The sequence below is a fragment of the Prionailurus viverrinus genome, chromosome B3 (assembly GCF_022837055.1).
Source record: "Prionailurus viverrinus isolate Anna chromosome B3, UM_Priviv_1.0, whole genome shotgun sequence".
NCBI classification, from domain to species: domain Eukaryota; kingdom Metazoa; phylum Chordata; class Mammalia; order Carnivora; family Felidae; genus Prionailurus; species Prionailurus viverrinus.
In genome coordinates, this window is record NC_062566.1 from 26,104,736 (window position 1) to 26,333,423 (window position 228,688).

At 48.4% G+C, this 228,688-nt stretch overlaps 6 protein-coding genes, 1 long non-coding RNA gene and 1 pseudogene across 15 annotated transcripts; 6 read left to right on the forward strand and 2 right to left on the reverse strand.

Annotated features, from left to right (window-relative positions):
• Positions 1–19,495: 19,495 nt before the first annotated feature.
• ODF3L1 (outer dense fiber of sperm tails 3 like 1) lies at positions 19,496–23,156 on the reverse strand. The gene is made up of 4 exons (XM_047864458.1): positions 22,782–23,156; positions 21,747–21,857; positions 20,731–20,844; positions 19,496–20,122 (listed from the first exon to the last, which is right to left on the reverse strand). Exons 1-4 carry the CDS (start codon positions 22,900–22,902, stop codon positions 19,641–19,643), a joined length of 828 nt encoding a protein of 275 aa, XP_047720414.1. The 5' UTR covers positions 22,903–23,156; the 3' UTR covers positions 19,496–19,640.
• Positions 23,157–28,238: 5,082 nt separating this feature from the next.
• LOC125168576 (uncharacterized) lies at positions 28,239–32,271 on the forward strand. Its single transcript, XR_007153205.1, has 3 exons — positions 28,239–28,790; positions 30,716–30,820; positions 31,945–32,271. It is a non-coding gene; the product is annotated as an uncharacterized LOC125168576 (long non-coding RNA).
• A 1,767-nt stretch (positions 32,272–34,038) lies between these two features.
• CSPG4 (chondroitin sulfate proteoglycan 4) lies at positions 34,039–68,622 on the forward strand. Its single transcript, XM_047862818.1, has 10 exons — positions 34,039–34,235; positions 52,388–52,551; positions 53,964–57,506; positions 58,851–59,333; positions 59,695–59,871; positions 61,542–61,740; positions 61,821–61,955; positions 62,083–62,249; positions 65,380–65,563; positions 65,862–68,622. The coding sequence occupies exons 1-10, from the start codon at positions 34,142–34,144 to the stop codon at positions 67,694–67,696; spliced, it is 6,981 nt and encodes a 2,326-aa protein (XP_047718774.1). The 5' UTR covers positions 34,039–34,141; the 3' UTR covers positions 67,697–68,622.
• A 14,949-nt stretch (positions 68,623–83,571) lies between these two features.
• SNX33 (sorting nexin 33) lies at positions 83,572–93,192 on the reverse strand. The gene is made up of 2 exons (XM_047861881.1): positions 91,128–93,192; positions 83,572–85,205 (listed from the first exon to the last, which is right to left on the reverse strand). Exons 1-2 carry the CDS (start codon positions 92,593–92,595, stop codon positions 84,952–84,954), a joined length of 1,722 nt encoding a protein of 573 aa, XP_047717837.1. The 5' UTR covers positions 92,596–93,192; the 3' UTR covers positions 83,572–84,951.
• Positions 93,193–93,456: 264 nt separating this feature from the next.
• On the forward strand, positions 93,457–130,046 carry SNUPN (snurportin 1). 7 transcript variants are annotated; one of them, XM_047861887.1, is made up of 10 exons: positions 110,166–110,206; positions 112,344–112,408; positions 114,039–114,201; positions 115,871–116,018; positions 121,543–121,647; positions 121,866–121,962; positions 124,088–124,185; positions 126,244–126,321; positions 127,927–128,007; positions 129,456–130,046. In XM_047861887.1, the coding sequence occupies exons 3-10, from the start codon at positions 114,044–114,046 to the stop codon at positions 129,774–129,776; spliced, it is 1,086 nt and encodes a 361-aa protein (XP_047717843.1). In that variant the 5' UTR covers positions 110,166–110,206; positions 112,344–112,408; positions 114,039–114,043; the 3' UTR covers positions 129,777–130,046. The 7 variants fall into 7 exon arrangements, with proteins under 7 accessions (XP_047717845.1, XP_047717843.1, XP_047717841.1 ...); XM_047861882.1 differs by lacking the exon at positions 110,166–110,206 and adding an exon at positions 110,663–110,771; XM_047861886.1 differs by lacking the exon at positions 110,166–110,206 and adding an exon at positions 110,809–110,853.
• Positions 99,993–101,238, forward strand: IMP3 (IMP U3 small nucleolar ribonucleoprotein 3). Its single transcript, XM_047861890.1, has one exon. The coding sequence runs from the start codon at positions 100,158–100,160 to the stop codon at positions 100,710–100,712; it is 555 nt and encodes a 184-aa protein (XP_047717846.1). The 5' UTR covers positions 99,993–100,157; the 3' UTR covers positions 100,713–101,238.
• A 10,838-nt stretch (positions 130,047–140,884) lies between the features above and the next one.
• Positions 140,885–220,839, forward strand: PTPN9 (protein tyrosine phosphatase non-receptor type 9). 3 transcript variants are annotated; one of them, XM_047862536.1, is made up of 14 exons: positions 141,522–141,646; positions 166,859–167,230; positions 177,548–177,691; positions 180,420–180,509; positions 181,474–181,598; positions 186,405–186,510; positions 194,526–194,636; positions 196,909–197,237; positions 206,783–206,876; positions 212,538–212,604; positions 217,151–217,229; positions 218,421–218,571; positions 218,996–219,203; positions 219,998–220,839. In XM_047862536.1, the coding sequence occupies exons 2-14, from the start codon at positions 167,015–167,017 to the stop codon at positions 220,210–220,212; spliced, it is 1,935 nt and encodes a 644-aa protein (XP_047718492.1). In that variant the 5' UTR covers positions 141,522–141,646; positions 166,859–167,014; the 3' UTR covers positions 220,213–220,839. The 3 variants fall into 3 exon arrangements, with proteins under 3 accessions (XP_047718496.1, XP_047718492.1, XP_047718493.1); XM_047862537.1 differs by having other exon boundaries at positions 141,541–141,646; positions 166,876–167,230; XM_047862540.1 differs by lacking the exon at positions 166,859–167,230 and having other exon boundaries at positions 140,885–141,646.
• LOC125167811 (40S ribosomal protein S15a-like) lies at positions 160,317–160,932 on the forward strand (annotated as a pseudogene).
• Positions 220,840–228,688: the final 7,849 nt, after the last annotated feature.

Sequence of the window (228,688 nt, forward strand, 5' to 3'; positions counted from 1 at the left end):
AACATCACTCATCATTGGGGAAATGCAAATAAAAACCTCAAAGAGATATCACCTGACACCTGTCAGAATGGTTATTATCAAAAAGAAAGAAAGAACAAGTTGTTGGTGAGGATGTTGACAAAAAGGAATGCTTGTGCACTGTTGGTGCTGATGTAAACTGGTGTGGCCACTATGAAAAACAGTATGGAGAGTCCTCAAAAAATTAAAAATAGAGCTAGCATGCAATCCAGCAATCCCACTTCCGGATATTTATCTGAGGAAAACAAAAACAGTAACACAAAAAGACACACGCACCCCTGTGTTCACTGCAGCATTAGCTACGACAGCCAAGAGATGGGAGAACCCAAGTGTCCATCGATAGATGAATGGATAAAGGATGCTACTCAGCCATGAGAAAGAATGAGATCTTGCCATTTGTGACAACATGAATAGGACTTGAGGGTATTATGCTAAGTGAAATAAGCAGGCAGAGAAAGTCAAATATCATACGGTTTTGCTTTGAATGCAGAATCTAAAAAACAAAACAAATGAACAGACAAATCAAAACCAGACTCATTGATACAGAGAACAGATTGATGGTTGCCAGAGGAGACGGGGGTTGGAGGGTGGTTGAAAGGGGATCAAGAGGTACAAAGCTCCAAAAAAAAAAAAAGAGGTACAAAGTAAGTCACGGGATGTAAGGTAGAGCACAGAGAATATAGACAATAATATTGTAATAATTTTGTATGGTGACAGATGACAACTAGACTTATTATGGTGATCATTTCATAATGTATATAAATGTTGAATCACTATGTTGCATACCTGAAACTAATATAATATTGTATCAATTAGACTTCAATTTTAAGAAAAGATCACTTACAACATGATGCCCTTTCTGTAAAGTTCATAAACAACTGAAATAAAAAACTTAGTATTTAGGCTGCAGAGATACGTGGTTGTGGTGATATTACCCAAGCTTAACAAGACTTCGGTTCTTCCTTCTTTCTAGGTACATGCCCTCTTGAAATTAAGGACAGACTTGGGAAGAAGAGCTTTGGCCAATGAACTGTCACTGAAGTGCTCAGTCACTTTCGGGCAGAAACATCTAAGCACTGGTGCATAGTTTTTATCCTCCCGTGACAAAGCAAAACCCCAGAACCCCAGAGGCCTCTGCCCATCTGCGCTGGTCACGTAACATGAGCAAGAAATAAACTTTTGTTGTGTTAAGCCACTGAGATTAGGAGTTATTTGTTACTGCAGCATAACCTAGTCTACCCTGACTGATGCAGTAATTGTATTTAGAAAGCCTAGGGAATGATAGACACATAATTCAGATAATTCAGCATAGTATATACCTCTGAGGGGGAAGCAGGAGGCTGTGATAAAGGAGGAGCACAATATAGGTGCAGACACTGTTAAGGCTCTAGATCTCAGGTTGAGGGGGTTTTTTTAATGATTTTTTTTTTAATTTTTAATGTTTTTTTTTTTTTTTAATATTTTTTTTTTGAGAGAGAGAGAGAAACTGTGTGCTCGCGCGAGTCAGAGAGGGGCACAGAGAGAGAGAGACACAGAATCTGAAGCAGGCTCCAGGCTCTGAACTGTCAACACAGAGTCTGATGCGGGGCTCGAACTCAGGAAGTGCAGGATCATGACCTGAGCCAAAGTTGGACGCTTAACCAACTGAGCCACCCAGGCTCCCCAGTCGCAGGTTGAGTTCTGAGTTCCACTGTCAAAAAAAACCCAGAGGCCCAAAATAGAGTCACTTAATGCTACGCCCCCTCACCAAACCAGGGCTTAATGTCTAACCTGATTACACTTTCAAACTTCCCCAGAAATGTAGTCTTAACCAATTAGTAATTTTCTAGGGTACCAATAGAGTAATCTTTGACACAGGCCCTCTCCATACTCCAAAGGAAGAAAAGGTAACCCAGCTAATAACTACTAAGACCCTTTTGTCCCCCCAAAGGAAGATCACCTCACCCAAAATAATCCTTTTTTCTGTTCATGACTTCCTTGTCCTGCCTTTAAAAATCTTTTCTTTTCTGCAGCCGAATGGAGCTCCTTCCTAATGTGCTAGATGGGAGGCAACCTGATTGTGAAGTTGCTTAATACAGCCACTTGATCTTTTAAATTATTCAGTTGAATTTTTGTTATTTAACATCACTATGTTGCTGTAAACAAAAATATATCATTGTAAACAAAGAAATTAATTAATTAAAGTGGCCCTGCATGGGCCAATAATGAGAGTATGTCATAGGCAGGGTGGTGATTAACCCAGTTCTGTGTACCTGAGGTCCATTTAAGAAGGAAAAAGGAAAAGGAAAGGAAAGGGGAGTGTCATTTGGATACGAGCTGGAAACCCAGCCGCGTTCCTGCCCAAGGGGAGCCTGCATCTCATTCTGTAGGCAATGTACACAGTGTAACCAAAGTGTGTAAAGAAGGGCAGAAGGAGCTCAGAGATGTGTCTCTTTCCCAATGCCCTGAGGTCCAGGGCCTCAGATTCCACTCCCGACAACCCCCCTCAAGCCAGCAGGTTGGGAAGGTGGGAGACACGGTCTTTGTTTCTGGCAGCTTGCCAAACCTGCCCTGAAGCCCCATTTCAGTTCATTTGCATGAAGCTGTTTCACCCCCAAACTCTCCTCCCCCCCCACTTCCCCCTCACCCCAGGGGCGCTTGCCGGCCTGGCTGGGCTCGAGACCTCACAGGCCCTTGGACCAACCCCAGGCCCCCTTTGATGATGTCATATTCACCACAAAGGATTCTGCTTTTTCTGTACACTGGGCATCATGAATCTTACATAACTCTGTGTCCTCGACCTTGATGCTAAAATCATTGCATTCAGTGAGGAGCCACTGGGGAGTTTTAAGGAAGAGAGGTGGTGGTGTTGGCAACTGGAAAGTTGTTGTGGTGACCAGTGAGGGCCAGGGGTAGAGGGGGTCGGGGTGCGGGCGGGGGCGCTGGGGCAGACCTAAGAGCCACTCAGAAGGTGGAATCAAGAACTTGGCATGAGTCAGAGGGACAAAGCCCATCTCCATGGTCCCTGGGGGTGAAATGGGAACAGTCCTGCCACCCTGTTCCCAACACTGCAGGGGGCAAAGGGAGAGGTCAGGTATCAGGGGGAGTGGCTGCCTAGGGTTGTGGCCTCTAGAGGAGATCGGGCTCAGAGGTGGGCTGTGAGGCAGAGGACAGCCATTTCTCTTTGGACATTTACAACTATTTGCCTATGTTACTTTGACCATAAAAGTTTCAATTAAAAAAAAGGAAAGTCATGTTAGATTCAGTCATGTTCTTATACACGTGAACTTTAGGGAGTTCATAAGCCTAGAAATTGTGCAGAGTCGTGGGTACAGGTCTCTTCTGAAAAGGGGTCTATAAGTTTTATCAAATTCTCAAAAGAGACTGCGACCTGGTAATAATAATTAACATTTGTGTAACACTATATCTCAGGCTCTGAGATATGTACACACACACACACACACACACATTCACTAAATCTTCACAACAACCCTATGAGACACATTCTATTGTGCCAAATAATAAAAATTCAACAGTAAATTTTAAAGATCTAATTGGCTTTATTCATTGACTCATGAATCAGTCTGCATCCCATCTAGCTGGTAGAGGGGAGCTCCAAAGGGTGACTGAAAAGCTAGACACGGAGCAGAAAAAAGGAAAATATTAGCAAAGAATCCATTGTTTTAGGCAAGGTTGCCCTCCTAAGGGGAACAAAAGGGGTCTATCAGTAAATTTCCTACCGCTGACCAGAAATGTTGACTGGTTATAGGTTGCATTCCTGGGGGGTTGACACTACAGATAGGTTAGGCATTAAGTCTCGGTTTACTGACTTAGGGGCTTAACCTGCATGAAGCCATTTGGGGTCTCTGGTTTTCTTTTTAACAATTGTCATCCCCATTTTACAGATGTAGGGACTGAGTGAGGCACAAGGAGGTTAAGCTTGTTGCTGAAGCTTGCTCAGTTAGTGAGATTTGCTTCTCCAGAATGTCGACCACTAACCTAGACCCGCTCTGGTCCAATACTGAACTGCCAGCCAGCCTGGATGTGTGGACCTCTGTGCTCACAGCCCTTCTCATGCCCCTCACTTCAGTAAGAGTGGGAAATCCTGGTCCCTCACTGTCATCGCTGCCCACAGCAAGGAAGGTGATTTTGTGTCAGGGACATCTCAGGAACAAGCTTGGAAGGAGGGGGGAAGCCTTCCCACCCATCAGCACCCCAGCACCACTGCAGAGGCTGGCCCAGACGGGCCAACCCCCAACAGGGACAAGAACCCACCTTCCTCAGTACTAAACCCTACTGTCCCCCTGGCCTCTCCTCTGCCTCCCCCCTCAGCTCCATCTGAGGCTGAGGAAACGCATCGAGTTGGCAACCTTGGGTGGGACCCAGGACCTCTAACCTCCATTTCCCCATCCCCTGCAGTCCTGCCCTAGCATGGATTGGTCCCCGCTTCAGGGATTGTCCTCTGAGGCCTCCTCTGTGCCAGAGCCCTCCTCCCAAGGAACTTATGGCAGAGGCAGGACCCTGCAGAGGAGACAGGGGAAGAGGCTGCCTCAGGAGATAGTGAGGGCCCCTCCCCAGGAAGCATGTGAGTGGAGATTGGATGGCCAGTCATTTGACAGGGGCCTAGACTAGTGGTCATGCCCACATCTCATAATCTCCTCCCCATCTAGGACTTCATGTGGGGTCTAGTGACACTTACAGACATCACAATAAGGTATATGATTGGCTCCAGCCAGCTGGGCCTCACAGCCTGCTCTAGACCTTGATTCCTCAGAGGCCCAGAGAGAGACAGGGGCTTGCTCAAGGTGCCCCGGCATCTGGAGCTGCATGAGTGGGAAGGGAAGCCCAGGACACTGGATGGCAGGGGGAGAGGAATGAGCCTGGAGGAGAGGCTTGAGCAAAAGGGTCAGAGGGGCTTTCTGGAGGAGGGAAGACATTCATGAGAAGTCCTCAGGTAGGGAGGGTTTGAATAGGCTGAGAAGCAGGGGGCCAAGAACAGGCCATGTTCAGGCAAAGCAGGAGACGGCTGGAGTCAGTAGCCTGATGAGGGGTCTCAGTGGGGGCTGTGGAACATGAACGCCCAGCTGGGCAGGGGAGCTCCTTACTGATTTCCCCTAGCCCACCCAGGACAGAAGCCTGTCCTGGTGCCTGGTCTCAGAGAGGGGGAATTCCTCACTTACCCTAACAGCGTGAGAGTCGGGGAGACAGGTCTGGGCCTCTCACCTCAACTACCGTCAGACAGGGGCCATCAAGTCACAGCTCTGTCTCCTCACAGTCTTCCCAGGGCAGGGGAAGAGGCTCCCAGCAGGCGGGCCCTTGCCAGCCTCGCCAGCCCCACCCCACCAGCAGGGCGGCAGGGACACAGGGGCACAGGAGGGGTTGCCCCAGCCACCCCTCCAGAGCAGGATTTTCCAGGGTTCCAGCCTCAGCTGGGAGCGGGCTATTTTTAGCAGGCTCTCCACAGCCGCGAGCTGTCTCAGAAGTGCCAGCGCGCTCATGCTCGGTCCCTCACTGTTCTCGGCTTTTAGCTCTTGCAGGGAGTGATTCTCGCACTCAGCACGCTCCGATTACCAGAGTGACCTGAGCAGCTGCCTCGCGTCTCCTCATCGATGGAGCCCATAGGCGAGTGACACGAGAGGAGGCTGCAGGCAGGCCTTCCCCCCACTGTTCTGCAGCCCTGCTGTCCCCCCAGCCACTCTGGCACCCTTCACAGCAAGGGAGGAGCCTGGGGGCAGAGGGTGGACGGATTTGTTGGCTTGATTCGCATGATGTATCAATTACTTCATGAGGTGTGAGGTACATTCTGGAGGAGCGGGAGCCCACCTGCCCCAGCCCTTTGCAGAAGGACCCGCCCGGGAGGGAGGTAGTTTACCCCACCCCAGGGAAGAGGAACTCATTGAGAAGAGCCCCACACTCCCCTCGATGGGGGCAGAGACTCTAATGTTTTCTGAGGGGTTCAGCAGTGCCAGGAGAGAGATGCACTGCTGTGCACGTAATAAACGGTTCATGCCATTCTTCACTTCCGCAGAGGGTTATAAACACACTGTGTTGATAGGTCTTCTAGTTCTTTAAGAGAACGTTAAGATTCAAAATCTGTTGTGGAATCTCCCAGGTTTTAAATGTTGGCAACTAGGTCAAGTTTTTAAAAGAATGTTGTGTAGTTTAAATGGAATGCATCCAGGAACCCTGCCTGACCCACTCACTGGCCAGGAGATGGGAGTGGTGCTAAGCATGGACCCAGCTTTCCAGCGCTCAGTCTGCTCCATTCCAAGAGGTGCCAGCATGGGAGGCCCCTCCATTCCAGAGGGGAGCAGCCTCAGGACCCCAGATCCCAAAGGGCAGGGCGCCATCCTTTAGGGCCCAACCAGCATTTTTCAAATGCTCGTCCAGGGAAACTAGTTCCAAGAGCTGTTGGTAGACGTTCCTTATTTATGGGCTAACACTCAGAATCTCTGGGTTCAACACAGCAAAACAGACTTCTTTATTGCAGGAGTTGCCCAAGCCTTTAACATGTAACAAAGTGCCTCGTGAATTTCCAGGAGGTGAGGCATATGCAGTGCTTCTCAAAATATTTCCACATGGAGCTCACTTTTAATGCACACCCATTAACTCTGCAAAAGATACCACCACTCCATAGAATGTGGTTCTGGAAGTGTGGCTCACCACACTCTTACCCATTCCTCAGACCCAACATCCCAGGGTGGCTGTAGCATAAGCATGGGGGGTAGGAAGAGTGGCAAAGGGGAAGCTGGGACCAGAAGGCACTAGTCAAGAGCATGGCTTTGTCTTGAGGGCAGAGTGTTAAGCCAGGAGGGACCTGGGGGACTAAAAGGTAAGCGCTCATTGCTCAGACACCAGACCAAAGGAGAGGGACCCGGCCAGAGGTAGGGAAAGTGCTCCAGAGTGGACAAGTCCCAGGGCTAAACGGTCAGGACTCGGTGGCTGGAAGGCTGTGGGGAATGCAGGGGAAGGAGGCAGTGAGGACGAAACCAAAAGAGGGGCTAAATGGACAGAGCCCAGACTGAGGCTTCCCTCCGTATGCCCTGCCCCACTACCCATCTCATAAGGGAGCCAGGCTCAGGCAAACTTAAGCCACCTGTGGTTCCCATGGCAACCGCGGGAGAGAAGCAGCTGGGCGAGCAGAGACAGAGAAGTGAGTGGGGAGGGGCTGCTGTCCTGATCCACGCCCTGTGGGACCCAGGAGTTCAGACCCTGCCCACCCCACCCCCCAGGCAGCTGATAGTGGCCAAAGGGTGGCCAGGAGAGAAAGGCAGGGCCCTGCCTGCTACTGCCCCCCAAGACTCCTGTTCCCAGAGCCCAGTTAAGAGGATGATCCAAGTTCTTGCTGCTGCAGTGAACCCCAACATCGCTCTGGTCCAGCCTGTGTCCACTGACGCTCAGCAGCCCTTGTCCCTACCTCTAGGAGGAAAGGCAGGGGCGATCCCCATGACTGTTTCTCTGCTGCCCGCGCAGCCACAGAGCTAATTTTAGCCCTGACATCAGGCTGCAGCCAGGGGCATTGGGTTGGAGAGGGCTGTGTGTCCGCCCAGTTCTAAATGCTGGGAGCTCTGAAGGCCCTGGGTGCCCAGAGGGAGGACTGGATGGCGACTGTCCTGACCCCTAGGCCCCTATCTGCCACACAGGCAGATACTCCCACCCCCACCGCTCACCTCCCTCTAGGACTTCCTGCTCTCCTGGGGACCCACACCCGGACAATAGCCACACCCTTAGCCAGACACACAGGCCCTCCAAGAGCTGGCCCTGCCCACTTTTGGGTTATTCCCATTGCTCTGGGCTCTCTTTCTGACCTAGTTAGGCTGGTTAGTAGTTAGCTGCCCCCACCCGCACACAGAGCCAATATGCTGTACTATCTATGTCCATACAGATAGGATGCTTCCAGCAACCCCAGAACCACATGCTAAAATCCTACTGTGGTTCAGATCAAATATCACCCCTTCCATTAAGCATTCCCCCATGCCTTAGTCAGAGCTAAATTCACCCGCCTCTGTGCACCCGACCTCCTTGTATCCCTCTATGAGGCTATTTGTGCACACACTGTCTCCCACGTGAGGCTCTAAGCCCCTGAGAGTCCTGTTCATCTGTTTGCCCCATAAACCCAGCATGATGCTTGGCATACGGTCAGCATTGCTGGGGCCTGGAGAGGGTGGAGGGTGAGTGTGGCCTCTTAAGAAGGGAAAGAAGCGGCCGATCCCAGCTCAGCCACTAGTTTGCCCTATAGTGATGGTGGCTGCCCCCACTCCCGATTCACAGTAAGAAGACTGCCCACTTCCGGCCCGATGGCTCCCTCTGAGAATCACCCGGGAGTAGGCCTAAATGTCTGACCCCAGAGGACATTCGCTGACCTCTGGCCTGGCGGGAAACGACTCAGGCCAGACATTCCCACTAAGTAACTTGACCTGAGACCTTCCACATGATGTAGTCAGTTCACGACTGAGGCAGAAGCCAAGAGCGTGTGTCTGGAGCGGCCAGGATGTAGACACAGTGCCACTGTGGAGATGAGGAGCAGACAAGGACAGAAGGGACAGTTCTGCAGCCCCAGCCTCAGCCACAGCCCTCCCTCCACAGACGCCCCACCCAGCCATCCAATCCCACCTGGCTCCACTCCTACCCCTGTTCTGTGTCCAGGCCCTGCGCCACAATGCCTCGCGTGTTCGTGATGTTGCTACAGTGCCCATGACCCCCATAATCACGCTCCCAGGCAACCTAGGTGACTGCCCAGCTCAGGGCGGGGAAGCCTCGGGGACCCTAGAAGGACCACAGCACAGAGAACGCTCTGTGCCCTCCCATGCCTTTCTCTGCTGTGGGAAGGTGGGCTCCCTGAACACGGCCGTGGGCCCTACATCCCAGCTCACAGGAGAAGACGCCCCTCGGGACTACAGGCCGCAGGGGTCAAGGGACCTTGTGCCCATGCTCCGGCTCTGGGAGAGACAGTGAGTTGCCTCTCAGGGCCTCCACTTGCCAGCCCACAGAGAAGGGTCCAGATAAGCCAGCGAGGAGTGAGGCACCCACCTGAGGGCCATGGCCTCCCCTGTCCAACCTGATGCCAAGACCCTGCTGCTTAACCTCCTAGGCTGGGGGCTACAGATGTGCTAGGCTGGGGCAGGATATGCGGTGGCCACCACTGGTCATGTGATTTTTCTCCCTGGGCCTCACTTTCCCCTTGTGTGAGTTCCTGAGGGCAGGACCTATGGTGGCTTCTGTTTCCCAGTCCGGAAGCTGCCACAGGCAGGGTTGGAGCTCCTCTAATTGATTCTATCCAAGCTCACAGGGCTGAGTGCACACCGGGCCTGACACGACTGTGTTTCCTCCCTCCTGTGTCAGAAGATGCTGGAAGAGGGGAAGGTGGGAGAGGGCCTGGAGGCCTAGGATGGAGCAGGCCCAGGAATGACCAGACTTGCCCCACCCTCACCCCCACAGCCATCCCCGAAGAGCCATTTCTCCAGGAGAAGGGACCCAGGTGGCAGCCGGCGGTCATAAAGCCGTCTCAGAAAGGCTCCTGATGGCCAAACGTAAGTGCCCGTGCCACGGGGAGTAGCAGAGCTGGTAAATTACCGCTGAGGGCTGCACACCGCCCCCACTCTGTATTTATATCCGCCTTGGTGCCTGAAAATGGATATTTATGCATTTTCAATATTCAGGGCAAACGCTCCATCACTCAGCACCGCGTGGTTGCAGCACATTACACCGGCCCCGCGGAGACGTTCCTCTTCCACCTGGCTTGCCAGTTTGGGGGCTTCCGAGTGGGGCCTGGACCCAGAGCCTCTACAGAGCCCCCGCCTCCATCTGCAGGCCCACAAGCCCCAGGGGGAAGTGGAGGGAACGAAGGGCCAGGCCAGCCTCTCCTTGGAGCCTCAGGACCAACTCAGAGACAGGGTCAGTCCCCACCCCCTTCTTTACAGAACAGCAGCCAAGCCTCCGAGAGGTTGGGTGCCCGGGACAGGCTCACACAACATCCTCTTTAGGCCGGGATTCCTCCATCCATGTCCCCAGGGGGGTGACCCCCTCCTGACCAGCCCACAGATATCCCAATCTCCAGATACTTCTGTGTATGTCTTATGGTCTGCCTCATCCTGTCTCAGATTCTCTAAATTCCTCTGTGTCTCATGGGCTCAGTCTCAGGCTCTCAGGTCTCTTTCTCTGTCTCTTTGACCCCTGGTGCCTGTGTCTCTTTGTCTCGCTCCTGTGCCCCATCCCCCCTTTCCTGCCTCACATGCTTTCTCTCTGAGTCCCTGTCCTTGTCCACCCCTGTTTCCCTGACTTCGTCATGGGGCCGAGATCAGGAGTGGGATGGCAGGAGCTGTCCTGGTATCCAGGAGGGGCCTCCTTGGGTGGTCATGTCTCCCCCCGGCCTGGCCCTGAGAAAGGAGGGCCCCTGAGCCACGGACCCACAGAGCACAGGTGGGGCTGAGGTAGGGAGTTTCCGGGAGCAGATTTCTACTCTGTGGAAGTGAGAGATGGGGTGAACCCCTCATCCCCAGAGCCATGCAGCGGGCCCTGCAAGGAGATTTCTGCATACGTCCAACCATCAGACCTTGAAGGGCCCATCATCTGGTTTTGGTGATGGGACTGAGTGATGGGGTCCCTGGGCCTACTCTGAACTGAAAGGGTTAATGCCTGGCCCCTGAGAGCTTCTTGAACATGCTCCTCCTCCTGCTCCTTCACCTTAACCTCTCCAGCTAGCCCCTCTTCTCCTCCCTCTCTCCCCCTCTTTCCCCCTCTCTCCCCCTTTCTCCCTCTGTCTCTCTCCATCCATCCATTCCTCTCTCCCTCTTTTCCTCCCTCTCTCTGTCACCAACGATAAGAATTAATTAACTATGTCCTCAGCTCCGGTCTCCTCACTTGCCCCAGGGAATTAACCAGCCCCAGCACCTCAGGCCTTGTTAGATTCCAGGAAAAACATAACGCTTGCCCTCTGCAGCATGTACGTGTGCGTGTGGGGGTCCCTGCACACGAAGAAGTACACACAGTGCCCACAGGGGCATGCCGCGTGCTATTGCGTGTTTCCATGTCTGGTCTGCCGGTTCGTCCACACGCACAGGTCTGGAGACGCCGGTCAGGATGTTTATGTGGATATTTTCATGAGTCTGCTAGTATGGATGAGGGTCTGCGTTCCCTACGGACATCTGCACGCGTGCATTGTATGTCTTTGCACTTAAGTCCACCTCCCTGTGGACATGTGTCTATCGAATCTGTGTGCTTGTACAGTGTGTCTGGGTATGTGCATTACCGTGCAAATCTGTTTGGACAAAGACCTATACGTCTCTGTGTTGTGCGTGCATGTGTGCATGTGCACATCTAACAGTATCGTGTGCTGGTGGGTGAGCGTGTCTACATGCTAATGTGTGTGTGTGTGTGTGTGTGTGTGTGCAGCGTACCTACACCCTGGCCGCCCTGCACACGTCTCCTTCCTGTCTCCCTGGGAGCCAGGGGCCCTGTCTCCAGCAAGAGCCCTTGTGCTGCATCTCTGGGGTGATGACGGTGGAGTCAGTGGCAGTGGCGGTACAGGTGGCAGGAGCCCAGAGGTAGGAAGGTGGAGGTGGTGTAGGGGAAGGCACCTGCTAATGAGGCCACCTTCCTTGCCGGGCCTGGGAGCCAGTACCACTAATTATCGCCTCAGTAAGCAGCTCCCCAGGGAAGGGCTGCTGTGGAGCCCTGCTTCCCTCCCTCCCCTGGGACCCCTTCTCCACCTCCTCCCTGGATCTGAAGACACTGCAGGAGCCCTGGGCACCAGAAGAAGGACAAAAAGAGAGGGGAGCCAGTAGCTCGTCCCACCAGGGGACCCAGGATGCCTGCCTGCCTGCCCATCAGCCTGCTGCCAGGAAGCCCACCTTTTAACATACTCCTCTGTGTCTCCAAAAGGCCTCCGGGAATTCAAATGTCCTTCTGGGGAAGTGAAGGCCTCCACACCCTGACCAGTCATTCCCTCCACAAACAACGAGCATACTTCTGTAAAATGAGCACTAGGCTGGGAGTCAAGTGGGCCAGATGATAATCCCAGCACTATGTGACCTTGGGCAAGTTCCTATACCTCTCTGGGCCTTGGTGTCCTTGTCTGAAAAATAGAAGAGGACTAGAGCCACTTTTCTCAAAGAATGACATATGCATCATTGGTGAGACACAAGACTATTTTTGATAGTACAGAGAAATGGGCATCTGCTATTTTAACTATGTATTTTCATGTGTATGTTCTCACATATGTGTGCATATGTGTGTATTTAACTAGCACATCAGACCCCTGATTTCACAAACATTGCTTCAGACAAGGCTAAAACACACATTTAAATTTTAAAAGTGAGCCAGTCTAAGGAAAAATGTTAAGTGAGAGTAAAGACTGGCATCTGAGTATGACAACGGTCCTGGTGGAAGCTGATGAGTGACTCCAGCCCCGGGTCAGAGGGTCCCTGAGACCTTCCAACTCTGAGAGGCAGTGGGTTCAAGGCCTCAAGCCCCCTGGAATGAGAAATACGCAGACTGTTCCTTAGTTCCCACTCTTGTCCTCATCGTCACTATGACAGACCGCCACGTGGAACAGCAGAAGTTGCTATGGGGTAAGTGGGACAGTCCCTCCTGGCCACAGGCCCCCACGAGATCTCAGATGACACAGGCAGTGTCCACACATGTGGCCCCTGGGGCGGATCGGGCCAGTTAGGCCAGGGCAGGGAAATGGCACATGGTAAAGGCAGAGGTCGCGGGGGTCTGAGCAGAGATGGCTCCGGCTGGGCCTGAGGTGCCCTGGGGACTCAGTAGCCACATCTCCTGTGGAACCTAGGGAGGAGGCTGTCTGAGCACCCCAGGCCAGTGATTAAGGTATTCCACCTGCCCTGCCCAGGGAAGAGAAGCCTGTCCCACAGCCCCAAATGTCTCTGTCCTCCAAGAGGCAAGAGGCCGGGTATGAATCACAGGAATTTACAGCCCAGCCCGGCGTGGGATTTATGAGTCTGCCTCAAGCCCGGCCAGCGGGGAGTGGCCGCCTGTCAGCCCCCCATTGCCCCTGATTGATGAGGCTGTTTCCTGCCAAGAAAAACTCCCCTCTGTGGCAGACAGCGGAGGGAAAGGTTCCCAGGCCCAAGGGCCAGCCCATCACCCCATACCTGCCCAGACCTGGACCCCTGTCCTGCTCTCACAGCCCACACTTCCCATGATTCCCCCAGTTCCACACACTGACACCCAGTGAGGATGTGCACCTGAAGGGCCTGGCTCCCCAGTCAGAGTTCCACCTTCCCAGACCTGCCACGTACTCACCCCTTTGCAGCACCCTTCAAAACAGAGCCATCGCGGGGCCCAAGGCTGGACATGCCAAATTCCAGAATGGATCTCTGAGGGAATCTAGCGCACACACATTTCACAGATGAGCCAGAGGTCCAGAGAGGGATGGCTTTGCCCAAAGTCACACAGCAGCACAGTGGTGCGGCTGAGACCTGAGCCACAAGACCCTGGACTAGTCATTTCCAGGTGTGGTCATAGCTGATTTCTGTGGTGCCGATGGGGATACTTTTCATCTCCAAATAAGGACTCCTCTCTGGAGAATCTATGGACTTGGGTTAGACTCCCTCCTCCACCACTTTGTGTCTGAAAGTCACAACATCTCTGCGCTTCCTCACCTGAAAAATGGGCTCAAAAGTGACCCTGACCTTCTGGGTCGTCATGAGATTCAAGTGATACAATGCAGGAAAAGTCCCAGGACAGAGCTGGGCTCCTAGCAGGTGCTCCCTAGGTGATGGAGATGGCCCTTCACCATCCCTAATGACTTAAAGGGCCCCACTGCCTGATTTGCTAGGAGGAGAGGGGACAGTTTAGGGCAGGTAGAGCATAAGAAACAAAGAGAGGATGTATATAGGCCTGAAGGATGGGAGTGAGGCTGCTTCCTGCCGGAAGAAATCCTGAAAGGATCCCTGGAGCAGGAGGCTTCAGGCAGATGATTCAGAGCTTCACCTCTCTCGCCCTAAGGCCACTTTGGGGCTTTCCAAGCACCACAGGGCTAAGGGGAAGCACCTTGCCCTAAAAGCCAATGCCAGCCCAAGCTTCTTCCCTGGATGACCTGCAGCCAAGCTCCTCACCTCACTAGGCATCTGCAAACCGGGCCAGAGAGAACCAGACAACACACACTAGAGGCATCCTCCCGTTCTGACCCTCATGCAAGCCCATCCCCTGCAGTACCCAAATCTTGCCACTGGGTAGCAGCAGGGAGTAAAGCCGGGGTCCAGCCTCCTTCCTGCTGCAGAGGCTGCAGCCGCTGCTGGCCAGTCCCACCCCAGCACCAGGAGTTCTTTGCACCCCTACACCCTCAGTTCCTCCAGGGAACCAGAGGTGGGTAACCACCCACATCCAGACATGTGATCCTCCCCCCCCCCGGCCCCACAGAGCAGCCAGCATTCTTTACACTTTTTCAGATGGGGAAACTGAGGTCCAGAGAGGGGAGGACTTGTTCTAGGTCACACAGCAATCACGGCAGAGCCAAGTGTCCAAACCTCTCTCCCAGCCTCCAGCCTCCTGTGGAGGCTGCGTGAAGGGACAGACTTGGGCTGGAATCCTGGAACTCTCCCCCGTGACCGTGCGTTACTGGACAGGTTACCCACACTCTGTGACTCTCGACTTATGTAAGTGCCTGGCACATGGCAAGTGCCCAGCTGCTTTGTTTCAGCTACATATTACACCCCACAAGAGCAGACATGTGTCTATCTTACCCTCCTCGGTGTCCCCAGAGCCCAGCATGGGGAGGGGGCATGTTCAGAGGAGATGCCTGGAGGCCCCCTTCTGCCTGGCACTGGGTCTAAGGGTGCCTCCCCGAGTGCCTTCCACTCTCCCAGGTCAATCTTTGCATTCTTCTCCACCCTCGGCAGCCCTGCCTGGTGCCCACACGCCCCGGGCCCTGGGGTAGCGGCTTCTGCTCAACCCAGCTCACCTTTTCTCCCCATCTCTCTCAGCCCCCTTTTTCTCTGTCCCTGCCTCTCCCTCGGTCCTGCTGAGCCCCTGCTCTGCACTACCTGCTGTGTTTACAAGACAACGATGACAGGTTTTTATTTCTCTCTTTTGTCTCCCTTCCTCCCCTGAAGGGAGACGTGTTTCCCCTCTCCCAGGAAAAAATGAAGGTTCCAGAAGAGAAAAAGCAAACAAAGGACAGTGGGACCATGGGTACCTCCCAACCCCCACACCCACATCTACCCATAGGCCACACACATCCACACCATCCTCCTCTTGTCAGGGCCTCTGAGAACTGCTCTGTTATTTGGGGGGTAATTGAAAATGTCGGTCTTTATTCTAGAGGATAAACAGGGCCAAGGGACTGGGAGAGCAAGAGGGAGAGTGAGAGAAGAGAAAGGGACGCCAGAGGGAGACAGAAAGACTTAGGGAAGAGCCAGATGGGAGAGCGTGGACACAGAGGGAGAGAAGCCGGGAGGAACAGGACCGGGCAGACTCTCTGCCTCCAGTGAGCTTGGAGATGCGGCTTCTGACCCGCACCAGGACCCCAGGGGCATGTGCTCTCCAACAAGCTCCCCCATCCACACCCCAGCAAGGGCCAGGAACAGGATTGCCAGGTGGCAGGAGCACCTATGCCAGTCCTCCTGTCCTTGGGTGGCCCCTGGAGTGGGCATCTCTGAGTGCTCAAGGCAGGGAGAAGGGATCTGGCTTGTCTTCGTGGACGAGAGCTCCCAACCAAATGCACCCCATCCAGAGGCAGGACCCCAGACTGGAGGGCTGACCCCCAGCTCACGCCCCAACGTCCTCCTGAGCGTGGAGACCCAATCTCCCCTCCCACAGCCCCACCCCCCACCCCATCTGCACCTGTGCATGGTAGGGAGGGAGCACTCTCATTTACTTTACTTCTCCTGGGCAGTGAGAGGTACACCTGAGCCCGAGCAGATGTATGCATGCACGTGAGATAAAGAGGCGCCTGGAGAGGGGGTGTGCCTATGTAGTAAAAGGTGAGTGTCGGGTACGGTGTGGTGCCCGTGTCTGTCTCTCCCTGTGAGTGCAACATAAAGCCTGTGTTTGGGTCTGGTGTCAGGGCTGTACGTGCGAGCAGTAAGGTGTCGTGTCTGTGCATGCATAAGTGTGTGTGCACAAGTGAGCACATTCTATAAGGAGAATCTGTGCCTTGTCTCTGTGTGTAGGTGGGCAAGGGACATGTGTTTCTGCACAACCCCCACCTGTGTGCCTGTGGATGATGTGTCAATGTGTCTCCCAGGCAGGGCCCCTCTTCCTCCCAGCCCAGGGTCACCATCCTCCCAGCTCCTGGGAGCCAGAGTGACAACTAGCACTCAGGGTCTCTCCAGCCACAACAGAATGACAGAGACCAGCAGCCCCAGCCGGTATCGAGGAGCAGGAGCGTCATGTGATTGCAGTGTTATTACCACCACACCCTGCGGGGATGCCCCGTGAAGGTCAGGCCTCTCCTGCCCCGGGAGAGAAAGGAGGAAACTCTGGAGGGCAGCGTGCCATTCACTGACCCTCACCCCCACCCCACTGTCTGTTCACGGTTAGAGAAAGCTGCTTCCATCCTCCCCCCAAGCCGCTCTCCGAACACCTGTTGGGCATGGCTGGGCCTTCACCATCTCTTGGTACCCCCAGGTGCAGCCAGAGCCTGGCATAGGGCAGGATTTCAGCAAATGTTTATTGGATGAATAAATGAATGATCGTGTCTGTATGCATCACATGCCAGGCTCCAGGGCCCAAGTATCTGAGGGCACAGGTTAAGTCCTACAACCATTCAGACCAGGGGGGCACCTGTGTGGCTCAGTCAGTTAAGCATCAGACTTTGGCTCAGGTCATGATCTCGCAGTTCGTGACCACGAGCCTCTCTTTGGGTGAGCCCCGCTTCTGTCTCTCTCTGTCTCTCTCTGTCTCTCTGTCTCTCTCTCTCTCTCTGCCCCTGGTGGGATTCTCTCTCTCTGCCCCTTGCTCACTTATTCCCCCTCTCTCTCAAGAAAGAAAGAAAGAAAGAAAAAAAGAAAGAAAGAAAGAAAGAAAGAAGAAAGAATTCAGACAAGGATTTCTGCCAGGTCAAGTGTGCCCCCCGCCAAGTTGTTCAGAAGGGGTGGGGTGAGCACTCAGCCAGGCCTGGAAGGCCATGCCCACCAACCTCTTGCAGGTAACCTACCCAGTCACCACCACAGAGGAGGCAAAGCCAAGAGATGGGGATTGCTTTATCAAAAGGTCGATCTCAAGCTAAATGACCCTGTCATTTTGTGGGCTGAGGCACAAAGGAAGTCCCATTCATCTTCCCCAGAGGCCGCATCCCCTTCTTCCCAAGGCCATCTCTCTCCCAAACATCTTCATCCCCCCAAAGACTCCTTCTGAGTCCTCTAGCCTCCTCTCCTTCCCTTGGGACCACAAACCAAGTGTTAATTCTAGCTTTAGGGCTAATATCCAGTCCCTACCCATATCTGGTGGCAGCTGGAGCCAGGCTGAGGGTCTGTCCTAGATTGAGCCCTGACTCTAGTCACAGACCGACCCAAACCTAGCCACACACTGAACCCTGGGTCTGGTCACACACTGAACCCCAGACCCTAGTCATAGAGTGAGCCTAGACCTTTATTTAGAGACAGGCCATCAACTTGTCATATGGCTGCTACTTCCTTGGCTCTGGGCCTCAGCTTTCTCATTTTTCCAGTGGAGGGCCTTGGAACTGGATAGGCACAAAATCAGAAAATCCCTATTCAAAGGTTGGCCTGTAGCTTCCCTGACCTGGTGACACAGAAGAGCATCAGCCACTGCCACCTGCCAGCCCCCACCCCCATCCAGTACTTTCAGCCCAAGCATCACTAATTTTTGCAGCCGCTGTGATAAATGGCATTGTCGGCAAAATGACATCTTTCTAATCTGCTGCAAGACAGATGGGTCCCCAAGCTCCCTCGTTCTCTCTCGAGCCTGCCCGGACCAGCCTTGTTGAGGAGCAGGGAGGACAAGACAGACATAATACCCCAGGCCTGGGGGCTAGCGGGGTGGCAGGGAGGGAATTTCTGGGCCCTGCGTCAGGTATGATCCAGGTGGGGTTTCCTACAAACCCCTTTAAAAAATACTCAGTGTTGTTGCTGTTGTTTGAATATCCCACAGACATTCTCTGATCCTTTCTACCCAAAGTTAGTTCTTCAGTTCAATTTTCAATTTTAATTAAAACCTGAATATTGCTCACCCTCGAAAGGATGAGCCACCCGACACCGGTTCTGAGGGGCCCTCTCTTCCTGCCTCCCACCATTCTTGGGGCAGTGGCTGTGGAAGAACATGCATCTGCCTGAGCCATCAGGCCTGGGGGGTATTCTGCCTCCTCTCCTCCCTCCCTGGGCCCCTTTCCCTCCATAGTTCTGGCCTCCCACCCCATTGGCTCCAGGCTACAGAAAAGGGGTGAAATCCCCTTCTGCCTCCTGGCCAGGGATGCTGGGAGAGGGGCTGGTCCCAGAGGCAAGGGCAACTCCCGAAGGGAGATCTGGATATGAAGAATTAAGGAAGGACAAATGCCAGCCCCAGAGACCCCAGCTTTCCCAGAGATGGAGACAGAGGCCAGAGAGCTGGCACCTATGTGCCCCAAAGCTGCAAAGCTGGAAGGGATGGGGCGGGGCAGGCAGGTGGGCAGGACTCGACTCACAAGTAGGGCAACACTGCCCCCTCCTGGCTCCTCCTCTGCCGGGCACTGCAGGGCTAAGCTGTTGAGTGTGGGGACGAACTAGCGGCTCCCCCAAGACCATATGCGGCATACAGACCCTTCTCCCAGAAGTCCACTTGGCCCCTTCGCTCCTCCTAGGCTGACTGCAGCCTGCAGGCTCTGCCCGTTCTGTCCAACCTTCTCTCACTGTCCAAAGAATTCTGCAAATGACGCATCTTATCTAGCTCCACCTTGCTGAGAACAAAGCCAGAGTGCCCTCCAATTGCCCACGATCTGGTCCTGTTATTGGCCAGCCTCCTGCAGCCCAGGCTCCTGCCCTCTGAGCCTGCCCCAGGCTCCTGCCCTGTACATTTTGGTCCCACATGCCTGTCTTTTCTCTCATCTTTACCGCCCCCGAGAATACCCTCTCTTCTACACACTGTCTCTGCTTGTCCTCCTATGTCCCCCCCCCCCGCCAGGAAAAATCCTTCTACCCCCATCCCCAGCCAGATGACCCCTCCGTCTTCTGCCCTGCTCCTCTCTTGGGTACTGACCACTGCCAGGGATCAGAGTCACACAGTTATGGAGCTGGAGGGAACCTGGACATCCTCCAGACATACGCTCCCCCCCTCACTGTCCAAAGGGCAACCTGAGGCCCAGAGGACAGGAGCTGCACAAGGCCACACCGCCATTAGTGGCAGAGTTAGGACTAGAACACGGGTTCTCCGGAGTCGCTGCCCAGGGTTTCTTGGAGAACACATGACTGCCTCCCTGGTGAGCCAGAACAGAACTTCTCCCACACAGGGACCCCTACAATGCCTCCCAGTATCCCAGCCCCTCACCCAGGGCAGGGCCCAAAGGAAGCAGCTGTGAGTGTTTGCAAAACAAAAAGCGAACTAAGTGAAAATATTTATTTAATGCCTTCTGTGAGCTAGACACAGCGGGCACCAACTCTGTTACTCAAAATCTCAGTAAATTGCTCAATTTGGTACAGAAAAATAACTTCTGTGGGGAGGGGTGGGTGAGTGCACCAGGAAGGGCCTTAGTCGTGAATGTCGATGACCAGCGGGCACAGGTGGGGTGAGTGCTTGACGCCCATGGTGAAAGCGGGTGTTCGGGGTTTGTGCACCGTGACCTTCTGGACATCGTGGGAGCCAGGGCCAGGCCGAGGTGTGTGGTCCATCGGGTAGGCAAATCGCTTGGCCATGCTATAGCTGGGGCTGCGGTTCTGGTAGACAGAGGGCTCAGGCCGGGAGCGTGTGGCCGGCCCAGGGCCTCCAGCCACATTCTCCTTGTAGAACCAGTTCTTGTGCTCAGAGGCCAAGCTATAGCAAGGAGCAGCTCGGCTGACAGGGTTATTGGGCCCCAGCAAGAGTGGCAGCTGGTACTTGTTGGGGGCTGGGTTGGGGTCTGTCACCCGGTACGGCCACCGGTAGCCGAAAGCATACTGGGGAGCCCTACGTTCCCCAGGTGGGTGGGTCTTCTCTAGGTCGTAATGGCAGGAGGCTGGGATGGGGCTCAGGCCTGCAAGTGGATGAATGGAAGGGAGGGGTCTCAAGGCGGGAGCCAGGCCGCATCTCCTGGTGCCCAGCTGATGGGTAAGAGGTCTTGGTTAGCCTACTGTGACTTCACTATAACCACTTTATCAACATGCAGGGCCATCAACTCCCCTGCATAGGGCCATGGGCAGGGGGAGGGACTTAGGCCATCCTGACATCAGCACTGACACTGTTGTCATAATATAAAAATCACAAATGTCATCAGAATGCCACCCTTGGAATGTCAGCATCCTGACATCCTCCCTGTGACAGCACCAAGAAAATATCCTGAAATCACGACGGCCTGTGAGCTCATTAGCATGACAATATCCCTGATGCAACATGAGTCCCATGACATTTTTATCAGATCATCACCTGGCGACATATGTGCATAACACTGGCCTCAAGACCTAAGTACTGTGACACAGACATGGCAACATCAGTGTCTTAATGTAACATTGCAGGGAGATGCCAGTATCCAAAGACACACCTGGCAGAGGCGAGTCATTACTGCTTGTCCCTGCTCAGGTCCTGAGGGTGAACCCCCATCCTCAAACCTCCCAACTCCCACATGCCTCCCCTGTCCCATCTTACACAGGTTAGAGATGCGCTCTCCCATAGGGACCTGCGTGCAGCTGGACATTCCAAACCGAGTTATTTTGGGATCGAAGAAATAGCAAGGCCCAGGGCTGCAAATGTCTGTGACCCCTGCAGGACAGCCACAGAGAGGCCGGGTCAGCCCCAGAGGCCGCTCTATGGTGAGCCTGGACTGCCTCCAGAGGAGATCCCCCTCCCCCAAACAGAAGTGAGAGCTCCCTTCCGATTCCCTGGGTGTTTTCCAACCCTTGATTTCCTCATCTACAAAATGGGGCTTTTAATGCATGACCTAACAGTCTCCAGAAGTCGCTCAAAGAAACAGATAAAATGACAGCTGCATGGCAGCTTGGGCAGCCCCCATCGGGGATTGGTGCCAAGGGGTAATAATAGACATAGTGACTATTGTTAGTACTGAGAGGCCCAGCCCCGGACAGGGGGTTCCCCTGCTGAGGAGGATGTGTCATCCCAAGGAGGGACCCAGCAGGCCTCTAGATCTCAGACCCCCAGATACACACCTCAACACCCCTACCCACCCTTCCTCTCGTTGGCCTCAACCAGCAAGCCCCAGCTCCTCTGTGGCTCTCTGCTCCGGCCCTTCCAGGCATTTCTAAGCCCCCCGGGGAAGCCTTGGGAGCCACCACTCTGTACCATTTTCCCCCACTCCCCAGCTATTCCTGCCCAGCTAAAGTGCCGTCTCCAGAGCTCAGACAGAGAGGAGACCGTACTCTGCCATCTGGACAGTGACAATCCCTGCCTTCAAAGCTCCCTCAGGAGGTCCAGCTGGGAGCTGCCCACAGCGTTGCCTTTAGAGGAGTGGGTTACCTGGGCATCTCCCTGCTGGCTTGCTTCTGGACCCAGCAGGCCCCCTGGGGGTCCTCTTCAGGGCAGGCCCGAGTTCCCAGGGTCCTGTGGCTATAGATGATGGCTCCCTACCTCTCACTGCGACCCCAAACATCTAAGGATGATAACCCTAAGCCCGACGAGTAGGGATGACGGGCACGGCGAGCACTCACGCTTCTCCGAGTGCCGTGTGTGCAGACTGTAGGCTGGCTCCTGGAACATGGAGATGTCATGGTCTACATAACCCGTGCAGGATGGCCGGAGGTATTTGGCAGGGCCCGGACCTGTGAGGATGGACGGGGCAGCCCTCAGGCTTGGCCCACCCGCCCAGTCAGAGGCAGGGTGCCATGAGAACACTGGGGGTTTTCCTCCCACTGATGTCACACTGCCACAAATCCCACCGTCGAGCTTCCCCATGGGGAAAGACAGTGTTTCCACATAAAATGCAACTGATCTCACACAGGCAATGCACAATATGAAAGATAATAGTCACAATTAGTTGAGAACGTATTCTGCACCAGACACCTTGCGAACTATTTTATATGGATCATCTCAGCTAAGCCTCTCAACAACTCCGTAAAACAGATACTATTGTGTTTTCCATCTTCACAGATGAGAAAATTGGGGCTTATAAATATCCATTTGGAGGCACCTGGGTGTCTCAGCCAGTTAAGTGTCCAACTTGACTTTGGCTCAGGTCATGATCTCACGATTGTGAGATCAAGCCCCACATCAGGCTCCTTGATGGGCCTGAAACGTGCTTAAGATTCTTTCTCTCTCTCTCTCTCTCTCTCTCTCTCTCTCTCTTTCTCTCTCTCTCTCTCCCTCATCCTAAACCACCTCCCACATAGAGCAACAATCAGTCATTAACAATGTAATAAGAATTAGTTTGTCTGCTTTCAGTTGAGAGTAAGATTCGAGAGAAGTGAGGAAAGCTACAGGTGGGCTAAAAGCTCCATTGAATCCCTAGCTTTTTTCCAAAATTGGCCGCATTTCATACCCCATGGTCCCTCCCATCCATACCCCCCTGAAAATTCCCAGCAGCTAATACTGCCTCTGAGGTTCAGCTTGAAGGTGCAGGTCTTTGGTAGGCTTGGAGGAGAGTCCTCTAGAACTTGGCAGGAGGCAGGGCTGGAAGGCTGGGGCACCTTCAGCAGCCCTGCAGAGAAAGAAATCAACCCAGGCTCAGGGCAGGAGACTTCTCTCACCTTTGATCATTGCCATGATCACAGGGGTCTGCTTTACCTCTTGCCGTGACGGCACCTGAACCTTCTCCTCTGGGTGCTGCCCATAGAACACAGAGTTCTTGGCCCCCTTGGCCAGCTTCATGGCTAAGGCCAAGGAGGGGGCAACAGCATCTACTGAGAGACCCAAGTAGTAGGCAAGGAGCTGGACCTGTGTAGAACCTGTTCCAAAAGCCCCTGCCCAAACCCCTGTGTCCCCTCTCTCCCCCTCTCCAGAGGCTGCGTGGGGGTTGGGAAGGAAGTCGATCCTCTGGCTTGAGCAGCTGCGGCTGTCTGGGGTGCAGCCAGCCACAGGACCTAGCAGGCTGGAGCTTGGGATGACATCATCGCAGAACTTGGACTGTGAGACCCAGAGTGTTTATTTCCCCCTGTTGCCATGACAGCTCAGCTTTAGAACCCTGAAAACTAGGCCCCACTGCCCCCTACTCCCAATCAGGCTAAATAGTCTGATGGTCCCCAGAACCCTGGGTCAGGTTAGAAGAAGAGAGAGGTGGAGTGACAGAGCCCGCTCTTCACTCCTGATGGATTGGGTGCCTTGAAGTTGGGGAAAGGAATGGAAAGTGTGGGTGGGTCCTGGGGGATAGGTTCCTGCAGCTCGGACAATCCCTGGGGTGGCCTTCTATCCCCTGCCCCTCCCTCTATCCCCCCCCCCCCCCGCCCATTCTGGATATGCCCTCTTTTCTGTTTTTCCTTGGAAAAAGATCAAAGCAATTATTTCACACTAAGGTGTAACTGTCTGCTAGCTTCCCAGACTCCTATCCCAGGGCAGTGTCTTTAGAGATCCACATCTAGCTCAAGGAATGCTTACCTGCTGCTGGCATTTCAGGCAGTGAGTGGGGAGCAGATAAGGAGGACGGAGGGGTGGCACTGAGGCCTGAAAAGCCACTTCCTGTGCCTAGTAGAGAGTACCCCCCAGAGTAGGGGTAGTTTGAGAGGAAACACTGAGGGGTAGCAAAGATACCCAAATGCTAAACGATTGACAGATGAGCCCCGGGGCTGAGGAAATGTTGGTGACACCTTCCCCCCTTAACATTCAGGTTTTAGAGCCCCGGGGCCTGTTTGTACCCACCAGCTCATAGCTGCTCAGACTGGGGATTTGATCAGAACCAGCTAAGAGGGGCTCCCATCTCTGGAAAAGATGACTGCTGGCTTTAGAGAGGGTGTCTGCCACAGCCCCAGGACGCAAATAAAGAAACTGAGGCCGCAAAAGGGGCAAGGACTTACCCAAAGTCTCCCATTATATCAGTAGCAGAGACGGAACCAGGGCACAAACCCAGGGCTCTCTTTGGCTCACAGCCTCTGATCTAATGGAAACCAAACCACACTCTGAGCTCATCCCAACCAGCAGACGCAATGAGGACTCAGGGCCAGGCATGTTGGCACTCCAGAAGCCCTTGTGGGACTGAACGGCTCAAAACAGAGGGCAGGGCCTCACCCAGTGGCAGCAGACCCTCCCTGTGTCCCTCACATGCAGCCAAGCCTCTGATTTCTGGACAGAGTGGGCCAGGCAGGGCTGGGATTGGCCTCAGGCCACAGGCAGTGCTGCCTCCTTACCCCCATCCTCGTCAGCCTTTCCTGGAGGAGGCTGCGGGCCTGCTGGGCCCAAGCCCTGCCAGTCCCCTCACGCTGAGGTGGGGCGGGGACCTCCACCTTCCTGGTCTGGGGAGGCAGGCGGGGTGGAGTCTCCAAGTATCTCAGACCCAGGGAGCCTTCCTACCACACCCCTGCCTTGCTCCTGTCTGTCACCCGTGTGCATGGCTCTTTTGGGGCGACTGAGCCACTAGACCCCAGTCAATCACAAACCACCCACTCCTGCTCCAAATGCTCCCTTCTTTTCAGCCTTTAACAGAGACCTAGCTCGCCCTTGGAGACAGACCTTGGTCCTCACTGAAGCTGCTGTCCTGTCTCTCACACCCCCGACCCTCAGAGTCCGAGGTGGAGCGGATCTTTGGTCTCCTTGGCACTCACCCGGCAGTGTCCCCCTCCCTGTCAGAAGTACCACTCCTCGAGGGTTCCAGCATCCAGGGTGCCCCCCCTCATCTCCTCGGGGCTGCCATCTGTCCTGACTTGTAAACCTGGTGGTGTTGGCTCATGACCTTCTTCCCCACCCACCCAACCCCTGCCATCACCCCGGGTGACAAGGCTTTCCAGGGAACCACCAATCCTTTGGCCTCTCAGTTCCTAGATTTCTTCCTCTCCGAACACCTCCCCTCCACTCCCTCGCAGCCCCCTCTCCCCAGCACACACCAGGCTTCCCACCACCATCCGGGTCACTGACCATCCACCTCCCTCTGGAAGGCGTGCCAGCCTACACTTCTGGCCTTTGCCACTCTGGCTGCACACATCGCCTGCCAGCAGTGAGACCCCACCGCTCACCGTGCTCCTTCTCCCTTCACTGCCCTCCTTGTCCAGCTGCCCCCCTGGGACACCCCAGCCCTGAGTCACTAGGTCTGCCTTGTCTGCCTGCACCAGGCAGCTAAAAGCTGTTGGGATTAGTATTGTGGCTTCCGAACCCTGGACTGGTCTCCACACTGCCCAGTGCCCATCACCACACCGGCCGGCTTGCTCTCTCCCTCTCCCCAGAGGTCGCTTCAAACACAGCTCATTCCCGTCTACCTGCCCAGCCCTCCTTCCGGCCCCCTGCTCCAACCTCCTTCTCAGCAGAGGAAATAGGCCATCAGACAGCACTCTTACCCAAACCTTCCCTACCCTGCTGTTGGGGCCACCGGCTCCTGCTGCCTACTGCTTCCATTCCCTCCTGGGGCTCAGGAGGGCTCATCAAGACCTTCTCCCATTCCTTTCACCGAATCAAAGATGTCTAACCCCTCACTGGGTCCCTTCCTATCACACATACCCTTCCATCTGTTAGAAACCATCTTCCTGACCCCACACACCTCTCCTTCACTGCCTGTATCCCTCTCCCTTCGTCCAGACAAACTTCCCCGAAGAGGCATTTTCCCTGTTGTCTCTGTTGTCGCCTCCTTTCACTCTTCAGCTCTGCAGGCTGGCTTCAGGCCGTCACTCCGCCTAAACTATGACCTGACAGGGAAAGCTGCAGCCAATGGACACTTCTCACCCTCGTCAGATTGGCTTCCAGGACCAAATGACCAACCACTCCCTCCCTACCCGCAGCACCCCATGTCCCCACTGCCCCTTCCCAGCCTTCTTCCTGGCTCCTCCTTCTCAATCTGACCTTTCAATGTTGGCATATATCTATTAATTGCAAAGGGAAAAACAGTAACTCTACAGGGAGAATCCTGGCAAGCACCACCTCGACCACGTGATGTAAATTAACATCATCAACAGTGGGACAGATAAATGTCTTGCACCTCCTGGGGGAGGCACTGAGAAGGGCACAGCATCACTTCTGGGGTCTTCCCACTGCAGATGCAGGATCTGAATCCAATTATGAAGAAACTAGAGAAACTCAAATCAAGATTCACTTTGCAAAAATGGCAATGTCATGAAAGACAAAGAAACACCGAAGAAAAACACTTTTCCAGATGAACAGAAACTCAAGAGGTTTCTCAATGAGGGGAGAAACCTCTCTCAATGAGGGGGCCCTGGCTGGCTCAGTCGGTTAAACATCTGACTCTTGGTTTCGGCTCAGGTCATGATCTCATGGTTCATGAGTTCGGATCCTGCATGGGGGCTCCACGATGACAGTGCAGAGCCTGCTCGGAATTCTCTCTCTCTCTCTCTCTCTCTCTCGCTCTCTGCCCCTTCACCACTCGCTCTCAAAATAAATAAATAAACTTTAAAAAAAAAAAAAAAGGAAAAGAGGACAACAAAATGCAATGCCACAGCCAGAATTCTCTTTTGCTATCAAGGATATTACTGGGGAAATTGGCAAAACTGGACAAAGGTCTGTGGCTAATTAAGAACATTGTACTAATGTTAATTTCCTGATTTTGATCATGGCTGTCTGGTTGTGAAAGAGAAGGCCCTTGTTCTTAGGAAATAGCCACTGAAGTATGCAAGGATAAAGGAGCATCATGTCTGCAACTTAACTCTCCAATAGCTCAGGAAAAAATACGTATATACCTAGAAAATTTAATATCTGGTGAAATATTAATGTTTGGTAAATCTTGTGAAGAGTATGTGGGAAACATCTGTGATGGTCTTGTTGCTTTCCTGCAAGTGTGAAATTATGTCCCGAAAAAGGTTAAGAGGGGGCGCCTGGGTGGCTCAGTCGGTTAAGCGTCCGACTTCGGCTCAGGTCACGATCTCGCGGTATGTGAGTTCGAGCCCCGCATCGGACTCTGTGCTGACTGCTCAGAGCCTGGAGCCTGTTTCAGATTCTGTGTCTCCCTCTCTGTCTGACCCTCCCCCGTTCATGCTCTGTCTCTCTCTGTCTCAAAAATAAATAAACGTTAAAAAAAAAATTAAAAAAAAAAAAAAAGGTTAAGAGGAGAACTATTAGTGTCTCAGAATTCAGTCCGGGGCCTTCCTGTCATTTTACCCCACCCACCTCTCGCCAGGGAAGCCCACCCTCTTGTTGCTTCAGTCCCACTGTCTGTCCTCCAACAATTCCCAAACAGACATGCCCCTGGCCCAGGCCTTCTCGGGGGCTTTGACCCACACAGCCTACAGCCTACACTGTATCACTGGGTTTCTCACAAGCACCTCAAAATCAACACACCCAGAGGCGCCTGGGTGGCTCAGTTGGTTAAGCATCTGACTCTTGATTTTGGCTCAGGTCATGATCCCATGGTTCTTGAGAACAATCTGACAGCACAGAACCTGCCTGGGAGTCTCTTGCTTTGCCTCTTCCCCACTCTCTCTCTCAAAATAAATAAAAATTTTTTAAAGTAATATTTGTTGAATGAATGAATGAATGAATGGGTTGATCCATTGATTGATCAAGGAAACGTTCCTTCTTGTGGGAGCAGAGTCCCAGCGCCATGCCCAGTCTGGCTCACTGGACTACTACTTATACTTGGATGGGTCTGTATCAGTTATCCGCTGCTGCATAATAAATTATCCTCAAAACCTAACAGCCTAAGATGGCAATAAACGTTTACTATTGCATATAGTTTCTGTGGGTCAGGAATTTAGAAGTGGCATAGCTGGATGGTTCTGGCTTCAGGCTCCTCAAAAGACAGCAATCAAGATGGCAGTAAGGGCTGCAGTCATCTGAAGGTTTGACTGGTGCTGGCAGACCCATTTCCAAGATGGCTCGCTCACATGAGTGGTGAACTGGTCCCGGCTGTTGGCCAAAGGCCAGAGTTCTTCTCCACATGGGCCCCCCACGGGCTCCTCAGGTCATGGTGGCTGGCATGCAGAGCAAGCAGTCAGAAGAGAGCAAGGCAGAAACTGCCATATCTTTTATGACCTCACCTTGGAAGTCACACTCAGTCACTGCTGCAGTCCCTTAGTGGCCACGCAGGTCAGCCCTATTCAGTGTGGGAGGTGGCTAAACAAAGGTGCAAATGCCAGAAGGTGGGGGACGACAGAGGGCCATCTTGGAGGCTGGCTACTACAGGATTTCACTGTACAAGGAGAGCGAGCCAATGGGGTCAGTAGGGGCTGAACTTCGGTGTTCTCATGTAGGGCGGCATCCTCACTGAGCCCCACACAGGCTGAAGACAGCTCTGCCAGCGTGCTCTGGCTGTCTCTTGGCTGTCCATCTTGCCTTTCCTTCAAGGGACACCTGGGAGTCGCTCAGAGAGTAGGACCCTGGCATCAACGGTTGCCGTCATCATAACCACCAGGCACGGCCCTTCGTGGTTTATAAAGCGCCAGCATCTCTGCTGGAAAACATCGTGCAAGCACCATGGCGGTTCTACAACGTACAGACGAGAGAAGAGGTGCAGAGACGCGAAGTGACTCACCTGAGGCCACACAGAAAAGGCTTGGCAAAACTGGACCTCTGGCTCCTGACCCGACATTCTTTCCACTGCCCTGCCCAGCCGCCAGCTCAGACCCACGTCTCCTAACGCCCATCACAAGCTTCATTTCCGTCCTGAGCAGGTATTTTACATCCCTCTTTTAGGAGCCCTGCCCTAACCCCCAAAGTTGCCTGCCCCGTGCTAGACTCAGAGCAAGTATGTTCACAAAGTTTCCATCCAGACAAGGATTCTTCCTTCCCCCCTCCCCAGATGTAGTCTCTGCAGGCTGCTGATGTCTGCTGGTGGAGCACAGCAGGGGTTAATAGCATGAACCAACATTTAGAAATAGCACGACCCCAGGGGAGTCAGCTGCGGCCAGCTGCTCATAGCCACTGAAGCCACAAGCTTTTGTGGACACGGTGTGGAAAATGAGTCCTTCCCCTTGCACCAGAGGCTCTGAGGGGATCCTGCACCACCCCTCACCCCTGTCTCCCCTGCAGCGTATGGGTGTGGCTCAAAGCCTGCCCCCGATCAGAGCAAAGCCTTGCCACTAGCTTCCCATTTGCAGCTGGCTCCTGAAGACAGCAAACACAACTTCTGAGCTCCTGAATTGTGTAATTGTTGGGAATAGCTGCCCCCGCCCCTCCTGAGCCAGGCTGCCTGCACTTACAGGAGCCCCATGGATGCCTCCAGCCAGGAACAGAAGCAAGACCACTCCCAGCAGAGGCCCGGGTCAGAAGCCCAGGCCTGGAAGCCCCTGGCCATGAGACTGCAGGGCCATGGAACTGGGGCCAAAAGCTTGTGTCCCCTTGCGCAGTAGTGGCCTGGGTTCTGTGTCCTTCATGGCAGAAGGCCAATTCCCTGAAGGCAGGACCTGGGCAGCTGGAGTACACCCCAGTGCACACGCCACTCCATCTGGGGCATAAGTACCCACCATTTACCAGCACGCTGGCTTCGGCCACAGGTTCCCTGGGTGGAGCCCATGTGGTCAGAGTGCAAAACACAGAGGCGCTCAGACTGCCAGGCGTTGGCCAGGGGCAGGACCAAGCCATAGCTGCTGCCAGAGCCGGCACTGAGTCCAAGAATCATTGAGGGTGAGAGTGACCAGGAGTACGTGTCCAGTGTCTTAGCTGAACTCTGCTGGTAGGGAAGTAGGTGATGCTGGGCTTTCTGTTGTCTTGTTCTCCCAGAGGCAGATCACTTGGAGAAACTGAGGCAGCACATGCCACAGGTCTCTGAAGCTTCAGGACACTTTGAATCCTCCTTCACCTGAGGTGTGGGCATCCTTTTTCATTCTTCGAGAGTGTTCTGGGTTTTCCTCTCCCCTGCCCCAAGTGTTGTGCAGTACTTTGCTGAGAAGAAGTCAGTCTAGGGGAAAGGGAGGCATTGAGTAACACCTCCTGACCAGGCTAGGGATGCCCTGGGAGGCACCAGGAGAAGAGATCACTACTCCAGGGAGTTTGTGGAAAGGCAGAAAGGACTGGGAGGGCTTCCTGGAGGAAGTTGAGATATGGCCGGGAAGGCAGGGGCACTCAGAGACGGTCACCGAGGGCACCTGGCCAGCCCACGCCAGAGAACTTCGTGACATAGGTGGGTCCTGGTCAGTTCTGCTCAGGACCTGGCCTTCAGGGTCCCAGGGAGGCCTGCTGAGGAGGCCAGGGAGGGGACAAATGAGAAGCAGGCCTTGCCGGGTCCAACAGCCTTTGCTCTTGAGACAGCAGGAGGTGGTCAGAGATCGGTTCCAAAGCAACATGGGGCCTCAACTTTCTGCCAGTCTGCTGGCATGATGTCGCTCAGCACCTATCCAGGGTTCCAGCCCTGGGCTCCAGGCTAAACAAAGGCCAAGCTTTGTGTGCAGGAGCCCCAGCATCCTGTATCTCCACTAGAGCCTCAGTTTTCTCATCAGCGCAAAGGGAACGCTATCCGCCAACACGCACACTTCCCAGGATTGCCAAGAGATCAGGTGAATGTTTTGTAAACTGGGAAGCCCCAGCAGACAAGCAAGTGCGGGTTAGTACTGCTGTGCTCGTTGCCATTATTTTTCCAGGCCTGTGTTTCTCTCCCTAGCTAGCAACGAGGCAGGGGGAGGCTGCGACCTAATCCTGACTTGAACCTCAGCTGTGGGCGGGAACTTGTCTGGAGGCTCCACAGACATACTCCCGGTAGTGGTGGGTAAGTCTGCGTGGGTGGGATTTGGGGAGATGAGAGAAGATGGGAAGGGGGAAGGAAGGGAGGAGAGGGAGGGGGAGGGAAGGGGAGGGCAGATGGGGTGGGTAGAAATCTCCACCCAAGTTTTTTGATTCATAAAGAAGCAGAGGCCTTCTCTTCCCCTCTTCTTTCATTCCTAAAAAGAAAACTCTTTTCCTCCAAGCACAGTTTTCCCAGCAGCACCCCCAACCCTAGGCCCGCACTTGGCCAGTAATTAACCCCTCACAAGGACCAGGTGCCTTGCTGACTTGGGGAGAAGGAAAAACAGGGACAAGTTGTGAATCAATGGCTTTACTGCCACTGAGACCAGCTGAGCACAGCCCCGCCCCAGGCCTCCTAGGGTGAACCAGATGGGAGTCCTTCGGTTTGCCAAAATCCCCACAAAACAGCAGCACTGGCTTCTTAGCCAACCCCAGTGCACATTTACTGAGCACCCACTGTATGCAGTCGCCTCTGGTGGGGAAAGTTCAGCCCTCAAGGGGCTGACTTTTCATCAAGGGAGGCAACAGGTATGAAGCTGTGTACAAACTGTGAGGGGCAGAAGGACGTGAGGACTACAGAGAAGGAAGAGAAAGCACAAGTGTCTATGGAACGTCTGCTGCATGCCAGGCCCCGGGCTAGGCACATGAGGTACACCAGTGCACGGAATCCTCACTGACCCAATTATACAAAGGAAAAAACCGAGTCACAGGAGAGGTGAAGCAACTTGTTCAAAGTTGGACAGCTAAGTAGGAGAGCTGGGATTCGAACTCAGGGCCTAGGTCCAACATCAGCATTTACAAACACCACACAGACACCACACCATCACACTACGCTGTGGTGGTTAAGAGCACTGGGCTTGGGGTCAAAGACCTGGTTCCACATCTTCGCAGCTGTGTAGACTTGCTCAAGCCCCTTAATGTCTCTCAACCTCAGTCTCTTCATCTGTAAAATGGGGCTCAATTTTGTTGCAAACTATGAAGTGTCATTATACTTGGGAGGACAGTCACTAGTGAAAGAGAGGGCTTGGACACTCTGAAAAATGGTGTGGAGTTTCCTCAAAAAACTAAAATTAGAAGTACCATACGATCCAATATTTCCCCTTCTAGGTATTCAGCAGTTCAGAACCGCAGAACCTCTGTATCCAATATTTCCACTTCCAGGAAGAAGAAATCAGAAACACCAATTCCAAAGGTTACATGCACCCCTCTGGTCACACCAGCATTATTTACAACAGCCAAGATATGGAAGCAGCCCCAGTGTCCATCGGCAGATGGATGGATAAAGATGTTGTGTATATGTACAAAGCAACATTACTCAGCCATAAAATGAAAAGAGCAAAACCTTGCCCTTTGCAACGACATGAATGGAGTTAGAGGGTATGATGCTAAATGAAATAAGTCATACAAAGTCAAGTACCGTATGGTTTCACTTATATGTGGAATCTAAAAAACAAAACAGGAGCGCCTGGGTGGTTCAGTCGGTTAAGCGTCCAACTCTTGATTTCAGCTCGGGTCATGATCTCATGGTTGTGAGATCGAGCCTGTAGGCAGGCTCCACACTGAGCGTGGAGACTGCTTAAGATTCCCTCTCTCTCTCTCTCTCTCTCTCTCTGCCCCTCCCCAGCTCAAATGAGCACTCTCTCTCTCAAAATAAATACATAAAATAAAAATAAAAATAAAAAACAAACGAACAAACAAACAATAACAGAAGCACAGTCATAAATACAGAGAACAAACTGGGGGGTGCAAAATAGGAAGGGGATCAAGAGGTATAAACTTCCAGTTATAAAATAAATACATCACGGGGATGAAAAGAACAGCACAGGGAATAGTCGATAATATTGTTATAACTTTGATGACAGATGGTAACTATACTCATTGTGGTGAGCCTTTTGTAATATATATATACCACTATGGTGTACATCTGAAACTAATATAATATATAATATTTATACATATAATATACATTATAATATAAAATTTATAATTTTTTTAATAAAAAATGTTTAAAGGTGGGGAGGAGCTGGGAAGAGAGTGCTGGTGGGGTGGGGGTGGGAGCGGGCTAGAGCAGGCAGGTGTGAAAGAAGGATTCTGTTGAGAGAAGGGAGGGGACAGCACTCTGGGGCACTCTTCCACCCATCTGCTGGACAGAGAAGCTGAGGCCAGGCGATGCAGATGCTGGGGCCAGGCAGAGAGCGGGCAGAGTCTCCGGGGTTGGACGTTCTGTCTCAGGAGTGCCCTCTCTCCTGTGGTTTGGGACAAGACTGATGTTGTTGCCTGGCGGGGGAGCCAAGAAGAGCAGGGCTCAAAAGCTTTTAGGTGGGAGCTAAATCCGGGGCCAGATTTCCAAGAGGCAGCCCCAGGAAGTTGAGACACCTGCATTCAGGTGTTAGGATGCCCGGGGTTCTAGTCCCAAAGGGTCAGGGACCTACACTCCCCCTCCGGCCTTGTAAGAACCACTTCCGGCTCTGAGCCACAGTTTTCTCTTCCATAAAATGAGGGGTGGGGGGAGTGGTTCTCACTCACCTCACAGGGTTATTTTGAAGCAAATGATACTGTGGGATTGAGAATCCCTCCTGCCTTGTGGGAGAGTCTAGAACATCTCTCCTTTACAGGCTGGGAAGTGGAGGCTCTGCAGGGCAGAGACGGTCAAGGTCACAATGCCAGAGGACACAGAGCAGTGCAGAACCTCAGACCAGTGCCTCTCTGTCCAAATGAAGACCCGAGGAGGCCTCAGAGAAAGCAGCCCCAAAGCAGTCTCTGTAGTGGTAGACAGCTGTCCTCCTAGGCCTGGAGCAGACACACACACACACACACACACACACACCAATCCCTGCAGGGCAGGAGAGAGACAAGTGAGGTAGGTGAGGGGGCTTGCCCAGCTCAGGTCTCCTCCCAGAGGGGGTCTCCTGGAGCCCTTGGGTCAGAGCTCAGGGAGGGCTTGGATCTAGGCTCCTCTGCGACTTTGTTCCAAAACTCCAGGGTGGAGCCTGGGTCTAACGGAGCTGTAAGGGTCCTCTCACCCCTGCCCGGGGAGGAGGCAGCCCAGCACGGGCCCTTTAAGAAAGTTGGGGGTGAGGGGGGCCAACGGGGGAGCCCCAGCCTGAAACCGGAGCGCGGGTCGGCGCCTGCCCCGCCCCCGGAGTTAAGTAAGGCGGTGGCGGCGCGGGCAGCTCCAGAGCCCCAGCCCGCGGCGTAGAGCAGCCTTGTCTCAGCCCGCGCCTTGGCGCCTTCGGTGTCCGGGCTCCCTACTGCCACTCTGCTCGGCTCCTCCTCGCAAATCCTGCTGCACAGCCGGGCCGCGATGAGCTCCGGCCAGCAGCCTCCGCCTCCAGCCCCTGCCCTGGCCCTGGCCCTGGCTTTGACCCTGGTCATGTTGGCCAGACCTTCATCCGCAGGTGAGTAAGGGGCCTGAGACCCCCAACCCAGACTGCCAGAGCTGTGGGGGGCTCCTGAGGTAGAAAAATGGGACAAGAGGGCCCAGAAGTAGCCCCCACTGGGAGACAAGCTCCTGCCATTCCAGGCTGGGCTCTCTGGGAGTTCCAGTCCGGGGTAGAAGCAAGATCCCCCCGTGATAACTCTCCATCTTGAGGCTTCTGTGGGCTCTGGCTGTCTGAGGGTGGCCCCAGTCGGTTGGCCTAGGGTGTGGCCTCCGTGCAGGATAGTCCGCTATACCCAGTGGGGCTGCCCAATGCTGTCTTGGCTCCCCGAGCCCAGCAGGCTTTTGGTGACGGCACTGGTGCCCACAGGACACTCAGCGACAGCAAGAAGCCAGTGCCCCAGCCTCAGCAGTCCAGGCCAGGAATGGTGAGAAATGGGGAGGGAGCCACCCTGCCCCACCCTCCATGGGGTCCCACATGTACCTCAGTCTCTCCCGCCTGCCGCTTCCTCTGGTTTCCTCCAACCACTCTGGGACCCTGCTCGGCCCCAGGTGCATTTGACTGTACGGCCTCTTCACCACCTTCCTCCTGCTCTCCTCTCTAGCTCCTGTCTCCTCTCCCCACTCTCCTAACTCAGAAGGCCTGGTTAGTGACAGGCTCAGCCTCCTAGGGCCCCTCAGATATCCTGCACCCCGGCAGGAGCTCGTCCCTCAGACAGCCCTGGGCAACCCCCACCACATTTCCCTGTCCCCACCATTGGTGCTTGACCCTAGCAGAGACTGAGTGACAGTTCACCTTCTGAGAGGCACTAGGGTGCATGTCCTTTCTGTTAAATGCCAGAAGTCCGCGATCACAGCATTCTCCTTGAGGTAAGGCCTTAAGAACTGTGGCCTCGGGGCCTATCAGTCATTACTACCCATGTATGAATCATACTCATGTATGTAGTGCTTCAGCCTACATCTTTCAGGACCATTCCCAAAAGCAACAGAAGGGCCTGAATCTCCCTTCCAGGGGCCCAGGCCACACCCTGCTCCCCATCACATAGGGAAGCCAGCTCTAATGGACAGCATCACGAGGTACCCAGAGGGGAAATGAGTCAGGGGAGGACCCCCCACTGGGGTGAGTCAGAGCTAGATCCCCAGGCTCCTTGCTTCTGTTCCCAGGGACCCCCTCCTTCAAAGTCTCGGGGTCTGGGTGATGGGCTGGGCCTCTGGAGAGGTGGGAAGGGGCCATCTGAGGTGACTGGAGAAGGGTGCTTATCCAACCTGCAGACTCGAGCCAAGAGATTCCAGCACCCCCATCTCCTTGGGCTTCAACCGAGAGCCATTCTCAAATACCTTCTCAGCAACAAAAACATACAAGCATGGTGCTGGGCAATGAGGAGTACACAGAAATGGATAGGCTAAACTTGAACTCTTTTAGGAGACAGAAAAGCAAATTAAAACTCAAACAGCAGATCCTATCATGTCTGCAAAGATCCAGGTGAAGAGTATGGGGAAAAGAAATTGACAGGCAAGCTGGGGCAGGGCCGAGGGTGATCCTTGAGCCAAGGCTCGGAGGATGGGAAGGGGGTCAATATTCTAGGCAGGAGCTCCGCCTGAGCTAAGGCACTGAGGTGGATATGAGCAGATCATGTTGAGATAGGAAGACCAGCAGCCTGGTTAGAAGGCATATTTTGAGCACAAGACAGGAAGAGCCATTGGACTGGGGCACAGAATCCTTAAATGGCAGAATACGGCCCACAGCCTATGCTCTGTTGGCAACGGGGAACTGAAGAAGATTTTAGAGCAGAAAGTGGCATGGCACCAGTGGGGTTTTATAATGTTAAGCCAATCCCTACCTTTAGGAAGAATTTGGAAGTGGGGAGGGGGCAGGAGGGCTGGTATCTTCTCCCCCACTCCCAGGCAGATTCCCCTTCAACAACCCATCTCTGTCACCATGCCTGCCTTACTTCCCTCTCCTGGTAGGATCAGCCCCCCTACCTGAGGAAGGCATCACTCCCATCCTTACTGGAAACCCCAAGCCCAAAGGCCCTCAAGGTCTCAGGTATCAGAGTGAGGCGCACTGGGATGTTTTCCCTACATTCATCAACATTCCAGAGCACCTAGGCCATGAGGCCTGGGAATCAAGCCCCATTGGAGACCATCTGGGCCAAACTTCCAATGGTACAGACTGGGAAACTCAGACCCCTGAAAGGGAGCAAAGTGTTCTAGGTCCCACACAGGATCCTGGCAGCCCAGGAACAGCCCCCATCCCTGCTCTGAGGGAGCTCCCCACCTGCGTGGGACCTTAGGCTAGAGCCGTGCTGACACGGTGTGGATGATAAGTGTGGTGTCCAGCTCCTTCTGAGCCCTATGGGAGGCCTTCAGCAGAGGGACAAGCAGTGTAGGAGATTGGGTTTGAGCTGATGTGGAGATGGCGTTCCAGTCGGGAACGGCATGAGTAAAATTGAGAGGTCAGAGTGAACACAGAGCCCGCGGGGCCAGTAGCCCCCATACCTCTTACCTGGCTGGCACAGCTGACTTTGAAAGACAGAAGGTGAAAGAAGGTTGAAGTCGGACTGGGTGGGGCAGGAGTTCCTGGTAAGGAGGGTTCTGCATTCCCCGCGTGAGGACTCTGAACTGATGGGGGCAGCTTAGAGAACAGGGCCATGGAGGCATCAAGTGCAAAGAATTGAATTAGGGTAGCTTCTTCTGCCTCTAGGGATCTTCTGGGGTACCAGTGGTACTGGAGACAGCCTCTGAGGCACACGAGCGTGTGTGTGTGTGTGTGTGTGTGTGTGCGCGCGCGCGCGCAGGTGAGCTTACTGCCCCTGGGGCCTCTGGGGCAGGGCAGAGGCCAGGCCCTTGGCCCGGGCCACCCAGACTCTGGAAAAGCTGTTCAAGAACCAAGTATAACTGAGCCACCCCTCACCCAACGTTCGCCTGCCCTCCAGGGCAGGACAAGAAGGGTCTTTCAGTGCTGCCTGCCCCGGGGGCTGTGGAGGGGGCTGCCAGGTGGGCCAGGCGGCTGGCAGTGACTGCAGGAGGGGAGCAGGCTGTGCGTGGAGCTTTCAAAGGAAGCGTATAGGCTGCTTCTGGGAACTGGGCGAGCTGCCCAGGAGGGGGCAGGCAGGGGAGGGGGAGTTGGAAATAGCCCTGACGTACACACTCACTGGCGCACACAGATGTGGGTGTGCACGTGAGTATGCACAACTACGTCCACAGCCAGCTCACTCACAGACCTGGGCTGGGCGGTGCCCGGGATGAGGAGGCGAGGGCAGGAGGGGGGCAGGGGGTGCTGTGCTGTGCTGTGGCTCCTACTCAGTGCCGGGAACGGGAACGAATGAACAAAGAGCCTTCCTCCAGGACTCGAGCCTGCTCCCCTGCTGGTCCCTCTGCTCCTTCACAGCCTCTCCCCAACTCCTGACCCCACCCCGCTCCCCTCTTGCCTCCAGTGTACTCCCTGCCCCAGCATATGTCCAGTTTCAACAGTACTACATTATCATTATTACTCAACGTACGTGAGTGATTTTGGAATGAACCGGGTTTGTGTGAACAACTTTGTACTTGGATTCTCCCCAGGGTAGGGGCTCCTAGCTCTCTCGGCTTCTCAGAAGGGCGCATCATTCCCAACAAGGGAGAGGGTGGAGCCATCTTACAATTGGGCCCCTACCTCCAGAGACATCCCATGGGGGACACTAACCATGTTGGGCCGCAGCCTCACAGCAGCACTGCAAGTCAAGAAACATTTTATTTTTATGAAACATTCCCCATTTTATAGATAAGGAAACTGAGGCTTACAGAAATGCCGGGCCCAGCCTTAGGCAACTCTCTGGGCACACAGGCCACAGTGTTACCACTCAACAACAGCCCAGATCGGGCCAGGAAGGTAGTCACCCAGCAGTGGGCCCAGGCACACCCCCCCCCCCCCAAGTAAGGAAGAGAGACAGGTCTTCAAGGGAGAAACAGCTCCTGTGTCCCTATACCCCACCTCTCCGGACCCTCACTGCTTTGTCACAGCATAAGCAGATCCTCTTCAGGAAAGTCCCCTACCCCCCTCGAGGGTTGCGGTGGCAAATGAAGCCATGATCGCCTCAGATGTAGGGCAGCAGCACTGAGGGCTGCCGTCAAGGTGGCCTGGTGGCATGGCTCCCCAAGCTCTGAACAGTGCCTGTCCTGTTGACCATTCCTTCCTCCCGCCGAGCTGCTGCCCAGACCCAGCCATTCCCAGCCTGTGGTGGAGCCAGCTCTGGTGGCTCCGATGTGCTTGAGCCAGGCCTCCGGCCACGGCTCGTGCTAATCCATTTCAGTGTGTGTCTCCCTCATGGCTTAATAGTCATGGTGGGTCAGTGAGCTGCCCCGCCCCCAGACCTTACTACAGGGGTTCCCCACCCCAGATGAGTCCCCCCCATGGTTCGTAAGGAAACTGGGGCCCAGGGAGGGGAGGCTACTTTCTCAGAATCACATACCAAGTCTTAGCAGGGTGGGGGCTAGCCTCCCTGCCCTGTGTCCTTGTATCCTGGTTTGGGTGGTGGCCTTGCCACAGGACCAGCAGCTTCCTGCAGGCAGACCAGGGGTATCCACTGCCTTGCTCCACACAGGACTGAGCCCACAGAAGGGCATATTGATCACTGAGTCAACCAGGGGTTTTCAGACTATGCCCAAGGTGTTCCGGGCTTTACATTCAGAGGTGGCTAAGCCCGGGAATGTGGGAAGCCGGCCCCACCCCAATTCACGCATAGCAGCTCCATGAGCATGTTTACAGATTTGGGTTTTGTGTAGGATGTGGTTTTGGCAAAGTGTTCTGTGGCTTTTTAAAAAAATGGAAAAAAAGACTTGAAAACCAAGGAATTGCTTTGAGTTGAAACATACTGAGAGCAGGGGAGACTCAGGTCAGATACAAGGAAGAACTTCTTGGCTTTCAAAGAATCCATATCAAAACGGATACCAAGGGCCCCTGGAAGATGTCCTTTCCCAGATGGAACAGGTCTGGGGGCCTGAAGGCAGGGAGCAGAACACAATCCCAGCTCTCTCCCAGCCACGGATGGGGACTGGCCTCTGCTGCCCCAACATCCCATCCCTGCTGTTCCTAGAAACAAACGGGACATTCCTGAGCATCCTGTAGAGGCCCAAAGACACCTGCTGGGCCCTCCCTCCCCCTCCGATATATCAGCCTCGGCATTCAATGTCATCCTGTGTCCCAAAGAGTGGCTGATGAACTCAGCCATCAGGTAATAATCCATAATCCCTGGCACTCCTCCACCTTTGTTCAAGCTGTTCCCTGGAACTGGTCTTCTCTGTTTCTCCTCATCCTTCAAGGTCTAGCTCCAGCACCTCCACCTCTGTGGACCTTTTCCAACCATTGATTGCTGAGGGTCACAGCCTGGTCTTCTCCTTCCTGGGGCCCTGCCCTCCTTCACTATGGGGTTACAGGCCTTTTTGCCCCCTAGTCCATGACTTCCTTCAGTACGATGCCCAATAGGTACATGTACATGCATGCGTGCACACACACACACACACACACACCATACAGTGTTGCTCAGCAGCCAGGCTCAAGGCCTAACAAGGAGAGTATCCAACCCTGCAGCCAGCAATCCTGGGGGAAACCTCCAGCTCAGGATTCATACCCCCCAACTCCAGGGCCGAAGCAGGGCCTCTGGCCTGGGCCAGCCTGCTCTCTGGGGAGATGGTGGGGGCTGGAGAGAGGAGACCAACTTCCTTTCCCACCTAAGAGCAACCCTCCCCCACCCACATTTCAGGAGGGGCCAGCTATAAATATCAGTGGGCCCAGGATGCTGATTCCCACGACTCCAACCCCTCCCTGCTCCTTCCCTGTGCACAGCAGCTGGGGCCAGCCCAGCTCTCCTGCAGTTGGAGGCTGGCCAGGCCGGCCTCAGGCCCAGACACACACACACACACACACACACACACACACACACACTTCCCACCATGGTCAGGGAAGGAACAAATCACCCTTTTTGGGTGCCTTGGAGCAGCTAAGAGTGTGCCTTCTCCCGCCCTTCAGTCCTGACTCACTCCACCTCTCCCTCCTCGGAGTCCTCAGCTCCAGGAACCTCTACAGGGCTGGGGGAGGCAGGAGAACAGGCACACAGTGGTAAGGAACACGGTATTAGAGAGCCGAGGATCAAATTCCAGCCCTACCACTTGATGCATGACCTCAGGAAGTGATTTGACCTTTCTGAGCTTCAGTCTTCTCTGTAAAATGGGGATAAATGATTCCTACCTCCTACGTGTGTTGAGGACTCAAGCCCTTTGCCAGAGTAAATGCTTAGTAGGTACCCGCTCCTGAGGTTGCATTTTCTGTTATTACCATTTTCTTCTGCAGTAGGGGCAGCCTAGCAATAAGGGGATTCTTTGAGAAAGGTTCCAGAGTAGGGGATTGGATGAGGCAGCCCTGTGAGCAAGTCTGTGTGGGACTCAGTGACATGGAAAAGGGGAGGTGGGTTCTCAAGGGAGCTCTCAGCCAGCTGCTGTCTGCCCAGAACCCTTCAGAAAGGGGGAGGGGGTCCTGCATCCGGCCAACTCCCTGGACAGAGGCCCAAACACCTCTCCCACTGCGAGGAGCAGCAGGACAGCCCTTCCCAGCCCCATCCCAAAGCCTAACAGCCCCTCAGATGGATCATTGGCCCTGGGTGCAACACAATCAGTATGTGTTGAAAGAATGAGCAAATGAGACTCAGACTCTGAGAGCAGATGGGTGGGAATGAATGAGCAGGCACCGGGAACTTTTGTAGGATGGGGAGCCTAGACACCCATCTTTTCCCTGCTCCCTGCCCAAGCCTGGGGCCCCTCTGGAGGTCAGGGTGGAAGGTAGGGCCTGGTGACGTGAAATGGCTTCTACAGCTCCCATGGGGCTGTTGCACTGCTCCTTAAGCACAGTCACTGCATCATGAGGAACAGAATCCAGACTGAGGGAGTGAGGGACCCTCTCTGCCTTGAGCTGCTTGGACCCATTGGGGGTGTTGGTGATGCCCAAGTCCATGTATGTGTGAGACCAGAGCTGGCGGAGGTGAGAGGAAGTGAGTCTCGGAAACTGGCTGCAGAGAGTGCCAGCTGTAGGTACACTCTAGATAAGAGGCTGGGCAGGGGCTGGGCACTCAGGTTAAGATCCGGGTGTGTGGGCTTCCTCTGCCTTCACCCCCATAGCCTCTTCTCAAAAGACCACTGGGCACAGCTCAGCCAGCTCCCCGGATGTTCTAATAGAATCCAGGCACCCGCCCCCGGCTGAGGCTCCATCTTTCAGCATCTGGCGCCCGTGTGCTTCCGGCCATCCATCTGAAGCCCAGCTGAGCTCCACCAGAGTCAGGTACTCAGATGGGGGCCTGTCCCTCCAACTGTTGACAGTCTTGAGGCAGGAGAGATGTTGTAGGGACCGGAGCCAGCTGTGCAACCACAGTCCTTGGGATACCTAGCCCTGCTGTGTGGCTTTGGGCAGACTCTCCCTCTCTGGGCCTCTGGGTAGAATATTCAGTCCCCAAGGTCAGCTGTAAAATTGTGAGCTCAAGCCTCTTGAGAATAGGACAGGGGGCTCTGCTTCTGTCCAGAGACAGCCAGCTGCTTGTCTGGGGCCATACAGCAAAGTGGGCTGGGCCTGGAAGGGGGGGGCGGAGAGGCGGCCCAGCCTGCCTGAGCTCCCCGGCACCTAGAAACCATTTTCCCAAGTTGGCATGAAGCGCCGGGGCTCTCCCGGGATGAGGGTAGCAGCCCTCCTCCACCCCCGGTTCCCATCTTCCACCCCCTTGCCCCAGCCCCACCCTACCAAAAATAAACCCAGACCACCCCATTTTGTACCAGCCGGACCCACCCAGCCCCTCCAGAGCCAGTTGAGTCACCGCTCCAAGCTGCTCCTTTTTTTAACTGTCTGAGTCACTGGTTGTGGCTGTGGCTCCATGACACATGCCTCAGGCTACAGCCACGCCACAGCCTCCAACGGCACAACCAAGGGAGGGGTCCGAATAGAGGCTGGCAGCAGGTGTGAGCCCAGGCCACAGCCTCTGCCAGTAACACCTCCAGGCCTGGGGGAATCCGCCCCCTAGCAAGCCCGGGCTCAGACCTGTCCCCAATGGCCCTGGCACTACCTTGCCTCATCAGCCCAGGACTGTCTTTCAGGGAATCTTGGTGACAAACCCATCGGGGTCCACCATGCCCCCACAGCATTTCTTAGCCTCCAACAGGTCTGGCCCTCCCACCCTGAGACTGAGGGTCTCCAGGCCCTGGGCTCTGCAGCAGTGGGAGTGGGCAAGGCTTGGCCTCCTGGGGTGATGGGCACAGAGATGCTTAGTTCGGGCCGTTCCTTACTGGATCCAGCTCAGACCTTGACCACACTGCCCAGAGCACCATGAAGACTTTCTGTGTCACAGAGGCTTCCACTTGAAGTCTCTCCTGGCTTCTCTATCCCCTTCTCCACATGGTGTCAGCCAAGCTACAGGCCTCTCTTCCCCCATCCCTCTGCCTCTTCCCCGTGTCTGTCTCTCGGTCTCTGACCCTGCTCTGTTCCCTTTCCTTCACCCATCCCCGTCCCCGTGGCAACCCAGAGCACTGCCTCTGCATCCGGCAACCCCCAACAGGTCCTTCCTTGTCTTCCCAGCAGACACAACACACCCTCACCTCCACGCATTCCCACAAGGGGCTCTGGGCCCCAGGGACCAATCCTGAGAGAAATTTTCCATCCCCTCACCCAAGTCCCCTCCTTCCCCCACCCCAAAGCACAGGCTACATCCTGTCATCCTGTCATCCTGTCATCCTGTCATAGGGGATGTCAGGATCCCACGGGCACTTCCTCAGAGGCTGAGAAAGGGGGGCAGGGGGCCTGGGAATGGCCCCACCCCCAGCCCCTGCCTGAGCGGGAGCCTGCACAGCCTCAGCCCCAGCCATCTCCTGTCTGTGGCTATGGCCTCCAGCTATAAATAGGGGCTCTGATGCTATTTTCTTTAAAAACAAGCACCAGACTCTTTCACCACAGGCCCAGAAAAGCACTCCCTGGCTGGGGCAGTCCCCGACCTCGCCCCAGCCATTGTGTCCAGCCCCCTGCCTGGGCACTGGAGTCCTGGAGGGAGAGGAGGACTGAAGAGAAGCCGGGAGGTGAGACACAGTGGGGGAGAGAGCTGGGGCCAGCTTGCAGACGGAGCCCCTGCGGCTGGCTCAACCAGAGAGAACGCAGCTGCCCCTCTCCCCACGTTGGACCCCTCCCCCTGCTTCCCATCTCCCTTCACCAAGCAGAGCCAGTCTTGTTCTGGAGACACAGGGTGTTAGCAGAGAGGCCACAGTGGCACAACTCCCCAAGCCACAGCTGAGCGTCTTTGCAGAGAAGGAACTTTGGGCTGTGGGGAAGAGTGGGGGAAGACTTCCTGTCCTGTCCGAAAGAGCAGGAGGGCATTCCACAGGCAGAGAGGGAAGAAGAGCTGGCCAGGCAGGAGGCCCAGCCTGAGCAAAGGCTGGGAGCGGGGACCTGTCAGTCGTGGATGGAAAACAGCCCAAGGTCTAGTGAGGCTGGCATGTGGGGTGTTCAAGGGAGGTGACCAGGAAAACCTGGCAGGGCTGGGGCAGGGTCACCCAGCACCTTCAGTGCCATACTAGGGTGGGGGCTTGATCGTGGGGCAATGAGGAGCCATCGAAGGCTTCCAGACAAGGGGAGATGACAGAGTGACTTTCAGTTTGGGTTAACTGTGGCTGCTATTAGCAAAACAAGGCAGGAACTTCATTGAGCCAGACAAGGGATGGTGACCATCTGCCTTGTGGGATGGCACAGAAGAGCAAGAGGGGGAGATGAATTTGAAAGAGAATTTGGGGGCAAGATGGTTGGAACATGGGGAAGGAGGAGGGAGAATGTCCAAAACGATTTTCAGATTTCCACCCAGCAGTGAGTGGGTGGTGAGGCCTTCTCTGGAAGGCAGGCAGGTTTGGGAACAGATGACACTGAGTCTGGCTGGAGCTGGGTGGGCTCGGGTGTGTCTGGTACAGATGTCTCTGGGGCATTGGCAGGTGGGTCCAGAGCCCCGGAGAGTTGGGCTTGTGGCCTCTTAGGCCAGAAGTGGCTGCACTATACCTGCTGTAGTGACCACACCTCTCTATCGGCCACTAACGGCTGAGCTGGGCTGGGCAAGCCAGGTTTGTGTCAGGCTCCCCATCCAGGCTGCACAGATGGGAAGACTGAAGCCAAAGAGAGCATGGCTGCATGTGGCTAGAAGGTGTTGGGGGAGTGCGGGGGGGGGGGGGGGGGGGGGGGGGGAGGGGGGAGGGGGGAGGGGGGGGGAGGTAGTCCCCATCCCAAGCCCCTGCTTCCTCTGGTCTCCTGGACATGGGACTTCCATCTGTGGGATTATCCCCTTCGGATAGGGCAACTGAGGCAGAGGGAGCGGTGGCTTCTCCAGGACACACAGACTCTTGAGCACAAGCTGGGCCAAATTGGTCCAGGCCTGTGTCCAGACCAACAGTCATTGCTTCCGCTAACCCCCCTTCCCAGCTCACACACTCACTGTCTCCAAGCCCAGTCTGCCAGGCTCGGGGAAGCCCCAAGGCACCTCCCCAAGGGCCCTACCCCTAACGGTTTCTCATCCCAGAGCTGAAAGGGAGCTCAGAGATGAGCAACAGGCTTCCACATGCTTTCTGACTCTGGATTCAGCCCGAGAGAGGGGGTGGCCCCACAGCCCCCCTGGGCCAGGCTTCTTGCCCACGCCCTTGCCTCTCCACCCTCTTCCCTGACCTCTAAGACCCCAGTGGGCATGGCCAACACTTATCGCTGGCTTTTGGAACATGCCATCCTTAGCCAGCCCTGGAGAAGAGCCCTCCCTGATCCAGCCAGCCCCAGAACCGGACCCGCGTCCAGCCACACCAGGAGAGGCCGGCTGCCAAGCCAACCATGGAAAGCAAATGCTCTCCCCTCCCTTCTTCGCTCTCCCCAACCCCAGGAGACCCTGAAAACAGGAAGGGAAAAAGTGTGTCTTCCCCAGGCAAGGGGCCAGCTCTCACACCCTCCTCCCGCTGCCCCACTTCCGATTCACACGCAACAATAACCGCCCCCCCACACTGCTTCTGTGTACACATGCCCCTCCCTGATACCACAACACCCAGCTCCAGAGCCTCGAGCACAGGGGCTCAAATCCAGCTCTGCCACTGCTCCTCCTGACGTCTTAGCACAGGTGGTGCCCTCTTTGAGCCTCAGTTTCCTCACCGGTAAAATGGGAGCTACCTCACGGGACCTTGTTGGGGGAAGGGGCTGTTGAGCAGGCCCAATGCCAGGTGAGGAAGGTCCCTTGCTCTGTTTCTTCCCCGCGAGACCCCCTACCTCAGCCTGGGCCCTCTAAGAGGAGGGCCCCCCCATCCCCCCCAGGGCCAGGAAAGCTGGGGAAAGGAGATAGGGAAGAGGGCCTGGAAATCCAGCCGTCTCCCTGCACAAGGAGGAAAATTATAAGGCAAGGAAAAGCCTCTCAGAATTGCTCCATACCACAGCAGCCCCACCCCCTGTGCCTCAGGCTAGGGGAGCGACCGCGCTTCCTACAAAGACGCCATTGAGGCCCTGCTTCTTCCCCACCCCGGCCCTCCAGCCTGGGTGGACTCTGAGCTGCTTCTTCCTGCAAACCTCTCATTTTCCCTCCCGCTTCCTCTGTGCCACACATGGCCCCAGGGTTGGGACATGTGGCTGGGAGCCCAGGGTACCAGCCCTGCCCCTGTCAGTGTCTATGGACCAAGTTTAGCATCGCCTAATCCACCAGTTCAGGGATACTCACCTTCTAGAAGAGGTCCCTAAATTGGAAATGTTTATATATATACATATATATATATAGGAATATATATAAATATACATATATATATATAAGAATATGTATATAAATATACATATATATATATATATATACACACCCTTGGCTTGGGTGGCTTCTAAGCTCTTGGTTAGAGGACGAGCCACTGAAGCCAGGGACCAGGGTCAGGATTCAGCCAATAGCTGAGGAAACTGTTGCCCTGCCCTGGCCTCCTTGACCTTGCGACCAAACAGAAGGTCAAGTGCCCTGACAGTGAGTCCTGTGGTTCAAGAGTTCTTGGAATGTAGAGGAACAGGCCCACATTGACCCCGGCCGAGGTTTCCATAGGGTTGAGATGAGGAGGCCATTTGCCGTGAGCACACAGAGCCTGGCGTCCCGCATTCTGCTGGGAAGCTACTATCTGCCAAGAGGAACAGCTACTTGTCTAAGTTCCGTGTGACTTTGAACTAAACTACTGTTGTTCCTATGGGCGTGGCTTGTGGGGTAAGAGAGGAGCAGGTGGTCAGCAGGCCTCTGAGGTGGCCTTGGGTTATGGACTCTCAGGCTGGAAGCAGGGAGGAAGGAGAGCCAGAGCAGTGAGTGCTATGAGTCTGCAGGTGTGTGTGCATCTCCCAGGCAGCTAGCCCTGGCAGGTAGTAAGCATCTGGGCTTGGCTCTTGTGATCCCATTGTCACCACCATGAGCAGGTTATGTTGTCCCTTTGATCTGACCTGAAGTCTTTCCCTGTAACCTTCCCCCTGGTTCCTCTCAGAGGTAATAAGCTTGGTGATAGCTCAGTTGAAAGGACTGAGCCTTGGGACGTGCTGAGGTGGGGGCTGACACCGAGTAGGCACAGGGTCAGGCATGCTCAGGAAGGGTCATGTCCAGTATCTAGAGCCAGACGGGACCCACCGCACCACATCCTCACCTGCCCCACACTCCCCTCCATACACTGTGATACGTGGCACTGACCTGCACTCAGTCACATTCGTGGCTATGTGCCACCCACCGTGACCATGCACAGGTCTTGGATGCTCTGGGGGACTGAGTATCAGCACACGGCATTGTTTTCCCAGCTCTGAAATGGAAGGGGGCAGTGCAGGGATCTTCAGCGCCACTGGCCCCGGGGTCTGTAGCTCTGGTTCTAAATAAGTTTCCATCCTTCCCAGCCTCCTCAGAAGTGCCCTGGCTTGGGGACAGAAAGCTGGTAAAGAAAAAGCACATCCCTTGGAGGCACAAGGGGAGGGGATCTGGCCTGAGTTCTGCGGGACCTGGGTGACCTCAGGGTGGGCCCAGCTGCTGGGGCAGGGCACCTGGCCCATCCTTACTCTCACACAGGGCCACCCACATTACACCCATAGGGGAGACAGAGAGCCCTTCATCCCTGCCTTGGCCCTCCTAGGGCACTCCCCCACAGCCCCCCTCTGACTTCTCAGAAGGACTCTCCCAGCCTCACCCCTGTCTGCCTAGGATGTGGATCTGGAACAGGATCTGCACACCTGGTGCCAAACCCCAAGGAGCTACGGTGAAGAAGTCTGGCTTCGCCGGAGAGCAGGACCCCTCCCCCTCCCCAGCTGGCTGGCAGCGCCCCTGCCTCATTCTCCTCACTCCTGTCCACAGCCTCAGGCTTGCTCCGACATCCGGCCTTCTGTGTCTCTCTTGCTTTCTCCTCCTTCATCTCCTTCTTTAAGCCTGTCTGGACCCCTGAGTTCAGTTTTTGTGGAGAAGGTTTTAAAATCTTTCTCATGCCTTCTGTCTCCCCGAGATTGGTTCTTCTTTTCCATGGCTGCATTGTTGTATTTGAGAATGAATGAATGAATGAATGTGGACCCCCCTTCTCTCCCCAACTATCTCTCACCTACTGCTCCATCTCAGTACCACTGGATACACCTCCCCAACATACACACGTTTAGCTCTCCAACTGCCCCCCTTTGCCCCCGGGCCCTGAGCATGCCCCACTGGCCATCCTGCCCAGCAGCTCTGACTCCCAAACTTCCTCCCTTATAAAGTCAGGAGGCAGCAGACATCAGGAATGCTGCTGGGGCTGCCCATGACGCATGCTGGCTGTAGGGCCGCCTGGCTGCCCCCAGGCGACCAGGAATGTGTTGGGAGCAGGGCACACAGGGACTGCTTGCCTGGGAGTGGGGTGGGGTGGGGGGTGCCTGCATGGGCGGGGCTCAGACAGGTGTCTGGGCCAAGAACTGACAGCTTTCTGCTTCTCTGCCAAACTGCTTCTCCTCTGGAGCCTCCGTTTGTCTGTCAGAAAAGAGAAAGCCAAGCACCCTACTGCATGCTAAAGCTGCAGAGAACTTTGACATTGTGGAAGCCATCACTCAAGGATTGGGGGGGGGGGGGCGCAGGGCTGGGGAGGCAAGAGGCCCCAGGCCTCACTCTCTAAACTGTCTTGGGGCAAGGGTGGTGCTCCCAGTTACAGCTGGCACGAGACAGGGGGAAAAAGAGCCAACGGCAAAGAAAGACAGGGAGAGGCAGAGACAGGCAGCAAGGTGGCTAAGTGGCCAAGACAGAGACGGAGGAGATTAGGGAGAGAAAAAGGGAGAGACAGTCTGGCTAGCCCCAGGGGTTTTGAAGACTCAAAAGGATCAAGGTCTGCAGCAACCCCCACCCCCAGTGCCTGGAAAAGGGGCCCCTGCTTGAGACCCTCCCCCTGGCCAGCCTGGGAGAGCACGGTGGGAGCCTCATAGGCAGAGATACTCCCCACATGGTGACCCTTTGTCCCAAGAGCCCGCTGACAGATGAGAGTAGAGTATCATGAGGGAAGTAAGCCTCATGCTTAGGGCCCCCAGAGGCAGGACTCGGGTCCCCATTCATAAACACGTTAGGAGTGCCCCCAGGGAGACAGGAGATGCCAGCACAACCTGCGCCCTGGCAGAGGGTGGCTTGCTGGGGGACGTTGGCCCAAGCTTCACCTCCCCGTCTGAGAAGGGGCTTGGGGGGAAAGACAGGCTCTTTCTGTGCCCCCAACCCTCGTCTCAGGAAGAGGGATGGAGCCACTCTGCCTTGGCCCAGACAGAAGCGCCCTGTCCGTGGGCAGGAAGGGTGGGAAGCTGTGGGATGTTCCACCTTCAGCAAACCTCTGGGAGGGATGGACGGGCGCCGGGCCGGGGGGGGGGGGGAGGGGGGGGGGGCGGGAACCATCCAGGAGCACACGGCCCCTTTCATGGAGCCAGGCCCAGCCAAGTCACGGCGGGCGGCGCCGAGGGGCAGGACGGGCCTGGGCACAATCACTGCTCTGTCCTGGCAGCTCCCAGCCCACACGCGCACACATGCACAAACACACAGCCTTATGCAAACCCAAAACACACCCCCAGCCACCCACACACTGGAACACACACGAAAATAGACCTCTATGTAGTCCTGGACACCCACCTACCTACCGTCTTTCAGGTAGAGAAACCCAGACATGTGGCATTCTTTCTGCCCCTCCCACTTACCCTCCCCTTGGGGCACCCTCCCCCCCCCCCCACCGACCCATGCTAAAGTCTTGGCACCACCCAGGCAGCCCACACCATTAACCCTCTGCCTACCCATATCTGAGAGCAGACTCCCAGACCAGAAAGGGAACTTCGGGACTAATCCCCACGACAGGAGGAGGGACTGGGAAGGAGGGCCCATTTTACAAAATGGCGACATTGAGGTAGACTGAGCCCCTTCTCCTGGCCCCCAGGGGAAGCCCACACAGCTGATACAAGCCTGCACTGGTGTTTGATGAATCATGGGTCTTCTTGACCCAGGAGAGTCAAGGCCAAGTCTCCAAGCAGCACTGATACCTTCTCTCCTCCCCCAACTGCCCTGAGGCCGCAGTCAGGCCGAATAGGCTGGCCCTTGCTACTTTTCCCTCTACTCCTCTGTCTTCAACTGTCCCAGAGCCTGTATATCCCTGCTGCCAGTCTCTCCCTTGGCCTTGCTGCCCATTGAAACCACCCATTCCTCTCCCTCTCTCCTCCTCTACACCACCTTCACCTCCCCAAGGAAGCCCTCTGGGATTGACTCCTAACTCACTTCTCTATCCTGCACTGTCTCTTCTTCATTCACAGCCCCCCTCCAACTGTCTCCCAGAACAGGGTTTCTGGGTTCTTGGAAATGCGGCCCATCAGAGACGATAAGGGGCAGCAGAAGGAGACCAGGAGGTGGGGGGAACGACACCGTCAGAGTTTCCAAAGCCCTGGCCAGCAAGACCTCAGAGGCCTCTGTTGGGGCGAGGGGGCTGCCTGGCCTGTGCACTTCCAGCAGCACAAGGCAGCTTGTGTGAGCGCTTCCCTGCCCAGCCCCACAGGAAACAGCAGGGCCCAGCCCCTCAATAGGCTCATTCAGACCCCAGCTCTCTGGAAAGTACCTCTACTTCCTGCCACCCTCCCACTCTGGCCTGAAAAACCAGGCCAAACAGGCTGCCGCACTCCCCTTCTGGGAGGGGGCTGGAGGCAGGTGGTTCAGTGGTTAGAGCCAGCCATCTACTTCACTTCCTGCCTGGTGTAGGCCCTGACCGTGACCGTGTCGCTCATCCACCCTTAATAAGAGGGAATGTGGATGGGTGTGTGAGCTCACGCCCACTCAGGAGAGGGAGACGGACCCCTTCCCCTTGCATGGCAAACAGGTGAATGTTTAGCTTTCTGGGAGAGAGAACCCTGATTTGAAGCGTTTGCTTCTTTCCATTGTATAAATGTTGCAACCGGGCAACATCACCTGGCTTGCAAAAATCCTGAAAATTTAACAGTCAGCTCTTGCCAGCTGCTATGAGCTCCAGGCTGCCAGAGTGACGGATCCATCCTGCGGGGGCCACTTGCCCCCGACCTTCCTTTCGACTGCCCTCAGTTTAGTGAGCTGCATTTTGGTCTCAAGAATCAAGGAACGCCCTTGCAGATACAGCCCCCCTGCAGGTGCCTGCCCCCTGTCAGTTCTCTGGTCTGCCCTTCACTGGCACCAAGCTCTGCTGGGTCTGCTGGGTTTGGTGGTTCTCATCTGATACCTTTAGCCCCTCAGACGAGGTTCTGGCATTGCCAGCAAGTTCTGGCAAGAGGAGTGAACTCAAGGGGTTTCAACTCAGCCTAAGAGGAAGAGCATTATCGTTCTTGAACATCTGTCCGGACTCCTCCAGTGGCCGATGCCACATCCTCAGGCCCATGTCAGCTGGCTCAGGCTGGCCAGGGGCACGTGTGTGGGCTGGTGCCAGATCGTCCCTATCAAGGCCATCAGCCGTTACTCACTCACACGGGGTTTAAGAGAAGCCCAACAGAGATGAGTCACCTTTTTAACCCATTCCCGTCTCCCCTCCCTTCCCTAGCCCTGGACATCTGGGGACAGAGTCAAAGTTATATTTGGCCCTAATCTCTGCAAAAGGAATAAACCAGAAATTGTTGCAGCTGGTTGGAGGTCAAGGGAGGCTAATTTGGGGAAGCTGTTTGGAGGAGGCGGCAGCTTAAAAAGAGGAGGTATCCCGGTGCGGGACAAAAGGGGCCCTGCACAGAGACCACTGACCTTGGGAAACCCCAGATGTGGCCTGCTTAGGCCATGTGGACCTGAGAGGCCCTCTGGCCCGCTCTCCAAACCTTCGGCCCCTCCCAGGCCTTGTCTTCAGACAGACCCAGGCTTGGAGAAGTCAGCTGTTGTTCCCCAGCCGTGGTGGAAACAATAGGGCCGGATCTGACCACTCACCAGGGACTATCAATAGCTCTTCAGCAGGAAGCAATACGGGGTGATGTAGGAAGTTCTGGCCCATTTGGGGTCCAGCAATGCACATGGTTTCCATCTGGCCTCAGAACCTTTTCTCCTTGCTGGACTCAAGCTGATGAGCTGCCACCCCCACCCCCAAAGACAGCTGGGAGCACGGTCCAAGAGAGAAGTGGAGATGGTGGGTACCACCACCAGGCCCCAGCCGTGGCCCCAGGCCACCCACAGAGGTCGGTCATGGCATGGAGAGTGTTGCCCAAGAGCCAAAGCATGGGGCATGTCATAGAAAGAATTTGAGCAGGGATCAGTTTGAGGTAGGAATGGTTCTCCTGGAACTCCATTTCTGGGGGCTGCGACCACCAGGCCAGGTGACACAGTGAGGGCTGGTTTCCCTTTAGGCCCAAGAGGGACTAGACCCAGAATGGAGAATCCTCTAGGGCCCAGGAGAGGAGAGTCAGAGCTGGCAGAGGCCCCTGGCTCCAGGAACCTTTGAGGAGGAGACCTGAGTTGCTTGGAATGGCTGGGTCTGGCTTCCTGTGGAGCCAAGTCTGGGCTGGACACAGGTGAGGCGGTGCCTTCTGGTGCCAGGACCAGGCAGGTGACAAGGCAGTGCCACATAGGAGAATTGTGCGGCCGCACCAGCATGAAACCCCCTCCCTGCAGCCCAGCCCACCTGTGTTCTCTGCAGTACCTCTCCTCCTCCAGGCAAGAGTCTGAACTTTGACCCCAGCTCCCTCTCTCCCAGCCTCCTTCTTTGGTGAGAACCACCTGGAGGTGCCCGTGGCCACAGCTTTGACCGACATAGACCTCCAGCTGCAGTTCTCCACGTCCCAGTCCGAAGCCTTGCTTCTCCTGGCAGCGGGCCAGGCTGACCACCTCCTGCTGCAACTCTACTCTGGACGTCTGCAGGTCAGTGACCTCTCCCTGCTGGCCTCCTCCTCCAGCTTTGAATGGCCCCCAGCCAGTTGGGTGACCTGGTGTGAGTCACTTTCACCTTGGGGTCTCCAGGTCTCCACTGTGCAATGGCAGCTCCAAATGGGGGACTCCCACACAGACGGGCTGTGCCCTGCAGCCCTCCACCCACACTTCCCCCCACGACCTCCGACCGGGCTTGTGCTTTACCACACCACCCACCTGCATTCCAGCCCCCAAGTGGTCTCTCACTGCCAGGCCCCCACTCATTCCACTCCCTCTGCCTGGGCCCTGCCTCACCCCAGCCCCGCCTTGAGTGTGGACATCGCTTCTTCCAGGAGGTGCTCACCTGGGCTGGGTACCCTCTCCTGGGCTCCCAGCAACCCCTGCAAATCCCTCTGCCCAAGCACCAGTCACCCTGCAGCTCCGTTGTCTGTCCATCATGGTAACAACCAGCCTACCAAAGCGTCTCCATTTTTCCGTTTCATCCTACAAGTCACCCCCAGCTTTATTAGCAAGGAGTCTTCTGGCTCTGTCTTGAGGCTCCCCCCAGCCGTGAAGAGTTTGAGAACCTGAGGCCTTAGTCCAGATTTGGGAAAACCATCTGTTTCCACACCCCAGCGGGGAGAGGACTATGGGTGGTCATCCATCTGCTGCTGCCATTGCTTCTCACTGCCACAAGGTGTCACTGTTGAACAAAGGCCTGGTACAGCCTGGCACTGATGCTCTTCCCTTCTGCCGGGTACGGTGATGCCACAGCCCTGTGGAGGTGCTCCGTACTTGGACTCCCAAGGCCACAGTTCTTAGTTCTCTGCTCTTTCAGTTCCCACACTCTGCCACAACCCATTCTAGCATCTGGTTGTGGGAACACCACACCTGAGTGAGTTCTGGTGCCAAAGTCACAGAGACAGAACCATGTTCTTCTCTCCCCAAGGATCCCTCACCTCAGGTCAAGGAGCTTTTCTTTACTTAACCTTCAAAACAGAGAGCTTCTGATTGGGCCCCCATCCCTGAACAGTGACCCAGTGACCCCAAGGTGTCCAGGGGATTCCCACGTGCCCATTTTTCCAGGGGTGAATCTTCTGGATGCCAGGGTGGTTTTTCTGATGGCTCTCACTCAGAGGAAAGTGGGAGAGATTAAAAATACAGGCTGAATCTCTAGGGAAGCATCTTGCTACGTGTCATTCCCTGATTCACATCAGGGGCCCCAGAGCCCATCCAGACCCAGCACAGAGATCACTTTGGTGAGCATTTGGAGGATGAGTAAAGAGGTGGCAGGAAGGGGACAGGGTAGCATGAGAAGCTCTTGTCCCAGGCCCTCTGTTCTGGGGACTCCAATGTGGCAGACCAACTGTGTGCTTACAGTAAAAGCAGATGGATCCCCACTGCATTCCTCCCTCTCTCCTCAGGTCAGACTCACCCTGGGCCAAGAGGAGCTGAAGCTGCAGACCTCAGCTGGGACTCTGCTGAGCGACTCCGTCCTCCACACCGTGCAGCTGACTATTTCCGACAGCGAGGCCTTGTTGTCAGTCGATGGGCTCCTGAATGCCTCAGCCCCAGTCCCGGGAGCTCCCCTAGAGGTCCCCTATGGACTCTTCCTGGGGGGCACTGGAAGCCTTGGCCTGCCCTACGTGAGGGGAACCAGTCGGCCCCTGAGGGGCTGCCTCCATGCTGCCACCCTCAATGGACGCAACCTCCTGCGACCACTAACGCCAGACGTGCCTGAGGGCTGTGCTGAAGAGTTTTCTGCTGATGACAGTGTGGCTCTGGGCTTCTCTGGGCCCCACTCACTGGCGGCCTTCCCTGCCTGGAGCACTCGGGATGAAGGCACCCTGGAGTTTACACTCACCACTCGGAGCCACCGGGCGCCCCTGGCCTTCCAGGCAGGGGGCCGGCATGGGGATTTCATCTACGTGGACATATTTGAGGGCCACCTGCGGGCTGTGGTCGAGAAGGGCCAAGGCACTGTATTGCTCCACAACAGCGTGCCTGTGGCCGACGGGCAACCCCATGAGGTCAGCGTCCACGTGGATGCTCACCAGCTGGAAATCTCCGTGGACCAGTATCCCACACGCACTTCCAACCGTGGGGTCCTCAGCTACCTGGACCCACGTGGCAGTCTCCTCCTTGGGGGGCTGGACACAGAGGCCTCTCGCCACCTCCAGGAACATCGCCTGGGCCTGGCGCCGGGGGCTGTCAATGTCTCCCTACTGGGCTGCATGGAGGACCTCAGCATCAATGGCCAGAGGCAGGGACTCCGGGAGGCCTTGCTGACTCGCAGCATGGCGGCCGGCTGCCGGCTGGAGGAAGACGAATACGAGGACGACACCTACGGCCCGTACGAAGCTTTCTCCACCCTGGCACCTGAGGCTTGGCCAGCCGTGGAGCTGCCCGAGCCCTGCGTGCCTGAAGCGGGGCTGCCTCCTGTCTTTGCCAACTTTACCCAACTGCTGACCATCAGCCCGCTGGTGGTGGCCGAGGGTGGCACAGCCTGGCTTGAGTGGCGGCACGTGCAGCCCACGCTGGACCTGAGCGAGGCCGAGCTGCGCAAATCCCAGGTGCTGTTCAGCGTGAGCCGCGGGGCACGCCACGGGGAGTTGGAGCTGGACATCCCCGGTGCCCAGGCACGGAAGATGTTCACCCTCCTGGACGTGGTGAACCGCAAGGCCCGCTTCGTCCATGATGGCTCTGAGGACACCTCTGACCAGCTGGTGCTGGAGGTGTCAGTGACTGCTCGGGTGCCCGTGCCCTCCTGCCTCCGGAGGGGCCAAACTTACATCCTGCCAATCCAGATAAACCCTGTCAACGACCCACCCCGCGTCATCTTCCCACACGGCAGCCTCATGGTGATCCTGGAACACACACAGAAGCTGCTGGGGCCAGAGGTTTTCCAGGCCTACGACCCAGACTCTTCCTGCGAGGGCCTCACCTTCCAACTCCTTGGCACCCCCACCGGCCTCCCCGTGGAGCGCCGAGACCAGCCTGGGGAGCCAGCAACCGAGTTCTCCTGCCGGGAGCTGGAGGCGGGCAGCCTAGTCTATGTCCACCGTGGTGGGCCCGCCCAGGACCTGACATTCCGGGTCAGCGATGGGCTGCAGGCCAGCCCTCCCGCCACCCTGAAGGTGGTGGCCGTCCGGCCCACCATTCAGATCCGCCACAACACCGGGCTGCACTTGGCCCAGGGCTCCGCCGCACCTGTCTTGCCCGCCAACCTGTCGGTGGAGACCAACGCTGTGGGGCAGGATGTGAGCGTGCTGTTCCGAGTCACCGAGGCCCCGCGGTTCGGGGAGCTGCAGAAGCAGGGGGCAGGTGGGGCCGAGGGTGCTGAGTGGCGAGCCACGCAGGCATTCCACCAGCGGGACGTGGAGCAGGGCCGCGTGAGATACCTGAGCACCGACCCACAGCATCGCATGGAGGACTCTGTGGAGAACCTGGCCCTGGAGGTACAGGTGGGGCAGGAGATCCTGAGCAATCTGTCCTTCCCAGTGACCATCCAGAGAGCCACAGTGTGGCTGCTGCGGCTGGAACCACTGCACACTCAGAACACCCAGCAGGAGGCGCTCACCACAGCCCACCTGGAAGCCACCCTGGAGGAGGAGGAGGCAGGCCCAAGCCCCACCACCTTCCACTATGAGGTGGTTCAGGCCCCCAGGAAGGGTAATCTTCGGCTACAGGGCACACGGCTGTCAGATGGCCAGAGCTTCACCCAGAATGATCTGCAGGCTGGTCGGGTGACCTACGGGGCCACAGCACGTGCCTCGGAGGCAGTCGAGGACATCTTCCGTTTCCGTGTCATAGCTCCGCCACACTTCTCCCCACTCTATACCTTCCCCATCCACATTGGTGGTGACCCGGACGCCCCCGTCCTCACCAACATCCTCCTCTCGGTGCCCGAGGGTGGCGAGGGTATCCTCTCTGCTGACCACCTCTTCGTCAAGAGTCTCAACAGTGCCAGCTACCTCTATGAGGTCATGGAGCGGCCCCGCCATGGGAGGTTAGTTTGGAGGGGTGCACAGGACCAGGCCACCACGGTGACATCCTTCACCAATGAGGACCTGCTGCAGGGCCGGCTGGTTTACCAGCATGACAACTCTGAGACCACAGAAGATGACATCCCATTTGTGGCTACCCGCCAGAGTGAGGGCAGTGGTGGCATGGCCTGGGAGGAGGTACGGGGCGTCTTCCGTGTGGCCATCCAGCCTGTAAATGACCACGCTCCCGTGCAGACCATCAGCCGCGTCTTCCACGTGGCCAGGGGTGGGCGGCGGCTGCTGACAACAGACGACGTGGCCTTCAGTGATGCTGACTCTGGCTTTGCCGACACTCAGCTGGTACTGACCCGTAAGGACCTTCTCTTCGGCAGTATTGTGGCTGTGGATGAGCCCACGCGGCCCATCTACCGCTTCACCCAGGAGGACCTCAGGAAGAGGCGAGTCCTGTTTGTGCACTCGGGGGCCGACCGCGGCTGGATTCAGCTGCAGGTGTCGGACGGGCAGCACCAGGCCACCGCGTTGCTCGAAGTGCAGGCCTCGGAGCCCTACCTCCATGTGGCCAATGGCTCCAGCCTCGTGGTCCCTCAGGGAGGCCAGGGCACCATTGACACAGCTGTGCTCCACCTGGACACCAACCTAGACATCCGCAGTGGGGATGAGGTCCGCTACCGCGTCACGGCTGGCCCGCACTGGGGGCAGCTGCTCCGGGCCGGCCAGCCAGCCACAGTCTTCTCCCAGCAGGACCTGCTGGACGGGGCCATTCTTTACAGCCACAATGGCAGCCTTAGCCCTCGAGACACCCTGGCCTTCTCTGTGGAGGCAGGGCCTGTGCACACAGATGCCACCCTGCAAGTGACCATTGCCCTAGAGGGGCCACTGGCCCCGCTGCATCTGGTCCGGCACAAGAAGATCTACGTCTTCCAGGGGGAGGCGGCTGAGATCAGAAAGGATCAGCTGGAGGTAAAGGACCGGGGGCCAGAGAAGGGGGGCCCTTCCATCCAGCCTTCATGCCCTGTGTGCTCGGATGTTTGGGGATGTGCCCATGGTGACTCCTGGGTCGGGTGTATGTCCACACCTTGGGTGTGCGGCTGTACCCGTGCATGTTGTATGCCTGAGAGTTTCTGGGAGAGTTTGTGTGTCTGCCTGTGAGTTGTGCGGGCCTCCACATGTCACGTGTACACGTGTACATGCTGTGGCTAACCATGCAGATTCCTGCCCCCCCGACCCATGGAATCTCTGAAGTGGAGCCTGAGAGTCTGTATTCTAATAGTAAGTTCCCTGGAGGGTTTTCATGGGTACAGACTTAGAGGACTGTAGGCCTTGGAGACAGACTCGTTTGACCTCCAGGCTCCTGAATCCTCAGCTCTTTTCCAAGACCCCAAACCAGGCCTCAGGATCTGGAGAGAGCTGCTCACCATCCAAGAACCTCACAGAGCAACCACAGGCCATCTAGCAGACCTGCCAACTTGCTGTGTGACCTCAAGCCAGTCCTTGCCCTCTCTGGTACACTGCCAATTTCAGATACACTGCCAATTTCTGAGCCCCTTGTGGTTCTGGCTGTCTGGGTTTTGGGGGTGACTTTGACTAAACATGTCTGGCATCAGAAAGGCCATGAAGGAGGCAACATCTGAGCCGGGCTTTGAAGAGTCTGGGGTTTTAATAGGGAATGAGGAGACAGTATTCTAGGCAGAGGGAACTGAATTCTAGAATACAGACAGTATTCCAGGAAAAGGCACAGAAGCAGGAATGTGAATTTGGGAGAAGTGTGTCCTTTTGTTGCTGGACCATCAGGTGAGGGAGCACCCAGTGGCCATGGGGCTGGACCCGGGTTTTAAGCTCCGCGAGACACGTAGTTTGTGGAGACTGTGCCTCTCTGAAGGATGGAGCGCCCTCTGGTGGTGAATAGTGGGGATAGCAGGGGCAGGGACAGCCTCTGTGTATGTGTGTGCATGTGTGTTACGTGCATTACTTGTGAGATGTACCTGTGTAGTGATATTGTATGTCTGTGTCACTGAATCTGGGGCTGTGTGATTGTGCACATCGCTCAGGGAGTGTGGGTCTCGGGGGCTGTGTGATCACGTGACTGGGGGTGTGGGGTGGTGAAAGGTGCAGCCCCTCTAACCAGCTGCACATCTGGGTGTCGTGTGTGTGAACCTGAGTGCGTGTCTGAGTAAGCAGTGGTGTCTGGGCCACTACCTGGGGGAATTAGGGAGACATGGAGACTGAGCCTGTTCTGGCCGCTTAGGGACCACAACAGCCTCCTTCTGTGACCCCTGATGGCTCCTCTGACCCTCTGTTAACCAGGCAGCCCAGGAGGCAGTGCCACCGGCGGACATCGTGTTCTCAGTGAAGACCCCGCCGCGCGCCGGCTACCTGGTGATGCTGTCCCACGGCGCCTCCGTGGCTGAGCCACCCAGCTTGGACCCAGTGCAGAGCTTCTCCCAGGAGGCAGTGGACGCGGGCAGGGTCCTATACCTGCACTCCCGCCCCGAGGCCTGGAGCGATGCCTTCTCCCTGGATGTGGCCTCAGGCGTGGGCGCTCCCCTTGAGGGTGTCCGTGTAGAACTGGAGGTGCTGCCTGCTGCCATCCCACTGGAGACACAGAACTTCAGCGTCCCCGAGGGCGGCAGCCGCACGCTGGCCCCTCCACTGCTCCGTGTCATGGGGCCTTACTTCCCCACGCTGCCAGGCCTTGACCTGCAGGTGCTAGAGCCACCCCAGCATGGGGCCCTGCGGAGAGAGGAAGGTCCTCAAGAGGGGACCCTCGGCGCTTTCTCCTGGAAAGAGGTACAGCTATTAGGGAGGCCCTGGGGGTACAGTCCCGCTCTCGGGGCAGAGTGGGGGAAGCCACAGCAACTCCCAGTCTGGGGTGTTCGCAGAGAGGAGGCAGGATGTTCACATTTATGGAGCACCTCTGCTTCAGATGACTTATGTCACTCCTTCGTCTCTGGGCATATAGAAACCACTGTCCCATTTCCTTCACTCTGGGAGAAATGGTTGTCCCCATTTCCACCTGCAGAAACTGGAGCTCTGCGGGAGTCAGCCTCCTCCCACACCCAAAGGCAGAGCATGAAGGGTGCTGGGCCTGAGACTCTCTCCGGTCTCAGGCCTGCTGGGGCCTGACCTTCAGCCTTGCGCCTGCCCGCAGGTGGAACAGCAGCTGATCCGCTATGTGCACGATGGGAGTGAGACGCTGACAGATAGCTTTGTCCTAGTGGCTAATGCCTCAGAGATGGACCGCCAGAGCCATCCAGTGGCCTTCACCATCACCATCCTGCCCGTCAATGACCAACCCCCCATCCTCACCACAAACACAGGCCTGAAGGTGAGAGCCCCCCGGGATCACCTCCTACCTCCCCTCCCAAAGAAAGAGGCCCAGCCCACAGCTTCCCCTCTCCAAGCCCGTTTCCTTTTCTAAAATGGGCACCATGCCACATGCCTCACTAGTTGGGAAGAGAGAAGGGCTATTGCACTGAAAATAGAACACAGGTATGAGAATTTTATTGAACACTTATAAGTGCAGTAGGCAGCCTTGTGAGTGGCCTTGCTGTTCCCTGGATTCACTGTCAACAGGAGGCTCTTTCTATGGCTCAGGACCAGAACTCCTGAAGAATGTCCTTTCAGGCCCTTAAGAGTAGACTCCAGGCGGAGAGTGGTTAGGGTCCCTACTTTGGCCCACACCAAGTGAAGGTCCCAGCTTGGCTTTTCAAGCCCCTGATCTTTACATCGTTGCAGAACAGTGGTGCCCTCGTTCAGCAGAGGTCAAAGCTGAGGCCCAGCCAGGTCACAGAATTTCTCCTTGGTCACGGAAGTAGTTACTAGCGGAACAGAAAGGGTATGGCTTGACCAAGATCATATAAGATAGTGGATGAGCAGGGCCTTGATGCTGGCTTCTAGGGTCAACAAGAGTCATGGAAGGATTCACCTGACTCGGGCTGTCTGTGACATGAGGCACTGGACATCTTTGATGGCAGAGGATGTACCTGTGGGGAGTGGTCCAATGTGGGGAGATGGCTGCTCTGGAACCACTGGCAGGTGGCACTGTGTGGCATCTTGGCCACCAGGTGGCGCTGTCCACCGTGTTTGTGCCAGGAGCCCAGGGCCAAAGCCCCGCCTCCAAAATCTTGGTCCCCCTTCAGAGCTCTGCCCTGGGCTGGGGGGGGGGGGGGGGGAGCCCCCTTCAGAGCTCTGCCTGGGGCTGGGAGAAGGTGCCCTGGAATCCAGAGGGCTCAGCTTTCCAGGTAGGGGAACCCCCCTCCCCAACACTGCCCAAGTTGCTGACCCAGCTGGGGTTGTGTAACAGGATCCCAGAAATGGGATCCTGCTCTGCTGGCAGGCTGAGGGGGGCTCCCTTCCCTGAGCATGGGGAGGGGCTGCCCACACCCCTCACTCACCTGGTTGGGGCTTGTGACTGCACTGGAAACACCTGAGCCCTCATCCCAGTGCTGCTTCGGTGGCATGGGACAGGACCCAACAGGAGAGGACATCAGCCTCTCCAGCCCTGTGCCTCCCAGGCCCTGCCTCACCTGCAAAGGGAGCCCACTTATAAGCAACCTGGGGTGGCAAAACTCACCATCCCATAGTGTGCCCAGCCCATGCCCAGACTCACTATGGAGGGTCTAAAGGGAGACCTCTGCCCTGCCAGTGAGAACCAGATAAAGCAGTGCAGTCAGTCAGGGTTGGGTGTCTCTGAAGGGAGAACCTGGTGAGGGTAAGAGGTGGGGCTTCCTGAGGGAGGGGGACATGAGCTGGCCTTGAAGGACAAGGCAATATTAGGGCAGACAGAGAGAAGGGAGCCTGTGCCCTGGGATGAGAGGGGAAGGTGAATGGGGTGGAGGGCCCTTTGTGGGGGGGGGGGGGGGCACCAGAATGGCACAGGCCTCCATGACAGCTGAGGGCCTGAGCCACAGTGCAATGATGACAGCCTCAGGGCCAGGGAGGAACAAGTTGGGAGAGCTTGGTGGGGATAGAATCTTCACAGGCATGTGTCCCCAGATGTGGGAGGGGGCCACTGTGCCCTTCCCTTCGGAGGCCCTCAGGGCCACAGACAGCGACTCAGGACCGGAGGACCTGGTCTACACCATCGAGCGGCCCAGCAATGGGCAGGTAGTGCTGCGGGTGGCACCGGGCACCGAGGTCCACAGCTTCACGCAGGCCCAGCTAGATGGAGGGCTGGTGCTGTTCTCACATAGAGGTGAGTACTGAGAGGTGGGACGCCCCGAGAATGGGGAGCCACCATGGGCCAGCAAGACCCAACTTCACCCCCGTCCTCAGGAGCCCTGGATGGAGGCTTCCACTTCAGCCTCTCCGATGGTGAGCACGCTTCCCCCGGACACTTCTTCCGCGTGACGGCCCAGAAGCAGCTGCTCCTCTCGCTAGAGGGCAGCCGGACGCTGACCGTGTGCCCAGGTGGGTCTGCGAGCATAGGCATGCCTGTAGGCCGGGTGACACCCCAGGGTCACGCTGCCTCCCAGCAGTCGCAGGCCTCGCCCTGGCTCCTGGTCAAAAGCCAACAGGCCCCTTATCCCTCTCACAGGGTCGGTCCAGCCGCTGAGCAGCCAGAGCCTGAGAGCCAGCTCCAGTGCAGGCACGGACCCCCACCACCTGCTCTACCGCGTGGTGCAGGGCCCCCGGCTGGGCCGGCTGTTCCACGCCCGGCAGGGCGGCTCTGGGGAGGCCCTGGTGAACTTCACTCAGGCTGAGGTAAGGGCCCAGCTCTCTACAGCCACCACTTAGACTCCATTCAGCCTCGGGTGGCCCACTCTGCCAGTGGACACGGGGGCACCGCTCCCACATTGTTAGCAGCAGACGCTCGCCGGCCCCACCACAGGCCAGGCTGTGCATGCCTTGCCCTCCCAGAGCCACCAGTCTGGGAGACAGAAGGATGCAAGAAGTCAGGGCTACAGGAGCCCAGAACAGGGATAAGGTCCTGGGGCATGGCTTCCAGGAGGAAGCTGCAGTTGGACCTTAGGAGCTAGAAAGGGTGCTTTGAGCTGGGGACCCTAGCATACCCCAGTGGCTAGTGAGGGGCAGTGCTTGGTTCTGGGGGGGGGGTGGGTGGAGTTCAAGATGAAGGCAACCGTTGGGCTTGTGAGCAGAGGTGCAAGCCTGGAGCTCAGGTCAGGAGCCAGCAAGAAGCAGAGTGGATCCGGGGAGCCAATGAGTGGACACAAGGCAGCTGAGGAGCTTGAGTGGACGTGATGCTGCCATCTCACTTCAGGGCATAGCTGTCCCAGAGCACACCAGCGGCCACCAGGTAAAAACTAGAACGCTCAGCCATGTGAAGAGGGACACTGCTAGTTGCTGGGAACACAGAACTCTCTGTGCTAAATGTGCTGGTGGGGCCAGCAGCCATCACTTAAATTAATATCCCTTCTACGTGGGGGAGGTGCGCTGTGTGCTGGCAGCCTCCGCTTGCTCCAAAGGCACAGCAGGTGAGGATCTTTCAGACATCAGGGAAGGAGGTGTCTTTAACAAGGGAAGATGGCAAAAGGTCTCTCATGTCAACATCCCCCCCAGGTTTTTGGTTCTCATGAAGCCCTAGCTTCTGCCCAGGTCCCCTTCCCACCATATAAGATATTCAGCAGGCTGGTGGCTGTAGAAGCTGTGCACCCTGAGCCCCTGGGAGCCTCTGTCATCCGATGCCTACGAAGGGGGAGGGAACAGGACAAGGCCTTCAGGGTCCCTCCCCCACCCACAGTGCTTTCCCCACACCCCAGCAATATGCGGATGGAAGTGAATGGCCACCAGGGGGCCGGGCAGCAGTACCACCCAGAGAAGCTGGGAAGAAGCTTCCTAGCAGAGATGCTGTCCCCACTTTGGGGCAGGGGGCAGGACAGGGCTGGGTAGTCTTGACGGCACACTGTCCCACAATACTCTGAGCTGAGTGGGTCAGAGATCAGGTGTCCTGTTTTGCAGATAAGGAAACTGAAGCTTAAGGATACCAGGCAACTATTCAGAGGATGTGGCTAGTAAGAGACAAAACCAGGATTATGGCTTCTGACTGCTAGTCCAAGATTTCTTTTGCCAGAGGACACCGTTTGCTCCCGGAGCTCAGAGACCCCCTCCCTGTCTTGCCTGTGATTTGCCTCACCCCCAGCCAGATGCCTCCCATCCACGGAAGCTCCTTGCACCCAGGCATCCAGCCTTCACCCCACTCCTAGGGGCCTCGATTTCCTTCCTGCCACCCTTCAGCCTGGGCCAGAGGTTATAGCTGACAGTCCTTATGGGCCACATCTGGTCCACAGATGTGTTTTATTTGGCCTGCACAATGCATTTAATATTTTTAAATTAATGATCAACATATCCCCTTTGGGGGATTTCACACGCACCACACACACACACACACACACACACACACAAGCCTGATTTCCAGGTTCTTAAAAGGCTGTGTTCCCTCTTACCACAATCAGCTGAGGAACAGCGGCCCCTTTCAGCCTGGGTCTGCAGCCCCTTTCAGCCTGGGTCTGTGCCCCCTTTAGAACTGTGGTTCACCCCCTTCAAAGGATGGATGGCTCCCCTGTTAGATGGGGCACCCCTCTCCAGTTCATCACAACCCCCCTGTCCTAGAGTCTCCTGCATGCTGGGATCCCAGTTTCCATCTTAGTATTGTGCAAGTCCTGTTTTTCTGAGAAGAGGACAACAGTTCCTACATCTCCTAAAAGGGAAAAACAAAAGATAAGCCAAGAGGACACGTTTGAATCACAAGGGGGAGAGAGCAGGTTTCTTTATGGAAACGAGGAATATTCCTAGGTGTTTAACATGCAAACAGCCCTAGAGACCAGCAGATGTGGCTGGAATGGAGACACCATGGTGGGAATGGTAGGAGGTGAGGTCACGGGGGTAACCAGGTCAGATCTTTGTGGCCAAATGAGGAGCCACTGCACTATCTGAGCAAGAGTGACAAAGCCTCACGTACATTTTAAAAGGCTCACTCTGGCTTCTGTGTTAAGAACAACTGTAGGGGGAGGGAGCAGGGGTCAAAGCTGGCACACAGGAGGCCATGGGGATAATCCAGGCCAGAAGTGACAGTATGCAAGAGAAGGAATAGTCTGGGATGACTCCAGGGGTTTGAGCCTGAGCCTCTGGAAAAACAGAGCTGCCACCACATGAAGTGGGAGGGACTAGGAGAGGTGTGCAGGTAGGGGGTCTGTCCATCTGCACAGAGCGGCCAGGAAGCAAGTGGATATGTGAGTCTGGAGTTCAGGAGACAGCAGCCTGGGAGAGATTAAAGACTATTCTTCATGGAGTTTTGCTGTAAAGGAGAGCAAAATGGGAGGGGCGACAAATGTTGGAAAAAGTGAAGTCACAAGTTTTTTCTTTAAGATGGAGGAGAATAACTACATGGGGTTGAGTAATGATGAGACTGTTCCCTTGCTGGGGGCGGGGGGCGGGGCCTGGATTGTCTCCACAGGAGAAAGAAGGGAAATGGTAAGACTGGTGTCTTCGGCGGGGAAGAGGGGCAGGGACCTAGTGCAAAAGTGGAAGGACCAGCTGTTGAGAGAAGCATGGATAGAATTTTGCTTTCCCCAGGGGCTCAGAGAGATGAGGTGATTTGCCTGAGGCAGCAGAGCCCAGATTTGACAAGGCATTGTCTCCAGAGCCAGTCACCTCACTGCCACACGATTGCCAACGGTGACCCACTGAGCTAGTGAGGAAGAGCACGGGTTACCGACTTAGAGCGAGGCACAGCCAGGTGAACTGAGAGTGAGGCTGGGCACCGAGAGTTCATCAAGGAGACTGGAGCACCCAGTGCCACTGCCACCCGGGGAGGGGGCTACCAGCCACCACGGGCTGAACCCGCCTCTCATCCCAAAATGGGGTCTCCCCACAGGTATATGCTGGGACTGTTCTGTATGAGCACGAGATGCCCCCTGAGCCCTTCTGGGAGGTCCGTGACGCCGTGGAGCTCCAGCTGTCGTCGCCCCCAGCCCCTGATGTGGCCACCACCCTTGCTGTGGCTGTGTCTTTTGAGGCTGCCTGTCCCCAGCGCCCCAGCCGCCTCTGGAGTAACAAAGGTGAACAGCAAAGTTTGGGAGACACTGGGAGGGCCGAGAGGGGAGGGGACACAAGGCCAGGGTCAGCAGCTCCCATGTCAGTCCCCAGGACCTGGAAAGTTATAGGGAGCGTGGGTAGGTGGGGACGCTTTGAGGTTAGAGAGGAGACATGATCCTTATCCTCCGGGGTACCCTGAGCCCCACCCTGGGGTCCCTGGTCTGACAGAAGAGACACAATCTTGCCCCAGGGGTCCTGGTCTGAGGGTCTGAGGTCTTTCTTCAGTGGACAGGACCTTCACAGCCTATGTCCCACCTCCAGGTCTTTGGGTCCCTGAAGGCCAGCGGGCAGAGATCACCAGGGACGCCCTTGATGCCTCCAACCTCCTGGCCACCATTCCATCACCCCAGCGCCCAGAGCACGACGTACTCTTCCAAATCACACAGTTCCCCACCCGGGGCCAGCTGTTGGTGTCTGGGGAGCCCCTCGATGCCAGGCGGCCCCACTTCCTGCAGTCCGAGCTGGCCGCAGGGCAGCTGGTCTACGCCCACGGCGGCGGGGGCACCCAGCAGGATGGCTTCCGCTTCCGCGCCCACCTCCAGGGGCCGGCGGGGGCTTCCGTTTCGGGTCCCCAAACCTCGGAGGCCTTCGCCATCACCGTGCGGGACGTGAATGAGCGGCCGCCTCGGCCCCAGGCCTCCGTGCCGCTGCGGCTCACCCGGGGCTCCCGCGCCCCGGTCTCCCGGGCCCAGCTGAGTGTGGTGGACCCAGACTCGGCCCCTGGGGAGATCGAGTACGAGGTGCAGCGGGCCCCCCTCAACGGCTTCCTGAGTCTGGCGGGGGCCGGCCCGGGGCCCGTGATCCGCTTCACGCAGGCCGACGTGGACGCGGGGCGGCTGGCCTTCGTGGCCAACGGGAGCAGCGTGGCCGGCATCGTGCAGCTGAGCGTGTCTGACGGGGCCAGCCCCCCGCTGCCCGTAGCCCTGGCCGTGGACGTCTTGCCGGCGGCCATCGACGTGTGGCTGCGCGCGCCCCTAGAGGTGCCCCAGGCCCTGGGGCGCTCCTCCCTGAGCCGGGAGCAGCTCCAGGTGGTGTCAGACCGGGAGGAGCCAGACGCAGCCTACCGCCTCACCAGGGGGCCCCGGTTCGGGCAGCTCCTGGTGGCCGGTCAGCCGGCCACGGCCTTCAGCCAGCTCCAGGTAGACCAGGGGGAGGTGGTCTTTGCCTTCACCAACTTCTCCTCCTCTCACGACCACTTCAGCGTCCTGGCACTGGCCAGAGGTGCCAACACGTCAGCCACAGTGAACGTCACCGTCAGGGCGCTGCTGCGAGTGTGGGCGGGTGGGCCGTGGCCCCAGGGTGCCACCCTGCGCCTGGACTCCACCGTCCTAGATGCGGGAGAGCTGGCCAACCGCACGGGCAGTGTGCCCCATTTCCGGCTCCTGGCGGGACCCCGGCATGGCCGCGTGGTCCGCGTGCCCCGGGCCAGAACGGAGCCCAGGGACAGCCAGCTTGTGGAGCAGTTCACCCAGCGGGACCTTGAGGATGGAAGGCTGGGGCTGGAGGTGGGCAGGCCAGAGGGTAGGTCCCCTGGCCCCTCAGGCGACAGTCTCACTCTGGAGCTGTGGGCACGGGGTGTGCCCCCTGCTGTGGCCTCACTGGACTTTGACACTGAGCCTTACAATGCAGCCCGGCCCTACAGTGTGGCCCTGCTCAGTCTCCCCGAGGCTGCTCAGACAGAAGCAAGGAACCCAGAGAGCAGCACCCCCACGGGCGAGCCAGGCCCATTAGCCTCCAGCCCCGTGCCCACTGTGGCCAGGAGGGGATTCCTGGGCTTCCTGGAGGCCAACATGTTCAGTGTCATCATTCCCGTGTGCCTGGTCCTCCTGCTCCTGGCACTCATCTTGCCCCTGCTCTTCTACCTCCGCAAACGCAACAAGACGGGCAAGCACGACGTCCAGGTGCTGACCGCCAAGCCCCGCAACGGCCTAGCCAGCGACACAGAGACCTTCCGCAAGGTAGAGCCGGGCCAAGCCATCCCACTCACCGCAGTGCCCAGCCAGGGGCCCCCGCCAGGGGGCCAGCCTGACCCAGAGCTCCTACAGTTCTGCCGGACACCCAACCCTGCTCTCAAGAACGGCCAGTACTGGGTGTGAGGCCTGGCCTGGGCCCAGATGCTGTTCAGGCCAGGGACAGGCTTGCTCAGGCCCCGGCCCCATTGCTCCCATGCCCTGGTGCTATCTGAGTATCCCCAGAGCCAGAGATACCTGGGGACATCTGAGGTGGAGGGTGCTGGGAGGAAGTCCCAGGGGTGCAGGACCAAGTAGAGTCAAGAGCTGGAATCTCCCCAGCTTTCTCCACGCCTGGAGAACTGCAAGGGGGCCAAGGTCAGAGGCAGGCTTAGAGTCAGTCCCCCTGCCCTGGAGCTAGTCTGGGCTGTCAAAACCAGAGTGATCTCCTAGATATGTCAGGACTCTGGATCCTGGGTCTGTGATCTTGGGTAAGTCACATCTGACCCAGGCTGCTAAGAGGTCAAGGAGAAGAGAGGGTAGGGAAGATAGACAGGGATTCCTGGCTTTTCCACTCCAAGCCAAGGCTCCCTTTGTCTCTGCCCCAGGGTTGACGGGAAAACTTTTTCCCCTGGTTTTTTAGGGAGATGGTATTCCCTGGAGCAGAGGGCAGGAGGAGAGAGACCCTCCACTCTCTAGGAGACATAAGCCAGTAGAACAATATATTCAGGGTGCAAGGTAAGGCAGGTTGCTCTGGGAATGGGTTTATTTAAGAGGGATTGCGAGGAAGCTATTTAACACAGTGTTGAGCTAGCCCAGACTAATGGAGCCCTGAGAATGTGGGATGGAGGAGGGTCTGAGGCCAGTTCATTCCCAGGGCCCCGCCTTGATGGGCTGAGGGCTAGGTAGGCAGTATGGGTCTGTGGCCTGGGAACAGGCGGGGCTGAGGAGCATGTAGGGTCTCAGGCCAGGGGCCACTGTAATGCCTGTGCTCCCCCAAGGACTGGGGGGTGAGCCATTGGGGGAACTCAAGTCCATGGGGCCTGGATAAATGGTGCTTTGGAGGTTCTGGACAGCTGTGTGTCATTTGTCTGACCATGCACTGGGTCCTTGTCCACACCAGCCTGCACTCCTCTGGGGCAGGCCATCCTACCAGGCCTCAGCAAACAGGCAAGACAGAGCTACTCGAGCCCTAAATTTCCACCTCTTGGGCCTTTCAGATCTCTTCCGCCCCCACCTGTGTAGGCAGGTGGGCCAGTCTTTGTGGGATGGGACCAAAGCCCTTTGGTTTAGTAGAGATAGGCTAGGCCTTCTCCAAGGAGCTTAAGGAAGCAATTAAATCAGGAGATATATTCAGTGTCCCAGCCATAGATTTCTTTGCCTGAGTTTTGGCTTCAACGGCCTTGTCCCTCCCCACTCTCAAGAGGTTAGAGAGCAAAGGTGAGGAGACCAAGGGGGAGAAAGGGACCCCAAGGCTGGGACCTGATACTGCTGGAGAGACAGAGGGGCCTGCCACAGGTGCCTTCCCTTGGCTCCCTGGAGATTTTCACAAGAAAGGTTTCTTTTGGTCTCCACCCCCAACAAGAAGACCAAGGTGCTCCTTCTCGAAGGTAGGGTAAGCAGCAAGGATTCTGAAAAACCAGTTGTCCTGAGAGGCTGTCATCTGGTTAGAGATGGAGCTGAGATACAGGGTCTCCAGAAGACCCTCTATGAGCTGCTAAGGAGCTGTCACCTTCTGCCCCTCTCCCTTTTGAGGGTCTCCCAGGGTTGCAGGTGAAAAGGACAGATTCTGGGTCCCAGGTGATCCTGCCCTGGCAGTAGGCTGATGTCCTCAGAGAAAAAGCAGCTCTCAGGGTGGGAGCAGGGGACCTGAGCACAGCCACATTGGGGTGGAGAGTCCCAGCCAGCCTTTGGCAGCTGACCAGTGTCTGGGGACCAGAGTCACCTCTTCCCTGTGTCTCCGTATCTGTAACATCTGAACCAGGAACTAGGGCAAGAGAGGAAACTCCCTCCTCTCCACTGCTGCCCCTACAGCTCCCTGCAGGGACGCTTCTCAGTGCCCCTTTAACATCTCGACATCCCCTTAGATCCTCCTTCACTCACAAGATTTGGGCAGGACACCAGGAATCCTGGTATTTCACTGCCGAAAGGGCCCCCAGAGGATCAAGGGCAGGCTGAGAGTCAGAAAGGGTTAGGGGGTTGTCCAGCCACACACAGCAAAGCAGCATTAGATTAGACCAGACCCTGAGGCCTGGCCAACTCTTCTTGCCACACTGAAAAGTCTGCCCCCAAGGAAGTTGCCAGGACCCATAGAGAGGGACCCCCATAGAGATCCCTCTACACCAGAGGCTCAAAATCCTGGCCTGGCTTCCTTTTACAACCTAGTCTCTCCAGCACCCCTCAGGCCAGCCTCACACAGGGGCCCTGCCAAGGGTGTCTCCACACCACGCCCCGCGTTCTTCCCTGCCTCTTCCTGGAGCTCAGGGCCAAATCCTCAGGGCCCTAATATCTGGCGCCAGTCTCCACCCAGTTTCCCTGGGAGTGTAAGCTGAGACAAGGGTGACAGACCCGCCAGGCAGGATCTGGCCTTATCTCCGATTTCCCCCAGAGGACTGACCGACACCCTCTCTGTTCACTCAGCCCAGCCTGCCCTGCCCCCAGTGAGCTGGCACCAGCTGACACTGCTCCAGCTCCTTTAAGCCTGTGCTGGACAGCGGGCTGGCACCCAGGGCATAGTGCAAGCAGCTCCATGAGGACCTGGGAGCGGGTCTTTCACTGGAATCCCAAACTTGGAACCCAATCTAAATGTGGGGCCTCAATTTATGCAAATCCCTTGCAGATTTCAGATATGCACCCAAGACTTAAAAGGGTTGCTATCCACTTTGCAAAATAACTCACTATCACCAAGCTTTAAGGAGCCAGCCTGTGTACAAGTGTTAGGAAAGTCTGGGAGCCTCTGACCCTCTTCACATACACACACACACACACACACACACACACACACACGTTGCACTTGTGCAAACAGCTGTGTACCTTTAGACCTTCAGATACACAACACAGACATAAATACCTGCCTACATAATAACATACACCCACACAATATATACAGCTGCACACACAAACTCTGGAGATAGTACCCCTCACTTGTGGCCCTCCCAACAGTCCCCAGAGCTGGCCATGTGGAACCAAGGGCTAGGATTCCCTGCCCATCCAGAGACCCAAGCTGACATCAGCAGAGCCAAGAAGTGAACCCACAGTGGGAGGGGTGGTGGTGGAGGGGGTGTGGGAAGCAGGGTAGGGATTGACAGAGGGCCCAGTTCCTAGGGTCCCTAGCTTAGAAGTCCTGCCCACCACCCTAAATGGTCTAGCCTATTAGATGCTAAAGAAGGGGCTCCCTTTGAGCCCCTCCCCTCATGCTAGGAGCTGGCCCACAGTTGCTATGGCAGCTGTAGACCCCACTGAGCTGGAACCATCATCCTCCAATAGAAAGCAAGAAAAATGGATCTTGACCCTGCCCTGCACCTCTGCTGACCAATGGGAACTGCCAGGGGTGTTGGCATCTTCCTCTGGGCCCTGAAGATTCAGGATCTTAAAGGGATGGAGGTACCTGGGCAGCCCCCAGAGTTCTCTGGTTGGGTCTCCCATTCCTTGCCATAACGTGTGAAGATGCCCTGGCAAACGGATGGAGGCAGGACATTAACCAGACCTGCTGGACCCCTCTCTCCACAGCCCTTATCCTCCCCGAGGCTCCGTTGTAGTTAACACCATCTCTGTATAGTTACCGCTAGGATTAGTCAGGCATTGGCAAGGGCATTTTGTGCCAAAACTGCTGTGGGAGATGCACACAGGAATCCACCCACCCCTTCCTGAAGAGCCCCAGACATGCAAATAAGTAACTACCACACCATGATGTGTGCCCTAACCCAGCCATGTCAACTGGCTGGTGAGGGGAAGCCCAGAGTGGGAAGGCACCTTGCTCTATCAGCCTCCTTCTCTCCTTAGAGTGTGTCGGGTCTTTCCATGGAAGGGTCAGCCATGCAGCTGCTAAAGCTAAGCATGCCCAACTACCTCCTGGTCACATTTCCTATCTCGGTGTAACGAGGTATGGCATTTAACCGATAGCTGCTGTCCTCATAAAGGATGCAGGCTCCTCCGAGGGCCACCAGGATAATTTGTGGGTTGTGCTGTGTTCCTTCACAAGGCAGATGTTCTAAGACCCCCTACAGACAAAAGTAGCCCTTGGTTAAATCGACCAGTGACCAAGAAAGAACTTGTCTACCCAAATGCAGCCTCAGCTGGTGGTGCCCCGTGCCCCACCAACCTGAGCACTGCCAGCTCTGTTAGCCCAAAACCTAGAGCTAATCCCAAGGCTTCCTTCTGATGCCTTGTGAGGTCAGAGAGGGACCAAGTGACCTAGTCTCTGGGTCCTGAAGGCCCAAACTGGATGGGTTGTCTAAGCCTTTGTTGCCCAAAGTGGGTCCATGGACCAGCAGCATCAGAAGCACCTGAGAGCTTCTTAGAAATGAGGACTGTGAACTCTGGCTCAGTCTGTAGAGTATGCAACTCTTGATCTGGGGGTTATGAGTCCACCACGCTGGGTGGACATAGTACTTAAAAATAAAAATCTTTAAAAAAGAAAAAGAAAAATGAGGACTCTCAGGCCTCACCCCAGATCTGCTGAGTCAAACCCTGCACTTTAACAAGGTCCAGGTGATTAGACAACCAACCAGTAAATGTTAAGACACATTGACTTAAGTCATCCCCCTCGACTTCGATTGGAGAAACTGAGCTGCAAGAGGCAGAGACCAGGCCAAGATCACAGCCAGTCAATGACAGAGCTAGAAAGAGGTCAGACCACGTGATCTAGTTCCAGAGTTTTGTCTTCCACCTCAAGCTGTCCATCCTTCCCCACACCCATTTGAAGTACCTAGGTGCCCCACAGATCTGGGAAGATAGGGCTCTGATGTGGGGGTTCCTGCTCCAGGAGCCTCCACTCAGGACAAGAGGGAAGCAGAGGAGGGCCAGGCTAGCCAGGTCTGATCCAGTGGGGAGGGTCTGCGGAAGCAGCCCACTCCCACCCTATCTCCCACAGACAGGTCCCAGAAAGTGCAGCAGCCCCTACCAACCTACCTTCTGTAACCCAGCTAGTCCCCCCGTCCCCACCTGTCCAGGTTCCACCTACAGAGGGAGAGACAAAAGGAAGGGTCCAGCCAAGGTCCCCAGTCAGTGCATCGGGTCTCCCCCACAGTAGAGCAGCAGCAGCAGCCGGCAGGAGAGGGGGAAAGAAACTGCCTGCCAGGCTACTGCCCAGGCCTGATCAAGAAGGAGGGGATGCACCTCCCTGAGTACCCCATCCTGTCCTGCAGAGGGCTGGGGAGCAAGAGGGGCTGGACCACTAACTGTCCCTTCTGGCTCCCAGAACAAATGCTAGCCGTGGCCCCCAGGCTGTGTGCCGCCCTGGTGCTGAGTGCCTTCAGGGCCAACTCCCCTCCCCTCCCAGGTTGCTGAGGCCCCGGCCCTGCACACCTTGCAGTAAATATAGTTCAATGCTGTGTGCCCATCAGAGCAGTGTCCAGCCTGGCCCAGGGCTAGGTATATAGCAGGTGTTCAGTAGATATCTATTACCAGAATATAGTTCCTCTCTTCCCACAGGCCAAAAGGTCTCTGACCACCAATCTCACCCAGACCCCTCTTTCCTGGCTTCCCATCTGGTTCCCCTGGCTTCTCTCATCCCCAGGAATGCTGGCTGGGCTCCCAACTGCTTGCTCTGGCCCCTAGACCCCTTCCAGGGCCCAGGCGGACCTGGCCCCAGGCCCTAAATTCCTAAGGCGCTGGTTTAATCTGTCCCTGCCAGACCCTTCAGCACTCACTTCTCTTCCTCCATGCTCACCCATGGCTTCCTCCCCACCAGATACCTGGCGTCTCTCCGCTCAGAAGCCCATGGGCAGAACACTTTAACCAAATCATATGTGGGAGCCTGCCACCGATAGAATCAAAGTTGTTTGAATGGGACAGGAGGAGAACACAACCCAGAACCCCCTTACACTCAGCCTTCCCCTGTCACTACAGCTCCTCGTCAGAACCTCCAGGATCCACTGGCCCCTGTGCCAGCTGCTCCTGCCACTGCAGGGCTCACCTGATCCCAACCTTCAGGGGCACAGAGCAGAGCCGAGCCATGGGTGCCCCCAGAGGACCCCGCATTCAGTCAGAGGTCTCAGGGCCCCAACCTTAGAGGAGTGACTCACCTTAATCACCCAGCATACCTCCTGGAGGATTGAAACCCTTCCAGATGCCAAAGATGCATCTTTCAGCAGTGGGATTCCTAGCACCTAAAGAGGCATCAGGGCAAGTGCGTGGGTCAGAGACGCCAGACATGCTGGCCAGCGCAGAGCCCTCCAAGAACCAGAGAGTAGCAGAAGGAACCCTGTTGGGTCTTGTTGGGGAAGGTGTAGCCTCTTCTAAAGGCCTGGTGAGCAAGCAGACAGGTGGGCGAGGCTGGTGAAGCCTGAGCACTCCTGGAAGGCTGTGAGTCAGGGTGGAAGGGCTCCTTCTGAGTCAGCCCTGCTAGGAAGGTTGCCCTGTGGGTGTGGCTCCTGGACTAGGCAACTGGGCAGGGTTCTTGGACCCCAAGAAGGTTCCAGGCCCCAGAACTTCAGCCCCTCTGCCCCATGAGCTGCCTGAGAACCTCAGTCTGGGGACAGAACCCCTGAACTGAAGGAGGGAGGGCAGAGATGGTGATTGTGTCTACCCAATGAACTTGTAGAAGTCCACCCACCTGTGGATGGGATATCTGACCCTAGAAAGTACAGAGCCAGGCCTGGGAGAGCTTGTTACCTGCTTTCTGCCTTCAGTCCCGCCTCCTGTCTTCATTTCTGCCCATTTCCCAGTTCCTACTGCCGTGAATCCTGTGTGGTTAGCCAGAGGCTCCACTCCTCTGCCTGAATTAGAACCTGTCAAAACAGTGCATCTGACCAAGGCTGCTTTTCAAAGGGTCAGTGTTGTGGCAAAGCTCTTAGAACAGCACCAGGCACAATAGTAAATGCTCAATAAATATTGACTATTATTATTAGTGCTGTTATAATGGTGGTTATTATTGAATTGCCTAACATATGGGTCTATCCTATCACAGAAGCTTAATAAATGTTCGAAGTTGACATTACTGTTATTACTATAATTTATTACGGCCATAACAGTGCCTGGCACATAGTAAGTGCTAAACAAATGCTCAGTCCTGGAAGGCCAAATGCATTCCCCATTTGGAAAAGAGGGACATCAAGGCATTCTCCTTTGCTGGACTTTGGTAAGGAGAGTGAGGTGTGCAGCAAGGGGTCAAGTTCTCGGTACAAGCCACTCTGACCTCCCTTCCTCCACCCCACCCCATTGATCTGGAAGAAGTTGGAGGAGGCTTGACCCCTTGGACCCAAGAGGGAGGAGTCCCACTTGAACCTCCCTGTCCATGGGGCGCCTGGGTGGCGCAGTCGGTTAAGTGTCCGACTTCAGCCAGGTCACGATCTCGCAGTCCGTGAGTTCGAGCCCCGCATCAGGCTCTGGGCTGATGGCTCAGAGCCTGGAGCCTGTTTCTGATTCTGTGTCTCCCTCTCTCTCTGCCCCCTCCCCCATTCATGCTCTGTCTCTCTCTGTCCCAAAAAATAAATAAACATTGAAAAAAAAATTAAAAAAAAAAAAAAAAAGTGAACCTCCCTGTCCAGTGGAGGAGGGCGGTGGAGGAGGGCAGGGCTGGAGGGAGGATGGGCCCGGTGGGCCCAGGGAGGGCCAGAACACAGGGCCTTCCTGAAGGGGGGTGGGGAGCCTGGGCTGTGCCCTGAAGAACAGGGAGAGCCAAGCTTAAAGCAAAACAAGACGGGGTGGGCGGGGGACAGCAGGGGGCAGGGATGGGGGGAGGGCAAGATGGTGTTGAGCCAGAGGGACAGGAGACTGGCCCTGGGGCAGACAGGGGCTCTGGGGATCAGGCTGAGAGAAGCTCCCGTGCAATTCACAGTCTGATAGGGAGTAGCTGCCCTGAGTAAACCTGGTACTGGGCTGGAAGCATGTCCTTCCACACTGCCCTCCTGCCAGGGCCAACCCTTTAAGATGCAGAACCGGGGTGGGGGTTGGGTGACTGCTGAGCCCCTGGGCCAGAACTCTCACCCAGGTGAGTGAGCTCAGTTGCCCAACTACCCAGGGGTCACCCTAGGAGCCTCAGGAGTCAGCCAGGTTGGGATACCACCACCCTTCATACATACCTACCCCACCCCTGCCCAGCTGATGCCAGCCCAACTGGGCTGGGCTTCAGTGCCCAGGAGGGAGGAGGCTGCCTATTCTACCGCCTGGGATGGCACAGCCTCCTACCAGCCAGAGGAGGAAGAGGGGCTCTCCAGGCCACACTGGCCTCAAACCCAGCCCTCCAGAGGAATGAGCAGGGACTGGTGCATGCATCCCTCCCACCCTTTCTTATGCCATGCCTTGCTGAGAAAGAGGGAAAGATTCCCCAGAGCAAGTCCCTGGATCCTGGGGGGCAAGGGGGGTGGTATGTGGAGATGATGTCAGGGAGGAAGCATGCTTTTGGCCACCAGCCGCTGCAACACACACACGTGCACGCACATACATATTCACAGGACTGCCCCATGCATCAGTGTACATAGGCACATGCAGACGCACTCAATTGACAGCGGTTGACCTATGCAAACCAGAACCCACACAAGGGGGTTCTGAGGCATAGCCCTGCAGACATCCCAAGTCACCTACTGTGAGTTGAGCGCCATCCTGGGCACTGGGGATACAGCAGTGAACAAGACAAACACCAGCTCCCCCGAAGGTTGCCTTCTAACAAACAGATATATTTAAAATCTAACTTTGCACAGATTTATTTGCAGATGAGAATTTGTGATGTCTGGCGTTTGCTGGAAGCAAGGGATGTGGGGGAGTAAAATACTGGCCCAGGGTTGGTAATTGCTGAGGCTATGGTATGGGCACATGGGGATCCAGCATATTAGTTTCTCTATTTTTGTATACACTTGAAACACAAATGCATACAATTGCCAATTGATAATAAGTAAAACAAAGAACAGTAAGGCAGGGCAGGGGGACAGAGCGCTAGGACTAGGAAGACTCTTTATTAGATGGTCAGAGACGGTTTCTCCAAAGAGGTAACATTTGAAGCAACGACTCGAATTAACTGAGGTTCAAACCACACAAACATCTGGGAGGAAGACCATTCCAGACAGAGGGGACCAGCAAATGCAAAGGCCCTGAGGCGTAAGCATTCTGGGCTTAGGTGAGGAATAAGAGTACAGTGGGTCTGGAGTTATGTGGCCAAAGGGACAGGTGTCCAAGGTTCCATCAGAAAGGGACCTTGTGGGCTGTGGTAGCAATCTGGAATCTGGCTTACTTAAGAATGGCAGGAAGCCCTGGAGGTTGAAAGCAGGGTCGGACATGATTTGATTTAGAATATGGTCTTAAGAGATGGCTCTGACTCCTACTGGACCATCAGGAGGATGGAAAAAGGTAGAGAAGGCAGAATAGCTTGGTGGCTACCACAGTGATGTGCTACCACAGTGATCCAGGCGGGGATCATGGTGGCTTGGCCAGTAAGATGGTGACACAGGTCAGATTCGGGATCTCTTTGGAGGAGCTCACAAGGCTTTGCTTGTGGATGGATGTGGAATGTGAGTGAAAGAGAGAAGTTAAGCCCAATTGCAAGTCTGGGCCTGAGCTTCAGGTTGAGAGGTGTTGCTTCCAGGCTGGGGAGCACGGGGAAAAGCACATGTGGCCGAATGACTACGGGCACGGGTGCCACCATGGGGACCCACACGCAAGCACAGGCGCACATGCTGACAGCACTCGGTGACCACACAGGTGGATGCACACAGCTTGGGATAGTGGGTGCAGGCGCAGACCCCATCCCCCTCCTCTGCCTGCCCCCCCCACCCCACATAAAAGCCCCAGGGCCTGGGCCCACCCACTCTCTGGCTCAGCCTTGGCACTCACAAGACCCAGTCCTGGCATTTCCCTACCAACTCTCACCCGCCATACTGGCCCCTCAAGCAAAGAGGCTCCTGACTCAGGTCCTTCCCAGACACCTGAGTCTTGTCCCCGACCCCCAGCTCCCTATCCCTGGCTTTATCTGCCCAGCCCACTCTCCGTGGCCAGATCCTTCTCCAGCCGGAGGCCCTACAGAAAACTATCAGTCAACAAATATTTGCTCTGTGCGCTCTGTGGGCCAAGCCCTCTGCCTTTCCACCTGCTAACTTGAAGGCACACAGCCACCAACACCCAGTGCCTGCCACTTACCGCCCATCTCCCTGCTCCCCTCCGTTCCCAGCACTAGTGCATTCACTCTCCAGCAGGACAGCTGCCCCCAGCCTGCCCACCTTGGAAGGGCACAGGGTGGCCCAGGCAGACTTCAGCCTCAACGCGATGCCGTGAGCAGCTGTACGACCTCACACAGGTGACTCCATGCCTCTGAGCCTCCGTCTGCTGGGAATGTTGGCAATCATTCTCACCTTCCAGACAGTTGTGGGGAATTAGATAACTCATGGGAGCCACTTAGCCCGATGCCCAGCACCTAGCAGCACACAGCAGCCATTCAGTGTTAGCTGTTGGGCACTTGGCCCCACCCTTGCCTTGCTGGCCCGTGTGGCTTCAAGGACACAGCACACCTAGAGCAGTGACAATGCCCGCACTCGTGAAGTCGTGCCCCGTGTAATTGTGACAACTGTTAACATCCGTTGAGGAAAACTGAGACCGAGCCGTGACCCTGCCTGAGATTGCCCGATGAATCCATCCAAGGAAGGCCTGACATGAGCCTGCATCTCTTAACTCTTGGGCCATGCTCTCTTGTGTGTGATGATGTATGTGACAACCAACGAACAGCCCAGTGAACTCCTCCTGCCCTGGACTGACAAATACCACGACAGTCAGCCAGCCCCAAGGAGACTGCTCCCCGTGAAGACGTGGTGGCAACATGGGGCAAGGCTCAAGGTCTGGAGGTGGTCAGGGGCCTAGTCCCAGGCCCAGCCCTGCCATCTACCTACTGTGTGGCCTTAGAGGGCTCGCTCAGTTCTCTCACTTATGAAGTCAGGTAACAATATTCTTGGCCCAGCCTCTCTCTAGGTCCCCTCAAGGCTCTGCTCAGAGGCTGGTCATCCCAGCCCCTCCTTACTGGACACTTGCTATGTGCAGGCACCGTCCAGCTGATGCGTTTTGCTCATGTAATCCTAACAGCCATCTGCAACTCCTGTTATAGAGAAATGGAAGCAGGAAGCAATTAAGAAACATCCCTCGAATAAGGGCGTGAAGGGTAGGATTTGCTCTAGGGCTCAGCCGCCCACCCAATACCAGGGTCCTGTCTCTGGCTGGTGGAGGGAAAGGAAACAGGGGACTTGTAGCTATCTGGGGGCAGCAGGGCTGTGGAGTGGAGCTTCACACTACTCCTGCCTGTTGTACTCCTGACAAAATAGCAGCCAGGGGGATCAGGTCAGCCCAGAGGAGGCCCCAGGTGCCTCCAGGAGGCTAACTCCTCCCTCAGGCACCAATCGTTGGCTTCCCAGCACAGGTGGCCCAGACCTGGCTACCATCTCACACCAGCTCGGCTATTCCAGCACCTCCCTCACTGGGCCCCAGTGATGTTTTCCTGGTCTGTAAAATGATGTTGATAATCTCTTGCATGCAGGGTGGTTGCGAAATATGTCCATCCAGTGTCCACGGTGCTGCCTGAGCTGGGGGAGGGTAGAAGCCCCAGAAGCTGGGAGATCCAGGAGCAGCAGGGGCTTGGACCTCTTCCCAGGTAGAGCCCCAAGGAGGCAGCCAGACCTCAGATGACAAAGGGTTGCATAGGATCTGTAGAGCCTCCCAAAGCTTCTTGTGCTTGAGTGCACAGTGGGGGGTGTGGAATGCTGACCATGAGCCTCAAAAGGGACCACAGGCCACAGAAGGGACTTTTGCAGCCCCCTGAGGTTCCTTGAGGTCCACAGGTATAAGGATGATTGAGGGAGCCCTGAGTGCTCAAAACAGACCAAAGGCCAGACCCACAGAGGCCTCCTGATGGGGATCAAAGGACAAGGTGGGAAGACAGAGGGTGGGTGGAGGAGATGACCAGAGGGTCCGATGCTAATCTAGGACCACGGTGGGCACCACAGGCCCAGTGCCATGGTCCAGGAGAGTCTGCAAGAACCCACAACAGCGTTTGCAGGGAAAAAAAAAAAAAAAAGCAGGACACAAAAAGACAAAATCAAAATTCATACAGTTATTCCTATAAGACAAGAAGACATTGCCAAGTAACAAACTGAACCCAACTGAAAGAAGTAGAAATGAATGACCTTTAATGTGGAACACAGGCAAATTTTCATGTGTGTGATAGGGTGTGGGATTCAGCCTCTAAAATTCAAAGTGCCAGAGGCCTGCCCATGTCTTGAAAAGTGCCATTCCCCAAAACTTATATGCATCCCAGCAGAAAGGAGGGTCCCCAAACTGACTTGAGATCCCTTTTCTATCATGTGAGGGAAAGAGAAAGCAAAAAAAGAAATTCTGGGGGCGCCTGTGGGTGGCTGAGTCAGTTAAGTGTCTGACTTCGGCTCAGGTCATGATCTCTTGGTTCAGGAGTCTGAGCCCAGCATCAGGCTCTGTGCTGACAGCTCGGAGCCTGGAACCTGCTTTGGATTCTGTGTGTGTATCTCTCTCTCTCTGCCCCCTCCCCAACTTGCACTCACTCTCTCTCTCTCTCTCTCTCTCTCTCTCTCAAAAATAAACATTAAAAAAAATGTTTTTTAAAGAAAAGAAAAGAAATTCCAGTCAGTTGCAGAGAAATGAAGTGATGCTCCTCACACACGTTCATCTGTAAACGGAGGTCCTGGGTCAATGCCATGGCCACCGTGCAGGGCCACTGTAGCCTCTTCGTCCCTGAGGGCTGGCAGGACTCACGCTACCCACAAGCCCCTATCACATGTCAGCAGTTGGGTCTGCCAGCTCCCATTCTTTCACCTGTGGAGCGGAGCTCTGCTAGCTCCTTTTCCCTCAGACCTAAGTGAGTCAGTCAAGACGTTGAGGAACGAAGTTGGAGAGCTGGGTTCGAGTCCAGCTCCACCTTGGTCTCAGGGTGTGATCCCAGCCCGGCCCCATCCTCCCTCCGGCCAGGCCTCAGTCCCTTCGTCTGTGAAATGGAATAATGACGCCTCCCAGGGCTGCTGTGAGGACCAAGGAGGCCACAGCCATGGGAGACTCTGTTTTCTAAACAGCCTGGACTGCACTAGGGTTTGACTAACAAAAAACCAAGCCAAAGGAAAAAGGCTTTGTGTTAAACTATCCTGAACCCTTGGACTGGGTTTCACAATCAGCCCTTCTGAGCTATGTCTGGGGGAGGTAAATTTTAGTTCTCCCCATGGTCTTTTGGCCAGGGCTCATGGTCTCCTACCCCAGCCGTCAGAGGCGCGCTGGAGCTGAGCTGGTAGGGAAGCAGGTTGGTGGGGGGCTGGGGACAAGCAGACTTGGCTCCAGGAGGCCTGAGTCAGCGGGCAGGCAGGCAGGGCGGGCCCAGTCTTCGCAGGCTTGGGGAGGAGATGGTGCAGGAATGTTTCTCCCGCCCAGGCCTGGGCCCTGCCCACCGCATCCTGGCTCTTGCTCATGTGGACGCTGCAGCCTCAGCTCTGGCTGGAGAGATAGGAGATGCCTGGAGCTTTGTTGGGTGGGTTCAGCCAGGGGGTAATGGAGGCAGTAGGGACTGGCCCTGGGGACTGGCCGCAGGGCTACTGGGAGCTAAGCTCAGGCCCTTGAATACATTCTGGGCCCCGTGGGTGTCACGGCCAGCTGCTCGCTAGACCTCGAGTTCCCTGTCTGTACAATGGGTGATGCCACTGGCTCTCCCAGCAGGGGGTGCAGGTGCAGTCTAGAAGCAGCTACCTGTGTGACACCTTTGCTATGAGCGTGTGCAACTTGGGGCCGTGCGTCTGAGTACCTGCGCGTGTCGCTCTGCGAGGGTAGGACGGCGGTATGACCGTGAGTGAGGGTGGGGTATGGCTATGTGAAGGGATTATGGAATGTGTGTGGATGTGGCCACGTGTGGATGTGGCTGTGAATGTGTGGCACCGTGGCTGGGAGTGAAACTGTGTGAGCACATGACTGCATACATGTACATATGGCCAGGGGTAGCCTACATGCTTGTGGGCAGGGTATGTGGCTGCACGTGGCTGCACCTGCTTTGGGTTAGGTGACTATACCTGCGACCACGTGGACATGTGGCTGGCTACATGGCAGTGCCACGGGAAGGAGGAGGGGTGCTCAGCTGGATCCGGAACTACCTGTCGGCCTGCCTCACGCAGGCTTGGCTCTGCTCCAGTCGTGGCACTGCCGTGGCATAGCAGTTCATGGCCTTCCGGTGTGTCCGGGAGCCAGGATGCGGGATCTGAGGGCTGCCTCCATCCCCAACCCCCACATGTGGCCACAAAGCAAACTCCTTTCCTGGGCTGGGCCAAGACCAGGGATCAGGGCTCATCGCCCCCACCCCAGGTCCTGATAGTTGCCCAGGGCAGAAAGAGGGGCCTTGTTCTCCAACCCCCTCAGAGCAAAGTGAGGGAGGGAATTGGAGGCAGTTGGGCCCAGCTCAGTCTGGAACATCTGCCTGACATGTGACTGAGGCCAGCCAGCAGCCTCTGCCACCACCAGGATGCTCCCCCACCCCCCCTACCGGTCCCCCAGGGCCCTGCTGAAAGGGCTCCAGTCAGCCCAGATCCATCTCAAATTCCCCCCCCCACACACACACACACCCCACCCCCAATACCTCAAGCTACACAGAGACATAAAGAAACAGAGAGAATGGCTGTGACATCCTCACTCCCCACTATACATGGGCCTGCCCCAGCCTAGAGATCTCAGGATGCCTACAGCATAGACCTGGCCAGTCCCAAGACTTCACATTTGGACTCTCCTCCTAGGTCCAAGCCCCTCCTGAGAAAAATGTCAGACTGCTTCCCTCACCCTAAGGCTGGGAGGCATGGGAGGTGGCTCCCCCTCTAAAGAAAGGGACACAAGAGGGTCGTGCTATTCCCAGGGCAGGAAGCACGAACAGGGGACTTTCCAGGCACTGTGGGTTAAGAAAGGCATTCCCACCACTCCTACCCAGAGTGGCCTCAGTAAGGAGACTCCCCCATTGTGGTCAGAGTTCCCTCTACAGAAGGCTGCTTGGAGGTCAAAGCTGTGAAGAGGTTAAGGGCGGGAAGGTCCTTGGGTGGGTTGGAAAATGAAGGAAGGAGGGCAGGGAGGAGGGAGGGGAAAATTCCACAGAAAGTCCCAAATCTGACCTAATTTTGACCTAGGGCCAGAGGGTGCTCTGCCCTGAACGGAGAGCTTTTGCTGCCCTTTCCCCACTGCCCTGGCCATTCCTTACCCCCCTCTCACTGCCACAAGCTCCCTGGGCCCCTGGCCTGGCCAAAGCCTCCCTTGAGGCCCCGAACCTACCAGCCCTCCCTCCACCGAGTCCCCCTTGCCCTCCTTCCCATTGATTCCTGCTCATACTGACTGGGACACCGCTGAGGGCCCCGCTGGGGAGGACCTCCTTGGTTTCCAGCATGGAAGCCACCCCCGGCCTGGACACCCGGGACTCTTTGGGGAAGGACACAATTTCTGAGTCCCCTCCCACCTCTCCTGGACCAGGGCTTTCCTGGGGGCAAAGCTGGAGCATGCCTCCCTGGGGAGAGGAACAATTAGGTTGTGTGGGGCATGGCCTCCTATCCCTTCCTCGGGCAACCCTCAGTCTGAAATCACAGAGCACAGCCAAACCCTAGCAGGACTCCACCCATTTGAGAGATGAGGAGAGTGAGGTCTGGGAGGGGTGTGAGTCCGGCTGGGGCCCATGGCCACCTCTAGCTCCCCAGCCAGCACCTGCCACCAGCACAGTCCTCCCCCAAATTTTAGAGGTTTTGTGCCCAACATAACCTTATAATCCAATAGCTCCCAGGGAAACTTAGGGTTCCATCCTTCCCCCACACTCAATCCCTGCAGGATCCAAACAAAAAAGCCATGCTTTTGTTATCTTAATTGCAAAAGGTTTATCAAGAAAACAAGAAAGAAAAAAGATTCAAGCAGCAGGAGCCAGGAGTGGCCGTGACCTCCCAAGGGGGGGGCCAGCAGTGGCACCTATCAGTTCCCCCAACCCACAGCTGGCCCATGCCCAGGCCTAGGGGGAAGGAGTAGCCCCCTGGAGGATGTAAACACGGGTGGGAGACAGCACAACCTGGCCAGGGAGGGAGCTGGGGCTGACATCACAGTGAGGCTGGCCGTGGGCGTGCGGGCCCAGGGCTTCTGGGGCAGTGGGCAAGCCAGCCCGTCTTTTTCCCCTTGGCCTTCCCTCTGTGCCACAGGAAGGGTTCCGGGAGTCACTGGGTCTGAGGACCCTGGAAGCCTGGGGCCCGAGCCTGCTCGGAATGTGGAGAGCTATTGCTGGTGAACTCAAATATCTGGTAACTTCTGGGTGTCCTTTCCAGGAAGGTGCCACCAACGTCCTGGGGTCAGTGGCCTGTCTCAGCACCTTGAGCCCAGGGTAAAGATGCTGCATGGTCCCCTAGCCAAGGGGTAATGGAGGCTCAGCAGGTGGAGGGGAGACAGGAGGGAGTTGGCCCGCAGCTCCTCCAGAGGGGACAAGGTGAGGCAGGGACAGGGACACAGGAGCAAGAAGATCCCTCCCCTCCATCACACAGTCCAGAATCTCCACCGAGGGGGCACAAAACTTAATTGGGAAAAGTAAAGGTGGGAGGAGGGGGTGTTTTCATTCCTCCACTCCCTTGCCCATGCTATTCCTCTCTTCTGAATGTCTTCCCCCCCACCCCATCTCTCATCTACTGTCCCCATTTACTGTCTGGCAGGTCTTTGTCATTCTCCAAAACACTACTCAAATGTCACCTACTCTATGGAGCCTTTCCTGACCAACAGAATGAGTGGTTCTTTCTTTAAGCTCCCAGGAACCCCTTATTTACCATCAATCATTCTGCATTGCCCTCATCTGTTTCTGTGTCTGACCCTACCTCTACTGGGGACTCCCTGAGGGCAGGCATGTCACAGTCCCGGGTGCCCAGCATCTGACCCGGAGCTGCAGCAGGCCCTGGTGCCTGCTGAATGAACGAGGGGGTGGTAGCCAGGTGAGCGAGTACTGTAGATTCTAGGGGAGGCTAAGACTGTGGCCCGGCCTCAAGCAACTGACCAGCAGCCCAGACCTCAGCCCAGAAGCTTCCTGACCCCACTCTCACCCCCTCTGTGCCCCTACCTCTAAGGGCTGGGAGACTTCCCCGGGGGTACCCAGGACTCCTCCAAAGCCCACCCCATCCCCTCCCAGCCACTGCTGGTGTGGGGAGGTCAAGAGAGCGGAGTGCGCTGCGGCGACCAGGCCCGGGGGCAGGGTGGGGGCCAGGTACACATGATCAGAGGTTGTCATACATGCGCAGCGTCTTCTCCAGCTGCTGGCCTACCCGCTGGTAGAAGAGGATCTGCTGGCGCAGGTAGTTCTGCATCATGTGCTTGAAGTCGAGCTCACGGCGCTGGTGGAAGTGGTTCATTTCAGCCTGCAGGGCGAAGCCCACCACGCGGCAGCGCCTACGAATGCCATCTGCCTCGTCCTGTGCCATGCGGCCCTCGTCACTCATGCGTTGGCTCTCCTTCACCTTGGCGAAGGCGCCTGGCACGGGCACAGTGGAGGAGGACAAGGGAAGTTAGGGCTCTGGTCTCCCCCATTTGCTCCCTATACCCTCCATGAGCCCCCTCATGAGCGCTATCCACCCTCCACCTGGTGTCTCCACCAGGACAAACCCTCCCCAAACCCTCACCTCCATCCAGCTCAACTCCCCTCCAAACCTGGGGCACTGCCAACAGCCCACAACACCCAGACTGTCACAGCCCTGCTGGCTGTACATTGTTCCAGGACAGGGCTGTCTTTATCCAACAGAAGCATCGTCTCTCACACTGGCTCCTGATCAGCTCAGACATCACCTCCTCCAGGAAGCCTTCCCCCCACCACATTAGGTACTTCCCAGCATTCCCAGGGCTTTCATCTGCCCCGCTCTTACCACCCTGTGGCTGCTCCGCCTGCCTTCCTCTGGTCTGTGAGCTCAATGTCTCCGGCACCCAGGACAAAGGCTAGCCCACGGGAGAGCTCACTTGGTACATGTCTGCTGAGCTGATTCAACCTGTTCCTCACTGAACTACTATAAGGGGCTCCTAAGGGGCTCCCACCTCAGGCCCAGACTCTGAGAGGTTCTCTGTGGTACCTGAAGAGCAGCCAAGCTGGGCACTCAAAGCTCCAGGACCCCCCCCCCCCACCGGCCCCCACTGCTTACAGATCAAAAAGCCCATGCCTATTCTCCTAGCTGTGAGGCCCTCTGGGAATTGGCCCCATGTTCATCAGACTCACCCTGCTCTTTCCTACCTTTGCACCTCCACCTGCTAGATCTCTACACACAATTTAAGGCTCCCCAACAGGCTCAGGGGCCACCTCCACACCAGAGCCTCCCCCAGTACCGAGGCAGGATGCCTCTGGACCCCTCTCCAGGCTTCTCCCCACCCCCATCACACTATTGATTCTAAAACAGCACCTCACAGGCCACCTGGAGTTTTCTTTTGTGTGCGCCTCCCCACAAACGGGCCCAGCCCCTCCCCACACCAGCCTAAAGGGACCAGAGGAAGCCCTAGTCATAACCAGGTGACAGATGGGGGACGGGGGATGAACCTGGGCAGGGGATCCAATTTAGAAGATCTGAATGAATCAGCAAGCAGTTGGTGAATGAATTTCAGCTCTGAATTAACAGGCACTTGACTAATTGTGCATCAAAGGCAGTGGGGACAGGTGCCGGGAGGAGGAGGCAGTTCGCCTGTGCCTGGCACGAACTCCTCGCGGGGCTGCAGGGAATCCACTGTGCGCAGAAGAGTAAGGCTGTGGGCAGCGTTGGCACGGAGGAGAGAACACCCCCGGGCACTTCAAAAGCATCCAGGGCACACCGACAGCATGCCGGGGGCCTTGAAGATGTACTCTTTTTACTCTCACTCAAGATGTCCGATGCATTCAAGATCCCTTTTTTTGGTCATTCACTGTATGTCAGGCCCAGGGCTCTACATGCTGGAAATAACTCCAGAAGGATTTAGAAGGAGTAGTTAACAAGCAGTTATGCAAGTAGTTGCATATTAGTTAGCAAGTGCACGGCTAACTGGCTAATAATGGCATCTGGGGTAGACAGTCGCAAGTCTGGACAATCTCCAGGGCCGCTCACACAGCACTCAGAAGAACTCTGCAGTCACCAGTTCCCAACCCACTCAGTCCTTCTGCCACCTTCCTTGAGCCACCTCCCGCCTCCTGTTCCAGCCCCGCTGGCCAGACCTGGGCAGCAGAAGAGGGCTCAGCCCAAGGCCCAGGATGAGGACCCGATAAGAGACTTCAGAGCTAAAGAGGCCCTAGATGCCAGCTGCCCACCCTCCACCCACACCCCTACCCCACTACTGTACAGAGGAAACCGAGGCCCTGACAGGAGGACTTGCCTAGGGGCTCCCAGCCTCCTTCATGCCCCTCACACGGGGGATGCCTGGCCCAGACATACCCCTCCTCAGTGGATACTGCTTCTACTGCAGAGGGTTCATACCCAGCCACCCCATTTGTGTGGGGCCCCCAGACAACGACAAGGATCCTACCTGAAAAGGAGACACTAACTAGCCTGGATTCCACCTGCCTGAAAAAATCTCAGTGCACTAAGGGTGGACCTGTATTCAAGAGGGCTTTTCTGGCCTTGGAGGAAAGAAAGGCTCCTTTTGTTGATGAGGAGACAGAGGCCCAAATAATAGAAACAAATCTACTGCAACTGCTAGGTATCCACAGACAGGCAGGGAGCCAAAGATGGGGGACAAAAGCTGCCTGGGGGGGGGGGGCAGAGGTCCCACCCTGCTCTCTGTCACCTCTCCACCCCGTGACTCAGATCTGGGGCCGGGACCAGCTAACACTAACGTACGCCAGAGACAGGCTGGGAGTCAGGGCTCAGGCCTGTCTAGCATCCCTGCTACATTCCATGTAGGACTCAACCTGAGAGCTGAGGACCCAGGGGAGCCTCCTGCCCTGGCAGGTGTCCTATAGGCCGGATCCTATGAACCAGGAAAGGAGGCTGAAGCTTCAGAGCCCCAGGGTCCCAGACATATTTCCTAAGATCCTACCTTAATCCATCTTGTCCCCACCTCTCAGAGGTAATTACCCGGCCCCCACCCAGGTCAGGGACAAGAGGTCTGAGTCCTAGTCTCAGCTGTGTCACCTCCAGCAAGCCACTGCTCTTGCTGGGCTGGAGGTTTCTCAGGTGTCAAAAGGGACAGGCCAGACCAGATCTGATGCTGCTGACAACTGCCCTTGGTGGTATAGTACTCTTGGAAAAATGGGATAATGGTGCCTGCCCTATAGCATAGTTGAGGTTTAACTTGAACTCGTCTGTATAAAGCACTTAGGATGGCACCTGACAGAATAAGAGCTCAAGAGGATATGCGCAAGCGTGTGTGGACTGCTTCTCAATGACAGCGACAACCAGCTGGTGGGGGCTTGTAGCAATATGATTCTCTTTATTTATGGAAGCCTAGGAGGGGAGGGAGAGAGAGGGTTAGGTGATGGCCCAGAACACAGGGTTCGGACCCACTCTTCCCCCAGACAAGCACTTGGTCCTGCAGGGGACATTCTACCTTGGCCAACCTGTGAGTCCCATGGTCCCTCCACATACATTCTGCAGCCCTGGGCCTGCTTCCGGCCCAGCAAGGATGCCAGCTGAGTTAGCAGTGCTAAAGCACCCAAGCCTCCCTCATCCTTCCCCTTCTGGCTCATGCACATATCCCTGGGGGAGCTCCTTACCCCATCTGTCAGGCACAGGGGAAACAGCCTGGGCTGTGCAGTCAGACACCCCTGGGCCCCAATTCCTGCTCTGCATATCATTCCACCTTATTGTAACCTCCCTGGCTTGTGCTGAGCCTTAGGACATAGCCCTACCCTGGCTGGCTCTCAGGTAGGGGCCCTGGACGGTCACTGTTTCCCCTTATCCCAGGGTAACTATTACTAGGGCTCCCTTCATCCCCAAAACTTCCCTGGCTTAGATGGTTAATTATATGGTTACTCCTCTTAGGAGACTCCTGGACTGAGCTCCAGGGCCCGGGCCAGTGGGCAGACAGACTGGTGGGCTTCATCTCAGTGCCAATCAGGCTCCATGACCCATTTTACTAAGGTGGACACTGAGGGGAGAAAACACTCTCACGGTCATCTCAGAGGCAACATTTGTCCAAATCCTGGTCTCCTGATCCCACCTGAGCCTCCCATCAGCTTCCTTCCATGGCCTCTGCCACACTCTTGCCATCTTTCAGATGTCCAGACAGACTAGGTAGAATTCTAGGGACCCAAGGCCCAACTTTCCTGCTCCTTTCTCTGAGAAAGGGTTCCACCCACACTGCCAGCATGGAACCCCTCCTCCCCCCATCAGGCTGTGGTCCCCCAAACCTGCCCATTCTGTCTCAGCCAGATTCCAAGCCTCTCTCCCTAACTTGCCCGACCACAGGCCTAGGAGTAGCAATGCAAAGCCCAGAAGAAGGAAGAGTAAGCCCAATGGGCTTGGTCTATTGAGGAGGAGTCCTCAGGGTGAGAGAAGATGGGTTAGCCTCTGCCTAAGGTTGAATGCACCAGCCCAGAGGCCTGTTGGGCCCACACTCTCAGAAAGACCTCAGGTAGAAGCCCTCTCAGCTCTGTCTCCCTGCCCCAGAATCAGAAAAGCCCATCCAGCTTTACTTCTTCCTGCTTCAGTACAAGCCTGGGAACTCTGGCTGGGTATGGGATTGCCTTCCTCCCCCCAGCTCTGCCCAGGGCGAGGTCCCCAGCAACTGCACAGGGGCAGCTGTTTAATCACTGTGCCCCTGCTTTCCCCTGCCACTGCCCACACAGAAACATGCCATCCGAGGAGCTGGCTGAACCAGCTTTCCCAGGCCGTAGCACAGCAGCGAGAGTGGCTCCACTTCCGCCCAGGGAAACACTTGCCCCACTGGGGCCCCAGCCTGCCAGCCACGTCCCAGCCCTAGAGCTCAGACTCAGCTCTAAGGCATCACTCTGTTTTCAACCAGACCCTCCCCAGAAGTCTCCTGTCTTCACCCCCTTGGAGGCCTGAGAGCTCACTAGATCTACCCTCCCTTGTTTTCTAGATCAGGAACCTAAGGCCCAGAGAGGGGAAGGCACTTCCCAGGAACACACAGCAGATGGAGGACATAGTCCCCACATGTCTCCTGAAGCTGATAGAAGAGGGGAGGAGGATAGGAATGTAGAGGTGAGGAAAAAGTGCAGAGATGGAAAGCAGGAAGAGAAAGTGAGAGGAGAAAGGAGCCCAGGAGCTGGATAAGTTCTAGAAGTCAATCTCCGGGGAAAGTAGAGCAGGGCTGGCTTACTCCCGACTCTCCTGGACACTGAGGCAGAGCTTAGTGTTTGCTGTCCCCCAGGCTCAGTCCAGAGGTCTGCCTCCTGGCCCCACCCAGAGGAAAACTCAGCACCAAGCCAGGCCTGACCTCAGGGCCTAGGGGCCAGGGAGCCAGCCCCACACCCTGCAGACGTTCTTCCTGAGTTACCAAGCAGCCCCGGGGAGGACCACACCTCTCTCCTGACATCTGCCCCGCCTGTGGTCCCCAGGACTCAGCCACCTGCCAGGTCAGCCCCTAACTCACTGCTCAGGCAAGAGAATCCAGGCTCAGGAAGGAGGAGTTGGAGGGGCCATGTGGGTAGTGCCCTGGACCCCTGTTCCTCCCCTAGACCAGCCCGGGTGCCCCTAGGTGACCCGAGATGAGTCACTTCCCTGGCAGTTCCTTGACAGCCCAACATTAACAGACAGAGGCCCATCCTGTCCCTCCCCCACAGAGGGGGGCCATGAGAACTGAAAACACAGCTGGGCTTGGGAATTGGCCAACAGGGACGTGTCCTTGGGGAGGCGAAGGAAGAAGGGACAGTCTCAGCTGGGCCAGGGACTCCCTGTGCAACCACTCTTCTAGGACACCAGCTTCTTCATCTGCAAAGCGGGGACAGGGGGCCTCCCGCACACAGACAGGGAGCTCACAGATAGGGCATGCAGCAGGGAGACCAGGCTCTGAAGCCGCAAGGGCAGGGAGTGGAACTTGTGAGGAGCGGGAAGGCAGGCCCCACTCTGTGCTCTTGTTATCTGTGCCTGTGGCCCCCGTAAGCCTGTGTGCTCCTCAAGGGCAAGGCCTGGGCCTCGGTCATCTCCACGTTCCCAGACTCAGCCTGATACCTTGATGGGCTCGGCACATAAATGGATAGATGAGCAAATGAGACAGAAACAGAAAAAATGAAGGCACGATCAAACAAATGGACAACAAAAGGTAAACAGTGAGCTTCATGAGGTCAGCAACCAGAGCTGACCAGGAACAATAATATCTCATTACACCTAGCCACACAGCAGATGCTTGACGCACTGTTGAATGAATGAATGAATGAGACAGAAAGACTAGATGGGCTGCTCCATTCCTCTAGGCCATCCTCATATCCCCAGTGCCCAGCAGAGCTCAGACTTAGCAAGGGTCTCTTGCCCACTCTGGCTCTTACCTTTCTGCAGGTGGATGATGTCAGGGAAGTTGGACAGCAGGCCCTGGTAGAGAGAGAGCGTGTCGAGCATCTGGAAGAGGTCGTTCTTGGGCTGCTCAGCAAACATCTCACCCACAGCTTCATAGGTACGGCCCGTGTGAGAAATAGCACTGTTGAGGGCCTCGGAGCTAAAGGGGGGGTCCAACTGGAAGGAATGACTGATGGCCTGGAAGGCATTGCCCAGCTTCTGGAATTCCTTGCGGAAGCCCCCCACGTGCTTGCGCACCAGCTCTGATGCTACGGTGCTGAGCTGCAGGACACTGTCGTCCATCTTCTTGCTGAAGGCCTTGAAGGTGTCCACACGGTCCTCCACATCCTGCAGGTCCTGGTGCTCCGTGGGGATCTGGAAGGTGAGCAGGAAGCTGGCACCCACCATCTCATCCTTCTCTGCCCTGCGTTTGCCCATCTTCCACTGCTTGTCATCCAGGCAGCTGAGGAAATGCTGGAAGCCCTCATACTGGGACAGCACGGGGTGGCTTGTCATGTGGTCCATCCAGAGGATGAGCCGACGCTTCCGCTTCTCAATAAAGTCCTCCTCGAAGCGGCCTGTGGCCTGCTTCTCTGGCAGGTGGGGAACGGAGATGACAGTGAACTTGTGCAGCAGGCGGTTATAGAGCCAGTCGAAGTGTTTGTAGCGCCGGTAGACTGGTGAGCCAGCGTGGGTAGGTGTGAGCTTGTAGGAGATGTAGCTTTTGATGCCCTTGAATTTGGTCTGTTTGGTGGGGTCCTCCACTGAACAGGCAAACGGGTGGGGGTTGGCCTTCCACTGGGGGCCACGAGGGCCCATTTCAATGGAGTATGTCTCGGCGATCTTGGCCATCATGGGCACATCACCCAGGATAAAGGCCTCCACCCCAGAGCGCACGAAGCATGAGAAACGGTTGAGGTTACGCCCCACCACACTGCCACGCTTGGCAGATGCCAGGCTGTCCTGTCGCTCCAGGGGTGGCTTGGGCCGGTAGGCCATGTGCTGGCTGGGGTAGGCACCAGGGTAGGAGAGGTTGAGAGGGGGGTGCCCGTTGGTGCCCAGCCCACCGGCCCGAGGCTCCTCCACCACTGTGCATCCATCGTCCCAGTCATCCCAGTCATCATCATCGTCTTCCTCGAAGCTGCCCTGGTGCGAGAGGAAGCCACCACCACCACCACTCCTGGAAGGACTGGCCACACTGGAGCTGTCATACAAGCTCACCTGGGTGCCCAGAGAGCCTGGGCTGTTGGAATAGTCGGCATGGTTGGAGCTGGCACCAGAACGGATGATCTCTACATAAGAGGCAGGGAAGAGCCCTGTCTCACCACGGCTGTTCTGGCCCTGCAGCCAGCCATCCAGCGAGGTCTCACTGAAGATGACCAGGTCCTCATCCTGCTGGATGCTGATTTCCTCTTTGTTCTCGCTGCGGAAGTCATAGAGGGCTCGGCCTTTCAGTGCCATGACTGGACCCGTGGTAGAGAAAGAAGAGGAGAGGGTCCTGCCCAGAGCTGAGAATGCACGGGCAGCTCAAGGCCGGTCACAGCAACTCAGTCTGTCAGCAACCTAAGCTGGGGTCTCAGCACCCACAGATGCTGTCCAGCCTCCCACTATCCAAAACAATGCCCATTGCCCATTAACTGCCCTATTAGTATTAGGTCTCCCAGCACACTCCTGTGATCAGGGAGGGATCATGTCCATAATCCTCCTCTCTTCCCTTGGCAACCCCAGATCGGGGAGCCTCTCCTTCCTCCCACTCCCAGAAGAAAAGTCAAGTGACTCGGAGAAATCAGCTCTGAGAGGGCAAGAATTCGCTTGACACTTTCCACTGGAACAATGTTCTAAAATAGAAGAGAATCACTCAGAAACCACCGTTCCAGAAACCCTGGGCAGCTCTGGCTCCCAGCTCCTTCTGGCTCCTCAGGCCTTGGGAGGCTCTCACATTCCTCTGTAGATCTGCTCCTTCCTCCTTCCTCCTCCTCCTCCTGGGCCACTGGGTTTTCAAAAATCCAGAAAATCCAAGAGGGGCATGGAGAAAAGCAGCAGCCTCTTGAATCTAGTCCAAGGGTGGATGTGTCCGGCTTCACAACGAGCCAGGCCGGGGAAAACAAGGACTGAGGCTTACACAACAGGCCGCCAACTCGTCGACCCCGGCGGCCTGGCCTGGTCTGGCCCGGCTCTGGCCCTGGCCCCCGGCCCCAGACCCAGTCCCCAGCCCCCAGCCGGTTCAGGAGCCTTCTCCCCGCCTCCCAAGTGGCCGGCCCCCACCCTAGGGAAGGAGGGGGCGCGACGAGGCGCTCTGGCGACTTCTGGCCACTAGCTGAGTGGCCTCTTTTGTTTGCCTATTTCCTCAGCAGTTTCTGAGCCTGAAGCTGACCCTGATCTGAGTCCACGGACCTCGTCCAAAGGTAATCCCCGCGGTACCCGGTCCCGGCGCGTAGGTCGTACAGACCCCCAACCCTGGCGTGCACGCACACACTCAACAGGAGTTTGGGGAGTGCGCTGCGGCGAGCAGATGGTGCGCCCGGCCGGCTCGCCGTCCGTCCTCCGCTCTGCCCCGCGGGCTCCGGCCGGTGGGCGGCGGGCTGAGCCCCCAGCCCGCCTCCGCGTCCAACACTCGCAGTCCCTCTGCGCCGCCAGCGAGGAGCTAGCTCCAAAACAACAGAAAAAGGGAATCCGGGAGGTGGCGTCCGGAGAAAGGAGGGAATAGCCGAGGCGGGGGGGGGGGGGGGGGGGTGAGGGGTGGGGAGAGGGAGGGAAGGAGGAAAAGCAGGCTGGGGAATTGGGCAAACTCCACAGCACTTCCGTGCGTCCTGGCTGGGCAGGGACGGCCCGGCTCCGCCCTCCCGCGGCCTGGGGCTCGGGCGCCGGGGCCCCCGCCTACTCCTCGCTTCTTTCCCTCTGGCGCTCGCCCGCACTCGCCCGCTCCCAGATCCGGCTGTGGGAGGGTGACAGCGACCAGCGCTCTAGGGGGCCGCGATCCCCCAAGACCCCCGCCCGCCCGCCCGCCCTCGCTGGGAAACACCTAGCGCCCGAAGGGCTCGAGCTCCGCTCCGCGCCGCCGCCGCCACCGCCGCCGCCGCCTCGCCTTCTGGGCTCGGTCACCCTCTTGCCTTTTCCGTGACGCAACTGGAGGAAAACTCCGAAAGTTTGCGAAGTGCGGGCTTGCGAGGAGGGCGCCAGAGCCGACACCCGGGGTTGGGGGTTAAGGAAGAGGGCTAGGAGGGAGACCCGCCGCCGACGCCTCCTCCCACTCCTCTGCCTCCCCCACCCCCACTCCGGCGAGGCTGGGCGACACTGGGCCTTGGCGCAGCCTAGGGATTGTTCTCCGGAGGGGGACCCAGAGTGGGCCCCGGAGTCAGCGGCGTCCTCTGGGAAGAAGCCTTAGAGGCCTGGGGTACTGGCCGCTACTGTCCTACTACCTTAGCCAGACAGGGCTGACGTGGGAGACTTCCTTCAAAGGGAAAGACAAGACCCTACATATGTAGCAACAGGGAACAAGTTTAGGCAAGACCCAGTTCCGTGATGCTTTACGCAGACTGGATTTTTTCCTATAGGCCAGCAGCAGCAAGGAGAGAGGGGTGGTCCGCGGAGGCTTCCAGGAAGAGGCAAGGGGGATTTGACCCTTGGTTAGCCCCTCCAGAACACTTTGGGCACGAACAGGCACTGTCCTGGGCACTGGGGATTACAACACAAGGAGGCAGTAGGTTGTGTCCCCCCTCTAGGGTTTACAGTCCACCCTCTTGTCCTTAATTCGTCTATTCTGTGTCTGTCTCATTTATTAAATCATGCATCCAAGAAAACATTAACTGAGTAATCAGTTCTGTATCAGGCCTCCTGGATACAAAGTCAAATAAGACATTGTCCTTACATTCCAGAAGCTCAGATATGTCCAAAGTCAAATAAGACATTGTCCTTACATTCCAGAAGCTCAGATATGTTGGGACAAGTAAACAGATAACTCCCCTACCCAGTGGGACAAGTACCCTGCAATGTGCATAGGAGGGCACCTACCCCAGCCTGGGTGGAGCAAGGATCAAGGAAGGCTTCCTGGAGGAGGAGGACCTAAGATGAGACAAAGGCTTCAGCCCCTACCCCTCTTCCTGGCTGTGCCCTGGAAACTTGCCTACCCCTTCTAGCTAGACCTTCCATTCTGTCTTCCTACTTGTTGCAGATTAATCGGCATAAGGTGGAGCTGTTAAATGTGGCACCTTCGGCTATTTTGAGGGGTGAGATTTGCAGGCCTCTGGCTCCAAAACCCAATTTCATTGGTGCAGTGAGTAGATCCAATTCCCTATGCAGGGCTGGCATATGACCTGAATAAAGGCTTATGTACAAACCCCAGAAGGGCAGGTATTAATTTTTTTTTAATTTTTATTTGTAATTAAAGTTTGGTTGACATACAATATATTAGTTTCAGATGTACAACAAAGTGATTTGACAATTATATACATAACCAAACGCTCACCTCAGTAAGTATAGTTACCAGCACAGAAATACAACTGTCAGGTAGACCTGAATTTTTGCATCAATAGATCAAGGCAATTTGGGCCACTCCTCACAAAGCCCAGTTACCAGAAGGTTAGCTCAGTGAATCTAGAAACCCCTTGAAGAGGGGATGGTGTAACAAGTTTTTCAGCCAAGAAACATTGAGATATTGTCCCCCCACAATAGGGCCAGCCTTGAGCTTAAGGATTCAGGTTATCCTGTCTCTCCTACAACCAGAGCTGAAGTATGTTTCCCCCAGCTGCTTTTGGGATACTGCTTCTCTGTGATCTCTCTTGGGTTCAGATAACCTCTCTTCAAGCTGGGCCTAAAAACAGCAACTACTTCATTAGTGCCAGACACCGTTGTAAACATTTTACCTTTATTAGCTCCCTTAATACAATCAGTGGGATGTCTGCTCATCCACCTAGGATCCTAGTCTTTAGTTGGTTCCCAAACACCTCAGTCACACATTCACAGACCAACCATCTTGGATTTACTCCCACACCTGTTTTGGGTGGGTTTTTCTAACTCTCAGGGACCACCCTTATTTCCAGGTTCTTGAGGGAAACTCTCTTGATGCTCACAGAGATTTCCATCCAGTATAGGTATCTCCCATTCCCTTCCTTCCAGTGACCTTCAAGCCTAGGGTAATGCAGACCCCTAGTTACTAGTCTCAGGAAACTGCACTTTGTGGTTTCCCTACACCCTGCCTACTCCCTTACGACAAAGTCCCTTTATTCAGTTCTCACATTATTCTAATTGGAGTGTGTTCTCTCTTTCCTGCCGGGGCCCTGATTCAAGCTCGGCAAACAGCATCCATTCCCCCTCCAAGCACCCAACGTTCCCCTTTTAGGAAAAGAGTCAATAAGAGAGAGCTGCAGCCAGTGGCTTCCAGGTTGAGCTGGTGGCAGCAGGAGTACACTGGACCACACAGTGGCAAAGCAGACAAGAGATGACAAGAGCCTGACAGTGCAAGGGTGCTGGGCTAGGGAGAAGTAAATCTGGGAGTTCATGGAGGTAGAATAGACTGGCATGGCCTCCAACAAGCTGTGAGTGTTGAGGAAAGAGTCAACCCACATCTTCAAAAAATAGATTCTCAATTCTACTTCCCCCACCAGCTACTGCCCCATTTCTCTTTGCGTGCCTGAGCAAAGTTCCTCAAAATAGCTATCTGTACTAACTGCCTATAATTTCTCTCCTCCCTTTCTCCTCTTAAACCCCTCTAGGCAGTCTTTCACCCTCACACTCCACTGAAACTATTCTTGTCAAGGTCAAAGTCATCAATGACCTAATAGTTATTCTCGGTTCCCCTCTAACTCAACCTTTCAGTAGCATTGGACCAGGTTGATCACTCCTTCCCTCTGGATACACTTTCTTCACTTGCATTATGGAGACCATACTCTCCATGTTTTCCTTCTACCTCACCGGTTTATCCTCTCTCCAACAATTCTCTTATTTACTTATTTTTATTTAGAGAGCAGAGGAGGGGCAGACAGAGAGGGAGAGACAGAATCCTAAGCAGGCTCCACACTGTCAGCACAGGGCCCAACGTGGGGCTCAAACTCACAAACTCCAAGACCTGAGCCGAAATCAAGAGTCAGATGCTCAACTGCCTGAGCCACCCAGGCGCCCCTCCAATAATTCTTAAAACTAGAGTGACTACAGAAAGCGCTCCTCTTGTCTTTTCTATCATCTTCATTTCTTTGATGACCTTGCCCTGGCTTGATACACCATCTATCTGCCAATAACACCTCAATTTTTTAATCTCCAACCTAGGCCTTTCTCTAGAATTCCAGACTCAAATGTCTTTCTCCTTGACATCCCTGGGATGTCTAACAGACACCTCCAACCCAACATGTCCCAAGCAATATTGGATATTGCCCCCCAAACCTGTTCTTCTTGGCAGCCTTCCCCATCTCAAGTAATGAGTAGTTTCTTCCACTTTCTCGGGCCAAAATTGGAGCCATCCTTGACTCTGCACATCCTCGGTCTCCTCTCACATCAACATCTCACTGCTGCTCTCCTGGTCCCAACCACCATCTTTCTCACCCAGACCACTGCAACAGTGTCCAACCAATGTCTGTTTCCACCTCTGCCTCCTGACAGTCTATTATCAACATGGCAGTCAGAGTGATCCATTTAAAATGTGTTAGATGTCAATCCTCTGCTCAAAACCATTCAGTGTCCTCATCTCACAAACATAAAAAGCAAAGTCCTTACTTAGGCAAAGGCCTATGAACCTGTTATCTGAACCCCCTTTCCTCCCCTCCCTAGCCCATTCTGCTCCAGCCAGGATGGCTTTGTTACTCCTCTTCCGACATGTCAGGCACATGCCTGTCTCAAGGCATTTGCACTGTTTCCTCTTTCTGACATACTCTTCCACTAGATATCCACATGGCTAAATCCCTATAAAATATCACCTTCTCAGTAAGACCTATCCTGACATGCCCTATTTAAAATTACAGCTCTTCCTCACCCCAAGCTCTCCTACAGCCTGCTCAATTTTGTTTCATAGCGCTTATCACTTGCTAAAACATATAGTTTATTTTTTATTTTGTTTATTGTCTGGGAGAAGGAAGTTAACCAAGAGTCCTACTGCAGACATGCTGAGCAAGAATTGAGGATGGAAGTGAATGAGGCTTGGGGGAATATGAAGGGTGGGGACACACTACAAACTGGGAGAAGATATTTGTTCCATATATAACTGGCTAAGGATTAATATCCATAACACATAAAGAACATCTTCAAATCAATTAGAAAAAAAAAACAATCTGTATTTGTTTTCTATTGCAGTTGTAACAATTTACAACAAACTTAGTGGCTTAAAGCAACACAAACTTATGGCTTTACAGAAATCCAAACTGGATCTCACTGGATCTCAAGTGTCAGCAGCGCCATGTTCCTTCATGAGGCTCTAAGGAAAAATTCGTTTCCTTGCCTTTTCCAGCTTCTAGAGGCTGCCCACAGTCCCCTGATCTTGGCTCCCTTTCATCTTTCAAACCCGCTATCACATCACTCAAACTTCTGCTTTCATCATCCCATCTCTGCCTCTTCAGTCTTCCTCTTTCACTTATAAGGACCCTTATGATAACATGGGACCCATCCAGATAATTGAGTATATTCTCACCATCTCAAAATCATTAATTTAATCACATCTGCAAAATCAGTGTGTATACACATTACCTGGGGATCTTGTTAAATGCAGATTTTGATTCTGTAGGTCAGGAATGAGACTGCATGTCCAACAAGCTCTTTGCTAGTCCACTGGCTACACTCTGAGTAAGAAGGTTCTCAGAGATGCATGTATAATGATAAAACTACTTTTTCTTTTTAAAACAAAAAGCAAAAATAAACACAGAATTCAGAATAAATACCATTACTTCTGGCTGGAGGAGTGGCTGGAATAGGTAGATGAAATAATCTTGATGATGTTTTCTTAAACCGGCTATTGGGTTCATAAGTATTCATTATAGTTTGTAACTTACACGTGTTACATATATTATTTTCCACATGTCAAGTATTAAAAGGACAATGAAAACTATACAAAAATAAAATAATCAACGAAGAAGCTAGGTGGCGTCAAAGGCCTGGGCAAATAAAGAGGTTAGTCCTGCAGCGCTACACTCAACTGTACCTTACAGATATAACTAGCCATAACAGCGTTAAATTTATTAAACTCAGTACTGGGTGACCAGTACAGAGGGTGACGGAAGTCCACCCTATCAGGCTTATTCGTTTGAGCTCAACTAAGGAGTTGGTTTTGTACTTAATATCCGAATTTCTCAGACTTGCTGGGTTTTTTGAACCACCCGACATCCCTACTAACAATACATATTTCAAAGAGGCTCCCGTATAGATCCCGATCAGTGCGTATAAAGAAGCGGCCCGGAAAGCAGTATTTTATAGGTTCGCCTGCATTCAGCCCCACTTGACAGGGAGGATCCACCCGCCCTCCTGGGGGCTACCTGGCGGTAGCGAGCGACCGCAATTACCCAGCCGGTCTCCCGTCCGCCGGATCCGGAAAACTTCCCACCAGGTGGGAGGAACCCGACGATGAATTAGCACGGTAAACCCCATCAAACAGGCGCAGCAGTCACCCGTCTTCCCCAGGACTGGCTTCCTCAGCTTCTATGGGCAGACACTCCCGAGAGTCCCTAAGGGCATCGGCCTGAATGAGAAGAAATGATTACCGCACTAGGGGATATATTTCTGGTAACTTAAGACCTCGTGGAAATTTAAAACAAAAAACAAAACCAAAAACACCTCGCTGTGTCGCCCCCGGCCCGCTGCCCCACCTCCGGCCTTTCTTCAGTACTTCTCCCACTCGGCTTCAGCCAACGAGAAAAGAAGAAACGCGAGATAGATGCATGGGGCGTGGCTACACCCTGACCAATGGAAATCAAGGGCGTGGCCTTGAGCCTTTCTTTCATTGGCCCAGGGCCCCCAGGGCGGCCTGCACTTCGGGATCCCAAGCGGAAGCCGCGCGGCCACTGTCTCTGCTTTTAGCTTTGGGTTTTGCGGCACCGGGAGCCGCCATCATGGTGCGGAAGCTTAAGTTCCACGAGCAGAAGCTGCTGAAGCAGGTGGACTTCCTGAACTGGGAGGTCACTGACCACAACCTACACGAGCTGCGCGTGTTGCGGCGTTATCGGCTGCAGCGGCGGGAGGACTACACGCGCTACAACCAGCTGAGCCGAGCTGTGCGTGAGTTGGCGCGGCGCCTGCGCGACCTACCCGAGCGCGACCCGTTTCGCGTGCGCGCCTCGGCCGCGCTGCTGGACAAGTTGTATGCTCTCGGCCTGGTGCCCACACGCGGCTCGCTCGAGCTCTGCGACTTCGTCACGGCCTCGTCCTTCTGCCGCCGCCGACTGCCCACCGTGCTCTTGAAGCTGCGCATGGCGCAGCACCTCCAGGCCGCCGTGGCCTTCGTGGAACAGGGCCACGTGCGCGTGGGCCCCGACGTGGTCACTGACCCCGCCTTCCTTGTCACACGCAGCATGGAGGACTTTGTCACCTGGGTAGACTCGTCCAAGATCAAGCGGCACGTGCTGGAGTACAATGAGGAGCGCGATGACTTCGATCTGGAGGCCTAGCCGATCGTCCCTGCCTTTCGAGGATGGGAAAGCTGAGACCTGATGCTTGAGATTCTGTGAGGGCGCTTGCCCCAAGAGTGTATCGGCCAAGTCGTTGGTTCTTAAGAACTTTGTCCCTCAGCAGCAGGTCACGCACAGAGCCAAAGGGTACGGCCGTTTTCCATAAACTTTTTTTGGTCCTTGGACTATTGATAATTACATTACTGATTTAAGAGACAATGGGAAGCGGTTTTTTGCGGCACTGCGGAATTGTTAGATTATGTACCTGAACCCTTGTAGTGCGAAGGAACTTTGAGCCCCTCCCCTCCCCCTATCTTTCCCTTTATTATCTTGTAGCAGGACAGTTTGGTTAAACCTGTTTAATTCGAGTACTTGCTCTTGTTTTGTGATTAAGCTATGTACAGACGATGGAGAGTCTGGTCTCAAGTTTTCATAAAATGGGTGAGCTTAGTATTCAGGGACCCACCCGTGCCTAAAGGGATGCTTTCCTAATGCCAATAAATGGCCCAACTTTTGTAAGAGCAAATTTTTGTCTGTTTTTCTCACGTAGGTTCACATCTGGGCTCCTTGGCTCAAGAACCCAGTAGAAAAGAACTGGGTCAGCAGCGACCTGCCTGTGGTGAGGCCTGCCACAGGGGCGCATGTGGAGGTTGCAGGATGTTGTACAGAGCTGGGCAAATTTGTCAGTTTACCAATCCCTTCCTGGGAATGAGTGTTTTGGCAGAGATCTTCCCCACAGGACTTCCTGTTGATATTCCAGCCCCAGGAAATACCATATTAGAGGGCTGAAGTGTTTGCTGTTAGCTTGCCTAAGGAAATAATCACCCTGTAGCTTGGCCATCTAGCGGTTAGAAGAGGCCCAGGAGGTTTCCTGGAAACATGGTCTTCGTGGTAGGGAATTGGAGAGTAGGGAGACTACCTCTTTTTACCCAAGACTTGCACGAGGAGAATAAATAGACTGCCAAGACCAATGGATTGGCTTTTATGTATGCCTTCTCCATTTCCCCAGGTGAAAGGCAGCATTTGGTAGAGAAACAAACGGCAGGTTGACACTAGCAAACGCCTCTAGTATGTGTCAGGCACAGCTGTAAGTGCATTACATGTTTTAATCTGTGTAATACTCCCAACAGTGCTATGAAGCGGGGAATCCAATTATCCTCTACTTTGCAGATGAGGAAACTGAGGCAGAGATGGGTCAAACTGCCCAAGACTGCATAGTCAGTAAGTGGCAGAGCTGGCATCATGCTCCCTTTAAAAGACTGTCAATGTTGGCACAGCCAGCCCTTGGGACAGGTAGGGGTTTAGAGAGAATCCCTGAATTTGAGTTTCCAAGCCAGCAGAGAAAGAGCAGCACCAGGCAATGTGATTGGTCCCCAGCAAGGTGCTGTATAAAGGTTTGAGCAAGGAGCAAGCGCTCAGCTTAACACTCACTGAGGCCCTACCTCAGTGGCTACCATTTGTTCCTCCCAACAACCCTGCAAGGTAGGTCATGTTATCCCTGCCCTTTTCAGCTTCAGAAAGAATTGTAAAGGCTGGGGTTCAATTCCAGAGTTGACTCTAAAGGCCATGTTCTTTTTGGTGCCATTCCTTTAGAAATGGAAGGAGGGGGGCACCCAGGTGGCTCAGTCAGTTGAGCAATTGACTCTTGATTTCAGCTTGGGTCATGCATCGGGCTCCATGCTGAGTGTGAAACCTGCGTGAGATTCTATTTCTCCCTCTGTCTTTCTGCCTCTCTTTTCTTCTAATTTTTTTTTTACGTTTATTTATTTTTGAGAAACAGAGTGAGACAAAGTGTGAGAAGGGGAGGGGCAGAGAGAGAAGGAGACACAGAATCCGAAGCAGTCTCCAGGCTCAGAGCAAGCAGTCGGCACAGAGCCTGATATGGGACTCGAACCCACGAACTGTGAGATCATGACTTGAGCCGAAGTCGGACGCTCGACCACTAAGCCACTCAGGCGCCCCTCTTTTTTCTTTTTAATTCTTTTTTAAACATTTATTTATTTTTGAGCGACAGAGCATGAGCAGGGGAGGGGCAGAGAGAGAGGGAGACAGAATCTGAAGCAGGCTCCAGGCTCTGAGCTGTCAGCACAGAGCCCGATGTGGGGCTCAAACTCAAGAATCATGACCTGAGCTGAAGTCAGACACTTAACCAACTGAGCCACCCAGGCGCCCCTCTCGCTCTCTCTTTTTTTTTTTTTAAATTTTTTTTTCAACGTTTATTTATTTTTGGGACAGAGAGAGACAGAGCATGAACGGGGGAGGGGCAGAGAGAGAGGGAGACACAGAATTGGAAGCAGGCTCCAGGCTCTGAGCCATCAGCCCAGAGCCCGACGCGGGGCTCGAACTCACGGACCGCGAGATCGTGACCTGGCTGAAGTCGGACGCTTAACCGACTGTGCCACCCAGGCGCCCCTCTCGCTCTCTTTAAAAAAAAAAAAAAAAGAGAAATCCTGCTCCTCAGCACTGAGCTCTGGTGGCTGGGCACAATCTCAGCCCATTTGAGAAATGTCCTTAGGGCTCCCAGGATTGGGGATTTCATGGAGAGTTTGGTGCTCTAAAAGCCACCACTGGCTCCTACCAGACTGCACAGGACAATGAAACAGATGTGCCCTTTGGAGTAGTTAGATCCCGCACCTGTAGCCCAAATGGATACAACTTCAAAGTTCTCTTGGAGGAAATTGGGTTTAGGAATTTAGGAGTAAAATACAAGATTCTTTAGAAAAGTCTTTCATTCTTTGCAGGGAAGACATGAAAGAAAGAACCTGTAACCACAAAATTTGGGCTTAAAAAAAACCCAAAAAACAACAACAACAACAACAAAAAACCTATGCCAGATTTAGAAAGCAAGTTCTGGAGCCAGACTGCCTAGTCTGAATGGTGGCTTCTATGCTTAACTAGCCATGTAACATTGGTTATTTTACTTAGCCTTCCTGTGCCTCCATTTTCTGTATTGCAAATAAGTAGTAATATGGGATAGGTGAAAAGAATGGGGAATTATTGCTGAACAGGTAGAGTTTCTGTTTGGGGTAATGAAAAAATTTTGGAAATAGTGGGGATGGTGAATACAACATGGTAAATGTAATTAACACCATGGAGTTATACACTTAAAAATGTTTAAAATGGCAAATATTTTTTTATTTTTTATTTATTATTTTTTTTTTTTGAGAGAACATGAGCAGAGGAGGGGTAGAAAGAGGGGTGGACAGAGGATCCAAAGCAGGCTCCATGATGAAGGCAGAGAAAAAATGGCAAATTTTATGTTACAGTTTACCACAATATTTTTTAAGTTTTATTTATTTATGTAAGTAATCTCTACACCCAGCATGGAGCTCAAACTCACAACCCTGAGATCAAGAGTCACATGCTCTTCCAAATGAGCCAGCCAGGCGCCCCCACAATTTTTAAAAAGTGAAAAATGGGAATGGTTAATAATAATACATTAAAAATTATGGAGGGGGGCGCCTGGCTGGCTCAGTCTGTAGAACAGGCAACTCGATGTCAGGGTCGATGTCAGGGTCGTGAGTTAGAGCCCCACATTGCTGTGGAGCCTACTTAAAAAAAAAAGAAAGTTAATGGAGCACCTGCATGGCTCAGTCAGTTAAGCATCTGACTCTTGATTTTGGCTCGGGTCATGATCTTACAGTTTCATGAGGTCAAGCTCTGAGTCAGTCTCGGTGCTGACACTGCAGAACCTGTTTGAGAGTCTCTCTCTCTCTCTCTCTCTCTCTCTCTCTCTCTCTCTCTTTCTCTTTCTCTCTCTGCTCCTTCCCCGCTCAGCTCCCCCACTGTCTTTCTTAAGATAAACTTTTTAAAACGTTTTTAAAAATTATGGAGAGAATTAAATGGTTTAATTCCTACAAAGTGCTTAAAGAAGCGCCTTGCATGGGTTAAAACCTAAAGCTTAGAGGAAGGCCAAAAAAAAAAAATAAATAAATAAATAAAGACCTTAAAACTCAGCCCCTCCTTTCTTTCCCTCCCCAGGTAGGGGTAGAAAGAGGGGTAGAAAAAGAAACTTGAAGGAAAGGCAGGGAGCTAGACTTGTTACAAAAAAGCCTAATGGATCAAAAAAAATGTATATACACAGTGGGCAGGAGGGCAAATTGATACACCCTCTCAGACAACTTTACAATATGTATCAAGAACCTTAGGAACATACATTATATACCTTCTGACCTAGAAATGTCATTTTCAAAAATTTAGCATAAGTAAATTATGGGTCTTTGCAAAAAAATAGCTATGGGGATCTTCATCACAGTATTTATAATACAGAATAATAGCGAAAAATTGAAAATGTGTCCCAAGGGGACTGGTTAAGTTATTGGATATCCTCAGGGTGCCTGGGTGGCTCAGTTGGTTGAGCATCCAACTTGGGCTCAGGTCATGATCTCATGGCTCATGAGTTCCAGCCCCCCATTGGGCTCTCTGCTGTAAGCTCAGAGCCTGTTCTGGACCCTCTAGGCCCCTCTCTCTCTGCCCCTCCCCGACTTGTGCACACACCCTCTCTCTTGCTCTCAAAAATAAATAAAACATTTTAAAAATAGTATTGGCTCTCCTTATGATGAAACACAGCCATTAAAAATTATGGTAGCAAGATAGCCCATCCCTTCCACATCTGGAGTGGGCCCAAGGTGCTGCTGGTCACACTTTGAGAAGCACAAGCCTTGTGCCTAGTCCAGTGCTTGGCACAGAGCCAGCACCACCACTAAGCTCCAGATCATCTCCCAACAACTGAGAGGGTGGGAGGCTGACTGGCTGCAGGCAAGAGTGGGCAAAAAGAAAGAGAAGCAGGGGCCTAGCCCTGCTGATGACTTAAAAGTGTGACTTGAGGCATGTCCTCTTGTGCTAGGCCTCACTCCCTCTCCTCTCTTTAATAGCAGAAGGCTGAACCACACTCTGCTCTGAAAGTTTTTGCTGTGGAGGAGAGGATATAAAAGAGTGCAGTCAACACTTAAAAAGAGGCAGCAAAGAAATTAGGGGTGCTTTGCCTGGCCCAGCAATCCTCAGTCCTGACCCAGGATGAAAGCTGGATGAACGTTAGGACAGATCTTGGTCTTAGCATCTGAGAATGGGCCCCACTGTCAGTCCCCAGGGAAGTTTCCAGAGGATATCCTCCTCCCCACCAGCCCCCACCACCATCCAGGGCTGGGACTCTTCCTAGCATGGGGAGGGGGCAATGTAGAGGTGAACCAAGTCACCCATTCAGCTCACCGGCTGAAAATCAGGAGCAAAATGAGATCCCTTAAAATACAGAGCAGGCAATGTCTGGTGGGCTAAAGATTAGGAACTTTGGACTCAGGAAGACCTGGATTAAAATCACGGGCATGCACTTTGGTCTGCAAGAAAGAGATCATCTTGGGCTCACCTAATTAGAAGTCGATTTATTCATTTATTTATTTGTTTATTTATTTTTAATGTTTATTTTTGAGAGAGAGAGAGAGAGAGAGAGAGACAGAGTGCGAGTGGGGAAGGGGTAGAGAGAGAGGAAGACACAGAATCCGAAGCAAGCTGGAGGTTCCTAGCTGACAGCACAGAGCCCGACGCAGGGCTCGAACTCATGAACCGCTAGATCATGACCTGAGCTGAAGTCCAGCACTTAATCGACTAAGTCACCCAGGCACCCCAAAGTCAACTTACTCATGATATGTCAGTCAGTTAAGGGAAAGGTGATCTTAAAACAAGAAGTTAAGCACTAATAAAACAAGATTTTTGATGATTTACCTTACATGGATGATCTCACTTAACTATAACCACCTTGGAGGTAGTTACTATTATTAGCCACATTTTACAGAGGGGGAAACTGAAGCATATGGAGGTGAAATAACTCTCATGGCCACAGACCAGCGGGTAGCTGAGTCTGGATTTGGACCCAAGCCATCCAGCTCCAGAACGCAGGACCTTAACCTCTCTGACATGCTTCCTCTCACCCAGAGCTGAGCCCTAGGGACCTTGTGGGAGTGGAGGAGAGGAAGTGTGGCTCCTCTGAGCTTTAGGGTCTCCTATGACTGCAGTTTCTGCATCCTGGCTCATGTGACAACTGTTAATACATGACTTTGTCACTCTCTCAAGTCAGAGTCTCCCTCCTGCTGAAGAATCCCTCTTCTACAGGGTGTCTCCCAGTGGGCAGTGAGAAGCTCTGGTCCTCAAGATGTTGAAGGGCCTAGGCCTTACATCACATCAAATTACATCAGGAGAGGGGCTCCTGGGTGGCTCAGTCAGTTGGGCGTCCGACTTCAGCTCAGGTCACGATCTCGCGGTCCGTGAGTTCGAGCCCTGCGTCGGGCTCTGGGCTGATGGCTCAGAGCCTGGAGCCTGCTTCCAATTCTGTGTCTCCCTCTCTCTCTGCCCCTCCCCTGTTCATGCTCTGTCTCTCTCTGTCTCAAAAATAAATAAACGTTAAAAAAAAATTTTTTTTTAAAATTACATCAGGAGAAAGCTGTTCCCTTTCCAATTCTCTTTCACTTCCAGTAACCTCAAGAGGAATGTCTTGGCTGGGGGACTGGACTTGAACACATGTATAATTCTTATTTACCTCCTCCTCTTTTTGAGAACAGTAAGCCCTCCCTGCCACCACTTTATGCCAGCCCTGCTCACTGGCCTCCTGATCCATCACTGCCCGCTTCAGTTCCCCACTGAGTGGCCAGTGTGAGCTCTTTCAAACTCAAATTTGGTTATCTCATAACTTTGAAGACCTCCATCTGCAATGCAAGTAAAATCCAAACTCCCCATTGCGGCCTACAGGCTTCGGTGTCCCACCTGCCTCTGTGACTTCATCTTCCCACCGCTTCTTCCTCCTCCCTGCCTTCTGTCTACCCCTCACACAAAGCCTCTCTGGAAATGGGGTCAGTCTCTCTGTCCTCATGACTGGCTCCTTTTCATCATTCAGGTCTTGACTCAATGTCATCTCTGAGAGGAGTTCCCTGAACACTGGCCCCAGGACCCACCCCACTTGCTCTCTACCCAGTCACCTGAGCTCCTTAACACCGGTCTGCAGTCAGCTATAGCACCTACCTTTTGTCTTTCTCTGCTACACAACTGGGCTGTAAGCCCCTGGAGGGCAGGGACTGGGTCAGTCTGAGTCATTTTGGTATTTCCTGTGGCACAGTACCTAACCAACGGTAGGCATTATACACACATCTGTTGACTGATGACAGAGTGACACTCAGGGCTCCCAATGAGAGCCTCCTCTTTTGGAAATGGCTGGACACTGTCCTGCTCCCAAGCTTCTCTGTGTTAGGTAGGGATTCCTCCTCCTGGGGGCGCTTACCGGATGATTTTAGGGGGTGCGTAGATTCTACCTTAAATAACATTGAATTATGGAGAGAGAAAGTGGATCTTCCCTTTTCTGTTCTCTTTGGATTTTGCTGATTGTACAAAAGAAAAGTTCTGTTTGTGTTACTCCATGTCACTTCTCCAACACTTGCTAATCTGATTCTTACAAAGTCCTCAGTCTCACAGTTTTCTGCACTTACTAGTATTTAGCTAGATTATAACATATACTATTTTCACAGTGTATATATTTTATAGATACTTTGTTAAAGTGGGAAGTGATTTAAAGAAATGCTACGGTGTTCCTCTTTTAAGTTTATTTATTTTCAGAGAGAGAGGGAGAGACTGTGTGTGTGTGTGTGTGTGTGTGCGCGCGCGCGCGCGTGTGCATGCTTGCACACACAGGGAAAGGGCAGGGAGAGGGAGGTAGAATCCCAAACAGGCTCTGCACTGCCAGGGCAGAGCCCAAGGCAGGGCCTGAACTTAGGAACCATGAGATCATGACCTGAGCTGAAATCAATAGTCGGACACTCATCCAACTGAGCCACCCAGGCTCCTCTATTTAGCATTTTATTTTTTCATTTCATGTTATTTTTTAAAGTTTATTTATTTTTGAAAGAGAGCAAACACAGCAGGGGAGGGGCAGAGAGAGAGGGAGACACAAAATTTGAGCTGTCTGTGCAGAGCCCAACACAGGGCTCAAACTCACGAACCTCGAGATCATGACCTCAGCCAAAGTGAGACACTTGACTGTCTGAGCCACCCAGGTGCCCCTGTTTAGGCTTTTTTAAGATAGTAAATTGATTTAAAGACATTAAGCACAGGTATATGTGTATGTGTATGTGTATGTGTATGTGTATGTGTATGTGGCCAGTGTTGTGAAGGTGAGGTGCCAATGGCTATAGTTGGGGAACTAGAACACTGTTCTAGGCAGAGCAGGCCCTTGTGGAACACAGACTGGCTCCAAATGAACCCCTGGGCCAAGTACCATTTAGTTTGTTCTTTTCAGTGATATGAGAAGTTATTCAGCTGAGTATGAATGAGGGACTGGAGCCTTTTTTCCTGGACCTCAGCTCATTTTGCTTTAATGTGTAGGGCCTTTGTTCTTTTCTGTGCAGTTCTGACCACTTAGTGTGACCTCCATAGTCATGGGTAGAGAATGGTGGTTCTGGGACACAAAATACTTAATATCCTGATGTCAAAGTTCCCTAGTGAAGTCGGGCCCTGGGCTTTTCTTTGTCTGTCTCATAAATCAGGCAAACATGAGCTATTATTTGAGGATGCATCAAATAAATAACCTAGTGCACAGCCTTGCTCAGTCGGACTACTGAAAGAGTCAGACTACTCACTGGGGCTTCCTGGGTGGCTCAGTCGGTTAAGCGCCAGACTTTGGCTCAGGTCATGATCTTGAGGTTCATATGTTCGAGCCCCACATTGGGCTCTGTGCTGATAGAGCCTGGAGCCTGCTTCAGATTCTGTATCTTCCTCTCTCTCTGCCCCTCCCCCACTACTTCTCTCTCTGTCTCTGTCTCTGTCTCTGTCTCTGTCTCTCTCAAAAATAAGTAAAAATTAAAAAAAAAAAAATAGAGCTCACCTACATAAATTCTGAGGCCCAAAAAATTGGGTCTTCCAGGGCCCCAAGCACCCATTACCCTCTGTATCAGTCTGATCTTCTGTGTTTTTTTGTTCAAACGGATGGTGTCATGTACTTAAAATATGTAGCAAGTAACATCTTGGCATTCCTTGGACTCAAAACGTGTATTTTCTGTAGTGTAGTAATATCCAACTTCTCTGTAAGTCCAACATTCAGCAGTTCAAATGTTTGGCTTGAAAGCTGTGTGATTTTGGTCAAGTACTTAACCTCTCAGAGCTTCAGTCTACTTCTTTGTGTTATTTGGAGGTTAAAGGAGATAATGCACGTGAAGCAGTGTCTGGCTCAATGTAAGCATTCAGTAAATGGCTGTCACATCTTTAGTTTGCGTCTCATCAGTCCTCCCTCCAAGAGGCTGCATTCTAATTTGATTATCTCTCCTAAATCTCGGCTGCTTCTCCCCTCCCTACCCCTTTGCCGTAATCCCTTCAAGGAATTCACCAAGGTCTACTGAGTGCTACGTTTTGCGCCAGACGCTGCCTTCTTAAGCAGCAATCAAGCCAGGTCCCTGCCGTTGCCAAGCCCACAGCCGAGTAGGAAAGAGACTCCCAAACTGAGCAAACGGGCTGTAATCGAGGTATGTCGCCGGTGTAGTAAGAGCGAAAGGGACGGGAATGTCTAATTGAGACGGGTGTGTGAGGAGTCGGGGGCCAGGGGTGTCGTCCAGGCAACCGGCACTGCCGGCATAGGAGAGAGAGCGGACTGCCTGTACTCCTAAAAAGCGGGCGGATCTGGGGGAAGCTTCAGGACCCAGGGCCTGGAGGGCTGTGAATGCCCAGCCCCGAGATCGGGGATCTTCCCATTGGCGAAAGGAGCCCCGAGGAGCTTGTGGTCAGGCCTCGGCAGGGCCAAGTCACCGGGCAGGAATGGTCCCGAACAGTGCATCACAAAAGGACCCCTGCCTGGGCCAACCGAAAAAGCGCCAGCCAGTGAAGGCGGAAATAACGGCCCGCGAGCGACCGGACGGCGGCTGCACTCCCGGAATTCACGATGGTGGGCGGAGCCGGAAACTCCCGGCGCGCGGCGGGTGGGCCCGGCGGCGCGGCAGCGGCCAAGGGGGTGGGCCCAGCCCTCCCTGAGCAGCTGATTGGTCTGCTCCCGTCAGCAGTGGCCGCGGCTCCTGGAACTGTCACCTCCTCCTGGTGAGTCCTGGGTTCGAGCCTGGGCCCCGCCGGCTCCCGAATTGCCCCTCGGCTCCCGGCTGCTTCTCCCTCTGGCCGGCTGGTACTCCTGGACTCCCGAGGCGTCCCCTGGAGAGGCAAAGCCAGGCTCAGGCTCCCCTTGAGCGCGCTGCCGCTCTTCTGTTACAGGCTGTCGGGCCAGGACCCCTCAGGGACTTTTTGTGGGGGAGGGGCGAATCGTGCAAGGCCTAGGGGGCCGCGTTCCTAGAGAAAGGCTATGCGGGGCTGTGGCGGGGAGGACGACCGAGTGGAGCAGGTAGTGTCCCCGGGGCTGGAGCCCCGTGGAAGCAGCAGTGGAGCCATAGATCCCCGCCTGGGGAGTGGGAGGCGGGGGCGCCGGAGGGGGGAGGAGGAGGCAGCAGAGGCGGCAGGGGACGCGCGTTGAGTCTGGCTGAGACCACCCGGGCTAAGGTCAGGACCCTTGGAGGCAGCCCCATCCAAGGAATGGGTTGAAAGAGCAGGAGCCAGCCAAGAACAGCCACAAAGATACAGAGGGCCGCCCCAGTATCCAAGGCGTGTGTAATGATTTTGTGATTCTTGGCGGAACGGGAGGCCACACCAAGATAAAAGCATGGCAAGGCCTAATGAGTGTATTTCAGATTTGGTCATTACTTTGGTAAGCCGAGGACATCATGAATTCTTTAAAAGATTGTGTTATAGAAGTGTTTAGACGTGTACACAAGTACAGGAAAATACGGAAAATAGCATACCATTATGAATCCCACGTAATCATCACCCAGCTCAACCACAAATGGCCACCCTGGTTGCATTACAAGTATGTTAAGATTCATTGGGGCACCTGGGTGGCTCAGTCGGTGAAGCCTCCGACTTTGACTCAGGTCAGGATCTCGTGGTTTGTGAGTTGGAGCCCCACAATCGGGCTCTGCGCTGACAGCGTGAAGCCTGCCTTAGATCCTGTCCCCCTCTCTCTGCCCCTCCCCAGCTTGCACTCTCTCTCTCTCTCTCTCTCTCTCTCTCTCTTTCTCTCTCTCTCTCAAAAATAAATAAGCATTAAAATTTTTTTAATTAAAAAAAAGATTCACCTCGAAACCATACCAGTAATATGTCAATCTTAAATTTAAAAAAAGGTTCCCTTCATGTTTAATGAGTATAGAGGTTCAGTTTTGCAAGATGAGAAGAATTCTGGAAATTGGTTGCACAACAATGTGAATGTACGTAACACTACTGAACTGTAACTTAAAATGGTTAAGATGGTAAATTTTATGTCATGGATTTCTAACCACAATTTTTTTAAGTTCCTCTCAAAAAAAAAATGCTGCAAATTAGGGGGGGAAATCTGACTTCAAATGTGCAATGGAAAGTAATTCATTGCCAAATAGAGACCCATAATGTTGTTATTAACCATGGAGGCTCTGGAATGAACCTGTTGGTTTTGGTGCTCAGAGCAGTGGGACCTGGTCTGGGGTGGAGTTTAAGCACTGGGGATGTCTTCTGTTTTATACTACACCTAAAGGGTTAGGCCAGCCCAGCTTTGTGAGTCTGATTTCTCCTAAATGTTCTTTTTTCTTACAGTCTGAGGCACACCTTTAACCCTTAGCTAAGCTCCTATGCCACTTCATACCTTCATTCACAGAAAGGTGAGTGACATGTGAATTCACCTCTTTCTCTCTACTCCCATTCTTTAGGGCACACCTGGGTACTCTGTCTCCAATCTACTCCATCTCCCAAGTGTACCACATGTCAGTCTTTCACACACCTTGGGGTTAACTGGTAGGTAGCCTTCTACATCTAGCTCTTTGACAAGTGAGTCCTACATGGGTAGCCCTGAAACCTTCCTTTTGTCCACTCCAAACAAACAAACAAAACAGACAAACAAAACAAAATATACAATGAGAAAGCAACTGCCAGGTTTGGGATTGGGGCTCCTCTTGTCTTGCTGTAAGGGCCCAGGACCAGTATTTCTCCTGGAGCTAAATTTTCTAATGTAAGTTGGCATTTATTAGAAAGTTAAACAACAATTGGGTAAAATCTGCATCGGCAAGTTATATTAGAGGGACCCCTGGGTGACTCAGTCAATTAAGCATCCAACTTTGGCTCAGGTCATGATCTCATTGCTCGTGGGTTCAAGCCCTGCATCGGGCTTTGTGCTGACAGCTCAGAGCCTGGGGCCTGCTTCAGATTCTGTGTCTCCCTCTCTCTGCCTCTCTCTCTCTCTCTGTAAGAATAGATAAACATTAAAAAAAAAATTTTTTTTTAAGGGAAAGTTATATTAGAGGGGTGCCTGGCCACCTCAGTTGGTGGAACACGCTATTCTTGATCTTGTGGTGAGTTCAAGCCCCACATTGGGTGTAGAGCTTACTTAAAAAAATAAAATAGGGACACCTGGGTGGCTTAGTCAATTAAGTGTCCAACTCTTGATTTCGGATCAGGTCATAATCTCAGGGCTATGGGATCAAAGCCCCACGTCAGGATTTGAATTGAGTGTGGAGCCTGCTTGATATTCTCTCTCTCTCCCATAGCCCTCTCCCCTGCTCACGCCGTTGTCTCTCTCTCTAAAATAAAATAAAATAAAATGTGTGCATTTTTTAAAAAGTTATATTAATATTAAAAGTTATTGAGTAATGGCTATTTAGAACTACTCAGGAATGGGGCGCCTGGGTGGCGCAGTCGGTTAAGCGTCCGACTACAGCCAGGTCACGATCTCGCGGTCTGTGAGTTCGAGCCCCGCGTCAGGCTCTGGGCTGATGGCTCGGAGCCTGGAGCCTGTTTCCAATTCTGTGTCTCCCTCTCTCTCTGCCCCTCCCCCGTTCATGCTCTGTCTCTCTCTGTCCCAAAAATAAATTAAAAAAAAACGTTGAAAAAAAAAAATTAAAAAAAAAAAAAGAACTACTCAGGAAAAAATTAGGTACTTGATCACATCACTGGACATCAATGATGATAAAAAGAAATTAGTGACGGGCTACTGGTGATGAATGACAAAGCAAAAGTTAGCAGGGTGAACTTGATTTGTCTTGATGTATATATAAGTTTATATCGGTACACTGAGAGCTATCAAGATGATAATTATTGAAATATCTGCAGGAATTAATGTTATGCTCATATATAACTCGTTTACCCTTTAACTTCCTCTCTCCCCATGGAAACAGTTGTGATTTTGGATCAAGTGAGTTTTTTTTAGGAATGTAGCCATCATGTTACATCATAACTGCCTGTACACAGGAGGTGATATGAAATGAATGAACCATTTTCTTATGTTTTCCTTTGTAGGGAAGATGGAAGAGCTGAGTCAAGCCCTGGCCAGTAGCTTTTCTGTGTCTCAAGATCTGAACAGCACAGCTGCCCCACACCCCCGCCTGTCCCAGTACAAGTCCAAGTACAGTTCCTTGGAGCAGAGTGAGCGGCGCCGCCGACTATTGGAACTGCAGAAATCGTAAGGGATGCTTTAACTCTTTGCTTTCTCTTTCCAGGCTGGGAGCCTCCAATCAGGAGGCTCTAGGCTTGTCTCTTCGAAGTAGACCCTTAGTAGGTACACCTTGCCCATGAGGTTGGGAGGGGTAAATCCTGGCAGAGGTAGACATCCTTTATACCCAGAGCTTAGGTAAAGATGGAGACGTAGGGAAAGGCTGAAGTTTGAAAGCAAAGCTCAGCTATTTGGTTAAATTTTTCTTTTTTCCCTGGCAGCAGCATTGAGCTTTGCGATTTAGGGACTTGTGAAGGCCACACCCAGACTTCCACTCCCCACATTCCCTGTGTGGCTTCTGCACTCTGAATCCTGGCATTGGTGTGGTCTTCCTGTCTGCCTTCAGCCCGAATGTTTCTGTGGAGCCCTTGAGAATTCAATACAAATAATTCCACAGGGAATCTGAGGAAATGTCTTCCATACACTTAATTCTCAATGCCAAGATGAGCAAGCAAGGGAAGAGAGCAGGATAGGAGTGTCTGAGGCTGGGCTGCTCTGAAGTCAGGGCCTATCCTTGTATTCTGAGTACAACACAGGCCTTTTCTGGGTAATAAGGAATAGAGGATTCGAAAGAACTAATTTTTTTTAATGTTTATTTATTTATTTTTGAGCGAAAGAGGGGATGGGGGTGGAGGGGCGGAGAGAAGAGGACAGAGGAAGTAGGCTCTGCATTGACAGCAGAGAGCCCAACACAGGGCCCACATTCATGAACCTCTAGATCATGACCTGAGACAGAGTTGGATGCGTATCCAGCTGAGCCACCAGGTGCCCCCTTCCTTACTCTTGAATTAAAACACCATCGTGCTTTCATATGCCTCTCTGGTGTGCACCCTCACGTGAATGTGCAAGAACTCATGTGTCTGAGAGTATCTGAGGAGAACCGGCTGAGCTGGTCTCACTGCCTCCGTAGTGGGTTTCTTGCCTTAGCATTGAGGGAACCAAGTGCAGGAGGTTACAAGGTATCTACAGATCACTTTGGAACAATTAGGTTCCAAACAGTTCTTATTCTTTCTTAACTAATTGCCCAAGCTTTCTAGAATACGTAGTTTTTTTCAAAAGAGAGAAGGATAACAATAAAGCAAAAACAAGTAAAAGATAGATTAAATCGTAAGCTAAGAGGCCTGTTTTGAAAGTTAGATAAGAACTAGAAGAAGGCCTGGCCACTCCTCAGAAAGCTATGGAAGTTGGAAAATCCCAGAAGTGGTCCTTGTTTTAAACTCCTCACCACGTCTCAGTGATTCTTCTCTTCAATTACCCAGGGCCTTTGGACTAGATGCCTGCCAGGCGGGAAAGTGTCAGCTCTCACCTGGGTAGAGGTGTGGGAGTCTGGAATGGGGTGGGTGGGAGTGGGGTCAGCTTTTCCAGCTAGTGAACCTTGAAAATTCCTTTCAACGTTTTACTTTGCCCGTCTTTAAGAAATTCTGAGGAAGGCTGAGTGTGTTCAGAGGGTGCTTCCTATCTAGGACCAGTGAGGGGGCCATCACTAGTTGAGCCTTATGAAGGAAAATCTACCATCTCTTCCACTAGAATCCCCAGGGTCTCTTGAACTTGGAGCCTTTGAATTAAGCTAAACTAGTCACACTGTAGGGGGTCTTCCTATGAGACATAAAGGCCTGTCCTTGTGCCTTCTTTCCTCCAGCAAGCGGCTGGATTACGTGAACCATGCCAGACGACTGGCTGAAGATGACTGGACAGGGATGGAGAGTGAGGAAGAAGATGATAAAAAAGATGACGAAGAGATGGACGTTGACACTGGCAAGAAGTTACCAAAACGCTATGCTAATCAAGTGAGTAGTCCAGAGAAGGTGAGGCCAGGTCAAATCCACTAAAGGAAATGTTGCCATAAAGAGAGGAGGAGGAGGGGGCACCTGGGTAGCTCAGTCAGCTGAGTGTCTGACTTCAGCTCAGGTCATGATCTCGAGGTTCATGAGTTCAAGCCCCCACATCGGGCTCTCTGCTGTTAGCACGGAGCCTGCTTCGGATCCTCGGTTTCCCTCTCTCTGCGCCTCCCCACTGATTCTCTCTCTCTCTCTCTCTTTCTCAAAAATAAAATAAACATTAAAAAAAAAAGAGGAGGAGGAGACAGGAGAAAGGAATAGGGATAGCAAAGAAGCTGCTGCTGTGCATGAAATGTATGGACTAGGAAAAGAGATGGCTTACAGTGCCATGTGCTGACTGGGGGTCACTGAGGGAGGCTGTGGCTGGTGGGTTTGAGAACATTTACGCCCTACTATAACCAAAGGTCGCCGGCCTGCTGCAGAAGACCTCTGAGCTATTGATACACTAACAGACTGCATGCACTTGTCATTTCTTAGTGGTCGCTGTAAAGCGGTTCTGCATCGGGCCTGCCCAGTCCAGCACTGCCCCCACTCCACCTCCTAGGTTGGTCGTCTTTCCCAAGCAGGGGACTAACATGCCAGTCTTGGATCTTCACATCCAGATGGTGCAAGGTGGGAAGTACAGCTGCCCTTGAATATGGGGAGCCTGCACGGCCACCCCAGCCAGCCAATTGGCCTACGTGAGGTTGAGGCCGTAAAACAACAGCTGACTATAACAAACGTGACTAAGTGGCCTGTAGGTTGCAGAAAGAAACTGGTGTGGTTTGTGGAGCCATAGGAGAAGCAGGCATGGAAACTGTTCAGTGCTTCAGGCAGTCCAGGTATTCCAGAAGGCAGGGTATTGGTCCAAGTGGGATCGGGAGTCTACCTTTCTATTATATTCTTCTCTCTATAACCCAAGTGTCTTGTCACCTCAGAATCCTTTCCCACCTTTAGAATATGGTTTCTGGGTGCACACACTCCCATCTTCTTTCTGTGCCCCAACTACAGCATGGATAACATCCTTTATGACAGAGTATAGTTCAGTTCTATTCAGCAAGCATTGTTGAAGGCCCTGCCCTGTATTAAGCTAGGCTGTGTGTGGGAAGGTAGACAAGGGCCAGAAATGGCCCCTGTGCTCCCGGAATAAGTGGAGATTGTGGTTTTTGCTACAAGAAAGTGAGATTAGCTTCCAACAGGGAAGGAAGTAGTGTTGTGAAATCAGGAAAAGGTTAATGAACGAGGAGGCAGCTTTGAAGGATGAGTAGGACATTGATAGGCAGAGGTGCATTCCAGGCAGCAGGAACAGGATGAACAAGAGCCCTGAGGTGGGAGGAGTATATGGTGTGTTGAGAGCAGTATGCAGGCCAGTAAGGATAGAGCAGCATCGGCTTAGAGGAAGGAATACAGCAGAAATAGGTGCAGGAGGGGTGCCTGCCTGGCTCAGTCAATAGAGCACACGACTCTTGATCCTCGGGATTATGGATTTGAGCCCCACCTAGGTGGAGAGATTACACCTTTAGAAAAGATTACATCCTTTAAAAATGACTCATTCTGGGAAGTACAAAAGCCCTGAGTTTGGGGAACCTAGGTGACTCAGTCTATTGAGCTTTGGACTCTTGATTTCAGCCCAAGTCATGATCCCATATCTTATGAGTTCGAGCCCCATGACCAGCTCTGTGCTGACAGCAAGGAGCCTGCTTGGGATTCCTTCTCTCTCTCTCTCTCAAAATAAATAAACGTTCAAAAACAAAGAAATATGTGCAAGAGTTTAGACTTTTTTGTTTGTTTGTTTATTTATTTACTGATTTTAAGGTTTTTGTTTGTTTTGTTTTCTTTTGAGAGAGAGAGCATGAGCAGGGGAAGGACAGAGAGAGAGAGAGGAAGAGAGAGAATCCCAAGCAGGCTTTACACTGTCAGCACAGAGCCCTGCTTGGGGTTCAAACTCATGAACCATGAGATCATGACCTGAGCCAAAATCAAGAGTTGGATGCTTAACTGACTAAGCCACCCAGGTCCCCCTAGACTATAGTTTAGATTTCGAGGAACCACCAAGAATTGTTGAGCCAGGGACAGAGTTGAGACTTTGTATGACATGCCCATCAGTGTATATAAAAGGGTCTGGAAGAGAGAGACTGTAGTAGGGAGCTTAACTTTGCTAAAACCATCTGATGATGAGTGCTGAGGGCAGTGAAGGTGTAAAGAAAATGAGGTCATGAATATGAGAAGTATTGCCAGGTTGAACAGATGGAATTTAACAGTAGATTGGATAGAAGAGGCAATATGAGAAGTGGTTAAATGTTTAAGCTCTGAAGTCACATTGACCTGACCTCAAAGCCAGGCTTTTTGTTGACCTTAAGCAAGTTACTTAACCTCTCTAAATCTCTGGTTTCTTATCCGTAGATGAAGATATTTACAGTACTATTTCATAGGATTGTTAGAAGGATCAAATGAGATAGTATACCCTAAATACTTAGCCAGGAGCCCCACAAGTATTAGGTACTATTTTTTTAAACAGCCTTGAGATAAATTCACATACCATACAATTCACACATTTACAGGGTTTTGACACATTCAGTGGTTTTTAATATATTTACAGGGCTGTGCAACTGTTACCACTGTCTAATTCCAAAACATTTCATCACCCCAAAAAGGACCCTCATACCCATCAGCAATCAGTTCCCATTTTTCCTTTCCCCCAGCCCTTAGCAATCAGTAATATACTTTCTTTCTCTATGGATTTGCCTCTTCTAGACATTTCATATAAATGGAATCATACAAGATGTACCCTTTTTGCCTGGTTTTCTTCATTTAGCATAAGGTTTTCAAGGTTCATCTGTGTTAGAGCATGTGTTAGAACTTCATTTCTTTTTATTGACAAATAATATTCTGTTGGGGCGCCTGGGTGGCTCAGTCAGCTAAGCATCCAACTTCGGCTCAGGTCATGATCTTGGGGTTCATGAGTTCGAGCCCCACGTCGGGCTCTGTGCTGATAGCTCAGAGCCTGGATGGAGCCTGCTTTGGATTCTGTGTCTCCCTCTCTCTCTGCCCCTCTCCCGTTGTGCTCACTCTCTCTCAAAAATAAATAAACATTAAAAAAATCTTTTCTGTTGTATAGATATACTACACTTTGTTTATCCATTTATCCATTGGTGACCATTAGGGTTGTTTCCCTTTTTGGCTATTGTGAATAATGCTTCTGTGAACTTTCACACACAAGTTTTTGTGTGGATATGTTTTCATTTCTCTTGGGTATATACCTGGAAATGGAATCACTAGGTGATATGGTAACTCCGTGTTTAACATTTTGAGGAACTGTCAGGCTGTTTTCCAAAGTGACTACAATGTTTTACGTTTCCACCAGCCGTGTATGAGGGCTCCAGTGTCTCCACACCTTGCCAGTGCTTGATATTGTCCATCCTTGTGAGTAGAGCCACCCTAGTGGGTGTGAAGTTGTGTCTCATGGTTTTGTTTTGCATTTCCCTAATGACTAATGATATCCAGCATCGTTTTCACATGCTTATTAACCATTTGTATATCTTTTTTGGAGAAATGTCTATGCCCCTTTTTCATTGGGTTGCCTTTTATCATTAAGTTGTAAGAGTTCTTTATATATTCTAGATACAAGTCTCTTATCAGATCCATAATTTCCAATATTTTCTCCCATTCTGTGGGTTATCTTTTTATTTTGCTGTTGGTATCAGTGGCAGCACTAAAGTTTTAAATTTTGGTGTAGTCTTATTTATGGCTCCTGTGTTTTGTCACTTGTGCTTTTGGTGTTGTAGCAGTACCATTCTTTAAGGAAGTGTTGATTACGCCTTGGTTTAAGATTCGGTAACAGAGAGTGGTGTTGCTATTAACAGGGCTACAGGATGCAGAAAGAGAAAGGGGGGTTTCAGGGATGGAAGGTACTTGGGTGACCAAAGGCAGTGAATCCTGTTTTGGGTACATTGAGTTTAAGGTACAGAGAGAGCAAGCAGAGAAAGAGATACCTCCTGGACAGGTGCAAATATGGGTCTGGAGGAAAGGAAAGCAATTTGGAAATGAAAAAGGAGAATTAGGAGGTGTCCTCTCAGAAATGGCAGGTGAGGCTGCAAACATAATGCGGTCCAGCCCCAGTGGGGCAGCATCTAAGAGAAAAGAAGGGGAACCTAAAACAGCCTCCTGAACATTCTCTACATTGCTTTGGGGAAGCATTTGGAGGAATGTTTGGCAGGAAAAAGAATAGCACCGTGTCATGGGGCTAAGGGAACATGCGTCAAGGAGGACAAAGAGGTGGTGACAAGCAGTGTCACACCAGGAGTGGAGCCGGGAGGATAAGGTGGGGGAGAGGGAAGAGAGAGAGGAGGTCACTGATGGCTGTTGGCAGGGCTGCGGGGGTAGCAAATCTGGACTGAGGGTGTCAGAGGGGGCGGGAGGGCAGCATCAAGAAATATGAAGTTGTTGGGGCGCCTGGGCGGCTTAATCGGTTAAGTGTCCGACTTTTGATTTTAGCTCAGGTCATGATCTTGTGGTTCATAAGCTTGAGCTCTGAGTCAAGCTCTGTGACGACGGTGTGGAGCCTGCTTAAGATTCTCTCTCCCTCTCCCTCTGTCCTTCCCCACTCGTGCTTTCTCTCTCACAAAATGAATAAACTTTAAATAAAGAAAAGAAATATAAAGTTGTTTTAAAAAGGAGAAAGTGGAATAGTTTAACAGAAACGCAGAGTGATTAAAGGTTTTCATTTTTGTTTTGTTTTTTATGATTAGGGCTTGAGCATTTTGTGGGCCAAGGGGAAGGAGAGATGAGAGATTCCGTGGGAGGGAGTAGTTGATAGGCCAGTCTCTGTGTAGATGGGAGGGATTGTGAGCCAAGAGTGGAAGAGTTCATCTTTGCAGATTCATTTTGCCACCCGTGTCCCCCCACCCCCGTTTTTTAAGGCAGTTTTCCCAAAATCTTTTGGTAAGGTATTTGGGGTCACCAGTTTGAGAAATGATCTAGATTAAGAGCATCTCAAGGTCAGGGACCTTATTCATCTCTGAGGTTATAGCCCCTAGAACATAATAGTTATGAGAACGGCAGGCAGATGGACAAAGTAAGATGAGGAAGAGGGTCCCGTCACCCAGACACAGGAAGCAAGGTAGTAAGAATTATGGATGCAGGAAATGAAGATGAGGAGAGAAGTTGAAGTTCACAGTGAAGTTCACGCGGCCTCCATTGAGTCAGTGTCAGTTGAGACAAGTCAACTAAGAGCAAGCAGGTGCAGGTCCACTGTCAGCCTACGTGTATTCTCATTTTATATATATAGGATATGAACTTTCTGTTGGTGCAGATGTCGCAGCAGCACACCGCTGCTGATTTTTCTTTTTAATATTTTATTTTTTAAGTAATCTCCAACACCCACCGTGGGGCTCAAACTCACAACTTTGAGATCAAGATTCGCATATTCCACAGACTGAGACAGCCACGCACCCCACCCCTGTTGATTTTTAATGCCATTTTTTGGTGTCCCCAGTTGATGCTGTCTGAGTGGTTGATTGACGTCCCTTCAGATCTGGGGCAGGAATGGATTGTGGTCGTGTGCCCTGTTGGAAAAAGAGCCCTGATCGTGGCCTCCAGGGTGAGTAGTGGCCCCTCCCTATACCAGCATGCCTAGTCTGTAGCTGGAAGGATTCTCTGCACTTCGTGTTCCTCATCTACACCTGGCATGGGGATTGAAAGGCTTTTCTGCAGGAGGGATTTGTTGAGAGCCATCTTTGCGCTGATGATACCTGCAGATTGTGAGGCAAGAGGGTGAGGAGACCTGATGCCTAATGGGAATGGTAACTTTCCACACAGGGCTTTACCAGTGCCTACACCAAGAGTGGTTACCGTGTCAACAGGTTTTCTTCCCTGCTGCCGGGAGGCAACAGGCAAAACTCAGCGACAGCAAAAGGTACCTACATAAAATTGTCTATGTATTAAGTTGAAAAAAAATTTTTTTTGAAATACATATATATATTTTTAAGTAATCTCTACCCCCAATAGGGGTTCGAACTCATGACCCCGAGATCAAGAATCACATGCTGTACCAATTGAGCCAGCCAGATGCCCCTGTTTATTAAGTTTTACAATTCGTAAAAGACAGTAGAAGTTCCTTGGTTATGTATTTTAAAGACTCACTTTAAAAAAATTTTTTTTATGTTTTATTTATTTTTGAGAGTGAGAGTATGAGCAGGAGTAAAGAAGGGACAGAGGGGGGGGGGGAATGGAAGATCTGAAGCAGGCTCTCTACACTGAGAGCAGCAAGCCCAATGTGGGGCTTGAACTCAAAAACTGTGAGATCGTGACCTAAGCCAATGTCAGGCGCTCAACCAACTGAGCCACCCGGGGGCCTCTAAAGACTCACTTTGAAAGCATACCTTTGAAACTGTATATCTAAATTCAGGCTATCTTCTTCAAGGTCAGGCCTCCTCAGTTGCAGAATAGATGCAGCCCTGTGAGGCCTACTGGGCAACAAATCCCTGGATTAAAGTCAATACACCTTTCCCACAGACATCCATTACAAGGTGACCCAAGCAGTTTTGGGGGAAAAGGTCCCTCAGAACGCTGAGTGTAAAGTATGATAAACTGTTGCTGGGGCTTGCTGCTAAATTCCCTTTTCTCCTATATTTTCTCCTGTATCATTGTCCAAACCTTAGCCTCTCCCTCTAACCTGAGCTCGGCTGAGGAGACAAAGATCATGGAGGTTAAATAAGTTGCTCACTGTCATTCATGGAGAAGGTGGCAGAGCTGGGCCTGAGGCCTGCTCTCTTTTCTGCCTGCTTAGGCTCCCTCGGTGGTTCCTCATGTGCTTGGTACTGAGCCCAGGCTTTTCTACTGGCTTTCAGAACCTCTCACACATGAGCTTTGGTTCACCCATCCTCATGTCTTTCCCCTCCGCTATATACCCACTCCTAGCTTTGTTCAGCTGGCTTGCCTCCCTGCTTCCCACATGTACCATGTTCATTTCACCTCTACACCTTTGCTCATGGCACATCAGTTCTCCAGCCTGAAATGCCCTCCCACCTCCCCTCTGCCCTATTGTTTTAACCCTCTGGTCTCAGAAGACTGTGTTCACATACCATCTCTTCCATGCAACATCGCCTGCTGCTCCGATCTCGCTCCTCCGGAATTCCTGTTGCTCTTAGGTCGTGTTGTACAGCTCAGCTCTCAGTTCTCTTCTCTATGATCATCTTATCTCCTTCACTGGATTGTAAGGTTTTTAGTATATGTGCTGCCGAAGGGAGCACTGGATTATAAGGTCCTTAAAGGCAAGAATTACTTACAGGTAATATTCCACGCAGATCATAGTACTTACAATAGGAACTCAAAAGGGCATGTAAATTCAAATGGAAGATTACTTGCCTTTTGGACTGGAGTTTTTCTAAGGTGAGTAAATGTTCCAGTTTATTGAAAAGTTCAGAATAGGGCCACTGGGTGGCTCAGTCAGTTAAGCGTCTGACTTCAGCTTAAGTCATGATCTCACAGTTCATGAGTTCAAGCCCTGCGTCGGGCTTTGCGCTGACAGCTCAGAGCCTGGAGCCTGCTTCGGATTCTGTTGTCTCCCTCTCTCTCTGCCCCTCCTCCACCCTCTCCAAATAAATAAACATTAAAGTCAATAAATAATTAAATACAGAAAATAAAAGTTCAAAATTCCCACCTGGCTTAAGGGTTGCCTTGATCCCACTCACGCTGTCCTACCTCGAGTTGCCCTTAACCTGCCCAGGAGCGAGAAAGGGCCGTGAAGGCGCATCTGGGTGGCTCTGTCGGTTAAGTGTCAGACTTTGGCTCAGTGTATGATCTCCCGGTTCGTGAGTCCACGCACTGACCGTGCAGATCCTGCTTGGGATTCTCTCTTTCTCCCTCACTCTCTCCCCCACCCCCCACTTGCATTCTCTCTCTCTCCTTGTCTCTCTCTTTCTCTCTCAAAATAAATAATTGAAATAAAATAAAAAAGAAAGGGCCATAAAGAACTTTCTCCCTAAGAAACTCTGATTGGAAAGGGAACCCTGTAGTGACTTTCTGCTCTGTGTCCCCAGACTACACCATTCTGGACTGCATTTACAGCGAGGTGAACCAGACCTACTATGTTCTGGATGTGATGTGCTGGCGGGGACACCCTTTTTATGACTGCCAGGTAGGGATTGATAGTCTCCTCATGTCTTCTCCTATTTTCTCCTCTCCTGGGAAAGTGGCCCAGCATGTGGGTTTGGTACGTGACCAGCTTCTTGGTATGCACAGGATGTGGTATATCAAGAACATTATCTAATGTTCCTTGCCTCTTTGAGTGTGTTTAAATTAGCTTTGTTTTAAAAAAAGAAGGAGGAGGAACTAAGGGAAGTACAGCAAATCTTGAGGGGAGAAAAGAGAGAAACGGAGTGGAGGGGCAGGCTGGGACTCTGTAGAAGCTGCAGCCACCCCCTCACTCTCTCTGGAGTGTGGGAGGATTGCTGGTGGGGACGACCGTGGGCAGCGGGGATGGTACCTGTGCAGGTGGCACAAGGAAGAGAGGTAGAATGAAGTCACCATCAAATAGTCTCTGGCCACCTCTACTGCTTCACAACCACATCCTGACCCTGAAAACAGCAGGGCCTCCTTGGTTCAACAGAAAGCCTCGAATCTCTGAGGGGCCTGCCCGGGAAGGAGATTTTCCAAGTGAAGAGGGGCCCCGATATTCTCCCCGAAGCGTCACCTTCCCCCAGCATTTTTCTGAGATTGTTGATTCTTAGGAGTGACAGTAGCAGTCATCGGAGTAAGGCTAGGTCAGCCCCTCAGATTCCATCTCTGCTCCCAACACTGCCCCGTCACTGTCCCAGTTTTATAGTAGTGATTTTTTGTGTTCCCTGTCAATTAGTGTATCATAGTAGTTCTCAATGTGGCTAGAAATGCAAGTTCCCAGACCTACTGAGTCAGAAACCCTGGGGTCAACTCATGTTTTAATGAGCCTCCGGGCGATCCTTGTGCAGGCCCAGTCTGTGAATCATGGGTTGTCACTGTAGGTTACCTCTTTCCATAGCCGTTAGCCAAAGCATGATTTTCCAAAGCATGCTGCTGAATTCGTAACAATAATAGCCAAGGCTTGTACTGCTGAGCACTTTGTGAGCATTATCTCATTAAAGCCCTTACAAGAACTCTATAAGGTGAGTACCGTTGTCATTCCTCATCGTACAGGAATGGAAGCAAAGAGCTACAGATGGTAAGTACCTTGCTCAAGTGCAGAGCCACACCTAAAACTCAGATCTCATAAATTCAATCTAGAGCATATTTTCCTTTAATTCTGTTGAAGGATGTTTCATAACATGTATTCACAACTTATAAATGTGGTAGCTAAAACCACCTATATTTCTATAATATATAGAAATAACTGTGTTGTTGTTTTTTTAATTTTTAAAAGCAAAATAATGGACAAGAAACAAAAGGTACTAAATAGCTACAGAAGGGTACATACCAGTAATTCAGAGAATGAAGTATATATGAGAAGTTAAAACTCTATAGTAGCTTCTAATCCTCAGAATTAAAATAAAACAAAGGCTAACATAATGTGCTCTGGAGTTAGAGTCCTGGGACCCATGGTATTTTCTGTGGGCAAATGATATAATCCCTCTGAGCCTCATAGTGCTCGCCTGTAAAATGGAGATGATGGTAATCCAGCTGTCAGAGGGTGGTTGAGTACTAATCAGGGTGTGTAAAGTCCTTAGTATGGGGCCTGCCACATAGTAGGCCTTCAGTGATCAGTGATCAGCTCTACTACCATTAAAAATCCTATTGGATTTTTTTTTTCAACGTTTATTTATTTTTGGGACAGAGAGAGACAGAGCATGAACGGGGGAGGGGCAGAGAGAGAGGGAGACACAGAATCGGAAACAGGCTCCAGGTTCTGAGCCATCAGCCCAGAGCCTGACGCGGGCCTCGAACTCACGGACCGCAAGATCGTGACCTGGCTGAAGTCGGACGCTTAACCGACTGCGCCACCCAGGCGCCCCAAAAATCCTATTGGATTTTAAGAAAAAATCTCCAAAAATTTTATATAAGTATCTTTCTGACCTTATGGCAGTGTTTGAAGAGACATGAGATCAATGCTAGAAGAGCTTAGATCTTCATAAACTACATGACTATTTCGGATGGAGTGTGTTTGTTCACATCATCATTTGATGTGAGCAGCATTTCATCTTTCTGTTTCCCTCCTCTGTGGCAGACTGATTTCCGGTTCTACTGGATGCATTCAAAGTTACCAGAAGAAGAAGGACTGGGAGAGAAAACCAAGCTCAATCCCGTAAGACCTGGTGTTAAGATTGCTGGATTCTCTATGGGGATTGGTTTGGATTGGTCTGTTATCTAAATATAATAATTATAAATGGACTTATCTTTTTAATTTTGAAGGAGCATGGCATAATGGGAAGGGTGTGGGCTTAACAGCCATCCAGATCTGAACCAGTTTTGGCTTGAACAATTACTAACTTTAACTAACAATTAACAAAGTTACTGACTTCATTTGGCCTTAGTTTCTTCATCTGTGTAATAGGGTTAATGACACCTACTTTACAGAGTTGTTCTAAGAACCAAGTGATACAAATGTGCAGGTTCTCTTAACATACTTATGGTATACACTTAATAAATAGTGGTTGTATAAAATGCTAATTATTTTATAATTATTAATAATGCTATCTAGAATAATGTGATCTAGAATAATACTATCTCGAATAATGCTATCTAGAACTCCAGTACAGTGGTTCTCAAACTGTAACGTGTGTCAGCAGCGTCTGGAAGCCTGGTGAAACGTAGATTCCTGGGCCCTCCTCACCAGTGTTTGTGATTCAGTAGGGCTAGGGTGAAGCCTGATAATTTGTATTTCTAACAAGTGATGCTGGTACTGCTGGTCCACAGACCACACTTTGAGAACTTCTGCTCTTGTATGTGAGCTGAGAATGACCTCATCTAGTCAGCTGACTCCTTTCACAGATGAGAGTGTAAGCTCAGAGAGGGACTACCTTCCCCAACATCCCACAGTCCAGGATGAAAGCCCAAGTGCTTTTGCTATCCACTCTGATTAAATATGCGACAGCTATTTTCAGGGCATTTTATTAGCAAACACCTGTAGATTGGCATTTGATTGTACTTCGTGCAACACTTTTAAAAGCAATCGGATAACCAGTTACAGGACAATAAATGGGGTCAGTATCTAGTGATGTTATCGGTAAGGTCCTGGGAGAACATGCATTGAGGAAGGGGAACATAGGTTCCTCAGAGCTGCTCTCTCTGAAATGTTGTTCTAAGCACTCTACGTGTATTATGTCATTGAGCCCGTGCAACAACCCCCATGAGGTAGATACTTTCATTATCCTATTTTATAGATGGGAAAGCAGAGGCATATACAGATGAAATGATTGGCAGAGTTGGGAGTCAAACCCAAGCAATCTGACTTACTAGAGTTTTAGTCCTAATCACTTTATTATACTCCTCAGTCTAAAAATCCTTGCTGATGTGGAAGGGGCTTCTCTAGCCCTTCTGTAGGACTGTCATATGGCTGCGAGAATAACATACAACCCCTAAACCTAGCATAGGACACTGGTTCTCAGTCCTGGGTGTGTGTTAAACTCAACTGGACAGCTTAAAAAAAAAAAAAAAATGCCTGGGACCCATCCCAGGCCAATTCAGCCAGAATCTCTGAGTGAGGCATGGGCTTCAGTGATTTTTAAGAGCTTCCCTGATGATTCTTGTAGATAAAGCAAGGTTGAGAACCTCCAACCCAGTAATACGGTGGGGGAGGGGAGGTAGGGAAGGATGAGACTGAACTTTTTTTCTTTGATACAGTTTTTACTTGCTAGAACCAATATTATTTGTAACATGTGCTAATTCTTTGTTGTAATTTATATTTTAGTTTAAATTTGTAGGACTAAAGAATTTCCCTTGTACTCCTGAGAGCCTGTGTCAGGTGCTGTCAATGGATTTCCCTTTTGAGGTAACACAAGCATTGTCTTTATTGCTCTGATGGGATTGCAGGACACAGGGAGCTTGGTTACCCAATGTCTTAGGATATCCTCTGACTTTGCTGTGTCAAAGCATCAGAAAAGGGCTGAAAGCTGATTCCTGGAAAAAGATGTGCCGCTGTCCTTCAGAGCCTCAGCTCTGCTCTGTTAGAGACATCAGAATGCCAAAGCTGCTCGTCTGTGTGCCTCATTTTACAGGTGGAGAGGTGGGGGCCCAGGGAGGGACAAGGCTTCTATTCCTAGGTCTTTCTGGGGTGCCTGTTTTCGGCCACAAGCCTGGCTGCCATAGCTGACTGTAAAGTTGGGAGCTCCTGTGACGGACAGACCACAGGGGTTCAAACTCCTTATCCTTCCTTCCTCCCAAGAGCAAATGATGGCTGGGGATGGCAGTGCTTTCTGAACAGTGGTGTGGAGGCAGGGTGACCAACTTGTCCTGGTTTGTCCAGAACTTTCTCGATTTAGCACCAAAAGTCTCATGTCTCTAGAAGCTCCTCAGTTCTCAGCAACCTTTTATCATCCTCAGAATCTACAGTTATCCTCTCCAGCCTCAACACACAGACTTTCCTTTGCCCATCGTACCCTTTAAAATTCTGCCTAGTCACGCAGAAGTATTTGCTTGAGCTTGATATAATTTTGTTAAAAGGATCACAGCTTCCCAAATGAGGAAATGGCAAAGGCTGAGTTGCCTTCATTTCTGAGAGTCAATTAAGAAGGTGGTAAGAACACCATCTTTATTTATAACCCTATGCCCCAGTGACAATAAATGCTTTTTAGAGATGAGTCACTGAATCACGGAAAAGAAAATGTGGGACTGTAGGAGGTCTTCCCGTTGAGAAAAACTGAGTTTCCCAGAACATAGCTTGCAGATAATTTAGGGGGAGGTCAGGCAGCCAACAATGGTGTGGGGAACAGGGCTTCTTGACAGCCTGTTTTCCCTGTGTTCAGCAGTCCAGCATCTTGGAGGGGCCTGTCCAGTTCTCCTGGTTTGTGCCCTGTGTGGAGAACATTCCCCATTACAGAGACATCTGAGTACTGAAAAGTACATGGGATCTGGGGACAGAAGACCTGGGTTCACGTTGAATTTGTGCTTCATACTGCCTGGGTTTTGGGGGAGGCCCCCAGAGCTAGCCCTAGTGCCATCTTAAACACCCTCAATGGTGGGTAAGAGGGTGAAGTAGTGGGTAGGCAAGCACCCTGTAAACAGGAAAGTGCTGTTTATGTTTTTATTTTCTAAAATTTAGATTTCTAGGTCATTTCTTCATTTAGAGAAATTGCATGTGTGAGAAACAAGGATTATTTTTCCACTGGCAGTGATCCAGGAAAGGCAGTTGGCCCATTAGAGCGGCCCCCATATGCATAGGCTCTCCTCGAAATACATGGCCCCAGAAGTCACTTTGGTCTCTGATTTCCCCTTTTCTAGGTAGATGGACTTCTCTTCTACCACAAGCAGACCCACTACAGCCCTGGAAGCACTCCTCTTGTGGGCTGGCTGCGCCCCTACATGGTGTCAGATGTTCTTGGAGTAGCCGTGCCAGCTGGCCCACTGACCACCAAGCCAGAATATGCTGGGCAGCAGCTCCAGCAGATTATTGAGCACAAGAGGAGCCAGGAAGGCATGAAGGAGAAAGTCACACACAAGGCATCTGAGAGTGGACACTATGAGTTGGAACACCTGTCTACCCCCAAGCTGAAGAGCCCTCCCCATGGCCTTGACCCCCCAGGGAGCCTCATGGAAAACTAAACAGGGTGGCTCCTTGGGGAGTCACAGGATGGGGCTTGGTCCCAGAAGGAAGGCTGGGGAGGAGGACAATGACAACAAACAGGTGACTTCATTTTAGAGTGGACTTTCCAAAGCCACTCCAGCTGGAAACAGCTTATCTCCTATCTGAAATGCTGGCTCAGACAGTTGAGGGCGGTTTCCAGATTGGATGGATTTGGGATTTGAGAAGTAACTCCTGTGAAAAGTGTATCCCAGATATCTACAATGTAAATATATGTAATTCTTAAGAAAGAAGGTGTTTGTGATTCTTAAAACTTTAGATGGCCATGACCCTCCCCTACCTCCCCCTCCCCCCGCCCCAACCCGGGCTACCTAAACCATGACTGTTCAAGTCTTGGCCCATTGCACTGTTTTTAGCACTTAAGCATTCTGCTGAGTTTCCAGTTGCTGCTGTTAGTAACGTCATTTTCTAAAAGGTCTTACCAGGAACTGCAGTTCTTGGTATTTGAATATGTTCCCTCTTCTGAGAAGTGTGAGTTTCTTTGGTTTAGACACTGCCAGAGATAAAATGCAAATGGAGTTCATTCACAACTTCAACAAACATTTGTGCCTTCCAGAAGATAAGCCTTGTGCTAGGCCCCCGTGATGTAGAGAATTATAGGGACAGGACTTGGTGTCTGCCCTTGAGGAGTTTGCAGTCCAGTGAGGAAAGACACCCACCAGCAGAATGCTGAGACCATTGCTTTAGGGCTGAAAGATGCATAGAGCTTGGGGCGGGAAAGCAGAGGAGGTTCCATAGAGGAAGTTGGAGCAGAACTGAAGTTCTGAGCAGGACAGAAGGGGCTCTGCAGACAGGAGAGCGGGACTTTCTCACACAGGCAGCAGGGTATGCAGTTGCACCCTCCAGAGCAGGGCAGGACTCCCTCTGGGACCTGAAGCAGGTTCAGCACGGCTCAAGTTTAAACGAGGGTTGGGGAGCTGCCCAGGAGGAGGCTGAAGAGAGAGATGGGCCTGTGTGTTCTGCAGAGGTTTTAGATTTGATGTCATGGAAGAGCTCTGAGCCGGCCAGATCCATTCAGATTTGTCAAGTAGGCTCTTTGGCAGCTGTGGCAGTGGAAGATAGTATCTGAAACTAACCAATTCGTTTCTGCTGTGTGTTCAGGAAATGTGTCCCATTTCCTGTGGCCTCGATCTGCTTCTCACAGTGCTTTCCACCTTTCTAGGACTTCTTTTATTGGACAAAAAGACTTCACTATTCTAGTCCAGCAGTACTAGTGTCCTGTGGACAAAATTTCGGAGGGATGCAGGTCAGATCTTGTCTGACTAGCAGTTGTTCCTTTGTGTTGATTAATTCTGGGAACAGATCTGGGCAGACGTGGTTAAGTAGAGCCCGATTACACAAATTCAGCACACCAGTGGAACTTGCCTCGGTGTTGGGCTCTTACAGAGTTGCTCAAGCTGACTCTGTAAAATCGGAGAAAGAAGACAACTATCCCCCCCCACCCCCACCCCCACCACCATGATCCTGCTGGCTGCAGATTTAAGCATGCCTACATCAATAAACTCTTTTCTGAATTTGGGTCAATTCTGCAATAGGAACATTGTGCTCCTCTTGCCAAGAAGCATGTTGTCGGCTGTCTAGATGCTACATGATCTTCCAAAGGAAGTCTCTAGTTTGTACTCTTAGCAGGCCAACTATATCATTTCAGGAGCTGTGCATACTAGCTAGCGTCATAGAGACTTCGCCGGGCTCTGCTCAGAAATAAGCAGTCTGGAGAGACTGCTTCCTCAAAGGACATTCTTGGGAGACAGAACATACCAGCCAAACTTATCACCATGCACAACTTGATATTGTTGAATGATAGATCAAAGGATGTATCTTAGAGGAGTGCCCCTTCTATTTTTAACCGAGGAGCCAATATTATCAATCACTGAATAGAATGTGTCTTCAGGTCATATTTCTTATGAATTATAAAACTACCTCCTGTCACCTCTTTCAAAGATGGTTGTGTAAATAAGTTGTCGTGATTGGATATTAGTTTTCTGGCCACCCTTCTGAACAGCAACCAGTTTCTTTTTTGTGGAATTATCTCTTCCCCATGCAGTGTGGTCTGGTGGGACTATAATCTCGGGGAATTGCCTTCCTTTAGCCAAACATCAGGCTCATGACTCAAGATGGGCCAATCACATGCTCCTCACCAAGAATCTGTATCTTAAGCAGAGGAACAAAGAGAGTGAATCCATTGGAATTCATTTATTTTGTCCTCAGAAAGGCAGAGGGTGTTGCTGAGAACTCACTGAACTGAACTGAGAACTCACTGAAAGCTGTTATACTCACAGGTAGAGTTTGTCACAGTGAAAGGAAACAGATTAGTTAGCCAAGGGAAGAAATGTATGGGGCAGAGTCCCAAAAATTCTAAGTACGAGTCTTCCAGTTGTCCTCTCCCAGTGGAATCATGGACAGCATTAACTTTTCTGGGTACTGTGTGTGACGGTATCATGGAGTATTGGCAACCAGAGAATCTGACCTGAGCCTTGGTGTCCAAAGTTTTTACTGGGACTTGGTCATATAGACCTGATTGGCTGACCCCAGTGTCTAGCCTCTCCAGAGGTCTAGCTGATAACACATGATCCAAAGTCCTCATTTCCCCCCAATCACATTGCTAGACTGTCTAGTGTGGCCAAAGACCCCCAGATAAACACTCTTTTTAGGACATTCCAAAGGCTTAGAGCTTATTTCTAGGAGCCAAGGGCAAAGGCTACCGAGGGCAAAGGCTACCCTCCCTTTGAGCAAGGTTAAATTCCTTACTATGTACTCCCTCTATTAGATTGCAGGTTCTTTGAGGTCACAGACCTGGTCTTATTCATCTGGCATTGTGCCTGGCACTTGTATTAATTAGTGTTGGTTGGGTGAATGAAATGATGAACTGGAATGAGAAGGCAGTCTGAGGGACAGCCCCTCTCTTCTCTACTGCATAGAGTAGTGACCCTGGAGAGGAGGCTGAGTGGAGGTATGTGGTGGATTGCTAATGGGTGGTTGAATAGACTGTAGAGTTCTAAGAATATGAACTGTGGTTCTGTGAATGTGCCTAAAAGGACAACCTGAAAACTTATCAGGATTGAAGCTATAGATTTCTAGCAAGGAAATGAGTAAAAATCTCACAATACATATTTTTAAGCAGATGTGGTCATTTGTTTTATGCCTTCTGATATGTAGGGCAGGAAAAGTAGAGAAAAGCCTTGAGATTTTGGCAACAGTATGACTGCTTGCTTTGGTAAGACACACTGATTTCTGAGTTCCACCCTGTCTTAGGATTCTGTGATTACACCCAGTCTTTACATCAAAACAGAACCAATTTTAAGGGGTGCCTGGGTGGGGCTCAGTTGGTTAAGCGTCTAACTCTTGATTTTGGCTCAGGTCATGATCTCGTGGTTGTGAGATCAAGCCCTGCCTCAGGCATTACCCTGAGTGTAGAGCCTGCTTAAGATTCTCTTTCTCTCTCTGCCCCTCTCCCCCATTTGCTCTCTCTCTCTTTAAAAAAAAAAATACAGAGGGGTGCCTGGTAGCTCAGTCAGTTAGGCAACTGACTTCAGCTCAAGTCATGATCTCACAGTTCATGAGTTCGAGCCCCACATAGGGCTCTGTGCTGATAGCTTGGAGCCTGGAGCCTGCTTGGAATTCTGTCTCCCTCTCTTTGCCCCTCCCCTACTCACATTTTGTCTCTCTCTCAAAAATAAATATTAAAAAAAAAAATTGTAATTAAAAAAAAAAAAGAACCAAATTCATTTAAAAATTTTGTTTCCCACCAAGTCCTGAGAAGTTTGGTCTTGGGTCTTGATTTGATTGTGACTTACCCCGGGCTCCCTCCCCAGTGGGTCCACTGCAAGGCAGAGGCAAGGAGAAGGGGCCTGGGAGAGCTGAGAGGTTGGCAGTAGTGAAGACGAATTAAGAATAGCCTCCCCCAGGGGTCCTGGGTATCTCAGTAGGTTAAGCATCCAACTTGATTTGAGCTCAGGTCATGATCTCACGGTTCATGGGTTTGAGCCCCACGTTGGGCTCTGCACTGATAGTGTGGAACTTGCTTGGGATTCTCTCTCTCCATTTCTCTGCTTCTCCCCTGCTGGCTCTGTCTCTTTCAAAATAAATAAATAAACTAAAAAAAGGAAAAAGCATGGCCTCAGGCAGAGCTTCTGGGTGGCTCAGTCGGTTAAGTATCTGGACTCTTGATTTCAGCTCAGGTCATGATCTTGCTGGTTAGGGGTCTCACTGAGCAGGAGATGAGAAGAGACAAAATTTGAAACCTGGATAGTACTTCTGGCTAAGACTTGGCACAGACTATTAACATTTGTAGCGAACTTCCTCCCTTCTTCCTTCCCTCCGGCTGGCGGTCCTTCAAGTCTGCCCTCTGTCTCCCTCTGCTTTGGCCCTGCAGGTTTTCTCCCCAGTCAGACCCGGGAAATAAAAGATGAAACTCCAGTCTGTCAGTTCTGCTTCTCTTTGGCAACTTTAACAAAAGCTTTTACAAGGGAGGAAGTTGAAACTGGTTCAAACGAGGTTCTATTTGTGGACTTAATTTGTCCATTCTGCTCTGGACTCCCATAAGTCAAAGTGAGTGAAAGCAGTGGAACTCAGATGGTACCTCCCTCTTATATCCGATGTTTTCTCATAAGCAACTAAGTATCCAAGGTAACCACACCAGTTTGGTATTCTTTGGTAAAAACTGGACCTTGTTGGCTAGAAAGGACAGATCCATTCTTTTAGCAAACATTCAGTACCACCTACTGGGTACTGTATATTGTGCTAGGTTCTAAAGAAAGAGTAATGACTAAGACATGATCGCTGCCCCCAAGGAACTCATGATCTAGTGGGAGAAATGGACAAGGAAGCAAATAATTAGAGTGTTAAGTAAACTCTAGACACAGGTGTAAGGTGTGGAAGTAACATAGAATAGTGACTGATTAACCTGTGATTTGGGAGTGGCACATAAGGTGTCGGATGAGAAAATTGTATGAGGAAAGAGCCAGCTCATGTTCTCATTAAAAACAAAAACAAAAACAAAAAACAAAAAATGGCCAAGAACAGCAATAGGTAAGGACTGATCCCTAGAGTATTTGGGGTAATGGGGGAATGTAATCTACGTGGGATAAGATTTTTCACCTTTCTTGCAGGGCTCACCTTCAGCCATTCTAGTGGTGGTAGATTTAGCCTATGAATAAACAAGAAAAAAATGTATAGACCCTGGTTAGCAGTATTATTTACTTATTTACTGTATGTCTGTTTGCCTTTTAGAAAAATAGCAGTAAGAATTTTGGGGGATCTTTTATAGCCAATACATGTGTGTATAGCACAATACATCTTTTCCACAGGCAGTAGATATTTTGGAGCAATGTTTGAGAGGAGCTTTGGATTTTAGTTTATTATTTAAAAAAAAATTTTTTTTAATGTTTATTTATTTTTGAGAGAGACAGAGACAGAATGAGAGTGGGCTGGGGCAGAGAGAGAGGGACACACAGAATCGAAGCAGGCTCCAGGCTCTGTGCTGTCAGCACAGAGCCCGACGTGGGGCTCGAACTCACGAGCTGTGAGATAATGACCTGAACTGAAGTCAGAGACTTAACTGACTGAGCCACCCAGGCACCCCTGTTTTTAAAAAATGTTTAAAAAAGTTTTTATTTGTTTTTGAGAGAGTGGGGGAGGGGCAGGGAGAGAGAGGGAAGCAGGCTCCACGCTGACAGCAGAGAGCCCAATGTGGGGCTTGAACTCCCAAATCGTGAACTTATGACCTGAGCCGAAGTCAGACACTTCACCGACTGAGCCACCCTCGTGCCCCTTTATTATTTATTTTTGAAGGTGGTTGTCTTCACTGATTGATTCATTCAATAGATTTAGAAAGGCCTGCCTACTAGGTACTAGGCTCTAGATACTGAAGGGCCAGGGGCCAACAAGATACAAGTGGTTCCTGACTTTCTGGAGCTTACTGTCTCATAGAGCAGCAGATACTAGGCTGATGGACGTAGAAACAAGGGCACAATTAGGAACAGTGATCAGCTCTCTGATAAAAGAATAAGAGGGCACTGTGAGAGAGAGCAACAGGGAGTCTCAGTGTAGGGAGTAGCCAATGACGATCTTGCTGAGGAGGTGACTTTTGAGTTGAGACCTTAAGGATGAGTCAGATTTGTCTGGTGAAGAAGGTGGGAGGAAGGGGAGGATAAGGTTTCTAGACAGAGACCTGAACCCTTTGCTTTAAAAGCAAAAAACAGGGGGCGCCTGGGTGGCTCAGTCAGTTAAGCATCCAACTCTTGACTTCAGCTCAGGTCATGATCTTTTTTTTTTTTTTTTTTTTTAATTTTTTTTTTCAACGTTTATTTATTTTTTTTGGGACAGAGAGAGACAGAGCATGAACGGGGGAGGGGCAGAGAGAGAGGGAGACGCAGAATCGGAAACAGGCTCCAGGCTCTGAGCCATCAGCCCAGAGCCTGACGCGGGGCTCGAACTCCCGGACCGCGAGATCGTGACCTGGCTGAAGTCGGACGCTCAACCGACTGCGCCACCCAGGCGCCCCTCAGGTCATGATCTTTTGGTCATGATCTCACACGGTCCTGAGATTGAGCCCATGTCGGGTTCTGCTCTGGGCCTGGGTGTGGAGCCTTCTTAAGAGTCTCTCCCCCTCTGCCCCTCCTCTACTCACACACATGTGCTCTCCTTGTCTCTCTCTCTCTCTCTCTCTCTCTCTCTCAAAAAAAAAATAATAATAATAATAAAAAAATTAAAGCAAAAACCAAAAGTACAATTCATAACACCCCTCCTGCCAACATTCCTCTTTGTAATTTATTTTTTACTTTCAGATTTCAGTTCATGTTAATTTAATAAAAATGTGATTTTTGTCTGTCACCTATATTTGCCCAACCCTATCCTCACCTTCCTCCCGAGGCCCTGCAGCCAAGCATTAAAAAATCTGAGGAGGCTATGTCAATACATGTGGATCTACCTTTATATTTTTTGCAAAATGATAATTTCAGCTATCTCATGCTGTGATGGTGAGATTAGATGAAGTCATTAGAACAGTGCCTGGCACATGGTAGGGACACAAATGTGAACTTAATATTTCAGTGTATGTGTGTACTGTAATTTCATTACTGAGTTTTCTATTGATGGACCATTATGTTGTTTCCAATCATTTGCTATTAGAAACCATTTGGCATCCCTAAGATTTGATTGACTATGATAACAGTACCATACTTGATTTTGTTGGTTCAAGTGTGCAGTTAAAGGCAAGCCTTTGTACTCCGACTCTCCTAGGATTACTGATGAAAGCAAATCCAGCCAGCTCCCTTGTTCTTAGTTTTGTTACCCCTGTCTCTGCTCAGAAACTTCCAAACGTTGTCCTGTTAGGACTGTGATAGGCAGCAGTTCTGGAGAGCTGTTCTCTTACACACCCACACGCCCACACACACAGCTGTGCCTCTGAAAACACTGCTGAGTTTTCTCTCCTAGCTCACTCTGTTAGATTTCTCCCTTTATTTACTTATTTTTCTTAATTTTTCAAAAAATTTAATGTTTATTTATTTTGAAAGAGAGGCAGAGTGAGAGCAGGTGAGGGGCAGAGAGAGGAGACACAGAATCCAAAGCAGGCTCCAGGCTCTGAGCAGTCAGCACAGGGCCCAACGCGGGGCTCAAACCCACGGATCGTGAGATCATGACCTGAGCTAAAGTCAGAAGCTTAACGCACTGAGATACCCAGGCGCCCCAAACCTCTCCCTTTATTAATTCTCTTCACCTGATCCCTGTACTAGGACTTTAAATGCCTGGATCCAAGTTCTAGCCCAACAGTAATTAATTAGCTAGCTGTGTGACTTTGAAGAAATCACTGACCCCCGGTGTCCTGAGAATCACTAGGCAAAACTTCTCCTGTGTACACTCAATGGTGTGTGCTTGCTCAGGTCCCGCTATTTCCTACTCCAGCTTAGTTCTGGAGCCATTCGCCTGCTCTGGGAGAAAAACTATATTTAAGTTACTATTTAAATTTGGGGGGGGGGAGATTATATATCCACAGCAAGATTTAAACACGCTATGCTGTTGGAAGCCAAAATAGTAATTACTCTTGAGGAGTAGTGACTGGGAGGGGACATAAGGGGGATTTTGGCAAGTTGGGAATGTTCTATTTCTTTTTTTTTTAACGTTTATTTATTTTTGAGACAGAGAGAGACAGAGCATGAACGGGGGAGGGGCAGAGAGAGAGGGAGACACAGAATCTGAATTAGGCTCCAGGCTCCGAGCCATCAGCCCAGACCCCGACGCGGGGCTCGAACTCACAGACTGTGAAATCGTGACCTGAGTCGAAGTCGGACACTTAACTGACTGAGCCACCCAGGCGCCCCAAGGGAATGTTCTATTTCTTGATCTGTGTGTTGGTTATATGGGTGTGCTCAGTTTATGAAAATTCACCATGCTGTATGCTTCACCTTTCTGTATGTATGTTATACTTCAATAAAAAGTTAGCAAAAAAAAGAAAACCAAAAACTTAAAATGTGCAAAAGACCATATAGGGAAAAGTCCCTCTTTCCCTTCTGTTCTCCTGACTCTGGCTTCTCCTCTTGAAAGACAATCAAATCAGTGATCTTTTCCTTCCTTCCTTCCTTCCTTCCTTCCTTTTTCTTTCTTTTTTTCTTTTTATGTTTATTTATTTTGAGACACACACACACACACACACACACACACACACACACACACAGTGCAAGCCGGGGAGGGGCAGAGAGGGAAACAGAATCCAAAGCAGGCTCCAGGCTCTAACTCACAGACCATGAGATCATGACCAAAGTCGGACACTCAACCAACTGAACCACCCAGGCACCCTAACCAGTGATCTTTCTTCTGTATCCTCTCAAACCCTTTCTACCTATAAATAAGTTTATATGTTCTTTTTTTTTTGTACAAATGATATCATTATGTACACTATTTGAGTCTTGTTTTTTTTTTAATTTTTTTTAATATTTATTTTTGAGAAAGAGAAATAGAGCATGAGCGGGGAGGGGCAGAGGGCAAGAAGGAGACACAGAATCTGAAGCAGGCTGCAGGCTCTGAGCAAGCTGTCAGCGCAGAGCCTGATGCGGGGCTCAAACTCACAAACTGTGAGATCATGACCTGAGCCAAAGTCGGATGCTCATCCAACAGAGCCACCCAGGCACCCCGAGTCTTGTTGTTTCTACTTCACAATATAACTCAGGGATCATTCCATATCCATACATGTGGAAGAGACCATTGTGTTGTTCATTGTTGTAACCCCAGTATGTACTGGGGTTGGCAAGTCCAGTGCTTGGCATGAAAATATACTTGTTCAATAAATAGATTGTCTTCCAGAGAGGTATCTGGTTGCAATACTGAAACTGTAACTCTTGTATGGGGTGATGAACTCAACCAAGAGTCAGCTTTATTGGTGCAAATAACCTGAGATAGAAGAAACAGATCCAAGTTCCAGGGGTTTCTTGTTTTATTCATGGCAAATTATGCTCAGAAACTGACATTATCTTTGCCAATAATTTAACACAGGTTCACTGCAGAAATTATAATTTATAATAATATTTCACAAGCCAGTAGCACACAGGATAATATCTCTTAAGTCAATAAAGAAATAGCATAATCTAAACCAATGATAGATTAATTACAGTATCGTTGCAGACAAAGGGACGATGAAAGAGATGAATGAAAGTCCAAATTAGGATGATGTGTACATTTCTACCAGTTGGTTCTCGGTAGAGTCCAACTAAAAGTGAGGTGTCAGCTGCCAGCTTAGGTCCCTCCCTGCTTGGGGCATGTGGCTATCAGGCTATGGTTGGCAGCCATAAGTGGGCTGCTCTGAAGGTTATGTCTTCAGAACATTTACATATCTTGTGCCACTGCCTACAAGGAGTAGCCTGGCCGAGGCAGGAACAGATGTCCCTTCTCTTCCTCAGACTGCTGCACAGCTTACCACCACTGCTGACTAAGAGTAGGCCACAGTAGGAGCAAATGTCTCAAGATCTTTGGAAATCTATTTAGATCAGCAAAGAGTAGCCATGTCCAAACTGAACACTCTAGAGTTACTGTTCAAACCTCCTGGTTTTTAAAGTTTAAAAGTCCATCACATGTTGGACACCACTGGTGTTTCTATGGTGTCAGTGACGTAATGGTCCTCTTTACTCCGGGTGCAAGAGTTCGATAAGAACGTCCTAATACCAAACTTCAAAACAATTTCATCAAAACAAATTAAAACCACAAATAACTTTGTTCCAAAGCATGGATCTGAAATCGTGACGAGTCAGTGCACAACATTTTTCTAACCAAGGGCAACTTGAAGTTCTTATTTTAATGATGCAGAAATGAGATGAAGTCAGTGGTTGCTTCTGAAATCCTCGAAGGAGCATCAGAAGCCAGAGCACCTTCCTCTGTTGTCTGAAGACCTCTCCCTTAGATGTCTCTCCTAGCTCTCCAGGGCTTCAGCCATTAGGACTAGCTGTAGCTTGTTAGCTGGATCCCTTTTGGAATATTTCTTTTTGGACTGAAATGATGCAACAACATACTAGACCAGCCCTGCCTTCCCTGTGCCTCTCCTACGGATCCCAAGACTGTCCTGTAACACCCTTCACGCTCTTTGCTGTGATTGCCCAAGTGAAAACCCAAGGTTTGCAAAGGCTGTGTAATTCCGGCACCAGGTTTGAAATCGGATGCTGCTTTTGTGAGGGGCTAAAATTAGCCAGCCTGGTTATGGATTACAGGATACGCGCAACAAAGAGAAAGTGAGAGCAGGGTCTGTTCCTTCACCAGACCTCCTGGACGTCGCAGGCAACCTTTACAGGGTCTTCCAGTCAGCAAGTGACATGGAGACAGATGAGGATTGGTGGGTCCCTCACACGACGGGGCAGCAGCAAGTAACCCCGGCGAGGTGCCCGACAGCAGCTCGTTTTCAAACGAATGTATTCTCTTCCTCCTCCACGGAACTGAACCGTAAAACTCACGCCCCTTTCTTCCTCGTACCCCATCCTCGCAGCCGGGAGTCGCCGAAGCCCCTCCCAGCGCCGGTCCCTCCGGTCTCCCCTCCCCCGCCCCCTGTTTCCCCCGCCCGGGCTCCTCTCTGTCTCCCCCTCCCGGACAGCGTCCGCGCTCGGCCGGCCCTCCCGCCGCCTGTTTGTGAATGAGACGCTCAGTTTCTCAATGGAGCCGCGGGGGGCTCGGGCGGACGCGGCGCGGCCGCAGCGCTGGCCCTGAGCCCGGAGGGGGGCGCCTTTTCCTCGCTCCCTCCCCTCTTCCCTCCCTCCCGCCGCCGCGGCTTTTGAGGAACGGGGCTGAGAGGCCGCCGCGTAGGTCGCCGGGGCCCGCATCCCCGAGGACTCCGCCTCACGCTCCGGAGGAGCCGGAGCGCGGCCGGGGGAGCCAGACGCCGAGGAGGCCGGCGGCCTTCGGGAAATTTCCGCCGAGACCCTCCGCTCTGGGCTTAGAAAGTTCTTGAGTTCGTATTTCCTTTTTAAATCCCGGTTGGCTATTAGCTCTTCGCCGGCACCTTTTTTTTTTTTTTTTTTTTTTTTCCGGGAGAGGAGGGGGAGTGCGGGGAAAGGAGAGAAGAAAATAAAAAAGGATTTCCGCCCGGAGAGAGCGACAGTTGTGAGAGCTTTTCCTTCAGGAGACAGGAGCGGCGTTCGCGGCCGCCGCGGGCGCCCGGCCCCGCCGGCCCCACCATGCGCGAGCCGGCCTCCGGCTGTTGAGGCACGGAGACGCGGAAGCGTCGGCCGGCAGCACCGGGCTCTCGGCGCTCCCGGGCGCGTTCGGTCGGCCGGGCGGCGGCGGCGGCGGCGGGATGGAGCCCGCGACCGCGCCCCAGCCCGACATGGCGCCGGAGCTGACCCCGGAGGAGGAGCAGGTAAGCGGGGCCGCGGCCGCGGCGGTGGGTGTGTCCGGACCCCCGAGGCCTAGGCCGGCCTCTGCCCGCGGAGGCCGCGCGCTCCACGGCCCCCGGCCCGCGGGTGCCCCTTCCCCCGGCGACCGCGCCCCAGGCCGTCAGCCCCCGACCCGGGGGACGCCGCGGGACGCAGCTCCCGGCCTCTTCGGTCCCTTAGGCTTAAGGGCCTCAGATCGCCCCCTCCCCCATTCTGGTGGTAATTCAAGTTCCTCGGACTGGGGGGCCTCCCTTTCCCTCCCACCACCCTCGACCCCCGACGTTTGCTGAACACCTACTTGCCTTCGGGCCCTCCACCCCTATAAATGTTCAGCTTCTTAAGGGTTTGTGGTTTTTTAAGAACAGGCAAAGTCCCGTTGGGGGGAGGATTCCTGTGGGGAACATCTCCCCACCCGAGGAGAGTGGTGATAGGCAGTGGGTACGTAGATGCCCTAGATTTTCAGATGAGCCCCTCGGGCTTCTCACAGGGTTGTGGCAGGCCTACTTGTAAGATTCTGGAAGATCCAGGCCTCATGCACCCGAAGCCCCTGGCCTGGACCGCCCTATTCAGCGCTCTCAAACTGGGCGCATCCCCTCACCCCCACTTCCCTACCCACCCTCCCATCTCATCTCGCTGTCTCCATCTTCCTGGAGCCTATGTTGAGCTCCATTGTCCCTTAAAGCTTATGACCTTCAGTTCCCAGGAGGAAGTGGTTTGCGGTGTCATTCTGGGGGTTTGGGTAAGGGAAGAGCCCAGGGCCCTTGTATCTTTCCTTCCCCCACATTCCTTCTGGGGAGACACGGACCACTCCTTCAGAGGAAGATTGGAAAATCTGCTAGCTGAAATTGGGAACCCTAAAGACTTTCGCTATCTCTTCCTTGGCACTGCCCATACCCGGCTTTAGCTACGCTCAAATATAGCCATAGTCTGATTTCACGTTTAAAAAAACAAAAACCTGAAATAAGAAAAAGATGAACCATACTGGTAACCCGTTTCAGGCCCTCCAGCCCTTATTCCCAAGGACCACATTTGGTAGCACAGTCTCTAGGGTGGAGACAGTCCGATTTTACAAACTAGTATTAGTTAATGGGCTTAAGACCTGATTTTTAAAAAGCTCTTGACTTTTCTCCTCATTTGTGGAGATGACATTTTTCACATTTGGCCTCAAACCACTATCTTGCCTTTTCACGCCTTGAGATAAAATCAGCATGGGAGAAAAAAAAAATTCTGCTCTGTAGGAGCAGTGGTAACATCCTGGTATCTGCAGTTGAGTGTTAATAAAATGCTAATCAAGGCCTAGTGCAAGCAGGTGGCCAAGGAGCCTGTCCTTCCAGAATTAGGGAAATACTTCATTACTAAGGTTGTGGTGTTGATCTTAAAGTGGCAAAACCCCTTTCACTTCTTTTCCTTGGATTAGTCAGATTTAGAGTTTCTATGTTTCTATGACTTAAAGGCATTAGTATTCCACTATGAAAATGGGATTAGGTTGCAAGTTAAAAAATTAAAACCAAGGAAAGCAAGTATTGATAAAGTCAGTGCTTTACTCTGTATAGAGTATTTGCATATACTTTTATAGTGTTTAGTAAAATCTTTGTATTTAGTGGAAATCTTTTACAGTGAATAAACGTGATGGGCATTAATAAGGACTGGATGGTAACAGTAAAATATTTTTATATTAAGATCAAGAAGGTATTTAGGTTTTTAAAATCATACCTTTTCCTACAAAATGTCAGGTTTTCTACAAGCATTTCAAAATGTTGAAGCAAACATAAAAGTAGCATAGTTCCAATTATTGTGATTGTAATGAAATTGTAAAATTTCATAGTTTAATATCACATAAGAGCACTCTTCACTGTTATGATTTATTTAGATTATGTTAAGCAGCCGCAAATTCATGTTGGTCTTATCTAAGTAGTGATCATGGGATATGACACATTCATTTCATAATGCTGCCCCATTGCTGAAACCAATTTTATTTATTTCTTATCAAAAAGCTTTTAATGTTTTATTTATTTTTGAGAGAGAGAGAGAGAGCGCGCGCGCGCGCGCGCGCGCGCGCGTGCGATCTAGCGTGAGGCGGGGGGAGGGCCAGAGAGAGGGAGACACAGAATCATCCAGAGCAGGCTCCAGGCTCTGAGCTGTCAGCACAGAGCCTGACCTGGGGCTCAAACTCAGGAACACCTTGAGATCATGACCTGAGCTGAAGTCGGATGCTTAACCAACCCAGCCACCCCGGTGCCCCTCAAACCAATTTTAGAACTCATTTTAAAGCTTGTGGCAGAATCTTTCAGATATCTTCAGTGTTGGAAACATCTTATCCTTTTGAGGGTCAATTTGCTTTTTAGAAATACCAATCTTTTGGAATCTTATAAGTAAAGGATCACACTAGGTTAACACAGGTCCAGGCGAAAATGAAATACATTTATGCATTTAGCTCCTTTTGGGGGGTAGGTTAACTAACTGCTTTAAAGATGTTTCTGGAGCAGATCTCTCCTGAATGGTATATTCTTGTATATAGTCATGTGAATCAGAAACCCAGAAGTTTCTTGAACATTTTGCTTTCCCTCAGGCCCTGTACACTACACATCATCAGATTTTCCTGAATATCTCTCGAATTCATCAACTTCTTCCACTATCACCATCACCCTAGTCCCCAAGCTGTTGTTAAATGTATCCTTACAGAACTTTTGTTTCCTACCTGATCATCTGCATTCCTTACTCTTATTCCAGAAGGCAAAGGCAAATTGAAAATCTCATTGTGTCTCCAGTCTGCCTCCCTGCCCCTAAAAGAAGCATTTATAAAACCCTTCAGTGGCTTTTCATTACTCTTGGGATATAACAACTCCTGAGTATGATCTACAATGCATGCGCCCTGAGTGTGATCTAGAGCCCTAGCTAATTCTCACATCTCATCTTTCCTCCAGGCACACAGGCCTTTTGGTCCTGCATTTTTGCTGTTTTCTCCTGGTACAGGGTCTTTGTACAGACTGCTTTCCCCTGTCTGGGAACACCTGCCACTGTTAACTCTCTCTTCATCCTCAGCTTTTGCTTCCTCAGGAAGGCCTTCCTTGATCTCCCCAATTAAGTTAGATCTGTGTTACTGGCTCTTAGAGTACCATGTACTGTCCTTTATATCACTTTTCACAAGTTTACACTATTTGTGGGATTGCATGACTGGAAGCTCCATGAGGGTTGGAACTGTGTCTACTTTTGCCCATCACCTAGCATAATGATTGGCACTTAGTGTATGGACATTCTGGAAATACTTGTGGAACAAAGAGTAGTTCGGTACATGAATAGAACACAGACAGCATCATCTCCTTTCTGAGGGGCTTGTAAAAATAAGGACATTGTTCATTTTTACATATACTTCTGAAGGTCATCATTATTGCTTTGTAGTCTCATTTCCTATCTAGGCATGTGCTGAACTGATATATCAAATTCTCATTTGTAACTCTGATGTTTCTTGCCTTTATTTTTTCAGTTCGCAGTAATTAACAGAGCTTACAATTGAGTTACAAGAAAAAGTGAGCTTTGCCTTTAATAAATTTACATGAATAGCAACAGGGTAATAACAGTAACTGTTTCCTGAGTTTCTGCTTTGAGTCAGGCTCCGCGCTGGGCATTTCACATACGATTAATCCTCATACGATTGGAATTATTACCTCATTTTGCAAACAAGAAAACTCAGACTGAGAGAAGGAAATTGCCCAAGGTCACATAGCTAGCAAGCAATGGAGCCATGATTTCCACCCAGTTCTGGGTTATTCTGCCTCCATGGCAAATGTTCCCTGTATTATACTACATAACTTCTCATGAAGCAGCTAGTTACCTTACTAAGATGTCTGCATGCATGTATAATAGTTAATTTTGTTGGTTTGGGTATTGATATATGTGTATTTGGTTTTGATGATGTGTCTTAAAATATGGTTTAAAAATTGCACAGAAGAAAAATTTTGGAAGACCTTTACTGAGACCTATTGCCAACAGAGACATATACAGTCTATGCAAGAAATTGTGATGAAAGTACTCTTGAGAAAAAATGTGTTCCCTAAGATAGGGTTGACAACTCTCCATTTTGAGGTGTGGTCACAATAAAAATTTAATTTTTTGATATCTTCTTTAGCTTTTGTATAGGAGAAATAACTATTCATGGAACCAAATATGAAGAATATTATCTCTCCAAACTTTAAAAAGCTAGGTGTTTTGTATGTTAATGTGTACATATAAAAGCCTTTCTTCATGGGCTGGCAAAATTATAAGTTTGGCAGTGTGAAGGGTAATTTCTACATATCAGCATTAGTCTTCATTTTTATTATGTTACTAATTGTCTTAATTTCACTTTGCCAGAGCATATACTAACATTTGTAACTTGACCTGAAGTTGATAATTTTTGAATTATAGTTAACTTGAAAGATAATTAAGGGTTTCTTGAAGGGGGAGGTTAAAAAGGGGGGTCTCTTACTCATCTGTTCTATGTCTAAAACCTACAGAAAGTTTAAGTGGGACTCCCTGAGTTACATCTGTTTGCGCATAAGTTGTGAGAAATCTCTCTTTGTAATCAAACCATAAAATAAAGACTCACCTAGGATTCTAAGGATACTCAAATTCAGAAATTACAGCTTTTAAGGGTCTTGATTTTACATGGATTTCCCAGTAGTGATTAATAGGATAGAAGAATAGAGTAGTTTTCAAGGCGCCTGGGTGGCTCAGTCGGTTAAGCGTTGGACTTCTGCTAAGGTCATGATCTCACAGTTCTTGAGCCTTGAATCAAGCCTTGCATGGAGCCTCACATCGGGCTGTGGGCTGTCAGCTCACAGTCTGCTTTGGATCCTCTGTCTCTGTCCCCCCCTCCCTCTCTCTCTCTCTCTCTCTCTCTCTCTCTCTCTCTGACCCCCCTCCCATGTGCGCTTTCTCTCTCTCTCAAAAATAAATAAACTTTGAAAAGAAGAACAGAGTAGTTTTCTAAAGTACTTATGCATTTATGCATATTTTTATTTTATGTTATTTAATTAATTTATTTTTGTGATAATGATTTCAGGAATTGAATTTAGTGATTCATCACTTATATAGAACACCCAGTGCTCATCCCAGCAGGTGTCCTCCTTAATACCCCTTGCCCATTTAGCCCATCCCCCACTCAACACCCCTCCAGCAACCCTTAGTTTGTTCTCTGTATTTAAGAGTCTCTTAAGGTATGCCTCCCTTTGTTTTGTTTTAATTTTTTTTTAATGTTTATTTATTGAGAGACAGAGGCAGAGTGTGAGTCAGGGAGGGGCAGAGAGAGAGAGGGAGACACAGAATCTGAAGCAGGCTCCAGACTCTGAGCTGTCAGCACAGAGCCCGACGCAGGCCTTGAACCCATGAACCGTTAGACGATTACCTGAGCCAAAGTCAGATACTTATGTGACTGAGTCACCCAGGCTCCCCTTTCTCTCTGTTTTTATATTATTTTTGCTTCCCTTCCCTTATGTTCATCTGTTTTGTATCTTAAATTCTTGTCTTACTTTTTTTAAGATTAGATTTTTAAGAGGGGCGCTGGGTGGCTCAGCCGGTTAAACGTCTGAATTTGGCCCAGGTCATGATCTCACAGTTCGTGAGTTCGAGCCCCACATCAGGCTCTGTGTTGACAACTTGGAGCCTGGAGTCTGCTTTGGATTCTGTGTCTCCCTCTCTCTCTGCCCCTCCCTAGCTCACGTTCGCGCACGCGCGCTCTCTCTCTGTCAAAAATAAATAAACTTAAAAAAAAAAAAAGATTTGATTTTTAAATAATCTCTACCCCCAACATAGGGCTCAAACTCACAACCCCAAGATCAGGAGTCATGTGTGCCACTGACTGAGCCAGCCAGGCACCACGCATATTTTCATGTTAGACCAAAGTTGGTTTTAATAACTTGTATAGTGCTTCTTGCACATTAAAAATAATACATGAATTTCTTTAAAGTTGCTGTAACAAATAATCTAATATTTATTTTCAAAGCCTCTAAAGAAAATTTCTATTTTAGAGTTAATGTTGTTCAGAGCATTATTGTGAAGTTAGTAAGTTAGTGCTTACATTGTAATCACTCAGTAAAGTTAGCCTTTATCATAATATTCTCTGTTTTTGAATAGTGAAAGATTTTAGAGCCAAGTTAGCTTAAACTAATCCCAAGGGAGAAACATATTTATATTTACCCTGGGGATTATCACTTAGCATGGATTCATATGAATGCCAGAAAATAGTTATATTGTAACTCTATCACATAGTTTTCAAAAACCTATTCTAATTCTATGCTGTGGTTTGTGTTCTTGTAACAGGGATCATCTGAAGCTAAAAATTTAACTGCCTTGCAGTGGACTTCAGAGATTTTTGGCATTTTTCCCAAGGGCAAGGGTTTTTGTCCTGGTTCTTGTGGCCAAGAACTTCCCTTTTCCCACAGCCTCACATGTCCTGTGCTAAATGTCATCTGTCCCCCCAGAAGTATCCATACGTCAAGGACCAGATGATTCATAACATTAAGTAGAGGCCTTCCAGAGAGCGGAAAGATGAAGAATTCTCATTATTTTCGTTATTGCCAGTAACTAATGATGTTGTAATTAACAATCAGTTGAAATCTCATCTGGATGTGAGAATTTTACTCTGTTAAAATTTCTGAGCATATCAATGGCCTTGGACTTCACTTTTGTGGATGTTAAGGAACCTGGAGGTTTTCTCTAGGAACCTGACTTTTAGTCAGGTTCAATTCAATTAATGAATTGAAAAGTAAGACACTTCCTTTGGAAAGGAGCTGAACTGTTTCACAGAGGTAAAAGTTAAATGTTCTCTCTCTCTCTCTCAAAAATTCACATTAAAAAAAAATTAGATGCCATCGTCCTAACTCTGTTCATATGCTAAAACCTACAGTGCCAGTTACAGCCATTTCATGCTTGTTCTACCACCCGCCTCGATGTCTCACACAACTGGGGATATTTTCTTTTTCCAAATCAGTCATTATCATGTTTGCCACCTGTGCATGCCTCTGTACAAGAGCTCCGTGGTTGCTCTTTCTGGCCACTGGAATAGTCCCTGTTTTTTATTCCTCTTCCTCCGGAGTAGGAGCAGATGTTCCTGGAACAGGTATTTTAGCCTGTATTCTTCAGTGCTGGAGGGCCTATACCTGCTGGAAGGAGCACTTTCCTGTCTGACTTTGAAAAGACCTCTTGAGTAACTAACTGAAATGGCATGAGATAGGCAGCAGGGGTGGGAGACTGAGATGCCGTAGAGCCCATGGGAAGAGTGGTTTGTTTATTAAGGATTGGTTATCTCTTAGATCTAGATTATAAAATGATGAGAACAAGACAGGTTAGAGGTGACTTTTTCTTTAGTTTCTGATTCTAAGAAAAACATTCCATTTTTCTCTAGGAAAGACTGTTTCTGTTTTATGTATTGGTTTCCTCTGAAATACCAAACCCACCCAAAACACACATGCATAGTTCTTGTCTTTTATTCAGCACAGGTGGCACAGAAATGACAAGCTTTATGGAATTCTTATGAAACCAGAATTCTCAGAATTGATGGGCGGATTCTAAAGAGAGCTGTCTATGACTTTAGTACTGAAGTGTCTAGGGACATTAATCCGTAAATTACTTGTTCGTTCCTTGAACTGGCTAAGTTTTACGTTTGTATTTGCTTTTATATATATCATTAATTAAATGATATACATCATTATTAAAATAATATTTTTAAAAATAGTCTTAGGTTCTCTATAATGATCATATATTTCTTTTATCATTAAAGTCAATATCATCTTGTAAAAAGTGCTGCATGCACTATATAAGTGTGGGATTATGTTATTAAATGCTGAGGGGCGCCTGAGTGGCTCAGTCAGTTAAGTAACTGACTTCAGCTCAGGTCATGATCTCATGGGTTCTAGCCCAGCATCGGGCTCTGCTGGCAGTTCAGGGCCGAGACACAGGATTCTGTGTCTCCCTCTCTCTGCCCCTCCCCTGCTTGCACATGCTCTCTCTCTCTCTCTCTCTCTCTCACTCTCTCTCTCTCTCTCTCTCTCTCAAATAATAAACGTTAAAAAAAATTTTTTTTTTCAACGTTCATTTATTTTTGGGACAGAGAGAGACAGAGCATGAACGGGGGAGGGGCAGAGAGAGAGGGAGACACAGAATCGGAAACAGGCTCCAGGCTCTGAGCCGTCAGCCCAGAGCCTGACGCGGGGCTCGAACTCACGGACCCCGAGATCGTGACCTGGCTGAAGTCGGACGCTTAACCGACTGCGCCACTCAGGCGCCCCTAAAAAATTTTTTAAAAATGCTGAGATCCCGGGGCGCCTGGGTGGCTCAGTCGGTTAAGCATCCGACTTTGGCTCAGGTCATGATCTCGCGGTCCTTGAGTTTGAGCCCCGCGTCGGGCTCTGTGCTGACGGCTCAGAGCCTGGAGCCTGTTTCCGATTCTGTGTCTCCCTCTCTCTGACCCTCCCCCGTTCATGCTCTGTCTCTCTCTGTCTCAAAAATAAATAAACATTAAAAAAAAATTTTTTTTTTTAAATGCCGAGATCCCAGTATTTAAAATTAATGCAAATCTAGCCTTTTTCTAAACAGAACTATTTGCAAGTGAAACCTGGGCCTTTTGGGAGATGATGGCAATAAGTCTTAGGTAAACTTCAGGAATCCCCAGCTTCCTTTGTGGCTCCAGTTTTATTTTATATTTTTGAGTTTGTTTTGTTTTCTTTTTTTAAGGAACTGTTAGGAAACGTTAAGTAATTTAAATAAGTAACATCCCTTACAGTTACAAAATGCTCAGTAAATAGTTGTGCTAATAGTATTCTTATTCTTTCTGCAACACCAAACAATTTTTTTTCAGGTAAGTAAAGGAAGAATAATTAAGAATTTAACTTTGTAGCAATGAGATAGAGGATTTCAAGATTGCCTGACTTCTGACAGTTACCATGCATGAGTAATGTATCTAGAAGATGGTAGTGGGGATACCTGCAGCTGATTTTATGCTGTTATCACTTTCTGCACCATTCATTAGTTCACTGATTTATTTCATCTTTCTTGGTTATAGATTACCTTTAGGTGCATTGGCCAGCATTGTCTTTTTTCTTTTTTTCCCAGATAAAACTTTAAAGGTCATCTGATCTAAAAATGACTCATTTGTGGAGTGCGAAGAGTAACAGTTTATATTATCTTCTATATCTTTCTTTTTAAAAAAAATATTTTATTTATTTTTTGAGAGAGACTGTAAGCGAGGGAGGGGCAAAGGGAGAGGGGAACAGAGGATCTGATGTGGGCTCTGCTGACAAGCTGACAGCAGCGAGCCTAACGTGGGGCTTGAACGAACTCACAATCCTTGAGATCATGACCAGAGCCAAAGTTGGATGCTCAACTGACGGAGCCACCCAGGTGCTCCATCTTCCTTATCTTTCTTAAACAGCATTTGTGAAAACATTCTCATTCCATGGTTTATCTCAGTGGTTCTCAACCAGGATGATTTCAAAACAGCCCTCTCGGCCCCAAATAAATGTCTATGTCTAGAGATACATTTGATTGTCACAATTAGAGGGTGCTACTGGCATTTGGTGGGTAGAGGCTAGGAATGCTGTGAAACATCTATAAATATATAGGACAGCCCACCACAACCAAGAATTATCAGACCCAGACTGGCAGTAGTCCCAAGGTTGAGAAACTCTGTAATTTAGTTTTGTTTTTTTTTAGAGAAAGCAAGCAGAGGAGAGGGGTGGAGGGGGGAGGGAGAGAGAGGGAGGGAGGGAGAAGAGAGAGTCTTAAGCAGGCTCCATGCTCAGCACCTAGCTTGATGCAGGGCTCCATCCCACGACCCTGGGGTCATGACCTTAGCCAAAATCAACAGTCATCTGCTCAACTGACTGAGCCACCCAGGCTCCCCAAGGAACCTTAGTTTATATCTGAAGGAATTTTGTGGTTCTTAGGAACAGAGATACAAATTCCTGCTTTTTAGTTGAAGATAGGTCTTTGGTTAACACATTTAGTATTTATTCAAATATGTGTCCCCAGATACTGATTTCTGGGATTAACTTTACATACTGAAAAGTGAAAAACTCTTGTGTTTTATTTTATAGCATAACCATCACAGAGTATCGATAAAATGAGCCATTTGCAGGGGTTTTCAGGGATGGGAGGGATTTTATTTGACAAGGAGAACATTACTGAGCTCTGCCATGTAATGATAATGGGAGGTGTCAGTTTTGCTTTCCCCTCTAAGTGTTTCTGAGCTTCTGTTCCTCCAGTGAGTGAGGTGATTATTATGTATCTTCCTTTTCATGTTAATGTCTGTCAAGAGGAAGGTTTTACAGATTATAAACAGAAAATCTGTTCATTCAGCAATCATTATTGTCTACTGTGTACCAAGTTCTTGATCAGCATGGATGAGGGGCTCTCTGTCTTTGAGGAGTTGCCCTCTAGTTCTAAGCAGTTCTAGAATTGTGGGGTACCCACCAAGGAAGTGAGGGCAGGATCTCCATCTCTGTATCCTTAGTGCACATTGTGAGAGCTCAAAATACATTTGCTGAGGAATGAGTGAAAGCATGTTGGAATTATTTATTCCTCACACAACCCAGGAAACTGGTATTCTTTTGCTCAGGATGATTGTCTATGTGATAATTGGGATGATGCTCAGAGGCTTTCAGTAATTTACCGAGGAGGCAGCACTGGGACACAAACTCTGATTAAATGCGGTGCTCGTTCTAGTAAACTTCGTCTGTTTTACTGACATATTTCTATGTATGACACACCTATATACATATACACCAGAAATAGCTCTCTCGGCACTTGGGGGTTGAAGATTCCTGGTTTCTGCTATTCCCAAGTTTTCCTACAGAGAAGTGGCTACATTGTTACCAGCTGGTTATTGTACATTTATTTATGAAAGAAATTATATGCTTTAATGGGGTTAATGAACTTGGGGGTTCATATAGGTCTCTGGCTGTACCTCTCAGAATGTTAATAGGTCTCCCCTTTGCCTTTATGAAGCCAGTCTTTAGTCTTTTATATATAAAGATTAATCTTTCATGTATTATAATCAGCATAATGGGGAAGCATATGTAATATACATGCCTAGGATGAAACTGTAGCTTTTTTTTCTTTAATTTTTTAAATGTTATATTTATTTTTAAGACAGAGAGAGTGCAGATGGGTCAGAGAGAGAGGGAGACACAGAACCCGAAGCAGGCTCCAGGCTCCAAGCTGTGAGCACAGAGCCCGACGCGGGGCTCGAACTCAGGAACTATGAGATCATGACCTGAGCCGAAGTCGGACGCTCAACCAACAGAGCCACCCAGGAGCCCCTGAAACTGTAGCTTTTTAAATTGTTTTTCCCTGGCGCCTGGGTCGCTCATTCAGTTAAGCAGCTGACTCTTGATTTTGGCTCAGGTCATGATCTCAAGGTCATGGGATATTGGGCCCCGCGTTGGGTTCTGTGCTGAGCGTGGAGCCTATTTAGGATTCTCTCCCTCTCCCCGCCCCCCACCCCTCTCATGCTCTTCTCTCCCAAAATAAATAAACCTAAAAATATAAATAAATAAATAGTTTTTTTCCATGATACCTTCGCTTTGCTCTTGTTTTGGCTGCACTTAAGCTACTACTAGAGTTTATTTCTCAATTCTTGCCAAGTGTAAAAGTTGAGAAAAATTTTTCCTAAAAACAAAAAAAAATTTTTTTTTCTTCTTCTTTCACTTTCTATACTCACAGGTTTCTCTCTTAGATTCATAAAGGAAGAAAAAGAGTTACCGAGAGGAAGACCTGGAGCCTCAAACATAATACACAAGCATCAGAAAAGCTTTACTTGGGAAAAGCCGTTTGTTTCACTCAGTGTAGCTCTTCTATGCCAGGAAAACCCCCGAAGTGATGAGAAAATATTTCTAGTGAGGTTAGGGACTTAACAGTGATACAGCTAGCAAGATTAAAATATACAGGATTTCCAGTATACTTTTGTTTTCAAAAACATAACTGTACATCTTTTTTTTTTTCTTTAGCCATCCAAAACATCATTTTCTTTCATAACTGATATCAAACTAAGCAAATGCTAGCTTTGGAGGTGATTTTGTGAGAAAATTAGAAGCAACTGGAAATTTGTGTTTTGAATGATATTGCTTGGAAACTCTAGTCAGGACCTCTAATTGTTGTCGTGCTGCCCTTATAGTGCTACAAATATTGGTAAAAGCCCATGTCAAAACTTGTGAAAACAATAGTGACTAAGCATTACCTATTAGGATGACTGTAATTTTTTTTTAATTTTTTTTTTTTTTTACATTTATTTATTTTTAAGAGACAGAGACAGAGCATGAGTGGAGGAGGGGCAGAGAGAGAGGGAGACACAGAATCGGAAGCAGGCTCTAGGCTCTGAGCTGTCAGCACAGAGCCCGACGTGGGGCTCGAACTCACAAACTGTGAGATCATGACCTGAGCTGGTCAGTTACTTAACCGACTGAGCCACCCAGGCACCCCAGGATGACTGTAATTTTTAAAAATATTTATTTATTTATTTGGGGGAGAGTGCAAATGGGGGAGGGGCAGAGAGAGGGGGACAGAGAATCCTAAGCGGGCTCTGTGCTGACTGGCTAACAGCAGCGAACTCAGGAACTGTGAGATCATGAGCCCAAGTCGGACGCTTACTCAGCTGAGCCATCCAGTGCCTCTGGCTATAATTTTTTTTTAAAAAAGAAAGAAAATAGGGGCGCCTGGGTGGCTCAGTCAGTTAGGTGTCCAACTTCGGGTCAGGTCATGGTCTTGAGGTTCTTATGTTGGAGCCCCGCATCGGGCTCTGTGCTGACAGCCAGCAGTTCCTGAGTTCCTGAGTTCGCTGTTGTCAGCACAGAGCCCGCTTCGGATTCTGTGTCTCCCTCTCTCTCTGCCCCTCCCCTGACTTATCTGTCTCTCTCTCTCTTTCAAAAAATGAATAAACATCAAATAAGTAAGTAAATAAATAAATAAGACAGAAAATACCAAGTATTGGTATTGTTGGTGGGAGTGTAAAATGGTGAAGCCACTGTGGAAAACAGTTTGACAGTTTCTTAAAAGATTAAAGGTAGAATTACCATGCAACCCTGCAATTTTACTTCTAGGTGTATGTCCGTGTCATAGCATCAGTCACAGTAACCCAAAGGTAGAAGCAACTTGAGTGTCCGTCGACAGATGGATAGTTAAACAAAATGTGTTATATACGTACAATGGAATATTACTCAGCCTTAAAAAGACATGAAATTTTGATATATGTTGCCATGTGGATGAACCTCAAAAACACTGCTTATTGGGGCACCTGGCTGGCTTAGTCAGTGGAGCGGGTGACTCTTGATCTCAGGGTTGTGAGTTCAAGCCCCATGTTGGGTGTAGAAATTACTTAAGAATGAAATCTTAAAAAAAAAAAAAAACAAACCCAACAACCCACTATGCTTATTGAAATAGGTCAGACACAGAAAGACAAATATATAATTCCATTTACATGAGGTAACTAGAATAGGCAAATTTATAGAGAGAAAGTAGAGCAGTAGGGTTGGGGGAAGATGGGAAAGAGGATTATTGTTTAATGGGTACTGAGTTTTGTTGGGGGTGATGAAAAAGTTTGGGTATAGATAGTGGTGATGGTTACCCACCATTGTGAATGTATTTAATGCCACTGATTTGTATACTTATGAATGGTAAAAATAATGAATATTATATGTAGGGGCATCTGGGTGGCTCAGTTGGCTAAGTGTCCCGACTTGTGCTTTCAGGATGGAGCCCTGCCTGAGTCAAGGATTCTTGGTCTCTCTCTGTCTCTCTCTCTGCCCTCCCCCGCTGGTGTGTGCACCCTCTCTCTCCCTCTTTCTCTCTCTTAAAAATAAAACACATTAAAAAAAGGAAAAAAGATAAATATTATGTGTATATTTTACCACCATAAAATAATGGTTAAGCACTATTCTAATTGCTTTACAGGTTTTAATGTTTTGGTTAGTGAATAATGCAGCTGGTGAGGCATAGGAAAGAGAATAGGTGTTAATTCCACTTCTGGTTTGGCTGCTGATCTTGAGCCTAGAATCACTTATGTAAGTGCCATTTCTCAGTTACAGAATGTAGCTATGTTAATAATTTGTTAGGATGTAAATTGTTGTCAGTTTTTAAGCTCTTGAATGTTTCACATGTGAGATCCAGTTAAGGTCTACTCTACTCTGTAGGAGAATAAGGAATTTTCTGTGTGGGACAAAGCACTGAATGTTATGATGCAAATGGACCCAATTTGTACAGCATCTTCCTCTTCCCCCACCCCCACTCCCAATATAGTTCTGGGAGTGACTTGAAATATTGATCCGGAGCAGTGGTTCTCAGAGAGTGGTCTCCAGACCAGCTATGTGAGCATGCCCTCAGAGCTTTTTAAAAATGCACATATTCAACTCCCACCCCAGACCTACTGAATCAGAAACTCTAGGCTTAAGGTTCAACAATCTATATTTAACAAGCCTCCAAACGCACACTCAAATTTGAGAACTGGTGATCTAGAGAATAGGGTGTTGCATTGGTAGGGGAACCATCTAAAAGTGGGTTTAAATACTCAGGCTCACTTCAGGAAGAGAAGGCCTAGATTTACAAATTGACTCTAGAACTGTAAGTATAGAACTAGTTTGAACTGGATGAAAGCTCCAGGTATTGTCTGATTCTAGACTAGAACTCTACTGTTCCCTGGTAAAGGAACAGTAAGGCAAAGTTCTCAAAACGCTAGCATTTACCATGGTTTCTCTCATCCAAAGAAAGAGCAGAGCCGGTACCTACTTTAGAAATAGAAATTGAACCACAATGTCTACATGGTTGAAAACAACAGGGCATTGAGACACCTGATGTCCCCTGCAGATGGCATTCCCTAGAGACATGCTTGGCTTCCAAGGGAGTACTGAATGAAAGGAGACACAGACTGTTCTGATTCGGCCAGGAAAACCTGCCAACTTTGACAGGGCTATTCCATAGGGAAGCTCGTGTTACTGCAATGTCAGTTGCCCTGATAATCTGGACCTAGGAGTTACCAGATTTTACTGTCTGAATCCTGCCAGGGAGCTGAGCCCAGTTCTAATTGGAACTGAAAATGGGGCGCTGCAGTGAGGACAGCCAGATTACAGGCAGCTTTTGCAGGCTTCATTCTTTGTAGGTTTGCAAATGGCCTCTTAGGTACAGTAAACTGTACTACTTGTACTATTTTAGGAGCATGAATAGGTTTGCCCTTGAGTTTGTTTATCTGAGAGCCTCCTTAGGCTGGGAAGTATTGATTCAATGAGTTTGAAATGGCTGAGGTGTGAGGTGTGACATTGCCTAATGAAGTGCTCTGGCCACCTGTATCCCTTTCAGGGAGTAATGGACATTTAGGAAGAGTTCCAGTGTCTTGAGTATGTGATAAAGACACAGGACTCTGTTACCTAGAGTACAAGTTGTGGGGCTTATCTTAGGAAAAAAGCAAGAGGCTAGTTACATTTGGTGTAGACTAGCAGCAGCAGGTCTAATCTACAGGCAAAGGCCAGGTTAACAACAGGTCTGACATGCCAGGTCCTAGAGTTGTGAGTTAGCAGTCATCAAGTCACTCCTCTCAGATCCATGTGACATGGGCAAAATTGAATTTGAGGCGTGTGTGTGGACAGGGAGAGGGGGAGAGGGAGATAAAGATGAAGGGAGGAATGTGTTAGTTATTGAGGAACAGAAGTAGTTGACAGGTAACTGCTATTGTGTGAAGAGGAAGAAATATAGAACCAGGAAGGGACTAGTTACTGTGGTTTCAAAGCTTCTCACTCTTCTGATCTTTTCCTGAATTGATTCTCATTTGCCGATAACCTTAAAATTAAGCACTCAGGACTGAAGACAGTCTTACAAATAAAGTCTGATGGCCTCCTTGTTTGGGGCTTACTTGTTTTGGACACTGTGCTTCTGTAATGTGTTCCAAAATCACAATAATTTTTGGCAGTGTTGGCAAACTAGTGACTCATAGGTTCAAATTAACTAAGATCCCTAAGTCTTTTCTTATGTGTTTCTGTTAAATTTCTTCTGGTGTTTCTAAAATTGATTTTCTTACACTTTTCCTGTATAAATTTTATTCTGTTAGATTTAATGTTCACTGAGCATTTTGTGAACATTTTTGTTAAGCCTTATGTGCCAAGAACTTTACAATATTACCTTTTCTCTCCTCTTGTAACAATTCTGTGAAGTGTAATTTCTCTTTTATAGAATAGAAATTAAGGCTCAAACAAATTAAGTAATTTGCTTGCATTCTAAACAGTGAAGTAGAATCAGGCATTCAAACCGGTCTGACTCCAAAGTCTCTTGCTTTTGAATACCATTCTTGCCCATTGTTCCATCCCGTTTTGATCTTTTAGATCTGTGTTCTGTTTTAAATATATTTGTTCTCTGGGGCACCTGGGTGGCTCAGTCAGTTGAGTGTCCGACTTCAGCTCAGGTCATGATCTCACGGTTCGTGAGTTTGAGCCCCACGTCGGGTTTGTGCCGATAGCCCGGAGCCTGGAGCCTGCTTCAGGTTCTGTGTCTCCCTCTCTTTCTGCCCCGCCCCCCTCTCGCTCTGTCTCTGTCTCTCAAAAATGAATAAACGTTAAAAAAATTTTTTTAAATATATTTATTCTCTTAGCTAAAGGCCCTCTTACATTGTCAGCATGACCCAGTGATCTTATCTAAGTCATTTATAACAGTGGGACCGGGCCAGGTATGGATGCAGAGCAAATCAAGGGAAAGAGCATGGCCTTTAGAGTCAGATTTGGTTTTGGAATCTTGGTCGTATCATCACAAGTGGTGTGACATGGCAAGGTCCTTAACTTGTCTGGGCCTCTATTTCCTTATATATAAAATGCCTTAATACCTACAAATGGGCCTGTTGGAATGGTTGAATAAAAAAATGAATGCAAAGTGCTTTAGATTATGGCCCATCCCAGCATACTGTATGCTCTCAATAAACATTAGTCTACTTGTCTCTCTCATTTCAGGGAATTCTTTAATGTCTTTTTATTTTTTTGTGTCCTTTAAAATTCATCCCCCCAGTCCTATTGATTTTTTTTTTTTTTTTTTAATTTAATGGACTGTCTTTGGGTATAGTTGTTTAGTTTCCCACAGGGCTATCATATGCCCCACTGTGGCAGCATACTTGGCTATAGAAAGTAGTGGTTAAGAGCTATACCACAAATTTCTGCTGGAGTGTGAGCAAGGTGCTTAAAACTCACTCTGCCTCAGTTTCATCACGTGTAAAACGTGGGTAAAAATAGTACCTACCATGAAGAGTTGTTATAAGGATTAAATAAGTTAATATATATGAAGTCCTTGGAACAGTGCTTGGCAGATAGTGCTGTTTAATCTTTGCTAGTATTAATATCTGTAAGTTACAGATAATAATACCTACCTTGTATGGTTATTATGAGAAGTAAGTGTGTCAGGTGCCTGGGTGGCTCAGTCAGTTGAGCGTCCAACTTTGGCTCAGTCATGATCTCATGGTTCATGGGTTCGGGCCCCGTGTTGGGCTCTCTGCTGTCAGCACAGAGCCTGCTTCGGGTCTTCTGTCTCCTTCTCTCTCTTCCCCTCCCCTGCTTGTACCCTCTCTCTCCCTGTCTCAAAAATAAATAAACATTAAAAAAAAAATAAGTGTGTCAACTGCTTAATATTTTGCCAAGCAAATAAATATAACAAATTAATAGAAGGAAATCTCACTGTGAACAAAGATATCATGAAACACTTGTCAAATGCCTTGCTGAAATGTAAATCTCTTCCATGTATTGGTGATTTTCAAACTTTACCATATATAAGAATCACCTGGCGGAGGGGGGCGGGCACCTGGTGGCTCAGTCAGTTAAGTGTCTGACTTCAGCTGAGGTCATGATGTCATGATGTCATGGTTTGTGAGTTCGCTGTCAGCGCAGAGCCCGCTTCAGATCCTTGGTCTCCCTTTCTCTCTGCCACTACCCTGCTCGCATGGCTCCCCCTGCCCCTCTCTCTCAATAAATAAATAAATAAATAGACACTAAAAAAAAAAAAAAGAATCACCTGGGGATCTTGTTAAAACAGATTATGATTCAGCAGGTTTGTGGTGGGGCCTGAGAGTGCATTTCTGAACTAGCTCCTAGGTGAGGCCAGTGCTGCGGACTTCATTTTGAGTAGCACTGTAATATTCCGTTCCTTTCTTTTTCAGTCTAGTTGTATTCTTTTTTGAAAGACTTGTTTTTAGTAAATCATTTCTGATAATCACTACTCCCCTTTCTAAAAGGTCAAAGCGCATTTTAAAAAACAAACAAACAAAAAAACCCATTGGCTAAGCTAGGTGTGTATGCATGTAAAAGAAAGATAAATTGTACGGTCTACTGGGGATTGATGTCAGAGGCTGGGAATTTTTGTAACCTTCAGTAGACATCCCCTCTTTGGAATTAGGACCATGTTTGCTCATTCTCAGGTTTTGATAACCTTGCTCATCCTTAAGGTTCTGCAGCAGATGTTCATCAGGCTCCCCTGGGATTCTCAGGATTGTTAGGTTTTGCAGGTCTGGAGACTTGAACTGATTTGGAATAATCAGCGGTTCTACTATTCTGAGCTTCAGTTCTTGCTTTCCACAGGGCTTGTTCTTCCCCTCTTCAAGTTGAAGATGATATTTGTTGATAGAGAAATGGAAGATCTCTCTTTCTGCCATCTTTCCGTGTTGCCATAATGGTGTGCATGAATGTCCTGGCAAATGCTCTCAAGAGCATTAACAATGCTGAAAAGAGAGGCAAACCAAACGCCAGGTTCTTATTAGGCCCTGCTCCAAAGTCATCATCCGATTTCTGACGGTGATGATGAAGCATGGTTACATTGGCGAATTTGAAATCATCAATGATCACAGAGCTGGGAAAATTGTTGTGAACCTCACAGGCAGGTTAAACAAGTGTGGAGTTAAACAAGCTCCAGGTTTGATGTACAAGTCAAAGATCTAGAAAAATGGCAGAATAATCTGCTCCCGTCTTGCCAGTTTGGTTTCATTGTACTGACAGCCTCAGCTGGCATCATGGACCATGAAGAAGCAAGACAAAAACACACAGGAGGGAAAATCCTGGGATTCTTTTTTTAGGGATGTAATACGTATGTGCAAAGAAAATGCCTCACTGAAAAAAAAAGAGAGAGAAATGGAAGAAGAGGAGTTGATCTAGACGGTTCTCACAGAGCCCTTTTTGTTAGCCTTAGCTTTATTAACAGGCCTTTTGGGCAGTGACTTTCCTGGCACTTTTCCTTTAGGTCAGAACCACCATTCTATTATCTTTTTGACTGTGTCCTCTTCCACTTTCTTTATACATGTGTATGTGATTTGAACATCTATACTCAATGGAGAATGCTGTGCAACCATACTAGTTAATACTTAAAAAAATTTTTTTATGTTTATTTTTGAGAGAGAGAGAGAGAGAGAGAGAGAGAGAGAGACAGAGACAAAGTGTGAGCGAGGGAGGGGCAGAGAGACAGGGAGACACCGAATCCAAAGCAAGCTCCAGGCTCTGAGCTGTCAGCACAGAGCCCGATGAGAGGCTTGAACTCTCGCACCACAAGATCATGACCTGAGCCAAAGTCAGACGCTCAACCAACGGAGCCACCAGGCGCCCCCAGAATGTCACTTTTGAGGGTTTCTGTAAAAAATACTAGCATCTGTATTCTCTTTAGAATTTTAGGTTTTTGAGATTTTAATTTTGTGAAACCTACATTTTTAGAGGCGTATAACAAATGGATAAAAATGTGGGCTCTCCATCTGCACTGACAGCATGGAGCCTGTTTGGGATTTTCTCTCTCCCCCTCCCTGCCTCCCTCTCTCTCGAAATAAATACTAAAAAATAAACCTTTAAAGTTTTAGGGAAAAAATGTGGGCTCTCCAGAGTCAGAAAACCTGTGTTCTGACACAGCCTTCACCACTTTTCTCATTTGGGGACCTTGGGCAAGTTAACAGTTGGAAATCTGAGTTTTCTAATCTTGCTACATGGATAAGAGTATCAACCTCCTTAGGGCTATTGAGAGGACTTGACAGTCCTTGTAAAACTATCTGGTAGTTAGAATTCAGTATCAATAAATATTAGTTGTTGTTAACAGCTAATTTTATTAAAGGTCTAATGTTATTTAAATCACTGTGACAAGGTTTACATAATACCTTCACAGCCAATTTTTTGATTATATGAGATGGACAGGTATTATCCCTTTTTGGATGAGGAAACTATGGCCTGAAGAGTGTTGACCGGGCTCAGGTACACATACTGTGGCAGAACTGGGTCTTTACTCCAGGATTACTGGTGCCACATCTAGGACTTGCTCTCTTAACTGCCTTCTTCTGACAGCACTTTAGTTGTTGGCTGTCACACTTTCAAAGATTACATGGTTACTTTCTCTTTTTCAACTAGTCTGTCTGCTTGGTTTGGATGCAGTCCAGTATAGTAGTTCCTCATCCTTTTAGGATGAAACTGTCAGCAAGAATTTTCTACCCCTTCTCCCCCTTTAAAATAAATACCTATTCGGCAAATGACAAGGTGCTCGAAGTTCCCTATCTCTAACATTCTTATTACCACACCGGTTTTGGAATCTGAGTCAAGAAAACAATCCATATTCTTCATCATTGAGCAGACTGAAGGGTACTCCAACAGCTGTATCATGTCCCTGACTCTTGTATCCTCATTCAGAAATTCTCCAGTGTGGTTTGTGGATTTCTACTGGAGACTATCATTTTGAGACATACTGCCATCAGTCTTCCCTTTTTAAGATTTGAATGAGATTTGCCCATTCATTGGCGTACTGCATTCACAAATCCATTAACTCCAATTTTCCCTGGTAGTGACCATGTCTTATTCATTTTATAAAATTCATAAACTTTAATTTATTTTGGATATCTCTATTGTAGATGTCTTAAGATATTGGCAACTTAATTCGCAGGTATTTTCTTTTGTGACTTAATAGTTACCTCCTCCATTGCTTTTCTTCTCATAGCATTCCTGGTTTTTTGTCCGGTTTTATCCTGGAATTTTTCTCTTTTCCTCTATTTTCAGTTTTGAGTTCTCATAGTCAGATTGGCAAGTAAGTGTTCAGACAAACGTGTTCCTCCTACTCCCCGTGAACAGCATTCATTTAGCAGACTGAGAGCCCATAATCTTTTTTATACATTTACTCATTAAAATGGTGCCAAGCACTGTGCTTGGTGGGGAGTATGCAGTTGTGCATCTCCCCAAGCTTATAGTCTAATGGGAGCAGACAGATAATAACATAAGCTTTTATAATACTGTGTGCTTATTTATTTATGTATTTTAATGGATATTGTTTCTTTTTTTAATTTATTTTTTATTGTTTCAATTTAAATCCTAGTTCGTTAACATAGAGTATAATAATGATTTCACGAATAGAATTTAGTGATTCATCACTTACATATAACACCCCAGTGCTCATCCCAACAAGTATCCTTCTCAATACCCATTGCCCATTTAGCCCATCCCCCCACCCAACACCCCTCCAGCAACCCTCAGTTCTCTGTATTTAAGAGTTGCTCATGATTTGAAGAAGTAGGATTTAGAACGGACACCTAAAGAGTGGTAAGTAGTAGACCAAGTTGGGGTGTAGGGGAAGAATGTTCCAGTATGATCTGGAAAGTCAACTCCAGTTTATTGACAGACATTCACATTCCTCCTTTTTTCCCCTAAAGTCTCAGCTTTCAATTGGAAAAAGATAAACATTGTTGGCTAAGACCTCTCTCACCCCCTGGGTCCTCCAAGTCCTTTAGATTCTTATTTTTTCCCTAGAAAGACTTTTCAGGTTTCTTCTGGTCGTTTGGTTTGCCACTTCATTAACCAACTGGAAGGGGTAGCAGTTGGCAAGCTGCCTCAGGTTTTTTTTCTCATAGTGACCAACTATTCCCCACCCTTGCCCCCAGACTCCATGTGGGAACCTGAATGATTTTGCTCTTGCTGGTGGTGAGGAGCCTTCTGTTTATTCTCCAGATTTCTGTTTTCTTCTTTTTTTCTCTTCTCTCTTACCATCTTCTGTTCCTCAACCTCTTGACATGTATTTTCTCTTCTGACAACTTAGAAATGTTTACTTCCTTGTTTTCTTGTTGAATCGTTTCCTCCATTGTCTCTGGGAGCTCTTTATCCTCTGATAACTTTAATCTGGAGAGGTAGGTTTTTAAGCCTGGAGGAGAGATGCCAGCTTGTGTTTACTAAACATGCTATTGACAGATGCCACCAGGAAGAAAGTGAGTGTGGCACAATCCCTGCAGGAGCTTGGAACATCCCCCTGTTTAGGACTAGGAGCTAGGAGTTCCAAAAGCAGTTATAAATCCCCTCTTTGTAGAGCTCCCTAAACTCATTCCTTTTTGCCGTGATATGAAGACTATTAACAAACTTATCATTTGGTGGGATAGTTTAAAATACTTTTTAAAGCAGTGTGTTCAGATATTCCTGTTATATATTTTAGTTGAAAGCTATATAAAATTAACACATTTTATTTTTTTAGTAGATAATATAGTCACATGAAAGAGAACATGGTAAATATTTCCTTCTCTTGCCATGTCTCTCAGCTACCTAAGTTGTCCTCTGAGACCTAGGGGCCTCTGGCGGGCTGCCCTAAGGTGGGCGGGCCACTTTGGCATGAACATTATTTTGGGTTAAAAATAATCAAAACTGAGGAGATACAGGAAAAGCTCTCTTTGAGGTCTTCAGCTGCCTAAATTTACATTGGAAAGGAGAGCCTATACCTGGAAGAAAGCTATTAAAACTGGCTCCCCTTTACCTAAGAAACTTACCTGCATAATAAGGCAACTTTGTTTTTCAAAATACCGCTTTTCACCTTCCTGTAATTGCTTTCCTCCCCTTTGTATCCTCCAACCTACCCCTCTCTTTAGCTCACGTAAACTTCTTGTTGCCTCATTGTCTTTGGATTTCTTGTCTGTGTGGATTCCCCATATGTACACTATTAAATTTTATTTTCTCCTGTTAATCTGTCTCGTGTCAATTTGATTCGAAGTCCAACTAGAAGGACCGTGAAGGGGTGAGGAAAGTCTCCCCCAACTCCCCGACAGAGACAACCAATGTTACTGGTTTCTTATATATTCTTTCAGAATAATTTTGTGCCTAGGCAAACACGTGACATATATATTATCTGACAAGATGAATGATAACATGTCTTGTATTTCTCAAGGCCATGTGAAGTGGAAAGACTAGGATTTGAAGACTTACATTCAAACCTCAGCACCTTAGCTCTGTCCTTATTAGTTTAGTAACCTTGGGCAGCTTGCTTAAGCTCTGGATGCTTTGATTTCTTTATGTTGTTAATAGTACTTAGTATATGTACAGTTCCTTCTTTGGTGCATGTTAATGCTTCACAGCTGGTTGCTACCTTTGTTATTTCTTGCTGGACCGTATTCTTTGGCCTGTGTGAACTGGAAGGAGCAAGAAGTGAATGGATTGAATTGCTTTCTTTAATATGTGATAAATGCTCTCTTACATATAGAAGGGAATCTGATGGGCACCTGGGTGACTCAGTCACTTAAGCGTCTGACTTTAGCTCAAGTCATGGTATCATGGTTTGTGGTTCAAGCCCCACGTCAGGCTGATGGCTTGGAGCCTGGAACCTGCTTCAGATTCTCTCTCTCTCTGCCCCTTCTCCCACTCACACTCTGTCTCTCCTTCTCTCTCTCTCTCTCTCTCTCTCTCTCTCTCTCTCAAGAACAAATAAACATTTAAAAAAATTTTTCAGAAGGGAATCTGAGCCAGGGGAGACAGAAATAACATTTTTGAAAGGAAGAGAACATCTTTTGCTCCTCAGGTGTTAGAGCCTGACTATTTCTGATCTGGGGCCTTCACACACTTGGCTGATGGTGTGCTGATAAACCCTAGCCCTTCACTTCCGCTGGTTAGGAAGTTTTTAACACTGAAGAGCTTTTCACATTAAATAGCTAAATTAACCCTTCTGTATTGCCTGAAGCTTTGGACTCTTGTGGGAAGCTTAAAACTTGGTCAGCCCTACTTTGAGTTTCCTGCTCTTCAGTTCCTAGTGTGATTTTAATGCTTTAATAGCAGTTAGTTTCTTTCTTCTTGGTTCTTACACAGTCAGTGCTTGATGTAATAGATGGAAGAGTCTGGAGTTTTAGTACCATTCCCATTTTATTTCATCAGAAGGATTGTATAAGGCCTTTCTTCATGGTTATCTGGCCTTAGCATTTTTTAAAGGTAAACTATAATTATATTTTATTTGTTTATTTTTAAGTAATCTCTACGCCCAACGTGGAGCTCCCAACTCACAACCCAAGATCAAGAGTCACATGCTGTAACTACTGAGCCAGCCAGCCAGGGGTCCCTGGGATTTGTAGGACTTTAAGTTTGAAGTTCACTTGGTCTCTTAATGTGTAAAAGAAAGAGATTTTATGTCTTGCAGTACATGAATACCAGAATAAAAAGACCTGATAATGTGGGATTTTTTTTTTAAATTTTTTTTTCAACATTTATTTATTTTTGGGACAGAGAGAGACAGAGCATGAACGGGGGAGGGGCAGAGAGAGAGGGAGACACAGAATGGGAAACAGGCTCCAGGCTCTGAGCCATCAGCCCAGAGCCTGACGCGGAGCTCGAACTCACGGGCCGCGAGATCGTGACCTGGCTGAAGTCGGACGCTTAACCGACTGCGCCACCCAGGCGCCCCAATGTGGGATATTTTTTAAAGTAAGACAGTTTTTGAATACCCACTGTGCAGTGTTCTGTGTTGGATGTTGTTTTAAGCAGCTGCTTGTGAGTTCCCAAACTACTGTTGTCCAGATTGCTGAGAGTAGTCCTATTAATGATTTCTTTCATAAGTAAATACATTTACTGTATCCTCTGAAGGGACTTGATATTTAGTATATTGGTAGAGAAAACTTAATTGGGGAACCACTGGAAGGTAGAAATGTTTACCCATTTGAATATGTGGACTTAGGAATTGCATGTCATGTTTTATTTGTTAGGAAACAGAATCTCTTATAGCGAGGGCCTGCACAAAAAGCAGAAAAAAAAATTGGAGACATTAAAATACCCCATAGTTTCTCTGACTTTTTAAAAGAAAACATTAAAAAGAAAATGAAAATGAAAATAATTTTTTTTTTGAAGTTTGGTCCATGGAAATAGAGCAGTTAAATAGGGATAGTGAAGAAAAAGTGAGTTAAAGAGAACTTCAGCTACCTCCATTATGACCTCAAACTTTCTAATTGATTAAGTTCTTTCCAGCTTATCTCTTAACTCAGGCAAGAGACCCTGCGGGCAAAGCATCCTGTGACGGAACCGAAACTATCCCCTCAAGCAACAAGAACTGCCCTGAGCCTGCAAGACCCCGTGTGATTGACTCCAAGACAAGGATCCAGTGAACCTTCACTGCCCACGTGCATGTACCCACCCACCACTGTCCCACATTTTCCTTATATAAGCCTGGAAGTATTTTCGGCACTTTGGAGACAGTCTGAGCCGCTAGTCCACCGTCTTCCCGGTGTTGGCCTCACTGAAATAAACTCCTTTCTTGTTCCACCACCGCTCGTCTCTGTGCCTCTGGATTTTGTCAGCAGCCAGTGGCCGAACCTGGTCTGTTTGAACCCCCAGAGCCAGGTGCTCTTGCATCCCTGCCCAGCCCCCTACATGAGTAGAAACAATTAGGCTTGAGCACACTATACTTTAAAAAACAAAAAACAAACAAAAAAAAAACACGAGGTAGGTCTGATTGCAAGCACTACCTCCACTGCTTTCCTTTGTGTATTTTTCGGCAGCTCTAAGAACAACCTAGGAATTGACCCAGCTGGAGGTAGACTAGAAATGCACATGATAAACCACTGAAATGTTAAGTTTTTTACTTGTTTAATCAGTCTATGTATATTCATTTTTTATGAAAAAATGTTTTTTTCTTTTTTAAAAATAAAAACACACCTGTCAGAATGACTAAAATAAAAAACACAAGACGGGGCACCTGGGTGGCTTAGTTGGTTAAGCGTCCGACTCTTGATTTTGGCTCAGGTCCTGATCCCAGGGTGGTAGGATTGAGCTCTGCTTCTTGTTCTGGACTGGGCATGGAGCCTGCTTAAGATTCATTCTCTCTCTCTCTCTCTCTCTCTCTCTCTCTCTCTCTCTCTCTCTCTCTCTTTGTCTCTCTCTCTCTCTCTCTATATATATATATATGTATATCCCTCCCTCTCCCCTCCTCCCGCCAAACACACACACGCACGCACGCACGCAAGAAACAAGTTTTGGCAAGGATGTGGAGAAATAGCAACCCTCGTGCACTGTTGGTGGGGATGCAGACGGTGCAACCACTATGGAAAACACCATGGATGGTCCTCAAAAAATTAAAAATAGAAATATCCTGTGATCCAGTAATCGCACTACTGGGTATTTACCCAGAGAATACCAAAACACAAATTCAAAGGGATACGTGAAACCCTATGTTTACTGCAACATTATTGACAGTAGCAAATTATGGAAGCAACCCAAGTGTCCATCGATTGATGAATGGATAAAGAAGATGTGTGTGTGTGTGTGGGGGGGTATATATATACATGGATGTAGGTGTATTACATATATATATGTACAAATATATACATATATATATATATATATATATATATATATATACCCACACACTGGAATATTCAGTCATAAAAAAAAAAGAATGAAATCTTGCATTTGCAAGAGAGTATAATGCTAAGTGAAGTAAGTCAGGGAAAGACAAATACCATATGATTTCATTCATATTTGGAATTTGAGGAACAAAACAAAGGAACAAAGAGGAAAAAAAGACAAACCAAAAAACATTCTCAACTATAGAGAACAAAAGGATGGTTATCAGAGGGGAGCTGGGGGAATGAGTGAAATAGGTGAAGATGATTAAGAGCAGCCTTGATGATGGGGCACCTGGGTGGCTCAGTTAGTTAAGCGTCCAACTTTTGGTTTCAGCTCAGGTCATGATCTCACAATTTGGGATTATCGCAGAGCCTGCTTGGGATTCGCTGTCTCCCTCTCCCTCTGCCCCTCCTCTGCTCATGCTCGCTCTGTCTCAAAAATAAATATTTTTTTAAAAGGTACATTTGATGAACACTGAGTAATATTATGGAATCGTTGAGTCATTATTATCATACACCTGAAACGAATATAACACTTAACTACACTGGAATTAAAATTTTTAAAAAAAGAAAAAATAAATGAAATATTGCCTTTAAAACAAGAACCATTTATAGTTAGAAATCGCTACACAGATTTGGTTTTAATTTCCAACTTTTTTTTTTTTTTTGGTGAGAAATTTGGAGGGCTGCCAATGGAGTTTTGGAATTTTTTTTCATTTTTAGAAAATTTTTAGTGGTAGCAGTAGTTATAGTATAATTTAAGTATACTGATAGTAACTTAAGTAAGCAAATAGAACTAATTTGGATTTAATTTGAAATTCATGTAAATTTTTTCATTTTATTTTTTTTAAGAAGTAAAAATGGAAAAACGGGTAAATGGTTTTGATTCAGCGTTTTACAGATTAATGCCATGTTTGGGGTGTTTTAGTGTCTTTAACAAAAATGTGACAGGTTTTGGTTATATGGTGGCCCATTATATTGACATTTCATAATTTATTCATTTTCTTATTAATTTTTGGTTTAGGTTGTTCCTAACATTTTGTCATTATAAAGAAAGCAAGAGTGAATATTCAAATAGCCAGTATTCATTGCAACATTGTTTCTAATGGCAAAACATTTGAAACAACAAGAGTGTTTATGTTTATATAGGTTTGTCTGCTTTGTACCTTCATGCTGATGTTTCTGTACACTCGATTCCTAGAACTGGTGGTGTGGGTCATAGGGTTTGCATTTTTAAAACTGCTTGGTTAGTGCCAAATTGATACAAAGAAGTGGCATGAATTATATATAGTTGCCACATTGTATGAAAGCACCTCTTTCCCATACTATTACCAATACTGTATGTTTTCAGTCTTTTTAATTTTGTTAATTGGTAGGCAGAAATGGCATCTTTAAAAAAATTTTAAATATATATATATATATATATTTTTTTTTTTAAAGTTTATTTTGAGAAAGAGAGTGCCAGTGACCGTGGGGGAGGGGCAGAGAGAGGGAGAGAGAGAATCCCAAGGAGGCTCTGCATAGTCAGCACAGAGCCTGATGCAGGGCTCAAACCCACAAACTGTGAGATCATGACCTGAGCTGAAATTGGATGCTTAACCAATTGAGCCACCCAGCTGCCCCCAAAATTTATCTTTTTAAATCTATACATTTTATTTAGCTTTTGACTTGGTTATGCATGGACATGGTTTAAAATTTTAAAGGCATGAAAGTTTATAGTTTCCTAGCCTGTTTCCCAGCCCCAATTCAGTTCGTCTCTCCAGAGGTGATCAATATTATCAGTGTTTTGTGTATCCTTCTATAAGTATTTTATGCATATATATGAACAAATTCATATAATTTGGTTTTTTTTTATTAATTGGCATATCTCTTTATCATACATATACAACAGAGTGGATACAAAAGTCCTGTATATACATAGGATTATTTCTGGATTTTATTCTGTTCTTTAAAATTCCTATTCTTATGCACCATGTTTCTTTTTGTCTTGGTTGCATTATATGACCTTTAGTACAATATTGCATAGTAGTAGTAATAAAAGGGCTCCTGGCCTTTCAGTCTTTAATAGAAAAAAATAATTCTAATGTTTCATTATCTAATGTTATGATTGCTGAAGTTTCTGTCAGATAACTCTTACCAAATTAAGAGACTTCCCTCTATTTCTAGTTTGCTAAAATTAAAAAAGAAAATCATAATGGGTGTTGATTTTTATCCCATGCATTTTCGACATCTGTTGAGAAGGTTATATACTTTTTCTCCCTTAGTATGTGTTAATATAAAAATTACTTTGATCTCTTGATATTAAACTGCCCTTACATTCCTGGGATAAGCCCTCTTTGGTTATGAGGTATACTTCCTTTATTATATTGCACTTTAAAGTCTTTTTTTTTTTTTAATGTTTATTTTTGAGAGAGAGAGACAGAACGTGAGCAGGGGAGGGGCAGAGAGAGGGAGACACAGAATCTGAAGCAGGTTTCAGGCTCTGAGCTGTCAGCACAGAGCCCAACACAGGGCTTGAACTCCCATACTGAGAGATCATGGCTTGAATGGAAGTCAGATGCTTCCCACTGAGCCACCCAGGCACCACTATTATACTGCACTTTATATAACATGGGAGCCATTTGTGCCATGAAGGTTTAATAGAACATTATGTAAAAGTTATCAGAGTCTGTTGGTATTTTTTTTAATAGGGGATATTTGACAACTCTTGTTTTTTAATTTACATTTCTTTGATACTCAGTGGTCACTAGTATTTTTAAAGATAAACCTTAAAATTTCCTTGGTTCTTCCTCCTCTTTCTACTTCCTAAATGTTAATAATGTTCTTCAGAGTTCTGTTGCTCATTCATACATATTTATTAGCAGATGTTATTAGAGATATTTGTGCCAGGGGTAGTGCTAGGAACTAGTGAATAAAATAGACCTCATCCCTGCCTTCACAGAACTTCCCTCCTTGCTGCTAAATTTTCCTTTTCCAGTCTGGCTCCCCTACTGCCAACAATCATTTTTGGGGCCACAGGAGGACCAAAGTTAACATCTCATCCCTTTACTTAAAGATCTCTATTGACTCCTTCATGTCTATAGGATTCTGTCTGGAATCTGAAGCACAGCATAAAAGGGCCTTCCATTGTGGCTTTACGTCCAAGTCAGCTCATTCACACCATTCTCTGTCAATACAAACTGGACACACCAGCTACACTGTGTCCCCCATAATTCCTATTCTTTCTTGACTCTGCCTCTACACATTTTGTTTTCTCCAAACTAGAATCCTTCTGTCTGCCTGGCAGATTTCTACTCATCTTTCAAGGCACTCCTCTAAAAAGACTTTTTAAAAAATTCTCCTAGAGATAGTGTGAATTCCGTAGCATTCTGTTCATAAATATGTCCTAAGACTTATAAAATTATATGACGATGACTATTTACTTATACATCTGCCTCCATATTTAAATGACTGAACTGCTCAGAGTAGGGTCTTTCTCTCTCTACATTGTGTCTACTGAACAGCTACTATACTGCTTAGCACAGAGTAGGCCGTCAGCAAATACTTGTAAATGTTCGCCTGACTACGTGACTGGCTGCCTGAAAGAGGTCTACTGTTTGGTTGCCTTGAAGGGAATACTACTGCTGTTAGTTATGGCAGGTTGCCCGAGAGGCCAGGATTAGAACAATATACACTTGAATACTCCCTCTTTCTTCTTCCTTCACCCTAAGAATTCTGTGTGTGGGGGGGAGGGGTTATGGGACATATATTTAGAAAATTGTATATTTATTGGTATTTTTCTGTTGACTTTAATTTTTTAATTATTAAAAATATAAAAACAATTATATAGGTTGATGGGATCATGGGTAACCTTTTCTTTTCTGCATTTTCCTTTGTTTCCAAACATGGTAAAATCAGAAATTTTTCTTAAGGCTTTTTCCTTCCCAGATGCAGTAAAGTCCTATTTAGGAAAGCATTGGCCCATGTAGTGCCTGGGTGGCTCAGTTGGTTGGCTGTCCCACTCTTGATTTTGGCTCAGGTCATGATCTCACAGTTTCTGGGATTGAGCCCCATGTCTGGCTCTGCGCTGGCAGTGTAGAAGTCTGCTTAGGATTCTCTCTCCTCTCCCTGCTGCTCATGGGCGTGCTCTCTCTCTCTCTCTCTCTCTCTCTCAAAATAAAGTGTTAAAAAAAAAGCATTGTTCAGAATACACTTATCTTGATGAGCACTGAGTAATATATAGAAATGTATACCTGAAACTAACAGCACTGTATGTTAACTATACTGGAGTTAAAATTACAAACAACAACAACAACAACAAAATTAGCTCTTTTAAAATGACATTTTAGGGAAAGGCAAATTTTCCTAAGAAAGTGAAGATATTTGAAAAAAAAAAAAAAAAAGGGGCGCCTGGGTGGCGCAGTCGGTTAAGCGTCCGACTTCAGCCAGGTCTCGATCCGAGGTCTGGGAGTTCGAGCCCCGCGTCGGGCTCTGGGCTGATGGCTCAGAGCCTGGAGCCTATTTCCGATTCTGTGTCTCCCTCTCTCTGCCCCTCCCCCGTTCATGCTCTGTCTCTCTCTGTCCCAAAAATAAATAAACGTTGAAAAAAAAAATTTAATAAAAAAAAAAAAAAGTGAAGATATTTGAGATAAACAAGTAAATGTTAATTCAAAGGAACTAGGTTTATTTCCATATTTGGCACAATAACAAAGGGCTAATGGAAAGATTATAGTTTTCAGTTCAGAAATTGAACAAATATCACCTTGCTGCATTGTAGCAAGCTAGTGTGTTGGCTCAGAATCTGTTTCCTAGCAGATATGAATTGAAGGGATTAGTAGACATAACAAAACAATTCACAAGGAAGAAGAGACAGGGAAACAAGCGTAAGAGAAGTTTACTAAGATAGTTTACTAATGCACTGATGAGGAAATAGCAGATTAGATGAAATACAGAGGTAACCTCAAAAACCTGTTACAGAGGTAACAGACACAGAGGCTTATATTGATCACTTTCCTTATTTAGATACTCAGTGCAGAGTGACTGCATTTTTTGCGTGGTGTTTGTCCTGCACAAACTTGTGCCTTTATTATAATGAGAAATAGTCCTTACTCAGTTTAATGCTCGGGATGGCAGTGTAGTCTGAAAGTAGGGACGAAAGGATTTAGAGATGGGAGCGGGGTTATAAATTCTTCCCAACCCAGCTTCTGTATTGTGCAGAAGGAGTTGCTCTTTTAGAGACTTTTGTCATGCGGTAGAACACATACTGGAAGTTTCTAATTTAAATTTATGCTTTTGGATAAAATGGATTAGAGAGAGTGGACTGCTACAGGTTGAAGAGAAACCAGTCACTTGATTCTGAGAAACTGTAATTCAATTGAAAGAAGTTCTAGTGTAGAATGACTGGAGTAAAGAAAAAGAATGGACATACATTCCAAGACTACCTACTGCGTGCCAGATGCTCTGGTGCTTTTCTATCAGTTGTCCCATTCGTGCCTTATGTATACAGATGAGGACCTGAGGCTCAGGTTAAATGACGCCCAAATATCACATAGCAGTGAGTGAGAGGATGACTGCTCACACTGACTCACACACCCACTAGACTTGTTCTCTGATGGTTAGGTGGTTGACATCCCCAAGAGGCAGAAATTTTCTATTTCTTTCAAAAGCAGGTTTCTTACAGGTCTCGCTCTTTTTCACTCTCTCCTACATTGTGTTGGAACACAGGATTTAAGATACTTTGGAACTGAGTATGCCAGCATGTTTTCCGTGATCTTTTGGGTGGCTAGCCTTTTGCCTAGAGCTGATCTCGAAATTGTAGCTGCTCCTGGGGAGTTTGATGTAACCCGAAGACTGTTGGTTTTGTTCTCTCCAATAACATATTTAACACCAGTGGGTAGAATCCGGGGTGTAATCCACTTGACAGATTTCTCAGCCATATTCTAGCAAGCTCCCCAGTATCTTTATCTTCATGGCCATAGTCAAGAAACGTGTTATCTACTTAAATGTGATTGTGGGAAAAGTATGTAATTATAATAAGCTTTTTGACTATGCTGTAACAAATCTTACTGGTACCTGAAAAGTGGGTTGAGGAGGGTTGCAAGTAGTTATGTTAATTTTTCTATACACCAGTTCAGACCTTTTTCCCAAAGGAAGACCAAAGCTGTTTGAACTGTGACCGTGACTTAGCTGACAGGTATTAACAAGTTATGGTTAACTCATAAGCCTAGATAGATTCAAACCATTGACCTTGAGTTGAAGTATTTTATAAGCTGTGACTCATCTTTTGGCTCATCCTTTTGTTCACCAGGAAATAACACTGAATATTAATTTCAGGAATTTCAGTTATCCCTTATGAAGAGTGGGTTGCTCATTAAAATTGCTGGGACTTGTTTTTCTGGTACCAACAGGACCACAAATTGGTCTATAGTTAGTGGTTGTACTGAATTCCTGTGTAAACGGGAAGGTACCTGATTAACTGTCTAGAGAAAGCCCGTTGAAGATGGGGCCATCCTTTCTGACTTCTTTAATAAGAGGTTCATCTCTTCTACAAGAGAGAGAGGGATGCAGGATGGTGAATCTGAGGCTGAACCTAACAGATGGTGTGTGTGTATGTGTATTTGTATCTGTAAATATCACATCACTGTTTACAGTACACTGGACTCTCTTCATGCAAGCCCTAGTCAGGCCAGATCAGGAGGAATTGTTCCCGTGCTTAAAGCCAAGAATAACATCCTGACCAGCAGGGGACAGAGGTCAGCTCAAGGCAACTGCTCTAGGGAGCTACAGGACATTAAGAACTTTGAAGGAACTGAATTTAGTATAAGTAGGAAGCCAGTATGTATTATGTAGGTACTTTGAAAGAAGTGTGTGAAACCTATGTGTGTGTCTCTTTTTTTTCCTATGGGTCTCTTATTAAGGCATAGCTTATTTGTGAAAAATGAAAAATCATCTTAATGGGATGTGTTATGACTTCACCTCCTCGCTATTTTAACTATATTTCCCCCTCCTACCTGCATATTGATTTGTCTGTTTATTGTTTTTATTAGAAAAAGGGGGAAAGTATGTTCTACTGTTACTCTGTGTTTTATTCTACAGGCAGCTTCAGACAAGGCTGGCTTGAAGGATGATATGTTAATTAAAAAACAAATACCCTTTACAAAATCTCCTGGGGACCTTCCAGGCTGGCTGAAGTTTTGTTTCTGCTGTCTTTCTGTGCCCACTCCTCTTCTTGTCCCTTCCATCTTTCCTCATTCTGATGCTGACCACTCACCCCACGGAGGCAGCTCAGACTGTTTGCTGGTGGAGCATTCTAAGTTTGTCCTGTTGTCTTCTCTGGGACTCATTGCTCTGGTCCGACTTAAACTGGTTCTGGGCCAAAGTGATCATCTGAAAGCTTTTCTTCTTGGCCTTTATTTCTTGGCTCTTTTAATGCACTTTGCCTGATTAGTTTTGCTGTTTCTCTCCTTTTCCAGTGGTGTAAGTTATACTGCTTCGGTTGGAAGGTTCTAAAGCTCAGGTGCAGCCTGAGGCCTCTTAGATTTTACTTTGGTTTTGTAAAGTGCCTTTTTCCTTTCCTAGAAATTGGGGGATGAATCAGGCGCTCTTTTGTGAGGTATTGCTGACCTTCCTGGGACTCCAGTTTGCTAGTTGTTTAAACACATATGTAGCAACTTGAATTGTATTTGCAAAAGTAGGACTTTGTTGCCAAGATTCTGAAGTAGGTCAATTGCTTGTTACCCTTTCCCCTCTTGTTTTTAAATTGAAAAATTAAAGAGAGAATTACCTTGTCCATGGCCACATAGCACGCTGGTCTTACACCTTTTAAAGCAAACCTTATTTTTCCATTCCTTGTATTTCTTAGCACAGATATTAACAAATAGTTAATGAATCCATAATAGTTTAATAAATACATCTTAACTGTGGGTTGATTGATCAATTAAGTTTCAGAATTCTTATCAAGTTGGTCACATTTTGGACCAGGAGGTGAGAATAGTGTCTGGGTGGAAGGGACCAGATAGCCTTGCAGAAAGTGTTTAGCAGTTGAGAATATGCATGCAAAAAATCCTGATGTAGAGGTGCTTGGCTGGCTCAATCACTGGAGACTCTTGATCTTGGGATTGTGAGTTCAAGCCCCAATATGTGTGTAGAGATTGCTTTATTTTTTTTTTAATGTTTATTTGAGAGAGAGAGAGAAAGAGAAACAGCGCACACGGAGGAGGGGCAGAAAGAGAGGGAGACACAGAATCCAAAGCAGGCTCCAGGCTCTGAGCTGTCAGCACAGAGCCCTATGTGGGGCTTGAAGTCATGAACCATGAGATAGATCATGACCTGAGCCCAAGTCCAACACTTAACCTACTGAGCCACCCAGGCACCGCGAGATTGCTTCTAAAAATAAAAAATCTTAAAAAAAAAAAATCCTGTTATAAAACCTGTTCAAAAACTGAAGAAACAGGAGAGTAGTTTGGCTAGAGCCGAAACTGGTTAAATGTAAGGAGAAATAGGGTGAGAAAGGATAGAAGGACATGGGTCAATCAAGAGACAGGAAGAATTCTACAAACAGGCATCTTGCCAGTTTGGGATCAGAGAGTGAAGATGAAAATTTCCTACTCCTCCCCCAGTATGAGACTCTCCACCCCTCCCCTGGCGACCACCATTCAGAGGGTCTGTGAATGACTTTGGGCACTAGTGTCTGATTTGGGGGCTGCCCTGTGAAGCATGAAGAGGTCCTGTGGGATCAGTCAGCGGCAAAGAACAGTTGGCCTTTTGATTTGTTAAATTCTTCATAATAGTTTTGCTGCTCTCAAATAGTATTACTAATTCCAAAGCCAAAACCATTTTCTGATGGTTTTGCTGTATCCAGTTGGCTCGTGGGACCAAAACAGCAGCTGAGACTGCCGTACCATGATGCACTTAAGCAATAACCCTTCAAGGGGCCTGTCCACCTTTTTTTTATTTTTAATCTTAAAACAACAGCAACAACAAAAACTGCTGGGTTGTTTTTTGTTTTCTTTTTTTGCTTTGGGGCCAGTAATTTGCATCCCATTTGGGTGCCTTGGTCTCCCCTCTCCCTCTCACTTTTTCTTCACGCATCCCTATGTTAAGCCCTGCTCTCTGAACCTGACTCTCGCTTCTGGCCTCATTGAGTAGTATGAATTTTAAGCATTTCTGCTTTTAGACCTGTTTTCCATCTTTTGTCTTTCCCTGCTCCCTGTAGGAAATTTTGGGTTCAGATTTGCTTGAGGGAAGGATGATATTTTTTCATGCTTTTTTGTTTTTTGTTTCCATATATATGTTCTCTACTAACTAATTTTTCTTTCCTTTTTTTGTCAAACAGGCCACCAAGCAGTTTCTTGAAGAGATTAACAAGTGGACAGTTCAGTACAATGTTTCCCCTCTCTCTTGGAATGTGGCTGTCAAGTTCCTCATGGCCCGGAAGTTTGATGTGCTCCGTGCCATAGAGTTGTTCCACTCCTACAGGGTATGTAGCTGGGGATGGGCCAGACTTGTGGCAGCTGGGCTCTCTGTGTTGCTGCTTTCTCTGCCACACACTACACACAGTGGTTCTCTGAGTGTTCTCCCCACTCTCATTAAAAAAAAAGTGGGTCAATATCCAAGAACCCTACCTGGGAGTTAGAAAATCCTCTGAGGAGACACAGAACCTCTCTAAATTAAAAAAGGAAGAGGGCCCATGGGTGGCTCAGTCAGTTGAGCATCCAACTCCTGATCTCAGCTCAGGCCATGGTCCCAGGGTTGCACTGGGCTCCACACTAGGCATGGAGCCTACTTGGGATACTCTCTCCTTCCCTGTACCCTTCCCCTGTGTGCTCTCCCTGTCTCTAAAAAAAATTAAATTAAAAATTAAAAAAATAAAACAGGAGGATAAGGCATGCTAGGATTAGTTTAAGACTAAACACTTACCTAGACCTGTCTTGTGGGTCATTCTCATACAGTATTCAGTCATTTATCCAACAGATGTTTATTGTATACGTACTGTGTTCCAGGGGCAGAGATTACTACTTAGAAAGAGAGAGTAAACACACAATTATAGAAAGTTATGATAGGGCACAACTTCCTTCTATGGAAGCACGTTTCATTAGAAGGGTCAAGGAAGCCTTCTTAAAGGAAGTGACTTATAAATTAAGATCTGAAGAATGAGTAGGAATCTGACAGGTAGGGGAGTATGGCGGAGAGAATAGCAAGTTCAGATGCCTAGTGACAAAAGAGAAATTGAGCTGAGCAGAAATGTTCAGTGGGAGTGGGGGCATGGCAAGAGATTGAGCAGCAGAAGTAAACAAGGCCATGGGGCACCTGGGTGGCTTAGTCAGTTAAGGGGCTGACTTCAGCTCAGGTCATGATCTCTCGGTCTGTGAGTTTAAGCCCCACATCGGGATCTGTGCTGACAACTCAAAGATTGGAGGATGCTTCGGATTCTGTGCCTTCCTCTCTGTCTGTCTCCGTCCCTCTCCTGCTTGCTCTCTCTCTCTTTCTCTCTCTCTCTCTAAAAAATAAATAAACATTTTCAAAAAAATGAAAAAACAGAAGTAAACAAGGCCAGATCGTAGAGTATTTGTTTTTTCTTAAGAGCAGAGAAATTCATTGAAGGTAAAAACAGCAGAATAACTTGGTCAGATTTGCATCCTGGAAAGATTTTCTCACTGTGCTTTAGAGAATGGATCAGGAGGGCTATACTGGAGACAGACCTGTTAGATGGTCATTGTACTTACTGGGAGAAAGATGAGTGTGGTGTCATTAAGTGTAGTGTCAGGGGAGATACAGGAAAAATGGGCAGATTTTATAAAAATTGGTAGGACAGGGTTGCTTAAACTGGTGTATAAGGAAAGAGGAGTCAGGGGTTCCAGGTCTTTGATTAGGGTGGCAGGGTAGATGGTGGTAGCATTCACTAATTTTAGGAGACACTGAGATGGTGCAGGTGTGTGGAGAGACAAGGTCATGAGTTCAATTTGGCCATGTTAAGTTTGAAGTGCCATTGGGATATCCAAATAGACATTTTCTCTAAGAAGTTGGAATGTGAATCTAGGGTTCAGAAGAGAAATCTGCACCAGAAGTAGAGATTTCGGAATGACCAAAGTAGAGCTGAATATCAGAGCCATGAGAAAGGGCAAGGTCATCCCAGGAGAGTATGAAGAATCGGAAGATGTGTAGGGCAGGACTTCACTTCAGATTTTTTGCCTTGTTTGGTCCAGTATTGTCTTAAAAGTTGAATGTGAGTGCTTTAGGTAGGGCATGCACTCTGTGTAATTCTAGTGCTGCCCTGCCTCTGAAGGCTTTGAATTTGGTTTTAGGGATGAATTGGGCAAGAATATAAACAAAGACCTGGTTTGTTTCATTTACCAATGTGTTCCTAGCACTTAGCTCAGTGCCTGGTACATAGTAATTGCTCTACAAATATTTGCAGAATAAATGAATGAGTCAGTGAGTGAATTGAGTGAGCAAATGAATAAAAAAAAAAAAAACCCACAAAAGAGACTTAGAAGCAGTAGTTGAAGAAGTAGGAAAACTGAGAGAGTAGTCTTTGATACAGAATGTCTCAGGGAAAAGGGAATGTGAGTGGTCAACCTTGTCATGTGAAAGGAGGACTGAAAATGCTGACTGGGTTCACTGACAGGAAGGAAGGTCCTACCGCTGGAGCAGGAGCTCTCAGTGGGGCAATTAGATTGGGGGGAAATGAGAATGCAATAGATTGAGTGTGGGGGAACTGAGCATGAGTTTAAAGAATCTTGCTGTGGACATAAGAAAAATGAGGTCATTGTAGGTCTCGTTGGAGAAAGTATCAGTGGGGAGGGATGGCTCCATTTTAAGATGGGAGAACCCTAAGCCTAGAGGATATGTGAGGATGTCTGCCTCCAGCCAGTGTTTGAGTCCATATGTTAATATCCTGCTCTAATATCACTACTGATATATGTTTAAGAACTTTGACCCTGCACTCTAACCATACATATTAGTTGGACTTCAGTGTTAGGCTTCTCAGTGATTTAAAGCAAAATATCATACCTACGAGGCTGATAAGGTAGATTGGCTGAGAATTCAGACAACACTCAGTTGGCCTGAAGCATGTTACAAAGGAATTCCTGATCCAATTAATGGACTTCTAAAGTCCTTTATCGCTGAGATTTGATGGTTACATAAAGCCGTCCTGGATATACAGTATTTCCATACTAATTGACCTTGCTGTGCTTTATTTTTAGGAAACACGAAGGAAGGAGGGCATTGTGAAGCTGAAACCTCATGAGGAGCCTCTCCGTTCTGAGATCCTTAGTGGAAAATTCACCATCTTAGTGAGTCTTTATGAACCTGTCTTGTAGTGTGTCATTACTTCCTTTTGTAGCTGTTGTCCTCTTTGGATTTTGTACCTAGATAACCTTATCCTGAATCTAGAGAATCTCAACATTTGGGAGCAAACATGAAGCAGCTATGTGGTTTGCACAAGATTATTCTAGTAACAAGTGAAATGATGGAGAATCAGTTGTACAATAGATTAAGCAAAGTTTCTTCTTTGGTCCATTAAGGTTAGTGAAGGTCTTTGGATGGGTATCCAGTATTTCAGAGGCCCATCCTTATTGGAATCAAGCTGCCTCCCCCTAGAGAGCACAGCCTTTCAGATAAGTATACAATGGTACTTTTTTTTTTTTTTTTTAATTTTTTTTTTTTCAACATTTATTTATTTTTGGGACAGAGAGAGACAGAGCATGAATGGCGGGGGGGCAGAGAGAGAGGGAGACACAGAATCGGAAACAGGCTCCAGGCTCTGAGCCATCAGCCCAGAGCCCGACACGGGGCTCGAACTCACGGACTGTGAGATCGTGACCTGGCTGAAGTCGGACGCTTAACCGACTGCGCCACCCAGGCGCCCCACAATGGTACTTTTAAGGCAGAGCATGGAAACCATGGTTGTATTCTGTGGTTTTCCCCTGCTGCGTGTTTCTTCTGCCATTCTATCTGGGAAATTAGCTAGGCAGCCAGTGTAGACCATCCTTTAATCTCTCTGCAGTTGATGAGTTAAGGGAACGTAGTTTTTTTTGCTACCAAACAAGTAATGATCCAAGGGGTGCTGAGCATCAGGTGTGGGATGAAATAAACTTTCTTCACTTCCTGGAGCAACTAATGCAAGTCAGAGAAGTATTGCTACCATCTGTTCTCTTCATATGAAACTTTTGTCTAGGAGAAGCCTTAGTGATTGTTGTGATACTGTATTTGGTTTCAAAATATTTCTCGGGGTTTTTTTGTTTGTTTTTTCTTTAGAACGTTCGGGACCCAACAGGAGCTTCCATTGCCCTCTTCACTGCCAGATTACATCATCCCCACAAGTCAGTCCAACATGTGGTACTTCAGGCTCTGTTTTACTTGCTAGACAGAGCTGTAGATAGGTGAGCATGAAGATTATCTTTTATTTGGTCTATATCCAGATGGAGAAATGACAGTCCTTGACTAACTTGATTTACTTAGCAGTACCTTCACCATGTTCCTAGGATATGCCTTGGGAAGTGCTATGAATAGAAAACATTCCATGTCCTTAAGGGCTTGGCTTGTTTCCAGTCACTATCAAGATGGTGGGTATTCTGTATGTTTATATGCTTGGCTCTATTTCAGGATAACAGAAACTGAGAAAGCCAATTGACTAGTTATCCTCAGCATATTGAGAATTACCTATTGAGAGTGAAGGGGAAGTGACTTGTGCTGGTTCTTTTTGCTCATTTGCCCCTGAATATTGATTTTCAAAACAGTCTAGGGTCTCAGTTTCTTTGTAAAATAGGAAAAATGTCATTAGCTTAGAGGATTTTGAGAATCAGCATTCAGGAGAGAAGAGTCCAAAAGTATAAAGTTAAGCAAAATCATCTTTTTAAACAGATGCATGAGGGGCGCCTGGGTGGCTCAGTTGGTAAAGTGGCCGAATTCGGCTCAGGTCATGATCTCGCTCGCGGTCCATGAGTTCGAGCCCCGCGTCGGGCTCTGTGCTGACAGCTCAGAGCCTGGAGCCTGTTTCAGATTCTGTGTCTCCCTCTCTCTGACCCTCCCCCGTTCATGCTCTGTTTCTCTCTGTCTCAAAAATAAACGTTAAAAAAATAAATAAAATAATTTCTTAAAAAAAAAAAAAAACAGATGCATGAGCAAAAAGAATCAGCTCAGGTCATTTCTCCTTCCTTCTTCAAGGTAAAGGGTATTACGACTATTTTACAGACAATGAAACTGAAGCCCCAAGAAGTTATGTGACTCCTTTAGTCATCACATTCCAGTCCAGCTAGGCCTAACATCTTGGTTTCTTTGCTCTTGACTGGAGTTATTTGTACCCTACTATGTTGTCCTTTTGCCATACTTCCTTTTTTGCAGTTTGTTATTGCACTGGATGTCATTGGCTAGCTCTCTGCCATTAAAAGAGATATATCGAGGGCTGAAACCTGAGATAGTGAAAGACAGCTGTGTACGACTTCAGTCATACGGTGGACTCAGAGAGGGTGCAGATAGCCAAGTGATTATCTGAAGTGGGGCTGTCCAATTCACTCGTTGCTGCCTTCCTAATGTTACTTTCATAGTATTTAGCTTCTGCTTTTGATGCTCAGTGGGAGATATATCCAAACCACACACAGCATTAGTTTGAAAAATAGAAGTTACTAAGGTAAGGAGAGAGGACCAGTAGTCTTAGAGGCCCTGTACTGCCCAATCAGAAGTGTGGAATTTCTCAGTTTGTCTTTCCTGTGATTGGTCTTCAGGCGTAATTTCCAGAATATATAGGTTCCTTTGAAATCCTTTAGCTCAGGAGAATGAATGAAAGGTGCCTTTACCAGAAAATTCACTGGCCTTCCTTCTTGGGCAGCTTAGAGTCAGAGCTCTCCTATAGGCATGGCAGTGGCCAAAGCTTGCTCTATCCAATGTGAGTATTGATTGGATCCCTCAGGAGAACCACAAGGGTGTAAACATACTTAAAACTGTTCTCATGAGGGGCCCCCAGGTAGCTCAGTCAGTTGAGTGTCCGACTTCAGCTCACGTCATGATCTCATGGTTCCTGGGTTTGAGGCCCGCATCAGGCTCTATGTTGACAGCTCAGAACCTGGAGCCTGCTTCGGATTCTGTCTCCCTCTCTCTCTGCCCCTCCCCTGCTCACACTCTGTCTCTCTGTCAAAAATAAACAAACACTAAAAAAAAAAAAAAAAAATTAAAAAAAAGAACTTTATTGAAAAAAAAAACTGTTTTCATGATGTTCACCCTTTTCTTAAAAACCCTAGTGACTCTTCATTATTCAGAAGGTGCAGATAAGATAAATAAATGTGAACCCTTTTCTCCAAGCAAAATATTCTCACTAGTGAGTAGAAATTCTTGTTTTCCTATGTTAACTTTCACCAGGATGCAAGAGGAGGAAACCCCTCCTCTTCACTAAATCTTGCCATTTCTTTAAGGCTCAACTTCTATGACTGATTCCCTTACCACACTAACCTGTCATAAATAAAATTCTTTTTACCCTGACTTTAACAGCAGTTATTAATACCAATTATTTTGTATTGCATTTTACATAGCCTTATGATGTCATTTATCTTATACTGTTGTTTTCTATGTTTACCACTAGATTGTAAGTTCCATGAGGGCAGGGAATCTTCCTTTTCACATTACATAATAGAAAATCCTCAGATCTCTGAGTGGAGTGTAAATGGTATCATAAGCTTCCAGATACCCATCATCTATCTTCAGAATGATCTATAACCAATCTTATTTCATTGATAGCCTCTCACCCACCCTGTACCCTCAGCTATTTTGAAACAAATGTCGGGGACTATGTTTTAAACATCTTGGTGTTCGCGGGTAGCATCCAGATCAGGAATTTTTATTTAATAGAATAAAAACAATCGTTCTTAGTACGGAATTAGCTATTATTGTAAACCTCATATTCTGTACCCAGAAAAACAAAAGTCCTACCATATTTGTATTTATTTCATGTGCCTTTACAGGATTGGCAGTTTTTGGGAATATAGACCCTGCATCATTCTGCACTGTACCTTCTTTTTATTAAATTCTGTTTCCCCCGGCACTGACTTCTCTTTGTTTCAGTCTTCTGCCGCAGGCTGGCACTGGAAGGGGAAAACCTATAGTTCTTTGAATTTGGCCCTTGATGAGCTAGTGGAAAAATGGGAAGTGTCTACACCTGGATAATCTATTTAGTAATTGTGTCAGTGATGTAACAGCATCTTTGATCTTGGTGAATTATAGTCTCTCTTGTCGTGGGGGAAAAAAAGGAGTTAAGATTTGGTGCTGTGACCCATTAGGACCATTTGAAACTCAGAAACTGCTGGAAAAACTTGGGTCTGCCTCAGAATTAGAGATACTTGAAATGCTTCGTGGGTGGGTACTTCCACCATGCAAAAAAATCAGGATACAAAATAATACTGGGATCTCTGATTTTAGGATTGTTTTGTGCCGAAAAATCTTCTCAATTTTAAATAGATAGGAAAACTGTTGCTATCATCTGTGAGTATCTCAAACATATAATTTATTTCTAATGACCTTTTGGGTGTGCAGATCAGAAGCAGGTAAGATTTGGCTTGGTTGAAGAGTGCAACTTTGAGCAGTCTTTAGGCAGTGAGGAGATTGAACTGAAGAATACTTTTCATATCTTCACATGTTCTTAACCTCAATCTGGTAATAAGCTCACCACCTCTTACTTTTCAAGATGCTTTCCCAAGACCATGTGTGGGTTTGTTCTCTTCTGCCAAGTCCTAAGAGATTCCCCATCACTGGGCTTAGAGCTTTGTTTTACATTTTCCCACAGGTCTGAGTATTTTCTTAGCAGTGGGCTTCCAGTCCACTGCATTAGAATTCAGTGACCATTTATTATATACCTATTTGCAAGAACTATGCTAGAGACTACTGGGAGTGATGAGGTGAACAAAACATGTTTATGCCCCCTAGGAGAGAATCAGATGGCTAGACAAAGTTGAAATGCTTTAAGAGCCATAAAATAATCCCACAGGAAGATTTATGGGGCTACAGGGGGGTAAAGGATGGCAGTACATTTCGATCACAGTTATCAGGGAGGTTTTATGGAAGAGGAAGCTTTTGAGTTGAAGATGGAATGTTACAAAATTTGGATAGGCAGATTCAGAAACCTGGGAAGAAACAGTTCAAATTTTGATAACCTAGATGCTCTGGAACATTTTCAGCATAGGAGTTTGGCACTTGATTAACATGCATCAATAAGCATAATTCCAATTCCAGCATGTGGGGGTTTTCTGCCACACCTCCAAGCAGTTCTCAGATACCAGCTTAGTGTTTTACAATCAACTCAGTTCTGACACCATCTACCTGTTAGATCAGATTCCAGAGGTTAAAGGTTTTCAATCCTACAAGATTTATCTCCCCTACTCCCCACCCCCACCCCCATTCACAGATGGGAGTGGCAAGTTCAGGTTGTCACCTGTGCTTCTTATCAACACGCTATATAGATTGAAGGTTTCAGTGAATTTACTAGAGTGGCTCACAGAACTCAGAGAAACATTTTACTTACTAGGTTACCAATTTATTATAAAAGGATATAGTCCAGAACAGCTAGACGGAAGGGACGCATAGGGAAAGCTTTAGTGAAAGGGGTGCAGGGCTTCCATGCCCTCTTTGAGAGGGCCACTCTTTCAGCACCTCCATCAGGAAGCTCTCCAAACCGAATCCTTTTGGGTTTTCATGGAGGCTTTATCACGTGGCATGACTGATTAAATCATCCATTGGCTATTTGAGATTGAACTCAACCTCCAGTCCCTTTCCCTGAGGGGAAAGGGGGGAAGGGGGAGGTATGGGATGAAAGTACCAACCCTCTAATCACTTAGTCAGTTCCCCTGGCAACCACCCCTGGCAATCATCCTTAAGTGATGGCTTGGGGCATTCCAGAAGTTCTCTTAATTAACATCACAAAAGACACCTTTAACTCCCGCTTCATTTAGGAATTCCGAGAGTTTTAGGAGCGCTGTGCCAGCAACCACGCTGAAGACCAAATATGTATTTTTTATTATAAATTGCAATATCACGAGAAGCATAGCAAAAACCAAAGATAAATCATCTTTTTGTAAAACCAGTGTTCCGGGAGGTAGTTATTTTGGTCCCGCATCTGTCCCATACTCTGATTTTGCCCTAGGCTCTCGACCCGCCTCATCCATCTTATTACTTACAAATGTTTTTGTTCAATGGTTGGTTTACAGTTTTGAAACTCAGAGGAATGGACTGGTATTCATCTATGACATGTGTGGTTCTAATTATACCAACTTTGAGCTGGATCTTGGCAAGAAAGTCCTAAACCTGCTAAAGGTAAGGCTGTGAAAGGGCCCCCTCAACTCTCCTTCAATGGTTAGGATACTTCTTTCCATAATCTTTGGGAGACTGAGGAATGATGTAAACTGCAGACATTATGTTCAGTGTAAAGGTCACCTGTAAATGATGACTAATATTTGCTTCCTCAGAATACTAAATGGTCTTAAAAGTGAAGTGGGAGGAATTAAAATAAGAAATGCACAGGAACATTCTGAGTCATGAAGGTGGGTTGTCCCTCTCCTGGAGTTGTGTAGAATAAGAATTCATGAAGGCCTAGGTATGCTCAGTGTCTGAAAAGTGTCACCTCGCTAGTGACTTTCAGACTTTTTTGTCTCAGTCTAGTCAGATGTATGTTTTACATGTTGACTTCATATACAAAAGTATATGTACACTGACCTATACACATATGTGTGGAGTTATATATATAGATAAGTCCTTACTTAAAAAAAATTTTTTTTAATGTTCATTTATATTTGAGAGATAGACAGAATGCAAGCGGGGGAGGGGCAGAGAGAGAGGGAGACACAGAGTCAGAAGCAGACTCCAGGCTCTGAGCTGTCAGCACAGAGCCCAATGTGGGGCTCAAACTCATCAGCGGTGAGATCATGACCTGAGCTGAAGTCAGATGTTTAACTGACTGAGCCACTCAGGTGCCCTCTTATCTCAAACTCTTAAGTCCAGAAGCATTTTGTAACATTTTGAAGTTTATTTGCTATTTTTTTTTAGTGTTTTGAACTTTAAAAGATAATATGATATATATGCCACTTTATAATCAAACATTAATATTTTTGCAATGAAGGGGCACCTGGGTGGCTCAGTCAGTTGGGCGTCCAACTTCGGCTCAGGTCATGATCTCTTAGCTCGTGAGTTCAAGACCCACATTGGGCTCTGTGCTGACAGCTCAGAGCCTGGAGCCTGCTTGGATTCTGTGTCTCCTCTCTCTGCCCCTCCCTGCTTGTGCTCTGTCTCTTCTCTCTCTCTCTCTCAAAAATTAATAAACATTAAAAATATATATATATTTTTGCAATGAAATGTGTTATTCATAATGAATGAGTGGAGACAAATAAAGGCTATAAACAGCCTATGGCATTTCAGGTGAGATTTTGCTGCTCCATGAATTCTTGGACCAAACTTACAAAAGAAAGCTTCAGACTTTCAGAGCTGTTTAGATTCAGAATCCTAGGATTAGGGTGTGTGGATCTGTGTGTATATATTTGTAAAACAAAACAAAAAAGTTTCACAAAACAAGCTTTACCCTTAGTATGTACAGTCACTTTATTATTCTATTTCTTATTGATTTACTTATTTCTTTTTAAAGTTTATTTATTCTGAAAGAGAGAGAGAGCACCCAGCAGGGGAGGGGCAGAGAGACAGAGAGGGAGATAGGATCCAGAGCAGGCTCTGTGCTGACAGCAGAGAGCCTGATGTGGGGCCTGAACTCACAAACCGTGAAATCATGACCTGAACTGAAGTCGGAAGCTCAACCGACTGTGCCACCCAGGCACCCCTCTATTTCATATTTTAAAATGTTAGTCATGAGCCACTAAATTAATTTAAGGACCCACTGAGCGAGAACCTACAGTGTGAAAAACACTGACCTAAGAGTCTCGGCAGTCTTTGTTCTAGGACCTCCCTTGGGAGTACTGCAAACTGGATTTTTAGAAGTGCTTATTTACTATTATAGCTTTATAACAGCGAGTACATAAAGATGTTATGCTGCATGTTGTTTTCTGGCACTTGGCATTTGTCACTCATCATCATATTACTAAAATCCCTATTATGCCGTGTAGCTGTGATTCAGTTCTTTGTATTGATGAGAATGATACATGATTTTTTTCTTTATAAATATGGAGTTCTATATTCAGTGGTTATAACTTGGCATTTTTAAAAAATTTTTTAATGTTTTTATTTATTTTTGAGACAGAGAGAGACAATAGAGCCTGAGCAGAGGAGGGGCAGAGAGAGAGGGAGACACAGAATCCAAGGCAGGCTCCAGGCTCTGAGCTGTCAGCACAGAGCCTGATGTGGGGCTTGAACTCAGGGAGTGTGAGATCATGACCTGAGCCGAAGTTGGACGCTTAACCAACTGAGCCACCCAGGCACCCCTAACTTGCCATTTTTTTAGTTAACAATCGTGTCTTCGTCATCTTTTCATGTCATGGGTTGCTCTGTGTCAGTACATGCAGCTGTTCCTCATTTTTCCCCCACCTGGCTTTTTTTTTTTTTTTTTTACACCTAACGTGGAGCTTGAACTTACAACCCTGAGGATCAAGGGTTTCATGCTCTACAGACTGAGCCAGCCAGGTGCCCCTTCCCTCAGGGTTTGTTTTTTTTTTTTTTTCTTATTAAAAAAATTTTTTTTTAATTTATTTTTGAGAGAGAGATAGAGATAGAGCCTAAACAGGGTAGGGGCAGGGAGGGAGGGAGACACAGAATCCGAAGCAGGCTCCAGGGTCTGAGCTGTCAGCACAGAGCCCGACGCTGGGCTTGAACTCACAAACAGTGAGATCATGACCTGAGCCGAAGTTGGACCCCAACCAAATAACCCACCCAAGGCTCCTCTTCCTCATTTTTTTAAATGGCGGAAGAGTATTCTTTTTATGGATATATCAAGCAGAAAAAAATGACATGCTGTTTTTTTGGTGTTACAAAGGCTTCAGTGAACATTGTTTTACATACATTTTTGTATATTTGACCAATCATTTTCTCATGATAAATTGCTATAAGCAAATTCTCATTGCTGTAAGCAAATGAGTTCACACATTTAAATTTTCTTTAAGCTTATTTTGAGAGAGAGAGAGAGGAGAGAGAGAGAGAGGGAGAAAGTGGGGGAGGAGTGGAGGCAGAGAGAGAATCCCAAGCAGGTTTCACACCATTAGCGCAGAACCCAATATGGGGGTTGAATTCACAAACCATGAGATCATGACCTGATCCCAGATCAAGAGTCTGAGGCTTAATCGACTGAGCCACCCAGGCGCACCACACATTTAAATTTTGATAAATATTGCCAAATAACCTTCTAAAAACATAGTTCAAATTTATATTCCTATCAACAGGCATTTTTACCAGTCTTATCAACATTAACTTATTATTTGGATTTTAATCATATTCACGTTTTTATGTGGTGTTTTTCTTATTAATGATGAGTGTTAGCATATTTTCACGTTCATTGCCAAGGGGTATTTAAAATTTTTTTATTCTCATATATTTTACCCAGTTTTTTATAAAAGTATTTATCTCTTACTAATTTGTAAGACTTGTTATTAAGAATGTTACTAAGTATGTGTTAGCAGCATTTTTTGTAGTTTATAATTTATTCATTTTTATGGTGTCTTTTGTCACCTATATTTTATTTTTCATTGTAATTTTTTTTACTATATTATATATACTTTATTTAATAATATACATCATGGGGGGCCTGGGTGGCACAGTCAGTTAAGCGTCCAACTCTTGATTTCAGCTCAGGTCATGATCTCACCATTCATGGGTTTGGGCCCCACATCAGGCTCTGCACTGACAAAGCAAGCCTACTTAGAATTCTCTTTCTCTCTCTCTCTCTCTGTCCCTACCCAACTCACAGGCTCTCTCTGTCTCAGAATAAATAAACTTAAAAAACAAAACAGAACAACAACAAAAATGTATATATGTCGTATATGATACATAATATTATAGATAAAATAATTTGCTTTCAAATAGCTGTCTGGACAGCATTTACTAATATATATTTTTTCTACTCATTTGAGATAATACCTTTAAATTACACTATATGGTACTCACTGTCCCATTTCTGGATACTCTATTCCCTTGATCTAGTCATCTAGACTAACATATGCACTGTTTTATTTATTTTAATCTTATAATAATAAAGTTTAATATCTCATAAGATAAGATTCCTGTCACAATCTTTTATTTCTAAAAGTTGTTTTGACTGTTTTTTGCATTTTTATTCTTTTTACATGACTTTTGTATTCTTTATTTAAATTTATTGATATATAACATGCATATTGAAAGCGAACTTTATTTTATAACTAGTTCTTCTTTATTTTCTTGTATTTTATTGTATTGTGTTTGTATTTTATTTATTTATTTATTTATTTTAAGTAAACTCTACACCCAGCACGGGGCTGGGACATACTACAACCCTGAGATCAAGAGTCACATGCTTGGGGGTGCATGGATGGCTTAGTTGGTGGGGTGTGCAATTCTTGGTCTTGGGGTTGTGAGTTTGTGTCCCATGTTGGATGTAGAGATTACTTTAAAAAAAATTAAATCTTTCTTTTTTTTTTTTTTTTTTTTTTAAGTTTATTTATCTTTGAGAGACAGACAGCATGTGTGTGAGTGGAGGAGGGGCAGAGAGAGGGAGAGAGAGAAAATCCCAAGCAGACTGTATGCTGCCAGCCCAGAGCCTAATGCAGGTCTCGATCTCTTGAATCTCGAGGTTATGACCTGAGCCAAAGTCCAACGTGCAACTGACTGAGCCACCCAGGTGCCCCAGAAATAAAATCTTAAAAAAAAAAAATGGGCCACTGAGGTGGCTCTGTCAACCGACTCTTGATTTGGGCTCAGGTCATGGGTTTGAACCCCACATGAGGTTCCATACTGCTGACAGCGTGGAGCCTGCTTGGGATTCTCTCTTCGTCTCCTTCTCCTCCTCCCTACCCCCCCCCACCCCACCCCCGTTGCTTGTGCACAGGCGCTGTCTCTTTCAGAATAAATAAATAAACTTAAAAAAAAAAAAAAAGTCGCATGCTTTACTGACTGAGCCAGCCAGGCACTCCTAGCCCTTTATTATAAAAGCAATTAAAAAGCAATTCAGGGAAAAGTCTCTGACACCCTTCATCATACACCCAGTGCCATTTCCCAGAGGGTAGCCACTTTTTCCAAATTTTAAATCTGATGAGAAATTTTTTTTGAAAATCATCACCTTTTGGTTAGATGAATTTTAGAGTCATTCAGTCACATTTGAGGGAAATGAAACATTCTCAGATTTTATTTGGATATAATGAATTAACAAATTACTTCAGGGGGAATTGACATCTTTATAATGTTATTATCTCCCATCCAAGAATGCTCTACTTTTTTTTAAGTCTTTTGTTATGTCTTTCAATAACGTTTTAAAATTATTTTATTTATCTTACATGTGTCTTACGTAGTTTATTCCTAGACTAAAAGATACATATACATACATATAAAAACATACAGCACACACCAAGGATAAATCATCTTGTTTGTAAGACCAATGACTTTCAGGGAGAAAAAGATAGAGAGGTAGTGTGTGTGTGTGTGTGTGTGTGTGTGTGTGTGTGTGCATAAGTGTTACTATAAATCACATGTTTTTACCGTTATACTTTTATGCTGATTATTATTTATAGGGTGGCTAATTTTTTTCACATTTACCTTTTATAGTTAAAATACTATTATAATCAGAAAAAATTTTCATTGTAGACAAATTTGGACAACTCAGACTAATATACATTAAGAAGAAATACTGCCTTTGATACTATGCAGAAATAAACACTGTTGACATTTTGGTGTAGGACACTTTCTTCTAGATGTTTTTCAATATGGTCTTAATTATGTTCATACAATTTCAAGATACAGTGAGCTCCAATAACTTTATTTTATGAACACTTGTAATTGCTGAATGATAGTCTATCCTGTATTTACAATAATTTGCTTAACTATTTCTATGTTGTTGGATATTTTTTCCCGTTTGTTATAATAAACAGTCTTCTCAGCAAACACTTTTTTATATTCATATCTTGCACATAAAATAGTTTGTGGATTTCTAGGAGTAGGCCTACCGGATCCAAGGATGTAAACATTTTAGGGACACCTGCTTGACTCAGTCAGTAAAGCATGCTCGAGCCCCACATTGCACATGGAGATTACTTTTCTTTTAAGTTTATTCATTTATTTTGAGGGATAGAGAGAGCACGAGTGGTGGGGGCAGAGAAAGAGAATCACAAGCAGGCTCCGAATTGTCACTGCAGAGCCTGATGCAGGCCTCAAACTCATAGACTACAACGTCATGACCTGAGGGGAAATCAAGAGTCAGACACCAAACCAGCTGAGCCATCCAGGTGCCCCTAGAGATTACTTTAAAAAAAAAGAGGATATAAACATTGTAAATAAGGTTGTAAAAAATAAAAGTAATGCTAAGTATTATAGAAAATAACAACTCATAATCTCACTTATCAGAGAGAAACTCTATTGAGCTTTTGATATAATTCTTTATAATCTTTTTTCTTTGTGAAATATATGTGTAATTTTTTAAACAAAATTAAGGTTGTAGCTGATTCTGTTTAGTTTAATTAGGATTATATTGTGGGCATTTTCCAAAGTTGTAAAAAAATCTTTGAAATCTTCATTTTAAAGGTCATGTAATAATCTTATTATAATACCATTTTTATTAGCCCCTACCCATTTTCAGACATATATATTCTTTCCAGTTTTAAATGCTATTTTTAACTATCAAAAATAAAGGTGCAGTAAACATTTTTGTTCATAAATCTTTGTGTTTCTGGTTATTACCTTAGGATAGAGTTACTTGATCAGAGGATATGCACATTTTTAAGGATATGTAATGCCAGAGGCCTTCTAGAAGATGTAACTATTTACTGTCCCATCAACAGTATATGTGGATGCCATAAAGTCATTAAAATGGAACAGGCCTGAGTGTGTAGTTCTTTGCTCTGAAGAAACATATATAATGGCTTCTGCTTTTTATTTATAATTTTGTGGAAATATAGGTATTTCTCCAGACTGGTTTTTGATCTGGCAGTTTAAAGGGACCTTGGCTTTTTGGGCCCTGAAATAAGTTGTTGTATCTTTGAGGGAAGAGATGAAAGGTAGTTTCTCAGACTTCAGTGAAGAAGCCCATGGAGCATTTTGTTCTAGATGCTATATATTCTCTACTGGGAATGTTCATGGACCCCCCCCCCCCCAAATCAGTGGAAGAATAGCCAGAGAGTGACATGTCAAATTGAGAATCAATTTTTTGAAAAAGAATAGGGAGAAAGTTGTAGAAGATATTTAGCTACAATTCCCTCTTTTTTTTTTTTTTGTTTTTTTATTCCTTGGGAGTAATTTCTTCCAGTAATGCCAATATTACCTGGTATCCCTGCCCGTGAGAAGGCCTGGGATATTAAACCAAAGGAAACCAAGAGTTGTGGATTAGGAATGAATACTTTTTTATTCTTATGCTTTATGCAGATCAGGTGTCTCCTTACCTCTATATCTCATTTGTCCTTGTGTCCACTAGATTATATTTATTGATTGAATAAATGAATACAAAAATAGATGAAGAGATGGCTTAAAAAATGATTTATAAACACACAGATGTCAGAATAAAAGGTTATGAGAGATGTTTCTTTCATGTTCTGTTTATTCATGATTTAATTTTTCTTAAAGTTTTAATAGGCAGAACTTAAGGATGCACACATACATGCTGACAAAAGTCAGTATGTTTTTGATCCATAAAGCTTATGTTAATAAGAACATAACTTTTTTTCAGAGAGAGAGAGAGAGAGGGTGCAAGTGAATGAGGGGAAGAGAGAGACAGAATCCCATGAGGGGCAGGGAGAGAGAAAGAGAGAGAGAGAGAGAGAGAGAGAAGCGTGCTCAAGCTCACCCGATGTGGGACTAAGATGTGGGACTAACTGTAAGATCATGACCTGAGCCAAAGTCAGGTGCTTAATGACTGAGGCACCCAGGCACCCAGAACATAACATAACTTTTAAAAGTAAACCAGCTTTTAATGTTTTTATTAAGTTTTTAATTTTAATTCTAGTATGGTTAACATATAGTGTTATATTAGTGTCAGGTGTATAATTTGAAAATTTTTAACCACCTCTGTAGTTACTGAAATGAAACACAAATTAGGCTGTAGACTCCCCCTGCTGGGTAAGGATGGGGACAAGAGCAGAAAACCTATACTTTGTGTTCAAACGGTCACAGGTTCCAGTGTGCTTTAACTAATATCTTTAAATTTTCATATGTGTTCTCCATAGGGAGCATTTCCTGCTCGTTTGAAGAAAGTGCTAATTGTGGGAGCACCAATATGGTTCCGAGTGCCCTATTCCATCATCAGCCTCCTCCTGAAGGACAAAGTCCGGGAGAGGGTAAGGCAAGCTTTATTTTATTTGGAGGTGGATAGATACATTCCCATCTCCACTGTTGAAACCTGCCAATTAATTTTTTACCTTCAGTAAAATTCTCCTGGTTTGTCTCCTAAAGTGCTTTCTGCTTCTCTTAACGTATCCACTTATATTCTCTGCTTTATTCTTTTTTTTTTAAATTTTTTTTAATGTTTATTTATTTTTGAGAGACAGGGAGAGACAGAGCATGAGCAGGGGAGGGGCAGAGAGAGAGGGAGACACAGAATCCGAAGCAGGCTCCAGGCTCTGAGCTGTCAGCACAGAGCCCGACGTGGGGCTCAAACTCACAGACCATGAGTTCACGACCTGAGCCAAAGTCAGATGCTTAACCAACTGAGCCACCCAGGTGCCCCTCTCTGCTTTATTCTTTACTCAGCTCAGTACAGGCTCCCTCTCCCACTGTATTCCAAGTTTCTTGAAGTTAGGAGCTACACATAGTTGTTTGGCACTCTCCCTCCATAGCAACTTGCATAAAGATAGCACTGAAGGAGTGTGTCCCATGGATAACTTAAGGATAGCTCCCCCTTCCAAAATTTAGCCTAGTGCTGTACATGCATATTTAACAATCTCTAATGGAATTGCATTAGTTGAACTGGTGTTTGAATTTGTTCAACTGGAAACACTAATCCGTCCCTTTGACCACCAGGGTGGTAAAGGAGAATCTCTCACTATCTCTCTCTACTTCCATTCCTGGCATTTTCTCTGAAAACAGCTTGTTGTTTCCTAACTTCAAAAGTGTTTTCTAAATTTATCTTTAATCTATTATCCCCTGAATGTTCCAGGACTGAAAGATTATGGTTTTATTCATTCATTCATTTCTCACCCTTGAAAGAAAGGGCATTGACATAATAAGAGTTATGTCATAATATAATGTGAAATATTATTAGAGATTTTTGTAATATAGAATTATGAGGTTATAGGGGCGCCTGGGTGGCTCAATCGGTTAGGCGGCTGACTTCGGCCTAGGTCATGATCTCACGGTCCGTGAGTTTGAGCCCCACATCGGGCTCTGTGCTGACAGCTTGGAGCCTGGAGCCTGTTTCAGATTCTGTGTCTCCCTCTCTCTGACCCTCCCCCATTCATGCTCTGTCTCTCTCTGTCTCAAAAATAAATAAACGTTAAAAAAAAAATTAAAAAAAAAAAGAATTATGAGGTTATATTAGTGATAACAATGCAGATCTTTATAGCTGAGGAGACTTGTGTTGGAGGGGAAAACTGAAGACGTTTGGCTCTGTGGAAGTACTTGGAGACCTAGTGACTGGGAATAGGAGAGATCTTTTCCAAGGTAACTCTTTGAGAGTCCTCTTTAGGCAAGTTCTTGCACTTGTTTATGTAAGTATAAATGTGCGTATAAACTCAAAATACATGAGCACCTTTACAGTCCAGGCTCTGGGCCCTGGGAATTAAAAATTGAGTGAGACTTTCCTTATCTTTGAGGAGTTCATGGTCCTGATAGGGAACACAGAGGCAGAAGTGCAGAAAACTGTGGCTCTGCAGGAAGGAGCCCAGAGGAGAATATTGTCTCTGGCAGTCAGGGAGGGCGTCACAGAAGAGGTGAGCTTTATAAGCTGCTCCTTGAAGAGGCTGAGGAGGAAAAGAGGACATTCCAAGAAGAGGCAATAGTAAGAGAGACAAGCATTCCCATTCAACGCAGATTTCACGGAGAACCAACTAGGCTAATTTGGTCCAGTAAGGCTCTGTCTAAGCAGAGAGCAGACTTCGGATTACTTTTCGTGCGGTTTTCCTAGGCTAACCTGTCTCTGGGTGGCTGGTCTTGCGTTATATTCATAGAAAGCTATCTTTGAGAACATCCATGCTGAGCTGTGAGTAAAGCACCAGGCTTAGAGTTGGTTACCTTAGTATGGGGTTGACCAAAAAAATCACTACCTGTGCGTTCTTAGTAGTCAAAAAGGCAAATACCTGCATGAGATGGCACTGGGAAGCCTTGTTAATAGTATAAAGGCTTTGTTCACAGTACCATCCTTTCAAGATTTATAAAAGGACCCCTAATTCCAGGAATGAATTTGATATACATTCCTGGAAGTCAGACATTTGGGAAAAAGACTTCAATCCCAGGCAGATGAAATGCAGTCTACTTCTTTCACAAGTATACCACGTATTTCAAGCAAATCTCATCCCCTTCTTCAAATCTAATATAAACACATTTATTCTTTATCTTCGATTTATCTATGTTTTTCCCCCCTACGTACTCACATGGTTCTTTTTGGCCTTCCAGATTCAGATATTAAAGACATCTGAGGTCACCCAGCACCTGCCCAGGGAGTGCCTTCCAGAAAACCTGGGTGGATACGTCAAAATTGACCTTGCCACTTGGAATTTCCAATTCCTACCCCAGATGAACGGCCACCCAGATCCCTTCGATGAGATCATCCTGTTCTCCCTCCCTCCTGCCTTAGACTGGGACTCGGTACATGTTCCGGGTCCCCACGCCATGACCATCCAAGAGCTGATGGACTATGTTAGCACCAGACAAAAGCGGGGGATATATGAGGAGTATGAAGACATTCGCCGTGAGAACCCTGTTGGCACTTTCCACTGTTCTATGTAAGTAGGAAAGGTTTGGGACAACAATCGGTTACTAACATGCTTCTGGTGTGTGTTGGCAACAGCTCCTTCCACACCTCATTTCCTTAACAGAGGCCCTTCCACATTACGAAGCATCACTCTCATTTAGATGATGATTTTCTTATCCAGAAAGACACCTCTCCTGCTTTGGTGCTTGTTGCCAGTATCCCATATTTTGAAATTTCTGGAGGTCTTCAGTCCTGACAGGGGAGCCATGTAATAATGGACACATTTTAAAATATTTTTCTGAAATGCAAGTGTTTTTAGGAAAAAACAAAAATGTTGGCTCAAAAATGTAGGCTCTCTATTTGGGCAGTTTCTCCCTAGAGCATTTGTAGTATAACATTACTTTCTTAAACACACACACACACACACACACACACACACACACACACACACACAAAACAAACCAAAAAAAAGCCACTTTGCTTTCTGAAGAGGGTACTGGAACATTTAAAATCATTCACAGTAACAGAAAAGAATTAACTCTTAGGCATTTAGCCTTGTGGGATTTTCCTTCTATCCAAATTCTACTGCAGAACTACCTGGCTAGTTTATAACTGGTTCATAATTACTCGGTAAGTATTGTTGGCCATAGGGCATAGATCATTTCTCTTTACTGCTGCTCTCGTTTATGCCACACTTTTTTCATTGGCTGCAGCAGAAATTTCTGTCTCTCCAAGTGAAGCTCTGTTGAAAACCAGGGCATCTGTCTCGGGCTCAAGTTCCAGCATAGCCAGAAGTCCCCTCTGTGATTTATACACGTTATTTCCCTTCCCTGCACCCTGGTTTTCCTCTGTGTAATATGTGATCTTAGTCTCTGATGTCTTCTTATTTGTGTAGCTTAAATGTTTTCGGAGTCCATGATTCTGTGAATACCTCTTTCCCCTTATAATTCCTGTCCAGCTTAGTGTGCTGTAAAGAAGATTCAGGGAGAGAGCCTTTTAGCAAAAGGAAAGAGGGAAAAGAATGAGTTAGGAAACTGATAAGAGGAGTAAGAAAGAAGAAACAATTGAGAAATCAGTCAATAAACAGAGCAAGAATGCAAAGGGAAGTAAGAAAAAAACAAGAAAGCAGAGCAATTTTCAAGCACAGAGTATTCTTTTCTCCCACACAGCTGTTTGTTTCTTACCAACTTACAATCTCTATGTATGCATCCAGTCTTTCTCCTAACTAGTTTTTCCCTGTAGTTTTTTTTTTTTTAATTTTTTTAACATTTATTTTTTGTTGAGAGACAGAGAGAGATAGAGCATGAGTGGGGAAAGCACAGAGAGAGAGGGAGAGACACAGAATCTGAAGCACGCTCCAGGCTCTGAGCTGTCAGCACAGAGCCCGATGTGGGACTCGAACCCATGAACCACGAGATGATGACCTGAGCTGTAGTCGCCACTTAACCAACTGAGCCACCCAGACACCTCCCCAACCCTCCTTGTAACAGTTTTGAATCAAGGAAGTACTGGGCAGAGAGGAGTACTGGGCTGCTCCAAGAGCATGCATTCTTGTCCTGGGGATTCCTAACCTTATTCCGGGTACTTCTGCTGTGAGGTCCTTGAGATGTCATTTCTACTGTGGTCCTCCTCCACCCAGTAGAAAAAGGAAGTTTAGATTGTCCTCTTGGCATCACCCAAACCAGCCATCATGTTATCATCAGAGAACACTTCCCAGCCCTACGGAAGGACTTCCTAATCTTCACTCTTTATTGAATGAATGAGCCCCCCATTTCAGGAGCCAGAACCCAGAATCCCCATTAGCTCCAGGTCTATCTCTTTTACCAAGTTCCAATAAAGCTGCTTATACAAAACAAACTATGTCTCCCTTGGAATTCTAGATTGTGAAGAAGATATCAGAGTACTCATTGTCCAGAATGCCATAGACCAAGAGACTTTCTTTCTTTCTTTTCTTCTCCCCTACACCATTTTTTCAAAAGATGTTCTTTAAAAAATTTTAGGGGCGCCTGGGTGGCTCAGTCAGTTGAGTGTCTGGCTTCGGCTCAGGTCATGATTGCATGGTCCCTGAGTTTGAGCCCTGCATCTGGCTCTGTACTGACCGCTAAGAACCTGGAGCCTGCTTCATATTCTGTCTCCCTCTCTCTCTGCCCCTCCCTCACTTGGTCTCTCTTCTCTCTCTCTCTCAAAAATAAATAAACATTAAAAAAAATTATCATTTTATTATAATTGTAGATTCATATAAAGTTGTAAAAATAACAGAATATTACATGCACCCTTTCCACTGTTTTCCCATGATAATATCTTCTAAAAGTATAGTATAATATCACAACTAGGATATTGATATTATACACCAGTCTACTCAGATTTCCCAGTTTTAGAGTGTGTGTGTGTGTGTGTGTGTGTGTGTGTGTGTGTGTGTATTTAGTTCTATGCAATCTTTAGCCCACACATTGGTTTGTGTATCCATCACTACAGTCAAGATACAGAAGAATACATCACCACATACCTTGGTCCCACCCTTCCCCATCCCTAACCCCTGCAACAACTCATGTGGTTTCCATTACTAAGATTTTGTCATTTCAAAAATGTTATCATATAAATGGAATAATACTGGGGTGCCTGGGTGGCTAAATTGGTGAAGCATCCGACTTCAGGTTAGGTCATAATCTCACAGTTCGTGAGTTCAAGCCCTGCATCAGGGTCCGTGCTGACAGCTTAGAGCCTGGAGCCTGTTTCAGACTCTTTCTCTCTCTCTCTCTCTCTCTCTCTCTCTCTCTCTCTCTCTCTGCCCTTCCCCCATTCACACTCAGTCTCTCTCTCTCAAAAATAAGTAAACATTGGGGCGCCTGGGTGGTGCAGTCGGTTAAGCCTCCGACTTCAGCCAGGTTACGATCTCACGGTCCGTGAGTTCGAGCCTCGCGTCAGGCACTGGGCTGATGGCTCAGAGCCTGGAGCCTGTTTCCAATTCTGTGTCTCCCTCTCTCTCTGCCCCTCCCCCGTTCATGCCCTGTCTCTCTCTGTCCCAAAAATAAATAAAAAACGTTGAAAAAAAAATAAGTAAACATTAAAAAAATAAATGGAGGGGCGCCTGGGTGGCTCAGTCGGTTAAGCATCCTACTTCGGCTCAGGTCATGATCTCGCGGTCCGTGAGTTCAAGCCCCGCATTGGGCTCTGTGCTGACAGCTCAGAGCCTGGAGCCTGTTTCAAATTCTGTGTCTCCCTCTCTCTCTGACCCTCCCCCATTCATGCTGTCTCTCCCTGTCTCAAAAATAAATAAACGTTAAAAAAAAAATTAAAAAAAAAAATAAATGGAATCCTACTATATGGAACCTTTTAGGATCGGCTTTTTCCTCTCAGTGTAATTCCTTGGAGATTCACCCAAGTTGTTATTACATGTCTCAACAGTTCATTCCTTGTTATTGCTAGGTAGTGTTTCATGGTATGAATGGTTTGTTTAACCGTTCACCTGTTAAAGGACACCTAGGTTGTTTAGAGTTTCTGGCTATTACAGGTAAAACTACTATGAACGTTTATGTCTAGGTTTTGTGTGAACATAAGCTTGCATTTCTCTGGGATAAATATCCATGAGTGTGATGGCTAGGTCACTTGGTAATTGGATGTTTAGTTTTATGAGAAACTACCCAGATGTTTTCCAGAGTGGTCATACCATTCTGCATATGCCCCAGCAATGTATGAATGATCCATTTTTTTTTGCATCCTCCCCAGCATTTGATGTTGCCACTATTTTTTATCTTAGTTGTCCTGATAGGTGTGTAATGAGATCCCATTGTGGGTATAATTTACATTTCTCTAATAGTTAATGATATTGAACATCTTTTCATGTGCTTGTTTACCATCTGTATATCTTCTTTGTAAAAATGTGCCTTTTGCCCACTTTCTGTTTGGACTTTTTAAAAAAGTGTTGAGATTTGAGAATTTTTAAAAACATTTTCTAGAGATAGGTTCTTTGTTGGATACTGGCTTATGAATATTTTCTTCTAGTCTGTAGCTGGTCTTTTCATCCTCTTAACAGGGTCCCTTGTGAAGCAAAAGGTTTTATTTTGGTCAAGTCCTTTAATCAGTTTTTCCTTTTATGGATCACACTCTTGATGTCAAATCTAAGAACATCTAACCTTAGATTCCAAAGATTTTCTCTTTTTTACGTAAAAGTTTTATAGTGTTATGTTTTGCATTTATTTAATTCTGTGATCCATTTTGAATTAATTTTTGTATAAAGTGTAAGGTTTAGGTTGATGTTGATTTTTGTATGTGTGCGTGTATGTGTGTGTATGTGCGTGTATGTGTGTTTGTGCATGCGTGTATACGCCTGTGGCTATCCAGTTGCTCCAGCACCATTTGCTGAAAAATCCTTCCTCCATTGAATTGTTCTTGGAACTTTGTAAAATATCAGCTGGGCTTATTTGTGTGGGAAGAGGGAATTTTTTTAAATATGGAAAAGTACAGAGTATAACATGATAAACAACTATCTTCCTATCACCAGAATTGATACTGACAATTTTTAATATTTTGCCATATTTGCTCCATCCTTTTTTTGTTATATAAAAGAAGGAATTAGTTTTATAAAAGTTATATATAACATATATATATAGCTGTTATATATAACTTATATAAAAGAAAGAATTTACAATAATTCATTTACAAAATGATGGGGCGCCTGGGTGGCGCAGTCGGTTAAGCGTCCGACTTCAGCCAGGTCACGATCTCGCGGTCCGTGAGTTCGAGCCCCACGTCAGGCTCTGGGCTGATGGCTCAGAGCCTGGAGCCTGTTTCCAATTCTGTGTCTCCCTCTCTCTCTGCCCTTCCCCCGTTCATGCTCTGTCTCTCTCTGTCCCCCAAAAAATAAATAAACGTTGAAAAAAAAATAATTAAAAAAAAATAATTCATTTACAAAATGAAAATAGTAAATAGTACCAAATATAAAATAGTACCAAAGGAATGACGAGGGGTGCCTGGGTGGCTCAGTTGGTTAAGCATCTGACTTCGGCTCAGGTTATGATCTCACGGTTGGTGGGTTCGAGCCCCGAGTCAGGCTTTGTGCTGAGCCTGGAGCCTGGAGCCTGCTTCAGATTCTGTGTCTCCTTCTCTCTGTCCCTCTCCCACTCACGCTCTGTCTCTGTCAAAAATAAACATTAAAAAATTTTTAAAGAAAAGAAAAGAAATGATGAAATTAATGGCTGTCTCCAGCCTTACCCTCAGTTCTACTAGGTGTCCATTTTCTTTCCTTTTCTTTTCTTTTTAATTTTATTTAGAGTGAGCACGAGGGGGTAGGGGCAGAGAGAGAGGGAGAGAGAGAATATTAAGCTAGTATTCTGTAAGCTAAGCATGGAGCCCAATGGGGGCCTGATCCGAGATCATGACCTGAGCTGAAATCAAGAGTTGGACGCTTAACCGACTGAGCCACACACGCCCTTAGGTGTCCATTTTCAACTCTTATAGTTGTTTCTTCTGGTATTTCTTCTATGATTGTAAATAAAGTCCTTATAATGCTCTTTATTGATTTTTGTGGTTGGTATGCTTTGGGTCTTACACTCTTTCTCCAATTCCCTTTTGACTGTTTTTCCAATATAATTATGTCACAATTTTTTATTAAATCAGTAGTTACTGTTCACATTATTATGACTATGAAATTTTTTCTACTGCAGAACTAAATGGGCTTCTAGGAAATCAAATATATTAAATTTTATTAATTCAATTTTTTTGTTTCTTTTGGAGTTAATTACCTAATTTTTAAATTTGTTTTTAGTTTTCCATGTTCGTAGCTTTATTTTTTCCACTATGCTTCATTAAATTTATTTTATACTGTTCTTAGTATTTTCCAAGTGGTCAAATATATCACATGATGAATTGATTGTTTATTTTCCCCTGGAGTCCTCACTTGCAGAATTTTTAGGTTTTTTTTTTTTTTTTTGCTCTAGTCTCAACTGAGGTTGGTGTTGTCTGGACTTGCTCCTCAGCTTTTTCCTGATTTCCCTCCTCACTTTCCTTTATTGGTTCTTGGTTAATCGGTCCCCCATCTTCTTTCTTCACTTAAATTTTGGTAGAGCATCAAATTCCAGGTTGGAAATAATAACAGAATTTTTTTTTCTATTTTTTTTTTTTTATTAATATGAAGTTTATTATCAAATTGGTTTCCATATAACACCCAGTGCTCATTCCAACAGGTGCCCTCCTCAATGCCCATCACCCACTTTCCCCTCCCTCCCACTCCCCATCAACCCTCAGTTTATTCTCAGTTTTTAAGAGTCTCTTATGGTTTGGCTCCCTCCCTTTCCACCTTTTTTTCTTTTTTCCTTACTCTCCCCCATGGTCTTCTGTTAAGTTTCTCAGGATCCACAGAAGAGTGAAAACATATGGTCTGTGTCTTTCTCTGTATGACTTATTTCACTTAGCATAACACTCTCCAGTTCCATCCACGTTGTTACAAAAGGCCATATTTCATTCTTTCTCATTGCCAAGTAGTATTCCATTGTGTATATAAACCACAATTTCTTTATCCATTCATCAGTTGATGGACATTTAGGCTCTTTCCATAATTCGGCTATTGTTGAAAGTGCTGCTATAAACATTGGGGTACATGTGCCCCTATGCATCAGCACTCCTGTATCCCTTGGGTAAATTCCTAGCAGTGCTATTGCTGGGTCATAGGGTAGGTGTATTTTTAATTTTTTGAGGAACCTCCACACTGTTTTCCAGAGCAGCTGCACCAGTTTGCATTCCCACCAACAGTGCAAGAGGGTTCCTGTTTCTCCACATCCTCGCCAACATCTGTAGTCTCCTGATTTGTTCATTTTAGCTACTCTGACTGGCGTGAGGTGGTATTTCAGTGTGGTTTTGATTTGTATTTCCCTGATGAGGAGTGACGTTGAACATCTTTTCATGTGCCTGTTGGCCATCTGGATGTCGTCTTTAGAGAAGTGTCTATTCATGTTTTCTGCCCATTTCTTCACTGGATTATTTGTTTTTTGGGTGTGGAGTTTGGTGAGTTCTTTATAGATTTTGGATACTAGCCCTTTGTCTGATATGTCATTTGCAAATATCTTTTCCCATTCCGCTGGTTGCCTTTTAGTTTTGTTGATTGTTTCCTTTGCAGTGCAGAAGCTTTTTATCTTCATGAGGTCCCCATAGTTCATTTTTGCTTTTAATTCCCTTGCCTTTGGAGATGTGTCAAGTAAGAAATTGTGTGGCTGAGGTCAGAGAGGTTTTTTTCCTGCTTTCTCCTCTAGGATTTTGATGGTTTCCTGTCTCACATTCAGGTCCTTTATCCATTTTGAGTTTATTTTTGTGAATGGTATAAGAAAGCGGTCTAGTTTCCTTCTTCTGCATGTTGCTGTCCAGTTATCCCAGCACCATTTGTTAAAGAGACTGTCTTTTCCATTGGATATTCTTTCCTGCTTTGTCAGATTAGTTGGCCATACTTTTTGGGTCCAATTCTGGAGTCTCTATTCCATTGGTCTATGCGTCTGTTTTTGTGCCAATACCATGCTGTCTTGATGATTACAGATTTGTAGTAGAGGCTAAAGTCTGGGATTGTGATGCCTCCCGCTTTGGTTTTCTTCTTCAATATTACTTTGGCTATTCGGGGTCTTTTGTGATTCCATACAAATTTTAGGATTGCTTGTTCTAGCTTCGAGAAGAATGCTGGTGCAATTTTGATTGGGATTGCATTGAATGTGTAGATAGCTTTGGGTAGTATTGGCATTTTAACAATATATATTCTTCCAGTCCATGAGCACGGAATGTTTTTCCATTTCTTTGTATCTTCAATTTCCTTCATAAGCTTTCTATAGTTTTCAGCATACAGATCTTTTATATCTTTGGTTAGGTTTAACAGAATTTTTAAAACAATCCCTCTGTATTTGGTAGCAATGCTACTAAATCATCTGATTTTATTCTTAAGCCTTCTCAAGTCTTTTTGGACATTTTTAGATAATCTCTATCTTTCCATTTAGAAATTTCACAATGATATGCCTTGCTTGGTGTGGGTCCCTTTTTTTTTTTCATTCATTTTGTTGGGTGCTTGATAGGTTCTTTCACCTGAAGGCTTGTGTTCTTTAGTCGTAGGACTATTTGTTTTTTTTTTATATTAGCTCTTTTTCTTTCTTTCTTTTCTTGTACTGTATCAGTTCTTTACTTCTGGAATATTTCTATCAGCCTGGTTGGATCTCCCAGAGCAGAGATTGACAAACTTTCTCTTGAAAGGCAAAATAGTAAACATTTTAGGCTTTTGGGCCTTACAATCTTTGTTGCAAGTATAATAATCTCTGCTAGTACTGAACTGACAGGCTTGGTTGTGTTCCAGCAAAACTTCTATTTACAAAAACAGGTTGGCCAGGCCATACTTTGCTGACTCCTGCCCTAGAATGATTGTCTTATTTGACTAAAATTTTCTCATATTTTTTATCACTTTGAATTTTTGTTTTATTCTGGAAAATTTCTTCAACTTTCTCTTTCATCTCTTCTATTAAAGTTTTATATTTTGGATACCATTTTTATTTTCTAAGAGCTTTTCTTCTCTGTTCCTTTCTCATAGCATCCCTTTCTTATTTTCATACATACAGTATCTTTTTCTCTCTGAGGGTGTTAATTATAGCCTTTTAGAACTTATTTGCTGTTAATGATTCTCTTTTGTGCTTTTTCCCTGCCATGTGTTTGACTGGTCTCTTTTTTTGTGTTGGAGCTTTCTGTAAGTACATGGAGGTTCTTGGCTGTAAGTACTCTATACTTAGGAGTGGAGTCCTTAAACCCTGCTTGGAAATGCTGTTTGCATGGGTGATCTTCAAGTTTAACTAATCAGCTAGCTAGTTGTTGGTGTATTCCAGATGATAGAATTCACTTACTCCAGAGAGGAATTCTCCACTCTCTTGCCTGTAGGGTCCAAGCTAGGATATAAGTGTAAGACGGGAGAGGACAGGGAGATGAGGGCAGGGGATTCTCATTTTCTATAATTCAGCTTTTCATTTATTCCTCTGTTTTTAGCCCTGTGCCTCACGTTGCCTTCCAAGGTGTGGGAGTTATGAGAGTGAGCCATTGTGTCTCTCTGTAGATACCGCTGTGGGTCCTATTTTTCTGCATTTGTTTGGCTGAAGTCAGCCCAAATTTTTCCATCTGTTTTCTCTCTGCCAAAATAGATTTCACTCTTTGTCTGCTGATGTCTCTGCCGTCACTTTTGGGATTTGTACCGATTAGTGCCTTTATTGTCATTTTAGTGAGGCTACTAGATGGAGTGGAGTCAAACATATGTTGTCAACCTACCATGTTAAACTGGACTTAGGTTTATTAGCAGCTGGATTTTTTGGGGGGGTGCTGTACCCCTATTTCCCTCTCCTTTTCTCTTTCGAATGGAAATATCTTTATTTCCACAGGAATACATACATATCATTAAAAAGGTTGAATGATATGGACTATGGATAGGCTAGGCAATGAACAGATCCAAGTCTCCACCGCCAACAGTGACTGACATCCACCTTTGCACTGCCACACTTCGTACGCACACATACACGCTGCTTCCACCTTTTCTCTGTCTTTGTTTTAGTTTGTCTGTTTCATTTTCTGCAGGTCTCCAGGAAACCTAGAGAAGAACCGCTATGGGGATGTGCCCTGCCTGGACCAAACAAGAGTGAAGTTGACAAAACGAAGTGGCTATACTCAGGTAGTCAGATAAATGCTGTCTTTCAGGAGCACTGAGGGAAACTTTCCAAAGTGAGGCTTACTGATACCATAGCAGAAAGAACATAGACTCTAAGCCAGAGAGATCAGATGTGAGTTTTAACTTTGCCATATACTAGTCTGTTACCTATCAACCCATCTCACAATACTAAGCAGAAATTAAATGGAAAATTTATGTAGATGCTGATAGGGCAAGGTCTGGTATATTGTAGGTGCTTGATAAATGTTCAATGATTTCTCCTTTTACTTGTTGTAAAATGAGAGTTCTGTTGTCTACCATGTTAGTGAGTGTATACATGTATCAATACAAGGCGCCTCTAATTGTAAGTGATTTTTCCATCTAGAAGATATGAAAATAATTTTGGACAACTAGTGTATACGTAAATATCTAGGGATAGATTTGAAGTGGTTAATTAATTATATTATTTAATGTGTTAATTTGATCATATCTGTTCATTTTAAAAATCACACTTATAATATACTAATATAGATACTTAGTGAAACTCTTCAAGTGCACCTTTAACATCAGTGCTTTGTCCTCATTTGAGCTACTTCCTGAGCCAATCTAACACAGTTTTCCAGAGCACATAGAATTTTTATTTCCTTTTAAGTGTATGGTATTGTCACTGAAAAGTTTATCCTAAGCCAGAAAAACCTATTAGCATAACACTAATACAGGTTTTTCTTTTTCATTTATCCTATATCTTATGCATTCTCTGTAGTATAATCATTTACTTATTCTTTTTTAAAGTCCTCCTTTTTTAAATCTTTATTATTTTTTAAATTTGTTTTTGAGGGACAGAGCATGAGCAGGGGAGGGACAGGGAGAGAAGGAGACACAGAATATGAAGTAGGCTCCAGGCTGTGAGCTGTCAGCCCAGAGCCCAGAGCGGGGCTCAAACCCATGAATGTGAGATCATGACCTGAGCTGAAGTTGGATGCGTAAACGACTGAGCTACCCAGACACCCCTTAATGTTTATTTTTGAGAGAGAGACAGAGCATGCTAGCAAGGGAAGGGCAGAGAGAGGGGAGACAGAAGATCTGAAATGGGCTCTGTGCTGACATGCCCCTTAAAAGTCTTTTTTTTTTTTAATGTTTTATTATTTATTTTTGAGAGAGATAAGAGTGTGAGCAGGGGAGGGCCAGGCAGAGGGGAAACACAGAATCCAAAGCAGCTTCCGGCCCTGAGCCGTCAGCACAAAGCTCTACGTGGGGCTCAAACCCACAAGCCGTGAGATCATGACCTGAGCCAAAGTGGGACGCTCAACCGACTGAGCCACCTAGGTGCCCCTTAAAAGTCTTTTTTAATATAATTAGTTACAGCAACATCCAACACTTAGAATTTTGAGGTCAATGACTAAATATGTGTTACATTTCTTCTTTTTTCTTCTGATATACCAATTCTGTCTAGTGCCCTCCATATGTATTAAAAAAAAAAAAAAAACACCTTTGAGGGGTGCCTGGCTGGCTCAGTTGGTAGAGCATGCGACTCTTGATCTCAGGGTTATAAGTTTGAGCCCCACATTGAGCGTAGACATTACTTAAAAAAACCCAGCGTTGATTGAGCTTGTTGTTCAAAGCAAAGGAATTCAGATAGTGCCCCTTTAACATGACATACATTATAGGGTCTTATTATATCCCCTCTCTTTTTTCTGGGGGATAATTTTTGGTAAAATCATTGCCTTGTATTTGGGCATATATGATACGTGGGTTGAGACCCTATCATCATGGTTTTTTATCTCTTTTGACCCTACTGTTTCAAGCACATAAACTGAATTCATAACCCTGTCCAGGACCCTTACAAAGGGTTTTCTTGCAGGAACATTAGCTCAGAGCCTGGCTGACTTAGAGCAAGTTCATCACTATTATTGAGATCATGATAATATATGCTCTAAAGGAGTAAGAGTATGATGGTTGAGCTGAGGATCTTGAGTCAGATATCTGTATTTACCTGTCTTCTTGACTGCTCCATCTTTAGTACCTAGAACAGTACATATCAGACCTTCAGTAAATTATTTGTGAATGAATGAGTGAATCCCAGTATACCAGCAGACTATTCTAGTCATCCTGTAATTAATCTGAAGATCATCACTTGAGTTATGCTCCTTTAATTACTGCAAACATTGGCAACAGCTTTATTTCCACAGTAAATGGAGGATTCAGGATTCAGGTTTATGAGTGAATTGTTCACCGGATTTGCTTCTAGAATTATAAAGCTATTAGTCATAGTTTCTATTGAACATGGCCCATAACAAGTGTACTTAGTTTGGTTCTCTCTGCTATTTCAGTTTGCCCCAAAATCTCTACTTTATCTCTGAGGTCATTTTCAGGTTTAATTTCTGATGATTCTTCTGAAATTACTGATATCAATTCCTAGTACTCTCAGAGACAAGGATACTTACTGAAAGCTGGTTTCCTTGGTTATAAAGAAATAGTAAGTTTCCTTTAAAGAGGTGATATTTCTTTTCAAAGCATGAAGTTCCAAAAGTAACAGCCGTATGTATATGTGTGTGTGTGTGTGTGTGTGTGTGTGTGTAAGTGTGTGTATATATATATATCACATATATATATATATATAGTATATATATATGTGATATATATATAATATATAATACTATATACCATATATTACTTATAGAATAGTGTTGATTGGCATGTACCAGGTAAATCCTTTGTACTTTCTGTGCCTTCTCACTTGGGTCCTGCAGGGTGTACCACTTGAACGTGCCAGGCTGGGCAGAGGATAGCTTTGACTGACTGTGGTGGGCCCTGGATTGAGCAAGTCTGGTTGGGAGTGAGTGAGGCTTTTAGCTTGCTGGGTCTGCTGCGAATGGTCTCTTAGCTCAGTGAAGATGTCTCAGTCAGAGTAGAACACACTAGTAGTATGAGGTCAAAATCAACTGCTGTGAAAGGAGAAAGCGGGAAACTCTTGACTAAATAATTTGTGGGAGGACGAGGTAGACTGGCTGCCTAACAGACACATACTCAAGTAACGACCATGAGATGGAGATGTCTTCTCAAGGTGGCTGTGGATACTGACAATTCAGACTGGTTTCCAAGTGGTGGAACCCAGTGGAGAAAAAGTGATGGATTGGGGAGTCACTCCGACCTCTCCAGAGTAGAGTGGAGTATGTGCTTTCTCTAGGTTAACATTGGACTTTTTTCCTTTTGTCCTCCTATATCCCTTCACACCCTCTGCTATTCATCGTAACTGGTAGATCCCCTCAACTAGTTATACCAAAACTTGACACTGTAGCTTCATCCGTGTTTCTCTTTTATCAGCTTGGATTAAAGGACATTGGCAGAGATCTTGTGAGAAGATATAATAAAAATAATAAAGACTAAATCCTATTTAATTTCCCTGATAGCTAATGATGTGGAAGTAAATAAGACTGAAAACACTGGGAGATTAGAGAAGGCCCCCAGAAGAGAGTTGAGTCAAGAGCTGTTCATTGAGACGCCTCTGAATTTGTCTGGCTATTGCTTTGTGTTAATTCAGGTAGTAAAGGAGTCTGGGTGTTTGGCCCATGCTGTTGATGGTCCTGGATATGAGGTATAGCTTTCTTCCTTCTCCAGTCATGCTTTGCCTTTTGTGTGTGGCAGCATGGACAGGATGATCCTACTCAGGTTGCTTGGCTTGCCTCCCTTTTGGTTTTGAACCAGTGCTACAAATCTTAATGGACTCCTTTTTCGGTAGTTAACATCTTTGTTGAGATGTAATTCACATACCATACAATTTACCCACTTAAAGTGTATAATTCAGTGGTTTTTCTTACATTCACAGAGTTGGGCAACCACTGCAATCAACCTTAGAACATTTTTATCACCTGAAAAAGAAACTCCACACCCTTGGCAGTCACACCCCTTTCCCCCACAATTTGTCTACTTTCTGTCTCTAGAGATTTGCTTGTTTTGGACATTTCATATCAATGGAATCTTACAATATGTGGCCTTTTGTGTCTGGCTTCTTAATTCAGCATGTTTTCAAGGTTCATCTGTGTTGTAGCATGTAGCAGTACTTCACTCCATTTATTGCTAAATAATACTCCGTCGTATGGATATGCCACTTTTATTTATACATTCAGCAGGTGAATACCGTTTTTTGGCTATTATGAATAATGCTGTTATGAATATTTGTGTAAGTTTTTCTGTGGACATATGTTTTCATTTCCCTCAGGAGTGGAATTGCTGGGTCATTTGGTAACTCTGTGTTTAAGCTTTGGAAGAACCGCTGGACTGTTTTCCAACATGACTGCACCATTTTATATTCCCAGTAGGGGCATATGAGGGTTCCAGTTTTTGCACCATCCTTGCCTACATTTGTTATTATCCACTTGTACCTGTAGGCATCCTATTGGGTATGAAGTGGTATCTCATTGTGTTTTGTTTTTTGTTTTAAAGTAGGTTCCATGCCCAGTGTGGAGCCCAATGTGGGGCTTGAACTCATGATCCTGAGATCAAGACCTGAGCTGAGATCAAGAGTTGGATGCTTAACTGACTCAGCCACCCAGGCGCCCCACTTATTGTGGTTTTGATTTGCATTTCCCTGAGGGCTCATAATGTTGAGCATCTTTTCTTGTGCTTATTGCCATTTGTGTATCTTTAGAGAAATGGCTGTTCTGATCCTTTGCCCATTTTAAAATTGGGTTGTCATGGGCGCCTGGTGGCTCAGTTGCTTGAGCGTCCGACTTCAGCTCAGGTCATGATCTCACAGTTCATGAGTTTGAGCCCCGCATTGGGGCATTGCTGACAGCTCAGAGTCTGGAGCCTGCTTTGGATTCTGTGTCTCCCTCTCTCTCTGACCCTCCCCCACTGGTGCTCTGTCTCTCTCTCTCTCTCATAAATAAATAAACATTTAAAAAAATAAAAATAAAATTGGGTTGTCTTTTTAATATTGAATTGTGAAGGCTCTCTATATATTCTATATACAAGTCCCTTATCAAATATGTGCATTGTGTGGGGTTTTTTCACTCTTTTTTCTTAAGTTTATTTATTTATCTTGAGAGAGAGAGAGAGAGAGCATGAGCAGGGGAAGGGCAGAGAAAGAGGAGAGAAAGAATCCCAAGCAGGCTTCCCACTGTCGGTGCAGAGCCCGACGAGGGTCTCGAACCTGTAAGCTAAGCTGCTAGATCATGACCTAAGCTTGAAACCAAGAATCAGATACTCAACCAACTGAGTCACCCAGGTGCCCCTTTTTTACTTTCTTGATGGTGTCCTTTGAAGCACAAAAGTTTTCCATTTTAATGTAGTTCAGTGTATCTGGTTTTCTTTTGTTGCTTGTATTTTTGGTGTCATGGCTAAGAAGGTTTTGCCTAACCCAAGGTCACAAAGATTTAACCCTATGTTTTCTCCTAAGAGTTTTGTAATTTTAGCTCTTACATTAGGTAATCTGTTTTGAGTTAGTTTTTGTGTATAGTGTGAGGAACAAGCCAGCTTGATTTTTTTTTTTTTTCTCCTGCATGTGGGTATCCATTTGTTCCAGTAACATCTGTAGAAGTTAAGTTTTGAACTGACGCTTTCCTCACTTTCTGCCTGACAAAAAGAGAATATCTACACGTTGGGTTTTATTTACCTAGTATATAATTTTCCCATCCAAATGGTATATTCCACACAGCTGCAATGATATTTCCTTTTTATCATTAGACAGATTACATCAATGCCAGTTTCATGGATGGCTACAAGCAGAAGAATGCTTACATTGGTACACAAGGTAAGTTAGTCTGCCCCTCAAAGTTGGTTTTTTGTCATCTACCTGTGATTTCTTGCACCAGATGATTGCATGGTTTTTAAAGGAAATGATCATTTGAGGTGATGTTGTGGCCACTAGCTCCCGGCCTTTCATAAAGACTGAGGGTTATTCAGGAAGGCAGAGGAGAGGTATAGAGTTTCTGTACCAGATATGCTTGGAAACTCGCTGCAGAGATAAACTGGAGATTTGAATATAACACTGCCACAAGTTTTTGGATTGTGTATTACCAACCCAGGGGAATGGGACACCAGAACTCAGTGGCCAGTGAGATGCTGTTTGTGTCCAGGAGGCCAGAAACAGCAGTGGGACTTCTCAGAGATTCAGTCCAATCTGTGAAAGGGTGTTGCTGTCCTAAGAGACTTTTGCTGGCCCCTGTGCCATCAGAGAGCACCCAGCAGTCTTCTGACATGGATAGTCTATACTAGTTGACTATGAAGTACTGGACTCTAAGAAGATTTCAGATAGAGTTTCTATAAATGCTCCTTTGGGCCCCAGTACTACTCCTGACCTGGCCTCTGCCATCTCAAGGAGAATACCAAGTTGCCTTCAAAGAGGGTGGGAAGAGATCATAACACAGGAGCATGTAACAGACACCCTATGGGCTTTAGGCCCTTTGACCATCGCTGACCATGGCCAGCAAGAGATCTGGCAATTACCTCTTTAACCAAGTGATCATACTTAATATCACCAGTAATAGATATTATGCCTCTGTTGTGATACAGTGAGAACTGTACAACATAACTTGTATTGTTTGTGGCCAGTTTTTAAGTCTAAACCTGATCATGAAAAATAAACCAGACAAATCCGGTGGGACATACTAGAAGAAAACTGGCTTAGACCCTGCAAAGTTAATGCCATGAAAAATAAAGGCAGGAAACTGCTCTAGGTTAAAGGAGACTAAAGAGATAGGATAATCAAAAGCACATTCCCATGATTGGAACCTCAGTTTAGAGAAAAAAGCTATTAAGGACAAACTTGAGACAATTGGAGACTGTGTATTAGATAATATTATTGTATCAGTGTTTAATTGCTTTCAGTGTGATTAATGGTATTGTTATTGTAATGGTATAGGAGAATGTCTTTGTTATTCTAAATAAGTGCCTAAATATTTAGGAATAAAATGTCATAATGTCTGGAACTAACTTTTAAATAGTTCTGTTAAAAAATATTCTTGTGTATGTATATACAAACAAATGTCTTATAATGATAGCTAAAAATGATAGCTTTCTAGCTAAAGAATATATGAGTACATTGTAGTATTCTTCCAACTTTTCATCAGTTTCAAATTTTTCAAAGTAAAAGTTGAGGGAGAAAAAAATGGATTCTTGGTACATTGTTAATTGGTCTGATGGTCACAGGTTTATATTTTCCCCCTAGAAGGGACCACTCCCTCCAAAAGGAATCCTTTCAAGACCCTAAGAAGAAATGAGAATTATCAGGAAAGATTTTTGGTATACAGGATATGATGTGATCTGCCTGAAAGTGGGGGCTTTGTTGAGGAAGATGGCCTTGGCATGGTTGGACTTATGGAGGGTGAGGATTGGCTCTAGGGTGCCTCAGAATGCTTCCTTCTCGGATTTATGAGGCAAAGCCACTGCTTAGAGTTGTAATTTATGCAGGGATTGGATCCTTTAGGGCAGCTTTGAAGGACTTGTCCAGAAGAAACTCCTCCAAGAGTATGAGAGAGATTTTTTGAGTCAAGCATAGATCACCTTTGGACAGAATCAGCACTCTCTTAGGACTGGAAAATGGGGTCTTGTGATGTGGAGAAGGCTGATTTGATTTGCCTGGCTAACTTTCTTGGCTATATTGAGTATTCTGATTATAAAATTTTATTTTATTTTATTTTATTTTAGTATATTTATTTTTGAGAGAGAGAGGGAGTGCACGTGAGTTGGGGAGGGGCAGAGAGAGATGGAAACAGAGGATCTGAAGCAGGCTCTGTGCTGACAGCAGAGAGCCTGATGAGGGGCTCGAACTCAGGAACCGTGAGATCATGACCTGAGCCAAAATCAGATGTTTAACCAACTGAGCCATCCAGGTGCCCCTCTGATTATCATTAATAATAATATTTCTACAAATAATGTCTGTCATCTCTTGAGAGTATCTATTATATATTAGGTATATAATCTTCATCCAATTATTACAGAGACTCTGCAAGGAACGTTTATTAACCCAAGAACAAACTGAAGCCCAAAGAGGTTAGGTGATGTTGGATCACACACGTAGTAAGTGGGAGAGCCCGGATTTGAACGTATGTGTGTTTGATTCAAAAGTCCTTGCAAGCCAAGTCAGAGGATTGTTTCACCCATGTCAGCATAAACCACTGATCTGGGAAGTGCAGTTTTCCCTTCTAAATATCTCTGATGCCTTGGAGGAAATTCTGACCCTTCTTTGCCAAGCGTGAGTCTGAGTAGTATCTGGGTTGTAGGTGCGCTGATTGGCAACACCATTTTTGCCAGTGATGTAAATGTGGAAGATAAAGGATATGAGTGCTGCTTGGTGCAGAATAGCGGGATGTGGACAAGGCCAGGAGTCAGAGATGGGGAAAGGGAGTTCTTAGTATCTGCTTCACATGCATCTGATGGTAATGGAAGTGCATTGTAGAAAATTTAGAAGATGGGATGAAATTCAATCATAACACTAAGACTCAGAGATAATGTTAACATTTTGCCGCACCTCCTTCCAAACTGTTTTCTGTGTGATCAAATAGATACAGACATACAAAATAGCTAACAAAATGGGCTCTTGCTATATATTACCTCTTTTTTCATCTGATGGTATCTTGTGAATACCTTTTCATAGCAAAAGTAACAGGTCTTACAAAATCACCTTTATGGACTGCTTAAATTGGGGATAGGCCATAATTTAACTAATCCTCTCTTGGTAGACATTTAGCTTGTTTCCAAGACTTTATATGCTTTTGGCAGTGTCCACTTCTGCCAAGAGGGAATTCTAGTATCATGAAACATTAATGCTGCTAAAAGGCTTGAGCAAAAGTGGCAGTGAAACCAGCACACTTCCAGGACAAAATTAGCCCTTAATATTGCCCTTCTTCCCTGTAAGCAGAGGAGGAAAAAGCACGGGAAAGTGAAGCCCAAAGAGGTTAGGTGATGTTGGATCACACATTGAATTACCCCAAGTGATTAGCTCCATGATTAAAAGGGAGCTGGTGGCCCACAGGTATCTTCCAGGTTTCCCCTGAGCGCTCAGCCCTGTGAAGTTCTAACTCTAAAAAGGGAACCTGAAAAAAAAAATAAATAAATAAATAAAAATAAAAATAAAAATAAAAAGGGAACCTGACAACGTGACTCTTACCCTTAGTACCATGTTTGCCGAGACAGTTTAATTCTCACAAAGTAAAATGACTAATGTAAGACCATGTGAATTAAATGGTTAAGCCGTTTTGATCCAGCTGTGCCATCAAGAGCTATCTATATTGTGATGAAGGAAGTTTTTAGAAAGATTCAACTGGCAGGGGCATCCAGAATAGACTGAGAGAGAAAGAGTCCTATTCAGAAAGGTAAACCAGAATGATATAGTAACTTTGGCAAAAGATGATGTGGTCCGTGTGGCAGTGAAGTTGGGCCGGGAGAGCAAGATGGGGACAGAAGGATAAAAACCAAAACCAATTCAAAGGCAGATAATCTCTAGGACTTGGTGGCTGCTCTGGGAGATAAAGGAAATGGATAAGTCAGAGTTGACTTTTTAAAACTGAGTGATTTACAAATGCCAGTACTGTTAACAGACATGGGAAAGTAGAGAGAGAAAGCTCATTTTGAAGGAAGAGATTGGATTGCAAGCATGTTGGGTCTGAGGAGACCCATGATGGGATATGGAAGGGGAGTGATTCAGTAAGCTACTGATGTTTATAAGCTTAGGGGAGATGAAAGCAGCTAGAAGTGTGTACATAGTAGATACCATCTGTCTGGATGTGCCAGCTGAAGCCCTGATGGTAAGGCTCTTGAGAGGGTGTGTAACAGTATTTCTCAAACTATAACCTACCTACGGCTTCAACTGGGATCTTGTTAAAATGCAGACTGCACATTTCTTTATTTTTTCTTTTCTTTTTTTTTTTAGTTTTATTTGAGAGAGACAGAGACAGTGTGAGTGGAGAAAGGGCAAAGAGAGAGAGAGAGAGAGAAAGAGAGAGACAGAGAGAGAGAGAGAGAGAGAGAGAGAGAATCCCTAGCAGGCTCCATGCTGCCTATGCAGAGTCCAATGTGGGGTTCAGACTCTTGAAACCACGAGATCATGATCTGAGTGGAAACCAAGAATTGGATGCTTAACTGACCCAAGAGCCCCAGATTGCACATTTCTAACACTCTTGCATATAGTGCTGGTGCCAGTGGTTCAAGGACCACCCTGAAAAGCAGGGATGTAGTGAGAAGGGCAGGGAGCTGGTGTCTGTACTTGGGAGTTACTAGTTGGGAGAAAAGCGGAAATGCCTGAGAAGGAAAGAAGGGCTTCCCAGAGTTATGTTCCTTGTCTTCTTCTTCTACTCCAGGCCCTTTGGAGAATACCTATCGTGACTTCTGGCTCATGGTATGGGAGCAAAAAGTCCTGGTGATTGTCATGACCACCCGGTGAGCCCTCTTTCTTCCAACTGCACTCTGCCCCCACCCTGTTTGTAAGCATGGAGGATTCCAGAGGGGATTCAACTTTTAGAACAATGAGGATTAGAAAAGCCATGGCAAAGAGTTTGAGATGTTTTAGCTTTTTCTTAGTGGACCCAGAATTAACATAGCCAGGGAATGGTAGAGATTGATAGATCTAACTTGAAAAAACTTTAATCAATGGCTCTGGTGACCCTGTGCCAGTTATAGGCTATTCCAAGGTCCTGGCCTCATCCACTAACGGAAGTCCTGGGAAATGTGGGGTAATTCACTTTTAATCTGCTCCCTACTTCCAAAGGGCAGCTGTCTTCCTGGCTTCTGAATTACCAGTTCCCCTCTGCTCTCCCCTTCCCTGCTACTTTTGATCGTTTTTCTGCTCATTTGTATTTCTGCCTATAAGAGAATTGCAAAAAGAGAGATGAAACATAATAGGTCAGGCAGGGAAGCTCTTGATGCAAAGAACCTTTTTGAAATTTTGGTCTGCATATCTGCCAAAACCTTAGGATACAAATTCATTAGTATCATCATTGTCATTATGATAACGATAACCTATTTCAGATGAGGAGAAGAAGGTTAATGAAAATGTTTGCTCAGTTCCCTTTCTCGTGGCACTGTCACAACCGCCTTTGATCTGGAGAGATGGTGGTGGAAGAAGGACCACCATGGAGCACTTTGGAGCCACTAAAGGGCAGTGACGTGGATTTTAGGCCTTTACCCAAACCTCATGCTGGCTCCCAGGAGCTGTGCCTTTCCCACTCCTCTCAGCCCAGGGCCCGTAATGGGGAAGGGAATGAACAGTGGCTGAGACACAGGACAGAGAGTTCAGTCTGGCCCACCACATTTCCTCTACTGTCTTTTTTTGTTCACCCAGTATTTATCCCAGATGTGTGAAGAGTACCAAGAAGTATCAGAAAAGGGGCCAAATGGTGTAGCAGGCACTGAATAAATGTCTGCTAAGTGAGTACATGCAGAAAATTAGCTGTCATTATATGTGTTTAGAACGAAGGTGTTCTTCCTTTCCTGCCCAGAAGCCAAGATACCGGTTAGAAGCAATGCAAAAGATGACATTGCTGCTAGGGGTACAGCAGATCATGGGGACAGCGGGCTTACTGCTGCGGAGAGGGAGGACAGAAGGCTTACCTTGCTATGTGTTGTCTTCAGCTTTGAGGAGGGCGGCAGGAGAAAGTGTGGCCAGTACTGGCCTTTAGAAAGAGACTCTCGGATCCGATTCGGCTTCCTCACGGTGACCAATCTAGGCGTGGAGAACATGAACCATTATAAGAAAACAACGTTAGAAATTCACAACACGGAGGTAAATCCCAGTTTCTATTTTCTCACTTTTTTTAAGCTGGAGGAGAACCTTTACTGTAAAGAAAATCTCCAGAGGGAATAGGCAGGATTCCAGGCAGCTTATAAGTTACTTTCATTTTTCTGGGAACAAGATCAGGATATTCAGCTCAGAGCCAATAGAGCCATATTGTCTCAACCCAGCAGTGGCATTACTTAGGAATAAAAATTGTAAGAAATCTGGATCCTCCAATATAGAGAATTGTGTCTTCTCCAGACACTTAACCTTTCTTTTGGGTTTGTAGAGAAGCGATTGTGGAAGAAGTTAAGGGTGGTAGGCAGGAACCTTGGTGGTGGGGATACCAGGGTGTTGAGAATATAGAAAAGCCAAAGGTAGTCAGGGCAAGCAGAAATGACCTCATTAACTTTTGCTTCTTTTCCCATTCAAGGAACGGCAGAAACGCCAGGTGACCCACTTTCAGTTCCTGAGCTGGCCAGACTATGGTGTCCCTTCCTCAGCAGCTTCTCTCATTGACTTCTTAAGAGTGGTCAGGAACCAGCAGAGGCTGGCCGTCAGCAGCATGGGTGCACGCTCCAAAGGGCAGTGCCCTGAGCCACCCATTGTGGTCCACTGCAGTGCGGGCATTGGCAGGACAGGTAATGCACCTGATGCAGCAGCTCCAGAGGCAGTAAGGGTGGGGGTAATAACAATGCTGTTACTGCCAATTTGCAAGAATTTGATCCATTGGTGGTGAATCGCCATGAAAGTTCCTCCTTATGTATGTTTGGTATCCCTGGTGCCAGCTGTACTGGCCAGAATACACTTGACAGGCCAGGCCCCTAGCGTTTGATGCTTTATATCTCCCGTCAGCATGATGGTCTTCTGACCCCATCACTGTCACCTGGGTGTCCCAGGGAGTGCAGCTGGGCTGTTGCTTCTTTCCCATCCCCCTCCCTAAGGACATCCCCACCCTGTGCTGTGCTCTCCATTCTGGAGCTAGTTAGCAGCTTTTGCCTTAAGGGGATGTGCATGGCAGGGACTGCTGGCCTTTCTAGTTCAGAGGTCCCTTTGGGAGAAAGTCAGGAAGAATAGGTTTGTGTTAGGTCTCTGTGGAAAAGTTGTGGAGTCTCTGAAAATTAGGGGCCAGGTGTGGGAATGCTGTCATTTAATGCTAAGATTAAAGCAGGCAGTTCCTATCTGTCACCTTTCCACCTACTCTTCCTGTTACCTCCATACTGTCCTGAGAGACAAGAGGCCTTCTCACTTCTCTAGACTCCCAACAGTCCAAAGTGACCTTCTCCTCGAATCCTTTCAGGCCTAAGGCCAGCTGGCTTCCTGCCATGAGGCACCCTGCCTTTGAATTCATTCATCCAACCTGCCTGGGTCATTTGGTACAGGGAGGGATTCAGGAGAGCTAGACCAGGTGTGACCACTTTTTTCCTTCCTTCAGGTACCTTCTGTTCACTGGACATCTGCCTGGCACAGCTGGAGGAGCTTGGCACCCTTAATGTGTTCCAGACAGTGTCCCGCATGAGGACCCAGAGGGCCTTCAGCATCCAGACCCCTGAGCAGTACTATTTTTGCTACAAGGCAATCCTGGAGTTCGCAGAGAGGGAGGGCATGGTGCCCTCCAGTCACAACCTCCTGGCCATGGAGGGTCAGTAACTGTCCCACGATCCTCCTACCTGCTGGCCATCCTTCCTTAAACTACCCTGGACACCGCTGAGCCTGTAGGTTGCCACCAGTTACGCTGAAGCAATGGACCAACCTTTTACTTGTGTCTCCTGGCGCACTCGTGCACGCAAGGCAGTCTTTCCCTTTGGCTAGATAGATGTGGTGAAGTTGCCACTAGAAAGGGCCAGCAGCAATGTGTTCTTAATTCCTAGCACCTGCTATCGAACTGTGCCTTATTAAAACCAAATTGTGGCTATCGGTTTTTGCCAGGGGCCCCGAGGTAAGTGGGGAAGGAACCTCCCTCCCCCCTTTCCCAATGCCATTCTCCTTCTCGAGGTCTCTTTCCCATTCCTTCCCTTTGCTAGGATTTGATGGGGAGGTTTGGTATGAGCATCCACCCTCCTTCCCAGAGAGCTTGACCAAGTTACATACTTTAGAGAACGTCCCCAGTGCCAAGCACGTTTATACCTAGGGCGTGTATTCCAGTCTTTTCTGTCATTCTCTCTGTGTGTGTGTATGTGTGCGCACTTACATGTATGGGTCCATATGTACGTGTGTATATAATATATATTGTATGTGATAATATGGTCGTATTCTATAAATACATATACACAGAGATACTCCTTTGTAGACGTTCCTGGGGTTCCGTGTTGCAGTTCAGGACTGCTTGCTTCTTGGACCCTACTGTTTATCCTGGACTAGCTGGGGTTGGGGATCATATCTCTTACTGTCAGACCGCAGAGTGGTGGAAGAGGACACACACATCCACTCTTCATGCTCCTGCCACAGGCCTTCATTCTCACATAATGACTTATCTCTTTCCAGGAGACTGCCTGTTGCAGCCGAGAATTCTGGTTTGTGGTGACACTGGTTTAACTCAGCATGAATTGCTCTTATCTGATGATTTTACTTTGTTTACTTTGCCAATTTGAGGAATAGACCTCCACTGTGATTCCAGACCCCTCTTTCCTCTCACTGTCCCTTGGGGCTTGGGGTCTGGGAGTAGAAATGAACTCACTGAGCAGTCAGAGCCAAGAGCAATTGGTACGAAGTCTTAGAGGGAAAGAGAGGGAACCTAGGTGTGGGAGAAAGGAAACTATGAGAATCCCTCCTTGGGAGTGAGCTTTTTCTTTTCTAGAAAGTTCCTTTCCTTACGCAACTTGGCCCTGTCCACTCAAATGCCCATCTCTTCCTGCCTAGCAGCCTGCCACACTTTGGAGCTCAAGCTGGGTGGGTTCTGTGTCAATAAAAAGCTTGACCCCTGGCTGGGTGAGGCAGTTCCCTGCAATCACTGTTTGCCCCCTGTTCACCCAACCTGTCCCTGTCTGCTCCCGGCCTCCCCAGCCTGATGTGCCAGGGATGGAATCAAGAGTCCCCGACACTCCACATTCCCGAGAAAAATCCCAGGAACCCTTAAACCTTCCCCCATCACAGATGAGGTTGGCAGCTGATCAGACCTCAATAATTTTATACTGTAATAAGCTCTTTGAATGTATATATTCTTATTTTTACAATCTCTTCATTTTGTATTTAACGTCAATGGACTGAGTCAGATTCAGAAAATAATTGTAAATGTTCATATTCAATATCTTATAGCGATACAGTTTTGTATTTACATATAAATATACCGACATGATCAAACCCTTTTAGCTTCATCAATTTAGTAGCAGTCTGGGGCTGGGAAGGTGAGGAGGGGGTCCAAGAGCTGGTCCGGGAGGGATGGGGAGGCAGGGAGGGACCCGAGGCCTGGGAATCTGAGACTCAGTTCTCAGAGCCATCTACCTTGTCCATAGGCCATGGCCCTAGCTCTGGACCGGCAAAGGGAACCACCAGTTGAATGCTTGCTGGGTGCCAATCTCTTATGCTCGGTGCTTTTCCCCCCATCACCTCATTCAAACCTAGCAATAATCCAGTGAGATTATTATTCTCACTACCTTCTATTTCTGTATAGATGAGGAAGGTAAGGTCCAGAAGATTACAGTGATTTGCTCTGGAACTGGAGCTCAGGTTGGTGTGCTTACAAAGACTTTGGCCTCTTCACCGAATTGCCCTTTCAAAGATCAAGATAGTGTTTTGACCTAGGAAACCAGAGGGTTTTTTGTTTTTTTGTTTTTGTTTTGTTTTGTTTTGTTTTTAGCTCTCCTTGCAGAGCATAAACCATTCTTAAATTCCAGGTAGTTGATCCTGGCCCCATGATGCATGTTGGGTAACAGAGTTGGGGACTGATGCTCCCAGGTAGAACCTCCTGGTGTCAGGTCCTGAGGTCTCCAGAGTACCAAAGGGATCATCCTCCCAAGGAAACACCATGTATAGGGATACACTGGTCTTTGTGGGAAGATCTTCCATCTCTCTTAGAATGGAACCAGGAGCTTTGTCCATGTAGCACCACTCCCTGTGCCATGTAGCTACTCCTTGTTGACCAGTGACAGCCTGCCCAGTTGGGACAGTTCTGGCCTGGAGAGTGTGCAAATATTGGGATGTTCTTAATAAAAGTCATAGCAGCCAACATTTACTGGGTCCTTAATTCTATTCCACAAACTATTCAAAGCGCTTTCTAGATGTTATTCACCACCCTCAAAACAACCTTTTGAGGTAGGTATTGACCAAAATAAAACTGAGGCACAGGAAAATTTAATTAGCCAATCAAGAATCCTGGTCATCTGACTCAAAAGGACCTGCTGTTCACTCCTACTAGAGTCCCTGTAAGGATCCATCTGCTGACCTGCCATATTTCTTGACTTTCTCACTTCAATCATGAGCTGAAGTGTAGAATAAAAGACTAAGCCAGTCCTTTCCCTGGATGAGTCTTTGTTCTCTTGGGGGCAAGCAAACATAAGAGGTGAACAGAGATACTTGAAATCTGGGAAATCAGAGGGGTTTAGGGAAATGTGGAGGAAACAGGATTAATGATAAGAGATCTGGAGGAGGTAGTCTTGAACTGTCTTTTGTTTGAAGAGGCTGTAACCAGACCGCTCTGCAAATTCAGTAGTTATACATGAGTCGCACATCTGAGCCTTGGTGAGGTCATGACTGGCAAGAACTCCATAAAAATGCAGATTCCTGGGTCCTGCCTTGTAGGTGATTGAAAGATAGGATGAGCCAGGTTTCAGAAGCATTGTCTTAGTCCATGTTCCTGACTCTGAGGAAGGTTAGCAAATTGGTGTTTCCTAAATCTGAAAGCAAGGGATCAATAGCTTTCCCCTACTGCCGTAGTTTACTTGTAGCTTTTACCATTGTGAAGAGAGTGACTACCCAATGTGAGCCTACCTGTGCTAGGTGTTTCAAGAGGGAAGGGAAGGGGAGACCGAGAAGGAGCTTGGATCTGTTGAGGAAGTTAAGGCTCTCACACCGGAGAGAACTGGTGAACAAAGCAAGAGAACCTGCTGTCAAATCCTGGACCGTACAGTTGAGAACATAAGATCAAGTGTTCAGGGGAGAGAGAGCATTTCAGGCCAACTCAGGCTTCTTCCCATTTGAGTGCTGTTTTTTTTCACCTAACTTACTCCCTCTAGCGATGGTCCCCCATCCTGTCCCTGTCAGCTAAGATGGGACATCTGAGGTGAAGGGTGCCCCAGGGTCCTCAGTTTAGGAGGCCTACCAGTGTCCATTTCCATGTCATCACATGCAGGTAAATGACAGAGTGGGACCAGTTCTTGGGCAACTGGACTATTCAGCATTGTAGTTTGAGGGATATAAGATTCCCAATCTTTTTTCTTAATTTTTTTTAAACGTTTATTCCATTTTGAGAGACAGAGCATGAGTGGGGGAGGGGCAGAGAGAGAGGGAGACAGAATCTGAAGCAGGCTCCAGGCTCTGAGCTGTCAGCACAGAGCCTGACACAGGGCTTGAACTCCTGAACTGTGAGATCATGACCTGAGCCAAAGTTGGCCGACTGAGTTATGCTGGCTTACTGGAGTCACTTAACCGACTGAGTCACGTAGGCGCCCCGAGATTCCCACTCTTAAAGCCTCTCTTCTCTAGGCACAAGCAGACACGCATATGGAAACACACATCAGAGACCTTGGGGGAGGTGCGCCAGGAAGAAAACCTTCCTAGAGTGACTGAACTCTTTAGTAGTTTTGAGGCCTCACCACTCAACCCCAACCAGCTCCTAGCTTCCTTTTGTAAAAGAAGAAGCCTCATTAGATGACACTACTACAGACCCTCCAACTCTTAAGGGGCTATTCTTTGATGGACAGTGTGAATTCCTATAGACAAACCATCAGGCCCTTCTCTGGTTGGGTCAGCTCCCACTTGCAATCCCTAGTTTTCGCTTTTCAAAAGTCTCTTCTTTCAAGCTGCTGCCACTTCCCCTTATTCTCTCACATCCTTCCCCACTTGGCCCCCAACTTAGAAAGCAGGTCAGGTTTCCCCTGTAATTCCCAGGCCAAGCCCTAGGCCTTAAAGGCCTCTGTGCTGCTCCATGTGGAGCTGACAGGGTGAGTCAGAGTCGAGGAATAAACCGACCAAGGTCCCAGAGTTGTCAGCCATGGTCTTAGATTTGTCTCAGGCCTTGGTCACTCCCCACAGACCACCATTCTCTTACCAAGGGCAGGAACCTGATTTTCTCTTGGGGAGTATCTGCCCTATGGTTACCATCAAAACAGTTGTGACTATCCAGTGTTGCGGACTGCGCTGCTCTTAACTGACCACAGAGAAGACTGGGTCTTCTCCACAAAAAGAAGGATAGCACTCAGAAATCTGTTGAAGTGTTTACTCTCCCTCCACCCCACCATCACTCTTATAAAAATCTGTATGTTTTAAGCTAAATCTGGCATGCTGCAGTCTTTTTATTTTTTTATTTTTTAAAATCTGAGTAGAGCAGACACATCATGTTACATTAATGTCAGGTGTACAGCATAGTAATTCAACTTCTCCTTAAGTTATGCTGGCATACTGGAGTCTTAAATACCCACGTTTTTTCTGGCTAAGGCCAATGCGGACATAGCTAGCCAGCTACACCAGAATCCCAGCCAGGAGTGTTGGATGGAGATTGGGAGTGGTGATCCCTTTTCAACAGGTCAGGGTAATATGTTCCTGATGGTTGTTAGGGCTAAGATGGAGATGAAAGTAGGAAAGCAAGACAGTGAGAGGCACATAGAAGGTAATCAAAGAAGGCACAGTGCCTCTCCCAACTCCAGGGTCACTTCCTTCCACCCCTAGCCCCACATCAGAACGTGGCTATTTCTCTAAGCTAATGTACTTGTCTAAAGCTTCAAAACTGACCAGGTGCTCAGTTGGGCCTAGGTCAGCCATTTCATCCTGAGGGGTCTGTTGCTTCCTTGACCTTGAATGAATACCTATTCTTTGGTCATCAGCCAATGGACTAATGGAGTCTGACTGACGTTCAGGAGAGATGTTAGGCTGGAGATGCCAATTGGGGGCTTAGTCGAGATAAAAGCTAGAGGCCTTGGGGCGCCTGGGTGGCTCAGTCAGTCGAGCATTCAACTCTTGATTTCAGCTCAGGTCATGATCTCAGAGTCATGGGATCAAGCCTTGCATTGAGCCCTGTGTCAGGCTCCGTGGTGAGCATGGAGCCTGCTTGAGACTCTCTCCCTCTCTCTCTCTCCCTCCCCCTCTCCCCTACTCATGCATGCTCTCTCAAATAAAAAAAAAAAAAAATGTTAGAGGCCAAGGAAGTGGGTGAGAACAGAGAAGGAGGCGAGCAAGAAGAGAGGAGAGATATTTGGAGTCCCCCAACATTAAGGAGAGGATGAAAAGCTTGTGAAAGATTCTGATTAATAGACTGAAGTAACAGAGGACATGGCCAGGCTGTATTCTCACAGCCTGGTCAGTTAGGGAGTGGTTAGGATGAATGTACAGGAATCAGAAATGTAGGTGCACGGGTGGTGTTCTCTGGCCAGGTACTGATGGAGAGGCGGTGTGTATGGAAGGTGAGAGTAGAGACTGGTTTTCAGGCTGTCTCCAACCAAAGCAAGGACCACATTTGTCTCTTACATATTAGGGCTCTGAATAAGACTATTCAAACAAAGGAGGAAACTGCTACTTTAATTTTTTTTTTTAATGTTTATCTTTATTTTTGAGACAGAGAGCATGAGCAGGGGAGAGGCAGACACGGAATCAAAAGCAGGCTTCAGGCTCTGAGCTGTCAGCACAGAGCCCGACGCGGGGCTCGAACTCGTCAACTGTGAGATATGACCTGAGCCAAAGTCAGACGCTCAACCGACTGAGACACCCAGGCACCCCAGAAACTGCTACTTTAAAATAAAATAAAATCACCAAACAAATGACATACAAAAGAAAACATTTTGAAAATGGAAAGCCAGGGGGCCTGGGTGGCTCAGGCAGTTAAGCTTCTGACTCTTGGTTTCAGCTCAGGCCACAACCTCATGGTTCATGAGGTCGAGGCCCGCATAGGGCCCGCATTGGGCTCTGTGCTGGCAGAACAGAGAGCCTGTTTAGGATTTTCTCTCTCCCTCTCTCTGCCCCTCCCCCCTCAAAATAAATAAATAAACTTAAAAAATAAAGTTAAGGGGAGAAAATGTAAAGTCAGGTTGTACTTACTTCCTAGATTTGGGCTGGAAATTACCCAGAAAGGTATATTAATGCTCAGTGAAAGGTAGTGAGTAGCAATCTTAAAACCCACTAAAAAATTCTAAGCCTCCAAACTACGCAGAAATCAGGAATATGGAATATGTTCAACCTAAGCCAGTTGACTGCCAGGGAAATAGTTTCTTCACACAATGGGATTGTGGGCTCCTTTAGGCCAGTCCTGGGCTCTTCCCTCAGACTGCTGCACCAGGAACTTTGCATGTGAATGGCCAAGAGAAGAGGGAGGAGTGAGGAGATAGAGGGGAAAAAAGTCTGTGCAGTCTTGACTAAATATTTATTTATTTATTTATTTATTTATTTATTTAGTAAGTAATCTCTCTGCCCAATGTGGGGCTTGAACTCACAACCTCAAGATCAAGATTCCCGTGTTCAGCCAGGTGCCCCAGGCATATTTTATTTTTAATCTCACAGCCCACTGAAGTAGGTATTCTTATTCTTAGTTTGCAGATAAGGAAATTGAGAAGATAAATAACTTGTAAAAGACTTCCAGCTAGAAAGTGGCTAAACTGAGATTCTGACCTATAGTTTGAGCTTTTCCCCCTTGAGCCTGTATGGCAGTTTGGGTTGGGAGTGGAGAGCAAGTCTCAGATGCCCCTCATCTGGATATTCCCAAACTGGCAGTGGTCTTCTATAGCTAGCAGAGCTTGTCAGCAGGGCACTGGCACTGACATTTTTTTTGGCAGAGTCACTGAAGTGCAGGCCCTAAATGTCTCAATCACCACCTACCACCCTAAAGAACTAAATGAGTCCTTTTTGTGAATGAGGGTGTGTGTGTGTGCACGCGCTTGCGCACACACACGCGTGATGCCCGTGAGACAGGATGTCAGTGGGTGTGACAGTTTTGAGCAGTGGTGTGAGTTAAGGACGCACGTATGTATGTGGTTGGGAGAACTATCTTCCTTCTCTGAGGATAACTTTTTTTTTGGAAAGGGCCAGAAATCATTTAGAACTATCTGGGGACAAAATGCTCTTGGAATTAGGGAGGTAAGGTGGGTGGAACAGCAAGAAGGAGGCTGTTTTTCTCCAGAAGGTTCCAATGTGAATCATGGGCCCTAGTGTGTATAGAGACAGCACATGGGGGAGTGGACAAAGCTCAGGCTTTGGGCCCAGACAGACTCAACTTGGACAAATCATTCTACTACTGCTCTGAGCCTCAGTTTACTCAAATATAATTATGATAATAATCCCTAACTCACACAAAAGAGGCCTCCTGGGAATCAGAACCTGGCTTCCCAATGTGACTTCTCCAAGGAAGGCCCTCATCTGTATCCATTCACTGTTTTGTCCTGATAGAGTGGGGGTGGGGTGGGGGTGGATATAACTTTAATTTAGCTGGTGGGCCAATGTCACCAAATCAAATACACACTTTCCCAAAGAGTCTGGGACTGGCTCTCCTATGTAGGCATCAGTGTACTGAGTCAGAAACAATAATCCCTGTACTCCTTCTAAGGGGGTCTCCTATGCCTGATTGCTGTGGACACTGGAGGCTCAGAGGTGAATCGGATAGAGTGGCTACCCTCATGGAGCTTTGTCTAGAGAGATCTGTTCAGGAGGGGACTGCCACCCGGCTGGTGTACCAAGGAGGGCAGGGAGTGTCAGCAACATCTGTTTCTCTGAGTGGGAGTAACTACTGTGGTTGCAAATGTTCATAAGTAGCTTCATCCACAGAATACCACTTGCTGTTTCAGCTTACAGACAAATACTTGGGCCTTTGGCCTCCACAGCAGCTCAAAACTTTACTAGGTGTATTAAAGCACATTTTATCACCACACTGGATCTTCATAACCACGCAAGGATTGCTGTTACACTCTTGTGCAGGACAGGGGGCTAACCCACAGATAATAAGAGACTAAGTGAGAACCACGTGACTCAACTTCCAGACTAATGTTATTTC

Excerpts from the sequence above, each read along its gene's own strand:
- ODF3L1 (XM_047864458.1), bottom strand. The coding sequence starts at position 22,902 with ATGAAGCTGGCCAAGGGGGCCAAGAACTCTGTGTTCTATGGGCAGCAC. Across the intron at positions 20,845-21,746 it reads CACACGGCACTCGGAGAAGC|GGGTCACAGACATTTGCAGC; the intron begins GTGAGTGCTCGC and ends GCTGTCCTGCAG. Across the intron at positions 20,123-20,730 it reads AGAGCGCATCTCTAACCTGT|GCCTGAGCCCCATCCCAGCC; the intron begins GTAAGATGGGAC and ends ATCCACTTGCAG.
- CSPG4 (XM_047862818.1), top strand. The coding sequence starts at position 34,142 with ATGAGCTCCGGCCAGCAGCCTCCGCCTCCAGCCCCTGCCCTGGCCCTG. Across the intron at positions 52,552-53,963 it reads TCTACTCTGGACGTCTGCAG|GTCAGACTCACCCTGGGCCA; the intron begins GTCAGTGACCTC and ends CTCTCTCCTCAG. Across the intron at positions 57,507-58,850 it reads TCAGAAAGGATCAGCTGGAG|GCAGCCCAGGAGGCAGTGCC; the intron begins GTAAAGGACCGG and ends TCTGTTAACCAG.
- SNX33 (XM_047861881.1), bottom strand. The coding sequence starts at position 92,595 with ATGGCACTGAAAGGCCGAGCCCTCTATGACTTCCGCAGCGAGAACAAA. Across the intron at positions 85,206-91,127 it reads CATCATCCACCTGCAGAAAG|GCGCCTTCGCCAAGGTGAAG; the intron begins GTAAGAGCCAGA and ends TGCCCGTGCCAG.
- IMP3 (XM_047861890.1), top strand. The coding sequence starts at position 100,158 with ATGGTGCGGAAGCTTAAGTTCCACGAGCAGAAGCTGCTGAAGCAGGTG.
- SNUPN (XM_047861889.1), top strand. The coding sequence starts at position 114,044 with ATGGAAGAGCTGAGTCAAGCCCTGGCCAGTAGCTTTTCTGTGTCTCAA. Across the intron at positions 121,963-124,087 it reads AAACTCAGCGACAGCAAAAG|ACTACACCATTCTGGACTGC; the intron begins GTACCTACATAA and ends CTGTGTCCCCAG. Across the intron at positions 126,322-127,926 it reads AGAAAACCAAGCTCAATCCC|TTTAAATTTGTAGGACTAAA; the intron begins GTAAGACCTGGT and ends TTTATATTTTAG.
- PTPN9 (XM_047862536.1), top strand. The coding sequence starts at position 167,015 with ATGTACCCACCCACCACTGTCCCACATTTTCCTTATATAAGCCTGGAA. Across the intron at positions 167,231-177,547 it reads GTTTGAACCCCCAGAGCCAG|GCCACCAAGCAGTTTCTTGA; the intron begins GTGCTCTTGCAT and ends TTTGTCAAACAG. Across the intron at positions 206,877-212,537 it reads AACGAAGTGGCTATACTCAG|ACAGATTACATCAATGCCAG; the intron begins GTAGTCAGATAA and ends TTTTATCATTAG.